Source organism: Phoca vitulina, unplaced genomic scaffold, assembly GCF_004348235.1.
Source record: "Phoca vitulina isolate PV1807 unplaced genomic scaffold, GSC_HSeal_1.0 scaffold1, whole genome shotgun sequence".
Taxonomy (NCBI): Eukaryota; Metazoa; Chordata; class Mammalia; order Carnivora; family Phocidae; genus Phoca; species Phoca vitulina.
Window position 1 is genome coordinate 70,067,956 of NW_022589704.1, and position 288,358 is coordinate 70,356,313.

Here is a 288,358-nt window from a genome sequence, read left to right on the forward strand (position 1 = left end):
ACTAAGCGCTAGGTAAGTCAAGTTATGGGCCCAAATAATCAGCAAATGACAAAACCAAGATTTATTGAATGCCTACTGTGTGTTTGAAATTTTGTTAGTTCTTATTTAAAAGAGATTAAAACACAATTTACTTAGAAAATAAATGTTTCCACTTCAACATAGTTTCTAATAAATCCTAAATGAGTAATATATTCAGGACTATGGAAATTCATGCAGGACAGACATTGGGCCAAGGTATTAGGAAAGAGATTGGACTTGAGCTTGGCAATTAAAGATGCACAGAATATGTATAATCTAAGCAGACACGGTGGGTGGGTGGGTGCAGGCATTTCCAACAAGGATAAGGGCATTGGGAGAAACTGGTAAAAATGGATTTTTGGGAAATTGGGAAAAACTTGTTTTTTAGAAACCCTAGTTTTCATAGGAGAGTCATGTAGTATACATCATAACAATAGATTGGGACAGAGTTATGGAAGGCTTTGAAGGCTGGGTCAAGGTTTTGGGGTTTTATTCTATAGGTTATGGAGAATCACCAAAGATGGTTGACTTTTAAAAGTAGGGTTTTAGCCAGTGTGTAATATGTGGATGATTGAAAAAGGATGGAGAGAGAAAAGATCACTTAAAGAGCACTTAGAGTGGATTAAAGACCTCTTTAATCACCCACTTTTCAACTGAGAAGCCTGGCATGGGGGTGGGCAGGTTTTAGAGGGTGATGGAAATCATATCATCGACTCAAGAATTATTGCTGTTGTTTGTGGAGGGGGGAGGGAGTTGGATAAGTAAAATATAGATTTTTTAAGTTGCTTGTTCAAAAGCAGATAGTCTTGTTTCCATGAAAACATGCATGGAAGTTGAGGGTACAAAAGCTAATCAAATACTTCCTTTAAATGGGGAGAGGGAGAGTCTGTTCCTGGAAAGTTAAAAAGCTTTATACCCCCCAATCCCATCCTCACTTTACATGGTCTTCAATGGTAATGCTTCTAATGTGGTTTTGTTTTATTTTTTTATTTTTTCATTTTGTTCTCTTTTTTCATAAGTAAATTCGCAGTTCAGTAAACATCCATATGGGGCTAAATATGTGCTGCTTTCAACTTAATGACTTCCAAGCTTATAATATTTCTTCTTTTTATGAATATTATCAACAACTTTTTTTTCTATACAATTATTTGAAAAAAATAAAATGAACCAAATTTATTTAACTTAACAAGATACTCAATTTGCCTGAACTTTAATAAACAAAGATGGCACTATTCCTCAAAAGGAAATATGGGCCACCCAGACAGAGCAATGTACAATAGCTTAAATCTAAAATGTTAATTCATCATGGGGCGCCTTGGGTGGCTCAGTTGGTTAAGCGACCGACTCTGGTTTCAGCTCGGGTCATGATCTCAGGGTGATGGGGTCAAGCTCTGTGTTGGACTTGGAGCTCAGCGAGGCATCTGCCTGAGATTCTCTCCCTCTCCTTATGCACCTTCCCTGGCTCACACACTCTCAATAAAATAAAATAAAATAAAATAAAATGTTAATTCATCAACTGGTATATGGAAATTCAAATATGAATCACTACAGGTAGTTTAATGATGTCATACCTACAATGAGAGCTTAAAAAAATATTGATTTAATAAAAGTTGGATTTATGACATATGCATAACTCAGTACATTAATCATTTGAATAATACTTTCTTTAAGAACTTTTTATTTTTAACTCTGGAATCATTGTTGGGGCTCCTTTTTGGCCCTTCTCAAAACTCAGAGTCTTTCTTAACTTTGGGATTCAGAGACGTCTGAAAGTATTGGCCTAAAGAACATCAATGATAGTCAAAACCTAACTCCCAAATACTAGACCTTAGTTTGGAAACTCCAAATCATGCTCATTTTACCTTTCACAGGGCCAACTTGTACATTTAATTGAATTATCCAGGAAAAATTATGTGGCCTACATCTGTATATCTGATGTTTCAATCTCATTTCAGGGATTAAAAAGATGAAGAAAATTTTGGATTTTGGAAGGTCTAGAAAAAGAGTCTTCAGCCTGCATGACTAGTGTCTTTCCTTACCTAGGGGTTCTGAACTTTTTTTGTATGGCATGGGCCCCTTTGGCAGTCTAATGAAGCCTATGGATCCCTTGGCAGAAAAAATGTTTTAAAAGTCCTAAGCTAAAGTATATACGATTAGAAAGAAAGCCAATTAGATTGAAACATGGTTATCAAAATACTGAGAAACGAATTTATATTATAGTAACACATATCCCTCTTTTTTAACACTTTAAATAGCAAGGTCCAGAAGCAGGTCTGAGGACTACTATGATTTGGACACAATGATCATTTTTGACATTATTTTGTGATATCTGCTAGAACGATAAAGTGATATGAAAAATATATGTGATTTCTCCTGGTGAGAGTTAACGGGTACTACTAATACGACAGTGGTTTGTTGTCTACATTTATAATGGAAGGAAATGTTTCATTTTAATCTGGAAATAGTGCAAATTTTTTTCCATTTCAAGGTCACAGACCCTCCCCCTTAAGTTCTGTTAGTAGGTAGACCTCAGGTTAAGAACACGTATATTAAAGGATTGTTTCTGGGGCGCCTTGGTGGCTCAGTCGTTAAGCATCTGCTTTCGGCTCAGGTCATGATCCCAGGGTCCTGGGATCGAGTCCCGCATTGGGCTCCCTGCTCGGCGGGAAGCCTGCTTCTCCCTCTCCCACTCCCACCCCTTGTGTTCCTGCTCTCGCTACCTCTCTCTCTGTCAAATAAATGAATAAAAATCTTAAAAAAAAAAAAAGGATTGTTTCTAAGTAAAACATAAGCTATCAGAGATTATATGGACACCTACTCATGCAGCATGGAGGTGACCCCACTCTCACTCTGGGAAGGTGTCACCTGAGTTTGCTCCCTACTGCAACCAGCACCTAGCATCGTGTGTCACCCAGAGCAGATGTTCAGTGTGCATCTATTGATCTACTGTATGAAGAAGGGTTGGAGAGACGATAGAGAGAGATTGCACTTGGTTCTCAAAAGTCCTGTCTGCCCTAACGTTCTGAGACTCTACGGCTCTGTGACAAATGCAGAAGGAATTTCATTGACGCCAGCTCAGAGGGCTGTGGCTGCCAGGAAGTGACCGCAGGAGACAGTGTGGGGAGGGGTGGAACAGCAAAGTAGAGCAGTGGGGGTGAAGCAGAACGGGTATTGAAAACTCAGCAGTGAGCCCTAACTCCATCCCTGAGATAAAGATCCAGATCAGAAAATGGGGCTGCCACATCCAGTGACCACAGAGGGTAACTAAAGGACAGAGAAACAGCTGAGGCTGCTCAGCTGTTTTTTTCTGCTGCATATCTATCAGCAAGGGCAATGGACAGGAGACTCATTCGTCAAGATTCTGGCCCATAATTCTCTTGATGAGGAGATGATTTGTAAGCCTAAACTCTTTTTTGTGTTTCTGACAAAAATCATTAGTGGAAAATGTTGATTGAGGGTGCCCCCCACCCCTACCCCCTAGAAAAGAAAGAAGGCTGAATTCACACAACCTTGTGAAGTTCCTGGCAGGACTAAGGGTTAGAAACTAAGACAACCATAATGTAAAGCAATTGTTAAGGTTAATAATAGTTGTAAACTAGACACAGATGAATGAATTTATTTCAGGTGAGACATTTACTCAACTTACACTTTTGTATCGGGGGCCTCATGTTATACAAAAGAATAATAAAAATGGCTATTATTTTTAAAGTATGCCTACCATGTATCAGGTACCTGATGTAATTCTATAATGCTCACAACAATCCTGTGTGCCTTACTAGCCCCTGTGGTGTGTTAAATGGTGGCTTCCCCGGAAGATATGTCTACCTAGAACCTGTGAATGTGATCTTCTTTGGAAAAGAGTTTTTGCAGAGCAATTAAGGATCATGGGATGAGATCATCCTGCACTATTTGGGTGGGCCTTAAATCAATGACAAGTGTCCTTATAAGAAGAGGGGATGATACAGACAGAGAAGACAGAGGAGAAAGCTGTGTGCAGATGAGGTGTTGGAGAGTGAGTCACTAACTCAAGGAAGGCCAAGGATTCCTGTCAGCCACCGCAAGCTAGGAGAGAGGCATGGAATGGAGTCTCCCTCAGAGCCTCCAGAAGAAGTCAACCCTCTCAACACCTTGATTTCAGACTTCTGGCTTCTTGAACTTCGAGGGAATAAATGTCTGTTGTTTCCAGCTACCTAGTTTCCTCCAGGATCTACTTGAGGCTCTGAGAATCAGGGAACTATTGCTCTACTATTGAAAACTGCCCATGCGACTGTGGCCAGTCACTAACTAGCTAGGACCTGGGTCAGCTATGCTCACCTCTCTGCTGCCTGACCAGACACAGAACTTCAGTAATTCAAGTTGAAATAATCCATTTAGGGTAACAATAATTCAGTATGAAGATTAATCCCATGCCTGGAATCAGATTGCCTGGATTTGAGGCCAACTTTTCCACTTAGTAACTATGAGACCACGGGCAAGTATTTTAACCTATCTCTGGGCCGCATTTTTTTCTTTTGTATAATGGGGAGAACTCAAGTGAAGCCTAAGGAGATATAAGAACAGGTGTAATGAGGTTTCCTGTGTGGGATTCTTGAACAGAAAGAGGACATTAAGTAAAACCTGAGGAAATCTGAATAAAAATATGGACTTTAGATGATAGTGTATCAATATGGGTTTATTTTTGTAACAAATGTACCATAATAATATAAGATGTTACTAATAGGAAATAATAGGGATGCCTGGGCGTGAATCATATAGGAACTCTCTGGACTAATCGATCTAAAACAGTTCTAAAATATAAAATTAAATTAAATACTGTTTTTTAAGTAGGGAGAATATCAGTGCCTTGACTCACAGTGTGAAACAAGATTTAGAACAGTGCCTGGCACATTGTAAGGGCCATGGTTTGCTATTATTGTTTTAGGATTAGTATCAAGACAAAGATAATTGTGTTTTCCGTGTTCCATGAAACAGGCTAAATAATTTCTTTCAAAAGTAAGATGGTGTTATATTGTTAGAGTAAGGTTGTCTGAAAATGTTATTGCAACTCTAGTTTTGTCTCACTTCAAAGCTGGGTGAAGCCAAATCAAGTCACTAAACATTCTCTTACACCTCAGTATTTCTTGGTTTTTAGATTTTCAAACTGATTTCTGACAACCATCCTACTCTCTGCATGTAGTTCAAATGAATGAATAATCCAGCTTGCTTATCTGTGAACAAGAAAAAAAAATACTTGTAAATATGGCTTTGAAACATGTCTTCATGTGTTTAAAAAAAATGTTACTGGCTTCCCTGTTTTAAAAACACCTATATCACATTTTACCCTTTTCTTGGAAAATCAAGCAGACCGAATTACAGTGACTCTTCCTTTGCTATGTTGACACCCCACAAAGTAGACAAATTATTCATTTCTTATATATTCATGTAGATTCTCATCTCAATGAAAGAACAACATTTTTATTGTTAAAAAGTGGCATAAAACTGACCACTGTAAGATGTGAGGTTTCTCATGAGAATGATCATGTCAAGAAAGGACATCCAGATTCAAGCAGACTGTTCCCACCTCATCTGAAGCCACGCATCTGAAGGGTTTGAGACAGTAGGAAGGAAAGCAAGTTTGGAACAAAGTGCTGCACACTTTCTCACCTGAAGCAATGCTTCCTACCCAAAGAAGAAAATGCTGTTGTCTTAAGGGAAGCTACTCTTCTCAACCTTCTGTAAGCAAGACAGGCTGATGGGTCCACAGACGAGAGCTTGAGGATGGAATGCTGTACTAACAAGAAACAAGCAAAGGGTGGATGCAAGTCATAGTGGGGGGTCCTCTGTGTCATAAGGAAGTGTTTCACAGGGAAACCAGACTAGGTCTTTCAGTACAAAAAGTATTTTAAATAACCAAGGTCAAGGCCTGGGTCTGAGTTTAGAGATTTATGAATCATCACTACCCCCAAGTTCTTTATCTGAACATCATCTAAATGGACTTGCTCTTTGGATTTCCCTGGGAAAGAGAATTTTCTCCAGGAAAACCCATCTTGAAAGGTCTTTGAATGAGATAATGCATTCAAAATGGGGCAGGAAACAAATTCACACCTGGATTTTCTTAAGAAATCTGACTACAATGTTTAAGTTTGATTCTGGGTCTCCTCGACAGCAGCCTAGGTAAAATTTCATAAAACTTTCAGTATCTCTATTCTTTCTTCTAGCACTTCTGAAACTATTATTAACTGGAAATGGATCTAGGAATACTAATAAGTACATGAAGAAAAAAGGCTTTCCCTAAGCAAATAATTTTTTGTTTAATTTTTTTTAATTGTTAAACAAAGGTAAGCAATTTTCTTCCCTGTGGGGCATCTTAAAGTGTTTAATAGGTTAGTGAGCATTGTGATTTCTGATAGGGGAGATTTGATTCTCTGTATTAACTAAACAATAGGAACATTTCACCATCAGGACAAGGATTAACAGCTCTCTTCAGAACAGACTTTGGGAGATAATACTGATATATTATTATGATCTAAAGTCCATACTTCATTCAGTGCTCTTCCTCCAGTGACACACATAAAAATAAATCATTCTATTGGTTAACATTTAAATCCTGTCTTCCTAATCCTTTACTGCCTAAAGTTTAGACCCTAAGCCATCCCCCAAATTAATTTACACCATGCAGCAAATATCCAGTAATCCACCAAGGTCTGGACTGACACCAGAGCTGACAACTGCCCTTTCCACGCTTTGGGGCGTTGCTCTATTAATGCTCAAGATGTCATAATTTTATCAATTTTATGAGTATTTGCCAAAAAAACCCCACAAAAACTCTCCCAAAATATTGCAACTGACACAAATTTTCTTCTATCTAAAAATTTTCATTACATGTATTTTAGTTGGAATTTTAAAACTTTGAACTCCTTGGTATGAAGAACATTATTCACTACTTAAAAAAATGTTGAAGGGGCGCCTGGGGGGCTCAGTTGTTAAGCATTTGCCTTTGGCTCAGGTCATGATCCCAGGGTCCTGGGACTGAGCAAGCCCCGCATCGGGCTCCCTGCTCAGCGGGAAGCCTGCTTCTCCCTCTCCCACTCCCCCTGCTTGTGTTCCCTCTCTCGCTGTGTCTCTCTCTCTGTCAAATAAATAAATAAAATCTTTAAAAAAAAAAAAAATGTTGAAACTACGGTTGAGCCCTCTGCTGCCCTAGGCGTCAGTTAAAACCCTGGCGCACTCTCCTCGGCTACCTGGCCGGGGAAGGGATTATCTGCCAGCACAGCTTCACCCAGAGAAATTCTGAGACAACAGGTTGCAGGACAGACAGGCAGTTTTCACACTTCCTCAAAGTCCCTCACAACTGACAGCTCAATGGAGGCATATTTTGTCTGAAAGTAATCATGTCCAACAATATATAGATTCATTGTTTCATTTAATTTACATGCCAGCTGAATTTGTTTTTTTTTTTAAGATTTTATTTATTTATTTGAGAGAGAAAGTGAGAGAGAGAGAGAGAGCATGAGCCAGGGGAAGTAGCAGGCAGAGAAGCAAGCTTCCCGCTGAGCAGGGAGCCCGACATGGGACTCCATCCCAGGACCCTGGGATCATGACCTGAGCCGAAGGCAGACGCTTAACAGACTGAGCCACCCAGACGGCCCTCCTTTTCCATTTCTTGAGACATCACCAGGTTAATGACATTTTGAATAGCTTGTTAGAATAATTTATTGGTTAGCCTTTTTAACGATCAGAGGTTTTGATGATGCTCAATCCCTTTCCGTATTTGACTTTGCATAAACTTCCTGGAAGGATTCAGTGAGTGGGCATCAGTGACAACCAGAAAAGTCCATAAAATGGGCGCTGAAAGTAGTAAATCATCTCTGGACCTCCTCAGGGATATTCCGTAAACATGATCTTTGGTGACCATTTCTCCCAGCTTTTTAGAATATAAAAACCTTCTCTACTGTTGCAGTTGCATAAATTACATCTTCAAGGTTAAAAAAAAAAAAAAGTCCAGAATCTTTCCACTTTGCAAGATTTTTAAAAAATTAAAATATGCTCATCTTACCATGGCCTAATGAGGAATGTATTTTAAAAAAAAATCTGTTAGGGCAGGCTCTTTTGCTATAGAAAAGCACCCCAGTTGTCTAGAGAGGACTGTGCAACCATGGGCATTTTCCAGGATTTCTTTTGTTCCTCAATTGCCAAGTCATGGGGAATTCAAGAGCAGAGATGCCAGCCAATCAGACTTTCACTGAGCTGAAGGAATGTTAACAATCCAAGTATGTAGATAGTCTCACCATGGAGCACTTGCCTGCGTAGTTCTGATCCTTCCCATTCTTCCACAGAACACCTTTTGCACAGTTATGATTCCACATGACTCCACAGGTTATTAGAGACAACTAGAACTGACCATGACTCTTACTGTGGGCAGACATTATCTGATATCTCTATGACATGTCTGGAGAAAGCTGCTGATGATGGTGGGGTTATCAAGTAGAGACCTTCATTATTCTTGGAGTCTTCCTTGAGCCCTTGATTTCTCTTCTTCCCTACACGAGACCCATTTGTAAATCCTGTCTATCTTGGAAGTATGTCCAGAATCGTTTAACCACCTCTCACTATGTTCCTTGTCTGAGCTTTCATCATCTCTGGCCTCAACTACTAAAAAAGCTTCTGGTAGGTCTCCCTGCTTCCATCTTTGTCTGCTCAGAGTGATCCTCTCAGAACATAAGCTACACCATGTCCCACAAAACCCCATAAAACTTCCCTTCTCTATCAGATGCAAAGCCAGAGTCCTACCCATGGCCCACGAGCCTCTCCTGATGAGTTCCCCACTGCCCCTTGCCTCTCTGGCTTGTCCCGTATTACCTCCTCATGCTCACCCACTCTGGCCAGCCTAATCTCACCAGCCACCTTGTGTGTTCCCAAATACTGCTGCCCAGGATCTTATACTTGATCTTCTTTCAGAGAGCCATGTGGTTCTCTCCTTCACTTCCCCAGAGTGTTGCCTAATGCCACCTTATCAGAGGCTTCTCTGGCCACCTCACCTCGGTCATTTTCTGACCCTTTACCATTCTTCATGTTTATTAGCATATATCACTGCCTTAGCCTGTATCATTTATCTTTGTTTGTGGGTTTATTGTCCATCTGTCCCAGGAACGTGAGCTCTGTAAGGGAGAGACTTTGTCAGTTTTAATCAATGCTGTATTTCCAGAACAGTGTTTGGAACATAGTAGGACCTTAATAGATAGTTGTTGAATGAGTAAGTGAATGAATGAATAAATAAATCAGAGTCCATTTTTTACCAGGAATACCACTGCCCATTGCAGGCCCAGAAGTAAGAGATGGTGCTCATCAGAAAAAATATGTGCTTAAAACCAAGGACCTCTGGTTAGACAGTTTGAATTATCTTTTAAAAAGAAAAGAAAAAAAATACTTAGCAGTTTTGCAAGCTGTGAATGAGCAAATCACTTTGCAATCTGTGGGTTCATATGGACTTCTTGCCATGGCATACCATTCAATTCATAGATGGGAAAACAGGGCACAAAGAGAGTTCTGATTCAAGTTAGAATAAACTCATATTCACCGAGATTTTATGAAAAATCTTGTCTTTGGAATTTTTCCTACAAACTAAAATGCAGAAGGAGCTCAGTTCTTTTGGCCTTCAAAATCATTTCCAAAACCTGAAGTGAATGAGTTTCTCAAGCAGGCCTCACATACAAGATGTACATCAGACTTGCCAAGTAAGAACTATCCTCCCTTAACTAAGTGTGACTGAGTACTGAACTCCAGAGTTGGGTGGAGAACGACTGCATTGGAAGAGCAGGAGTTAATCCTGAGTCATTTCCTGGCCACAGGACATTCCTGTGACCGCCCTCTCCTGGACCCACTGCCAAGCCAGGCTCCAATAAGCAGCGGTGTCACCTTCCCCCAAAGGGCCAGGCAACAGGCTTTGTTTCATTTGTTTTTAAGTGATTTATACCAGACTTCAATCAGAGAAGGAATACAAAAGGATTATGTGATCCAGGACCACACTTCTGTCTCATTTTTGGTGGTGAATGATCCACAGGATGAACAACAAACGAACCGAAAGGAAGACAGCTGGACACAGGGCTAGAGCTGGAACATGGAGTCTAGAGACTGAGAGGCAGACATGTCTAAAGATTCCTTGGAGAATCTCATTTCTTGCTGACAGCTGCTTGATGATTCTATGGACATCTTTTATCTACCAGGAGACAGTGTGCCTGGTGATGCTAAGCTTGCGTTGGAGGGAGCATTCTGTCTCCAAGGCTCTGCTGTCTGAGCAGCTCTGGGACACTGGGCAGTTTACAGAGCTTCTCATGCCTCGGGCTCCTCATCTGGTAAATGGAAATAAAATAGTCCCTACTTCCTAGGGGTATTATGAGAATGAAATAAGGCAATATTACCAAATGTTTAACAGTGCCCAGCAAATGGGAAGAGCTCAATAACCCTAACTACAGTAAACATGAATCCTGAGTGAAATCAGAGTGGGCTTTGCCATGAACGGGATGAAGGCTCCACCTAGGTCCCACCTTGTACAGGTGTGGGGGAGTAGTTGGGGGCAGTAGGCAGCTCCAAGTGAGGGCAGGAAGCCAGATAACTATCAGAAGCATTTCGGGTCAACTGCCTGCCTAAGGAGATAGCAAGAAGAATGGGACTAGAGTCTCCAAGTCTTCTGTAGTTTGTCATGTTTTTTTTCTTTCCTTCTCACTTTAACTAAATAGACCCTTTCATACCTAATTTATTTCCAATTCTGCATTCCTTTTCATTCTTTTTTTAAAAGATTTATTCATTTATTTTAGAGAGAGAGAGAGAGAGAGAGCAGGGGGAGGGGCAGAGGGAGAGGGAGAGAGAGAATCCTCAAGCAGACTCCCTGCTGAGCACAGATCCTGATACGGGACTCACAACCCTGAGATCACGACCTGAGCAGAAATCAAAAGTTGAACACTTAACCAACTGAGCCACCCAGGCACCCCTGCATTCCTTTTCTTAAAGAGGGCACCCCAAATCATATAATCTTTAAGCCTTTCACAACTGGATTCATCCCAGAATTATATAATTATATCTTCACCATAATCTTGAAAAGTGGATATTATCACTATTTCTCAGACTGGAAAGTGCTCAGAGATCAAGGGCATCCCCAACGAGATACAATAGGACCTGGCAGGGCTGCAATTTGAACCCAGGTCTCTCTACATACAAAATGTAACTTCTTCCCACTACACCCAACTTCCTCCCATCATGAGCATCATGAAGACTTCAAAAAGTGAGCTCCAGATTCAAACCGAACCCATGTTCACAGCAGCATTATTCACAAGAGCCAAAAGGTGGAAACAATTCAAATGGCCACGGACAAATGAGTAGAGAAACAAAATGTGCTTTATCTGCGCAATGGAATATTATTTCTGAAAGAGGAATGAAATTCGAAAGCATGTGGATGAACCTCGAAAACTTTATGTGAAGTGAAATAAGCCACACATAGAAGCCTTTATTGTATGATTCTACTCACAGCGAGTTACCTAGAGTAGTCAAATTCATAGAGATAGAAAGAATGAGTGGTGGTTGGCAGGGGCCAGGGACACAGGAAGTTATTGTTTAATGGGTACAAAGTTTCAGTTTGGGATGATAAAAATTCTGGAGATGGATAGTGGTGAAAGTCACAGAACAATGTGAATGTACTTCATGCCAATGAATTATACACTTAAAAATGGTTACCATGATAAATTTTATGTCATGTATATTTTACCACAATAGAAAAAGTGAACTTCAGACTAGAATGTAAGGCCTAGGCCACGAAAAATTTCTCTAGCATTTAATCCATCTGGGCATTATGCACTAGGATGACAGGAGACTGGTCCATATCCCCTTTAAAAGAATTTTTTTGAAAGCCTTGAAATATGAAGGTATCATATTTCAAGTGGATACAAAGGTATCCACTTACAGATTCTGGGCTTCGCAAATTACACACACCCACAAGTCAGCCGTAGCACGCTGCAGATGACCTTCCGGGCATTGTATCGCATACGCATAGATACATCCGGGTCAGACCCTAAGACAAAGCATCCATTTCCACTGTCTTCTTTCAGCTACTCACCGTGAAACATTTTCCTAGAAAGACAACTAGAAGTTGACCTGTCACTGGTACTTGAAATAAAGCTGGTAACACAGCAAGACCATCCCCAAAGCTGGCAGTTCTCACTAAGGTCCCCAGGGTTTGAATTGGAGATCAGCGAGGTCTACTCAGGAGTGTTTTGAGGTGCCCTGGGTGTGGCCCAGCTGGGCCCTCAATTGTCATTCTCTGATGCTGAAGAGTGGCTATGTCAGGAGAGACCCAAGCCAATTACAGTGGGTCAGATGGGTTCACATGGCTTCCTGAAGTCAGGGCTCGGCTGAAGACAACCCATTGTTAAATCTCAGAACCAAAGGCTCGGTGAAGGGCAGAGTGCAGAAGTCCTTCCCTGAGCTGTATTACTCCACCTGCCCTCCCCTCCCCCCCACCCCAGCTCAGACTCTCCCGGAGGGAGTCAGAGCCCCCAATGAGCAACTGGGACAGTATAATTCTACCTGTGAGCCTGACCAGCCCGTATAAAAATGATCTCTGTCTTCCAAAGCCGTCAGCAATCTGTTCTTTGCCTTACGGACAGACCATATCTCTACCTTCAAAGGCTGTTCACGTTACAAACATCCTTGAAAAGAGAATCTAGAACAAAGGCAGTCAGTGTCTCTGCTTGCAAGGTATGCAGAAATGTGAGAGATACTTGGAGAACTGTCTTCCAAGAAAGAGGTTCCTTTTTAGCCAGGAGTGTTCTTCAGACGGCAGCTTCCTCCTCCGCCTGACCTCTAGATGTTGGCAGATCCCAGGGCTCAGTTCTCAGAGCTCTTCCTTATCTACACTCCCTTCCTTGGGATCTCATTCAGGCTCTTATCTTTAAATCCATGTTGATGATCCCAAATTTACAGTTTGCACTTCAACACTGCCCCCACTTCCAGACTCAGATAGCAAACTGCCTATGTGGCATCTTCCCTTGGTTATCGTCTAGAAGTCTCGAGCATAACATATGTTTGAGTCTCATCCTTCACATGAAAACTGATCTTTCCCCAGGGTAACCCCTCTTAGGAAAGAGTATTAGACATTCAGTTGCTCAGGCCCCAAATTTCTCTTTCTTCCATATCCACACCAGTATTCCATAAGCCTATTCTGTTTTCTTTCTTTCTTTCTTTCTTTTTTAAAGATCTTATTTATTTATTTGTCAGAGAGAGATGGCGTGAGCGAGCGCACAAGCAGGGGGAGCGGCAGGCAGAGGGAGAAGCAGCTCCCCGCTGAGCAGGGAGCCTGATGCCAGACTCGATCCCAGGACCCTGAGATCATGACCTGAGCCAAAGGCAGACGCTTAACTGACTGAGTCACCCAGGCATCCCAAGCCTATTCTGTTTTCAAATTATAACCAAATTATAAGCATCTGAGCACTGCTATCCTTCTACATCATCACATCCTAGTCTCAACCACCTTGTCTCTGTCCTAAACAACTGCCATAAATTTCTAATCAGCCTCCTACCTTCTAATCTTGCCCCATACATTCTAACCTCCATGGCAGCCAGAGTAATTCTTTTCAAATGTAAATCAAATAATATTATTCTGCTTTCAACCTTCCAATGACATTCCAAACACATTTAGAATAAAATTCAAGGTCAAGACTAGGTACACTTTGACCTCTGCCTCTAAATCTGACCTCATATGCTACCCTTCCTCTCCCTTCTTGCTCTCACTGTCTTTGAAAATGCTGAGCATGAGGCTATCTCAGGGCCTTTGCACTTTGTTGCCCAAGTCAGTTAGGGCTCTGTCAGTTGTCAATTGAGCAGAGAACCCTTCCTGACTATCCTAAATAAAATAACACACCCTCACTACCCCTCTTTCATTTTACACAGCTTTATCATTTTTCTTCACCTTTATTACTGCCTGATTTTAAGCAGCAGCTTAGAATATATACTTCATGAGTTAAGAACTTGGCTTTGTTCACTGACATATCCTCTGCTTCTAGAACAATACCTGGCACAGAGTAGATGCTCAATAAGTATTTGTTGAATGAATGAATGAATGAATGAATGGAAACAGTTAATATGAGGTACGAATATGGAGACAATATCAGGGGTATGGATACTTTATGCCTCAATCTTTCTTCTTTAAGCTAAATCGACTGATTTCTTAACAGTATTTTTCTCCCAAAAGGCATATCCTTCAGCTCTTTAATAATTCTGGTTTCTCTCTACAGGATTCTTGCCATGTTCTTTCATGTTCTTGTGTATGATGGAGTTCAAAATTGAACATAGTCTTCTGAGAAGAACCTGAGCAGTCTATAATTAGTTTTTCCTCTCTCCACAGGATTCGCATGCTTGTCTAGAAATACACCTTTAAAAGATAATCTCCCAGGACATACGCCCAGCCACAAAGAAGCCTGTCCAAGGTCAGAGAGTTTAGAGAGTAACAAAGCGGATATTTGATTCTTCCTGTTTGCAGTTTTTACAAATCCCCAAACACTCTCCTGAATACATTGGGAGAAATATGTAATCAACCTCATGAATTTAGCCATAGATTGTATCTATTTTAAATTGGTCACTCTTCCTTTTAACAACTAAATAACTGCTATGTGCCAAGTGGTAAGCTAGAGGCTGGGACAGAGAGAAGAGCCCTTGGTCCTGATCCAGAGGAACGCCAAATCCTAGGCACCACCGTGTCTGTTTCCATTGTTGTTGTTGTGAAATTATCTAATCTGGCTCTAATTTCATTTTCATACATTATATTTATTTCCAATATCACTTTTTAATTAAGAATTCTACACTCATGGAAAAAATATATTTTATCCAGTTTGAAAAACAAGGGAGCACAGTGTTTTGCTTTCCCTAGACTGCCTTCTATTTTAATTGTAAAATGATTTTTATTTTTCAGAGTTCCTTTCAATTTTCTGCAAAAGGATTTAACAATGGAATACAAAAATCTCAGGTATCTTCCTTTAGCTCATTTTAAAACCCTCCTTACAGGGTACCTGGGTGGCTCAGTCATTAAGCGTCTGCCTTCGGCTCAGGTCATGATCCCAGGGTCTTGGGTTCGAGCCCTGTATCGGGCTGCCTGCTCAGTGGGAAGCTTGCTTCTCCCTCTCCCTCTCCCCCTGCTTGTGTTCCTTCTCTCGCTGTCTCTCTCTCTGTCAAATAAATAAATAAAATCTTTAAAAAAAAAAACCCTCCTGGGAGAAGAACCATGAGAGACAATGGACTCTGAAAAACAAACTGAGGGTTCTAGAGGGGAGGGGGTTGGGAGGATGGGTTAGCCTGGTGATGGGTATTGAGGAGGGCACGTTCTGCATGGAGCACTGGGTGTTATGCACAAACAATGAATCATGGAACACTATATCTAAAACTAATGATGTAATGTACGGGGATTAACATAACAATAAAAAAATTAAAAAAAAAACCCTCCTTACATATAACTTATATGTTTTTGTTTGATTTATCACCTTTACTGTTGCTATTAAATTAAAATTTAGAAACAACTTTAGATTATATTCCCATTGCTCTTTGGACATTTTATTGATCAATATTTCACTAAAGATATTAACTTTCTCTAGGATGCAGAGAGACTAAGAGAACTCACACAAAAATTTCTACTGAATGAATTTCCCCACCTTCTTGGTGATTGTACACCTGCCTTCCTTATAAGGAGAACAAGGAAGTAAATCATGTTGGAGTTGCTTTTAAACACAGCTTTCCTTCTTTCCTGTCCAGGTAGCCTGTTTTCATTTCAGTCTTAATGAAAACTTTTAAATTTACATCTCAAGTTTCTTTCTAAAGCAGTGTAAGTAGTATTTAACATTTTACACCTCCAGAAAGAAAGACTTTAACGATGTTCAGCTTTGGTCTTATAATGTTGAAGGTAATTCATTTTTTAATCTGTCTGCACAGAGAGAACTGAAACGAATGGGGATTGAACTGCTTTGCCTGTTCTTTCTATTTCTAGGAAGGAATGATCACGTACAAGGTAAGACTTAAGCTCTCCGATATATTGCTTTCTTGGTATGCTTGACAAACCTGTCATTTGGTTCAAACTAGATCTGAAGTCATTTTTTATTTGATCTGTTCGATCGCTTGTTGGCCATTGAACGAACGCTTTAACAAATTACAGGCAGAGGCAGGGCTGTTCCCACAGCAAATGCTCTCTGCTTCAGGTAAATAAATACAAAGGTTGCATGGGCATCTTAATGAGGAGAATTAAACAGCTTTATTACATAATAGGGCTCCTTAATACCTTAGTGACAACCATCTTGGTAACTTTTCTAGCTATTCTATTGACAAGGTCTTACACTTAAGAGAAATAATCTCGAGAAAGAACTTACTTTAAAAATTAAAAAAAATCATTCATTTAAGAGAGACACATTTTTTTGTTTTCTTGAATTAAATTTTTAAGTCTTCATTTTTTTAAATTTTATTTTGTTATGTTGCAAATAATTTTTAAAAATTAAAGTGGGTGATAGTGAATGAGCATAATAAACACAATGAATGGTCCTAAGTTTGTGAATGTTGAGATAGTTTTATATTTTAAGAAAAAAAAGAAGAATGATCACTTTTAGCTAAAAAGACACACATATTCTCCATGTGACAGATGTAAAACGTGAACTTTTTAACGAGTTGCAAACTTTTTAAGAACTGATCTCTGAAGCCTAACATCAACTTTGATGTTGCTTCATTCAAGTATTTTAAGAACTAGACTTCTTTCTCGTAAATGAAAATGACTGCGAGTGTGCTGAATCCCTGTGTCTTGCTGGGTTTAAACACAGGTGGCTGTGCCATGGGAGGGGCAGAGACCTGTGAAGACTGCTTACTCATTGGACCCCAATGTGCCTGGTGTTCTCAGGAGGTAAACAACCTCAGCATGTTTGTAAAAAAACTGCAATTACGGGTTATGTGGCTTCCATCGATGATCGTTCTGATAGCATCCTGCTTTCTGTGGGGAATAGGAGTGAGACAAATCAGGAAAGGAAAATATAAGCATCAGTAGGCCACCGTGTCATTCACGTGATTACTTCCAAAAACAACTTGCAGAGGTAGCGAATGTCAAAATCATGGTGAAAAATATCTAACTCGGGTTCCTTTATTTAACCTGATCCCTCCTCTTATTTTAAAGGCATTTCTCACTGGTTACGTGTCAAATGCCGAGGCTCTGAGTAATCAGAGATCACAGAGATGATATTTTCTAAAGTTAAATATACATTTGACTTCAATATCATAATTGTGTTCCATCTGGGAACCAGGATCCATTGGGAACCACTGTTAGGTTCTAAGAGAAGTTTGGGGGAAAATTTTGCCGCTCAGACAGTATCCAGTTCTTTTAAAAATTAAGCTTTCATGAGCTTGGTGACTGTACCACACCAATGACAAAGCCCGAAACAGACCTTCCTTATCTGATCAAACTGAAAAGTGCGTGAAAGTTATATAAGGGGTGGTAGCACAGGTCACGAGGAATCCCAAGTCACTGCCTTCTGTGACCCTGAAGAACAGTCTGCAAATGACTCCTGGTAAGGAAGAGCCGCCTTAACTCTTTCTGGATTTAAAACAGTTCTCTACTGAATCTCATAAAGAGTATCTGAGCACAAATGAAAGCATACAAATGCCAAGGTCAGCAAGAACTGAGTAGCAGGCTCAAAGGGGAACGAGCCTGGGCGCCTGGCGCAGGAGGAGGTGAGAACTGTTAAGACTGAAATTCCAGGCTGACTGTATACCGTGGAGGAAGGCCTCACAGACCCAGAGGACACACCTAGCCAACTCCCCCATTACTGCCTTGAACGGATGGGCCGTACATCAAAGTGCGAAGGAATTATGCTTTTTTTGAGCTCACATATCAAAAGCAGTTTTGAGAATATACCGAGAGGGAAAAACCCGCATATTTTTTTTATGTTGACTCCCCGAAGAAGACAGTATTAGTTTCATGCCAGAGACATAAAACAACAAATCAGTCTAACTATATGCCTACCTGTAGAATTTGTATTTAAATGCATTTTTTAAGCATTCATTTAAGAGAGCTTCTTAAGTTACTACTAATAGCTTTACTTGTGGATGATACTTGTTAGCCAAATCACTGTCAATTTTTTTTAAAGATTTTGTTTATTTATTTGAGAGAGAGAGAGAGAGAGAGCACACACACACTAGTGGGGGGGAGGGGCAGAAGGAGAGGGAGAAACAGACTCTCCACTGAGTGGGGAGCCCGCCGCAGGGCTCAATCCCAGGACCCCAAGATCATGACCTGAGCCCAAGGCAGACACTTAACCAACTGAGCCACCCAGACGCCCCACAAATCACCATCAATTTTTAAGGCCAGATTATTCTAAATGCACTCTAACAGTAGAAGTAGTTGAGGCAACTGAAGCAAAAAGTACATTAGGCCTCTGTTTAGAGCAGATTGAAAAAAAAGGTTCTGCAGTTACCAGCACCTCTCGTGCGCTGGCCAACACTGTATTTACAGGTGGTAGCAGCCACACTGTGCTGAGAGGCATCCTGAGGCCTTGCCAAGCCACTGCTTGCTCTGGATGATCAGGGGGAGTTACAGTGCTCGCTACGCTTAGTCTAGGGCCTCAAACAGGCACAGCTCTGACTGCCAGATAATCAGTTATATTGTAAAAAATCAATTTCAGGGGAGCCTGGATGGCATAATCTGTCAAATATCTGACTTTTGATTTTGACTCAGGCCATGATCTCCTGGTTATGGGATCGAGCCCCATGTTGGACTCCATGCTCAGCGGGGAGTCTGCTTGAGATTCTCTCTCTTCCCCTCTCCTTCTGCTCCTTCCCCTGCTCATGCTCTCTCTCTCTCTCTCAAATAAATAAACGACTCTTTAAAAAATCAATTTCAGAAGAAATATAACTTTTCTAGTTGGTGAAATAACTAGAGTGGCTTAGAATTCTAAGAGATGAGGAAAAACAATATGAGCATTGGTTTGCGTCTTTTCAAGCATGACAATCAATGAGCCTCAAGCTTGACTTTGCTTAGAGCTACAGCAGTTCTAGAATAGCCTTGGCTATTAGGTAAGACAGGTCAATGTTGCAAGGTTATAATGGCCACATCTCTGCCTGGAAACATTCATCTCACTGTTCCATGTTACCAGGTGGATCAGAAGGGAACTGGGAAACTCCTGAGTCCTACACAGAAAAGCAGTCTTTTATATTCTCTTTTGCTTCCCTTCTGCACCTCCAAATCTTGGAGAAAAGTTCTAAAAGACCTTGAACTGGAACACTTTCAGACACTGAATTTAAAGTCCCCAAGAGGATGACTTTAGTGAAGTAAGGCTGCAATAGAAGGGTAATGATGCATCCACAAATTAAACCACAACAGAGAGCCAGATAGGGAGATGTCACAATATTTTGCCCTTTCAGACCCCACAGGAAATCTCTCTTTGCCACCAGATTTGGTACTAGACACACTGAGAGCTAAGACAGTCCAGGAGCCTACAGGTCAACCCAAACAGACAAATTCATGGGATGATATTAACTCTAGAGCCCAACTGTTTCAAGGATCTGGTCATGGCACAGAAGAAGCCTCAAAGAAGTGAATATTAAGAACAAAATAGCAACACCAACAAATAAAAGACTGTTAGGTGAATTCAACTGGATATGATTAAAAGGAGAATCCAATTTTACTCAGGCACATGGGAATATGATATACTGAGAATGGCAAGATGCCTAACTAGTAAAATAAGCAAAAAAAAAATTTTTTTTGTCTGATAAACAAATGGAGATTTGTCTTCTTTTTCTCTTTGTCTTTTTTTCTCTTTTTTTAGAATTTTACCCATCCATCTGGAGTTGGAGAAAGGTGTGATACCCCAGCAAATCTTTTAGCTAAAGGATGTCAACTAACTTTCATCGAAAACCCTGTCTCCCAAGTAGAAATACATACAAATAAGCCTCTCAGTGTAGGCAGACAGAAAAATAGTTCTGACATTGTTCAGATTGCGCCTCAAAAGTTGACTCTTAAATTGAGACCAGGTATGTTATGATTTACATGAGCATTGGCTCATGTAAATAAATCTAATGCCACATATGGTAATACCATTATTAAGCTAATATATCTTGTACCATGTTACATATCATTGATTATTATTACTCAGATTTCCCATTCTTAAGGAAATAGAGAATCGCTGGCCTAACACTTTTCTTCATTCACATGGGTCACTTGCACTCCAAATGAGTTACTAAAATAAGCTTATCTAATAGTAAGCATTTGAATTACTCAAATGTTGTTAAGGCTTACCTCACATTTCTTTAAGCATTGTAATGTAGCTTTAAACTCCTCTTTATTTTCTTCTCTTTTGCTAAAACCACATACAAAAAATTCAGCTTATCTTCCATCTAAATGGATGCTAGTTCTCCCAAGGAGATATAAAATATCCTAACTTTTACCTCCTTCAGTAGCTCTAAACTCGCTGCTGAAAGATTTTCATGGGCTCATTCACTTGTAAACTTTACCGGATAGTTTATGAAATCCTAAGTATCTTCAGTAAGTTCTCCCTGAAATGAAATAGCCAGGTGGCCCCGTAATTGGCCACTCATGAAGGAGTCTTGATGTATTTTTATGGATTTGCTTTTCTCATGGGGGTTTTTGCAGGCAGTGAACAGACTCTGCAAGTGCAAGTCCGCCAGACGGAGGACTACCCGGTGGACTTGTATTACCTCATGGACCTCTCGGCCTCCATGGATGATGACCTCAACACAATCAAAGAGCTGGGCTCCCTGCTTTCCAAGGAGATGTCTAAATTAACCAGCAACTTTAGACTGGGCTTCGGCTCTTTTGTGGAAAAACCTGTCTCCCCTTTTGTGAAAACAACCCCAGAAGAAATCGCCAACCCTTGCAGGTAAGTAAATGATTCTCTGGCATCTTGGAACACTGATTTTCTGTAGAGAAAGCCTCGCTCTGAGCTGCACTTGGCAGGAGCTTGCTAACTCCTTGGCATTTCGCTCCTGCCAGGTTGGATCTCAGCAGCTCTCTCAGTTGCCTGGGCCCCTTGGAACCAAGATGACCTCATCTCAATACCTGGTTCTAGTCTTGGGTTCTTGCAGCATCCTCACATCTGTCTTCCTGTGTAGCATCTTTCTCAGGATGTGGCAAATTTGGCTTAGTGCTCAGCAGACTAGGAAAGCGCGTCTTTCACTGTAGGTTCCGATGGCCTGTGTCCATCCACAGCCCCTCAGAGACCTTCTAGGCCCAATGACCACCACTTTCTGAGGCTATTGGACAGTAACTCACACTTTCTCAGAGTATCTTTCTCCACTACAATGACTTCTGCCAAAATAACAATTCGTGCAGCTCCCTCTGACATACTCTGGGAAACGGGGATTTCTCTTATTGCTTGGAGAAGGGCTTTGCAGCCTTCACTTCTATCTAATTCAGTAGGAAATTAAGCATTATGGACCCCATTATAATCTGTTATTATCAGCTATTGAAACCATTTATTATCCAGGTGATGGTCAAGGGCAAGTTGCTTTGTGATGGCTTCCCTATACAGTCAATGACGTGTTCAGAATCAAGTTATTCACTATCCTTCTATTAAAAAGAGCTACTATTTGCTCTGTGCCAAACTCTGTGCTGAAGGTTTCACATACATGACCTCATTCAATCTTTATAATAACAACAGTTCAAAGCAGGTTTTATCATAGCTATACTCAGAGGAAGTAACAGAGGCTCTGCGATATTAGTAATTCTCCCAAGGCCGCACGACTAATCAGTGATCTGTACCAAATCTGGGTTGGTCCCAAACCAAGCCCCTTACTACTATGAATCTAGCATATATGCAATGACTTTCCAAAAGTATATTGACTTTTAATACTTGTATACAAGCATCAATCTCTAAAAGACAAACACCTTTATAATATCATTTAAAAACATTTCAATGTGCTTCCCAACTAGAATCTGACACAGTCAAAATAATTTGACTGTGAAAGGAATTCATCACTGACTGTAACTGTTAGGAACTGTGTTTGGTTGCAAGCATCAGAGATAGTGGCTTAAAAAGGGGGAGTTTTTTTCTTTTTCACATGAATGGAGTCTAGAGAAAGGTAATTCAGGGCTGGTATGGCAGCTCCACGCATCAGGGATCTGGGTCTTTTCTGCTTTCTGCTCTGCCATATTGGTTCTTGGATTTTATCTTCAAGGCCCAAGGAGTTTTCTGGGATGCTACTCATGACTTCTTCATTCCAGGCAGGAAAGAAAGAGGAAAAGAGGGGCGGATCAATAAAGGGCACTATCTTTCTCCCCACCTTTTATTTCGAGGTATAATTGACACGTACCAAGATGCACACATCAGAAATGCTCAGTTTGATGAGTTTTGACAGTGGAATATGCCAATGTAATTACCACCTAAAATGTGATGTAGAGCATTTCCAAAGCTTCCTTGTGCCATTTTATAGTCAGTTCTACTACCCCAGAGGTAACCACTTTCTGATTTCCATAATTTAGATTGGTTTTTGCCTATTCTTGGATTTCATATAAATGAAATAACATAGTATATACCTTTTATTTCTGGCTTCTTTTGTTCAACATAATGTTTCTGAGATTCATCCATAATTTTGTGTTTATCGGCAGTTTCTTCCTTTTTGTTTTAAGTAGTAGTCCACTGTATGTATTTATTATTCTTCATTTATTCATTCTTTCATTGATGGACATTTGGGCCGTTTCCCATTTTTTGGCTATCATGAAAAATGTTGCTATGATCAATCACTTGCCTATAAATCTTTGTGTGTATGTATGTTTTTGTTTCTCTTGGATAGATACCTAGAATTGGAATTACTGAATTGTATAATAAGTATCATTTTAATTTTTAAAGGAACAATCCAATTGTTTTCCAAAGTAGATGTGCCATTTTACATTTCCATCAGCTATGTGTGAGGATTCCAATCATTCCAAATCTTTGATAACACCTAGTATTGTCAGTCTTTCTAATTTTAGCCATTCTGATAACAGTGTATCTTATTGTAGCTTTAATTTGCATTTCCCTAGTAACAAAAGGTGTTGAGCATTTTTCATGTGTTTTTCTCCCATTCTCATATCTTATTTTGTGAAGTATCTTTTCAAATTTTTTGCCCATTCTTAAAAATTAGATTTTCTTCTTAATATTGTGTTATATGAGTTCCTTGTATATCCTGGATAAAAGTTCTCTGTCAAATATGTGCTTTATAAATATTTCTTTCCAGTTTGTGGGTTGTGTTTTTATTTTTCTAGTAATGTCTTTGGTCAAACAAAAGTTTCTAATTTTGTTGGAGTCTGATTTGTCAATTTTTAATATTATGGTTAGTGTATTTTTTGTCCTAAAAAATCTTTGCCTAACCAAATATCCCAAATGTTCTTCCTATTTTTCTTCTAGAAACTTTATGGTTCAAGCTCTTGCATTTAGATCTATGATCTCAAATTAATTTTTATATTTGGAATGAGGAAAAGGCTTAGATTCGTCTTTTGTTTCCATGCAAATATCCGATTGCTCCAGCACTATTTGTTAAGCAAGATTTTTCTTTCCCCATTGAATTATATTTATGCTTTTGTTAACAAGTAATTGAGAGCATATGTATGAGTGTAATTCTGGACACTTCATTCTGTCCCACCTGATCCGTTGAATACACCCATGTAACCACCAATGCCTTACCATCTTTCTCACTGCAACTTTATAAAAATTCTTGAAATCAGGAGTGTAAATCCTCCAACTTTGTTCCTCTTTTGTTTTGCTATTCTAGATCCTTTGCATTTCCACAGAAATTTTAGAATCAGATTGTTGATTTCTTCAAAAAAATATGCTGAGATTTTGATTAGAATTACATCAAAATCATAGATCAATTGAGGGATAATGGACATCTTTAAAACACTGAATGTTCCAATCATTGCATATGACATATATTTCCATTCATTTAGATCTTGTCTTCTTTCTCTCAGTAATGGTTTGTCATTTTCAGGGTAGATACCCTACACGTCCTTTGTTTGATTTATTCCTAGGCTTTTTTAAAAGGTGTTTTCTACTTGTTTGTTGAAAACATATAGAAATGCAATTGATTTTGCATACTCACATTTCATCCTGCAAACTTGATAAATTTTCCCATTAGTTCTAGTTTGATTTTTTGTAAATTCCTTAGAATTTTGTGTACTTGATCATGTCATTTATGAATAACAACTTCTTCCTCTTCCAATATGTATACCTCTTTGTTCTTTTTCTTGCCTCGTTGCACTGGTTAGTGTCATGTTAAATAGAAGTGGAGAGAGATGTCATTTATGTTGCTTGTGATTTGGGGAGGAAATCTTCAACATTTCACCATTGATTATGTTGTTAGCTAGTGGGTTTTTTGATTCCTTTTATCAGATCAAGGAAGTTCCCTTCTATTCCTTGTTGGGTACAATTTTTTAAAATCATAAATGGACGTTGAATTTTATTTCCTTGATTTAAGGAGTTTTGCCAGAAATTTTCCCCACCTCCTTATACTTGCATCTCATTGGCAGTACTTTGTTACATGGCCCCTTCCAGCTGCAAAGGAAGCATATTGTTACCCCAAATAAAGCCAGGATTCTGTTAGTAAGGAAGAAAAAAAAGAATGGATCTTTCTAGCAGTTCCAACAACACTGAACAAACAGATTTCTAGAGAACAGATTTATGCTGTATATTAAATCTTTTAAAAAGTAAGGTATGATTACTATTATCAATTGTTTGATTCACTTGTCAAGTGAAATAAACTTGGTTCTAACAGCCTCTTAACTGTTTAATATAAAAGTGTTTCTAATGCTCTGGCCTTTTTTGTTTTTTTAAATCAGAGAATGTTGTACCTGTTTAAAATCTGTATTATTTAGATCTTTGGTATGTTAGGTGTCTTTCTCCTGCAATAAGCTTTAGTAGAGAGTCCAGCAGTGTAGTTTCGTTTAGGATTACAAAGTATTACCTCTGTCTCAGAGGGCTTGTTTAAAAATCATTCTTTCTGCCACAGGCCAGATAAAATGTAGTAATATGAAGTACAGTAATGACAATGGGAAACAATGAGGAAGAAATGTTGCCAGAGAAAACAATTAAAATTAACAAACAGATGGCTCAGCTAAGTGGGCAGCCCATCATCTAAGAATAAGACCCTGTATTTAATCAGGTTCCTAGAAAAAAGAAAGAAGTTTGGCTTTTCATAGCTCTGACAGCATTTCATTCATGCATTCTTTTATTCATTCATTCATTCAACAGAAGTTTACTGTGCTCCAACTGTGTACCAAGCATTGTGCTAGGCATGGGGATATCTGGAAGAAAAAGATTTGCACCCAGTCCTCAAAAAGCTGAAATTCTTTGGGGAGCAGGCATGCAGTATAGCATGGTGATTTAAGAGGATGGGCTTTGCAGTCAGCTCTGGATTCGGTTCTGATTCATCTACTCACTTATAACGTCGCCTTAGGTGAACAGTTTCACCCTCAAAGCTTTAGTTTGGAATAACCATACCGATCACACAGAGTGGTCATAAGGATCCAGTGAGGTAATGAAGCATTTGGTCCTGGGCTTGACCGTGAAGCGCTCCATAGATGGTACTTCCTCCCAACACCAACAGAGTGAAGTTAGGGGGAGACCAGAGTATTGTACAAGGTGTGGTGAATGGGGTCCCAAAGGAGGATCACACGTTTGATCTTTTGAAAGGTCAATATTTTCCCATTTTCTAAAGGTGTTTCTTTTATTCTTATTGGCAAAATTCACCGTTAGTTAAAATTATAAGCAACGAGCTCTTTCCTGCAACATTATATTTTTTCCTTGCCCATCACATCCTTATTTCTTCCACTTTCTCTGTCCAGATACTACCTCCCAGACATATACACACCAAGAACTCAAATACCAAACATAAAAGTCAATCCTTTGATCAATCCAAACCTTATAATTATGGAATAAAATGTTCTTTAGTAGGAAGGCAATGAGAGGTAAAAGGAAAGAATGTGGAGTTTTTGAGACGTGGGTTTAAATCATAACCTTGGACAAAAAACTTACTCTGAGTTTGGTCTCTTCACTTATAAATGGGGATAATAATATTCACATCCTAGGGTAATTGTGAAAATTGAGTGAGCTCAGAATATAACAAACAGGTATTAGTTTTAAGCTAGAGTCCTCAGACTTTTAGATGTCAGGACTTTCTTACACTTTTAAAAATTAAGACCCCAAAGAGCTTTAGCTTATGTGGGTTATATTTTCAATATTCAGCATATTAGAAAATAAAACAGAAAATTTTAAAATAATTATTTATTGATTCATTTAATAATTACAATAAGAAACACAATGCACATTACTATAAAAGCACATCTTTATTAAAAATAATTATATTTTTCATAACAAAACAAAAATTAGCAAGAAGAGTGGCACTGTTTTACATTGTTAAAATCTCTTAAAATATTTGGTTTAATAGTATCTTCTTCGTATCTTCTTCTACATTTAGTCTGTTGCAATATTTTGTTTTGGTTCAACTCCATGAAGAAAGTCAAACCTCACATAGATATATAGTTGGAAAAGAGAAAAGCATTTGATATATTTTTACAATGTGTGTGGACATTCTTCTTTGATTCTTCTTTGATACTACATTCAAACTAGACAAGAGGTAAACGTTAGTTTCAAGGGGAATCTGAAACAATATCAATGAACTTTTCATAAAACCATTGGTCTGTCTTGCACTTTTTTTTTTTTAAAAGATTTTATTTATTTGTTTATTTGAGAAAGAGCTCATGAATGAGGGGGAGGGGCAGAAGGGGAGGGAAAAGCAGAGAATCCCAAGCAGACTCTGCTGAGCAAGGAGCCTGGTGCAAGGGCAGATCCCAAGATCCATAAGATCAGATATGAGCCAAAAATCCAAGAGTCAGAAGCTTAACTGACCGAATCACCCAGGTGCCCCTGTCTTGCACTTTGAATGGCTCTTTTACTTATGTATGTGATTTTGTAATATAATGCTTTGGCCATTTGGAAAATATTGTTTCAGTGAATTGTATAGATCTTCCAAGTTTCATGACACAGTATAAAAAAGTTGCATTTGTTAATATCACCATAAATCTCATCAGATAAATCTTAAAGTACTGAGACGCTATTAATCTCATAGGTAGCAGATTAATGTTTTCCAAAACTTTAATTTTCTAGTTACCTCTAATTTTATCATTGGCAACAAATACTGAGGGTTGTTTTCCTTGAACTGACAGGCTTTTTTCATATTTAAGAACATGTCTGCTAAGTACCCAAGTTGGAATAATAGTTTGGCTGTCAAACGTTCTTTCGGGTAAAAACGTTCTATAAAAAAAGGGCCAGTTCAGCTCAAACAATTGCAAATATTTTTTTCCCACTCTAAACATTGTACTTTGGTGTGCTGCAGAAATGCTAGATGCATATTTCCCATGTAGTTACACAGAAATATTTTTTAAATTATTTATTTATTTATTTATTTTTAAAGTAAGCTCCATGCCCAAGATGGAGCTCAAACTCATGACCCTGAGATCAAGAGTCACATGCTCTACCAACCGAGCCAGCCAGGTGCCCCAGAAATATACATTTTTTAAAAACCATGTACTCAAGGGTGTAGACTTAATAAAATTAATAACTTTTACTGCTTTATCAAGGATAATCAAATGAAACTAGCAATTTTATTATGATGATAAATACTTGCCAGGAAAATTCCTAAGGACCACTAGCCGGCTGCAAGCCACGGCTTTGATTCCTGCAAAGGCACCAGCAGTTTTACTCACCATTGCTTTTGCAGCATCAGTGCAAATGTCAACACAGTGAAAAAGACAAATAACATCTTTTATTATTATTAGAAAATAGTTTGACCTGAAGGCCTCTCTGAAAATGTCTCAGGGACCTTTGTGGGTCTGTGCACCACACTTTTAAAACATGCTTTTTGGAGTAGCTTTCTTTCTTTATCTTCCTTGGATGTAGAGTCACTAAGAAATTTTATTTCACCATGTAAGAATGCTGAAGTGGCTTACATTTTTAAAGATTTCCTTAGGCTCTTATCTAAGACACAGTGACAAGAATATAGTTTCTCCATTTTCATACTTGTAGATAGGTTGTAATGTGCATTTAAAAGTATTTAGTAGCGGGGCGCCTGGGTGGCTCAGTCGTTAAGCATCTGCCTTTGGCTCAGGTCATGGTCCCAGGGTCCTGGGATCAAGCCCCTCGTCGGGCTCCCTGCTCAGCAGGAAGCCTGCTTCTCCCTCTCCCGCTCCCCCTGCTTGTGTTCCTTCTCTCTCTGTGTCTCTCTGTCAAATAAATAAATAAAATCTTTAAAAAATATATTTAATAACACAAAGGTCAAATTTTCTTCCCCTGTCAAACACTGTGAGAGATTTCTTTTTTAACATCATTTCATATGTGCTATGTTTTGTTTCATGTTTTGTTTGTTTTTTAATATGACACCAACAGTGAGGGACTCATTGTAGTTTTGCAAAAGAGAAAGCAGAACTATGAAATGCTTAGATTTCTTATATGTACACAAACATAAATATATATGAGTGTACAGAATAGTTTCTTATTGTAAAGGTAATACAAGGCCATGTGAGAATGCAGACAAAAAAAGGAAAAAGGAAATTATTTTTAATCCCACTCAAAAAGATGGTGTTAGCCATTTGGTATGTATCATTGTAATCTTAATTTATGTATATTTATTTAAAATTCTAACAAAAATATAAATAGTATTTTTGTATATTGAGTTTCATAATTATTCTGCATTTTAAATGCAAATCTATTATTATCTAGGGACTCAAAATCAAATTATTTGGTGATGAGTACCTACTTCCTTCAACTGCTATGCTAAAAAAGTAATAGCCAAATATGAACCTCTGTTAGAGAAAGGACTTTGACCAAAACCAGGGGAGTCTCCACTCAAAATTTCCTGGCATAACCCAAGTCTGACATTCTGCTTTGCTTTAGCTACATGGGTCTCCTAGCACGTGAGTCTGTTTACTGAATTAAACTAACACTTCAGGGGCGCCTGGGTGGCTCAGGCGGTTAAGCGTCTGCCTGGGGCTCAGGTCATGATCCCGGGGTCCTGGGATCGAGCCCTGCATCGGGCTCCCTGCTCAACAGAGAGCCTGCTTCTCCCTCTCCCTCTGCCTGCTTTTCTGCCTACTTGTGCACTCTCTCTGTCAAATAAATAAATAAAATCTTTAAAAAAATAAATAAATAAACTAACATTTCATTCCACTTTCTAAAAGCACAGAGTTCTACTAGATCTATCTAGCAATTCTAACCCACAAAGGTGTAAATTTCTTACAAAAAGACAGGAATGCTAGTTCTTTGGTTTCAGAAGATGCTCAAATGCCATTTTGGTACAGTGTGAACAAGCGGCCCAAAATAAAAGATTAAACTAACAATTTCCAAGAATAATTAGATTATAGGGACAGTGGTACACCTCACATAGTTACATACTTTTTATCTCATGTAACTCACAAGAACTTTGTGAAGTAGGTATTATCAGTCTCATTTTATAGATGAGGATACTGAGGCCCAGCAGTGGTAAGTAACTTGCCCAAGAATAGACAACTGTTCAGTCTTCTTATTCTAAATCGAATGCATTTTCTTCCAGCACACAACTACTTTAAATGCTATCAGAGCAATAAGGACAAATGCTAAATCATTGCCATTTAATAGGTAACAATTCGAAAAGAAAATTAAACCTCTTCCTCATATAACTCTTCAAAATACATCTCTAATTGAAGGTTGAAAAACACTTGACTACCTAAAAAGTTTTAAGGTATATATCCAAAAACAGCATAAACATAATTAAAAGACAAAGCACAAAGACAAAAGTTTAATATTTTGAAGAGAAAAGGTTCTTAAAATTAAGTTAAGAAAATAAAAACCAAGAAAATGAGCAAAGGATGTAAGTTGGCAAGTGGCAAAAGAAGAAATACAAACTGTCAATAAATATGAACAAATTAGCGGTCTTAGTAGCAATAAAATGGAAATTAAAAGTTAAATTAAGATGCCATTTTTAACTAATCACTGGTATATTTCTGTTTTGTTTTGTTTTGTTTTTTTCATGATGTAATTGATACAAACTTTTTGGAAAGGAGTTTGCTTATATGGATTGAAAAGTAACCCAGCAATTTCCCTTGAAAGAATCAGTTCTAAGCAGAGATCCAGTCTGCAAAGCTGTAGCAGAGGATCACTACATTATTTAATTACAGAAAGATTTATGAAATAAATTTTTAGTAATAGATTATCAAACTGTGATACATCTCATAACTATTAAAATGTGTGTTTTATTTTCTTCTTTACACTTTTATATTAACTCAAATTTTCTTTAGTGAATATGTATTCCCTTTAATCAGGAAAAAAAACATAGGATTCTAGAGATGTCATTGGCCAAATCCACGTTCTGTCCTCAAGTCTGTGCTAGACTCTGTGTAAAAGTGATTTATGTAAAAAATGACATTAATGTCTAGTAAGCACTTAATCTGAAAAGCTCATTGTGCTGTGTGCTTTGCATATTTTATCTCAATCAGGTCTTACAACAATCCTACTAAGTCGATACTATCTGTGGTCTGCACTTCAGAGCCTCAATGAAAGCTAATGCAAGATATTAAAAATAAGAGAATAAGATTGCCTTCTGAGAATTAAAGTTAAAAATAATGGGTCAGAAAGGAAATACAAGAAGTTCCCTAGAAGCGATAGGCTGGCTCATTGGCCCACGAAACCAGGCGTCTTGACAGAGCTGAAAGAATGAACAGGACTGTAGGTTTACTCATCATAGGTTAGGGGAATGCCCAAGAAAGAGCAGTTCCAGAGGCAAGTATGGGCTTCATCCATCCAAAAGCCTTAGCCCAGGCTCTTTCAGAGTTTCCAGTCTTGTTGGCTACCAGGGCTTCCCAAATTTTTGTTAGCTGAGAAAGCCGACTACAGGTGAGGGAGGAGGCAGATATGACCAAGAGCATCCATTCTGGAGATGTCTATCTTGGGACATCTCAGACTGCTGGGGTCTTCCAACTCCCCTTGTTCTGAAGCCTGAGGACATTTTGGATTGTGACCTACTTTCCATGAAAGTCTACTGACAGGAAGAAAATAGTTACCTTTGCAGACACCAGCATTTTGGTCCCAGCAGAGCTCCATTTCTCGGTGTGAATGAATCCATAGTCATTCTGATTTGTATAGTTGATTCTCATCATTCATGGAAGTCTTGCTCTACAAGGTCTCCTCAAACACTGACTTAACCAATGCTAAACTATTGCTCCAAGGGGAAACACAGGATTAGGCTCATGTGCGCCTCTGGCCATTTTTTTTTCCCAATTGATCAATACATAACTTTATTTTCTGTTTCTTTCTGTTTAAAGACAACTTAATATATATTGTTGATTCATTAGCATTGCACTCACAGCCAACAACACCGTGTAAGTCATGCCAGAACAAAGCTTATCTAATGCACATATTTTCTCTGTAAGGCCCATAACAGCCTTCTTGCACTTAGGAACACTAGACAACACTTCAGCACTACACTTGAGGGCCATTCTAAACAGTAAAATCACCAACGAAAAGCACAAAAATGAAAAAAATGGCACCAAAAAGACCACGAAAAGGATGCTTGTTTACAGTTTGAGAGCTGAAGCAAGAACACAGAGCCTTATTTCATCTCAGCTGGGAACATGTGAACCAGGTGACTGGAATTTTTTGCCACCCTGTGTGTGTACATGAGTGACTCAGAAAGTACTGAAGGTATTGATTTGGGGGTTAAAAATAAATTTTAATGAGTAGGTGAATTCGCAGATGGAATCTGTGAATACTGAAGACTGACTGCCTGCCTCAGGCAGATGAACTTGGTGAACAGGAACCTCACTCTGAAAGATGCTCCAGCTCTTCGTGTGCACACAAGACAGGCTCCTGAACCTGGAAATCTGTTCTTACAAGAGTCAACCAGCTCTTCCCAGGTGGCATAGCACAACCTCACTGGGGGCTACTCTTTTTTGTCTCTGTACTTCTAAATACAAGTGTTTCTCAAACATTAGAATGCATCAGGAAGATTTGAATGCATCATGGAGCCCACCCCTTACATTTCTAACTCAGTAAGTTTGGAAGAATGTCCCAGATTTTGCATTTATAACAAGTTCCCATGTGATGCTCATGCAGCTGGTCCAGGGATTGTACTTTGAGAACCTCTGCTCTATACCATTATCTCCATTTTGCAAATGAACACCTGAAGCTCAAAAGGGTTGAGTAACTTGTCCAAAGTCTCATCCACAACTACTAACTGGCTTTCAGAATAAGATGTGGCTGAATTCATGATCAGCTTTTTCTGTTCAACTGCAATATCTTTGGGGCAGATCTCATGCTAACATGGCATTTCTCCCATGTGTCAACTGTTTTAAGTGGTAGTTTTATTCCTAGCCAGGTCCACAACAGTCTGTTCAGTCATAGTTGAGTTGGGCTCCAGAACCAAGAGCCCTGCTCTGATTTTTGGGCCCTTGGCAGGCAGGGCAGGGAGTACAGGAAGGAGCAGAGAAGAAAGAAGACGGGTATCTCTTTCAATCTTGCTACAAGATGACTCATACTTGATAACAGCTTAAGCTATCAGAATACAAAGGAATTGTTGTCATCATGGAAACTTAATGGTAGATTTTGGTTGAGAAGCACTAGAAGATAGTGATTATACACACACACACACACACACACACATACACACACTCACACACACAGAGGAGTGGGGAGTCTGACCTGATTATCTGTTATCTGAGCTTGAGCCAAAGTAAAACACATAGTAAGTGCCAAGTAGTAGCTAATAAGGTCAATTTGGAAGGGGTGAGAGGGAGATGCTGAAACAAGCTTAACCGGGAGACTCCTAACCAAGTTCCAGAGTCAGGTACTTGAGGAAAATCCATCTTCACTTAAGATGAAGTTGCTAGGCTACTAGGTCCATTCCTTGTGTGTTGTATCATATTTCATCAAGAACATTTTTACATCTTACCTTTGCAGTAGTATTCCATACTTCTGCTTACCTACATTTGGATTCAAGCACATTTTGCCATTGACGAATGATGCTGAAAGATTCAATGAAATTGTGAAGAATCAGAAAATTTCTGCTAATATTGACACACCAGAAGGTGGATTTGATGCAATCATGCAAGCTGCTGTGTGTAAGGTATGCTGAGGGCTAACACAAATTACATCTCTTATTAGCAAATCTACTTTGAAAAGCTTAGTTAACTTTATCTTTCCTTTAATTGCCATATTTCTACATTTCTTAAAACACAAAATTTTCAAAAATTCGTAATTCAGTTATGTGGAAACAGATACTTTTCTATGTCTGATATTTACATAATCTAATAAAATTATAGTAATGTTGGGAAAAATTGGTTAAAACAATAGTCATGTATGATTAATTTTCGAAGATCAAGATTAGATTAGTTTTTTAATTAACCATGGTAAAAATAGAAATCACAGGCAGAAACTAATGAAAAAAGTAAAAATGCCCTGAATCAGTACAAACTTCTACATAAGATTAGATATTTATTGTTTTGAACCCACAAAATAGGTACCAGAAGCTACATTGTCCTTACAACAACACAGGAACACCTCTCCTCCTTGACAATCAGGCATCCAAGGGAATGATTCCCCGGTCTTCAGAAGACAGCTCTTCTTGGAAAATACCAGGAAACAGACAGGGCTGAAAATCCTGGAAGGTTGGGGGGGGGGGGGGCAAGGTATTAGGGAAGGAAGGAAAAGAATAAGATGGGATGGCCCTGCCAGGATGAGCTTTTGTCCCACTAGTTCCTGGACTAATTATCAATTAAAGAGGAGAGCTCTGCTAGGAAGCAGACAACAGACCATCTTAAAAAGCCATATGCTGGAGGTCCTACTTTGATAAGCAATTCTTATCTTTGTATTACGTTTATAATTTTTGGATGGTATCAGTAGAAAGAGAAAAATGTGCCTAATTTTGGGTGATATTTTAATAAAACAGGCATCCTTTAAGTCCATTGTGTATTGCATTCTTACCAGTTTTGCTTCAGCTTGGATTTGAGATAATCTATGACCTCCCTTATTCTCTCTCCTCATTTTTCTGGTAAATTGAAAGCTGGACAGTAAAAATAATTAACTGTGTAAAAGCCAAGATCAACTGGAGAGTGATTCTAGTGGAACTATTTTTTCTGAAGCATAAATCATCTGAAAGTGTTATCCAAGAAAAGGCAACTGCCATAGAATTTCATGTTTTAAATACATTAATAATTATCAACTCACAATAGATGAAAAAGGCCAAAACAGATAGATCAGCAATATAGTTTTTATAATCTGAGCGTGTCCAATCACAATTGATCCACTCTCAATAAATGCCTGCCTCTATCCCATATGACCCAAATGTTTCTTTCTCACTGTAGGAAAAGATTGGTTGGCGGAATGACTCCCTCCATCTCCTGGTCTTTGTGAGTGATGCCGATTCTCATTTTGGAATGGACAGCAAACTGGCAGGCATCGTCGTTCCTAATGATGGGCTCTGTCACTTGGACAACAAGAATGAATACTCCATGTCAACTGTCTTGGTGTGTAATCTGCACCCTACACTGTTTCCAGGGCTGCAAGTAGGCAAATGAAGCAACACTCACTCAATACACAGCAGAATAACCCACATTTGGTGAAAACAGTGCACATTTTCTGCTTTGAGATGAACAAATTGCCCTTAGAGCTTCCCACAGGAATGCAGGTGGGTGATGGGGATATGTAAGAAGTTAGGGTCTACTATGGCTTGAATGATCCCAGAACCTCCTTGATTTTTCAAAGAGCCCAAGGTCAATAAGAAGCAGTGCAGTCAGCTCATTCTGTTTTCAACGACAGTCCCAGAAAGGGGGGCTGAGGCCAAAACAACAATCACCTAGGACTTTCTGTGAATGATGGGTCCCAGAGTCATGGCCCCTAAATAACATCATGCTTTTATGCACCATGGTGCTCCATGGGGAACAGCTGTCAAGTACTGTTTGGCTGGTGTTTATTCACATTTGGCTTATTTTTGTCATTTAAAACATTTTTAAAATGCTGGTAACATTCAAAGGAAAAAAAAAAAAACTCTTGACTTGTGTAAAACAAGGTAAAAATTTCAGAGCTCTTTGACATACATGATCGCATTTGATGCTCCCCAGAACCCTACATATCTGTTTTCCTTGTATGGACCATGAGGCTGCCATGCTCATGCATGTGTTGTTACCTCTGTCTGGAATGCCCTTCCCTCAGAGGGTGCTGAGAGACTCTTAATTGTCCTTTAAAACCCAACTCAATCATGACTACTCCCAGAGAGCCCTCTTTGCCCTTTGCTGAGCCCCAAAGTGATCATCCCTCCCCTCGCTCTAGTACATGGATCTCTTCTTACCCATCACTATGTGGAAATGTGTTTGCTTATGTTTGTCTGTCTTTCTCTAATATGCATTCCTCGGGACCAGGAGTGGTGTATTTTCTCTATTTTCTGCCAGCACAGTGCCTGGAACACAGTGGGTGTTGACTATGTATGGAATAAAATTTAATTATGAAGCAGCAACTTGGGGAGGTCATATTATCTCCATTTAACACTTGGGAAAATATGGCACAGAGAATTCAAGTGACTTCTTAAAATGACAATGCCATAGAAATGTATGTAAGAGAGAGAAGGAGAGAGAGAGAAAGAGAGAGAGAAGAGAACCAGAATACTAATATCAGATTGGAAAAACTATTCTCTAAAAAAAGAATTCAGTGAGATAACATATATATATGTCATATATATACATGTATATATATGACATATATATACACACACAGTGATGGTAATTAGTTTAAAAAAAAAAAAACAACTAATGGTTCACAAATCACCTGCTATCATTCCTTGACTTAAATTGCTAAACTTCAAGATGAGTGTTTTTCCCCTAAATTTTGACCTGTAGTAGTCCTCATACTTTTGTCATATAAGTTGCCTTTCCATATTACAATATCCATGAGAATAGCCACATTTTGTCTTTTAGCCTTTGAGTGCCAAGAAATGGTGAGACATAGATCTCTTTTTTATTACTTTTTCTTGCAACTATTCAAATGCCCCATTAACAGACATCTTGGAAAAAGCGGGACATAAAAGCAAATGCTACTTCTTGCTTATTATGACCTTCTCATCTAATAAATGTTCAATTCATTGTTGCTCAGTAAGTTGCTGCAAATGCACAGAAGTCATGGGTTATCTCCATGCCTGCCTACAGCACAGTTCCCTGGGTCCTTTGAGTAATTCCTATTCACTCAACACTGGGCTCGGCTCCTGGGGCCAAAAGATAATGGGCATGGTCCCTGGCCTTGAGGAACACACACACAATATACTTGTGTGAATTAAGCCAACTGATCTAGGTCAAATAGAAAATGACACTTGTCCACCTACGAAGGGCTTCATGGTGTGATCCTTGCTACACACCCACAGCAGCTGAAAGTGCAAGAATGTGGAGATAGGAGAGGCCGGCGTTGGGGGAATCCAGGCTTAAAGCTGAAGGATTCTTAGTGTTTGGGCAGTTGAAAAAGCAGGGAACACTGAATATGTCAGACTCTGGAAGATTTGTATTATCTGGATTCTACTGCTGTTTACTAATAAAAATCCAAATTGGATGGTAAGCACATATTACACAGCCAGATATGCGGTTGGGTCATTTACCTGAGTATTTTAGGCAAAACTGTACTTTTCCCTCAACTTGAATCTTGGGCCTAATGAAGACATTAGGCAGAATTACTCCCATCGTGCTGAGAATATGTGAACACGTTAGTGTCCAGGAAGGCTTACTTATCAGCGTTCCTCCACTTTGGCTGATTTCACGTTCGACATATTCTTAGTTTCTTTGTCTGCAGGTTTCTCTTTCATTTGAGTTTCCTCTTTGTACATTACCCACATTTGGAGTCAGACAACAGCCAAACGTGCTGCACAGTTATTAACTCTGGAAAGTAGAGGCCCTGTTCAAACTTGACGGTTTATGCCTTCTTTATTTTTTTTTTAAAGATTTTATTTATTTATTTGACAGAGAGAGAGATAGTGAGAGCAGGAACACAAGCAGAGGGAGTGGGAGAGGGAGAAGCAGGCTTCCCGCGGAGCAGGGAGCCCGATGTGGGGCTCGATCCCAGGACCCTGGGATCATCACCTGAGCCAAAGGCAGACGCTTAACGACTGAGCCACCCAGGCGCCCCTGCCTTCTTTATTTTTTAAAGGACTCATATCACTTGGGAATGAATGTGTCAATGAAAAAAAGGTACAATGTGTTTTCAGGTGTCCTGTAAAAATATTGCAGGATCCCGTAAAACTGATTACTGACATCAAAAAGTCAGTAAGACCAAACGCAAAACTGGTGCAGGAATGTCTCAGATCAGATGGACACAGGAACTGCAGTGTATCATTCCTCAGCAGGCTGTCCTTTCCTCAGCCCTCAGCCCGCCTCATCCAATTCCAGTAGGAGTTTCCGAGCTACCTGAGTCCCCTCAGTCACATCTGTCATCAAGTATCCGCTCCTCCCCTGACTCTAACATTCTCTACATCTTGAGTCTGCTGCCAAGTGGCACTTAGAAGAACTGTGTCTCTACCCTTGAAAATATGACACACTATAAGTTTTTAAATAAATTCCAAGTGCTCTCCTTAGGAATGACAGGCCAGAATATGCTACACTACCACGCACTGACTCTTAGGAATTAATTGGATTTACAAGATTTAGGCAACAATTATTAAACCAATTAAGTGACTAATGATAATTGTGTATTTTTCTACTTAGAACCAAACTGACATGCCAAACTCAGTATGATATCTTTGAAAGAAATACTCCTTTCTTTATTTTACATACTTGTGTTAAGATGATACTTAAAATCTTTATGTCAATTTTAGGAATATCCAACAATTGGACAACTCATTGATAAACTGGTGCAAAATAACGTGCTATTAATCTTTGCCGTAACCCAAGAACAAGTTCATTTATATGAGGTAAGCAAACACAGTTCGGGGAATTCCTTCGGGGAGATTACTCGACATGAAACTTTAACATGAACTCTGAGGGTTTAACGCATGGAATGCCATTAGAAAATCGTGAACACGTGACAAATATACTGGACACTTGGTCAAGTGGATTCAGTTGCTGTTTGCAATTTGAATTACAAACCCAGGGGTGCGATGGAGAGTGGGAGACAGTATGGTAGAGCAAGGAAGAATGAATTCAAGAACGAAATGGTAAGTTGTAAGAGCACCAATGAATGGAGGAGAACCTACCTAACAGAAATCAGTCTGTCTTCCTTTGAACTGTTTCATCTGACAAGGAGGGGGTTAACAGAGGATGGAAGAAGAAGTGACTTGAAACTTTCAGGCATCTACAAATCAGATGAATTGAAAATATATAAATAGAGACACAATTTCAACCATTAAGAAGTAAGACGTTGAAAGAAAAAACTTGTTAAATTGGGCCAAAATCTATTTTCTCCCTCCTAGTAGCTGGATTTGCAGTTCAAGTTTTTGGATGGAAACACCAGACGCAGAAAGGGAACTGTTTCATTAGATGCGCTAATGTTCATAAACCACTGCCTAAACTGTAAAATGCATATGCAAACACAAAAGGTTTCCATGGTTTCATTCTAGCCTATGAAAACAATATATCAGAATACCATGAATCAAAGAAGTAGCAAATGATTTATTCCTAGAGGGTGATTTCACAGAGAAGTGAGGAATCTCCAGCCCGGCCCCGAGAAAATAGGTGTACATTAAATTGTCTGTGCTTCTATGCAGAAGCTTCATGTACTCCTAAGTTCAGAGTCTGATCTCCTCTTCCTTTGAAAGGACCTCTTACTTTACAGGGCTCGGGAAACTCTGAGATTATTTCACAGAAGGCTTTGATTAAATGCCACTCACTGCGAAGGACAGTACAGCCCATGAACTTGCATCAGGTTCTGTAGAAAGGATCCAGGAGGAGATCCTATCTTGCATTTTTAATGAGAGGAGGGTATTGTACTCCAGGTGAGATTGCCTTCTGCTGAAAACCAAAAAAGTCCTTTGCAATCAAGCTGCATACTCAAGGCCTTTGTTCTACTCAGAGACCATGTGGGTTCACCTGATCTGGGCATTTTTTTTTTTAAGGCTCTTTAGTATGTGATACTTGTTTTCAGTGGTTTTAAGTAGTAGAGTTGCGGTAAAGATTTAAAAAAAAAAAAAAAAACACCCCAAATACAATAGTGAGCCTATTCTGCCTTTGATCTTTAAGGCTAGAGTGAAAGGACCCTGGGGGTCACAACACCTCCTCCACAGCCGGTTCTTGTTTAGAAGGGGGAGGAGGGTTGCAGAGAACTTTTCTTAAAAGGGGAGTCTGGGAAATACGATTGATGATCATGAACATAGTCGTCCATAACTCACTTCGGTAATAGTCTTTAAGACTCACAACTCATTTACACGCCTCCTCAAAACTGCTATTAAAAAGGCAGAAGAAAATGAAAAATAACCACGTGGCAAAACAGAATCTGTTGGATTTAAGTTCGTTGCGCTGACGGTTCCCCTGTTGCAAAGGAAATGATCATTTCCAAGGAAAACACCAGATTAGAGCCTGCCTCTAATGTAACAGCAGGGCATTTATTTTGCCCGCCTACTAATCTCATTATGAGGCGAATTTATGTTCTGTCATGATCTGTGGTCTTTACCATCCAGGCTCCACTAAATTCAAAGGGACATTGTCAGGGAGCCACGCAGCCGACCAGGGCAGCCGCCCACTCTATGACTCTGATGCTTTCTTTCATCATTTTATCTCTATTCTGATGGACTCCTCATTCCATCTGCATTAGTGGAGGCAGGAGGCGGCAGCCTGTCTAAAAATAATGACAGCGACATTGCGCTTCCCTGAAGGCTTCACACAGCATGAAAATGCTGATGTCTTGTTTTATTGATAATGAAAACTGAAAATAAACCAATAATGGCTTATGTTGCCTTTCCATTTAAATCTCTTAGAAGGAGCCCTATGTGAGCAGGAGCCCTATACAACCTGATGTTTGGATAGCTGTGATAGAAGGAACATAACTACTAAAGAATCACTGAGAAATAAAACCAGTGATAGGATAAATAAAGCAACTAAGTGGTTGGATCTATGGAAATTCCAGAAGCCAATTTGCTTGCTCCAGTTCTGTGTTAAGCATAGTCATGTGCATACACTCCAGGCAGGGGATGGCTCAGATTCAATGGCGGCCCCTCTTGCAGTAAATACGATTTATGTTGCCCATTCATGGAACGCAGGAAAAAGGATTGGTTTTGGTTTGGGGTTTTTTTGGGGTTTTTTTTTGTTTTTGTAACTTTGGTAAGATGCTCTGGACTGTCCAAATACATAGTGTTGCTGTACTTTGTGGTATCAAAGAAGAACAAACAGTGGAAAGGATGAAGTAAGCAGTTTTGCTGTCAGTTCAATATGACTGCAGTGTGCACCCCAATCTCCAGCAAACAGATGATTTTGAACAAACTTACTATTATGAATAGATGCCTGTTTGTCCAATTACAGGGTTCAAAAGATAATGGTAGATAACAGACTGAGCAGTAGGTAGTACATTACAGTCTAGTGCTAAACGCCATTTTGAATCAGGATTCAATTACCCAAGCTTAAAAAAAAATTTTATCTCCTCTGTTGCTTTCAAATGTTTACTGTTAATTTACATTAAGATAGTATCAGGCTACTAAAGCCCAATTGTCTAATTTGACTAGTCTTTTCTTCCTAGTGAGATATTGAGATAAAAAGCAATTAAATTAGCGTTCTTAACTACATTGCCAAATCATATTATTAATCACCTGGGATTAGTTGCAAGACTTTGAAATATTCTAATCTTTCAAAATGTCTACATTTGGCTGGAAAAGATGAGTTTTGTGAACTTGATAAGGATAATTATTATATAACCTAGTATTTACAATGTAATGTTGAAACATTAGAAAGTAAACAAGACATTGGTAATGGACCCTCCCAGTTTAGTCGCTAACATCTATCACTGCTAATTGATGTCCTATGGTTATTAGGACAGAATGATGTATCTAAAGCATAGGGACAGGGGACCCATGCAGGTTTTAATACCACCAAAGGGCCCTTCTGTCTGGAGGTGAAACGCCCTCAATGATCGCCCCTTTGAGGATCTTTCTGTTTAGCTCATCTTTCTGTGTAGGCTATTTCTTGATACCAGTAGATTTTCATCTTTAGTCAAATTGGGTCAAAGTTTCTAAATAGTATTTTGGAGTTTAATGTGACAAACACATGTCAAAGTTGAGGGAGCCCATGTATAAGAGCAGGAGAGGTGTGCATGACCCATTGCTACAATCATCTGCAGCCCTGGCTGTCCCCTCCTCCATCCTTTCCACCTTGGACCCAGATGGCACCAGAGGAAAGGAACTCTCTGCTATCACCCTTGGGACCAACCTCTTGGATAAGCTCAAGTGCCTTCTTACTAGGCCATAAAAGGAAAACCCCTGAGCAAGTACCCCCATCTGATGATCACTGTTGTCTAAGAACAAGCATAAAGAGTAGCCACAACATGCTTTGAGCCTGATGTTTTTGCGTGGCTTGTGAATATTATCTATGATATGCAAGTTTCAATTCTTCAAGAATCAATAACCCAGTTTTTATTTCACCCCTTCTTTCCTTTTTTGCTCATCTTTTAAGCTTTTCACTGCAGCACGAGAGTTGAAAGGAAGCAGAGAATTAGAGAGGGAGATAAAACAAAAATTGGCCCCTTTTATTGTCTGTTAGCCTGTTCTATTATTGTTTTGTTTTATAATGTTCGCTATTGGAAAAGATCAAAACAATTTTGCTCTGATGAAAATCCCTTTTTCTCTGGCTTCAATTTTGACAAAATAAAAGGACTGGGCCAGATGACCTCCAGCTTTAGTAGTCAGTGACTCTAAACCTGGAGGAGGGAAATCACCATGAATTCCAATGATCTACACACAAAGTTCAGCTAGCCAAAATATAGCTAATTTTAGGGCATGGACAAAAAAGTTGTTCTTTATCCTATGAACCCCATCCTGTAATGAAGTATTCCAAATTTATGCTTTTAGTGAATATAAAATCTTCTAGGAATAAAAAGAGAACTTCTGGATTATGAGAAATGTCCACAAGAGTTAACAAATTACCCTTAATTCAAATGTAATGGAAAAGGATTTTGATTTCTCTTTAATTGATGGTACGGGGGATAAAGACTGAGGAGAGCCAACTTATGCTTTCCTCATTAATAAAAACAGCTTGTAGAGAAGGAGGATTTGGAAATAAAACTCATGTCCTCAGATTATCAGGGCAAAATTGTTAGAAGCATTTTCCAGACTAATTAATAAATCACAACCGTGAAAAGTCACCCGTAGTTACCCTGAGTTTACACATAGTACTTTTCCTCTAAAGAACTCAAAGACTCATAAACACAGGTAAAAAAATAAAAGAGATACAGATTTAAAGTAGGGTTTTAATGAGATGCTCTATTAGATCAACCCTTGGACAAATATAAAATGGGATTTTTTTTTTAAGTTTTACTTATTTAAGTTATCTCTATACCCAATGTGGGGCTCAAACTCAGGACCCTAAGATCAAGAGTCTCATGCTCTTCCAACTGAGTCAGCCAGGTGCCTCCCAGAATGGAATTTTAATACAAAGCCTAATTGTTTCAAGATTTGCACAACACCCAGAATGTCTAGCATTTCATTAGAACCAGTATGCTACTGACTGAAGCCATTCATTCATTCATTCATTCATACATCAAACATTTCATGAGAACCTCCCTTGGACTGGGCCGTGGTTTGTGACAACAAAAGAGGATAGAGTGACTGCCTTAAGAAGTCTCACAGAGCATTAACAGACTTGTAGACCAATAATTTGCCTCAAGAACAGATGAGGGCATTTTAGACATTGTGTTCTGGACAGACATCCCAAGGCAGAGTTTTGCTGAGGGGTCAGAGTTTTCATATCTGTCAATGTTTTTACTTTTTTCTACTCAGCATCTTTGTTAGAAGGGGCAGAAAATTAATTGCCTATCATAAAACTAGCTTTGATGCTAACAGTATGATAACGTTGGACTAAGCCCTTCACTTTATAGCAGTGGAAACTGAGAGCCAAAGATGTTATGCAGCTATGACTATGAGAATAATAGGGAAGGTTTGCGGAGGGCTTATTAGGTGGCAGCTTGGGGTTAAGTATTTTAACTCGTTTTATCATTTAATCTCCATGTTATGGACCCAAAAAAAACCCAAATAAAATAAAAAATAAAAATTGAACCAAATAAAATAAATTAAAATGAAATAAATAACGAAAGAACTCAAAATAAAGCAAGTTGCCTGTGAGAGCCAGGATTAGAACCAAGGCACTTTGAGTCTACAGCCTCAATCACTGTGTTGAGTTGCACTGGAACCTTGGCTACTGTCGTGAAAGAGCATGCCAATTCCTAACTACTACACAACCAAAGAAGCAGCCTTGTAAACACAGTAGCCAACTTTGAAAGTCAATGAGCAGTAAAAGCACAAAGCCTAAGGGTAGAGCAGAGCAGCCTCACAGCTGAAGAGATGAATACATAGAATTCTTAAAAATGGCAGAGTCCTTCAAAACCAGTGCACACTTCATCTCGGGTCCTTGACTGTTGCTGTTAATTTAGATGAATAGAGCAATTTTACAATGTGTGGACTTGAAAAAAGAGAGACATTTGGACTCTGCCTTATGGACTGTTTAAGTTCTGAGTGGTAAGAACAGGCCACACAGTTAGGGCGCATCATGCCATTGACCAACAAACACATCCTCAACAGCTACTGTCTATGGTACTCACCATCTACAGTTCCAGCCAAAGGAGAAAAAGGGGACACATGGTTTAACAGAGACTATAGGGTTTGTTATGCTGATGCAATTCAAACACACAGAAAAATAGAGTCATATAATGACACCCACATGCCTACTACCCACCTGTCTCAAATCTTAACATTTTGCCACCATATTTGCTTCAGATTTTTTAAAGAAATAGGACATTCCAGATACAGTTGCCTGCTGTCTACTTGTACAATACTAACCCTACCCCCCTCTTTTCTTCCACAGAAGTAACCAATGCCCTGAACTTAGTGTTTATCATGCCCATGTTTGTTTTTTGTACCATTAAAAAATATATGGATCCATAAATAATTGCATAATTTTGGCTTACAACTTTAATTTCATGCTGTACCTATTATTTCTGCAATGTTATGTTTTGGGGGGCTGGGTTATGATGGTAAAATAACATAAAATTTACCATTTTAACCACGTTTAAATATATAGGTCTGTGGCATTCAGTGCATTCACAGTGTGGTGCTCAATGTTATGTTTTTGAGGCTTATCCATAGAGATATGTGTACCTCTAGTGTACTCTGTTCCCCTGCCACACACAGTCCATCGAGTGAATGCACTGCAGTGTGCTCATTCTGCAGTTGACAACATCAGATCGTTTCCAGTTGTGCAGCATGACAAAGGTTGGTGCCATGCACATCCTTGCACACGTGTTCTCTATTGACGATCCATGGCTAGAACTCAAGTCCTTGGCTCACAGGAAATGGCATCTTCAAGTCTCCTAGGTGTGTCCAAACTGCTTTCCAAAGTGGCTGTGTCAGTTATTCTCTTACGAACGCTGTGAGAGTGTGGCCAAAACCAGAAAACAAAAAAACACCACGCACTTGCAATTACTTTTTTTCTGACGACAAAATTAATCCATGTTATTTGCCCAAAAAAGAGCAGGGGGGAGGTGGATACAGAAAAGCACAAAGAAGAAAATGAAGATCACTCATAAACTCACTACGCAGACACAGCTAACCATTCCTGACATTTTAAAATAAGTCTTCTCTTTCTTTTGCATGCATTTACATAGTTTAACATAATTGGCATCATACTGTACATATTAAGTATATTCAGATTTTTTGAATGAGTTTATACATTTACAGTCTTCTAAAGGCATGAAAATTAAATTGCATTTAGTTATATGTCAAACAATCACTTTTGCTGACAAGAATCACATTAGATGAAATCAAGGTCATTCTACAGTATTCCAAATCTGTGGTTGCCATATTTATAGGGTACCTGCTTTAAAATAAAAACAAACTTGCTCCCAGGGGTCTGGGTGGCTCAGTCGGTTAAGCCTCCAGCCTCCAACTCTTGGTTTTGGCTCAGGTCATGATCTCGTGGTCGTGGGATGGAGCCCTGCATTGGGCTCCAGCACTCAGCAGAGTCTCCTTCAGATTCTTTCTCCCGCTCCCTCTCCCTCCCCTTCTGCCCCTCCCCTCTCTGAGGGCACTCTCTCTTTCTCAAATAAATAAATAAATAAATAAATAAATAAATAAATAAATAAAATCTTAAAAAAAAAACTTGTTCTCCTCCCACCAGCAGCCTCAGAACATCCACAATTACTATATTTTTGCATTAACTACCAGGTTACTTTTTTACATATTCAAATGATACTTAGTTACTTTTTTATACGTTCATGTAATAACCTTAATAGGACTAACAAATTATTTCTAGTATCCTTTTTCTAATCCCTGAAAGTGCCCTTGTGATGAGGACTCCAACATCTGTGAACAAACTGTTTCTTCAAAGGCACCTCTCTCTACCACAAAGTGCTCAAAGCTGTGTAATTGCTCCACTGTATGCTTTCTCAGAACCTCACAGAATTCAGGGATTCTTATTTAATTCTGTTACCCATTTATCCCCTGAAGGCTTTCCTAAGGTAACAGTTGGCCACTCTGTCCATGCCTGTGAGGCTGGCCCAAATTACAGTAGTGATGCTTAAAGGAAGCTCACCTTGGCTCGGATCACCATACAGGAGTTCAACTACAACCAAGCATTCTTCACATGGCATAGCCTTTTACAGAATACATAGGGCATCAAGGTGCAAGGGACAAGTTAAACTGACAGCCCCTAGGCATAGAAAAGCTTGGGAGTATTATGTATTTTAATTTTATGCCTAATGACCTAAAAGAGCCAAAAATACGCTACAAGGGGTAGCTATTAATTATAACATAGTTCAATATTTTGTTCCCCTGATGGTATTGAATCTTCAAAAAGTAGACAGGAAATTGTCAAAGGAGAACATTTTGTTGAGCTTGAACTGTTTGGGCACACTTTATTCACTTATTCAGAAATTCACATACTTTTTCTATAGGGTTGCCAGATTTAGCACATAAAAATACAGGACATTCAATTTGAATTTCAAATAAACAAAAATAATTTTTTTAGTATTAGTATGTTCCATGCAATATTTGGGACACACTTACACTAAAAACTTTGGAAATATTACTAAAAATGGAAAAGAATAGTGTGTAACAATGGAAAAAATTAAAGAGGAGAGTGTGAGACTTACTTCTATAGGATCTTCAGGGAAGACTCCTTTTAAGAGGTGATTATAGAGCAGCAACCCAAAGACTGAGTTTTCAAGAGGAGAAGGCATGTGCAAAGGCCCTGAGGCAGCAAAGGACTCGGTGTTCAATGTGTTTGAGAAATTGAAAAAAGGCTAGTCAGCCTGATGTGAGCTAGGATAGAAGAGGATGGAGTGGAAAAGGTAGGCTAAAACTAGATACCTCAGTCTTGAAGGCCTAGGGAAGTAAGCATGGTGTTATTCCATGGGCATCATGCATTCCAAAACATCACTTTTTTTCTTGACTAAAGAATAGATGTCACAGGTATCTGACAGACTGAGGACCCCTTATGAATTATGAGTGTACAGGTTTTTTTAAGATTTTATTTATTTATTTTTTATTTATTTGAGAGAGAGAGAGTGAGAGAGCAAGAGAGAGCATGAATGCAGGGAGGAGCAGAGGGGGAGGGAGAAAGAATCTGAAACAGACTCCTCACTGAGCGCAGAGCCCAACGCAGGGCTCAATCTCATGACCCCAAGATCATGACCTGAGTCAAAACCAAGAGTCAGAGGCTTAACCCACTGAGCCACCCAGATACCTGTGGGCGCATAGGTTTAAAAACAAAGCAACTTTATTTTCCAGATTGTCACAGCCCTCCCTGGAAGCATCCATTTGGCAACAAGAAGGGCGTAGACAGACTATTCTATACTGTACATTCTTAAACTTTAGTGCTCATTAAAATCACCTGGGAAGCTTTCTAAAAATTCCAATGCCCAGGCCACACCCTGATCTGATTAATTCACTATCTCTAAGGCTGAGACCCAGGCATCAGTGTTGTTTTTTTGTTTTGCTTTGTTTTTTTTTTTTTTTTAAGCTCCTCTGGTGCCTCGAATCACTCAGGGAGCTTATTAAAACACCAACTCTGATTCAGGTATAGGATGGGATCTGAGGTTTTACGTTTCTTTTTTTTTTTTAAGTTGAGTTATAATTGACATATAATATTACATTAGTTTCAGTTGTACAGCATAATGATTCAATATTTGTATACAATGCAAAATGATCACCATGATAAATTTAGTTAATATCCATCACCATACATACTTTCAAAAATTTTTTCTTGTGATGAGAACTTTCAAGATTTACTGTCTTAGCACCTTTCAAATATGCAATACAGTATTATTAACCATAGTTGCCATGCTGTACATTATATCCCCATGATGTATTTATTTTATAACTAGAAGTTTTACTTTTTGACTCCCCTTACCCATTTCATCTCCCCACCATCCCCTCTCTCCTCTGGAAACTATCAGTGTGTTCTCTGTATCTCTGAGCTTAGCATTCTTATTTGTTGTTTTATTTTTATTTGATTGAATCATATGGTATTTGTCTTTCTCTGCCAGACTTATTTTTCTTAGCTTTTACTTAGCATAATGCCTTCAAGGTCTATCCATATTGCTGCAAAAGCAAGAGTCCTTTCTTTTTTATGACCAAGTAATATTCCACTGTGTGTGTGTGTGTGTGTGTGTGTGTGTGTGTGTGTGTGTGTGTACCACATCTTCTTTATCTATTCATCTATGGGTGGGCACTTAGGTTATTTCCATATCTTGGTTATTATAAATAATCCTGTAGTAAACATGGAGATGCATATATCTTTTTGAGTTAGTGTTTTCATTTTCTTTGAATAAACACTCAGAAGTGGAATTGCTGGAGTATATGGTAGAAATAAACCCACACACATATAGTCAATTAATCTATCACAAAGGAGGCAAAAATATACAATAGGGAAGGTCTCTTCAAGAAAGGATGTTGGGAAAACTGGACAGCCACATGAAGAAGGAGGAAACTAGGCTACTGTCTTCCACTACACACAAAAATTAACTCATAATGGATTCAAGACTTAAATGTAAGACATGAAGCCATAAAACTCCTGGAAGAAAACATAGGTGGTAAGCTCCCTGATGTTGGTCTTGGCAGTGATTTTTTGGATCTGACTCCAAAAGCAAAGGCCACAAACAAAAGCAAAATTGAACAAGTGGAACTACATCAAACTAAAAAGCTTCTGCACAAAAAAAGGAATTGATCGACAAAATGAAAAGGCAACCTACTGAACGAGAGAAAATATTTGCAAATCATATAACCAATAAGGGATTAATATCCAAAATACAGAGACAATTCATACAAGTCAATAGCAAAACAAAAAACCCTAAACAATTCAATTTTTAAAAAATGGCCAGAGGGCCTGAGTAGACTTTTTTCCAAAGAAGACAGGCAGAGGGCCAACAGGCACATGAAAAGATGCTCAGCATCACTCATCATCAGAAAAAAGCAAATCAAAACCACAGTGAGATATCACCTGACACCTGTTAAATGGCTATCATCGAAAAGACAAGAAGTAACAAGTGTTGGTGAGGATATGGAGAAAAGGGAACCCTCCCACACTGTTGGTGGAAATGTAAATTGATTCAGCCACTATGGAAAACCACATGGAGAGTCCTCAAAAAATTAAAAATGGATTTTTCCCTTTCTCACAATTTTCCAGACGCTACTGCTGCTACTCATCCCCCCACCACACTTGCAGTAGCAAGGGCTGATACCGCCTTAGCAGTCCTGATGTATATACCCCTGTTTTCTCTTTGCTGGTCCCCTTCCTCGTGCTCCTACTCGTCATCTTTCGAAATTTTATTACCTGCTGTTTGGTCTGCAAAGCACATAAGTTGCTACTGAACCCAACATCGCTTCCCATTTTAAAAGAGCTTTCTAAAGCTTTGGGACTTGCATTTGCCAACAAAGGTCTTCAATTCCTCTCAGAAAGCCGGGTAATCTTATTAAGGGAAGATCTGAAGTCTCCTCAGCAACAAATAGTCAGTGTAGCCTCTTTGTTCTCTAAGTCTCCGTTCTCCAGTGCCTCTGTGTGCATTTGTTTGTCTCAGAATGGTCATGCACGGTGGGTCCATTCGTCTTCCCTTATCACTCTGTCACTGCCGCCGAGCACTCGTTCAGCTGTGCGCTATAGCTCCTTGGCTGACAAGATAATTACATTCCAGGGCAGCCTGGGAGAAAGACAGGGAGCGCTCAAAAGTTCCGAAGCCGACTACCTAGTCGTTGCTGGTGCAGACTTCAAGATCAAGCACCTGATCTAATTAGCACACTCCCTTTGCTGCCTGCCTGACTGTGGAATGCTGACAATTGAAAGCCTGAAGGCAAAGCAGATATCATGCAACCCAGAGACAGACATTCATGCTACCTTGTGCCAGAAACAATTACATATTCTTTTTGGAATCTTGGGTGTCCTAGTAACACAGTCAAGCCTGGGGGTAAACTTTTGCATAATACTGGGAGTCCTGCATTTACTGATAATGAACATGAGAACCAGCAGAATAAAATCCCACAAGAATGAAAGACCTCACGGGAAGAAAGCCTTCTGATTGCCTTCAGAAGAAGGACTTATTTCAGCAAACCCAGGCCGCCCCTAGCTCTGGAAGAAGCACACCACTCAACAAAAGCAAGGCATCACCAGCAAAGAGCTGTTTTCCTTTGACCAGATAAATAGCACAATACAGTCCCCCAGGACAAAAAAAAATTTTTGCTTCTATGCTTTTGCCACTTGGTACGTTTCTTTCAAGATGTAGCCTTTCCATTTGAAAGTGATTATAGCCACAATCCTTTTTCTTCCTTTCTTTTTGCTTCAGGTAAGAAAATATTCTATATACTCTAAACCACTATATATAAATACAAGGCATTATTATCTTAACTTTCTAATGAGCCTCACCCTTGATGGCAGTTGGCATTTGTGCCAGTTCCTTGCACGGCCCAGCAAGGGCCTGGGGGAGCAGAGTGAGCACTAGCTTTGGAGTCAAGACCTGTTTCCACCACTTATTAACTCTGTGACCATGCAAGGTACTCACTTCTTCATCTAAAACTAGGGTTTAAGGGTTAAACAAATTGAAAGAACTCTAGCAGAGTGTAGGGGGTTGAATTGTATCCCCACAAAAGATATGTTAAAGTCCTAACCCTTGGTGCCTCAGAATATGGCGTTGTTTGGAAATAGGGCCTTGCAGATATAATTAGTTAAGATGAGGTCATACTTGAGCAGGGTAGATCCTTAATCCAACATGACTGGTGTGCTTTTAAGAAGAGACCCAGAGATGGAGACACAGAAAAGAGAACACTATGTGAAGATGGAGGTAAAGACTCGAGTGCTGCATCTCCATGCCCAGGACCACCAAGGACTGCGAGCAACCGCCAGAAGCTAGGAAGAGGTGAGGACAGAATCTCCTCTACAGGTTTCGGAGGGAGCGTGCCCGGTTGACACCTTGATCTCAGCCTTCTGGCCTCCAGAACTGTGAGACAACAAATTTCTGTTGGGTTAAGCCACCCCCAGCAGCCCTGCGGAACTAAGACATTCAGTTAACTTAGGTTTACTCGTAACATCTCTCAGGCTCACCGATGCCATCACCAGACCTGAACAGCCATTGCCAGGCACTTACCATCAATGGCCTGGCTAAGCAAACTGGTTCTAGAGCAGAGCAGAGCAGAACAGATGAATACAGCTCTTTCTAGGCCAGATGACCTCGGGCAAGCAAACTAAATTCTCTAGGCCTCAGTATCTCAGTAAAACAGAGATAATAATGGTACCTGAACAAAAGAGCTTGTGGGACGAATGAAAGAGATGGTACTGTCAGGTACCACAAATATTAGCTCTAGTTTGTTTTTCCCAGATGATGGTGGGCTACAGGTGAGTTCTGGGCACCTTTAGGCCTGTCTACATTGTGGGCTCATTGCACCAGAACAAAGAACTATCTGGAACTAAGGACCTAAAGAGCAAAGTGGTCCCCTCCCATGCATTCCTGTCACTTCCCCAAGGCTGTCCCAATAACTAAGATGCTCCAGGAGCCTTGGGTTCCTGAGGATGCAGGTGTCAAAAGGCAGGAGGTGCATGGGGAGACCAGGAGGCTTGTGAGGACCTCTCCATCCCATTGTGAGGCCCCCTGAATTCGTGAATGCAGCTCATGAGGACCTGGTCCTGAGACCAGCTCCTGAGGATGGGGAGAGATACAGAAAAAGCAGGCTATGCTGTGAGTGCTGAGGAGTTTGCCAGTGGATAGCTCCCCTGGGTCCATCCCCAGGTAGAAGGGATCCAGGGAAGAACTGATTACTCCTTGTGGCCAAACACCTGAAAGATCTAAGACCCTTTAAGAATCATCTGTACTTTCTCTAATTTAGGTGACATCTTGATTACCAGAAGCACCCTCTTGACAACAAGAATAAATGTCTCTCTACACACTTGTTTGTCTCAGAGCAGTCACACATCGTGGGTTCAGCTCTGTAGTGCGATCATACCTAGGAGTGGGACGGCGGAGCCATCGGCCATGCCCATGTTCAACATTGGCAGCTACTGCCAGTTCTCCAAAGTAGTCGTCCCAGTGTAGACGCCCCCTGCAAGTACTTGTCTAATGATTAATGATGCTGAACACTTTTGCCATACTCTTTTGCAACTTGAATATCCATTTTTTTTTCCAGATGTCTTTTCCTTGTCGATATGTAGGAGTTGTTTAGATATTCTGGTGCCAAATCAGATGCATGTATTACAGATATTTTCTCCCACTCAAGGGCTCCTCTTCACTTTCTTAAAGGCATCTTTTCAAAACAGAAATCCCTACTTTTAAGTCCTATTTATCAATCCTTTCCTTTATATAAATAGTGCTTTTGTGTCCTACTTAAGCCCTTCTTGTTATCCTTAGGGCAATGAAGTTATCTCCCCTGACTTCTATAGTAATAAAAGTCAGAACAGTGTTTAGTCTTTTAAGGGAGGGTAATGACTGGGAAGCAGTACAAGGGAAGATTTCAGGGAGCTGATTATGCTCTATTTTTTGATCTTGGTGTGATTACACTTGCTTGTTTACTTTTTAAATATTCATTGAACTGTATACTTATTACTTGTATGCCCTGCATGTGTGTTATACTGCCATTAAAGAAAGAAAAGAGAGAAAATGGACAAATAGGAGCGACTATTAAAGATATACAAGGTAATGACGACACATATGTATATATATGGTGAGATATTAGAGCAAATATTTGTGGACATATTATATAACATCATAGGTTCTCAATCTATATAAGCCAAACTTTGACTAATGTATTTTAGCAAACAAAAAACATTTAGTAATACAGTTGAAGACCAGAAATACTGATGTTGATTAATAATATAATATTGAAAATAAATGGTCCCTCCATATTAATGAAGCTTCACAGAAAGAGTTAAGCAAGCATAGAGCCTAAAGAGAAGCAGTAGGTTGGTTTTACAAATTCTTTGTTAAAATGCTCCTAGCAGATATATGGCAAGTCAACCTCTCAGGCCTCTGATGAGGGGCAGGAGTAGCCTGGTCTGTATAAAATGGTGGCTACTGAGTCTCAGGTGGTGAAGAGTCTTTGAGACCACAGCAGAAATGTCACAACAGTAGGACAGAAGGATCCAGGAGAGTTACCATCTAAGGCAGAAACCCAGTCAAGATGTCCAGCAAGGATACAGTTAATACTGAACCATGTCGCAGAGCCTAAACCTGGAGATGAGTGAACCCAACAGGAAGTGCCGTCAAAGCAAGAATGCAGGTTACGTCGGGAACGTCCCTTCTAGCGCCAAAAGCAGCCAGATATCTGCCACGGTCCTTAGTCTGAGTCACTCTGAAGGAAAAGCCAACCGGTAGTCTGTGCGTGGATAGCTGAGGTGGCAGGTGCCTCTGCAGGTCCCTCTGCCCTCAACCAAGCCGGAGGAGACACCTGACAGCTGGTTCTAACAGCCAGACACCAAGAGGCCCTGACCTTGGAGACATTCCCTGAGAGGAGCCCAGAGCGCAGGTGTGAATTCAGGCACTTTCCTCTCTAGCCTTTGTTGCTTGCCAACTAAATGACCCCCTGTCCTCTTCTTATCCTCCTTCCTTAACAAGCAGGAAATATCTAAGGAGGAAATGCGAACTGTTGGACAAATAAGAAATCTGTTTTGAGATGGGAGCATAGTGAGGAAATAAATAGGTTTTGATGAAGGAAGTTAAGAAAACTAAGGCAATCAAAAAAGGCCGACTTTGCAAACATGAGTGAGAAAAGCAACCGCGGGAACTCCTGGGTGGCATGGTGGCAGGAGAGGGAGAAAAATCCATAATTAGGATAATCCATGGGCAGGTAACAGGGAATTCAAGCCCAAGAAATTCAAGCCCAAGGAGTTGGCATTTCTAATCAGCTCATGAAACATTGTGTTTTTAGAGTTCACCATTTCTAATATCCAAGAGTTATCTTTTACAGTCGCGGTGCTATAATTTATCACATCCAGGCATGCAAAATCATCCTTTTTCTAACATTAAACATGTTTAATCAGGACAATTTATAATAGCACTTTAGGGCTTTAATGAAAGAAAGGCATTTGACACATGATATTTACAGTAATCATAATACTACAAGACTTAAAGCATAATTTTTTACAGTGTTAGATCAGGAAGCCAAATTGTCCATGTTTTTAGTTAATTATTTGCAATGCTTTGGGGAGAAATCAGCATCCAGAAATTAATTAATAGTTTTCCTCTACACAATTGTCAGAGTTATCACAGGGTACTGCTCCTAGCTGCCAACTCCTTTATACCCTCGCTCTAGTAGCAATCAGCAAAGGTGATTAATGTTAAACCACTTGTCCTGATAGCCAAATGCCAAATGTTATACCACATGCAGGATCATAATTATGCTCTAGGAAGTAGATGGATTTGTCTGTGTTAACCAAGAATTAACCCAAAATTCAGAGGCCACTTGAACTAGTGCTCGTGGAAAGTACCCCTTATACCTTGGCCTTGGAGAAACCAGGACATTTTTCAAGGCTAGCAGTTTCATGCAAAGCTAAGAGCCATGAAATTCTTCTTCAAAAAGATCCAAACCTTTCTTCATCAAGCTTTAAAGTTTGCCTTTGCCTTCTCCTTTGGGACCAGTCAAATTTACATACATTCCAGCTCCACTTGAGTGAGATTCAAGTTCCTATTTAAGTATTCGCTGTTAACCACAGGTCTCATGCTTCACGGCCCTTTTGACATGTGTTTATTTGAAAAGGTAAGTCAATGAACCGGTGCCTTCCTCATATTTGACACGTTCTACCTGACTCAGGGAAACAGAGTGGGGCCCACCTTCCACAGGCGGTGATGTGGGTCACCGGGTAATGGGAGGAATGCTACTTGGATTACTGTCCATGACCCCTTCAAAAATCAAATGCAGTGTCAAGGCAGAGTGACAACTGACACTTGTAAGAGTTCAGATTTCCATCAACTTCAAACTTACACACTGAAATAAGTGGAATATTACAAAACCCACCAATTAAAAGCAGCACCCATTTTTCCATATGAGAGTTGTAGAAACCTTGGACTTACCCCAGGTACCCACCTCTAGCAAGTGCCCGGGACCTCCTAGAACATGTTGGTGTTCTAATGTCACCCTGACTTCACTTGTTCCTCTCCTTGGCTCCCCTTGACCTGATCTATTTATCTAGTATCACGATTATAATCAATAATTACTATTGATTCTAACTTAGTTTTGTATATCTCCTAAGCTACTTAAATCTTCTTGGGAATAAGACAGAATATCATTATGTTTGAACCAGAGGAGGTACCCTAAATCCTTCACTCAAAACTTATTTCTCTTTCTACATGTCAGTTTAATAAATTCAGTCATCTGATTTCACGACACACAGCAACTCAGAAGACCACAGCTGACAAAAAAGAGTGATGGTCTCTTCTTGATGTAGCAGAGCATACTAAGCCAGCTTAATAGGTGTTGAATGCAACAATAAATGAATGAATGAGAAAATTGGTAGATGAGTGATACCTTACAGCTTAACAAGGAGAAGATAGAAACTATTTAAAAACAAATAAAAGAAGCAAAAGCATAGCAGTTGGGGTCCACTTGGTATGAATGTGACCTACCCATGGATTTTAGAAGTCTTTGATGATTATAGAGCTATAGTTAATATTGATAAGTATGACTGTTTCTTCAAGAAAACAATCCAAGTATGCTTGGGAATCTTTATTTAAGAAGACAGAGGTATGTACCGTACACTTAAGAAAACTTTTCATTTCAAAATAAGTTTTAAAACATAAAACTTAAGGGAGGGGTAATTTTCAGCAGTCTGGAAAATTCCCTTCTTTGCAATGCCTCATTCCCTGGTCATGCTTCATACCTGGAGTGCTGCTGAACTAACGTGAGTTCTCTGCAGGTGGGAATGACATCTCGGAAAAGGAGATAAGTGGAGAATGCAGATGGTTTAGAGATAGGTTCTGACTGACTCCATCGTGATGAGTGGAAATCAATTCTAATCAACCCCAGCACCATGGTGACATCCCTAAACGAGTGCTCATTACCACTAGGAAAGGGGGTTAATGGCAAGCATCCAAATAACTCACTCCTTTTCTCCACCAAGCGATTGACAATTGAGACCCCTGGGCTGAATGACTTGCAGAGCAACCTGATGGCAGAGAGGGGCCAGTGTGGGACCTGGGTTTCCGTAACCATTACAAAAAAGAGAAGATAGCTCCTGGTAGTATGCTCAGAATTTTCTGGACAAAGGATGCTCTGCAAATGGAAGACGGTATATAAGTGCTATTATTATTATTTGAGACTTGACTCCAGTTGTGATATAAATCACAGCTCTAGACTAAGGCAACCACACATACTTGAGGTCCCCAATGGCAACTCGGACCAGTCCACTTCCCACTTGGGCACAGGAAGGAGCCCCAGGCAGGGCCACGGTTTCAGGAGAAACACTGGTTTATTACCAGGATCCTGTTTCCCCCAGCCAGTTAAATAGAGGTGATCTCAACCAGCAGGCTGAAACCCACACTTAACTTTTCTTGATTACAGCGAGCAGATTGACTTATTCTTTTTTGTTTACAGAATTATGCAAAACTCATTCCTGGAGCTACAGTAGGGCTACTTCAGAAGGACTCTGGAAACATTCTCCAGCTGATCATCTCGGCTTATGAAGTATGATATTTTACAGTTGGCTTCTTGGTGTTTTTTTTTTGCATTTCGGTGGTATTCAAAAACTAAGATGTGTTTTAGGCAGTTAAATGCACTAGGATTTGTTAGTGGAGAGAGTACTTATCCAAAGAAAATCTCTCTGCACTAATGCAGCCAAAATATGAATTTTGTTCTCCTTATTTGCAGATATTCTTCCTGAAAGGTGAGGCCCAAGGTAGAAAAATCATAACCTGATCATAAAGTTGAAGTTATTTTTATAATAATAACCAATAGCAAAATTTTAATTCTATTGAACAGGCTCCATGAGCCTTACAATTAAGCTCCCCTCTTCTCTGCCTGAAAAAAAATTAAGTTTAAAATACCAGTGAGTAACAGAAGGGGCTCCTGGGTGGCTCAGTTGTTAAGCATCTGCCTTCGGCTCAGGTCATGACCCCAGGGTCCTGGGATCGAGCCCCGCATCGGGCTCCCTGTTCTGCGGGAAGCCTCCTTCTCCCTCTCCCACTCCCCCTGCTTGTGTTCCCTCTCTCACTGTGTCTCTCTCTGTCAAATAAATAAATAAATCTTAAAAAAATAAAATAAAATAAAATACCAGTGAGTAACAGAACTATGTGGAAAACTAACTCCACAGGCTTAATAAGATTACCTCATAACTCAAAGAGAAAAAAGACACCCAAGCATATCAGGAGTACCTCTTTGTAGATTCTCTGCTTTTGAGAACCAAGGAATTTTTCATTTTTATGGATATATACATATATAGAGAGACATATATACATATATATATATATACACATAGACATAATTTTTTTTTGCCTTGAGTTTGTAAATTAGTACCAGAGGACAGCATTCCTCCCTTAAAATAAAATACATAGCTATAGGGTTGCTATGTTCTCTTGCTTTGTCCCCATTTCATAACTTAATCAATGGTAGATGGCCAGTTACCAATTCTTTTTTTATTTTGTTTCCTAAGTTCCATTTTCCTTTTTTGCCTTAACTTACAAAGAAAAAATACACACATGCACGCATATGCACACACACAAAGATGAAAATGAAGCTCTAAATTAGGACAGAAATGAAAAAAGTAAATTTTTATAAAGCGGTAAAGCCCTAATAGTTATTCTAAGCAGCAGTTACATAATGACAAATAAATAAAATTCTAATTTTGGATGTTTTAAAATTACAAATAAATGACTTATATGCACTATATGCCAATACCAAGCAGATACTGAGCCAGTGGTCCTTAACTAAACGACATTTCAGAATCTTCTGGGAAGCTTTTAAAAATAGGTGTATCCAGATTCCTCTCAGACATCTTAGGAGAACTTTAAGGGAAGGAAGAGCCACACATTTTGAAAAAATACTCCCCAGTGATTTTGACAACACCCCACCAGTTTTGAAACTCATTTTAAGGGGGAAAAACAAGGTGTTTCTTCTCATATACATTTCCTCAGGGAATAAAATAACAGATGTGTCCATTAAAACTATAGGATGAGGGGTTTTTTGAACTTATATCCTCAGAAACTTCAGTTTTCTTAGCTCACATCAAAAATTAACTACCACATTAGCTCATGCTTGAAATTCTTCCAGACAGGAAAGCTTGTCAACAAAATACTATAAAAACCATCCTCCCTCTTATGCGGTAATTAAAGTTTTAATGTGTAGAATCAGATAAAATCACACAGCAATCCTCCACTGCATTAGAACACACTCAATTTTCTTTAACCCAGCGCTCTCAGAAACCTTGGCCACTAACATCTTCAAAGGAATTCAGCAAATTAGAAAACTGTAAACGTCAAAAACATTTCTCCCTCTTGTTTGACCAGCCCCTTCCATGCTCCTGCTTACTCCATCAGGATTTCTGTCTCACTTTGCGGTCCCAAATCACCCACATAACTTACAGGGCGGTAGAATCAAGGCATCAAACATTTGAAGTGAATCTCATGTCCTTATTTTACTGTCCAAAAATATAAAGAAGTATCTATTATGCTTATACTATATAATCTTGCTCTGGAGTTATTATTATAATGTCATGATTCACTGAAGGAAGTGTGTAATAGATCTTGGCACTAGTTCAAATTATTTTTCTATTCAGTTATTTTTAAATGTATCCTAAAAGGACTTTAAAACTATGGGGATCCAGGGGCACCTGGGGGGCTCAATCAGTTAAGTGACCAACTCTTGATCTCAGCTCAAGTCATGATCTTGGGGTTGTGAGATCAAGTCCCACGTCTGGCTCCACGCCGGGTGAGGAGGCTGCTTGGGATTCTCTCTCTCTCTCCCTCTGCCCCACCCCTCTATAAAATAAAATAGGGGCACCTGGGTGGCTCAGTTGGTTAAGCGACTGCCTTCGGCTCAGGTCATGATCCCGGGGTCCTGGGATGGAGCCCCACATCGGTCTCTCTGCTCCTCCAGGAGCCTGCTTCTCCTTCTCCCTTTGCCTGCCGTTCCCTCTGCTTGTGCTCTCTCTCTCTCGCTCGCTCTGTCAAATAAATAAATAAAATCTTTTAAAAAATTAAAAATAATAAAAAAATTAAACATAAAATAAAAAATAAAATATGGGGATCCATTGACTGGGTTTCTTTCTAGTCCATAAAAAGAAAAGAAAAAGAAAAGATTGAGAGAAAATACTTCTGACTAACTTCTAGTGGGGCAGAGGTAGACAATTTGTGTTTATAATTATGACACTGAACTTCAGTTCAGTGTCATATCAACATAAAAACCCTTAAATACCAGATGTGTATTCGTTTGACAATCATTCGCTAATTTTCTTTCTTCCTTAAACATGTAATAAAAGCTACTGAAATATCAGTGCTCCCAAGGATACGCTCCCCTATTAGTATTTAAGCTCCAGAAGGGAAGTGACGTGGTTTGTTTTGTTTTGCCGGGTTCATAGTAGATGCTCAGTAAATGATGAAATATACAAATAAACGTTTATGCTCTTTCTTTGGGAAATTTACATTAAAATATTCCTGGCAAAATCTACAATATGATATTCCAATTATATCAATGTTGAGATGTCCCTTATTTTGGTCAGATTATGTCACCCACTCTTCCGAATTTCAAATCTACAGGCTTGCGGGTCATATCCCTCATTTCTCCTTTTACTCCTGACTCACCGAGCCACCGTCTCTAATATTACTCCTGCTTCACCTCCTGATGATTTCAGTTTCAGTGTACATATATTCCTTCCTGTACCCTGGCCTCTGTTTCTTGAACTCTGCTTCTAAAATGATCTTGTCCCCCTCTTTTGTCATACCTTAAACTTTGTCATTGCTAATAGACTCCTCTATAATCTCAGCTTCATGCAACCCATTCCCCACTCACCACTTCCTTCATTTTCAGCTCACTCCTGCTAGTTCCCCTAGTATTTCTTCCAACCCATCAGGATCTCCAATTAGTTGACCCTACCCTCTCTCTCTCTCTCTCTCTTTTTTTTATTCAAGTGACTCTACCTTCTCTTTTCAGTTTCTTTTCAGTTCTTTTTCAGTTCAGTTCTCCACTGAGGTTGCTTGGCCAGTCATGGTCCTGGTTAATCCCAACTGTCCATTCACCCTGCACAGCTGAACAGGAAGGGGAAAAACATACAATTGTGCTAACCAGTCTCACTTTAAATTCATAATCATGAACCTCAGGAGGACCCTCAATGCTGCCCAACAACCATGCTATATATACTTCTCTAGGAGACATCAAAGTGCAGATGTCTAGGAGTCAGTTGATACGTTAGTTGGCAATTTAGGAAGGTAACCTGAACTCTCCTAAACATAATTCACCAATAGTTTTCTCCTTCTCAATGGTAATCCCATCCTTCATGTTGCTAGGGCCAAAAAGCTTAAAATGATCTTTGACTCTCCTCTTTCTCTTATCCTGAACATTTAATCCATCAGAAAATCTTGCTGGCTCTATCTTCAAAATTATTTAGAATTTAACCCAGAACCACTGCCTTCATCCTGATCGGAGCCACCACCTTCTCTCACCTGAACGATTGCAAACGCCTCCTAAATGCTATTTCTCATTTCCACCTTTGGTTTCCTACATTCTGTTTTCAAAAAAAACAAAAACAAAAAAAACCTAGAATTTTCCTTTAAAAATATTAAGTAAGCTCGTAACACTCTTCTATAGATAACCCTAATTGTTTTCTCATTTTACATAGAGTAAATGCCACATTCTTTAAAACCACCTACTAGGACCCTACCAGATTTGTTCTCCTCCACCCCATTACCTCTGTGACTTCACCTCCTATTACTCCATCAGAGAGTTGATCCAGTAGAGCAACTCTGGCCTCCTTGCTATTCTGTTTCCAGAGCAAGCCAGACATACTCCTGCCTCAGGACCTTTGCACTGACTGTACCCCTTTCCTGGAACACTCTTTTGACAGATATCTACATGCTATCTGATTCCTCACTTCCTTGAAATGTCACCTTCTTACTGAATCTTACTCTAACTACTTTTTTAAAAATTGCAGAGTACACCCCCTACACACACTCTCTTAATCTTCATTATCCCACCCTAATGTTTTGCATAGCACTTATCACCTTCTAGCATGCTACATAATTTTCTTATGTATTATGTTGTTTCCTCTCTGACTTCCCACACTGGAATATAAACTACAAAAGTTCAGCTATTTTAGTGGGTTTTGCTTCCCAAGCCCCTAGAACAGTGTCTGGCACATCATGGACAGTCAATAAATATTTTCTGGATGAATAAACTTATAATGTAACTAGTTGAAATGAAACAGATTTAAAGAGTAAATTTTAATACATGATAGAAATAATCTTTGTGACTGAGAAATGACACTCCAATCGCTGATGAAGACCGTATTGTGAAAAATCAGCCTTATGTCCATCTTCTGAAGGAGTGACTATATGGGGCAAATATAAAAGTAGGGAAGAAGAATGACTTAGAATTTACAGTCAGCAACTTAGAATTTGGAGGAAGACAGGGTCATCTTACTAGGCAGTTGGCAAAATTATACTTAAGGAAAATTTGAGGCTGAATATGCTTTTAAAATTCCAGGAGTATAGGGACTCAAATCTTCTTAGATGAGCTGAAGTATTACTTAACTCATAATGTTTTACAATTTATTTTTATTCTGTTTTATTGTTTTTATTTTTCATAGTTTTGTTTTGTCCTCCAAATGTAGACTTTTATTTTGCAAAAGAAAGAGGAACAGAGGAAGTCTACATGATAACACTAGATTTCCCCATAACAAATAGCTCTTTTTTCCTCCTTCCCTGACATTCTTCCCCCCTGGAAAACTTTGTCCTTATCTCCACTCTGTCATAACCTATATATTTCACATCTAGTTTTCCTCTCTTCAATCTACGTCATCACATTTACCAATGGGGTCCCGATCCTTGTACCTCAGGCTGGGGTGAATACAACATCCCAGCTTTCTTGACTCCAGTCTCCCTGCCCCCTCCCCTGTAAGTCTGACAGACATTAAGTCTGTCCTGCACAGATCTCCCAGACAACTTCCCTGCAGCTATATTTTCAGCGGATTGGTCCCCTGCTTTAAAGCTATAAGGAATATTTCCCACAGGTCTTAAGTCATCTCTCTAAACCTCAAGTCTCTTTGCTGTCTGGTATCTCCCAGGACAGCAGGAGTCTGGGCTGGGTCTGAGTCCCATTTGTCCCCATCTATACACTCCTGGCACCGAGCTTTCTCTCTCCTGGTCCCCTCCCCTGAGACACCATTGTCATCCTGTCCACACATCCACATCCAACATAGCCATTAAGGACTTCTAATACTTCAGCCTTCACTGACCACTCTTTTCTGAACTGTCCCAAACCTGCAACTATATGACACGATTTTTTTTAAACTTAATGGTACTTTGATTGACTTGCATGTTAACCGCTTTACTTGGTTCCATCTTGGGTTGTTTTTTTTTTTTTTCCCCAGCAAAATGATAATCATGTTGAGGGCAGAAATCCCATCTTACACTCATTCCCCAGACCTGACTCTACATTAAATGTACAATAGGTACATAATAAATTCCAATATTGATTTCGAGGAACAGTTTCTCCCACATTTAACATCTCTAAAATTGGGATATGTTTTGTGATTAATGGTGTCTTATAAATGCTGGGTAGAAGTCACAACGTAGTATTCATTGCCTGCAAAAATATAAAATCAGCCCTAACTGTGTATGTTGTTGTCACCTCAATTTGTTAAGTACACTATTGGTGTGATAGGTGTTGAGTGTAATTGCCATTTTTAAATATTTTCTTAAAGTTTGCACTATGATTTGATATTGAAATGAAAAATTGTTGTATATGCAGCAATGTACCAAAACAGAGTATAAATTTGATATCAATGAAGCAAATACTCATTGTTGAAGGAATGATTGTGATTCGGTGTTCCTCGCAAAGTAACAACCAGCTGCTTTATGGGGCCTAAGAAATGATGATACTTACAAGTAAAGGAAGCTGTTGTTATGTTGTGTTACCGAGACACAAGCAAAAAAATGCCTTTTAGATGCCAAGCAATGCTACTCAGGGCTGGAGAATTTGCCACATCCCTCAGAACGGATAAGATAATTTTCAAAGCCATGATAGACTAATAGGATTGATTCATATGTTGCACAGAATGATCATGAGATATTTTGTCATAATGTCATTGTCATAAAATAATGGTGTGTTTTATAATTGATAGCCTCTTAGACTCAATAAAAGGTGACGCGTATATGTGCACGTATGTGCGCGTGCATGTGTGTGCGAGCGTGTACGGGTGTGTGTGCGCACGCATGTGTGTGCGAGCGTGTACGGGTGTGTGTGCGCACGCATGTGTGTGTCTTGCTGGCTTTCTTGCTTGATTGATGGTATGGTGAATTACTTTTAGACCCAATTTCATTTTATTCTTTTGTAGTTTAATGAACAGGATTCACAGCTTCTTCTGGTTGTATTTTTTGGTTGAGATTTTAACTCTTTCTGTCCTAACTAAAGGAACTGCGGTCGGAGGTGGAACTGGAAGTGTTAGGAGACACAGAAGGACTCAACCTATCTTTCACGGCTACCTGTAACAACGGGGCCCCCCTCCCACACCAGAAGAAATGCTCTCACATGAAGGTGGGAGACACAGTAAGTATAGGGTCAACAGATTGTCTGAAAAAATATTCAGGTAAGTCAGAAGTTCCCTTGTTGCATTGAAGCTGGATTTTTCCTTTCAAGAATTTCAACAGCGGTTTTCAAAAATTCCCTAATAAGCGCTTTTGGCAAAGCTGATCCCCGTGCACCTTGGTTTCCTGTTATGCATTTCGGTGGATGGAAGAAGATAATTAGTATTTTCTTTTCCAGGCTTCATTTAACGTGACTGTGAGTATACCAAACTGTGAGAGAAGAAGCAGGCACATTACCATAAAGCCTGTGGGGCTGGGGGACGCCCTAGAAATACTTGTCCGTCCGGAATGCAGCTGTGCCTGTCAGAAAGAGGTGCAAGTGAACAGCTCCAAATGCCACAACGGGAACGGTTCCTTCCAGTGTGGGGTGTGTGCCTGCAACCCCGGCCACATGGGTCCTCGCTGCGAGTGTGGCGAGGACACACTGAGCACGGACTCCTGCAAGGAGGCCCCGGATCACCCCTCGTGCAGCGGGAGAGGCGACTGCTACTGCGGGCAGTGCACCTGCCACTTGTCTCCCTATGGAGACATTTACGGGCCTTACTGCCAGTGCGACAACTTCTCCTGCGTGAGGCACAAAGGGCTGCTCTGCGGAGGTAGGCGCCGTCTAAACCCACCGCACACCGCAACTGGGCGAGCATCAGGAAGGGGCTTTGCATCCTTTGCACCTTCCCCAGTTTTCTGGGCAGAGTAGGCGCTCCATACATAGTTGCTGATCGAGGGAGCGGGTTAGTCTCTAGAGCTAAGGTAACTGGTCTTCGCTGGCATTTTCTCTGGCTCTTACATTCTCTTGGGGTGAGATCTCTGCCAATTCAACTCACATCTCTCTTGTTATTTCCCTCAGAGTTCAGTAGGCAAGAAATGGAAATGCCTTCTCTTTGATTATTACCCAGACTCCACAAAATTGCATGTAATCTGAACTCCATTATCTTCCAGACTTTTCTCAATCAGGCTCTTGGGTATCCTACCCAACTCTTAAATGCCTATTACTTTGGGAAAATAAAAAGCTAGGCTGCTTAAGGAGCATATTGCCAAGGACAAGGGACTCAGAAATACTAAATGAACTTTCAGGGCCTTCATTCATTCCACAGATATTTATTAAACACCTATTATGTGACAGATACTAGGTTAGGCACCGGGTATAATAAAGATGAATAAGGACATATGAAGGCTATGGAAAGGATAAAAATGAAATGTTGCCTGGAATTTTTTTAAGATCGAGAACATGTTTAAATAGCAGAAAAATATATGTTTTAAAATCCTTTGCATATGGAGAATCACTGTAGTTTAAGAATATATTGCATATACTTTGACTATTATAAAAATCATTCTGATCTATATCCATATAGTTAAGTATAATCTATCTGCATAAGAATTGCAAATGTGTTCATGTTCTTTAAAATGACATAAATTTGTGTTACAACAGGAATATTAACTAACAGCTGAATTTAAGCTCCCAATGTCTCCCCTTTTCAGTATGTGAGCAGGCAGCTTTTCAAAACAGAAAGCCATTATCTTTAAAGAAAACTAAGAAAGTTATGTTTTCAAACCACAGTGTCAGGAACATATAAAAGAGGCTGGTTTTCAGGAAAAAAAAGGCCTGAGAAGAGAAGCCTCAAAGAACTCCGAGCTCTTTGAAAACCCTGTGATGCCCTTAGAAGCGTACCTCCATTTCATTTCTTTGCTGCGGCTCTTGCTACCAACATGTTCCTCCGAGGCTGCCTTCTTTCTTCTCCCCAGAGAATGAAAAATTTAGGGTCTGTCCAGATTGAGACACATTTCTCCCTGCTTTCATTCGGAGGTCTATTTCCTTATTTAATGGGTGTGTTCCAAACCCACATCAGTTCTCTTCTCATAAGATGTAGGCAGGACACAGCCCGAAGCCAGAGGCTGTCCCGGCGTCTTGTAAAGACTATGCTCGGCAGATTCCCAGATTGCATCTCTAAGAAAAATCTTTTAATAAAATATGTGCTCTAAACATTTGAAATCACCTTTCCAAAAAAATTCTACCTGTAATCTAATACAACAGGATAGCAGTCTCACCCCCACCTATATTTCACTCTTTAAATCTCAGATCACAGAAGTCTAGAGCAGTGTAATTGCCGACCTGTGCTGAGCAACACAGTTCTTCCAGTTTGTGGATGGTCTTTCACTTTACTTGGTGCCATGCATGCAAACGGAAAAGCACTCAGAAAGAGTTGACTTGATCTGTGCATTGTAGTTGGGAAGGTCTGACAATAGGGCCTCTCTTTGTATCAGATACAAGGATCGCTAGAGACATTCTATTTAGAAAACACAATTATTTCCTTAGCTGGACTCAGAAAACTTCCCTAATGCCAATTTCCTTCATATTTGAGGGTACTTTACAATTCTCAATCTATTAGTGTTTCTCAAAATCTATTTTGTTTGTAGTAACATCGCAAAGGATGTCACTGTATTATTAGTAACTTTCTCTTTAAAAATGTATAATAGGGGCACCTGGGTGGCTAGGTCACTTAAACTTCTGACTCTTGATCTCAGCTCAGGTCTTGATCTCAGGATCATGAGTTCAAGCCCCGAGCTGGGCTCCACACTGGGCGTAGAACCTACTCAAAAAAAAAAAAAAAAATTTTAAAAATGGGATAATAAAAGTACTATTATTCGAATTCAACAAATAGTTATGGAGTACCTACTATGTGCCTGACATCCTGCTTAGTGCAGGGATAAAAACTGTGCCTGACCTTGTGGACAGACACTCTGTTGTTTGCAGCAGAGGCCAGAATATGCTCCAGCTCCCCTTCTCATGCAGATCTCACTTCTTTGACAACAAATTCACTCTGCAATGTGCCACTCCTCTGAAGGCCTATTACCACAACGTTCTTTTTCATGTACCTTCTTTCATCCATCTTTAAGTACTCACAGATATAGGGCTCCATTGATTTATTCCCTTGCCCAAATTCCATTAGTCTTTTATATTTTGATTCTAAGAAATGGGAAACTAACAGGCAAATGGCATTACAGAAAATACTTCCTGCCATTATGCACTTAGAGTTATCAGTCAATGGCATTCCAGAAAGACCTATCCCTCTGAAAAGAGCCTGACAATTTTGTCTTGATCTTTGGTCATCATCTTGCTTCTACATGAAGCCATTGTGAATGTTTTGTTGTTGCTTTTGTGGTTGTGGTTATATGAACAGGTACTTTATAATTGGTTGCTTGTGGATATCAATTAGCAGTGATATGGTGGATGGTTCTGGAAAGCCCACAGAAAGAAGGGTTTCTAACTTCTGACAGGAGCTCTTAATTTCTGCCAACTAATTCTTACATGCAGTGATACACTTGGGCATTCTCGAAGGAAATGCACATTTCATTTGACAATATTTATAGATCACATTAATTTTCTGGAATAAACTTTAATATAGAAGTCTATCCCTATCACGAGAATACGTTTCCCTTTTTTGCTGAGGAAGAAACAAAAAGCAATTGTATTTTAGAGGATAACTTAAGACGAGCTATGTCTGCTGCAAGTTTCCATGCGCCGCCTCCTTCAAGCTCCTCTGCCCTAGGTTTCCGCAGCTGTGCTCTCATTGCTCTCCTACTTCAGTTCCCTGGTAAGATCCTTCTCTCTGATCACATTTTTTAAAGATTTATTTATTTGAGAGAGAAAGAACATGAGCAGGGGGAGAGGGAGAGGGAGAAGCAGGCTCCCTGCTGAGCAGGGAGCCCCACGTGGGGCTCCATCGCAGGACCCTGGGATCATGACCTGAGCCGAAGGCAGATGTTTGAACAAGTGAGCCACCCAGTGCCCCTCTCAGATCACCTTTTAAATGCTGATGATCTTCAGGGCTTCTCTCAGTCTATCTGTTTCCTCTACATGACCCAATCCACAACAGCTTTACCTGCCATCTATCTCTGATGGGTCCAAACCTCAAACCTCTCTGCCTCTTTTTCCATATGTATACATACGTGTGTCTGTGTGTGTGTGTATTATAATTGGTATTATATATATATAAATATATATTTATATACATTTTTTATATATAATATATATATATATATATATATATATATATACATATATGCACCTGCTACAATGTCCCATGGGTCCCTCAGAACTCAACAGAGCCAAAAATGAACTCATCATCTTCCCTACCCAAAGCTGCTCTTCTTCCTCTGCTTGAGAACAATCTATTCGTTCAATAATTAAGCCCTGTGCCAGGCACTAGGGAAAAGTCAGTGAGCATGAGATGTCAGCTTCCATTCCGGGTCACTAAAAAGCTGCACCATCCACTCAGCAGCCCAGTCTGGTCACCTGGGGAAGATCCTATCCCTCTCTCTCTTCCCTGCCCCACTCCACCATGGCAGCAATGGCACTCATGCCCTGAGTATTCATCCCCTCAACTGTATCCTCTTTCCTCTCCATTCCCACTCGCACTGTTCAGGACCTCAGGTCTTCTTTCCTCATTTGCTGCAACAAAACCTCCTAACCAGCTTTCCTGTCTCTAGTTTGACCCTCTCTACTGAGGCCAGGATATTTCTAGACACATAGCTATTTGTTCAGGTCTCTACTTAAAATTCCATAACTTTCAGGATAACAGTTCTTTCTTTAGCCCATAAAGCTTTTCATGATGTGATTTCTGACTTTCCGTTGACCTTTCCAACACCCACCCCCCGCCATCCTGCCCTCCTGCCACAGCTCATATGCACCTTTGGCTCTATCTGTATGAAACTACTGTGGGTATTAAGCAGGTCACATGATTACAGACTTCTGTCATTTACCTATGCTTTTTTTCTCGGCTTAAAATGCGTGTAACCCTCTTCTGTCTTCTATCTGTAGCATCCAAATTCAGCTCAAGCATCACCTCTTTTGGAAACATCCCCAAATCTCTGATCTAATTTGAAAACTCTCCCTCTGTGTGCATAACACTTATCCCATTGTACTATATTTACTTGCCTGTCTCCTACTCTAAACAATAAGCTCAGTGACCTTATTTAATTTTGTATCTTCATGCCTAATGCAATCTTCGGCACATGATATATGCTCAATTAAAGTTTCTTAAATAAATGAATTTGTTGAGCACTCACTATATGCCTGTAGGACATTTAATTGGTGAATGCAAAACTAGAAGAGTTACACATGATCTCATCTGACCACAACTGCTGTAAGATTTTATTCCCTCTATCTGATAGATGAGGCTTTTATGATCACTCGGCTTGAATGACGTAGAGGTGAGGCATTATCCAGGTCTGTGCTGCATCTCTATCTTATGGCACCTTAATTAAAAGCAAAAAAAAAAAAGAAAAAAAATTGTAAAAACAATTTAAATACACACACACATACACATAATCACACACGCACACCCCAAGTTGCTATTATAGGCTTCTAGATTATCTCATTTCTTCTGGCTATAAGTTTTTTTTGTGATATAACATCAGGTAATCAGATTGGTCTTCAGTTAAGAGACCAGATCAATAAATACACACACTTAGCAAAACTCGTTCCATAAAATATATCTACACTCACCGCTCCCCCTACTCCCCACACACTCATTTTTTTCTCATTTTTCTTCAGTCTTTCTGATGGTGTTTAAAGGCAAAAGGAAAAAATGCTCCCCCCCCGCCAAGTAGCCATGGCCCTAATCATCGCCGGGCGTTTGTTCCGCAGATAACGGCGTGTGTGACTGTGGCGAATGCGTGTGCAGGCCCGGCTGGGCGGGCGAGTACTGTAACTGCACCACCGGCACGGACTCCTGCGTGTCCGAGGACGGGGTGCTCTGCAGCGGGCGAGGGGACTGCATCTGTGGCAAGTGTGTTTGCACGAATCCCGGAGCCTCTGGACCGACCTGTGAACGTTGCCCTACCTGTGGTGATCCCTGTAACTCTAAACGGTAATGTCTCAACTTCCCTCCTGTTGCTTTTGGTGGGTTTGTTCTCTGAGCATCCACCCAAAAACACAAACCCACCAGGCCCCTGTGATCATCAGCCTGGAACGTCAGTGTCTCATTTGCCTCTCTCTTTGTCCTGATTATCCGGGACCACAATGTCACATTTCTGCTAGAGACAAGCCTGGGGAAGCTGAGCTGATGTCCCACACTGATAACATCAGATGGCCTTTCACTTACAATACCAGCCACACAGAAGGAATGCCCTGGAGGTAGACGGATGACACCCACATTCAGTGCCTTTTCAGGGGAAACAGACAAGCTTCTTCCTTATCTAGAAGTGTATAGCCTCACCTTGCTGATTCATTCCCCTCTATAGACCCATGGAGGCAAAAAGGCAGAAAAAGGATCGTGGCTTTCCATTTCTTCCCTCTTCTTTACCACTCGTGCTCTTTGGCACCTCTCTTTGGTTGTCATTCTACACAGCTATTGTGTGTTGTGTTTTCTTTTATACCATATGAACAACAACAACAAAACACTTTTTTTGTTTTACAGTGAACCACTATTTCTTTGGTTAGTAGCTAATTTCTTAATGGAAGTGGGGGCAACATTTCTAGGTCAAGTGAGGCAAATCTCCAAATGGGCTGTGTGATGACATTGCAGTATATAATGTATTATGCAGCGAACATGCTTAAGCAGTTCGTAGTTTCATTAACTCTATACCCAACATGGTGACATTTGCATTTCCAGTGTAAACAAAGTAAGAAAATCAATATTCACTCAGTGGTTCCTCACCATTCAGGTGTCAAAACTTCTCTGTCACTGTGCCTGGACATACGCCAAGAGAAGTATGGGGACATGGTTAGACTTACTTGAATGGAATTAAATGTAAAATGTCCTTTCAGGATGTTTCTTCCATTATTTATCTATTCAATCTTCTCTATAAACATGATTCAATTTAAAATGTGGCTTATAAAATATGAAGTTAACAGTCAAGGTAGTTTGAATTTGAGGAATCAGGTAATCTCCTTGGTGTTTATCTTAGCTTTCAGATGAATCCATTCTTCCATTTATTCATTCATACATTCATTTATCAAATAGATACTAAGTACCTACTGTTCACCAGAAATCCTGTTAGGCCAAAGGCATATAGTGATGACTGAAACAGTTACAGTTCCTGCCGTCACAGGTGCTAAGAATCTAGTGGGAAAAACAGACATTATTTAAAGTAATTATAATGATATCTGAGCTGACAGCTACAATAAGGGATAGAGAGGGTGCCGTGGACCCGGACGGCAGGGCTATGACACTAGCTTGGGCAGACATCAATGAGATGCACGGAGGGGTAGAGGTTTTAAGGGTTTCCGCAGTGTCCAGGAGTCCCCTGCAAAACCACTCTAAGTAAATATATAACCTAGATAAATTCAATATACTTGCAATGCAAAGGCAATTTCCAGCCAAGACTTCTATCCCCACTCCCACATAGATTGCGGCTCCTCAGCCCTTCCTACAAAGGAACACAGAGGCTTCCACGGCAAGCGAACTGACCGGTAAGGGTCAGGGAAGGCTTGCCTAGGGCAGGGCACTTTCGGCTGAGATTGGCGGAAACCTGGGGGCGGAGCATGGGGGGGTGCGCAGAATGTTTCCAGCACTTAAAAGAGTATACATTTGCATGGCCTGGGGAAGAGAGGCAGGATGATACGTAAGAAAATTTTGCTGTTTGGGGTTACTCCAAACAGAATCTGGTTGTAAAGTGATTTTCAGCACAAGATTAATTCAGAGTCTGAGTTTTACTTTGCTGCGTAGACATCACTAGAGAAGCTTAATTCCCTGGCTATGTTTTTGGAAATACACTTTTCTGTAAGTAGCAATCGTTTATTAAAAACCCTGCATGAATGAGGATCAAAGCTGTAACCTCAGCTTTTGAAAATACCCCTATAAGGTTTAGACTCATTCAAAATAGTTACAGACAAGTGAATCTTTAAAATAGTCATTCATGACATGTATGAAATCTTAGAATTCTTGTTAAAATACAGACCATTTCTGTTAAGAAATTCAAACTTTGGTCACTGATCATATTTTAGGAGCATACACCTTTCTCATGAGAATGTAAAATGAACCAAAAAATTAAATCAAATACCAAAATAAGTGTGTCTTACTCTTGGGGTTATTTTGTTTGTTATTTAACCCATCAGAAGCAATCATTATAAATAAATGAGGATAGTAGCTATTATCAAGCCTGGCTCACAAAACACTGATTACTAAGGGGAATCAGAATAAAGCAATTTCCTCTTGAACATCACACAAATATCTTTCTGAAAGTAACAAAAGGCAACGTCCTCTATGAGACACTCTTATAGCACGAATCACAGTAACCGCATTACAGCAGTATCCCAGCTGCATATCTGTTTTCCACCAACATGAACTGATAAACTCTACTGAATAATGTTCACAGGAGCTGCATTGAATGCCACCTGTCTGCAGATGGCCAGGCCCAGGAAGAATGTGTTGACAAATGCAAACTAGCTGGGGCGACCATCAGTGAAGCAGAAGGTTAGACTGGTCTTAAATTGCTTTCTTTTCCTTTATATTGTTCTTGAGAGGCAGAAACTCTGTGAAGGGCTTTTCAATAGTTCGACCTCATTTGAACCAGGGCACTAGTTCAACATTAGTTTTTTTGTTTTTGTTTTTTAATTTTATTATGTTATGTTAGTAACCATACAATACATCATTGGTTTTTGATGTGGTGATCCACGATCCATTGTTTTTGTATAACACACAGTGCTCCATGCAGTACATGCCCTTCTTAATACCCATCACCGGGCTAACCAATCCCCCCTCCCCCCTCTCCTCTAAAACCCTGTTTGTTTCTCAGAGTCCATAGTCAACATTAGTTTTTAAGAGTAAATGCATCCCATAAGACTAAAAACGTGATGGTTTGGGATACAAGCAATTTAAAGTCATAGCTATTCTATTTGACTTCGGCTCTGTTGGCAAGCTCACCTTTGCTTAACAAATGCAATTGTAGAGAAATCCAGAATGCTATTTTTTAATTAGAAATTAAATTTTTTTTTTAATTTTATTTATTTATTTGTCGGAAAGTGAGAGAGAGAGAGAGCACAAGCAGGGGGAGCAGCAGGCAGAGGGAGAAGCAGGCTCCCCGCTGAGCAAGGAGCCCAATGTGGGGCTTGATCCAGGACCCTGGGATCACAACCTGAGCAGAAGGCAGATGCTTAACCGAATGAGCCACCCAGGCATCCCAAGAAGAAAATTTTAAAAATAGCTAAATGTTAACCCCTAAAACTGAAATCATCCTCTATCATTCTATTGCCTTATCTCAAGATAGGACAAGGTGAAGTGTAAGAGGGTTTCCAGAGAGCAGGCCTGAGACACCAGGCAGTTTCTGGTTAGTGGCCATTTTCCCTCCACTCCTTTACGTGTGCTTTTACTCCCAACTTTCCAAACACGGGTGTTACATGACCACCCTTAATTCCCTGTTGCTCACCCCCCAAATACAAGAAGGGCCTGTGACCTTTAACTGCTAAGCAAACTCGGCTCTTGCTTTCTTTCACCGTCATTTTAAAATTTAATGACTTAAACTTGGATTCTTTTTAATGGCAAAATATCATCTCAAATATTTAAATCGGTCGTATTTTGGCTGGGAAGCCCACTTAAAAAATAATTTGTGAAGAAGATGACTAGCTCCTCCTCAAGGGACAATCTAGGGGGATTTGTTCTTCCAGCGTCCCAAACTCTGCATTCTCAGGCAGCTCCGGTGGACCTGCTGCTCTACACGCATTAGAGAAGGGACCAAGACGTATCTCAGGCAAAGTGCAATAATCAAGACAATGTATGACACTCTAGGATATGTGTCTTGAAGAGACAGAAATAGAATAGAGAAATTAATCCATTTCCAAAGTGGAATAAGTTAGTGGCATTTATATTGTTTTGAAAATCATGTACATTGTTTCAAAATTGAGATTTCTGACAGTGCACAGTTGAATAACCCCATATGGAGGAACATGATTAGTGCTCATAAGACCCCTCAGTTGTGCCTTTCTGGTGACTAAAGATAAGATATGCCAAATAACGATAAATTGGACAAGATGGTGTGTACCTTACACTAATACTGAAAGTAGGATGCGGTAAAATCACTGAGGAAAGTAGCATTTGTGGACTGGCCACATTAGTAACTAGCTCAAAGTCAGTGCATATCCTCGGGCTTCATTTCACGGCAAACAGTTGAGATATTTACCAAGTGTTTCTAAGAAATGCCTAAAAATTGCAGAAAATGTCCTGCAAATGACTAGAACTCCATTCACAGGCAGCATGGGAAAGTAATGTGCTGAGGGGGAAAAAGAGTAAACCTTGGAAACATGGTAAGTCCTGAACAGAGAGTTACTATAGTTAAATACATAGTTTTCTAAGTAGATTATCATTAATGCTTGGATTTGAGAGGAATAATAGGTCTCAAGGGGCATTCAAAATATTTGCATATATTTTTTTAACATTTTATTTATTCATTTGAGACACGGAGATACAGAGAAAGAGAGAGCATGAGCAGGGGGAGAGGCAGAGGGAGAGGGAGAAGCAGGCTTCCCGCGGAGCAGGGAGCCCGATATGGGGCTCTGTCTCAGGACTCCTGGATCATGACCTGAGCCGAAGGCAGACCCTTAACTGACTGAGCCATCCAGACGCCCCTTGCATTATTCTTTTTGTGTAACTGGGTAAATTATCTTTAAAACAGGGGAATACAACTATTTCTAACTGAGAAACTGAAAATAATAACTGGATTCCTAATACCATTCAAAGCACTAACCTTGTTGAATTTGAGAGAAAAAATATATTTGTCAGCCTATGAATTAAAAAGTCACTTTCCAATGAGGATTTTTATAAGTTCTATTTCAAGTTACTCACCCAGTTATGACATTGATCACATCACCTTGAAATTATCACCACATATTTGCTCTTGCATAGGGGCTTTTATCAGCTCATCCTTCCCCCAACAAGGACATGGACAGTAAAGTAAAATAGCATAACTTTATAATCCAAAGACATTATTCCTCAACTGCTGTGGAGACTTGCGTGAGCATCTCTAAAGATACGTGGTTTAACTTCACTCATTCCATTTTGCTGAAAGTCACTTTTTAATTTACCCCAACACTCATGTACTCAGAGCATTGTTGCTCAAAGTGTGTTCCATGGAACACTAGTTCTGAAAGTGCTGGATGGTCATATCAGTTTGGGAAATGGGAAGCTAAGCTTTTTGTTTATTTCACAGGACTCCTGAAAAATTATGCACATTACATTAAATGTGCGTTGTGAATTTTCAGGAGAGCCAAAAGGAAGAATTAGAGTAAGGAAGGATTCCCGAACTTACTTGACCACAGAACCCTTTCTTTTCCTTGGGAAACTGTTCCCCTGAGAACTCCTGACTCGTCCCCAGAGCACAGATCTTTAAATGCATAGTTGTCTTAATTCAGTGGTGCATGCACATAGTTTATATTTCTGTATCCTTCCTGGACCTTCCTGGATGCTGGCCTCCTCACCGCCCCGCCTTCTCACATTTCTTCCTTTTCTAAGTATAATTTCATGGACTGCCTGAGATCTTATTTTCATCGTATTATTCTAGGGCAGCACTGCTGGCACTCATAAAGGAGGGTAAAAAAGAAAGGTCCATTCCTTAATGAACAACAAAAGAAAACCTTAGCGGCTCATTATGCAAATCTCCAGCCCAAGCTGGACCCTTTCATTGCACATTCAATAATACCATTTTAATACCCAAACAAGACAAAACTGGCTAAATCTAGAGTCCTAACAGTCATGGAAAGGAGTGGTGAAGTAATTAAAGCTAGAAGGGAGTCATGACTCAAAGGTCATATTAACAGTTTCATGAAAACTTAAATAATCCTGGTGAAGTAAATTAAGCCTCTCTGTACTTCAGTGTAGCTATTTAAAAGAAAATAAAAAAGCAGGATTAATATTACTGAAAGGAGTGTTATAAGCTATTTGTGTACTTTCTACCTGAGAATAAAATGTTCCAGTAAGTAAGCTTGAGAGGAACAGAGTGGGTGTGCACTGTCATGGCCGGGGGAGGGGGGGGGTGCGGGGGGGGTGGGGGGGGAGGGATGGGGGGGTGGAATCTCTCCAACAAGAAAAGGTATTATTCTCCAAGACGTCATGAATCCTAGTTAATTGGAGCAGTGTGGTAGGAGGACATGTGGTAAAGACCATCTAAAAAATGACCAAAGTATGAGTTATATATGCAGTCTTATTGCATGACATAACACACGAAATAACACAAATATCACTAATCAACTGTTGCCCAGAGGTTCCTGGATGTCATAATCTGATCACCTTATTAAAAATACTGTTAAACAACTCACTAAAATACAAGCTCCTGTGCATACCACTGCCCTCTCAAATCGGATACCCAGGAGGGTCCCTGGAATCTTTATTGGAAAAAAAAATCCCAGGTGATTTAGATGATCATAAACATTTCGGAATGACCAGATGAGAATGATTTAGAATTAGATTTCCTAATAGTCCTAGGTAAATAGATGCTTCTAATGGATTCAAAAGCAATTTCTTCACTTAAATCTATCATCTGAAATCCTATCCAAAATGTGAAGTGTTTTACTAGTCCCTTTTTTTATAGATAGTACAGACATCCTTCTCACAGACCCTGACATGAGGTTTTTATCTTATAAATTAAATGCAAAAAAAAAAAAAATTAACATTTTCCTTTCTGTGGCTAGGGCATTGTTGAACAAAAAATAGCATATTATTTACTTTTTCTTTGTTAGAATCAAAGGAGCACATATAGATTCTGTTTTATTTAAACTTTTATTTTTAAGCTAATGAGAAAAGTTATAGGTCTAGCAAGAGTATGTCCAAGATTATCTAGGACAGTCCCAGTTTCAATATTCTGACCCACTGTGTCATAATACACTAATATTGGATCATATGTCAAAATTTTAGGTTAAAAGCAAATAGTTGTTCTAGTTATAGGTTTCTGAAAAACAATTTGGTTTCCAGAAAAAGTGTAACTTAGTATCATGACAAAGTCTCCAACTTAGAAGATAGGAGAATTTTAAGCAAGTTTGTTTTGTTTTGTTTTTTAATTTGGACAATGCTACATAATTCTGGCGTAGGTAGCAGGCCGCTAAAAATTCTGATAAATACTATTAACATCTCAGATTGACCATTTTACTATATTTTCGATTCCTGTAGTGACATTCACTTTCTGTCTCTTGAATAAGCTCAATAAGAAAACATTTCTATTTGAAAAGGATCTGAGGAAAACTGGATTATGTTTGTTTGTTTTCTAATTAACAAAGGGGCTATACTGAATGGTAGGCCAACTGTCAACGGGCTTCCTTTTAATCTGGGGTTTACTTTCATCCTCCTAGTCCCTGAGTACATAATACTTCAATGTCCACTTCCTGATATTAATTGATATTTACTGTTGTGACAATACATGGCCAGCAATCTTGACTGTGGGAAAGGCGCCCTTAGAAGTACCAGTATCAGTTTGGGCTGTGTAGTCTTTTTCTGAAATGTAATCTAGGCTTCCTCCCAGATGCTCTCAGCCAAGAGGAACATACAGCCCCCTCATTACCACAATCAGGGCCCTTCTATTCCCCAAACAACTAGGCATACCTGCCTTCAAGTACTTTCACTCTATTGAAATCCTGCCCCCCATCAGTTTCATAAGTGCATTTGATGGTCAGTCCTGATTGACCACACCTGGAACTGTTCTTCTGGAACATGAGAAGAAACTAAAACTTCAGGTGGTGGGAAAAATCCTATGTCTTTTCTATTCCTATTCTGCAGTGTTGAAAATTCCTATTTGCATATTAAAACTCAATACCACCTTGCTTTAAAAATAATCTCATTTGGAATCTCATTTAATCTAATGAATGACTCCTTTATCTGCAGATTTTTCAAAGGATAGTTCTGTTCCCTGTTCTCTGCAAGGAGAAAATGAATGTCTTATTACATTCCTAATAACTACAGATAATGAAGGGAAAAGCATCGTTCACAGCATCAGTGAGAAAGGTGGGTGGCATGCCTTCCATTGTCAATGGTAAGTGATACTACATGGGAGAGGAGGAAACAACCAGAAAGATACTTGGGGTAGCTAGCTTTCCAGGAAAGACATTTCCAGAGTTTTGATAGAGTGCTTCTACATTCCCAGTGATTGAAATATACCTGTTGAAAGGTTTGATGTGTTCCAATGTCTCTTCCTTAACCCGCATAACAAGATATATTTGTACCAAACATTATCACCTCAAAAGCTGGCTGATGGTTTATACAAAGATGGACTGATTAAATCCAATATAAGCAGAAGGTATATCTTTAGGAAAGGCTAGCAGTGGGGAGCATAACAGTCTAAAAGAATGAGATTTGCATCAAGCAAACCTTGGCTCAAATCCTGCTTCTGCCACTTAATAGCTGCTTGACATTCTGGAAGATACTTGCCTCTGAGTCTCTATTTCCTCATCTGTAAAATGGGAAAAATAATAGTACCTTCTTCTAAGGGTTGACCCAGGGATTAAATAGAATAATGCATATAAAACATGTGCCAGTTCATAACCTACAGTAATGGGTCATTGAGTCAAAAAAGACACGAAGCAGCAGGTGAGGAAGGAAGTGATCTATACATACAAAGAGTCCATTGCTTCTGTGGGTTTTCATCCATACCAACTCATGGAGTTTGCTTGGGACTTGGGAAGCTCTCAAATAAAAATCTCATCTTTAGCGAAGGAGGGAGAGAAATTTATATTAGGTAGGAAAGAAAATAGTGGAAAAGGTACTTTTATTGAGAAGTTTTAAATTTTAGTATCAGACTCACCTGGGGAGCTTGTTAAAATGCCTGCATCCTGTGCATCCTTTTTTTTTTTTTTTAAGATTTTATTTATTTGACAGAGAGAGACACAGCGAGAGAGGGAACAGAAGCAGGGCGAGTGGGAGAGGGAGAAGCAGGCTTCCCGCCAAGCAGGGAGCCCGATGCGGGGCTTGATGCAGGGCTCAATCCCAGGACCCTGGGACCATGACCTGAGCCGAAGGCAGACTCTTAACGACTGAGCCACCCAGGCGGCCCCTGCATCCTGTGCATCCTGTGCATCCTGAGTCAGCAGGTGTGATGTGTGACCCAGGACTCTGCATTTTTTTTATTTGAGGGAGAGAGAGAGAGAGAGGGAGAGCAAGCCCGAGTGGGGCAAGGAGGGAGGAGCAGGGGCAAGCAGAGCTGAGCAGGAAGCCTGCTGGATCCCAGGACCCCGAGATCAGGACCTGAGCCGAAGGCAGACACTTAACTGACTGAGCCACCCAGGCGCCCCAAGGACTCTGCATTTTACTACTACTCTGCAACAGATAGCTTCAAGACCTCCCTGGCTGTGTTCTTAGATATTCACAGGTGCCTCTTTTCTGTCTTCAATTAATGATGTGTTCCTAAATCTTTCTGGCAGAAATGACAGCTGCATTAAATCAGATCTCTCCAGACGCTGTCAGCAACCTCCTCCTCCTCCCGCAAAAAGCTGGTTCTGCCCCAGACAATAGCAGCAAGGGCAGGCTAGCAGGGAGATGTGTTTTGTTGTGTGTGCTTGCTTATCAGTGTGCCAACAAAATATTAAGTTCTGAATTTAAAGCCAAGAATATCAAACTGCCATCACTAAAGAGTGTAAAAACCAAAGCAATACCAAAGTAACCAAAAAGTAAGTGCACGACATTATAAACCAACCAAGAAAATATTATTAGAAAAATAACACATATTTTAATACTGATTCCATTGGAAAAATGAGTTCCAAACAACAAAAATGAACTTCCAGAACTGTTCTTAATTCAGGGGCTTTTGCATCCGGTTGGTTTTACTTTTTTTATTTTTATTTCTTATTTTTATTTTTGTGTGTGCGTGAGAGAAACATGCTTTTAGCTGATAAGGGCATCCTTGTTACTGAACTATTGGTTGTTTTTTGTTTGTATGTTTTGATGCTTCCACACAATCTGAGTGGCACATAAACAGGCCATCCTTCTGAAAGCACTCAGACTCCCTGATGACTTTTTATTAGGGCTTTTTATTCTCCCTGTGCTTTTGTAGTAGGGAAAAGTGAGGGGAAAATTACCTTCCTGAGGAGTCAGCTGACAGCTACAAGGATGCTTCTCCCTGGCAAATACTCCTGTTCCTAGGTAGGCCCCAAGCTTCAAGGGGCCCTGAAGATAGAGCCTGTCCTGGAATCTGTAGGCCCTTCTCAGAGCGCTAAGACCAGAGAATCCCAGGGCAGCCCTTCAGACGCCAGGATAGGAAGGAGGAAGTGAAGGCTAAGGATTTCCACGGTCCTACCAACCAATTTCAAAAGAAACCAAGTGAACAGTCACCATCAGGGTGTGTGTGGTTGTAGGGAGAGCTTTGCTCGTCTTTTTTCTTACACCTGGAACAGTTTTCAGAGGAGAAGAGACACATTAGTTAGAGCCAGAGTCAAGGAATGACAGTCGGGAGGTTTCCTGGCAGGGAGGTAGGTGTGGATATTATACCACAGGTCCCAAAGTGGAGGTGCCAGGCCCTTGAAGTCTTGAGGATAGAAAAGGAGGAAGAGTATAGTTGTTGTAATAATAATAATAGTAGTAGTAGTAGTAGCTCCCATTTATTGAGCCCTTACTAATGCCATATGCCAGGTATCATTCTATATGTTTGACATGCATTAATTCTTTTAGCACCCTCCATATAACAACCACGTAGAGCCAGTATTGCTATTATTTCCATTTTACAGATAAGGAAATTGAGGCAAAAAGAAGTTACAAACTGTGTTAGTTGTGGCAGTAATTAAGTACCACTGCGGGCCGGGGAAACCTGGCCGGCGGGCTTGCAGCCTGTGCTTTTAACCACTGCACTACACTGCCTCCCACTGGCTGTGGGATCATAATAAATACCTGGCTCCCGGAAGCATGTTCGGTCAGCGGCAATAGACATGTTATTATGCAAACCACATATGTCATTTTCAATTTTCTAGTAAGCCCACTAAAAAGTAAAAATCTGGTGAAATGGATTTTAGTAATGTTTTATTCAATCCCTTCTATCCAAAATATTGTTATTTAGCATGTGATCAATAGAGAAATTATTGAGATGCTTCGTTTTTTTCCATACTAAGTCTTCATAGTCAATATGTATTTTATACTTACCACACAAGCTAATTCGGAAAAGTCACATTTCTGCGCTCCGTAGCCGCCCGTGACAGAGCTGGCAGATTGGCAGCTCGGGGCCTCAGGACCTGAGAACTAGCTGACACTGGCCAGGACTCGACAGGCAACATGACAATGGCCCTCTTCTCCCACCTAGAAATATGTCTTCAGTCTGAGGATCTCAGGAAATACTAAAGAGAGTATAAACTGGACATTTCTATTGTGTAATACCTGCTCTGGTACTTGGGCCAAAATCTTTTCTTGAGAACTGTAGACTATCTTAACGTATAATGTATTCTCAATGTATAAATGTATAATGACTCTAAGTTCCAAAAAAATTATCTCTGCCGGGCCATGCCTGCCTGTTCCTCCTTTATTTATTCTCTATGGGAGAGCCCTCCTAATTCACATTCTGGCTGCAGGGTCTTAGCAGGCTTCATTTTGCTTTCCTCAAGAACATGCTACGCCCCACCCCAGACATTTTGTAGTCAAGGATGTAGCCAGTATATATTCTCACTGACACACGCCTGCTACTTTTTTGCAGGACTGTTGCTAACCTCTTAGAAGCAGCCATGGTTCATTTGTTATGCTGGAAAGAGTCTTTAGATCTTCATACTACAGTAACTACTTCATTAGCTCCTTTACTTATTTCTGCATAATCTCCTTACATGGCTTTTTTAATCCAAAGAACAAAAGTGTGTGAGGCCAGCCATCATGCTGTTGTGGGGTCATTAGTCCTGCTCAAATTCAGATCAGTTATAGATCCTCACCTTGAAAGCAGCATGACTAGTCCTGTGTATATAACTCTCCTTATTAAATATCTAAAAGCAATAAGAGTTGGGATAAACTAACCATGATTCATTTCCTCCCCAGATACCACAGATTTGCCTCACTTCTTGCATAAGGAGGCAGATATTTAATGATAATTTTTATGTGGGATTTTTTTTCTCATGAAAGAAAGGGGAGAGCTTAATTATAATGTTTCATTAAGAAATGTATCATCTCCCAGGCATATTGCAAGATTTATTAGTCATTCTGCTGTCAGTGAAGGAAGGCACTGTATAATTGTGAAATTATATTAATATCATCAATAGAGTCAAAATAACATTTCATAGAATGTTCAAGTTGAAAGGACTATACAGAACATCTAGTTTCCCAAACTTCCCTGAAGGTAAGAATCCCTTGGGATACTGTTAATAATAAAAAAAATCCGTGGCTCCATCTAAGACCCACTGAAGCAGAATCTCTGGGGAAGGATCTAGGAAGCTGTGAGTTTAATAAGCATGAGCACCTGAGCTCAGTCTTATCCTCAGGGAAGTTAAGGGAATGCTGAAGTCCCACATCTTTGATGGTTGAGGATCCTGGGGCTCAGAGAGATCATGGGACCTGTTGTATATCAGACAGCTACTATGTATCAGATGGGAATTGAACCCACCGCTCCTGACCCCAGTCCAGGAACTTTCCAGGACACCAGAGCACTGCATTAATGTTAAAATAAAACTAAAAGCCATCATTGTCTTCTGTCTATAAAAAAAAAAAAAAGCAGCAAGTAGTAAACTTCTTAGGATGGTAGGTTTTATATAAGTTTGAATATAATCTCCAAGCACTTCATGTTTCAAGGAAATCCATTAAAAAGTAATATCGTGTGTGTGAATGAGCACACATACACACATTTCATTTCTATTCTATCATGTACCCAGAAGAGACCATTTTTAGTCATTAAACTGCAGTCTTTTTCATGGTCCTTTCTATATTCCATGTGTATTAATCCTCATTCTTGGATTCTAACTCTTTTTGAGTCAGCCATTCAAGTATATATCCATTTGCCTTAAATAACCAAACTCTAACTTTTGTTCTCCTTTGTAGGAATAGGGCTATCCTTCAACAAGTAACTCATTTTTTTTAATGCAGCAAAATAAAACATGTTACTATTTTCCTTCTACTGGAAAAAAAAATAAGGTTGGAAAATTTAATGAGAAATATTTTCTCTACATCACAAGATTAATTATACCATCTTTTTTTTTTTTTTTAAGTTAAGTTTTTAAGGCTCCATGCTGGGAGCCCCAGGGCTTGAACTCACGACCCTGAGATCAAGACCTGAGCTAAGACCCAGAGCCAGACACTCAACCAACTGAGCCATCCAGACACCCCAATTGTACCATCTTCTTAATATAATTTTCTTTGTTTCCACAGACTGCCCAAAGCCCCCAAACATTCCCATGATTATGTTGGGGGTTTCACTGGCTATTCTTCTCATTGGGCTCGTCCTACTGTGCATTTGGAAGCTGCTGGTGTCATTTCATGATCGTAAAGAAGTTGCCAAATTTGAAGCAGAACGGTCGAAGGCCAAGTGGCAAACGGTATGTGAACCCTTAGGGGCTATTCCTTGTCCAGGGGAGAAAGTGACTTGTGGAAGAGATAGATGTCAGCTTTCTTCTGCTCTATAATAGAGAATGAGAATGTCATGTTCTTTCCCTACCCCTCTCACTATGTCCCTAACAGCTATGATTTATTTTCTGCTTTGAGGACAAAGGAACCATTATCTGGAACCTAGATAGTGCTCAGAGCATGCATTTGTCTCTCAGTGTAGTGGGGATTTGTCCCACTCTGAAGAGTCTCATGAAACTCCTTATATAGCTGCTTAGGGACATCAAGGAAATACATTTAATCTTCATCACCAGGAGGATCATTCAGGCCCCATTTGATAAAGCATAGCTGCTGTATCTAAACACAACCATAAATCGGTTGTATTATAGCCAATGGAATAAGGTTCATGAGTAGTAAGTATGGCAGTTCGTGCCAATTTTCATAGAAATACTCATTACTTATAATAGATTACAATGCCAAGTCGAGAAGACTTTAAATGCCATCTAGTTAGTTCTTCTGAATAACAAATTTTAAACAGCTACCTGAAAAATACCTAAAAAGTGTCAACCTTTAAATATGTGTACTCAATAGATATAATTTATGTGTCTCCTCTTCACAGTAGACAAACACAAAACAGGACTCCAATTTTCTGTGTTTCTTTTCCACAGGGCAGATAATTACATTTCTAGAGGGCCATAGAAACAATTTCATGGTTTTAATTTCATCTTTCTATCTCTAATGGTGTGCCCAGTTCTCTAATAGCAATTATCTTACATTGCTGATTCTAAAAAGGGTGATTTCACTGGAGAAAATACAGAAAAACACCATGTTCCTTTGGGTTCATCTGCCCAAATAAATTGATGTTAACACTTTTTTCTCTAAGTATATAGTGATATCTCCAATTCTTAAAGCAAATGGAATTTCTGTTTTGGATAAGTTTATCTTGATGAGGAATGTCTATACCTTGTGCAGTTATTTTGAAGTAACCCTAACATATGATGCAGGACAATGGACAATGAAAATTTTCATCTACCTCATCTTCCTTTTAAAAATGCCTTTAGACGCAATAAGGAAATTCAATGCATGGATCTTGTTTTGATTCTGATGTGAACAGTCCAACTGTAAAAATACGTTTCTTGGACAACTGGAAGAAGGATAATATAGACTGGATATTAGAATGATAGCAAGGAATTATGATTAATTTGATTAGGTAAGATAATGGCATGATGACTTTGCTAGAAAAAATCCATATTTTGGAGTGAAAGGAAGTGAAGATTAGGTTTGCTTTGAAAAAATTCAGCCAGAAGAGAGGAGGATAGTGAAGCAAGTGTGGCAAAATCTTGATAATTGTTGAATCTGGGTGATGGGTCTTATAGAGGTTTGTTATACAGCTTTCCTTTTATGTATGTATGAATTTTTCATAATTAAATAAAACCCTTTAGGAAAGTAAATTTGGATTTGCAATGAAGATATAATATGCCCATACCTAACAAGGTCAAATGTAACCTGATAGGTTAGTTTGGTGACTTAGAACATAGTATTATGAGGCTAAAGTGTTGGGTCAGTTAACTTCACCAGATCCCCTGGCCTAGATGTTTTTAACTCTCACCAGCTGCCAAGCAAATGCCTGGCAATAGTCAATAAGGACAATCAGGCAAAAGAATATGGTTAAGTTGGCACAAAGAATCACGTGGCAGCAGTTGGTTGAACAATGCCAGTCCTGTGAAGTAGTCTGAATAATCCCATTTTCAGTGTAAGGAAACTGAGGCTCAGAGAGGCTAAGAGACTTCCCAAACAATTGGTCCATGGTGGAGCTGAAAACCTAACTGCAGCCTCTTCCAAGCATAGCCTTGACCCTCCTAGAAATAATAAGCAGGTGTTCTGCAAACAAGTACTTGGGCAATGATATGATGTGTATCTACTAACCAGCACATTTTAATGTTCTCATACAAAAGCATGAATACTGACAAATGATTAATATCTTTAAAATAACATTTTAATTAACAGTTAAATTCCCCAAAACATGCATTGTTTTCCCTCAGGATGTAGAACATGACTGAAATTCAAATGCCAAATTTTACTGTTTCTTCATGTAAAATGGAACAAAAATACACATTAAACAGATAAAATCATAAATGAAAAATATTATTGCCTTGTTAAATTGAGTTTCCTTGAATAATAAATATTTGATGTTCTTGACTAGATAATAACTGGGCAATAATTATTCACTTGGATGCAAAAGAGGTTTAATTCAAATAATTCAATTCAAATTTCACTAATATATACTATTGAAAAAAAATGTTAGTGCATCCATTTTTGGGGTCCTCAATTTGATTCCATTTTTTATCTAAAAACCTATTTCTTCTTGAAGAACTGAATTTGACTGGTCTTCACACCCCAGGGGACCTCCAGAGTTGGTAGGGGTAGTTGGGTCTACTGACCCATAGACCTCCATTGGACTCCAAAGGTGACAGAGCTCAGGACAAGAAAGAGCTTTGTTTCTTGCCTCTTGAAACATTTCATCATAGCCATAAAGAAAGGTTACCTTTTATTATGCTTTTAAAAATAACCTCCCCATCCATATTCTTTATGAAAACACAAAGGAAAGATATTTAAATTCATCTTTGATTAGACATTTTTTTCTAGGATGACAAGTCATTAACTAGAGGCAAAAAATGTTCAGTCTGACATTTCTTACAGTCATGGATTGATTTTGTACTGTGCTAAGCAAATCAGGTCTGCATTTGGCAGTTAGGCAATCATTAAGAGAACTGTGGGTCATGACAGAGAGCTTTCTTATTACCACTTTTTCAAGCTCCAAAAATGTGCCATTGCATTTACAGAATCTACAGCCTAAATTAGCACCCCTGGACTCCTGGGGAAATCAGGCTGGTCACCTCAGATCAGTGGGGGAAACTGAAACTTGTCTAAATAGTGAAAGAGCTCAGACTCATCTGAAATGGAGATCCAAGCCTGTGTCTCAGCTGGAAATCCTCTGTAGAGAAGTTGCCCCCCCACCACATAGCCCTAGAGGAGGCAGAACTAGACATTGCCACACTTTTTCCTGCCAACAAAACCTGCTTTGAGCTTAGTCTCCTGAGTTTTGATCATCAGCTGAGGGCAGGAAACACAACTGCCTCCCAGCAATATATACTTGCTCTTTCTCCACCCTTAAAGTCCCACCTTACCCTCCTACTATGGTCTGCTTCATCCATCACCCGCTATTAGCATGCCCAGGCCCTACAACTAGCTTTGCAAGAGACGCCCCCAAATATTATAGACCTGAATAAAGTTGCTTCAAAATACGGAATGAAAACTGCACAATCAAAATTAATATTCAACTAAATGTCTACAAAATAACATCATGTCAATTGCAACTTAAGTCACCTCCTTTATAGTGCATATAAATTATACTTAGTGTAGAACGTGGGTGCATTTTAATATGCTTATTTACATATTATTTGAGAGAGAGAGAGAGACAGCATGAGGAGAGGGGCAGAGCGGGGAGAGAATCCCAAGCGGACTCTGTGCTGAGCATAGAGCCCAATGCGGGGCTGTATCTCAGAACCCTGAGATCTTGACCTGAGCTGAAACCAGGAGTTGGACACTCAACTGACTGAGCCACCTAGATGCCCCACATTTTAATGTTTGACATGATATGGGATGGGGCCCACAAAAGTGTTCCTGGTCCTATGAAGATCTAAGCTGGCCCTGCTCACAGCCCGTTCACTCTTTCAGAGTATTTTTTTCTCTCCGTAAGGCTCCCTCTTCCTTCAGGACAATGCTTCACTCGTCATCCCCAGCCTGCACTTATTTTTGCCATTTTTCCTCTTCAATTGAGTCCTTTATTTTTTCTGTAACCAACTTAAATTTAATAGCTTGTAGTCTTTTTTTTTTTTTGAACTTTATAGAATTCATACATGATTTTTGTTTCCAAATGAGACTCCACCTGCATCTAAGACCACATCAGTTTGCCCTTCACTCTCCAAATTCCAAGTTCTTATGGCAGCAGGACTAAATAAGGACTGGAGGGTCCTCAGAATTATCCAGGTTGACTTCAGGAGTAGAAGCAGTATGGTGACTTGGCCTTCACTCATCACCCACCACCAAGGAGTCTCTTTTCTGTTTGCCCTCATTACTGAGATAGCATCTCTCTCTGAAGGCACATGAACAAAGGTAACAGGTTACTCAGTCAGAGGTCAGGCCACTGGCTCTGGGCAACATAGAACAGGCACAGGTGTGATTCTTCCTCACGGTAAAGACACTGCGGCAAATCCACGAGTGACAAGTGGGGAGATGCCCAGGTTTTTCAATTTCATTCAGTTCTTTCAAGAACTGAAAGACATGTACTGGGAAAGCAAATACAATTGTAGTTTTGAAATCTATGTCTAGAACTTGCTGCCGTCTCTACAATTCATGAGATAAGGAGACCAATACAAGATTTAGTAATTTGGAAGGTACCTGGTGGTACCTAGACTTCATACACAAGGAGAAGTGGGCTTAGAAATGATGGGTTAGCCTGGTGATGGGTATTAAAGAGGGCACGTTCTGCATGGAGCACTGGGTGTTATACACAAACAGTGAATCATGGAACACTACATCAAAAACTAATGATGTAATGTATGGTGATTAACATAACATAAAAAAAAAAAGAAATGTTGAATGTGAAAGCTCCGGGGGAAAGTATCTTTCTAACCCCCTCCAAAACTTAAAGAAAAGGAAATTCCAGATGTGAAGAAGAGGTATAAATAAGAACTAATAAGAAGAGGCAGCATTTACTGAGCACTCAGTATATGCTGGGGTCTGTGCTAAAGAGTGTGTTATTTCATGGATGAGGTAGGCACTTTGGAATGCCTCCTGTGGGTGAGGACACCATGATTTGGAATTGTTTAAGTAGGTCATGTGGTGGGACTGGGTTTGAACCCAGGCTGTCTGACATCAGCGCCTGTGTGGTCAACCTTGGAAAGTGGAAGAGAAGAAACTGCTCTTTACCCAGACATCTTGAGCCTGCCTGGAGCAATTCAACCAAAGGAGAGATATTGGAGGATCAAGCTTGTTGTTTCTTTAAACACCTACAGAGACTTGGTCCTGCTTGTCCTGGTGATGGCTCCTAGAAACACATCTACAGCCTGAGGAGCACAGCTGAATTATCCAGACAATGGCACAAATCCTCTCCACTGCCCCAAGGGCAAAGCCACCTTGCCCAACCCACCTTGGGACCTGTACATCTTCCTGAGCCCTGTGGCCCGCACACTAGTGCCTCGTGACTCTGTGCTCCACACACTGCTATTCTCTAGTAAGCGAATGCCACCACATTCTTTTACCATCTAGAGCAGTGTTCACTGTCCTAGGGATCTTTCCTTGCTTCTCCCAAGCAGCTAGGTGTTTCTCCTGAATTTTGATCTCATTTTAGCAAGATTATCGGTGCCCTTGTGTGATGCCTCCCACCAGCAACACATCTCTTAAAGGCAGATACTATGTCATTCATCTTTGTTTGCTTCTACAAGTTCACTTTTCCCGTTTTTTATGTTTTTTACTTTATATTTCATTTTGGGGCCACCTATCGGTTCATTCTATTCATTCGGTAAATACTGAGTGCCTGCTGTTGGCTAGGCACTTCTTTCAGCTCTGGTAAAACCGCAGTGAACAAAACAGCCAAAGTCTTGTTTTCTATCCATCAATTAGTGTGTTTCCAAACAGGGTAAGATTTTTATGATACATATAAGGGACTGGTTCTACATACTAAAAAATTAAATGGACATGTATAAATTTTAAAATGCTAAGAGTATGATTAATCAAAATTATTCAAATGGCTTCCAAGCTTGAGCCTGACTCTCTTCTAGTTTGTTATGGACAATGAAATTATTTAAATATATTAAAACCATGTTATAATAGGTACATACTTTCATTCGAACCTTTTTTTTTTTTTTTTAGGGAACCAATCCACTCTACAGAGGCTCCACCAGTACCTTTAAAAATGTAACCTATAAACACAGGGAAAAACAAAAGATGGACCTTTCCACAGATGGATAGAACTACTTCATGCATGAAAAGAGTCTGCTTCACTGATATGAAATGTTAATGCACTATTTAATTTTTCTTTTTTTGTTGCTTCAAAACGAGGTGGGTTTAAGATAATAATAGGTCATCTGGAGATCAGTCACTGTCTGTATAAGGTTAGAGACTGTGTTGGCAGGTTCAAAATAATCAGGAAGAGAAGTATCTTTAGCAAAGGGGTGACTTTGGGGATCATTGAGGAATACTAACTCTGTCGTATTAATGCCTCAAAAAATCATCAAAATGACACATGAGGGCCTGATTTGCATTTGAAAAATGTTTGAAATTAGAATCTCATTTGTTGCAGGAATATAGCTACCTGAAGTCTTTGTCTCAGCAAAATCACAAAGTCCATATGCTCACATTAAATAATCACACTTGTGAATTAATTCTAAACTTTTAGTAAATCTGCCCTTTCCTAAAGGTGGATTCTTTTAAAAATCTAGAATAAATGAGATACTGACTTTTACTTCAACTGAGACAATGCAGTTCTTCTAAAGATGTCCCAAATGTAGTAAGTGTTAATAATTTCTGTGGATTTGCATGTACCTAAAAGTCAGGTACACAAATAAGTATTTTATAAGAATAAGAAGTAATTTCTAAATTAGAAAGTTAAAAAAATAAATTAGAAAGTTACCAGTAAAAACGAAATATCTAGTCTATTATTTAGATTATTTTTAATTACCTGAAGAAGAAATTTCTACACTCAGTTTCCCTCCTGACCCTGAGTTTTCAAACCACTACTTCTCCCATATTTCTCAATCCATTTTACTTAGTTTCATAGTCATCTAAACCCTGGAAATATCATATGAAAGTTTTAATTTCTTGTTAAAAATTACTTTAAATGGTTAGATAGTTTAATCAAAAAAAGCTCCAATAATGCAAAAGGAACATGGGTTAAACAGAATAACATTTTAAATGGCTTTAAAGCAAACACATCAAGAGTACAGTCTCTCATGAGTAATAGGCTTTCTATCTATATGTTTCCATTTATATAACCTAACTTGCACATTTCATGTGCAACATGGCGAATATGCATTTGTGTATTTACTTTAAAAAGTAAGATTTTACTTGCAAACTACATGTGGATAATTAAGGATCCATAGGTTGATTGAGGAGATGGACTCTGTAGAATATTATTTCCTATTAGTACGGCTTCACGGAGCACTGTCCTCTTATTTGATAAGGAAGCTAAGCCTCAGAGAGTGAGTAGAAGAACTGGTCCAGCATCTAATCTTCCAGCTCCAAGCTATTTCTTCTCTCCACAGTATGAGACTAAGTCTTTTGTCCATTAAATGATGGAAAGATTTGGTTGGTTAAGTGATAACTATCATTTGTTTGAAAATGTCCCGAGACGAAAATAGCAATTAAACTACTGGAGCAGAGATGAGGTCTTGTACTTTGGTGCAGTGTTTATTACCTTTGAGTAAATTGTAGTGTGAAACATTTTACTAGGTGAATAGTTCATTATGTAATGGAGGTTTCAAATGTATCCATTGAGTTGGCACAGGTAATCTATGATAAGTTTCTTCAATTCTACCGTATAGATCTGTACACATTTGATCACTTGGAGACTTATTTCTTTTCTTATTTCTAAGTAACTCAGGTAAATCAGACACTTGGGGAATACACAGCTATACTAAAAGAATTACTAAATAATCACATTGGACACCTGAATGGCAGAGGTACCCCCTGTGTTCCTGACTGAAGCCCAGGGTCTGGGGAAAATCTACAGCAACAAGGAAGTTGCGTTGGTGATGACACAACAGTAGTATTCACCTCTACACGTGATATTTCTTATTATTACTAGAATGGGATTCTAGAAAATATGAATTTCCTTTGTGTATATATTGGGGAAGGTAGAGAAGAATCTGCTATTTCTCTAATACTGTTTTGACCCAAGGCTGGACCTTGAAAAGGCCAAAACATTAACAGTAGTACTTCTGTTCACTGAAGAGTTATATTACATGAAGATAAATGGGTTTTTTGTAAGTTGTTTTACTGTATTTTGTGTTGACATAAATAAACATGGTAATTTAAACAATGAACCTTAGATGGATGATAATTCCTTTTGTTTACTTGGTACCAAACCCTCTTCTTGGATTTCCGGATCCCTGTGTGACCTGCTCTGACCAGCTTGCTGGTCTCATTCTGGGGCCAAGAAGAACAGAAAGAGGCAGCCACCAAAGGCAGGAGACAGCAGGGAACCAGCTGCAGTTTGCTGAATGGTTACAATACCCACATCATGAGGTTTTTTTAAAAGACGCTCGGACATTACCCTACATTTTGTAAAATCAGGATTAGTGTTATGGGCTGAATCGTGGTCCCTATTCTAATAAAACTTGTGTACTGAAGTCCTAACCCCCGGTACCTCAGAATATGATTGCATTAGGAGATAAGGTCTTTTAAAAGGTAATTAAGTTAAAATGAGGTCATTAGGTTGGGTCCTCATCCAATATGGTTGGTGTCTTTTTTTTTTTTTAAGATTTTATTTTTATTTGAGACAGAGAGAGAGAGAGTACAAGCAGAGGGAGCAGCAGGCAGAGGGAGAAGCAGGCTCCCTGCTGAGCAGAGATTCCCGATGTGGGGCTCAGTCCCAAGACCCTGTGATCATGACGTGAGCCGAAGGTGGATGCTTAATGACTGAGCCACCCAGGTGTCCCAGTGATTGGTGTCTTTATAAGAAGAGGAGATTAGGACACAGATGTGCGCAAAGGGACAACCATGTGATGACACAGGGAGAGGAAGCCCATCTACAAACCAAAGAGAAAGACCCTGGAAGCAACCAACCCTGCCAACACCTTCCTCTGGGCCTTCTGGCCTCCGGAATTGTGAGAAAATACATTTCTGTTGTTTGAGCCCTCCACTCTGTGATACTTTTGTTATGGCAGCCCTAGCAAACCAATATAGTTAGGGAGCGCTACTTTTCTGGGCATCCATTTGGTAGATTCCATGGTGCTATGCTCATTTTCCCAAAATGAAGCAGAGAGAAACCAGTGCTTACAAAAGGAGCCAACTTAGAAGAAGTCCTTTTCTTAGAAGGGCTCTTTCCTTACAAAAGGGCAGGGAAAGTCAAGTCGAAAGTAGTTATACTCTGAAACAAACTGTTGTAGACAAAAGCTGGATATCTGGAAATCCAGAAACTGTTCCCATTTTGAATAGCACTGAGAAAAAAAATCACTTTTTGCCTTAGGTTTTCATTTACAACATGCTGGCACTGCTTGTCTCTTCCAGCACCTATAACATAGTAGATGCCCACTAAATTCATTCAGTCAGTATTATTGAGTGCCTAGTAAATGCCAGACATTGTTCTTATGATTATGGATACAGAAATGAACAAAATAAGCAGTTCCTGTGCTCTGTAGTGGGGAGAAGACAGGAAACAAAAGAATATACAATATCAGGGTATGCATATCCCAGATCCACTTGTCCCCACCTGTCCCCCAGGTCTAAGCTGGTAGTCACTCCAGCACCAACTCACAGTTCCCTTAATAGTAAAAGCCCATCTCCAACCTAAATCCCCAACTTCCAGTCACAGCAACTCCTGTGCCCAAGTCCAGAGTGCCTGTTGGATCTAGGTAATAAAATAGAAGTTTTAAAAGAAGACTGCAAGGCTAAGTTGCTCTGAACAGTAAGGCACAGAGCCCGGAAAAGGAGAGGAAAGAAACAAAAAGTTTACTCGACTGGGCTTGGGGGAAAGCCAGGAAAGACTGGAAAGTTGGGAAGTGGGAAGAAAAAGTCTTTGGGGTAGCCTCTATGTATGGGTGATGTTGAGAATGAGATATATGGGGCTGGGGTTGATCGGCTGTTCATTTGTACTCATTCTTGTGAGCCTGCTGTTCCCCTGAGTAAGGCAGCCTGTGGGGTTTCCCAGCGGGAAGACCCAGCTCCGTGGGGGTTTCAGCTGAGAGTCCACAATGTTTTAATCTGGTTCAGGTTTCCCCTTTAAGACTCTTCAACACCAGAAACCATCATGCCCCGAAACACCCTGTTAAACCCCCCGAATGGCAAAGGGCAGCCTCCAAAGCAACCCAGGGTCTTCCGATTTGCTCTCTCTTCACCTCTCCACACACAGTCCTTTAGGTACTTCCAGTACTAGAGAAGCTATCCCACCAATACATTCTTTAACCATAGGAGAAAGCTGACCTCTCAAAAGAGTAAATTTATTTAAGTGTTTGTGATTTGTAACAATTCCTTTTATGGAAATCTAAATGGGAAAAAAAATTCCTTATTCAGAGGGAATGAGAAACAGGGATTGAATGAAATGTGATAAATAGAAATTCTCCCTTCTGTTAAATTTTATTATATGCAGCAGACTCAAGTCAACACAACTGAAAAGCAAAGAAACTTAAGTTCAGGACGTCACAGTGGCTCTTTTAAAGGTCAGTTGGCCTTGGCTGCTCTAGTACTGAATGAGTGAGGTTCTGGATGAGGCTTCTGCAGCCAGTGGGTTGGGCAGCAGCCAGCTAGTTCCACAGCTTGAGCCAAGGCATTAATTCCTATGGTTTGTGGACCACAGCAGGGTTAAATGCTGCCTCCCTGTGTCTTGGAGATATCCAAATGTGAATCAAAACTTCATCCTCTGTTCTCTCCCATTTGGCTGCACAACCAGCAGAGGGAGAGCAACAGGGGTACCCCAGGGGTTCTCGTCCTGTAAACCTGTCCCAGAGGTAGGCCCTGGGAGAGACACTGGGCACTAGAAGGCACAGATGGGACCCAAACCTGCTCTTCGGTGTCATTAACCACTTCAAGGCTTTACAAATCTCATGGAAGTTCAAGTTCAGTGTGAAATTTCAATCTGACCTTTGCAATTTCTAGGTGTGTGTTTTATGAGGAAACTTACTGCACAAATTGTTTTGTTTTTTCAGCTTGAAATGTATTTGCATTCATGGTTTTTGTATAGCAGCCAATCCTGCTTCAGGTCAACATCTAAAGAGGATGCATTATGAAACTCCAGTGTTTGTCAATAACTGGGGAGAAAATCACTAGGTTAATTTTTTCATCCAGTTGGCTTTGCTATACATAGTATGGATGTGTGTGTGTGTGTGTGTTATTAAAAAAAACTTGCTGTTAAACAATTTTTATCTGTATATCTCACTATATATATATATATAGTACATATATAAATACAAACACACATATTACTTTCTTATTTTAACAGGTAGATCTTACTAGATTTATTTGTATCTATTACTTATTATTTATTTACATCTATTACTATTTAATAGATGTATCTATTGTTTCTTATTTTCATAGATGTGTCTTACTATCATTAAATAGCTTACTTTGCTAATAAAAATTGGTAACACCTACTGTTCCAAGTGCTATATATATGCTTATATATATATGCTATATATAACTTATTCAGATGGTATGGTATTATTAGTACTTCCTATTTTATAGATGAAGAAATTGAGGCACAGAGATCATAAATAGTATACACACTGCATTGGGATCATAAAAATTAAAATAAGTAGACCATCTGTCACATGTATTTTGCCTAGTTTCAGTGTATTAAATGTCTATCTCATTGATTTCAAGAAATGTGTCAGACTTTAGAAACTTTTTTTTACTAAGAAGATGGAATTGGAAAAGAAAAAAAATAAAAGAAGATTAAAAACACTGAGCAAAATAAAACATATGAATTTGTCATAGAGGCAAAAAAGAAAATGTACAATATTTATCTGAGGCATTTTTGAACATGTTCACTCATTGTTTGACTTAATCAAATCTACTATTCATTTTAAGAGATAACTAATTCATGCTTTAATACAATTCTATGTTTCATTCAAAAATCTGAAGATGACTTCAGTTCCGGATGGACACAGGAAAGCACACATTATCTTTTTTACCCTTTCTCAACACACAAAGCTACCATTCAATATCCTAGGCTTAGATTTAGGCAGTAACAGGATGTAAATTTATGTGTCTTAACTTCACCTGCTGAGAAGTTCGCAGGGAAGAGCTAACAATCTGATAGACATTCCTGTCCTCAACCTGGTTCTGTGTTGTATCATTATTGCATATATTGACCGTATTTCCTAGGGTTCTTGTGAGAATTAAATGGAATAACATATTAAAGAATTTGACATATTTGCTTAATAAATGTTCAGTAAATGGTAGTTATTTTTCATTACCTGAGTTCCTCCAATAATCACCCTCTTGGAAAAAGAGCAGAGTATCCAAGGTTGGGGTCTAGATATGATTGGAAAACTGAAGACAAATTTTAAGGAAGAACCATGAAGCGCATGAAAAAGAATAACACAGGAAGGTCTCTGATATCATGAGTTAGATAATTCAAAATAAGGGCTAAATTGTAAGACAGGAATGCTGTTTCTGGGTAAATGTGGTAACAGCTTCTTAAACCAGACCTTAAGAGAATTCTATAGAAACTGAAGTCTGACCTGTAAACTCTTGGGGCCAAGGCAATTCTACGGTGGTGCCCCTTTGGAAAGAGTGGGACACAGAAGAGAGGAGCTGCTTGCAAATGGCGAAAGGAAGATGGGCTCTATTGGCTCAGAAAGCAGAGCATCAGGCCATTGAGTGGAGGTGAGTGGCAGCAATGGAGCAGGGACCTGCCAGGGCTGCAGGTTGAGCAGAAACCCCGAGACAGGCAGCAGCCGGGAATATAGTGGGTGATGGGAGACTCAGGTTGGGCCTGGAGGCAGGTGCTCAGTCAGCTTAGGCAGTGGAATGTGGAACAGTGTTCTGGGCCTAGGCATGGTGCCATGGAGAAGCAGCACCAGGAAGCTGCCATAGGACACGTAAGCCCCCCCCACCAAGGATTCCCCGATACCAGAGGTGAGTTTAAATCTCAGAAGGGGTCCCTTAAGTCTTCCAGGTACCATAGTGAAGAATACAGACAAAATTTAGGTGTAAGTGTTAAAAAGACTTGGGGGCACCTGGGTGGCTCAGTCGATTAGGCATCTGACTCTTGATTTTGGCTCAAGTCATGATCTCACAGTTGTGAGATCGAGCCCTGTGATGGGCTCTGCACTGGTCATGGAGCCTGCTTAAGATTCTGTTTCTCTATCTCCCTCTGTCCTTCCCTCCCCCCAAAAAATAATAATAAATATTAAAAAGACTTATTCATACCCTCTGGGTGCTGACACTTAGGTTTGGGACTCAAAGGATAGACATATTTGATGTGGATGGAGATGAAGGAAAAACCACTTAAAGCAACGTTTCTCAAATTCACATTTGTGGCCCCTTAGAGGTCATTGTTCAGTTCTAAGAATAATTTCACAATAATGTATCTTAGCCTTTTTCCTAGCCCATCCTCCCAGAGGGACAACCCACCAAACAAATCACAGGCTTTTCTTAGAAAAAGGAAGGCACTGGGAAAACCAGGGAAAGGAGTGGAAGAATAATGTAGGTCATGAGGACCTACAGGCAAAATTAAGAATACTAATGGAAATAACAAGGCCACAACTATTTATGACAAATAACAAACCCAAATGACAGATTTCAGATTTTGTTTTTTAAGAAACTTGAGCTAACAAGCCAAGACCAGTTCAGTTTGGGGCCTAGCCTTTCTTGAAAATAATTGCTCTTACTAACAAATAGGAATTTGCCTGAATAGAAAGTGCAAGTCAAAACAGAGAAAGATTTAGTAAAAAGAGATGCACAGGTTTTCTGCAGCTCACATCGGTGAGTCACACTATCCCCTCAGGGAATACAGTTAAAGGCAAAGGACCAGGGAAAATCCAGGAGGCAGGGTATTTCATTACACTGCAGGGAGTAGGATAGTGTACAAAGTATGGCCATGCCGTCTGGGTAATCTGGTTTATGCATGGCATAACTTTATCCAGCACACAGACAGGAAGTGTGCCATCCCCACAGTTGAAAATTAAATTACTCTGGAAATGAAACTAGTAAAAATCAGCACAAACAGAGATGATTAACCCCTTGTAAAAATAATCCAAGAAACTATCTTGAAATAAGTGATTCAGGAAGATGTGGATATCCACAAATAGAAGAAAACTAGAATAGGGCTGGAATGTGATTTCTGTAAAAAAAGTCACAAGACTTTTTTAGTATTGATAGTATTTTCTACTGTATGGTGTGAGGAAAGATAGTGCTAATGAAAAGCACTGATCTTCATGGAGCCTTGGAAAAGAAAGGTGAAGCAAAGTCCTGGTCATTGTTTTCCTCGTACTGCCTAAAATGAATAGGAAGCTTTGGACACAAGCATGCCCTCTCCTGGAGGGACAGCTGCTGGAGTGCAGAGACCATCAGCCAAGCTTCTCAGTGAGAATGCCTCGTGTAGCCTCTTGTCCTTCTAATACCTTTTCTATGAAATTGGGTTAAAACCTAATATCCCAATGTTAGAATCATTTATAACATAAGAGTGTGGGTCTGAAGTGTTTTCCTCAACTAAAACACAGACATTTTAGCCTAGAGACTTCAGTAACATGCTTCTAAGATTTTATGTCTAATTTGGCTACTCAGATTTGATTTGCTTTTTACATTTACTCATTGGTTCTGAAATGTGCTCTAGATAAATATGAAACACATTCATGTACCAACACTACACACACACACACATACCACAAACACTCCTTGGGAAAAACCAAGCAGAGTCATAAGGCATTGAAAAAAGTGTTATAGTACAGATTTCTAGAGTTCCTAATGCTAGCCTTTATTTCCTACTTCCTCCTTTTCCTCATGAAAGCGAGCTTGGGGGTCAAATGCGATGTGATAAAAAAAAAATCCTTAAAAAATGGATGAGATTTCTGCTTCCAAAAAAGATGGAGTAACAGGCAACAGATTTACTCCCCCACCTGTAATAACAATAAAAACAAACAAACAAGATACATAAAACAATCGTTTTCAAGACACTGGACATCAGGCATTAAAGGACAGTGATCCCTGAGACAGAGGACAAACAAGGTGAGTCCTACATAGTCCCAGCTTATCTAATTGACAGTTGTGGAACATTCTACCCAACAACAGCTGAAGCTATTATTATTTTTTTAAGGACACATGAAATATTTAGCAAAATAGACCATACCCCAGGCCATAAACAAATCTCAATACATTTAGAAAACCTCAAGTCACACAAAGTATGCTCTTTGACCATAATGGAATTTCATTAGAAATCAATAGCAAAAAGATATCTGGTCAATCCCCAAATATTTGGGAACAAAATAATACACTTCTAAGTAACCCATGCATCAAAGAAGAACTCAAAATGAAAATTAGAAAGTATTTTAAACTGAACAAAAGCATAATATATCAGAATATGTGGGGTGCCACTAAAGCAGTACATAGGGGTAAATTTGTAGCAATAAATGCCTATGTTAGAAAATAAGAAAAATCACAAATCAATGACCTCAGCTTCTACTTTAACCAGAAAAGAAGAGAAAAAAAAGAAAGCTCAAGTAAGCAGAAGAAAAGAAATAATAAAGTGGAAATCAATGATATAGAATACAGAAATCAATGATATAGAATATAGAAAAACAAAAGAGAAAATCAATGACACTCAAAGTTTCTTTAAGATAAATAAAATTGGTAAACCTTCAGCAAGATTGACTGGGAAAAGAAAAATAGAAAACACAAGTTCTCAATATCAGGAATGACACAGATGATATTACTATAGAGTCTACAGTTATTAAATGGATAAATAAGGGAATATTATGAACAAGTTTATGCCTATATATTTGAAAACCTATATGAAATGGACAAATTCCTTGAAAGACAAAAAAAATTGTTCAAAAAAAATAGACAATCTGAATTTCCCTATATCTGCAAACGAAATTGAAAGCATAATTAAAAACCTTCCCACAATGAGGAGCACCTGGGTGGCTCAGTTAGTTGAGCACCAGACTCTTGATTTCGGGTCAGGTCATGATCTCAGGGTGGTAAGATCAAGCCCCACTTCGGGCTCTGCACCGGGCCTGGAGCCTGCTTGAGATTCTCTCTCCCCCTTTCCCTCTGCCACTCCCCTGCTCATGCTCTCTCTCTCTCTCTAAACAAAACACCTTCCCACAAAGAAAAGCCCAGGCCCAGATGGCTCTGAAGATAAATTCTATCAAATGTTTAATGAAAAAATTACCTACTAATTCTACACAAACGCTTCCAGAAAATTGAAGAAAAGGGAATACTTCCCAATGCATTCTTTGAGGCCAGCATTAAGCTAATATCAAAACAAAAGACATTACAAGAAAACTAAAGACCAATATTCCTCATGAACATAGACGGAAAAAATTTTAAACAAAACATTAGCAAGTCAAATCCAATACATAAAAGGAAAATATATCATAGCTAAATGGGGCTTATTCCAATAACGCAGAGTTCATTTAACATACAAAAACCAATGAAATAATCTACCATATAAACTCAAAGAAAATCATGATCATCTCATAAATGCAGAAAAAGTGTTTGACCAAATGCAACATCCATTTCTGATAAAACCTCTCATCAAATTAAAAATAGAAGAGATCCTCCTTAAGCTGATAAAAGACATCTATGAAAACCCTATAGTTAAGATCATACTTAATGGCATAAGACTGACTACTTTCCACTCATACCATTTCTATTCAACATATACTTCTAGTACTGGAGGTTCTAGCTAGTGCAATTAGCCAAGAAATAAGATAAAAGGCATTCAGATTAGAAAGGAAGAAGTAAAACTGTCTTTATTCACAAATGACATCATTGTCTATGCAGAAAAATCTATGGAACCTATGAAAAGCTAGTAGAACTAGTGAGTTTAGCAAGGTTGCAGGATATTAGATCAATATATACAAAAGTGAATTGTATTTCTATATACTGGCAAAAAATTACAGATTGAAAAATAATTAAATGCTATTTACAATAGCATCGGGGTGCCCATGTGGCTCAGATGGTTAAGTGTCTGCCTTCAGCTCAGGTCATGATCTCAGGGTCCTGGGATCAAGTCCCGCATCAGGCTCCCTGCTCAGTGGGGAGTCTGCTTCTCCCTCACCTTCTCCCCTCCGCTCGTGTTCTCTCTCTCCAATGAATAAATAAAATCTTTAAAAAATAGCATCAAACGTATGAAACACTTAGGGATAAATCTGATGAAAGATGTAAAAGAACGGTACATTATAAACTATAAAACATTGCTGAGAAAAATTAAAGATCTAAATAAATGAATAGATATTGCTTGTTCATGGATCAGAAGACTCAATATTTTTACGATGTCCATTCTCCCCAAACTGATCTACAGATTGAATGCAATCTCAGTTTAAATACCAGCAGGAATTTTGCAGAAGTTAACAAACTATTTTCAAAATTCAAATGAGAATGCAAAAGATCTAGAATAGCCAAAATAACTTTGAAAAAGAAGAACAAAATTGGTGGGTTAATACTACTTGATTTCAATACTTATAACACTACCATAATTAAAGCAATGTGGAGGGACTAGTACAAATATAAACAAATAATTAATAAATGGAATAAAAAAGTCTAGAAATAGACAAATAGAGACAACTCATTTTTGATCAAGGTGAAAAGGCAATTTAGTGGAGAAAGGATAGTCTGTTCAATAAATGTGCTGGGGGCGCCTGGGTGGCTCAGTCGGTTAAGCGTCTGCCTTCGGCTCAGGTCATGATCTCAGGGTCCTGGGATCGAGTCCCACATCAGGCTCTCTGCTCTGCGGAGAGCCTGTTTCTCCCTCTCCCCCTGCTCTTCTCTCTCTCTCTCTCTCTCAAATAAATAAAATCTTTAAAAATAAATAAATAAATAAATATGCTGGGAAGATTTAATATTCATGCATAAAAAAAATAAATCTTACAGTATAAGCAAATATTAACTCAAAATGAACCACAAACCTAATAGTAAAATCTTAAAATATGAAGCATTTAGAAGAAAACATAGAATATCACTGTGACCTTGAGTTAGGCAAAGATTTCTAGATTTCGAAAGCATGACCCATAAAAAGAACAAATTGATAAAGTGGACTTCACCAAAATCCAAAACTGCTCTTCAGAAGACAATATTAAGAGAAGGAAAAAATAAGCTACAGACTGGGAAAGTAAATTTGCAAATTATATGTCTGATAAGAAATTTGTATCCAGAATATATAAAGAACTCTCAAAACTCAGTTATAATAAAACATCAATTTTTTTAAATAGACAAAAGAGTTAAACAGATACTTCACCAAAGAAGATATATGGATATTAAATAAGCACATAAAAAGATTTTCAACATCATTAGTCATTAGAGAAAAGTAAATTTATTTATTTTTCTTTTTTTGTTGAAGTATAATTGACAAAATTTTATCTATTTAAAGTACACAACATGATGTTTTGATATACATATATATTGTGAAATGACTAGCATAATCAAATTAATTAACACAACTATCACCTCACCGTTACATTTTTTTCATTTTTTCCTTTGACGAGAACATTTAATATCTACTCTTAGCAAATTTCAAGTATATAATACATATGCTTATTAACTATAGCCACCATGTTGTATGAGAAATACAAATTTAAACGACAATGAAATACCACTATACTCTATTAGAGTACAGTGGCTAAAGTTTAAAAGACTGACCATACCAAGTGTTGGCCAGTACATTAGTTTCCTAGGATTCCCGGAACAAAGTACCACAAATTAGGTGGCTTAAACAACAGTAATTTAATGTCTCACAGTTGTGAAGGCTAGAAGTCCAAAATCAGTGTTGGAAAAATTGGTCAGCTCTCCCTTCTGAGGCTATAAGGGAGAATCTGATCCATGCCTCTCTCCTGGGTTGTGGTGGTTTGCTGGCAATCTTTGGCATTCTTTTTTTTTAAGATTTTATTTATTTATTTGACACAGAGAGAGAGAGAGAGAGGGTGAGAGCACAAGCAGGGAGAGCAGGAGGCAGAGGGAGAAGGAGAAGCAGACTCCCTGCTGAGCAGGGTGCCCAATGCAGGGCTCGATCCCTGGACCCTGGGATGATGACCCAAGCTGAAGACAGACGATTAACCGACTGAGCCACTCAGGTGCCCCAATCTTTGCCTTCTTTGGCTTGTAGATGCATCACCTCAGTTTCTGCCTTCTTCTTCATATGGTGTTTTCCCTGTGTGAGTGTCCTATCTCTGTGTCCCAATGTCCACTTTTCATAAAGACACCAGTCATGATAGCCTCATCTTAACTTGATTGTCTGCAAACACCTTATTTCCAAATAAGGTCACATTCACAAGTACTGAGGGTTAGAACTTCAAGATCTTTGGGGGAGAATACAATTCAATCCCTGAGAAGATATGGAAGAACTGAAACTCTCACATACTACTGGTGGGAATGTAAAATGGCACAATCATTTTAGAAAACAATTTGGTAGTTTCTTTAAAAGTTAAACATATAACAACAATATCATCCAGTTATTCTACTTATAGGCATTTACCCAAGAAAAATGAAAAGGTATGTCCACGTGAGGATTTGTACACAAAAGTTCATAGCAACTTTATCTATAATAGCATGAAATTGGTAACAACCCAAATATCCATCAGCAGGCAAATGGATAAACAGATTATGGTATGGCCATGCAATGGAATATTACTCAGCAATTAAAAAAAATAAACTATTAATGCATGCAACAATAGAGCAGTATTTTGAAATAATTATTCTAAGTGAAAGAAGCCAGACAAGAAAACAGTAAATACTGTATTATTTCATTTATATAAAATTCTGGGACTTGCAAACTAATCTGTGTGACAGAAAGCAGATCAATAGCTTTGGGGATGAAGACGGATGGCAAAGAGGCTTACCAAGGATCACAGTGAAATTTGTAGGGATGATAGATACGCTCATACCTTGATTATAATAATGGTTTGATGGGTATATAGATATGTCAAAATTTTTCAAATTGTACATTTTCAATTTCTGCAGTTTTTTGTTTTTCAATTTTATCTCAGTAAAAGTACAGCAAAAAGCCTTTTATAATTTTGTAACTGTATTCACAAGGAATGTATTTAAGATGTTATTTAACCCATCAGTCCTAGTTAGGTTTCTGGCCTTGTATTAATAAATTGCTTTTTTCTAGTGACAAAATGCCAATAAAGCCATTATGCTGAAACAAAACGATATATTGATTTACAAACATAATGCAGAAAAAATTAAGTTATATTCATGGATTCCTGGTCATTAAGCCATCCATACCTTCCCCCTTTACAGTAATCCATACATTTAACAATATTGTGATTCCTATTTCAACCCAGAAAAATAGTTAAGCTATGGAAAAGCCAAGTAGCATGCTTTGGATGACTCCCAGGACAACTAGCAATATCAAACAGGTTTGCCAATTTCCTAGTGCTCTATTCACTGAGCTTTGCAGAGTTTCTTCTCAGAAAGCTGCACTGAAGTCTAATATTTAAACCAGTTAAACTTAAGAAGGGTCGGTGAAGACTTCTGTCTACAGGTTTCTTTTCATAGCCCCATGACTATCTCCTGTCTAATCCCAACTATCTTACTTTTCTACCCTGAGGTTTAGCATTTTAAATTGGCTTAAAAATAAAACTTAATGGCAGGGTGCCTGGGTGGCTCAGTTGGTTAAGCATTCAACTCTTGATTATGTGAGATCGAGCCCTGTATCAGGCTCTGTGCTGAGCACAGAGTGCTGTGCTTAAGATTCTCCCTCTCCCTCTGTCCCCACCCCTCTCCCTCTCTCCCCTCTAAAAAATAAAAAATAAAAAAATAAAGCTTGATGATCTCCAACCCTATGAGTGTACATGATAGGTATGAACATACCAGAAACTTCTTTGTCCCTGATTCATTAAGATCATTTTCCCTACTTCAGAATGCCTGTGCTATATTTCTGGAGGCCCAGTTGTACCTGGCATTTGGCTCACATTATTTTCTCATCTTACAATAATCCTATAAGGTGGCTTTTATTGTCCCACATATAGAGACGAAACTCAGCAAGATTATATAATTTGACCAAAGTAACACAGCTAAGAGATAATGGAAGAAGGATTTTTTAACCCATCAGTTCTACCCTCTCTCTATCTGCCTCCTTCTCAGACCCTTACCTACTCCTTCAAGATGAGAACACACAGATTTTGCCTGGATTTTTCTGCGGAGTCTTTAGATGAAATTAAAAGGTGCAGCAACACCTCTATTTTGTTATTGTTTTTGTTTAAAAGGAACATTGGTAATTACAAAAACTATCTTATACACATTTCAGAATATTAAATGGAATAGAATATCTAAATTACCAGAAAATGATTAATAGATGTTAAATAAATATTGATCACTCCCCAGCCTTTCTGTTTAAGTTCTAGGAAAGGTAGAGCCCACAGGGTGACAACCAGAGATACAGGGCTTTGAGAAAGCTCTTCGGTGAACATTCTCCCCAGAGGGTTCTCCTCCTTTGTCTAGGGATGTGTGCCCACTTGCCTGCTTCCTCTGCACTTCCTCTCCAAGGTTACATGTGGAAGAAGGCAGAAGAAAGCATGAGCATGCAGAAACTAGGCTCTGCACTGACAGGGCAGATTTCAGACACCCTGTGTACACCCAATCAAGACAGAGACTCAGCTGAAACTTCCACATGGCTGGAACTTTCTTTCTGGCTAAATACCATTCACTGGGAAAGCCATTAATTGAATTAAATTGATATAAATTGCTGCCTGGATAAAGGTGAAAAACTAGTTCATTAACTCACTCTGAAATTGGCCCTTAGCCCAATGAATTTTCACTTGTTTTCTCCTCTTAGTACTCTAGCCACTGCCTGTATTATTAGTTAAAATACCATGGTGTTGCTAAATCACAACATAGTTATATGAAAAAAAAAAAGTGATATTTCGAACACATCCAGAAGACGTTAATAAATGTCTGGGGGAATGCTGCTAAAAATAGATATTAAATAGGTTAGAAAACTTCTGCCTTATATAAACCAACATTCCCTTTTATCCACAGTACAGTTTCCTCTTAATGAGGAAACTTACCACATGAAGTTAATGGGTAGCTCAGGGTAGGGCTTTAGCAATAAGTCACTTAAACTCTCTCAGGGTCCTCATCCGTATATAGTGACTGCAATAATATCTACCTCATGATGTAACTGTTGTGGGTATTATCTAATAACTGTAGTTACATTTCATGAGGATTCACTATTTGCCAGATTATGGGTGCTTTCCACATCTTACGGAAAATGCCTGTGACTCTATTTCTGGAGGCCCAGTTGTGTCTGGCACCTAAAAACTAACAAAATGATAACAATAACAACCGCATTTGCTCTCAGCCCCAAGCACGTACCCACAGCCTACAATGGAGTGAGTACTCGTATTACTCCATTTTACAGAAGGGAAACAGAGGCCGGGTAAGGTGCAATGACTTGGCGCAGTCACAGAGCGGAATCCCACACAGGCAGTATGACCTTTTAACTGCTACACCTTGAGCAAAGCCCGGCACCTGGCAAACACCCCATAAAAGACAGCTACTGGGAAGAAAGAAGGATGAGAGTGTGGCTTTTCTCTCAACCCAGCAAGAAACCAAATTAATACCCATTCTTTGTTTGCCCAAAAATATCTTTTATTTGTTTCAAGTAACAATAATTAATAATAAAAACCACTTTGCTGAGTATTTACTATGTGTCAGTCATTGTTCTAAGCACTTTTCAAGTATTAAGTCATGTAATCTCTTAAGAAGCCAGTGATATGGTACCATTTTTACGCTAATTGTGCAGATGAGGCAAGTGACCCATCACACAACTAGTGAGGGACAAAGCCAGAATCTGAAACTAAGAGTCTGACGCCAGATTCCTTCCCGCATACCTCCACTTGCCCCTCTGTGATCATGACACCGAGCCCTGTGTGACCCCACCACCATCATCAACCTTTCTCCTGTCACTGTCTCCAACTCCCTTGTATGTAACATCGTGATTGGGTAACATCTCCCTGCATGTGCCTAGGCTGCTGAGCATTGTTAAGAAAATACATGATCCACCATGAGTTCATGGTCCTTGACCACATCTGGGTCCCTGGCAACACTCAGATTTCCAGCGACATTTCCGCAGCAGCTCTCTGTGGACATCAGGACTAGCCTTGCCTCCTTTCTCTGACTCCAGCTCTCTCCTCATTCCCAGCACATGAATTTCCCTGCTACTTCACAGAGAAACTAGAACCTAGCAGATGAGAGAACTCTCTACCCTCAGCGTCCAGACTCAACTTGGGTCTGCAACCATTATTTCCTTCATTCCTGCTGTAAGAGGAAGCATTGCCTTCCCTTCTAAAGTGAATCCTTTTACTTTTTGCTCCAGAAACTTCTGCCTACTCAGGGACCTCACTCTGACATTTCCAGTAGTAAATATCTTTGACTTCTCCCTCTCTATTGGATCCTTCCCATCAGAATTCAGACATGTTCAAGTCTCTCACCTAAAAACTAACATAATGATAATAACAACCGCATTTCCTCTAATCCCCAAGCATGTACCCACAGCCTATGCACCTATTTCTCCTTCTCCCAACAACCATGAACTGCTTGAAAGAACTGTTTACACTGGATGGCTCTGCTCCAAGTCACCCCCAACCACAAATGCATCTTGTGGCTTCAATCACTAGAAACACTCTCCCTAAGGTTATAACTTACATCCCTGTCCCTAAATCCAGTGCATATTTCTGTCCTGAATCCTTTGACCTCTCCAGAGCATATGAAACTGTTGATGGCTCTCTCCTTGAAACACTCCTCCCCAGCTTCTAGATACCTAAGTCTTTCTCAGTCTGCTTCTGTAGCTGTCCTTTAAATGTTCTTGTTCCCTCTGATTCTTTTCAGGCGTCTTCTCTTTTCTCTCAATCTACAACAGTCACATCTACTCCCATGGCTTTAATTATCAACCACAGATAACCTCCAAATTTATGCTCCCATCCTGTTCCTGACTTTAATACACATATATGCAACTGCCCCCTGGACATTTCCACCTGGATGTCCCATAAGTCTCTCCACATATCGCAAACTGAAATCCTACTCCTTCCCCAAACTTATTTCTCTGTGGATGAAGCCACCAGATTGGACATCATTCTTGACAATTCCTCTCTCTCTCTAATAAACCTGGTCTTGATGATTCTTCCTCTTAAACAACTTATAACATGTGTTCACTTCTCTCAATCTGCCACTGTCTCCTTTCTCGTCCAATCACAAGCCATCTCTTTGTCCAGACTCCTGCAGCAGCCTCCTCATTCTCATAAAGCGCTCATGTCTAATCCATTCTTAATTCTACAACAGGAAGAGTTCTCTTTAAAATGTAACACATAAATCTGGTCACAGTGAAACCCCTTAATGGTTTCCTATTGGCTTTAGCATAAAGGTATTTAACATGATTTTGGACCTAACCCCAGCTTTCCGATTTAGCCTCAGTGTTTCTAGAACCTCCCACCTCAATACCCAATCTCTCTCCTACAGAATTTTCTCAAGTACTTTAAGTCCACTCTTGCCTCTATTCCTTCTGTACAGAACATTTGCCCATTCCCTTTTAGCTCAGCTACGTCTCTCACACTAACTCCCCATTTTGATTCCCATCTCTGGGCATCTACTAATCTGCTTTTGATCATCACAGATTGGTTTACATTTTCCAGAATTTTATAAATTCAATGACTGATGCCCTTATAAGAAGTCTGTACAAAGACACAGAGAGATATACAGGGAAGAAGGCAATGGGATGATGGAGGTAGATTTTGCAGGGGTGCAGGTACAAGCCAAGTATACTGAGAATTACCAGCAACTACCAGAAAGAAGTATGGAAGAGATGCTCCCTCAGAGCCTCAAGAAAAAACCAACCTTGCCAACACCTTCATTTTGGACTTCTAGTCTGAAAAACTGTGAGAGAGGTGCACCTGGGTGGCTTAGTCTGTTGAGTGCTTGACTCTTGATTTCAGCTCAGGTCATGATCTCAGGATCATGGGATCCAGTCCCACGTCAGGCTCCTCACTCAGTGGGGAGTCTGCTGGAGATTCTCTCTCTCTCTCTCTCTCTCTCTCTTTGCCCCTCCCCCACCTCTCTCTCTCAAATAAATAAATCTTAAAAAAATAAAAATAAAAAAAAAAAACTGAGAGAATAATTCCTGTTGTTTTAAGCCACCCAGTTGTACTTGTTATGGAAGCTCTAGGAAACTAACTAGTTATATGTTTTTTAACTTTTCAAGACTGTCAAACTGTTTTCCAAAGCAATCACACCATTTTATATTCCTATCAGCAGTGTGTAAAAGTTCCAGTTTCTCCTCATCCTTGCTGACACTTAGTATGGTCAGCCCTTTTAATTTTAACCACTCTAATAGGTGTATAGTAGTATACCATTATGGTTTAAATTTGCGTTTCCCTAATGCCTAATGGTCTTGAAAATCATTTCATATATTTATTTGCCATCTGAATATCTTCTTGAGTGAAGTGTCTGTTCAAATCTTTTGCCTATTTGTTATTTGGATTATTCTCTTATTATTGAGTTTGAGGGTTTTTTATATGTTCTAGATACAAGTTCTTCATCAGATACATGATTTGCAAATATTTTGTCCCAGTTGGTGGTTTTCATTTCCATTTTCTTAACTGTATCTTTTGAGGTCAGCTAAATATTTGAGGTGCCAGTTTAGATGCAACTTTTTCTTAGAAGCCTTCTTAGAGCTTCAAGCCTTAATGAGTGGCCCTTCTAAGTACTTGTCAAGTTTCAGATACATCCTCATATCATGAACTGCATTGTATCCTATTATAATTGTTTGGCTACCTGTTTGTTTCTTCCCCTAGAATCTAAAGTTTGTGATCATGGGCAAGGACTCATTATGCCCTGTTCTTTGTTGTAGCCTCCGCACCAGGACAAAGATTGACAGAAGGTGCTTGCATTGGATAGTTCTGCTTGACTCTCCAGAATCACTGTCCATAGTTCTCCACCTTGCTCTGTGCTCTGGGAAGCTGACCTCTGTGGGCCCCTTGTCCACTGATTTCTGGTTGGGTTTGTCCGATAGGAAAAGAAAAGAGGGTGGGGTGAAGATAGAGCAGACTATTTATACTCTCAGCTTCCTCTCTGACAAACTTCAGTTTGGTAGTAGTTGCTGTCCTGTGCTGTTGGATATTCTCACAGGCATAGCTCTCGCAAGGATCCTGTGAGTGCTCCCTGCCCTTGTTCTTTTAATCCCAGGTATAGCAATAACAACTTCCAGCACTTCCTAGAAACTAGGTCTTCACCATCTTGTTTTGGTTCCTTTCACAACTACCCATAGCTTTATAGTTCTTTCATTAAATCTTCACTATAAATAAGGGCCTCACCCTTTCTTGCTAAGACCCTGATTCCCTGATTTCCTACTCAAAAAATATTTGTTAATTTTGACCCTCACCATAACCCATGCCTTAAGTGAGTTTTAAATTCCTGATTTTCTCCACTGTTTTCACTCAACATAATTCAGGTTCTAAAGTTTTTCTTGAGTTTCAAATGACTCCAAACACTATATTCCTTTGAACCTCATTCCTACCTCCCTTCATTCACTCACTCATTCAGCAGAAACTTTTTGACAACTTACTAAGGACCAGGAACCATGCTGCCCTGCAGAATCACAGAGAAGGAAAATATAGTCAGTCCCCCAAGGAACTCACATTCAAGTGAGAGATATAATCAAATAACTAAATCTAATTCAAAGTGATACATTGAGCAATGGAGAGGTGTGCAAAGGCTTGAAGGCACAGAGCTCTAGCCACCCCATTCCTGGCTGTGGTCAGGAGACAATGATACAGCAGGATTTACCTTCCCACAAATGAACACTCTCAGGATGCCAGACTCTGTGCCAAGCACCGCACATACTTATTTAATACAGCAACACTATAAAGCAAATGTTACCATCTGCATTTTATACAGAAGGAAACTAAGGCTAAGTGGCAGAGCCCCTCTTTTAACCATCATACTACCCTGTCTCGTAAATGTAACACACACACAAGACCGAGGTATGGGAAAGAATAATTTTCTCTAAGGCTAAAAAGCTCTTTGCCACGGATTTTCACCTCAAAGCCACAATATTTCAGGAAGAGATGAAAAACTAGCTCTTTTCTGAGTCTTCTAATTGTTGAATAGGAAGCGTGGTGTCAGTAGCCCAGGAAGCTGTCATCACCATTTCTTCATTATACTAATTGCTCTTAGATGAAATATGGTTTGTTTTCCCTTTTAATCCTGCTCACACTCATAGCTCTGCTACTTTGGAATATTCTCTGCTTTGGGTCAAGGAAAGCTTTCTCCTTTTTTCATTATACAGAGCGTACAACTGAAGCCCAGGGCAGGTGACTGTCTCACCTGGATCCCACAACCAGTGGGAGGTAGACCAAAGTCCCAGTGACTGACCTCATTTGCCAGGGTACCCCAATAGCGGCCCTTCGCCCCAGGTAGGACCATCTACTCGCTGTTGCTTATACAAGCATTTCTCTGCCAAACCGTTGTATTTTTTCTCACAGCTTCTTCCCATCCTAGCACAGCCTCTTCCTCCACCCTTCCTGAGTACATCTAACCCTGCACAATCACTCTAGCTCTTCCTGATCTCTCTCCCATTTACTCTCCCTGCACTGCCCTTCACCAAAGACTGACAACACTATTACACTTTGCTACCTGATTATGCATGCGGATTGCACTTCACTGCTGTAGTAGATGCCAGCCCACTCAGGCCTGAATCACCTACTTTGGAGATATTCCCATAGCACACAATGTAGTTCTGAGGCCACAGGAGAAATATATCATGATTAAAGTCTCTACAGTCAGTATGCTAAAGGCATCCCTTTTCTGCATGTTTTCAGGCAGAGATGCTAACTTCTACATCTAATGATATGCAATTGACTCAGTACACACTGGAAACTCTCATATTCTCTCAGCCTCGCCCCTTCCACCAGCTACCTCTGCAGCAGTCAGCCCTGCACAGGCCTCCCCCAGCTTCCTTCTGGGGCAAACTGACAGCACCTCACCTCTAGCCATGCCATGCACCTGTTGCTGTCTGTCCCGGGCCTCTGAGATGCCAAGGCATAGGACCACGCTTAAAGCTCACCACTGCCAAGAAAATGTGCAGAGGAGTTATTAACTCTAGGAGCACCTTAACCAACAGGAATCGTAAGCCTATAGATAAATGCTTTCCTCTTTTCCTCATGCCAGACTGTTCTGAGGCCTTCTGAGGTTCCTACAGGACCGAACACGTGTTGCTACTGCAGTGGCCAAGGCAGTGGTTTTCCTTTCTTCCCTATTTCACTCTGGTCATCAATCCCATTTCCTGCCAGGGATCTCATCCTAGGTTCTGCTTTCTGCGGAGCCAGGCTAAAACAGTGTATTAGTCTGGTTGAGTTACCATAAGAACATATCATACATTGGGTGGTTTAAACAAGAGAAATTTATTTCTCATAGTTCTGGAGGCTCGAAAGTCCAAGATCAAGGTCCAAAGTTTCAGTTTCTGATGAGGGCTCTCTTCTTGGCTTGCATATGGTCACCTTCTTGCTGTGTCCTCATGTGGCTTTTCCCCAGTGACTACAGGTGGAGAGATCTCTCTCTCCCTCTTCTTCTAAGGCCACTGATCCTATCTAGGACCCTACCCTTAAGACTTCATTAAATGTAATTAATGCCTAAAAGTCCTATCTCCAAATACAATTGAGATTTGGGGCTTTGACATACAAACTGGGGGAGGAGGATGCAATTCAGTCTCTAGCAGACACTGTCACTCAAAAACGTTAGTTTGATCTTGACCAATAAGCAGCTGAGAAAGGTCCTCCAAGATCCCACCACCTCCCCCCCCTTTTTTTAAGCTCCCTTCCCCTCTCTCATGTTTTAATGACTAAGGTCAAGGTCCTATTTAGGAAAGGTCTTATGTTAGCTTGTTCTCATGAATATTAAATGTTTCTAGTGTTCTGCTGGTTATTTGAAAGACTACGTTAGAAGAACTACATTCTAGTCTTTTCCTACTTACCAGTTTAGGGAGTAACTTTTTACTAGATTAAGGAGTGACCTAGAGCAAATAATTTTGCCTTTCCCGACGGCTTTACTCAGCTATAAAGTGGGATAACAGCTGTAAAGTGGGTTAACCCAGCTATTTTGCTGGGTTAGGGGGATCCAAGGAGATGGAAAGTGGGGAGATGGCATTTTAAAAAAATAAAAGGAGCTCAACAATGGAAGAACCTTGGGGTACTTTGAGGGAGGACCCTGGCGCACCCCACGGATCTCCATGGTCCACATTCCAGAGTACTCTCAAAGCGCCTGGGTTCACAGAGCAGCTTGGTTTACTCTAAGCTGCTTGCTGCCAAACCCGCAGTGTTTACCAGAATCCGGGTGGTTTGCAAACCCAGATGTCAGATTTCCTGTCCCAGAGATTCTCAACTTGCTCACCCCCAACTCCTATCGGCCTCCCCAGGAAGGAGAGAGGGGGCTGGAAGCAGGCGGAGCTTGCACGGGGCAGCCTCACCACTCCTCTCTCCCCACCCCAAAGGCAGGAATTTCTGGGATGGGCAGATGGTCCACCGCCTCTTCCTCCTCCTTCTCCAAGCCCGAGTGAGTAGGGCGGGGAAAACCTCCGCAACGTCCCGGTCTCCAGCCCAGAGCCCCGGGTGTCGGCACACTGTGGCGACAGGGACGACGGCGTGGGCCTCCGGGAGGCTGGGGTGGCAAGGCCCGGGCAGGCGTGGAGCACCGAGGGGGCTGCGCTCCCGCCTCCAGCGCCGCGGCCCCCGCGCTCGGGCTTTGGCGCTGGCCCCCCGCGACCGTCACTCCGGGCGCCCGGCGAGCCCAGTGGTTAGCGATGCTGTTGCTGCGGTCGCTGCCGCCCCTGCTGCTTCTGCTGGGGGCGCCACGGAGCCTCGCCGAGGGCGCGGTGACCGCGCTTACCCCCGAGTCGGTCCTCGAGTGGCAGGGTGAGTGTCCCCCGGCCGAAGAGACCAGATCGGCACATTGCGGGCGGGGGTGGTTACGGCAGAGGAGGAAGGGGCGAAGCTGGGGGCGGGGAGGGGTGACCATATTTGTATGGTGGCCGCGTCTCGGTAGTCCGGAGAAGGCCGGCGGATGGGCCCGTCCTGCACCCGGACGGGCCTCGCACCCCACTCTTCCCGCCCCGCATCCTCCAGGCATCCGCGGGCGGCCCCCGGCCTGGGCTGGAAGGCAAAACTTGACTACACTCTGACCCGGGACAAGCCGGGCACAGAAGGATAGAAGACGTCTCAGAAAGTAGCCACCCGAGAGTTGTTTATTTGGGAGGATCATCACTCAGATAAATGAGGGCAAAAAGATGTCCCACTTCGTCCCCTCCCAAAGCAAACTTGGATGTGTGCCACTTGCCCAGTGGCCCCTGGCCAGGCTTCCAGCCCTCTGCTCCTTCCGGAAAGAATACTTAATCTTTTCTGTTAATATCACGCCTCTGTAGGCCATGAACTATGCAAGCTGGAGCAAATAACCCTCTTTGCCTCTCAGTTTCTCTCATCAGAGAAATGGGGTGTGTGATATGCAGAGATCGTTGGTAAGGCATCTGGCAGGCTTGTGAGCCAGAGTTCCTTCAAAGTCACCCCCACAGCCCATGTGCACACATGGATCAAGTCACCAAACATTTATTTAGCACCCAATACAGAGAAGACTCATAAAAGCTGTGTGAAGAGTCATGAGGGGAGGTTGTCCTGCAGGGGCCCACAGTGGAGAATAACTAACTGCATGGGTGCCTCTAAGGCAGAGAGGCCAGTGTCTGAAACTGGAAACAGCCCCTCTGTGAAAGGAGGAGGGAGGCAGGGGGGTAGATAAACCAGCAGGAGTCTCCAGGCAGCCTCTGTCCCTTCCTCTCCGCCTTTGGGGATAAGTTTGGAAAGAAGAGGTAAAACAAGGTGTGATCCATCCCTGCGTTCATTGTTTTGTTTTGCTTTGTTTTCCTTCTCAACTATGCCTACATTTTTGAGGTAATCTTTTCTGGACTGTATTCTCTAGCACTCCCACAAGGCTTTATCAGGGACAGGTTGAGTAATTCTTATTCTAAAATGGCCAAAGATCAGAGACCTCTTAACCTTCTTGGTAAATTCAATAGAAATGGTCCTGTGGGGGCACCTGGGTATCTCAGTCGGTTAAGCATCTGCCTTCGGCTCAGGTCATGATCCCAGGGTCCTGGGATCGAGCCCCACATCGGGCTCCCTGCTCAGCGGGGAGTCTGCTTCTCCTTCTCCCTCTGCCTTTCCCCCTGCTTGTGCTCTCTCTCTCTAACAAATAAATAAATAAATAAAATCTTTAAGGAAAGGAGGAAGGAAGGAAGGAAGGAAGGAAGGAAGGAAGGAAGGAAGGAAGAAGAAGAAGAAGAAGAAGAAGAAGAAGAAGAAGAAGAAGAAAAAGAAAGAAAGAAAGAAAGAAAGAAAGAAAGAAAGAAAGAAAGAAGAGAAAGAAAGAAAGAAAGAAAGAAAGAAAGAAAGAAAGAAAGAAAGAAAGAAAGAAAGAAAGAAAGAAAGAAATGGTCCTGTGGATGTACATCTGACCCCCTCGTAGGAACCATCTCCACTAAGAGTTTACCATACAGTGCTTTTTCCTTTACATTTTAGAATGTGCCTGAGTGCTAGTATCTAGAACAGGACAGCAGCCCATAGGACAGAAGCTGCACCCAAGCCACACAGAGAAAATGCACCAGTAAGCCTCTGAGCCCCGGTTAGCACTAAGGAGCTAATCCCTACTATATGTAGAAGCCCCAAATCCTGGCCTGAGATAGTTTCTAATCAGTGCCTTCTTCTTAGTGGCCAAGGACACTCCGAAGTTAAAACCATCTGCTACCTCCTGTACATTCCAAGTGACAGTTTGCAAATCTGAAAATTTGACATAGTTGGCAGAGAGATTATTCAGGTATGAAAATATTTCGATGCAAGTAGTTTATTTGGGAGGTGATTCTAGAAGACACAATGGAAGAGTGAGGAAATGAGACAGGGAAGGGGCTCAATTTCACAGGAGCCCTTCTCAGTGACTGTGAAGAACGCAGTGGACCCACTGAAGCGCAGGAAACAGAGGTATTCATCCACCAACTCCCGTTCCTCCCTGATGGAGGGTCCCTCCTGGGGCACTAATCTCCTGGTCTCTGGCCTGAATGGAGCACTGTCAGGCAAGGAGACACAGAGAGTCAGTCAGAAAATATGAGAACTCTGTCAGGTAAATGACCTCCAGGGTAGGCTGTATGGATAACCAATGGAATCTGCTACTTACTCCCAGATTGGGAAGATAAAAATATGAGTAGGATATGTCCTCAAGAGGCTGAGAGTCCAGAGACAGACACAGAAACACAAAAAATTACAAAACAGTGCAGTAGATGTTAAGATCACAAGGAATGAGCAAAGTTCTAAAGGCATACTCAGAAGGTACTGGCCTGAGGGGCTGTGGATTACAAAAAGGCATTTATTTTCCTAAAAGATAAGTAGAAAGGAGATAGAACATTCTGGAGGAAAGCACAGAGGCACAGAATCACATGTTGGGCAATAGGCTGAAAGTTCTAGTCTAAGCTCTTTTGGATGGAAGAAAGAGGGCCCACGGAAGGTCACTCAGGCAAACATGAGGCTAGATATAAGGGCACTAGGATCTCAAGGGGGACCCGAGGACAGGCTCTCCTGTGCAGCCAGGCCTCCTGCGAACTGAGAACTGGCCTCTGAAATAAAGCAACGACTTCCTCTGTTTCTCTCTGTCAGGGGCTGCTTGCTGGTCCCTGTTCGGTTCTCTTTCTATGGACTGGTTTCTTCTGCGTCTACGTGCAGTACCTTTCATGTGTAGCTCCCACAGCTTCTTTGGAAGAGTTGCCTAATTTCCTAGGAGAGGAAATAGCCTGTTGGCTAGTCCCTGCACTCTGCCCTTGAATTAGAGGCCTTCCATGGCTGGTAGGCTGCGATAGTGGTGTGAGGTGCACACATGGATCTGCTCCATCAGGGGCTGTGATTGAGTAGATCCCCAGAATAGGGTTGTGGCAGGACAAGAAGTTATGACAGATCAATATTCGGATGCATGCAAGAGATGAGGAAATGAAGAGTTTGGTTAGAGGCACTCTGCTTAAGGAAAATAAATTCTGGTGACGTGAACTGGGTACTGCTGAGAACAGCTTCATGAGTTCAGACAAAAGGGAACCAGAACACACTTTTAAGTTTAGGAATGCCATGGTCAGTTTGGGACTTGAAGAGAGTAATTATGGAGGTCAGCAAAAAGACCATGTGAGAGGTTAAATCAACTCTCATGAAGAAAGACATTGATGATCTGGGCTAAGTCAGTCACAGCATGAATACTAAGAAGCAGAAAGTTTGGATTCAAGAAATATGGGTTAAAAAAAGAAGAAAATTAAAAATAATAAACTCAGTGAAAGACATAGAAGAAATGGCAGAAGAGGAGGGACAGCGGTTATAAAATGGAAATAACAAGTTTTGGAGGTGGATCCTTTCTTGATAGTGACCAAGTCTAAGGTGTGGTTGTAGGCGTGGTCACTGAAGTGGGGAACAGGTGAAAGAAGGTCCTCGGGACAGAGGAAGTTGAGGAACCCATCATCCACAGCAATACAGACATATGTGTGTGAAGTTTAAAAGTTTCATTTAAAAAATACCACTACCTGGGGCGCCTGGGTGGCTCAGTTGTTAAGCGTCTGCCTTTGGCTCAGGTCATGATCCCAGGGTCCTGGGATCGAGCCCCACATCGGGCTCCCTGCTCCGCGGGAAGCCTGCTTCTCTCTCTCCCACTCCCCCCTGCTTGTGTTCCCTCTCTCGCTGTGTCTCTCTCTGTTAAATAAATAAAATCTTTTAAAAATAAATAAATAAATAAATAAATAAATAAATAATAAAATAAATAAAAAATACCATTACCTAATACGATGTGCTGCTACTCATCTACTCTGTCCCATTCCACTTCGTCTTGTAACACGGGTTATGACACACTACACTGATATCATGACCCATTCATGAACCATGACCTGTGATGGAGAAAACACTGGGTTGGAGTATTAGGGCATCTGTGCAGAAGTTAAAGGCATTGAGGTGGAGAGGAGAACGGGGAGCCTGCTGGCATCAAAGTCATTGCGAATGTAAGGAAGAGGTTCAGGATGGTGTACCCCAGTGTTGAGGAAGGGAAGACCATGTGCCATGGGGGAGAGGTTTCTGAAGGAGGGTGATGAGAGCCACCACCTGGAGGCAGGAATGGGGAGACGAGGTGACCCTGAGATTTCCCCATAGCTTCCATTTCTGATACAAAGGTAACAGTGGTTCCCTTGACTGCTCCTCGTAGTAACTAACAATTGGACAATGATTACTGTGTGCTATTTTACACACATTAACACACTGAGTCTTTACCACAATGAGGTAGGTACTATTAATACATACCCTTCTTTACCGATGAAGAAGGTTAAAGAGTTTGCACCTATAGGAACTAGAAAAATGGGAATTCGAACCAGGCACTCAAGCACTAATGCAAAAGACACCCCCCCCCCCACATAGCCTTATGACCTCACAAAATAATTCACTCTGTATCCTGTTGTTTGATGGGAGCATGTGATTTGATTCTGTGACAGGAGGAACAGGAAGCCAGCCTCTTGTGCTCTGCAATTCTTCCTTTTCCAAACCAGTACGTCTACATGTTAAGGGTGAATATTTTCATAAAGCAGAAAAGCTACTGATTTGGGCAATTCCTACACCCCTGCTCAACGAGCCATTCTCCTAATCTAGAGATGTGGAATTTAAGTACAAGCCTGATCAGATACTGGTTTAGCTGTCCTACCCGGTCATCAATCACTCCCACCACCTGACTCTGTTCCTCCCATCTTCATCATCATCTCTCAGAATCTCTTCCACTTCATACTTTTCTCATCCCAACTTCTCTGACTGGCTGTTTTCCTCACGAGCCTTTGAGAGTCAGCATAGACTTCCAATTTTCCTGGTGCTTTCCTTTTTCTCATTAAGCTTCTAACCTCTTTTTATTGTTGGTTGTTACAGTAACAACTGTAATCATTGTGTGATTCCACACAATGCAGGTTCCAAGCCAATGACCAGAACAGTAGAGTCACACAGAGATCTCAGTTGTCCCCTCATCTCCCCTTCCTTGACCTAACAATTTGCTTATTTATATCCAGTTTTCTGAAGAAATGATTCCTTTGTTTTGCCTCTTCTAAACTCATCCCTTTGTGATGAACCCTTATATGATCTATCAACCCTCATATGAACTATATTACTATCAAAGTAATATAGTTGAGACATTTATAGACCCTTGCCTCCATTTTCTTGTAGAAATTATCCTTGAAAGCCTTTTAGGAGATGTTCCAATACAAAGCTAGGAACGTAAATTATATTTCTTTAATTATTCAGAGTGAAAGGAAAAACTGTTCATAAAAGAAACAAACAAATGCCTTTTAAACACTGTACTAAGTCATTCAGGGAAAAATATTTTATAAAACCACTCAAGAAAAATGGAGGAATATTATTAAAATTTCTGTAAATTGGATTCTGTGATACAGAGCTAAACAAAACAAACAAGAGGTTTCTGCTTTCATGTGTGGCCACATGATTTTTTAATTTATGATACTTTCCAGATTACTACAGTTCCAAAGAAATATGCTACTATGCTAAGTGAAATAAGTCAGTCAGGGAAAGAAAAATATCATATGATTTCACTTATATGTGGAATTTAAGAAAAAAAACAAATCAGTAAAGAAAAAAAAAAGAGTGAGACAAACAAAGAAACAGACTCTTAACTATAGAGAACAAACTGATGGTTACCAGAGGGGAGGTGAGTGGGAGAATGCGTGAAATAGGTGGTGGGGATTAAGGAGTACACTGGTTGTGATGGGCACTGGGTGATGTATGGAAGTGTTGAATCACTAAATTGTACACCTGAAACTAATATTACACTGAATGTTAACTAACTGGAATTTAAATGAAAACTTAATTTAAAAAAAGTAAATGGCTAACCTAAAAATATATTCAGCCTCCCAGGTAATAAAATAAATGCAAAAAAAGGTGTTAGCATGAAAAAGAAATATGCTAGTAAAAAAAGTTTTACTATTTCTGGCTTTTGGCATTCTTCTCTTGAGAACTTTCCTTTTCAATTACGAAAATATAAGAGGAAATTCGAAGTAGTTCTCTAACTAAAAACATTGTTGTCTTATTTGGCACTATCCATGTTCGATAGGTACTTTTAGGTACTTTTGAGTTAAGATTTGCTTTTGTTTTATTAACATTTATAGAGTGATCACAGTGACTGAGGTAATCCTTATCACGATCCTGTGAAGCCAATGCTATTATTATACCCATTGTGCAGATGGAGAAACCAAGGCAGTTACTGTTCAGCTTCAAGCAGTTCTGCCGTAAAAGAAGTGCTCTGTAGTTTGCCAGTCTTTCTTCCATAGTGTTAGATTTGTTCAAGTAAGAACAGGGTGGGTTCATGGGCATGTGGCCCATGAAGACACAGAGTGCCATGCTCAGCAGGGCATTGCACTTGGAGTTTAATGTTCTGTGGTTTTGGGTCTTGCAATTCTTAATAACTTTAATCTCTGAATTTGTGCTTTGGGCATGAAGTCTCATGGGACAACAGAGTATGAGCCAGAAGCTAGAAGCTAGTTCAAGCTCAGTCCCACTTGTGTCACACCCCCACCCCCACCCCGCCAGATCCCCTGGATGGGTTCTAAGCGGCTGCCTCCCCACTCCTACCCTCTATCCACTGTGCTAACAGGTTGTGTTCAGGTTGGAGGACAGGGGGCCCGGGGTCTGCTGGTGGAAGACCAGTGGCATCTCAGGGAGGAGCAAGGCAGCAGCTACGCCCGCTGGGCTGACAGCACCAGGTGTGTTTGGTGAGGACTGAGTGGGGAGCCTGTCACCTATCCCCAATCCAGGCACTGAGCGTGAGTCCAGCACTGGCTGGCACAGAGGCTGCAATCCCTTGTGGGCTCACGGGAAGTGGAGATTGACTTGACTTCCCTGGCCCAGGCAGGAACCCACATTTTTATCTTACTCTGGGCCCTGCAAAGTAGGGAGCCAGCCTGAATCAGAAGCATGGGGACTACTATGGTTTGAATTGTATCCCCCTCAAAATTTGTATGTTGAATTCCTAACCCCCATTACCTCAGAATGAGACCTTATTTGGAGATAGGGCCTTTATGGAGATAATCAAGTTAAAATGAGGTGCTTAGGGTGGGCCCTAATTTAATATGACTGGTGTCCTTATAAGAAGGGGAAATTGGAACACAGAAATATGCATAGAGAGTAGATGATATGAAGAGGCACAGGGAGAAGACGCTCATCTACAAGCCAAGGAGGGAGCCTGGACCAGATACTTCTCTCACAGGCTCAGATGGGGCCAATCCTGCTGACACCTTGATTTTTTACTTCTAGCCTCCAAATCTGTGGGACAGTGAATTTCTATGAAGTCACTCATTTGTGGTACTTTGTTATTGCAGCCCTAGCAAACTAGTACAGGAACTAACAACATATCTACCATTAATAGTTGTTTTTGTGTTTGTGTTAATTTCTATCTCCCAGTTAAGTAAATGTGTATTTTTCTTAAATGGGTATATTCTTAAAGCACCTAAAATGGATGAGCTCGTGTAAACAGTTTTGCGTTCAATAATGTCACATCATTTCCGGAGTTGTTTTGGCTGTTGGTGAAGTTGTTTTCTGTTTCTATTTGTTTTGGTGACCTAGTCTTTGAATCACATCCCCAGGGCTTCAACAAGCAGGCATTCGTAGAGGGAAGTTTAACTGTGTTCTGTCTTACTGTGTCTTGCCGTAACTTGCTCTTTGTAGCCAGGCTTCCTGGTGACTGATATGGTATGTTTTCAAGTCTATAAAAAGATAACAGAGCTGCTGTGAATAATGATTTTTATACCAGCCATGTCTATTAGGTACTTTTGAGTTAAAGACAAAATGATGGAGGGATAGACTAAAAGCTAAAAGGAAGAGAAAGGTTTTCAACTCAACTTATCAATTCACTGGTAAGATACAGAGAGATACAGCGAAGAACCTCAGAAGAGATGAGATTTTCTGCAAGGGTCAGCTACTGCTAACTGAGGAAGGGACGGGAGGGAATCTGAGTAAGCACGGTGTGGTAAGGACAGTCTACAAGGGTTAACCCACTTCACACAGGGTTTGGTAACAGGCAATTTGAATCCCCACAAAACTGGAGCCAGTGGAGCTGATTAGCTGGGTTTCATGTTTCCCGCATGTGAGAAAGAGTATTGTGTGCCCCGTGGAACTGGGAGTGGTGATTTGGGAAGATTAGAAAAAAAAGGGAGAGAACACGTAAAAAGATTTAGCAAGAGGGATCCCATAGGCCTGTGGAGATGATGATTATCCAGGTTCAGAAGCTGCAGGAAAATAAAGAAAGCTCAAAGTCAAGGACAGTGCTAGGGCAGATAAAGAAACGGAAGTTCTGCGACAGGATAAGGACATATTTTAAAATGTACTTTATATTTTAGTTGATTAATAGCAGGCAATTGAGAGGTAGCCACAGGCTTTGTTAGGTGCTGTCAGATTAAGAGACAAACACCAAATCTCAGATGATTTGGGATAAAATGCAAATATGCATGCAGAGAGGGCCAGAAGGGACAGGCACACTTTTCACTTTGTTCTGCGGGACTGTTCTTTCAAGTTCTGCAAGCATCAGAAATTCCTTGCTTATTGGTTTGGAAAGTCATATTAAGAATCCAGATTTTCTGCATCATTCAGCCATGAACAGAACTTGATTCAGTGGCTTACAACATCCTTTCCTGCTACAGAGTAATCTAAGTAAGGAACACAATCAGATCTGAATCCACTGTTCACTGCACAGGACAAACCCAAATTTGTGTTGCTGGAAAAGGTCAATACATCTCAAGAGAGATACTGCTCACCTTCAGATTGGTTACAGGAGAGAAATGCCCTCCCCACTATCTTCTGGACCCTTTCCACGCCCAAACTGAAATACAGTAGTCTCCCTCTTTTCGGGGGGGATACATTCTGAGACCCCCAGTGGATGCCTGAAACCGCAGATGGTACCAAACCCTATATATACTATGTTTTTTCCTATACATACATACTTAGGATAAAGTTTAATTTATAAATTAGACACAGTAAGAGATTAACCACAGTAACTGATAATGAAATGAAAGAATTATAATATACTGTAATAAAAATTATGTGAATGTGGTCTCGCTCAAAATATCTCGTTGTACTGTATTCACCCTTCTTGTGCCGATGCGAGATAATAAAATATCTATGTGATGAGATGAAGTGAGGTGAATGCCGTAGGTATTATAACATAGTATTAGGCTACCCGCGACCTTCTGGTGACACCTCAGAAGAGGGATCATCTGCTGTCTGACCATGGTTGACCTTGGGTAAACTGAAACTGCCGAAAGCAAAATGGAAGCTAAGGGTGGGGGAGGGACTACTGTACTGTCAGAGCGTAAAGGAACTGGACAGACTCAGGAGATGTTACAGGGCAGAGAGTGCCTGAGCACCGGCCGTGTGGGTGGATAGAGGAGAAGATATTTAGTTTTTTTTAAAGATTTTATTTATTTATTTGACAGGGAGAGACACAGTGAGAGAGGGAACACAAGCAGGGGGAGTGGGAGAGGGAGAAGCAGGCTCCCGGCCAAGCAGGGAGCCCGATGCGCGGCTCCTTCCCAGGACTCTGGGACCATGACCTAAGCCGAAGGCAGACGCTTAACGACGGAGCCACCCAGGTGCCCTGAGGAGAAGAGCTTTAAATCCAGGCAAATGGGGTGGGAGATTGAAACTGGATTGTATTTGCCAAGCTGTGGCTTCCTAATAGCTTTCTTAAGCATTGCACTTGATGTGAACCGTGTATGTGAACTTTTCCTTCCTCTTCCCTTAATATGGAGGAGCACAGAGGCTGACTTTTTATGTGTAGTTGGATTAGGTGGCCACCACCATAATGGAATTTATTAAATACCAGAAAGCCCTTTGCTTGCCTAAAATCCACCATAAAAAGAGCATTTCTTTAGGAATTGTTGTTTTATTGCTTGTTTCAAGTGTTTTTGTGTGAAAAGTACAGAAACCTCAATGAAGTCTTAATGCTTCAAACCTTATCTTACTCACTTACCACTTCAAACCTCCACCCATTTCTAAGAGAAGAGCTGTCTAAAGCGGACGGAGGCACCCCAAGGCAGGTGGAGGTGATCAGAAGGGGTGCCAAAAGTGAAGTAGTGGGGGCGTCAAGGGAAATGTCCTACAGGTACCTACAGTCAGCACCGTTCCAACGGACGGATCAGACGGGAATAGTAGCCCCAGGCTTTAGACTCCAACCTCATGGTATCGTAGGAATTGGCAGGCATTTGCCAGCCAACTGAACAGCTGAAACCAGAAAACAAATCATTGCAATTACCTTTTCCAGAAACCTCATGTTCCGTTGATCACTAAATCTTGTCATTTCTTCCCCCTTTAAATTCTCTTTCTAGTGACTGGAGTCTCACCATTCCCTCCTTTCCTTTCTCACCACACCCAGCTGAATTGAGGCCTTCTGTCCCCTTACTGGATCATAGCAATAATCCCCAGACAGTGCTCCAGCTCCGTGGTGGACTGTCTCATCCCACCTAAGGATGAGAACTCCTCCAGGCCAGGAACTTGGACGTTTGTCTCACACCTATATTCTTAGCACCTAAAACAATGCTGGGCACACAGTAAGTGCTCAGTAAATGCTTTTGTTGAATGATTCACCATGCCAATTCATCTACACCAGAGCCTCAGTCATGCCTTCTCTTATTCCCAAAGCTCTCTCTCTCATCTGAAGAATAATAGACAAATTTTTTAATGAAATTCAACTTCGTCATAAAATGACCTCAAACCACCTCTTTCTAATTTTATATTGTATAACCACCAGAGTCTTTTATATAGGTGGACTCTCATCACCCTGGAGCTGATTATTTTTGTCACTTCTGAGATTTGGTGATATTCGCTCTGCCTAGAATGCCTCCTTGCCCACCTCCTCAGCTGTGCACCTATAGACCTCCTCCACTATTCTGAACTCTCTCTTTCATTTCTGCAATGAAAACAGGCATCTTGCTTGGCTAGTTCACCAATGTGCCTCTGTGTGTGACAAAAGGTCACTAATAAATGACTGTTGAATGAAAATGTGTGTGTGTGTGTGTGTGTGAGAGAGAGAGAGAGAGAGAGAGAGAGAGAGAGATTTCTCTGAAAAGCCAAATTACCCCTCCTAACCCTGGCTTTTACCTCAATATGTTTATTTATACCTCTGACATCAAAATATACTTCAGCGTTAAGTTATAATTCTTTCTGTACATTTCATGATATACTCCCAGGGTTAACATCAATTCCTTAAGGGCAAACACTATGACATACATATCCTTCTTTCTGCAGGGTTCCTAACACATACCATACTAGGGACTGAAAAAATGTTTGTTTGAAATTTTAAGTCTCCTACTTCAAATTTTTGGCAACAATCTGCAGCAGTTTATTTTCTTCTTTATATGTTATCAATTAATGTATGTAAATAAAGCTAGAACTAGACCTATATTGTCCTCACTGAGCACATGGATATTAAACTTCAGAGACAAAATGGATTCGGAAAAAAATGTAAAAGAATGATTCAGTGAAATAACCTTTATAGTCCCACCAGCTCTAAAGTTCATGGTTAGGGTTTATGGGTAAAGTTAGTCTCCTCCAAATGGCCTAATTCCTTCCAGTCTGTTCTCTGTCTCCTCCCTGGAAAGTGGGCAAGTGCATGCAACCACACCCACTCTCCCCACTCAGAATGATCCGAGGACACTGAGGACCCATGTCCACCTCACATATGACACTAGTTGAGGATCCAGTCAAGTGTCTTAAGTTCTGGGCTATTTTCTTTTGTTTTTCATCATTTGCTTTAAGGGTTATTTTAAATGTAGTTATAATGTTTTCTTTGGAATTGATGGAACTCCTTTCTTTTCTTTAACTAGAATTCTCATGATTTCAGAAGAAATAGATATACTTTTATGGGACAGATATTTAGGCAAATAATTCCTCTCTCTGTCTCTGGTCTCTGGTGCCTACCACATGGTTAGCACTCAATGAATACTTGCGGAATGTAGTAATATTCTACATGCAGTCATAAAAGGATTACCTTAAACCTAAATTCCACATTTGATCAAGGAAGAATTCTCCTCCCATTTCTTAGAAAAATACATGTTAGGGGCACCTGGGTGGCTCAGTCGTTAGGTGTCTGCCTTTGGCTCAGGTCATGATCCCAGGGTCCTGGGATCGAGCCCCACATCGAGCTCCCTGCTCAGCGGGAATCCTGCTTCTCCTTCTCCCACTCCCCCTGCTTGTGTTCCCTCTCTCGCTGTGTCTCTCTCTGTCAAATAAATAAATAAAATCTTTAAAAAAAAAAAGTACATGTTATCCTGTGGGGCCAAAGGGTGGGTCTAAAATGATCTCATCCTCAGAAGAACCCAGAAGTAGAAAGTAGAACCACTGTCTTCTGTGGATTTTATCCCCTACCCCCACCCTCGCAAAAAGGATAAAAGTTAGCTTATAAGTTACTTCTAGTAAATCAATCCTTTCTTTCCTCTTAAACTTATAATTATGAAGGGAAGTATAATAACATTTTACTGCAAAGAGATTTAGTAATTCTGGCAGTCCTTCATTAATCACTTAATCAGTGTTCAAGCAGAACTGATGTCCTTGACATATATAATCAATCTTGATTCCTCCCACATTTGATTTTCATCCTTTCAAAACCTGACTATAGACACTAAGGATTGGTGGCCTTTTTCCACATTATGTTTTTGTTACAGACAACCCATATATGCATATAACAATAATCAGAATATTGATACCTGTATTGGGTCTCCTCATAGTCTATTTGAAAGCAGTTGTTTTCTCTTCAGTGAATTTATAGAGATTAATGGTGCCAGGACCAGATTCTATTATAGTTTAATGGGAAAATGGGATTGGGTCATTTTTTAGCTTCATATGGCCTAGTATTCTTTTGGAGATGGCATATTTATTGTTATTGTTAAGCCAGAGCTACTTGTTTATGATACATTCTGAGGAACTTTTCCAAAAGCTACATTCTAAAGGCAGCTGGGCATGAAAACATAACACGCCAAAGGTGAGCAGCATGGGATTAAGTTTGTCAAATATCTTCTGCTTCAGAAGGGTATTTTTATGATCACTGGTGTAACTCCAGAAGTTCTGATCCCACCACTCCTTTTCTCGTAACACTTAATAATTTGAACATTTAAAAACATTATTTATTCACCCAAAATTTTAGTGATATATAATTTCAATGTTGACTTACAGACCATCCATTCACTCATCCATACACTGCTTGTCAACATCATGTGTTTGTCTCTTTCTTATCAGAGAGCTGCAGTATAGACTTCACAGGTAGATACTAGTGTGGAAGATGAACAGATGAGGACTCTTAATTCATGATTGCTCACATATTTGAACAAACAAGACAAGAATTTTGTTATCTGGCTTTTGAAGAGTATTTTTCCTCCATAAAAGGTGACTTCAGGATTTTTTTAAAAGTCTACACACACTGTGTGCTGCAAAAGCTAGAGTAAAAATGAATTTTTCTGGTAATGATAGAAGAGAAGTCTTTGGGGATGCTCAAGTTAGCACTCTCCAGGTGTTCAATCAGATCTATGTTGCCTCTGCAGACCAAGAATTGGGAAGCCAAAGGGATGATAGTAATAATAACATCGACTTGCTGAAGTCTTCCTATGCCAAGGTGGTGTATGATGTGCTTTGCATGGGTTATTTAATGGAATACTTTTAGTATCCCTGTGAGATCAGTATCACATATGCTCCCAGTTCAAAAGGGAAAGGTGAGGCTCATTGAGATTAAAAATTTGCCCAAAATTCCAGACCAGTCTGCCTGACTGAGAGTCCTCAACCCCTCGTCTCTCTACCCATCTTAGGTGTATAAACTGAGGCCCAGGGGGCTGAGATCCAGCCAGTAAGTAGGTGGCTATATTTGAACATGTATTTGAGATAGAAGCTAACCTACAGAACAGTTATAGTAAAATAATTATCCTTTAGTGAAAAATTAATGAAACTCTGGGCTAGCTAGAAAGTAATTAGTAGATTACAACAGAAATTAAGGTTAACCTTCTACCCAGGCATGAAAAGGTGAAAAGGAGAGTTGGAGAGAAGGTTAATTATCAGAGTCCACATCACTTTGGCAAGGGGTAGATTTGATCTTGAATGACTATTACTAATAACCATATAGACATCGTCTTCATTAGGAAAACAAATCTCCTGATCTAAATGAAATCTCCCTAAAACCATTCATTCTCTTCCCCCGCCCAAACACACACTTGCTTCTCTTTTGCTCTGATATATGATGATCAAAGCAATTTTCTGACAACTAATTCAACTCCCCAAATATATGGTTATGAGTAAAGTTATCAATTATTAAATGAGGCATAGCTTTAATTAATACATTGACAATCTTTTTTTTTAACAATGTCGTCAGTGATTTTGGTTACAGTAAATCAGTTCTTGGCCTGAGTAACTTTGGAAAAAACAAAAGAACTTTTACCAAAATGAAACATTGTCCCCATGCACTGATGCACAAGGAGGCTTGTCCTGCACTGTCCCAAATCTCCAGAAGGCCTCTGCCTGTCATTCTATGCCCCCGCCACACAACACAACTTGCCCTAAACCACAGCCATTTTAAGGAAAGCTGATAAGGTTCCTTCAGCTTTTTAAAGAATGGAGAGGAGGTAAAATATAAGAAGGGAGCCTACCTAATGAGTGAACAAAAGAGCTCTTGGACCTTGACCAGACATTCTGAGGTGAGAAGCTCAGGAACCCCAGGCCTTCCAACCTCTGCAGGCAGGACTGTGCAGCGTCAGCACATTTAATCAATATCAAGCATTTACTGAACTTCTATAACATACTCGGTTCATTCCGTGCTTAGACTGAAGAAATTAGACATGATTTCTACCTCCAAAAAACCTGTGAGAGGACACGTTCATAATTGTATAACAGGTGTTTTCCAGACCAGTGACTTGAGAGATAGTCCGATAGTGGGCAGGTAGCTAACACCCATGCCCTAGCTGGGCCCCACCAGCTTTTCCACAGGAAATTCACCGAAATCTCTTCTGCCGGCTCCAGAGGTTAGAGGCTCAGAAGTGTATCACAAAAGCCTACTTTCTCCACATCTCTCTGTGGCCTGAGTGGCTTGGCCACTGCCATAGTCCTCTGCCATCCCTCATGTATCTACACATGGTGCCGGGTCTGAGCCAGTGTCCTGGGCATCCACCTATTGCTGGTCCCACCCAACGAGGCTGCTCTTGTGAAGAGGCCATCCCCAGAGCAAATGTTCCCAGTTTTTTACTCCGCACGGAGCCAGCACTGAGAACAAATGTGGAGAAGCTTTTTTCCCACCAGCATTGCACCTTGTATCAAGACACAAAACAGCACTTCACTTACACACTTTTGTTTTTCTATAGGAATCTGATGGTAGAACTTTCCATTTCAGTGACCCTTGGTTCAGCTGGTAGGTTTCTAATATTCAGGCACTTGCCTGAAGAAAACCAAAGGGTCACCATACCTCTGGGCATACAATGTCCTTCCCTTTTAGCCCTGGGTATTATTACCAATCCCTGCTCTCTATCCAGCTGTGGCGAGCTCCTTCGCCATAATACCGCTCCCTGTGGGTCAACAGGCAGCCTTTGCAGCTGTATGTCCATGGAGGTCTTAGATCACTTCCCCATTAGTTCCAACAAGTCCATTTTGTTTCCCAAGAAACCCCTCTGTTTTGTGCAAATAAAGCTCTTCGGGTGGACCCATCCATCAACTCCAGATCTGTTCAAAATGACTGTAAATTGTGACACATGACAGCATATAGACATGTACACTGGGATCCTCATGACACTAGTTAATGATACATGAAAGTTCCATGCCACATTTTCTCTTTTGTTGTTTCAGATAAAGGAATATTCATTATCCAGAGTGAAAGCCTCAAGAAATGCATTCAAGCAGGCAAATCTGTACTGACCCTGGAGAACTGCAAACCACCGAACAAGCACATGCTGTGGAAATGGGTTTCAAACCACCGCCTCTTTAACATAGGAGGCAGTGGCTGCCTAGGCCTGAATTTATCTAATCCAGAGCAGCCATTGAGCATATATGAGTGTGATTCCACTCACATTTCCTTGAGATGGCTCTGTAACAGGAACATGCTCACCGGCCCTCTCAAGTACACGGTCCAGGTGAACCACAACAACATGCTTGTGGCCTCATGGAAATATCTTCACAAGTGGATTTCCTATATGTCAGATGGTGGAAGCATTTGTGAATATCTGCACAAAGGTAAAAAAAAAAAATAATTGAAATAAAACTACTTGTGAAAGGGTATATTTAGAAAGTTTGCCCCTAAGTAAAGTTTTGTGAATTATATGACAGCACCTAGAGTCTCAAGGGACGTCTGCTAAACACATTTCAGTTGCTTACTCGCTTATTATAAAAGGATTATTGGAGTCTTGGAATGAGCTTTCTACATTCTGCTAAAGAAGCAAAACTTGGAATTTAAAGGTATTAGGGGAGAAAACACTTAAATAACTCTGGGAATCAATGGAAAGGAGGAGAAAGAATGGAAGGCTAGGAGAGAAAAAGAAAATAAAGGTGGGAAGAAAAGGTCTATGAAGTAAAGACTTATCAGGATGAATAGAAGAACCTCTCCTGCCCCCATTTCTCTTATTGTAGAAACTCAGCCCCATGTATGAGTGTGTCCACAGAGCACCTCAAAGCTTCCTCACTGGCATCCACATCATGGTCGTGGACAAGGCATTTAAAGATAAACCACAATGTCAAAGCCATTGGCAAGTGTCAAGGGGTGGAAAAGCATGGTTTCAGGAGTGGAGGTTTTCCTTCTCCATAGTTCTGTAATATTTGGCATTTTGAGCAGGAAAAAAAAAAAAGACAGAACATGGTATAAATTCTGAAACCTCAAACCTGGCTCTTAGACTTCTCTCTGTAGCTCTCTTCATTCATTCATCCATCTAACCTTCACTTATTTATTGAGCACTGACTGTTTCTCTGGTACAGTGCTGGGCATTTAATTTACACAAGCCAACGAGACAGATGTGGCCCCTGACCTCATGGTGCTCTGTAGAATTATGGCTTAACAAGAGCATATCCTTCTAAGAACTTTACACCAGTCCTAGGAAGCAGAGCAAGGGACTCCCAAGATCCAAAGCAGGATTTTCTTTTGTACCTACAATAAACCAAATAAAAAGAGAGCCAAGAGCAAGCCATTTTCAGGACTCACTACAATAAGCAAGTGTTGCAAGCCAGCACTCTGAATAGTCTTCGATTCTAAGGAAGAACTTAATATTTTGCTTTATGTTAATTTTTTAGCCTTATACCCACATTCCTACACACTCAGGGGAAGACTGAGTAGAAGTCAGGGGATTGAAACAGGGGGATGTATCCTGAAATACCTGTAATTCCTAAACCGCCAAACCTCCAGGGCTGGCAATGTGGTGTGTGCTCAATCTAGCCTTGCAAACTGTGGCGAGGGAGTGAAAACCTCCACAGCTGGCCTTTCTGCTCCAAGACCCCCTTAACTGAGGGTGGCCCAGATCCCCCCTCACCACTGAAAGCACCCCCCACCCCGGCCCCACTGAGTCATGCTTAAGGCCGAGGATACCCGATTATTGAAATACTCTGAGAAAGCAGCCGACAGGCCACCTCCTCGCAGTAGAGGCCTCCTAGCTAGTCATCCTATTTTCCCCTCTCCCCGTGTCGGTTCGGTTTGCCACACTGCACCCTGAGTTAGTCTTTAAAAATGGAAATCTGATCATGTCATTTTCCCATTCAAAACTCACTACTGACTTCCCACCACCCTCACAGCAAAGGCCAAAATCCATAATGCGGCAGAGCCGGCCCTCTGTGAGCTGACGCTCCAGTACATCCCCAATCCCACTTCCTTTTGCACCTCTTTGTGCTTCCCCTTTCACACCCCCCACACACTCTTGTCACAGGCCCTTCTTATTTGCTGTCCTGCCCACCAGAACGACTCTTTTGCAAAGACTTGCATCTTGACCTCACCCAGTTCTTATTCAGAGAGGCCTTCGTTGACAACCCTCTCCACAACAGTGCTCCTCCATCCTTCAAACACACACACTATCTTCCTGCCTTGCTTTGTTTTTCTTCATGGCACTTATCACTATCTGAAATTATATGTTTACTTGTACACTTCCTAGAACAGAAGCTCCCTATGAAAGGGAAGATTTGCAATTTGCTCTCTAGTACATCCCCAGTGTTGGGCACATTAAATGCCCAATAAATATCTGTTGAATGAATGAATTCATAAATGCCTATACAATTCTTGAGGTTCAGATGGTGATCCCTGATGTATTTGGGGGTGAGAAGGTATTTTAAAATAGATTTTCATTTAATTTTCCTTCTCAGCCACTGACAAATATGTGTGCTACGGTGGTGGGGCACCACTGTAAATAACCAGGTAGAAAATAGGTAAACAAGACGTTTATCAGCACGTGCTCTGAAGCCAGCACTTACCCTTGTACCGTCACACACACTGCCTACAGTGAGGCCCCAAGGATTCTCTGTGGGATAGCGAGCGCCTTATGCATCGTAGGTTCTCAGTCAATAAAAAACGCATTAACTATATGACAGTTTCCAAAGACAAAGCTGACATAATGCTTATTTGACTTTGCCTTTTTCTCCTAGATTTGTACACAATCAAAGGGAACGCCCACGGAACACCATGCATGTTTCCCTTCCAGTATAACCGACAGTGGCATCATGAATGCATCCGGGAAGGGCGGGAAGGCCACTTACTGTGGTGCGCCACGACCAGCCGATATGAACGAGATGAGAAGTGGGGATTTTGCCCAGATCCCAGTAAGAGGAAAATCTAGTTTTCCCCATATGTCATGAATGAATCAAGCATGATTAGAAAGTTATCTGTATTTAAGGAAAAGCACCAGGATTGATATATTGAAGTCTGAATAAGCACTCTGATTCCATTTATCCAGATTTTGATTTTGTGTTTGTTTTGCCTTGAAAAGACAATTCTGATGTATATTCTTTTTTTTTTTCTTATGCTCAAAAGATGTTAATTAGCCTTTCTTCATTAAGCTCAGTGCATAAGGATGCTTTAACCAGAATGAAATTATAACACTCTGTGCGCTCATTAATCCCAGCTTCTGGGCAGAATACGTCAAAACAAACCTGAATGCATATAAAACTCATTCTTTATTTCTACGTGCAACCCACCCCCTCCTATAAGCTGCCTTAATTTCTCCATGTCCAGACTGCCTATCTCGCCCATTGTCAGGTCCAGGCATCAGCTGGTCCCCTGATGACCTTTTTAAAATCACAATTGCCCTCATTATTTCTCAACAATGAGTTCTCATCTTGACTCCCTTTCCTTATTGCTCAATTTCTAGCTATAACCTCAAAATCTGACAGCTGCAATGTTCTAATTTTTTTTTCAGTTAGTACTTTACTATTTTATTTTTATTTAGCTAAAAGTTTTCCAATACCTGCTAAATATTGAAGAATATTTATATATACCTTCTACTTTTTTTTTTTTTTTTTAAGAAGAAAGAGAAGGGGGAGAAGCAGAGGGGGAGAGAGAGAGAGAATCTTAAGCAGGCTCCATGCCCAGTGTGGAGCCCAACTCGGGGCTCAGTCTCACCACCCTGAGATCATGATCTGAGCTGAAATCAAGTCAGATGCTCAACAGACTGGCCACCCAGGCGCCCCTATACTTTCTACTTTCTATATTCAGTGTCCTCCACCTTGGTTCTTGCAAGTCAGAGAGTATAGCTCCTACTATCTCCTCTTCCTTGCCTACCTCCCTTCCACATATATGACAAATACAACAAATAAATTAGAAACAAACGCAAATTGAAGAGATGAATTCCAAAGAATTTATAAGTTATCTGTAGAATTGTTTTCTAATCTAAGAACCAGTATGGCTTAGTGAATAAGAGAGAGTACAGGTTTTGAAGTCAGACAGACCAAGCTTGGAGTCAGTTTCCCTTCAATGATGAGATCTTGAGTCTCCGTTTCTTTGCCATAAAATGGAGATAATAACGGTAACTTTTAGGATTATTGAGATCCAATTTGATGATGCATCTAAGGTACATGTACTTCTGGTACATGGTAAGCACTCACCAGGATTAGCCATTGCCATCAGCATCAACATATATCATCATCAAATCTAACTTATGCATTCAGTATGCACTTCTGAATCAGTGGTTCCTTCTCTTTATTGTCTTTCAGCAGCACTACGTTAGCATAGTGGTGGATATCAAGAGTGTCAGTCCTTAGGACCCTCCCTTCAAAGAACTTGGTCTCTAGATGTAATACAGACAGATTTGCTCTATGCCAGAAAATACAGACTATATTTGATATGATATTCTAGAATCACCAGGGGGATAGTTAACAATACATATCCTGGCCCCTCTATCAGAGATGCAGTGGGTCCAGTGTGTGGGACCCAAGCATCTGCATTTTTGACAAGTAACCTAAATGATCCTGTTGCAGATAATTCTTCATCAGACAATTCACAGTATGCAGATAATTCTGTAAACATACATCTATATACAGAGCTGATATTAAGACATTTAACAACTAATACGGTATGGACTATTGACCAATCCCAGTGGAGACTTTAACACAGAGGTTAGGAATCCTGAAGGCCCAGTGCTGGTTTTAACCCCTCAGCTTTTGGAGTGTGAGGAGATGTGATGAAGGAAGAGATGCAGGAGAGACTGGGGCAGGGGCGCTTGGGTGGCTCAGTGGGTTAAGCGTCTGCCTTCAGCTCAGGTCATGATCCCAAGGTCGTGGGATCCAGCCCCACATCAGGCTCCCCAGTCAGCTGAGAGTCTGCTTCTCCCTCTCCCTTTGCCCCTCCTCCCCCACTCATGCTCGCTCCCTCTATCTCAAATAAATAAATAAAATCTTTAAAAATAAATTAAAAATAAACCAATATCAATATCATTAACATGTATTTCACATGGCCTTAATACTGGGGACATTTTTTTAAATTTTTTTTTATTATGTTATGTTAGTCACCATACAGTACATCATTAGTTTTTGATGTAGTGTTCCATGATTCATTATTTGCATGTAACACCCAGTGCTCATTACAACACATGCCCTCCTTAATACCCATCACTGGGTTACCCCATCCCCCTCCCCCCCTCCCCTCTGAAACCCTCAGATTGTTTCCCGGAGTCCATAGTCTCTCATGGTTCATCTCCCCCTCTGATTTCCCCCTCTTTCTTCAGTTTTCCCTTCCTTCCCCTAATGTCTTCCGTGCTATTCCTTGTGTTCCACATATGAGTGAAACCATATGATAATTGTCTTTCTCTGCTTGACTTATTTCACTTAGCATAATCCCCTCCAGTTCCATCCATGTCAATGCAAATAGTGTGTATTCATCCTTTCTGATGGCTGAGTAATATTCCATTGTATATATGAACCACATCTTCTTTATCCATTCATCTGTTGAAGGGCATCTCAGCTCCTTCTACAGTTTGGCTACTGTGGACATTGCTGCTATGAACATTGGGGTGCATGTGCCTCTTCTTTTCACTATATCTGTATCTTTGGGGTAAATACCCAGTAATGCAATTGCTGGGTCATAGGGTAGCTCTATTTTTAACTTTTTGAGGAACTTCCATACTGTTTTCCAGAATGGCTGCACCAGCTTGCATTCCCACCAACAGTGTAAGAGGGTGCCCCTTTCTCCACATCTTCTCCAACATTTGTTGTTTCCTTTCTTGTTGATTTTTGCCATCCTAACTGGTGTAAGGTGGTATCTCAATGTGGTTTTGATTTGAATTTCCCTGATGGCTAATGATGTTGAACATTTTTTCTTTTTTTTTAAAAAATTTTATTTATTTATTTGTAAGAGAGAGTGAGTGAGAGAGAGCATGAGCAGGGAAAGGGGGAGAAACAGACTCCTCCGCTGAGCAGGGAGCCCGACGTGGGGCTCGATCCCAGGACCCTGGGGTCATGACCTGAGCCGAAGGCAGACGCCTAACCAACTGAGCCACTTAGGCATCCCAATGTTGAACATTTTTTCATGTGTCTGTTAGCCATTTGTATGTCTTCTTTGGAGAAGTGTCTGTTCATGTTTTCTGACCATTTTTTGACTTAACTTTTTGTTTTTTGGGTGTTGAGTTTGAGAAGTTCTTTACAGATCTTGGATACCAGCCCTTTATCTGTAATGTCATTTACAAATATCTTCTCCCATTCTGTGGGTTGTCTCTTAGTTTTTTGACTGTTTCCTTTGCTGTGCAGAAGCTTTTTATCTTGATGAAGTCCCAAAAGTTTGTTTTTGCTTTTGTTTCCCTTGCCTTTGGAGATGTGTCATGAAGGAAGTTGCTGTGGCCGATGTTGAAGAGGTTACTGCCTATGTTCTCCTCTAGGATTTTGACTTTTTTTTTAACCACAGTATTCTCCCTGAGGTTCTGTGAAGAGCCCTGTTACCATTCTCTGTCTCCTGTATTCAATTATGGTTTCCCAGGTGGAAGCTTGGGTACAGTGGTGCTTGAGGCTTTTCACCCCCCAGTCTTCCTATAGCTCAGAAGCTTCTTCTGCTTGACAGCCTGCTAGATTCCAGCTCTCCTGACCTTTACCTCAACCAGCACCATTTGTATAGTGCTAAATTACACTTCCAGTTTTCTTCCTTTCTTGTTACTTTTGGTTCCTCGTAACCAACATAACTCAAAATGATGTGTCAAAGGCTGAAATCTGAGCAAGCTGATAGCTCTTTCCACGGGAGCAACAAGTGAATAGGACAGAAAGGAGTGAGTGGAATAAAGCAAAGATTTGTACTTCTGTATCTCATCTTTCTTAATGGAAGGTTTTAGTATCTCACTGCAAAATGATGCTTCCCTTTTTTAAAAAAAAAGTTGACTGTAAGTGAGCAAAATTTAAATTTAGTACTACTACATATATAAACACACTGGCAGGAGGGATACAATAAAGCACTTGTCACTATAGATTTTCAGGAACAAGGAGATATATAGGAATCTCTCTGGGTTTGTTTAGAGGCAATTCTGTGCCATGATGAGTCCCTCTTAATTGTGTGTCTTACACAGCTGGACAGTCATGTTCAGTTAGTTTGAGATATTTTTTTTTAAATTTTTTTATTGTTATGTTAATCCCCATACATTACATCATTAGTTTTAGATATAGTGTTCCATGATTCATTGTTTGTGCATAACACCCAGTGCTCCATGCAGAATGTGCCCTCCTCAATACCCATCACCAGGCTAACCCATCCTCCCACCCCCCTCCCCTCTAGAACCCTCAGTTTGTTTTTCAGAGTCCATCGTCTCTCATGGTTCTTCTCCCCCTCCGATTTCCCCCCCTTCATTCTTCCCCTCCTGCTACATTCTTCTTCTTCTAGTTTGAGATATTTTTAAGACTTCAACCTCTGGAATGGTCTGATTGCCCTTGAACCTTATTCAGCTGATACAATTATTTTATCAGTAACTTCAATGGTGTAACGGGCAGATTGGTATCAACATAGATGTATGACTGTGAACCTCACCTAAGCCTCCAACACTGGTTGCAATGCTATTATTTCTCTTTTGTCATACTGCTCTCTTGCTCCCCACAATGACCATACCAACCTCCCTATCCTCCTCTAACTTCTTACCCTACCCCCCATTCTCCTTCCTGATTCTCATCAGATGACCTCAGTTCTTACTCATAATGAAAACAGGATCCATCAGAGGGAAAGTTTTGACAATTTCTGTTCCCTAACCTTTAAGCCCACCTGGGTCTGCACCCATCTTTTTTCCTCCACCCTATACAATAGTGTTCCTCTTTCTATCTAGAGCAAATCTCCCCGCTTGGACTCCAGAGCCTCCCATTCAACGTTCTCCAACCTGTATCTCAGTGTTTCTCAAAGTGTGATCCCCATTCCAACAGCAGCAGCATTCCTTGCAAGTTTGATAGAAAGGAAAATTATCAGCAACACCCCAAACAACTATATCAGAAATTCTAGAAGTGCAGCCCTGCAATCTGTTTTAACAAGTTTTCTAGGTGATTTCAATGCCCACCATTCTACTGGATCCTTCTCCATTAGCAGTTAAACTTGCTTAATTTAAGTCTTTTTTTTTATTTTAAGTTTTTATTTAAATTATAGTTAGTTAACATATGGCAAAATTTATTTCAGGTACATAATTTAGTGATTCATCACTTATATATAACACCCAGTGCTCATCACAACAGGTGCCCTCCTTAATACCCATCACCCATTAACCTATCCCCCTCCCACCTCCCTCCATCAATGCTCAGTTTATTTTCTGTAGTTAAGAGTTTCTTATGGTTGGGATGCCTGGGTGGCTCAGTCGGTTAAGCGTCTGCCTTCGGCTCAGGTCATGATCCCAGGGTCCTGGGATCAGGTCCCACATTGGGCTCCTTGCTGAGCAAGGAGCCTGCTTCTCCCTCTGCCTGCCTCTGTCTCTCTCTCTCTGATAAATAAATAAAATCTTTAAAAAAAAAAAAGAATTTCTTATGGTTTGCTTCCCTCTCTCATTTTTTTTCCCTTCCCCTATATTCATCTGTTTTATTTCTTAAGTTCCACATATGAGTGAAATCATATGGCATTTGTCTTTGACTGACTTATTTTGCTTAGCATAATACACTCTAGCTCCATCCACATCATTGCAAATAGCAAGATTTCATTCTTTTGATGGCTGAGTAATGTTCCATTGTGTATAGATACCACATCTGCTTTATCCATTCATCAGCCGATGGACATTTGGGCTCTTTCCATAATTTGGCTACTATTGATAATGCTGCTATAAACATTGGGGTGCATGTGCCCTTTGAACCAGTATTTTTCTATCCTTTGGATAAATACCTAGTAGTGCAGTTGCTGAGTCATAGGGTAGTTCTATTTTTAACTTTTTGAGGAACCTCCATACTATTTTCCAGAGTGGCTGCCCCAGTTTGCAGTCCCACCAACAGTGTAAGAGAAACCCACTCAAGTCTTAAAATATCTTAAAAATAATATAACACTTTCATACCCACTTCTGCCTCCTGAAAACACCCATGTCTTTTACCCCCCCACCATAGACAGACTTCTCAAAAGAATTGTCTATACTTCTTCACCTTGCTTTCATTCCGCAGTCCACTGTCCCTCCTTGACTTCTATGACAATGCATGCCTGATCTCTATTTTCACAAACCATTCATTCATTCATTCCCACAAATCTGTATTGAACACCTACTATGTGCCAAGTTTGTGCTGGGATTATAACCATGAACATGAAAGATGAAAGTCATAGTGCCTGTCCTAATGAAGTTCACATTCAAGTAAAATACCCAAATTGATATATAATTTTTGATAAGTGCTACTTTAAAAAAAAAATGGTGTTATCAGTAAGAAATCTAATTTAAATTTGTGAGTCAAGGAAAGTTTTTCTGAGTATGTTGTATTTAAATCTCTAGTCCAAGAGATGAATAACAGTTATCAAGATGGAAAGTGAGAGGATGAGATATCCACCTAGAGGTGCATGGTCTATGGGAATGGTCAGCACTAGGTGTACAGGCAATAAAGGAAATACATTGTTTGAATAGAACTAAAAAAAATAATAAAACCAACTAGACGTCAATATGCTTTTGACTCACCATGCACATGCACTGACAATTCTAAACAACATCCATGATAAAATACTCTCACCTGTCCAAGGGTGATTGTTTCCCTACCTTTACCCACAATGTGCCACTAGCCAAATGCCTGAAGGCTTTGAGGAGGGAGAGAGGTTACTTCTACCTAGGAAAGACAATGTGGCAAGAGCACAGTAAGGGATAGAGGAGCAAGACACTCTGGAAAAGTTGGCAGAGGCCAACTCATGCAGAAGCATGATAATTCAAGGTGTTCTAGAGGTAAAGATTTACCTAATTCTAACTATAAATGGAAGCTATAAAGGGATCTTAAGCAGTGATATGATAATGATTTAAAAATTTTTTGAGGATCACTCTGAATTCTTTATGGCAAATGGCTTGCAGGAGGGCAAGAAGGAAATCCTTGAGACCAGTTATAAGGCCCCAGCAGTAGTTGAATCAGGGATAGTGGTGACTTGAGTTAGGTAGCAGAAAGTGGGTTGGAGAATGGATGTATTGAAAATCTAATCTGGAGATAGACTGAATAAGATGTGGTTCTTAGGAACACAGCTGAGCTGGAGAGAAGAAGCTGAGCTGTCATGTGTCTGAGTAGCTGATTAAAGCAACAAGCCAAAAATGAAAGAGTTAAGCCTTTTATCACTTACTGTGAGATATAAGCAAGAACCTAAAATGGGAGGAAGCACCAACTCCTCTTGCTCCATTTTCCTTATGGAATGGCATACTGGTCAAAGGTCAGAAGGATCAGCACAGGCTATTGAGAGAGCCCTCAACAAAAGCCTCCTCAGGTTTGTGGATTCTGGGGTCAAGGGTGAGTGGGGAGGGAAAAGCTAGGAGTGGAAAAGGACTGGGCACTGAGTCAGAGTGGGTAAAACTGTCTTCAAGGTTCCCCCTCCTCTACCCCCCAACCTCAGTAGAGGTACCTGAAGAGGATACCATCCCAAGGCCTCAGAAAAAGAGGCTTAGAAATGAAGGAGCCAGAGCTAGGAATGTGAAGAGCATGATGGCCCAGGGGGGCCTGAATCTTTGACTGAAACTCCCTCCAGAGACTTTAGTGCATCGTCTGTGAACCAAGTCTGATATGGGAGCGGAGCTTTCCCCCGTGAGGTCTACCAGATAAAGCCTTTGTAATTGCCTATGGTCAGGCCTGAAAAATCATATATAGATTTTTAACCAGGTGTTGGATTTCTCACTGGTAAGGACAGACTTGAAGGATAAGGGAGAAAATGAAGTGTTAATTAAGACCCCAGGTTTCTGATATGCATTGCGAAGTTAATGGAGATACAGATTTGGAAGAGACAATGAAGTATTCAGACTGGGACAAGTTATGTATCAGTCAATCATGTGAGATGTGGACTAGGCAGTTAGACATAGAGGTCTCTATATATTTGAGAGTTGTAGTAAAGGGATTTATAGGAATGGGTTAGATAGTCTAGAGTATGTGTAGAATAGAAAGAAAGGGGACTCAGGGCCAAGTCTTAAGACCTCAACATTTAGTTTGAACAGAGAAGAATGAACCAGCAAAGGAGACTAAGAATAGACAGCCAAAGTGGTAGAAGGGTAGCCAGGCATGTAAAGGCAAGAAAAAAGAGTGCATCAGCCAAGACAGGGAACTCAACTTGCCAAATGCTGCCGAAGGGCTTGATTTGACAAGATCTGCAACTTAAGTGTTTGCTGGACTTGGCAACATGGAGGTCACTGATGACCTTACCAAGTAAACTCTAGTTGCCAAACTGAGTGGGTTAAAGAGTAAATGAAAAAAATAGAAGAGGAGGGAACATTTCCCAATTCATTCTGTGAGGCCAATATTACCTTGATACTGAAACCAAACAAAGACATCACAAGTAAAGAAAACTATACACCAGTATCTCTCATGAATATAGATGCAAAAATCCTCAACAAAATACTGGCAAACAGAATGCAACAACATATAAAAAGAATTGTATACCATGACCCACTGGAACTTTTCTCAAGAATGCAAAAGTGGTTTAAAAATCAGGAAACCAATTAATACTCATATCGATAGGATAAAGGACAAAACAAACATGATTATCTCAATAAATGCAGAAAAAATATTTGACAAAATTTAAATCCCTTTGTGTAACTAAGAAAAAAAAAACACTCCAAAACCAGGAACAGAAGGTAATTTCCTCAACCTGATAAGAGCATCTATGAAAAACCCACAACCAACATAATTAATGATAAAAGACTTGATGCTTCCTCCCTACAATCAGGAATAAAATGAGAATGTCCATTCTCACTACCTCTATTCGACATTGTACTGGAGATTCTAATCAGGGAAAGTAAGCAAGAAAATGAAATAAAAGGCATCCAGATTGGAAAGAGGAAGTAAAGCTATCTCTATTTGCAGATGACATGATCTCATATATATAAAATTCTAAGGAATTCACTAAAAAACTATTACAACTAATAAACACATTCACAGCATACAAGATCAATATACAAAAATCAATTGTATCCAGAAATTAAATTATGAAAACAATTCCATTTATAGTAGCATCCCAAAGAATAAAATAGGGGCTCCTGGGTGGCTCAGTCATTAAGCGTCTGCCTTCGGCTCAGGTCATGATCCCAATGTCTTGGGATCGAGCCCTGCATCGGGCTCCCTGCTCAGCGGGAAACCTGCTTCTCCCTCTCCCACACCCCCTGCTTGTGTTCCCTCTCTCACTGTGTCTCTCTCTGTCAAATAAATAAATAAAATCTTTAAAAAATAAAATAAAATAAAATATTTTGGAAAACATTTAATGAAAGAAGTGAAAAACTTACACTCTTAAAACTACAAAATATAGTTGAAAGAAGTTAAAGAAGACATAAATAAATGGAAAGACATTCCATATTCATGGGACCAAAAGACTTAATATGGCTAAGAGGGCACTATCACTGCAATCTCTATCAAAATTCTAGCTGGCTCCTTTGCAAAAAGTGACAAGCTTATCCTAAAATTTATATGGAAATTCAAAGGGCCCAAGAGAGCCAAAATAATCATGAAAAAGAACAAAGTTGGAGGACCTCAAAATATATGCAAAGCTACAGTAATCAAGACAATTTGGTCCTGTCAAAATTGAATAGGGGTGCCTGTCTGGCTCAGTTGGAAGAGCGTGTGACTTTTGATCTCAGGGTTGTGAGTTTGAGCCCCATGTTGGGTAAAGAGATTACTTAAAAAAATAATAAGCTTAAAAAATTAAATAAAATTGTGAGTCCTCATTTATGGTTAATTGACTTTGGACAAAGATGCTAAGACAATTTAATGGGGAAAGAATAGCCTTTCAGCAAATGGTAAGGGAAACTGGGTATCCACATTAAAAAGAATGAAATTGAACACCTATCTCTCACCTTACAAAAAATTAGTTCAAAATAGATCAAAGACTTAAATGGAAAAGATGAAACTATAAAACTCTTAAAAGAATATATAGGGGTATAGCTTCATGGCCTTAAATATGACAGTGGGTTCTTAGATATGACACCAAAACTCAAGCAACAAAAGAAAAAATAGATAAATTGGACTTCATCAAAATTAAAAACCTTTGTGCTTCACTGGACACTATCAAGAAAGTGAAAAGACAACCCATGGAATGAGAGAAAATATTTGCAAGTCATATAAATAATAAAGGACCTTATATCTAGAATATAAAAAGAATTTTTATAATTCAATAATAAAAAAACAACCCAATTAAAAATGGGTAAAGTGTCTGAACAGGCATTTCTCCAAAGAAGATTTGAAGTGGCCAATAAGCACATGAAAAGATGCTCAGTATCATTAGCCATCAGGGAAATTCAAACGAAAACCACAATGAGATGCCACTTTACAACCAGCAGGATGGCTACAACCAGAAAGATAATAACAAATGTTGATGAGGACGTGGAGAAACTGGAACTCTCAGCTACTGCTAGTAGGACTGTAAAAGGGTACCGCTGCTTTGGATTAACAGTCTGTCAGTTCCTCAAAAGGTTGCGTGGATCACTACATCAAAAACTAATGATGTATTGTATGGTGACTAACATTACATAATAAAATAAAATTTAAAAAAAAAGAAAATGTTAAACATTGAGTCACCATATGACCCTGTAGTTGCACTCCTAGGTATGTATCCAGGAGAAATGAAAATGTATGCCCACACAAAAAAAACTTATAAACAAATGCTCATAGCAGCATTATTCATAAAGCCAAAAAAGAGAAACAACCCAAATGTTTATCTACTGATAAAAGCATAAATAACACGTAGTATAGTCATACAGTGGGATATTATTGGTCAATAAAAAGAAGTGAAGTACTGGTGCATGCTACACCATAGACAACTCTTGGAATTATTATGCTAATTAAAGAAGCCAGTCACAAAAGACCACATATTGTAGAATTCCATTCATGTGAAATGTCCAGAAAAAGCAAACCCATAAAGATGGAAACTAATTAGTGGTTGCCTTGGACCGAGGGTGGGGATGGGGATTGAGGAGCGATGGAGAGTGACTGCTAATGGGTACTGGGAGATGAAAATGTTCTAAACCTGACTGTGGTGATGGTTGCACAATTCTTTGACTGTACTAGAAATCGTTGAATTATATACTTTAAATGGGTGAGTTAGGGGCGCCTGGGAGGCTCAGTCAGTTAAGCATCTGCCTTTGGCTCAGGTCATGATCCCAGGGTCCTAGGATTGTCCTGCATCGGGCTCCTTGCTCAGCAGGGAGCCTGCTTTTCCCTCTGCCTGCCGCTCCCCCTGCTTGTGCTCTCTCTCCTTTCTCTCTCTCTCTGACAAATAAATAAAATCTTTAAATAAATAAATAAATAGGTGAATTCTATGTCATGTTAAGTATATCTCAATAAAACTGTTATTTTTGAAAGAGTAATTGGGAGATGAGGAATTGAAGAGAGTATGTGTGTAAAAGTATTTGACTAATGGGGGTAGAGAAGAGGGGGGATGGGGATGCCAAGGGAGAAAGTATTTTTGTTTCTTATTTTTTAAGGATGAGCAACGCTAGGCCATCTTTGAATGTATGTGGAAATGATCCAACAGAGAGAGGCTGAAGATGCAGGAAAGTGAAAGCAATTGATTGTGTATATATGATCTCTCAGAAGACAGAAGGAAGTAGGATCCAGATCATAGATGGACAGACTGACCTTTCATAGATGTAAAGACAATTTCTCCATAAGAAGGAAGAGGGAGACGGTGGTGCAGTTCCAAGAAGTTTGATTGATTAGGTGATGGAAGAAAATGAGGAGAAACTGGTCCAGAGGCTGTGGACTTTTTCTCTGAGGAGGGGGAAGAAGGAATAAGAGGTTTGGACAACAGGAAAGATGTGAAATGAGCATTATGGCTGCCAGAGAGCAAGCTTACTAGAGAAAAGTAGTAATGTTTCCAGGAAGTATTGGGGGTGGTTGATAATCAACTGATCAGAATGACTTTTCTCTGCTCATCTGTTTGGAGCAGGCACAGAGAAGGCCAATGATTGGGTTCCTCTGTTGAAACAGCGCTCATGCTCACTTATGGACTCAGTCCTCAACTTACTTAAAGACTCAGCAACATGTAACAAAATTGACACCATCTCCTTTCATGGGCTTCTAGGACCCACACCTACTAGTTTTCCTCTTTCTTTTGCGGCCAGCACTTCTCAGGTTCCTTTGATAGCATATTCACCTCTACCCAATTACCTTTAAATGCTGATGGGTGAGTGTGGGGAAGAGCATGAAAAAGATGAAACATGGTGCCTGCCTTCCTGATCCTTACATTTTATCGGGAAAAACAGAGAATCAACGAGCAAAATTAAATACATCATTTAATTTCAGCTGTGATCAGGGCCACCAAGAAGTGCGTAAGGCATTAGGAAGGTACAGCAAGAAGTCCTGACTTGGTCTAATATTCTTTTTACATGAGATTTACCAACACAGCACTTTGCAGGGAGCAGAGATCCAATAACTTCGTGATGAGTATATAAAAGGTCAAAGAGAGAAAAATAATAACTTTGTAGTTTGGAGTTGCTCTAATCGTATGAGAATTCCTTTTTTTTCTTTTAAAGAATTCAAATTTTTTTTCAAGTGGCAAGAAACAGTTGACCTGGGAAAGCTGTATCCTTTGGGAAGAAAAACCAGCCATGTTAACAAAGGAAAAGGAATGGCTGCCTCCCAGCAAAATCCGTGATAAAAATCAGTGTTGACATGAATAAATCTCAGTTCATTAGAAGAGAGGTATATTTAAGGAGGGAAAAAATCACCTATTTATAACATGCAAAGGATTTTGGTAATCTTTCATCCAATAGTAGGAGATACAAAGATATATAGGACACAGTTGCTTCCTTCAAGGAGCTCATCGTTTAGTGACAGGAGCAACAATATAAAGGCAGCCATAGATGTAAAGAAATATGACAATATGACTCTAGGCTTAGAGTGGAATTTTTCAAGAATAATTAAATGCACCTGAGACACCAGCCTTCACTCTCGCATTTTCAGTGGCTTGGGAAGAGAGATTATGTATGAAGAAACAAGAGAACTAAGAATATTAAATGCATATGCCCCAGACCAAGATGGGAGCCTGTGCCAAGTGGGTTCTTGGGAAGCAGTCCCTGAGGCAGAGATGAACATGCAGCTCTCTTGGGGGAGTGCTCTCAGGATCAATACATGTGGAGAGGACGGGGAGAAAGCAGCATTGTGCAGGATTGTGATGCAGGCCTGGAGACCCCTAGACTGACTGTATGAGAGCTTCTCAAGCTGGAGTTGCCCCTAGTTGAGGTGAGAGGAGGCACCCATAGCCCTGCACTGACCAATCATAGTTTGCAGGCTGCCTTTGGGAAGGGAGAGTGATATTGGGCAAAGAGACTTCTCAGTCAAGGCACTCCCTGAAGAAGGTTAACACTGAGATGTGTCTCCTGGCAGCTGGAGAAATAAGGCCCTCGATCGTGAAGGGAAATCAGGAGAGTACACCACAGTGCCCAGGCCCACCGTGGCGCTTTCATCCCGTTTGTTACCCTACAGCCTTCTAATACGATCCGTGGAGTGACATGCGGCCCATCTAGAGAAGAGACAGCACTTGTGTCTGGGTGCATGGAAGTACAAATTCTTATATTTTAGTTAAAACCAAATTTCAATGACAGATGAACTTACTTGTTAGAAGAATATAGGCAGGCACCTGTTGCAAACATTTGACTGCAAGTTTCCTCTTGATTAACCTTAAGAATTGGCCCAGGGGCGCCTGGGTGGCTCAGTCTGTTAATCATCTGCCTTCGGCTCAGGTCATAGTCTCAGGGTCCTGGGATTGAGCCCCGCGTTGGGTTCCCTGCTCAGTGTGGAGTCTGCTTCTCCCTCTGCCCCTCCCCCCCACTCGTGAGCTCCCTCTATCTCTCTCAAATAAATAAATAAAATCTTTAAAAAAAAAAAAAAAAGAAGAAGAAGAATTGGCACAGATAATTCCAAACCAAGGGAAATCTAACAAAACTGGGCTGTATAATTTGCAGCAGAGACAGGATCACCTGCAAGCCTCTCATCTCAACTGTTTAATGTACAGAATTCAAGCAGGTTACCGCAAAAAGCTGTGTTTACACAGTTCAATCTATGTCCTATTGAAAGGGCAGGACCAGGGCATCTGGGTGGCTCAGTCAGTTAAGCGTCTGCCTCTGGCTCAGGTCCTGATAATGGGGTCCTGGGATTGAGCCCCATGTCCACTCCCTGCTCAGCAAGGAGTCTGCTTCTCCTTCTCACTCTACCCCTCTCCCTCCCTGCCCCTCTCCCCCACTCCTGCTCGCACTCTCTCTCTCAAATAAATAAATAAAATCTTAAAAAAAAAAGAAAGAAAGAAAGGGCAGGACCAACTCTTGGCAAAAATGGGAATGAGATCAATTGAAGTGTCCTCCAGACCTTTTCTTCTCATGATATGGCTGTGAGCTGAAGGCTTATAATTAGGATTTATTATTGACTCTTTCCTTATGGCAGGAGATGAAAGGCAGTTACCCTATTCCCAGATCTCTCTTCCTGACATCCTCCCCCGATTTCCCCCTCTGACATTTTCTACCAACATCTCTCCCTTTCTGACATCTTACTATCTTCTAGTAGTAAAGAGCTACTCAGACTTGCACTCCTTGGGAAATGCTTTAATTTTTTTCTTCCAAGTCAGTGTTTCCCAGGGTTTGCTTTGTAAACCACCTGCATTAGAATCAAGAATATGTTTAAAATGCAGTTTCCTGGATCCTACCCCAGACCTACTAACTCAGTCTCTGGGACTAAGAACAAGGAATCCGCATTTTCTTTACAAGCTGGCTAAATGATTTTTATGCACAATGAAATTGTAAACAGTCCCCTGCCCCGCTCTTATGGCCTCAACTGTCTTCGCCAGATGAACAGGGCTGAGCTCATGTCTGTTAACACTTACTGTGTTGTCCATCTCAGGGATGGTCTAGCATTTTAACTGAAGACAATCTCTAAGGACTCGTTCTCAATGGGGAAATTTCAGACACGAGAGCAAGATGATTACTGAAATATTCCTTCCCCCTTTCTTTTCCTTTCCTTCAGTTTTACTTGGTGATAGCTTTATTTTCTGCCCTCCTTCAATCTTGGATCCATTTATAAATACATGTAGCAGTCAGAAAACTATATAGACAACTTTAGATTTATATGTGGTTTAATAACTTCTGGTTAACTAACTCAGTTCTGGGGAAAGCATGTTGTGATCAGACATGAAAACAAATTTCTACATTCCCAAGGGAACCATCTAAGTATTATGGGGGAAAGAAACAAAAAAGATTTCATTGTCAAGTAAGTTTGAAGTACAACCAAATTAAAATTGAGCTGTTTCTTTACCACAGACCTTCTCAGAGCCTTTACTATGCTCTTGTACATTTTGAATTTACCAGAGGAGGTTATTTATGCATTATGTCCCAGCTCCTCTTGGAGAGCTCGTGAAGTTGTCTTACTCTGTAGATTACACTTTGGGAAATACTATTCTAGATTTTAGCAAATTGCCTGTCCATCAGTTACACTCATGATATAGCATGTTTCACATTTTCTACATTCTGAAATTCTTTGGCTGAGTTTGATCTCAGGTAATTACTGTGGCTTCTTAGTTCTCCTTGGGGTTTGATTTAAAATTTTAGCAAAATCACCCGAACTAGGTCTTTATTTTCTGTTATTTCAGTAAACTTCAAATTTCAGATCCACATTTTGACTTCATTAAATTTACTTTTAAGCATACTATGCAATGTTTTACAAGTACATTTTGCTTCTTTTCCTTTGGGTTGAAAGAACTTTATCTTAAACTGAATATCAGTGTTCCTGTTCTCAGTGTTTATTTAAAAACTTGTCTTCATCATAAACTCATATTTCAACTGTATCCCTTTTATTCCGCCTAGCATTTTGGTATTTGGGGGTAAAAAGCTTTTTGAAACAACATTTGCATGTGTCTCAAATAAACATTTAAATTCACACAGCTTTCAGTTTTTAGAGAACTCATGCTATTTTCACAAATACTTCTTTTCTGTTTCCTTCTTTTAAAAATGCCTTCTCTTATTTTCCCAGAAAGCATTGGACCTTCTTTATTGATAATTTCTTGAATTTCCTTTAAATCTTGAAAGAGTTGAACCATAAAGTACCAGTGGGATAACAATGCATATTTCATCATAAAGACCTAATCAAGATTCAATAAGGCACTGAAGTTTTAAAGGTTGAAATTGGAATCATTCCATTCAAATTCATCTTAGAAATGCATTGTTGTATAGATAAAGTAAGATTATAGTTCATGTTTTAATGGACTTTGTTTTCAGCGTCCGCAGAGGTGGGTTGTGATGCCATCTGGGAGAAGGATCTCAATTCACACATTTGCTACCAATTCAACCTGCTTTCCTCTCTTTCCTGGAATGAGGCACATTATTCATGCCAGATGCAAGGAGGAGCTTTACTAAGTATTGCAGATGAGAACGAAGAAAATTTCATAAAGAGTAAGTAGGTGGATGACACACACCGATATTAATGCAATTAAAATGACTGTTAACAGTTATGTCCAGGTATGCAAAAATATATTCTGAAAAAAAAGTCCCTTAGAAAATGTTTTATTTTATAAGTACAGTGCCAACTCACACCCAGAATTGTGACCTGTCCCCTGGGCCATACCATTTGGCACCCGGGCATTTCTTCTTTATTTTCTCTCCCTGGGAGAAGAGAAGTTGAGGCCTCAGCAAGGAACCCAGGACAATTTGCAACTCCAGCAGGTGGATCTGGGATACTTCCAAACTTAAATACAAATCCCTGCTCTGCTGGAGATCTTAGCTATTCAGCTTCCATTAATAAATAATTAAGTCATTTATTAATTAAACAAAATCTCACCTGTCAGTCAATATGCACAGATACATAGACCTTCTCATGGATGACGAAGAACTTAAAATTTGGTTGGAAAAGCAAAAGCACACACATGTTAACTAACAGGATAGGACAATAATATGTCAAAAGAGTTGTGCTAATGGACTGGGTCTTGGGTTTTACCCATCACCTAAACTATCCTCTTATTTCTCCTTTATAGATTAAATGTGTTTGTAGATGTGTACACACAGCTTTTTAAAAATTTTTAGAAACATTTGAAAGTATGGCAAAATTAGTCACTCATTAAAAGTTTCTGACACTTTTTTCAAATTTTGTTTCACATGTAGTACATATTTATTCTAGAATAATTTTTAAATTTCAAGTATACAGAAAGAAAAATATCCCATCATTCTACAATCCAGAGATAACCATGTTTTTCTAGAAAAAAACATATAAAGGCATACATACATATATAGTATGTATAAACAATAGTTTTGAATAAATGCATGAATGGCTAGGGGCAGGGACCACAGAACCCTCTGCTTGGGTTGGACTCCTTCCTCTACCACTTCCCAGCAGAGTGACCTAACCCGTCTGTGCCTCAAATTCCGCCCCCCCATCAAATGGAAATAATAACTGTGCTACTTGTTGGCAGTGTGGATTACATGTTATGATGCAGGCGAAGGCTTAGAAAAGGGCCTGGCACACATAACAAACACTCATTGTGTATTAACCATTTAACAACTATGCACACAGTTTGATAAGATGCTTATTTCATGTACCAGCATATAATGTACACCTATCCATGTCCATAAATATAGATCTGCATCATAATTTTTAATGGTTACATAGTATTATAGGTTAGGAATAATATATGTATCTAACCTCCTACTATTAGATAGTCCGATAGATAAAAAAATTATTTATTTTGTTTTTATTTATTTGTTGCTATCATAAATCATCCCTGCACTTACCTTTGGGCATAGATCCCCAATTATTCCTCTATAAGTTTGTGGAAGTATATTCACTGGGTGAAAGAGGAAGCACATTTTAAAGCTTTTGAAAGTCATTAATACCTTCCAGAAGGAATGTAACAAATGCTTGAACAGCACAGTTTTGCCCCTTTCCCCACAGACATGCAAAAGTAGGAAATTATGATCAAAACTGATTTGAGTGAGTCATACTGCAGGAAATCACCAATTTCCAATATCATTATTAGCCTGTAATGGTTTTTACAGAAAATTTTGCATTCCATGTATGAATTATAATTGTTATCTATCTTGACTGTCAGGATTTCTAGTAAGAAGGTTTGGACTTACTCATCAAACTTGAATAATGATGAAAGAAATAAGATATGTCAGAGACTTTGATTTAAATACCACAATTCTATAATTAGACTTCGGGGGATTGTTTAGGGAAACAGAAGTCTATTCATAAAGACAGAACCCTGTTCTGACCAAGGTATTTTTTAATAATGAGAATAGTCTAGTTTCTTTCTAATCACTGGTGAACATTAATTAACTATGATATAAGGAATTATCTAAGCTGTCACAAATGCCAAGAAATATCCAAAAGAATTTAGGTTTGAATTTATTATTACAGAATTGTGAGCCAATTTAGTTGTAAAGCTAGATAGATGTTTTTGTAACTTTAAACACAGATTATAAATTACGCAGTGATTTTTATGTGTATTGTTAAAACAACTGCACAGAGAGTATTCAAAACAACTCTAAGATAAGAATAATTATTATTTAAGTATTTTAACTAGGTTATTTGAAGATATCGCTTGACACTTGCACTGATATGAAATGTGAAAATTTCTCTATCTTGTCAATCCATCTTCCTGTCACGTCCTGTCATCATGATACCCATTATATGATTTAATCAGATAGTGTTACTGAAAGGACTAATTGAATCGACATCAGAAAGAGACTCCGTGTAAATGAGGCAGGATCTTGGAAGGGTGGGACCTGTGAATGGTATGCCATTTCTCTTTAGGGATTTCTGGGGTCTCAAAATTATAAAGCCCCCTTTCTTTCCTAAGTGGGATAGGTTCTTCCAGTTTTCCCCTATTGTACTGAAATGCTCAATCACAGAGAATGCTGCTGGCTTGTTATGTGAATACACTGATCTTTATAATCTGGGTGATCCTACAACCAATCATCCAAACTGAGACTCTTTTGAGAGTAAAAGAGGCTGCGATTAGTAATTATGCTGAAACTACCAGCATAAACTATAAGTTTTCCTGGCAAACTGGGACAGTCACCCTATCTATAAGTCTTAACTGTCAGGGCCTCGGTCTCGGGCAGGGCACCTGCAACTGGCTCAAAATATATTGGGTTCTGAAGCAGATGAACCATAAGAGGAAGAGAAAAATGCTCCCTTTTATAGGTTAAAAGATTAAATAGCGACATTTGAAAGTGTCACAAAACTAGTCACTTTCACTACGTTTCTGACACTTTTTTAAAAAATTTATTCTATAATAATTTGGGGGAATTTTAAAGGCAGTGCTTTTATTTTTTTAAAGCAAAATAATTCAAATATAATTGTAGACCATAATATACACTGTGTAGATTCTTTTGAAATTATTGTGGCTTTCTTTTTGGCATTGTATATGATCAGTTTTGGTGAGTCCATTCTCTCTTTGGGGAGCCATAATCCCCAAATCCAGAAACATTATTAACATTTTAATTTAGTAGGTTGCATTTTACCCTCAATGTTAGTAAAAATCTCTCTTTTAAATACTTAAAAAGCATCATTTAAACAGCTGTATAATATTTTTTATCCAGTCGGAAAAATAACCATCCCTTTATTTCCATTACATACTTCTCCCTGGTTGGCCTTCTACATTTTGGGCTGACTTTTATTTCTTATGTTTATTTCTCTTATTCTAGAATCATTTTTTAAAATTCATGTAACAAAAGAAAAACCAAAGAAAAATTTCCCCTAATCCTACAGTTCTGATAACCATGTTTTTCAGTACAAGCATGCCAATGTACATGTTTATACATAGCACCTATAACAAAAATGGGGTTAAATTAAAATGTGTGGAGCTGTGGCCCAGTGGCTTGGAGCAGGGGCCGTGGAGGCAGCCTGCCAGAAAGCCTTCTCCCAACCCAGGCTGAAGATGCAACAGAGTATGGCTCCAGCCTGCTATCCATCCCTCTGGATACTCTGGTCCCTTGGATTATGCTTCTCCTCTTGGTCAGACAACTCCTTCTGGCTCTCACACTGGACAGCCCCCTCCCTGCTTGCTTTAGCATACCTTCTTAAATTTGAGGACTTGCCTCCATTCACCAACAATACTTATCTGTTTTTCTCTTCCTTGCCAGATCCCTAAAGAAAAGCTTCTTTACATTGTTCAGTTTTTTAACTGTGAAATACTTAAAAAATATTGAAATGTGCAGAAAATTTTATGGGCACATACATATACCCATTATACAGATTAACATCACTTCTTCCTGTTCCACCCTTGCTTGGAGCCTTCAAGCTAAGGCTGCCACCAGGCACACATGCACACAGAGCAAGGGAAGGAAGACAGAGGGGCCCTTTCTGGAGTGGCCTTCCTGGACACGTCCTCCTCTGCCGTCTAAAACCCTTAAGTGCATGAGCTCACACAGATCAGATGGTCTCAAATTTGCAACCATGCAGCCCTGGGAGGATTGGTGATCATTGAGAGGCAGCACTTCCGATGCTTAGATTAAGCACTTCAGGGCTGAAGAATTGCTATTGGTGAGCCTTTAGGAGACTGCTGTGTTTCTCAAGATGGCAGAGGCTGACTTTGTTACTCTGAAGCATCAGAGTGGAGTTTAGTAGCACTTAAAACCCTTTGTCATGGACTAGAGTTCACTTAGACTGCATCCATCAGGAATAATAAAACAAGAAAGAAGTGTAACATTGTGGGAGGAGGTTGTTTGCGTGTGTTGACACTCCGTTTTTCTCTTCATTTCAGAGCACTTGGGCAGTGAAGCAGTGGAAATGTGGATAGGTCTGAATCAGCTGGATGAAAACGCTGGCTGGCAGTGGTCTGATAGAACACCGCTCAACTATCTGAACTGGAACCCAGGTACCTGCAGTGATTCACGTGCCTTGGTCGGGTGGCATGATCCCGCCCCCTTACACAACAGCTATTTCCCACGTACATATAAGTCGTGTTATTTCAAAGGGGTTTATAATCATCTTTAAGCTTGCCTCAACTCCCATAAGCCTAGCTTTTCCAGACAAGAAAATGGAGATCAAGAAGGTAAGCTATTTAGCCAAGGTTGCAGGAGAACTGGGTTGGAGCCAAGACTCCCGTCAGCTGTTCTAAAAATAGCAACAAATGGCAAAATATTTCCTTAAAATAATAAAATCAGCTATTGTTATCTTTGGGAACTCATTTCATTGTCATGTATGGACTTCAACTGCAAAACCATAGATATAATATGACATCTTATAGGGTTTGCCATACATGCCAAAGAGAAGGGCTATCTCCTTGATGCTAAAAACTACATTTATATATATCAAATATATCATATTTGAATAAATAAAATGACATCAATATATATTAAACTGATTTTGCCTCTGACATTAAACACCCACACACACTGTATTTTCAGAAATAGATTTTGAGCCATTTGTTGAATATCAGTGTGGAACATTTAATTCATTTATGCCAAATGCCTGGAGGAGTCGGGATTGTGAATCCGCCTTGCCTTATATATGTAAAAAATATCTAAACCACACTGATCAAGAAGAGATTGGTAAGTGTTTTTACTTTAAGTTGTTTTTATGAGTTGCTTACTTGTCCTCTCAATATATTCAAATTCCTTTACATTTTTGCTAATAATTCATAATTTAAGGCTAGTTTTTATGTCTATATGAATAAATATATGTAAGTAGATAACATCTGTTATTCCAAAGGCACCATGAATTTAACAAACGCATTTGTTAGTTTTTACTAAATTTTTTTTAAAAACCAAAGCAAAATAACCTAGGTGTTGAAAACATTGTCTGCTTCTTTTTTAAAAATTTGCATTCTTAGTTGTTCTGCATGAGATAGACAAGATATGCTTCCTTTTCTATTCTAGTTTTGAGTTTTATTTATGGTTACCTTAGAAATTAAATACAAATTAGAACATAGTTTTATAAAATTCTTTACTTCATTTATCTCCTATCACACTCTGTATCTCTCATTATCCTCCTTGAAATGACATACAAACTTTTATATGCAACAAAGACTTAAATACCACCTAATTACAATCTAATACCTGGAGCCCAATTTGTTTTTAAGGTCTATTGACTCTTTTTCTGTGGGAATTAATGTCTTAACTCAGAAAGTAGAAATAAAAATATAACCATATTTAAAGAATCATTACCAGCATAATTAAAAACAACTCCAGATTTAAAATAATAAGCTGAATTATTATTTTTAAATATTACTCCTTACAACCAGACTTGAACTTTCATTTTCCTTTAAGTGGCTAAGCCTAAGGGTATGGTAGAATAGGGGGAAGAAGAAGCATTGTGCCATTTTTTTAATGTGGAGATTTTTTTTCATTATGTCGAGAACGTTCTATCGCTGTTCCTTTCCATCTCTTCCTTCTTCTCTTGTCCATTTCTTCCTTTCTTCCTTGTTTCTTTCTTATGCTTTCCTGCCATCCTTTTTTTCTTCTGTTTTATTTACTCTCTGGATCTACCATTTGAGGTCCAAAGACCACAAATGAGGGTAATTAAGTTGTTAGTTTGGATTATTTGCTGTTGCTTCAGGTTTAACAAATTCTTTTGATGATCTAGTCCAATGTCTTCAAACTGTGTTTTCAGGATCTCTGGGTTCTTGGCTTGGCTCCACCTTTGGTTCAATCAGAGAAGTTCCTCTTTTACTTTTTTCTTACCCGTAGAGTGAAGTTTAAAGGTTCCACTTTTAAAAGGGTTTCCATGACTATATTATTTAGTTTAAAACCACTGGAAAAGATGATACCTAAATGTTCTAACATTCTTGAACTGTGATTCTAATTGCTGTCAGCATCCCAGAGCAATTTTAAAACAATGTCTCATTTCCCAAATAGCCCTGGAGTTGTGTCTAACTAAATTAGTGCTTAAAGTAGGCACTCCGTGTGGTTAACAAAATAAAGTAAAAATGCTAATTACCAGATTGAGGACAAGCTCCCAGAAAGGGAGAGCCCAAATTTGACATACACACCACCTCCTTCCCTTCCAGTGCCAAAGCATCATGGCGCTATTTTCCTGTAAGTCTAACCCAGTGTCCATATGAACCCAGAGGGACAACACAGACACTCAGACTGACCTAAAAGTGAAAGCTATTTGTCATCTCTGCTCTGGAGGAAGTAACCAGAATTTCAAGCTTTTTTTCAGCTGAGGATAAATATCTACCCCCACCCACATACTGTACATAAAATCTTGGGAATGCCATTTAAACTGTTTTTCATAATACTCCTTTTCCAATGTTAAAAGATTTTTTTAAATGCAGAACTCTAACTGCTGAATTTTATATCCAGCCCTAACTCTTCACTTGGGTTGTATGACCTTTACCAAGTCTCCTTACCTCTTTGTGCCTTAGCTCATCTGTAAAATGAGTCACTGGGATCCATTAGATCCTAGATCTAGATCTAGCTCATATGTTGAATCCTTCTCAGTTCTGAAGATCTAGATGGTTTATATGTTATTGTTTCATATGTCTCTGTTTTTCAAATTTTTAAAGTAATCATATGTTGATCACAATTTATATTAAGGCTAATAAGTAACATTTTAAAAATGGTGGAAAATGACATTGTTTTTTGTTGGTTTAAAAAGAAAAAGGTGCTTGGAAATATTATGCTACCCACTGTGAGCCTGGCTGGAATCCCCACAGTCGTAACTGCTATAAACTTCAGAAAGAAAAAAAGACCTGGAAGGAAGCTTTGCATTCTTGCCAGTCTGATAACAGTACATTGATAAACATTGCTTCATTAGCAGATGTGGAGTTTCTTGTAACCCTCCTTGGAGATGGTAAGTGCCAAATGTCTCTGATTTAAGAGGTATGAAATATAATGTAGTCACTATCTTTATTAGTGGAGTTGAAAAGAAGTTAAGCTATTTAAAAATGATTATGGCACATATATCTCAAGTTTCTAAATAATATTCAGGAGTGCAAATTCATTGGATTTTTATAAAATATATGCTCAGAAATTTTGTAACACCTTACATATACCAGATACATTAGATGTTGGTTTTTTTTCTTTTTTTAAGGGCGAAGGTCATTTCCAGAAACTTTTAATAAGAGAACTTAAACCTGCAATTTAGCCTTATGGCCACTACATAGCAGTAGTATGCTGTGGTCATGTAATCTAAGCAATAATGGAATTTCTGAGATAAATAATCGGATTTTAATAACTTTAGCCAGTGAAAATTTATTCAGTTTGGTGGTTTGCAAGCTGTGTGCCACGTTCAGAAATTCTGAGCTCCTAAGCCTCCACCCACCTTTTGTCCATCAGAGCAGGTCTCCCCCTATGTCATATATTTGACATAGAATTCTGTTGAAAAAACATTGAAATCACCAAGTTAGAGTAAAAATTTTTTTAATGAAAAAAAAATCTCCAGAGTCTACTCTGGTGACCTTTTGAAAGTTAGGTTTTAGTTTAGAGTGAAAACAAAAATCCTTCTCTGTCACTTTTCTCACCTCCTGCATTTGAGATTAAAAGGATCCTGTGGCTGCCTCTGTCTCCATAGGGGCACTTGAACATTTCTCTCAGCCTCCTAGGGTCTTTTCACCTTACCTGGGCTGTCAAACTTTATTTACTTTTCTAGCAGCCCCATTGCTCCCATTTTAATGCTTCTAAGAGTTTCTGCTCCTTTTTTCTCATGGCAAAAAAAAAAAAAAAGGGCAAGAAAAAATATATTGTAAAGGGTTTTTTTTAAAGTGCCCTTTTCCTAATCCAGTTGACCTTCCTATTTTTCCTTTCTCTAAGCAGAGGCAAAACTATACTGTTCAAATCTACTTTTCATATAGTAGCAGGAACTAATTAGAGTCCCAGCAATCTGACTTGCTTTTAAGCTTTGTCCTTGCATTGGCTTGAGATCACACTCTGTCCCACTTCCAAGGTCTGTGTTGAGCAGATGGGGTAGTATAGGGGAAAAAGATCTAAGTAGATATTTTATACCAAGAGTTAAACAGGTTTTATTGCGTGAAGGAATAAAGAAGAAATCATTTGTAACAGGCCCAGTGCATTATATCCTTTGCATATAATAGGATTCCTGTAATTTACATTTATCTCTTACAGAAAATGCATCAGAAACATGGATTGGTTTGAGCAGCAATAAAATTCCAGTTTCCTTTGAATGGTCTAATGGCTCCTCAGTCACCTTTACTAATTGGCACACACTTGAGCCCCAAATTTTTCCAAATAGAAGCCAGCAATGTGTCTCAGCAGAGCAATCTGTAAGTTGATTTGTTTGTTTAATGCTCACTTTGCTGGACTTGTATTGAGGACCACGTGCATCAGGGACTTGGGCTGTGGCAGAGACCAAGACGGACACAGTCCCTGCTCTTCTGGGGCGTCCATGCTAGGCAGTAAACACGTGCACACAGGAAAAACATGGTAATTATAGTTGTGATGATAACTTTGAGGAAATAGGTGACCTGATGCTGAAAAACTTGGGTTGGGGCTGCTACTTCGGACAGGACAGTCAGGAAAGACTCTCTGAGGAGGTGACGTTTAAGCTGGGACTTAGGAAAAAAAAAAAAAATACTCTTGAGACACAGGGGAAGAACATTCTAGACAGGGGACAACAGCTAGTATAAAAGTCCAAAGGAAGGCTAAGGTTTGCCATGTTTAATAATCAAAAAGAAGACCAGTGTGGCTTGAAAGTAGAACTGATGAGGGGATTATAGGAGAGAGGGCAGGAGGAATTGAAAAATGTGAGGCTTATAGCCCTGGTATAGAATGACAAAAGGGGGCTTCAAGGAGACGAAGGGCATGGTTTGATTTACATTTTAAAAAGTAACTGTGGCTGCTACCTAGAGAATAGATAAGAGAGAGGAAAAATGGAAGCAGAGAAACCAGTTTGGAGGCTACTCCAGTGTTGAATTGGGGTAGTGAATATAGAAACAAGCAGATAAATTCAAAGATCCTTTGTAGGATAGAAATTGTTGCTAGATTAGATGTGGGGTGAGCACAGGGTAGGTGTTTGGCTTGAGCAACCTCTGTGTTTGTGGATGATGGTGTCATTGACCTCTATGGTGAAGATGTGAGGAGAAGATCTGAAGTGTCAGGAAATTACTCTAGAGACTGATGGCTTTTACGCTCCATTATCCTATTAACATAAAAGGATTTCTACAATGTGTGTAACCCCATTGAAAACTGTGACTCAGTGGAAAATCTTGTTCTTTTCCTTACGTGTATGTAATGGTCCCAGTGGTCTTAACATCACATTTATCTCTACGCTCTAGTCTTTCATATATCTAAAGCATCTGATTAGATTACACAAAATTAGTTTAATCCCAAGTCATTTGACGCATTTATTATACCTTAGACTAGACTTAATCTCTTTGATCAGATAGCTACTAAACTCACTGGTTGAGTTGTAAATCATTAGGATTTGGTAGGCATTCTCACTCTTATCACCAGGATACCATGTTAAGTGCAGTTTATTAAATGTTACTTAAGTAGCTTGACAAAGTAACTGTGCCATCCAAACTTAGAAAATTTCTAAGCACTTACTTTTATGGCACCTCACTTTCATTGTATTATCTTTGAGGCTGTCATAGATATGCTCAGTTACAATTTAAATGCTAAGGTAGTTCTCAAGTCACATTTGAAGGGGGATAAACAATGACCTCTCTAAATGTTTGTCTTGGGTCTAACTGTGGAAAGCCATCACCGTTTATTCTACAATATTTGATGCTTTATTGGTTCATTGGTTTTGAGATAATTAAGATGACCTTCATTTCCTACTGACACTCTCCTTTTTCATTTGACAGACACCGGTATTTCACTTAGCATGTCCACAGAACAGGAGCCAACATTTGGACAGGAAAATTATATTTAAGAGAGTAAGGACAGGTATTAATATTACAGGATGTGTCAGAACAATGCTGATTTTTGTGTCCCCCTTTCTGGAAGCTCAGTAGCTCCTTAAATAGTGGATGCGTAAAAAGTAACATTTATTCCCATGAAGTAGAGCTCAATATGAATATAATTATTATAATTAACAAGTTACCTAAGCATGGTTGATGCCTAATTTGAATATGAGAGCCTAGGAAAATGTTCATTCATTCATCCATCCATCCAATTATTATTAAGCAACTACAGTATGCCTGACACTATCCTTTAACGGGGTGGTTTGCTGGAAGACTCCAGGGGGGAGGGCTCCAGAGCTGCTCTTGCAGATGAAGGTGTCAGCCTCCTATACAGTATTCATATTCCCCTAAAACCCTGCTTGCCTGAGATACCACTTAAAATTTGAATTGTGAGCCTTTTGGCCTAAAGGTCTGATTTGTGTTAAAATAACAAATCCTTTGGGAGGATAAAATTTTAATCTGTTAGCAGTTATTGTATTTCATTATTAATGTAGGATATTAGAGCAGCCGTCTGTAGAACTAGAAGACGTGAAAGTATCCGCCTGTCATATAAAGAAGAAATGGAGTGGGGCTTTGGAAAATTAGTAATAAAGAAGGACATTGTGGCTTGAACACAAAGTCCAGCTATTATAATGTTATCTAGGGTAACTCATGGTAGCTTCCAGGCATTCCCCCAGTATCAGGTTTATGCATGTAAGTAGCAAAGCATTCGATTTTACACTTAGAAGTGATTAAAGAGAGGAAGCAGCATTCTGACTTGGTCACAGGGATAGTTTCATCCAAGTGGCTCTCAAAGTGTGGCCCCCAGACCAACAGCATCAACATCAATTGAAACCTTGTAAGAAATGCAGATTCTCAGGTCCTACCTGACCTATTAAATAAGACACAGTGATCATGAGGACCAGTCATCTGTGCTTTCGTAACCCTTCCAGATAATTCTGATGCACAGTAAAGATTGAGAATCACTGCTCTAACCCATCCTTTTAAAGGAAAAATTGAGAGCAGCTAATGTAAATCCAGGCTGAGTCTGATATTAAATCCTAGTTCCAAATTTTACTGACTGTAAGACCTTATGCAAATATTAAACCTAACCTTTCAAATGGGAGTAATAATGCCTACCTCACAGCAACGTTGAGATTATACATGACAATCACCCAACATTAGGCCTAGCACACTATCAAGAAACATTAGTGGCCCCTCCTCTCCTGCCCACCAATCTGGGATTGCGTGTCTTAGAATTGTTGAGAGTCTGGAGGAAGCGGGGCCTCCCACTCCCATGTAGAGAGAATATCAACCCTTCTAAGGACCACACAAAGTCCTGACTCATATACTCCATCCTGAAACACTTATTATTAATCATACTTTTATTCAAAATAATTGATGTTGCCTATCAGCATCAATAATGAAGTGTATTCATTCATCCTTGTAACATTTTTCCACTTAGGAGGGACACTGGAAAGTTAAAAATTGTGAAGAAACACTTTTTTACATTTGTAAGAAAGCAGGCCATGTCCTTTCTGACACTGAATCAGGCTGTCGAGAGGTAAGTGCTATTAACATTGTGTTTAGTGTAGTGACTTCATAACTAGAATAATTTATGCAACAGCAATTTTAAAGTGAATCTCTCTCCCTCTCACACCTGCCTTTGCTCCCTCCTCCCTCTTTCCCCTCCCTCCTTATCTCTCTTCCTTCTTTCTTTCCTTCCCTCTTTTTTTTCTGACCTTGGGCTGCTTTTAGCAAACCAAGCAATTATCAGCTAGGGGCATATGAAGGATTTACAGCTCTGAGAAGGATCGTTGCTTCTTTGACCTAAACTACTTTTCTTTTGAAATTAGAAACATAAATGATCCTATTATACCATCTGTACAAACAATGACTGCTGTGTGATGCCCTGTCTCACAGGTGAAGACCGGCAGAGTGAAAAGAAACGCATTCCTTTGATGGAGAGTGAACTTTTGCACTCAAGAGTCCTGACTTCCTTTTCACTATTCTTAAACTTAAATCTTTGAATAGAATACTGGCAAGAAGTGCATGTTTGCAATATATTTATTATTTGGGAAAGAGATAATAAAAAATACTTTCATATTTTAAGTAATAAACGATTTTTGGTACTTAACATACTTATTTTCAATACTTAAAGTAATAAAAGATACATAATACTTCAGGTTTAAAAGTCAAAGGTAGACAGTTATGTTCTAAATTTCTTCAAATACATTCAATATCCTGCAGTAAAGTTCTCAACACATGCATTCTCTCTCTCTTTCTCCCTCTCTTTCTTTCTCATCCCCGCCCCCCCCCACACACACTAAAGAATTTAGGTTTAAATATTGGAGATTTGTATGCATCTCAAAAATTTCCCAAACCTGGCTTTTTATGCAATTCTTTATTTTTCTTCTAATCCAGTTATTTATGTTTCAATGAAGTGATGACCCATCTCTCCAAGAAACTGCAATTTATTCATTAGTCAGTGTGTAAACATATGAATTACTCTTCATCCTCTAGGTCAATAATACCTGTGCCATAGCTAACATGCTACCAAACATTATATCTAATGACTACAGTTCCTGAATTACTTAGAGCTGATTACTGATCTAATCCCTATCTGACGAGAAATATTGAAAAAAAAAAAAGTATGTCTTACTGTGGTTTTCAAGGCAACTCAACATGTTGTATTTGTGTTGAAAAGGAAATTAACTCCTTACACAGCAGAAATAGAACTGATGTTCTATTCAAACTTTTGTACACTGCTTCCCTTTGCTGGCTAGCATTACCAGTATTTAAAGTTCAGAGTAAATTTGGAGTTCAGAGCCAGTTCTCTAACTTTGTGATGAAAGTCCCATTAATTTCTTTATGTATCAATCCGTGAATATGGTTTCAAAAGTTTCCTTCCCTTTAGCCAACTGCTTCAGTGCACTTCTCTAAACAGTTTGTACATGCAAAATCAACTTATAAAATATTTCTCACAGGGGCGCCTGGGTTGCTCAGTCGTTAAGCGTCTGCCTTCGGCTCAGGTCATAATCCCAGGGTCCTGGGATCGAGTCCCACGTTGGGCTCTCTGCTCAGCAAGGAGTCTGCTTCTCCCTCTCCCTCCTCCTGCCACTACCACTGCTTGTGCTCTCTCTGTCAAATAAATGAATAAAACATTAAAACAAAACAAAACAAAAAATAAAATATTTCTCCCACAGCACACAAAAATAAACTCAAAATGGATTAAAGACCTAAATGTGAGACCCAGAACCTTTAAATCCTAGAAGAGAAAAAGGTAGTAATTTCTCTCACATTGGCAGTAGAAACATTTTTCTAGATATGTCTCCTAAAGCAAAGGAAACAAAATTAGAAATAAACTATTAGGACTACAGCAAAATAAAAACCTTTTGCACGGTGAAAGAAACTATCAATAAAACAAAAAGGCAACCTACTGAGTGGGAGAAGATATTTGCAAATGGTATATCCAATAAGAAGTTAATATGCAAGAACCTCAAAAGTCAACACCTAAAAAATCCCCAAATAATCCAATTAAAAATGGACAGAGGACCTCAATAGACATTTTTCCAAAGAGGACATACAGATGGCCACCAAACACATGAAAAGATCCTCAACATCAGTCATCATCAGGGACATGCAAATCAAAACCACAATGAGATATCACCTTACACCTGTCAGAATCTCTAAAATCAACAACACAAGAAATAGTAAGTGTTGGTGAAGATGTGGAAAAAAAGGAATCTTTATGCACTCATGCACTGTTGGTGGGAATGTAAACTGGCACAGCCACTTGGAAGACAGTATGGAGGTTCCTCAAAAATTAAAAATAGAAATACCATGTGATCCAATAATTCCATTACTGGGTATTTACCCAAAGAAAGCAAAAATATTAACTTGAAAGGATATATGCACCTCTATGTTTATTGCAACATTATTTACAATAGCCAAGATATGGAAGCAACCTGAGTGTCTATTAATAGATGAATGGATAAGGAAGATGTGGTGTATGCATACACACCCCCCAACACACACAGAGAGGAATATTACACAACCATAAAAAAGGATGAGATTGTGTCATTTGCACTAACATGAAAAGGACCTACAGAGTATAATGCTAAGTGAAATAAATCTGAGAAAGGCAAATACCATATGATTTCACTTATATGTGGAATCTAAAAAAACAAATGAATAAACAAACAAAAAGCAGAATCAGACCTATGAATATATAGAACAAACTAGATGGTTGCCTGCGGGGGGGCGGGGCGGTGTTGGGCAAAATGAGTGAAGGTTAGTGGGAAATACAGCCTTCCAGTTATGGAATGAATAAGTCACAGGAATGAAAGGCACTACATAAGGGGGGGGGGGGGGTTTTTTGATAATTTCAAAGCAAAAAAAAAAAAGACTTTTTTCCCTCTGAGTTAGTTTTTTGGGATTGTATAATACGAGCAATTGTTTCAGTACTGTCATCATCATCATTTAAAATGAAATGGCGCCTCATGTACAAAAGATATTCACAGATACAGTCAATTATTCTTCCCACTTTCATTGTATGGACAAAGGCTTATAGTAAAGAGTCTTTGTTTTTCTGGTTATTACTATGCCACATCCCTCCCCCTGCCACTTTTCTTGAGCCTGTTCAGTTCTCGGATTTTTTATTTTACTAAGCAGCCTGTGATCTGAAAACTACTAATGAAGAAGGAATACTTTGTTAGAAAGGTCAAATTGTCAGCCTTCCTCTGCCTGTCCTTCCAGATAGAAAAGCAGTCTAACCTCCCACCCCATCTAGAGTGATCCAGGGGTTTCTGGCTGGAGCTGTCAATTACTCACATAGATAAGATTATGGGGAGAGGTTAAGGGAGTGAGTTCAGAGCACATCCTGGATGGCTGGATGTGGAACTCCTGTGATCCACACCTCATTTAATAATATGTTTTGAACTAAAATTGCTGAGTTCTAAAATAAGGTTTTCTTTAATTTACTGCAAGACTGAGACCTTTTATAAGAAATATAGCAGAAATCATTTTATATCTGATCAAAATCTGGCAAGTATTGGCAAGACACAGAATAAAGTGTATTTTAAATCTCGTGAATACAAAAAAAACCCTGGTGAATACATAAAAATAGATGTAAGTGATGTGATTTTATAATACTGGAAAGGGACTAAAATAACTCAGTTTAAGTATAGAAGACTAGTGAATGCATGTCTCCTGCAGTATATGATTTTAAAGAACAGAGCCACCCCTCATTGCTCTCAGGGCGGAGCCATGGAGCTACGCATTTATCATTTTTGTTTAAATGCCAAAGCTTGCTCTCTTTCTCTCAAAGGATAGCCAGTTGATTGATTTAGGAATAATTTATATATATTTTAGCCAGTTTCTATTTGGAAATATTATGATCTAGCTAAGACCATCATGGATTACACCAGAATTGGGTTCCAGGACAGCTTGTCCACTAGCTTATGACTTTATCCAGATCTCTAACCTCAGTGAAACTTAGTGGGGTAGCATGAAATATGTAATATGAAAGAAAGTTGAAAAAAACATACACTATTATCTAGATACATATGTCCTCTTTGCTCATATTGAGTTCCTGGCTCTATTTAAGGTCTCTGCCTGCACTGTCTCCCTTTCATTCTCAGAACAACTCCGTGGATACTATTATTATCTTCATTTTACAGAGGAGAAAATTCAGACATTTAGAGACTAAATAAAGTTCACAGTAGTAGAGCCAGTATTCAGACCCAGGCATTCTGCCTTCAAAGCCAACAGTTTTAACTTCTACCATCCTGCAGGAACCATTTGTATGAAATTTTGTAAGTCTGAGCAGAGACAGAGAAAGAGAGAGATCTTGAGTGAGTGCCCCTTTGTTTTCATCTGTTTTAGGTTTTAAGATTTCAGATTAATTAAAACTTTTAGGTTTTAATCATTAATTAAATAAATATAGACGTGGCTGTAGCTAATGGCATTACCAGGTAGGATACATACAAAGATTTCAAGACAAAAATTCAAGTTTTGACTTTTGAGTGAGAATACACAAAAACAATGTTTTGCTGTTTAAATCGGATTATGTCCTTAATTTTCTATTTCCTTTTTTAAGGGATGGGAGAGACATGGTGGATTCTGTTACAAAATTGACGCTGTTCTTCGAAGTTTTGACCATGCTTCCAGTGGTTATTACTGTCCTCCTGCACCTGTAACCATTACAAACAGGTAAGATAGAAATTTTCTATCAGAAACATGACTGTACTTTTTTGACAAGAGGGCTCCTGGGATGGTAAAATCTAGCCATAATCAGTAACTTGTCAAAATCGAAAGTGTACTGTACATTAGAGTATTAAATTATTTAAATCATTGATTGAGATGAATTTAAATCATACACTGTTATTCTTAAATCAATTTTTGAGTAACAAAGAGAAAATTTAAGATGACTTTTACTTTCCATAAAGATATATTAATTATTTAGCTTTGCTAATGTATTCAATTGTATTTAGATTTTATCTAAAGGTTTGTAATGGAAACGAAGTATGTTATTTAAAAATTTAAAAATTAAGTATGTTTTTAATGTAATGTGTGTGAGTTATGTGGGTTTTTTTTTTTTAAACGAAAGTATAGCTAAACTGTGGAGGATTTTCAAATGCTTCCCCATTGCTTCTTAGCTCTATATTTGCTTAGATGTAGACTTCTCTGTGCACACGTGTCTTCTCCATACTAACAGAGAAACTGTGTCCTTTTGACACTCCACAGAATTTGCAACATGCTATAGATTTGTAATAGGGAATAAAAGTACCAACAGCGGAAGTGACCTCAGTGTCACTATCAATGCCAAGAGAACAATGAGGGCTGGGAAACCGACTCCTCCAAGCTGAAGACAGAAACAAGGTAGAATCCTTCAGTGGTTGCATGGGAACTTGTACCTGCAAAGCTAGTCACTTGCTTTTTTACTGAGGCCGTTGCCTTTAAAAATATCCACTGAAGATCAGGAAACAAGACAATTGACACTGTGGTTTTATGTAGAGACTCTTCACACATTAGGTCTAATCTGTAGGAGGAATTACTGCTTTCTCTGCTCTCCTCACAGAGGAAGTCAACATTCAAAGACACCAGTATTTCCTTCCTCCTCTTACCTCTCACTTTCTTTCCCAGTCTTTCCTTCAAACCATGCACAGAATGCATACACACACATGCACGCATGCACGCGTGCACACACGCACACACACGACTGGATTGACAGCAGTTGGCAAAATAAATTGCCTAGTGAGACATTTTGTGCTCAGGAGACCCTTCTTTCAGGAATAGCACCACCCTTGATGTATCTCAGTGTTATTTTTTGGTTCTACCTTCCTTCTTCCCAGCTGCCAGGCAGAAGGAAGCCTTTATCTTCAACTTGCCCACCTACCCAAAATGTTTCAAGAACACCTTGGGTTAGAAATCCTCCAGTAAGTGAGCCAACATTGGGCTTTATTCAGGAGTCTGATCAATGAAGCTATGCTCTTTTGTTAATTATAACTTAATTATGTTTTTCACTGAAGAAAATAAGTGTAATTGTTTCACCTGTTTCTTATGTCTTATTCTTTCTTTTCTTTTTTTTGTGTAATATTCATTGAATACCTGTCACATACCTAGCACTGTGTTAATTACTTCTCATATGCTATCTGACAGTGCAAAAAGCCAATAGTCAAGCATTTATTAAAAAATTATTTATTAAATATCTATATTGTGAGAGGCACCATATCAAACACTGGCGTGCTGTACAAAAGAAATAAAAGGCCTGGTGTAATTGTCCGGGTGCCACTTGCAGGCCAGCAGCTGAAGAGATAGAACGTAGAAATATGAAACAAGTGAAGAAAGTAGAAGAACACAATAAATGGAAAATTCAAAGTGACATTACAGAGATGCCTGGGCGGCTCAGTCAGTTAAGCATCTGCCTTCAGCTCAGGTCATGATCCCAGGGTGCTGGGATCGAGTTCCACATCGGGCTCCTTGCTCAGCAGGGAGTTTGCTTCTCACTCTGCCTGCCGCTCCCCTTGCTTGTGCACTCTCTCTCTCTTTCTGACAAAAAAAAAAACAAAAAAAACCCAACAAAGTGACATTACAGATAACCTATAATGCCACAGTGATCCAAGTAAGGCAGAAATCTGTTAGCGTTCAAAGTCTTCATTTTCTAAAAATGGAGATCTCCTACAAATAACGGAAAGTGTCTGGAAAAAAAAAAAATCTCCTTGGTTCCATTTCCTCCAAAACTGGATCTAAGAGTATGTTATAAATGATTTGTTTCTTGATAAACTGTATTCAGTAGCCAATACTAATATGTGGTCTAACTCTAAAGCAGAACTATAGCATCAATAAGTTTGTTGTCATTCCATCCACAACCTCGTATGCCCACCCAGGTGACCTTGTGCTAGTATGCTACTCAATGAACAGTCAAGCTCCTGCAGTGCTCTCCACTAGGCCCAGTGAGGCATCTCTCCTAGACAGTTACCACGTGTGTACATTGCCCTGCAAACACATCTACACCCAAAGCAGTGACTCCAACACAGGACATGCACATTGAGGAAAGAAAGGGCCCCGTGCTCTTAATTTTTATTCACGCAGACTCCATCAGGTAAGAAACAAAGACCCATACTACACCCCACTCTTTGAGTGACAAGGCACAACAAAATTTTTCAACAGCATCTTTTGTCTGAGAAGGTTGGACAGTAGATGGAAATTCTCCTCAGATCCAGGAGTGTCCACTAGCAGCCTTGGTAATCATTTTCTTCCATTACTGATTTCCTGTTTGCGTTAAGACACTCCTGTCACTCACCAGTGCTCAAGCTTGTAGTTGCTAATTGATTTTCCACTCTTCTGCACAATTGAGGACAGATTTGATGGGCACAATTAGAACCACCTGCTACAAATTACGTATTTCTTTTGTTATCAGGCAACTGCTCCTGGTCTAGGACATTTAACACTTTGTGGAATAGAGAGGGGAAGAAAAACAGACCCTTATTGTGGACTAACAGACTGTTACTTTCTTGCTAACTGTTACAAAATTTTTTCAGGCCTGGACGCTTTACTTCCAGATAGGGCATGACTGCAAAACTTGAGTTCCAGAGTTACCATGGATAATCATGTAAACGCATATATATCTAAATCTTGAATCAATCAGCCATGGAATATTTGGTATAAAATAATCCAAATGACATTTAATTTTTGCATTTTGCCAAAAGTAAGAAGTCCTGCAATATCTCATTTTCTCCTAGGTTTAAATATGCATTATTTCCAAGCATTTTTACAGCTCTGCTACTTTCCTGCAACCACCATACCCCCTAAACATTTTTGCAGTTAATTTTTTATTGTGATAAAATATGTAGAACATAAAATTGATCATTATAACCATTTTTAAGTATACAGTTCATTGGCATTAAGTACAGTCATATTATTGCACAATCATCACCATCATCCATTTCCATAACTTTTTCATCTTCCCAAACTAAAATTCTGTACCCATTAAATAATAACTCCCCATTTTCCCCTGCCCCCAGCTTTGGGCAACCATCATTCTACTTTCTGTCTCTATGAGGTTAACAGCTCTAAGTTAACACATCAATGGAATCATGCAGTTGTGCTATTGTATCTGGCTTATTTCACTTAGTCTAATGTCCTCCAGGTTAATCTATGTTGTAATATGTGTCAAAATTTCCTTCCTTTTTAAGGCTGAATAATATTCTATAATATGTATATACCACATTTTGTTTATCCATTCATACAATGGACATGAGATGCTTCCACCTTTTGACTATTGTGAAAAATGCTGCTATGAACATGAATGTACAAATATCTTTCGAGTCCCTGGTTTCAGTTCTTTTGAGTAACATACCCAGAAGTGGAATTTCTGGATGATATGATAATTCTATTTTTAATTTTTTGAGGAAGAGCCATACTGTTTTCCATATTGGCAGCACCATTTTACATTCCCACAGGCAGTGCTCAGGAGTTCCAATTCCTCCACATCCTAGCCAACTTGTTATGTTGTTTTTATATAATAGCCATCCTAATGGGTATGAAATGGTATCTTATTGTGGTTTCAACTTGCACTTCCCTAATGACTAGTGATATTGAGTGTCTTTTCATGTGCTTTTGGCATCTGTATATCTTCTTTGGAGAAATGTCTATTCAAGTCCTTTACCTATTTTTTAATTGGAGTGTTTATTCTTTGTTGTTGAGTTCTAGTAGTTCTTTATATAGTCTGGATATTAATCCCTTATCAGATACATAATTTGCAAATACGAATGTATTTCCTACTTGCAAATATGAATGTATCTCCTATTCTGTGGGTTGCTTTTTCACTCTGTTGATGTCCTTCGATGCACAAAGTTTTAAATTTTGGTTAAGTCCACTTTATCCATTCTTATTTTGTTGCCTGTACTTTTGGTGACATATCCAAGAAATCATTGCCACATTCAATGTCATGAAAAATTTCCCCTGTGTTTTTTTCCTAAGAGTTTTATAATTTTAGCTCTTGCATTTAGGTCTTTGATCCACTTTCAGTTAATTTTTGTAAGTGGTATAAAGAAAGAAGAGTCCAAATGTATTCTTCTGCAGGTGGATATCCAATTTTCCCAACATCATTGTTGAAAAGACTGTCCTTTTCCCATTGAACAGTCTTGGCACACTTGTGGAAAATCATTTGACCATATATGCAAGTGTTTTTATTTTTGGGTTCTCTATTCTATTCTATTAATCTGTATCTGTCTTTATGCTGGTACCACACATTTTTTGATCATTGTACTTTCAGTAAGTTTTGAATCAAGAAGTGTGAGACCAACTTTGTTCTTTTTCATGTTTGTCTTTCCTATTCAGGATCCCTTGAAATTCCATATGAATTTTAAGGTGGATTTTTCTATTTCTGCAAAAGACATCATTGGGATTTTGACATAGACTGCATTCAATCTGTAGATCACTTTGGGTAGTATGGACATTTAAACAATTGGTTTTTTTAATCTATGAACATGGGATGTATTTCATGTGTTTGGGTCTTCTTTAATTTCTTTCAGCAGTGTGTTATAGTTTTCAGTGTACAAGTCTTTCGCCTCCTTGGTTAGATTTATTCTCAACTATTTTTTTTTTATTTTTGATGCTGTTATATATTGAATTGTCTTTGTAGTTTCCTTTTCAGATTCTTATTAGTTAGTATATAGAAATGCAACTGATTTTTGTGTGTTGACTTTGCATCCTGAACTTTGCCTAAGTTATTAGTTCTAACACTTTTTTAATAGAATTCAGTTTTCTTCTTCTTTTTATTTATTTTATATATATTTTTAAAGATTTATTTATTTATTTGAGAGAGACAGAGAGAGAGCACACACGAGTTGGGGGAGGGGCAAAGGGAGAGAATCTTCAAGCAGACTCCCCACTGAGTGCGGAGCCTTACAACCTGAGGCTCAGTCCCACTACCCATGAGATCATGACCTGAGCCGAAACCAAGAGTTGGACACTCAACCAACTGAGCCACCCAGGCACCCCTAACTTTCTTTTTTTTTTTAAAGAAGATTTTTATTTATATATTTGACAGAGAGAGACACAGCGAGAGAGGGAACACAAGCAGGGGGAGTGAGAGAGGGAGAAGCAGGCTTCCCGCTGAGCAGGGAGCCCGATGTGGGGCTCGATCCCAGGACGCTGGGATCATGACCTGAGCCAAAGGCAGATGCTTACGGACTGGCAGGCACCCCCCTAACTTTCTTTTTAAAAACATACTTTAGTTAATCTCTTTAAAATTATGCAATAAAAACATTCTCATTGGTATAAATTCAAGCAAGCCAAAAGAATATAAACTAAAAGTGAAAGTGTCCTCTCACCTCCATTCCTCCTCCCTTCCACATGTCTCCCATTAACAGTTAACAAAGGTAACTGCCATTAACAGTTTGGAATTTGTTCTTCCAGGTTTATTTCTTGTGTGTATGTTAAGTATCTTTTCTAAATCTATATTTCTCTTCTAGTCTTTTGCAATAAACAATAGCCAAAAACTTAATATTTCTAGTTCTTGAGGAAAGCCACCAAAAACTTCTTATGTAGTAATAATCATGATGCATTCTCCCATTTTAAAACTACTGATATTCTATTTTTATTCTTTATTTAAAAGAAAGAGGAAGAAATTTATCATTTTTGTATTCATTCAGCAATAGAGTCAGTTATTTGAATATGGTATTAAAAATGTTAACAATTATGTTATTAAAAGAAATCCCATTGCAATTATTCAGCTCAAAGTTGAATACCTCCTAACTGGATCACTATGTGTAAAACTACCACAATTTTTTTTAATTGAAATAAGCTCTCTAGTGAAGCTACATCCAGTTCATTACTTTTTTTCAATCTCTTGTTTTAGGTAATACAAACATAATCATTAAGTACTGCTGTCAGCTAGGTGTTGTGTTATAGACAAGAAACATCTTTTTTTTCTTTCAGCTACATTTGTCACTGGCTAAACAGATGAAGAAATATGTTCAGTTAGAGATTCAAATACACAATATCTCCTTTTGAAGTGTGCATTTTTTGAAATGCAAAATTTATTTTGAAATGAAAAAATTTGTCAATGTATCCCAAAAATAATGTATTGCTGTCTTCAAATTACACTTTTAAAATTAAAATGTAATGTTTAGCACCATGAGTAACAATTTCTCATCAAACTGATGGAAATTCAAGATATATTTTTCTTATTTACATTGAAAATGCACATTTGATTTCTTAACTTTTTTAAGGAGTTGATTGGAAAAAAATTTTTTTCTAAAAGTAGTTACACGTATGCAAAGTATTTTATCATTTGTTTTTCTAAAAAATAACAATTTTTACTTCACTGAATTCCTTAGATATAATATGTTATTCTGGTTCAAATAATAATATAAAAACATGTACATATGGTTACTTTTTGCTCCTTAAGTCACAAAACATTTGAATTATATAATCCAGTGAAACGAGACAAAAAGACCAAATATAAAAAAAACTCTGGAATATTCTCAAATGAAGAATTCTAAACACAAGGCCGGAAAAGACCTTAAAATATCATCTGCTCTATTACTGTGAGCCAGAGTTTTCAGAGTTTTTTTTAAGTGTTTGGAACCAAATAGTGACTGGTAATGAGTATAAAATGTCCTCTTGTTTCTTTATCTGTTGAAAACAGACACTCAAAAGGCTGCATGCTGTGATCTAGAGTTAAGTTCTTAGAATATATGATTTAAAAGAAAGACATATTAGCTGAATTTCTTTATTAACAATGATATCTTCTAAACTGTACCAAGAAAACTAGAGTCCTGATTTGAAGGTTTTAGGACCTAATGTATGTGTATTATAAGCAACTACTTAAAAGATACTTGCCAATTTAAGAAGCACAAGGTTTCTATTGTTTTAAGCAATCATTAATAGTGATAAAATAACAAATCAGTGTGGACTAAAGAAATCTAAAACCAACAGGGAACAAAAGCAAAATGTTGTCATGAATAATGATATCAGTGGCCAAGTTCACAGACAACGTTTTCTCTCCATTAGCCAATAAATGCCATAGTACAAGGTAATGGAAGAACCAGCAATGTCTCCTGGGTTTAGAACCAGCACAGTGATGGTGGTCTGGCCGTAGCTTCCAGGATGTAGTGCCTTGCTGGCCTCCTAAGGCAGTAGTTAAAGGCACTGGATGGGCATGATAACAATGCTACTGTGCCTAAGAGGGGAGAAGGAAAAGCAGATCCTAAATTATGAGAGCATGAACCACTGGAAGCATAAGGAAAATTACAATAGCATCTAGACAATGTTTAGTTTTATGTACTTTCCTTTTGAAGCATATTTACATAAAATTCTGCCACTGTAATCTAGTTAAAAAGAACTTTTCTAATTTCAAATGTGTGCTATTTAGATTATTAATAGAGTACAGAAAATATTTACTAAAGCATAATAAAAATCCATATGCTCTGCAAAGATGAGTATCATGGATGCCTAAGATCACTAAATGTTGGTAGTGATGTTCATAAGGCAGTTAAAAATTTTACTTCTTTGTGTTCTTTCCTCCCCTCCCCCCCATTTCCTTTGACCCCATTGCTTTTGTTTCCCTTAGCAACTTAAGGATGGCTGATAATGAAACAATTCCAGAATTGGATGAAAAAGTCTAATTTGCCTTCCTAGGTTTCCTAGGTAATTTCATCAGGCCTACCCTTTCTCATTGACTCAGCAGTTCTGGCCAAAGTCACCACTGTTTGAAATGTGTTTCCTCAAAACTTCAGACACATTGAAAATAAATTTTTCAAGATAGTTTACAACTTAGCCTAAAATTTCAATGCTACTTAAATTTTAATACTCACATTTTTCTATTAGATATTCATGTGGAAGCATATATACAAATTTTCCAGATTCCACTTTTGCTGCTTTCATGTTGGGAAAGGAACGCTGCCACCAATCAATGAACACTAATTCATTCAGCTGTGTGGGGAAAATATGAGTGGGTGTACATCCTTGGATTAGTTCCTAGGGTTTTACATTTATCTTCAGTGAATGTGCACAACTGAACACATTTGAATAAGCCAAGGACTCCATGTGCTTGTGAACAAACCGATTCGGGAGTCATAAAATTGCTACTCCAATCTCGGTTCTCTTATCACCAGGCAAGTGTGGTGGATGGGTACATGTGAACTCCATGTTGGCAATGTTCATTCCCCCTGCCCGCTGCCAGGTCCCCCTGGCACACATTATGGCAAGGTATGTGCTATGTGGCCTAATTACAAAATAGGGCACATGTTGTGCCAAGAAATATATTGCTAGCTTGATGGACTTTACCACCTCTACTCTGAAAGTGGAGCTGGACTCTATCCTTGAAAGAATTAAGCCTTGTCTTTGAGACTCAAATTCTCCTCACTCATCTATTTCTAGGAATTGCACAGACATTTGGCATGTATTAGTAATGTTCGGGGTCTTTGAGTGTTTTTCTGCTCCATGTTCTGAAGAATTCATCAGAAAGGCTTACTCTGGTGCCATTCTGTGCACCTCATTATGCTTTAATGACATTTTTTTATTGCCCAGAAACTTACTATAACCATTTCCTTTTTCCGTTTTTAAGGTTTGAACAGGCTTTTATTACCAGTTTGATCAGTAGTGTGGTAAAAACGAAGGACAGTTATTTTTGGATAGCTCTTCAAGATCAAAATGATACAGGAGAATACACTTGGAAGACGGCAGGGGGGCAGAAGTCTGAGCCGGTGCAGTACACACACTGGAATGCACATCAGCCTCGTGAGTAGAGGGGACTGTAATACCGCTTCTCCCTCCTGTTTTCTTTGACCAAAATTCCTTCCACCGCATGGTCCACCTCCTTCCGTGCTTCCTTGATGTTTTCGTAATGCCTAAATCAACTAAAACAATTACCAGAGGTTCGCAGGGGGTGACATATGGCTGATCATTTTTAAAAGTATAAAGCATGTGACATTTGACAGGTTCAAGGTTTAAAATTATTGCTCATGACCACGTATGCCTTTATTAGCAGGAAGTCCAGTTTCTTCCTCCTAAAGTCTTTTCCCCATCTCCCCCTCATTGTCGAAGAATCTCAGCGGCTTACTCCATCCAGAATAGTCTGTTATTCTTTGAAGCACTGTGAATGGGCACATATGGGCACCTCTATCAGTCCACAGTCACTGCCACTTTGCTGTGGAATGCTGACCCATTACTTAGATAACATTCTTATTAATCCATCTCCTCCGTGGACTTCTGTGGTAATTTAGCCAGGATTTCAGAGTTAGAGCTCTATTAGTTCACTCTCATAACCTCAGCTCTGGATCCCACAACTCAACAATAGAGTTAGAGCTCTATTAGTTCACTCTCATAACCTCAGCCCATGGATCCCACAACTGTGCCGGGTTAGTTAGCTCCAGAGAAAATAATGGCTTCAGCCACAACTACACTAGACCAAGCCTCTGTGGAACAAGCTTTAGGTCCTTAGGTCACCAACATAGAGTCGACACCCCTTTACCTCAGCATGAGTTCCTATTTGGATACCTTGCTCCCTTTTTTACTTGTGGGTCTCAATCAGGGCTACCCCAAGAAATGATAGGCAATAGGTTACCTCTAAATTTGTTTCTAGAGGAAATGGGTTAGGGGGCCTCAGGCTCTTCTCTGAGGAAAGATAGATATTATTATAATACTATCAAAATAATTTTCATATATCAAATATGTAATAATAATTATCCAAAGGACTAAATATACCAATTAAAAGGCAGAGATTGTCAGAGCAGATCAAAACACAAGACCCAACTGTTTGTTGACTGCAAGAAACACACTTTAAACATAAAGACACATGTAGATTAAAAGTAAAAGGGTAGAGAAAGATATACAATGCAAATACTAATCAAAAGAAAGCAGGAATAGCTGTATTAATTTCACAGAGCAGACTTCAGAACAAGGAAAGTTTTCAGGGATTAAAAAAAGGGACACTACATAATGTTAAAGGAGTCACTACTCTAAGAAGACAGTCCTTTATGTGTATGTGCTTAACAGCAGAGTGTCGAAATACATGAGAAAAAAACTGATAGAGCAGTTTTGGATAGCTCCAGGAGAGATAGATGAAGAAGAAATAGGAGAAATAGATGAAGCTACTATTACAGTTGGAGACTTTAATACCCCTCTATCAGATATCTATAGACTACTTAATCCATCAACAACAAATTACACATTCTTCTCAAGCTCACCTGCAATGTTCACTAAGATAGACCACATTCTGGCCATAAAACACACCTTAACAAATTTAAAAGAATAGAAATCATACAGTGTCTTCTCTCAGCCCACAGTGAAATTAAACTAGAAACCAATAACAGAAAGATAGCTGGAAAATTCCAAAATGCTTAGAGATTCAACAATACATTTCTAAATAACACATGGGTCAAAGAAGAAATCTCAAGAGGAATTTTAAACATTTGAAACTAAATGAAAATACAACTTATCAAAACTTGTAAGATGCAGAGAAAGCAATGTCTAGGGGGAAATTTAAAGCACTGAACACATATATTAGAAAAAAAGAAATATCTAAAATCAATAGTCTAAGCTTCTACCTTAGGAAACTAGAAAAAGAAGAGAAAATTAAATCCAAAGTAGGTCAAAGAAAATAAATAATAATTAGAGCAGAAATCAGTAAAATTGAAAACAGGAACTCAATAAAGAAAATCAATAAAATCAAAAGTTGGTTCTTTGAAAAGATCAATGAAATTGATAACCCTGTAGCAAGACTCACTAAGAAAAGAGAGAAGACACAAATTACTAATATCACAAATAAAATAGGGAGCAGCACTACAGATCCCAGAGACATTAAAAGGGTAATAAAGGAATATTATGAACAACTCTATATGCACAAATTTGATAACCCAGATGAAAATGACCAATTCCTTTAAAGATACAATCAGCCAAAATTCACACAAGAAGAGATAAACTATTGGAGTAGGCCTATAGCTATTAAAGAAATTGAAACAAAAATTCATAAGCTTTCAAAACAAACCCAGGTCCGCATGGGTTCACTGGTGAATTCTACTAAACGCTTAAGGAAGAAATTATGCCAGCTCTCTACAATCTTTTACAGAAGACAGAGCAGAGGGAATACTTACTGTCTCATTCTGAGGCCAGCATTACCATAATACCAAAATCAGACAAAGACATTGCAAGAAAAGAAAATTACAGACCAATATCTCTCATGAACAGAGTAGCAAAAATCTTCAATGAAATATTAATAAATTGAATCCAACAATGTAAAAAAGAATTATACACCACAACCAAATGGGATTTATCCCAGTTATACAAGGATTATTTAACATCCGAAAATCAATTCGTGTAATCCATCACATCAACAGGCTATTTTTAAAGTCACATGATCATATCAATAGATGCAGAAAAACATACATATGACAAAATCCAATGCCTGTTTGTTTTTTTTATTTTTTATTTATATATATATATTTTAATTAATTTTATTTTATTATGTTAGTTATTATATGTTATGTTAGTCACCATACAGTACATCATTAGTTTTTGATGTAATGTTCCATGATTCATTGTTTTCGTATAACACCCAGTGCTCCATGCAATATGTTCCCTCCTTAATACCCATCACTGGGCTAACCCATCCCCCCACCCCCTTCCCCTCTAAAACCCTCAGTTTCTTTCTTGGATTCCATAGTGTCTTATGGTTCATCTCCCCCTCCGATCCCCCCCTTCATTTTTCCCTTCCTTCTCCTAATGTCCTCCATGCTATTTCTTATGTTCCACAAATAAGTGAAACCGTATAATAATTGACTTTCTCTGCTTGACTTATTTCACTTAGCATAATCTCCTCCAGTCCCATCCATGTTGATGTAAAAGTTGGGTATTCATCCTTTCTGATGGCTGAGTAATATTCCATTGTATATATGGACCATATCTTCTTTATCCATTCACCTGTTGAAGGGCATCTCAGCTCCTTCCACAGTTTGGTTATTGCAGACATTGCTGCTATGAACACTGGGGTGCATATGGCCCTTCTTTTCACTACATCTGTGTCTTTGGGATAAATACCCAGTAGGGCAATTGCTGGGTCATAGGGTACCTCTATTTTTAATTTTTTGAAGAACATCCACACTGTTTTCCAAAGTGGCTATACCAACTTGCATTCTCACCAACAGTGTAAGAGGGTTCCCCTTTCTCCCCAACCTCTCCAACATTTGTTGTTTCTTGCTTTTATTTGCTTTTTTTGTCCTATTGCATTAACTAGGACTACTATTACAATGTTTAAAAGAAGTGTTGAGGGCGCCTGGGTGGCTCAGTTGGTTAAGCGACTGCCTTCGGCTCAGGTCATGATCCTGGAGTCCCAGGATCAAGTCCCGCATTGGGCTCCCTGCTCAGCAGGGAGTCTCCTTCTCCCTCTGACCCTCCCCCCTCTTGTGCTCTCTTTCTCTCTCTCAAATAAATAAATAAAAATCTTCAAAAAAAAAAGTGTTGATAAGGAACAGCCTTGCCTTGTTCCTTGATGTTAGTGGGAAAGCTTTTATTTTTCACCATTAAGTATGATATCTGTGTATGATATGTTTTGTAGATGTTCTTTATAAAGTTGAGGAAGTTCCCTTTTATTCTTAGTTTGCTAACAGTTATTAAAACAAATAGGCATTGCAAACTATGGAAAGAGCCAAGATGTCCATCAGCAGATGAGTGGATAAAGAAGATGTGGTATATATATACAATAGAATATTAGCAGCCATCAAAAAAACTGAAATCTTGCCATTTGCAACGACGTGGATGGAACTAGAGGGTATTATGCTAAGTGAAATAAGTCAATCAGAGAAAGACAAGTATCATACGATCTCACTGATATGAGGAATTCTTAATCTCAGGAAACAAACTGAGGGTTGCTGGAGTGGTGGGGGGGTGGGAGGGATGGGGTGGCTGGGTGATGGACATTGGGGAGGGTATGTGCTATGGTGAGCGCTGTCAATTGTATAAGACTGATGAATCACAGACCTGTACCTCTGAAACAAATAATACATTATATGTTAAAAAAAAAAAAAAAGGAGATAGTAGGAAGGGAAAAATGAAGGGGGGGAATTGGAGGGAGAGACGAACCATGAGAGACTATGGAATCCGAGAAAGAAACTGAGGGTTTTAGAGGGGAGGGGGCTGGGGGGATGGGTTAGCCCGGTGATGGGTATTAAGGAGGGCACATATTGCATGGAGCACTGGGTGTTATACGCAAACAATGAATCATGGAACATTACATCAAAAACTAATGATGTACTGTATGGTGACTAACATAACATAATAAAATTAAATTAAATTTTAAAAAAAGAAAAAAAAACAAATAAAAGGTATACAGATGGGAAAGAAAAAAATAAAACTTTCTTCACAGATGACAAGATCATCTACATAAAAAATCAGAAAGAATCAATAAAAGATCCCTTGAACTAATAAGTGATTATAGCAAGACTGCAATATAAAAGATTAATGAACAAAAGTCAGTTGCTTTCTATATAACAGCAATGAACAAGTGGAGTTTAAAATTAAAAACATATTATCATTTACATTAGCACCCCCCAAATTGAAATATTTATATATAAATCTAACAGAATATGTACAAAATCTATATGAGGACAACTATAAACTTTAATGAAATAAGTCAAAGAACAACTAAATAAAATGAGAGATATTCCATGTTCATGGATAGAAAAAGTCAATATTGTCAAGATGTCAGTTTTTCACAAACTGACCTATGGATTCAATACTATCCCAATCAAAATCCCAGCAAGTTAGTTTGTGGATATCAACAAACTGGTTCTAAAGTTTATATGGAAAGAATAGCCAACTCCATATTGATGTAGAAGAACAAAGTCAGAGAACTGACACTACCTGACTTCAAGACTTACTATAAAGCTAGAGTAATCAAGACAGTGTGGTACTGGGGGGGGGGGGGGCGGAAGACAAATCAATAGAACAGAATAGAGAGCCCAGAAATTGACTCATATGAACCATAGACCTAAATGTGAATCACAAAGCTATAACACTCCTAGAGGATAACATAATAGAAAACCTAGATGACCTTGAGTAAGGCAATGACTTTTTAGATACAACACCAAAGGCACAATCCATGAAAGAAACAATTTTCACTAAAACTAAAAACTTCTGCTCTAAGAAAGACAATGCCAAAAGAATGAAAAGACACGACACAGACTAAGAGAAAATATTTGGAAAAACCACATCTGATAAAAAACTGTTATCCAAAATATACAAAGAATTCTTAAAACTCAACAATAAGAATATGAAGGACAAGATTTAAAAATGGACAAAAGGCCTGGGACGGCTGGGTGGTTCAGTCGGTTAAGCATGTGCCTTCTGGTCAGGTCATGTTTTCGGGGTCCCTGGATGGAGCCCCGCATCAGGCTCTCTGTTCAGCAGGGAGTCTGTTTCTCCTTCTCTCCCTCCCCCCACTCATGCTTGCTCACTCTCTCTCTCTGAAATAAATAAATATAATCTTAAAAAAAAGAAGAAGAAATGAGCTATCAAGCCATCAAAAGACATTTAATGAAACTTAAATGCATATTACTAAGTGAAAAAGGCCAATTGAAAAGTCTGTATACTGCATGATTCCAACCATATGACATTATGGAAAAGGCAAAACTATGGGACAGTAAAAAGATTACTAGCAAAAAGTGGTTTGCCGGAGTTAGGGGGAAGTAGAGATAAATAGGCAGAGTACAGAGGATTTGGGGGGCAATGAAACTATTCTATATGGTACTACAATGGTGGATATATGTAATTATACATTTGTCCAAACCACAGAATGTACAACACCAAGAATGAAACCTAACGTAAATCATGGCTTTTGGGTGGTAATGATGTGTCACTGTAAGTTTTATTTTTTTTATTTTTTTTTTTTTTTTAAAGATTTTATTTATTTGAGACAGAGAGAATGAGAGAGAGAGAGCACATGAGAGGGGGGGAGGGTCAGAGGGAGAAGCAGGCTCCCTGCCGAGCAGGGAGCCCGATGCGGGACTCGATCCAGGGACTCCAGGATCATGACCTGAGCCGAAGGCAGTCGCTTAACCAACTGAGCCACCCAGGCGCCCTGTCACTGTAAGTTTTAACAAACGTACCATTGTGGTATGGAATGTCAATAGTGAGGTAGGTTTTATGTATTTGGGACAGGAGGTATAAGGGCAGTCTGTACTTTCCACTCAATTTTGCTATGAATCCAAAATGCTCTAAAATATATAGTTTATTATTTTTTTAAAAACCATGCTTTATAAAGATGCCTGCAAGGTGAAGTTAAGACAAATTACATTTTTTGTGTATAAGCATTGGTTTAGGAAATGTGTATAGAAACTGGTGAGTTTGCATGGCTCTAAACAAGAAACATCCTAATCCAGTCAATAAACAACATTCTCATTCTACAAATCTGTGAATATTATTAAAATGCAGAGAATAGTAAAGTTCCATGTCACACTATTACTGAAAAAAAAAAAAGCTCAGGTTTCATTTCTAATATACTTTGGAATTTTGTTAGGAATGTCTATACCTGTCAAAATAAATTAATACATTTTGAGTAGACAAAATCTTGGTTTTTAATGTTACCTTCCTTGGGGCATATTGGGATGTCTAAAAGCTGGAACTGAAGCAGAGCTCCTTGTCATTCATAAGTTTCTGTTGTAATTTATTTGAGTGGCACTACTCTTTTCCTGTTCTCCCTGAAGCAAAAATAATATCATGATGCTCAGTTTGGCTGCTCATGCTGACTGACATTGAGTAAATTGTCTCTGAATAAGATGAAAATGTAAATCTTTTTTTGAAGAAAATAGCAATATAAAAGCCTCTGTGTTTCCTTTTTTCTTTTAAATTGCAGTTTGCAGAAACACCATCCTAAATCACACTTTTTTCCTTGCCTGTCATGAAAGTGTCCATTAACTTGGTCCTCATGTCAGAATCTTAATCCAGCCCAAACTGACTATATAAATTGACCACTGAACAGGAAGCCTGCTGTGTTTTATAAACTTAGCCAAGACTCTGTCCTTATATCATATCATCAAAATATTCCATCTATGGTGGAATCGCAGTTCTGCCGCTTTTTTCAACTTTGTATTATGTTCCCCAAATAGTGTAATGACCCGTCATATACCCATCACCCGTGTCATCAGTTATGAACTCATGGTCTATCTTGTTTCATCTATACCCTCACCCACTTCCCATATTTTGTCATAGCAAAGCCCAAATATCATATTGTTTCATCCACAAATATTTCAATATTATCCCTAAAAGATAAAGACTTCTTTTTTAAAAACACAAATATAAGACAGTTATCACAACTAATTAACTATAACTTCATAACATAAATCTTTAGTTAACGCTGAAATTTCTAAATTATTCATAAATATCATATAATGGATTTTACAGTTTGTTAGAATCAGGATCCAAAAAAGATTCATACATTGCAATTGGTTGATAGATATCTTAAAGTCTATTTTAATCTCTGTTTCCTTCTTTCTTGCCCCCCTGCCACTTTTTAAAAATTTTGTTGGGGAAATGGGTTATTTGTCCTGAAGTTTCCCACAGTCTGGAGTTTTTGATTGAATCTCTGTATGTTGTTTAATATGTTACTCTATCCTCTTCATTTTCCATAAAATTGACATTTTTATTTTTAAAAAGTTAGAATCAGAGGCACTATATAATTCAGATTTTCTTTTCTTTTGGAAAACCTTTTCATAAGAAGTTGGTATTCTATCTGAAGGCACATAATGTTCACTTTTCTCACTTTTTGCAATGGTAGCAGCCACTAATGATCAGTGCGTAGATCCATTGATTCATTAGGGGTTCTTCATAGCTTCATATCTGGGATATTTTTATAAAGAGATAGTTTCCTGCTATTTTACTAAAACAACAATAGTAAAGAGACTGTGGCACTTGGTATTTTAAGAGAAGTAACTATCCAGGTAAAACAGGAAAACCAGTTTTGATCTATACTAACTAGTACCACTAATTAAAGGGGGAAAATGGGGCCTTTTTTATTTAGGGACGCTAATGCATTAGAAACTAAAATGTAGTTTGTACTTAAAGATTCAATATAAATGAAGGCTGTAGAGTGAAAGGAAAAAAGTGTGTCCGTTCTTGTTAAGACACTCAAAAATCTTTTCTAAGTTATATTACAGTTTCAGAGTTGTCTGTACAAAGAAGGAGAAACACTTTGAGATCAGTATTTTACATCTACCTATTACTCAGGCTTTGTGACAAAAAGTTTTGTTTCTAGATCTAGATACCACTGCAGAAAAGGTGTGTTTCACTCATATGGGATAACTCTAGAGAATTTACCCCAATTGTCCCAAGTCAATAGAAATCTTCTGCCAATGACAGGGAAATTGGGATCCTGGGAAAGCAAATCAGGTCTGCTTTTCTTGAAAGTGATTCCACATAGCAAGGAGAAGCCTGTCCAGCCATCAGATAGATAGGTGGGTCCAGTTTAAGGCTTCCCAGAGTTCTGAAATGAACCACCACATAAACGAAGACATATTTATTCTCATTTGTGGGCATTCTTTGGAAATTTCCATATCTTTTTATAATCATGTAACTCATACAAGGTAAAAATGGGTTCGTAGATCTTTAAGGAAATGCTGTGAGCACACACAGAAAAGAAATGTGACTGGGGGAATGAGAGGGAGTTCCATGGAAATGGAGGAACATAATTTGAGGGGAAGATTTGATCATTCAACAGCTTTTTATTGTATGCCTGCCTACTCTGTACCTTGACATTGTCTCATGGTAGATTCAGTTAAATCTGCTTTCAAATTCTGCATCAAACCCTCCCCACGTGGCCTTAGGCAAGTTACTAAACCTCTGTGCCTCAATTTCTCCATTAGCAAACTGTAGATGCTAATATCCATCTCAGAGTTTTTGAAGTTGAATAAAGAAAAGACCATATAAAGACCATATAAAATGCCTAATACAGTATCAGGCAGATATATAGCATTCGACAGAAGCTACCCCCATAGTATCACTTTTCTCCATGAAGAAGGAAAAAAATGACAGAGAAGGAGGGTGGGTAGGGCACAGGGCCTAAGAAGTAAGGATGTGAAAGGGTTATTGCAGGATGGGAAAATAACCAGACAGACTCAAGTAAAATAATTGAAGGCCTGGCTACAGTTCCCTGCCACCCTGAGGCCACAAATAGATTTCATTTGTCTACTTTCAGGTATTTGACCAGAGAGGTAAAAGATGGAGGTTTTCCCAGCTCAGTTCAATTTATATGGTTAGATAGCTGTGCCAAATGGAAAGGACTAGAATAGTGAATTGGAATGTCTTAATTGACCTAAAGTTATCCCATTCATGTTTGATGGAGAGAGTGAAGGGGGGTAGAGAGAGGGTAAGGCAGGTAAGGAGAATCAGTTTAAATGTGAGAGTCATCACTGAGGAATAGGATGATGGTTTTTCTTCTCCAATGGGAAATGAGTTATTGAATTTGAGAATAATTTCTCAGGGAGAAAAACTCTCTCCACTCTTTCCCACACCCTACCTTTATTATTTGGCTTTTGCAAGCATACCTACAATATAGGATTATAAATTCGGTTTATATCTCCCTTAGCCCAGTCTCCCTTTATTACACCGCTTTACTGCTTCTTTGGGGCTGAGATTCTAAAATTTGGGTCAAATGTTCCATTAAGCTAACCACTTTAGAATACCAATAACACTCCTACAGCACTTTTCATCTTCATAGCAGTTCACAAACATCTCCTTCTCCACTAATGAAGATGAGTTGAGTATCTATAGTATCTAAAACCAGAGCTATTTAATCATTGTCTGATGTGAAAAAGTAAGACAAAATGCAAGACCAACAAAAAAAAGTATACTACATTTTAAACTTGCTGATTCGAGCTTTTTAAATATTCTTTGAACGTGCAGGCAGAACTCCTGCCACAAAATCCCAGCTTTTGTAATGAAAAGTCAAAATAAGAATAGAAACAACATCTTAGGGCTGGTTTTAGCCCTTCCTATCTTTCAGGGTGCTTTTATTCTATTTGATCTTCATGAAAACCAGTGAGAAGAAAAGGAATTGTTATCCCCACATTTTTGTGATTAATTAACCTGTTTGAGTTTTGAGTTACTAAATATTTGTGCTGACACTAGAACTCCAGACTTCAGGCTCCAAGTCAAAGGCTGCTGGGGAAGGAAGGATGGAGGCATTGAGAGGGAGTGCATGTTTACCCTGCTCTTTCAACTAAAGAAACTCCATTAGCAATATTACATTTGGGGCTTCCATGTGGATTTCCACAGTTCAATTTCATTAGAATCTCATCACACAGAGTATGCAGCATCTCCTCTATTGTTCATGACCAGCTAGATCGTGAGTTGCATTCCAAAATTACATTGAACAGGATTGCAAAGCTCCATTCCTGGCAGGTTGCAGTTACATACTATACTCTTTCCCCTCTGCATGGCCCCAAATCATTCATTCAGCTTTAACACTAACTAGCTGTTCTGGCCAATGGAGCTGACTGATGGCCTTTGTATGGACCAACTCTCTCTCTTGACTGCCTTTTCTTCTATACAAGTCATACTAGTCATGTTTTCCTGTTTACTACTGGTCACTTTCACCTTTGTGGGTCTCTTTGACAAATCAGCATGCACACACGCCAGGACTGTGACCCTATTGTGGATGGCCGTGATGCCTGGTGTCTAACATGGGGTGTGAGCTCAGGATTGTTGAAGACACAAATGCTGGTTCTTTAGCCTCCCTATTCTTTCTCTTTTTGCACAAACTCTTCCATCCCTTTAGGAGAGGCTCTTTGTATGTCTTCCTCTGTCTTCTTTCTTCTCACTCCCCATCTCTTTAGTCTTTCTATGAGCATAAAATAACCACCCATTGCTGACAAGGTAAAGCCAGTTGCTCTGTACTTTAAAAAAAAAATGAAGCCATTCCTTGTGAAGGAAATTAAGCAAGACAAATATTTAGTACCAAGTGACTATATTTTTTAAAGTGCCTTTAGGTCCAGAGTCGTCAGAGTCGTCAGAGTCTTCCATCTATAATTGCTTGCTTTTTTTTTACCAGCACCCCTTGAAAACTCTTTTCTCCTTTTCATCCTTCAAAATTCAGTTCAAATGTCACTTCCTGCAAATCCTTTACTGACATCCTGAGGCAGACTCCATCACCCCTTCTGGAATATCCCACAGAAATCTGAACTCTCCTTTAGTATAGTACGTCACACATTATGTTCAATGCAATTGTATCTGTGCCTCTTCTGTGCTAAAATAAGAGTTGGGTTTTGTTTGTTTTGTTTTGTTTTGTCCTTCTATCTCTAGCAGCTAATATACGGATTAGCCTGGTATGTAGATATAGATGCACAATTTTGTTGTTGTTGAATTTGATTTAGATAAATGAATGATCACTTTGGCTTCAAGAAAAAAGGTTCATTCTTACTCAATTTGTATTCTACTTTTAGAATGGGATTGTTTTCTACTATTCACTGAAATTTGAGGTGTATTTTTTAGCTGTCCTATGAGTTGTATATATTTGATGACAAATGAGCATCTTAACAGAGAAATTCTTTCTATGGAAAAATATGGTTCATTTTCCAATATGTTCAAACATACACAAAAGAATAGAGCTTCATCCAGAACTAGATGGTCTTTCCCTTTTCCTTAATGTCTGCCCTTATTCCTGCCCCCAGAGCTTCACCACATACAGAATTTATCTCATTCTCTCCACTCTCCCATGGAGAGTGGCTTTCTGTTATGTACCTTGCAATCTGCCTTGAATTCATCATTTATGTATCTTCCCTGTCAAATCTATTTCTCAGAGGATAAGCACTATGCATTTTTCATTGTTGATTTTTTACAATGGGTTTCAAAGCACAGTATACAGAGTAAGTGCTCAGTAAATGGTGGGCTAAATTTTTCTCTGCACAGTTAAAAAAAAAAGCTCAGTAATTGAAAGTAGAGGAATGTTGGCATTTGATTGAAATATTGGGGATTTGATTGAATATTGAGGATATTTCAGTCCCAGGTTGAACAGTGCCTAGTTTCCTATCATTTGCCATCTGAGCTCCAAATGTCCAAATTCCAGTCTTCACAGGCTGTCTTCCCTCACTTTTCCATCTTCTATTCTTTTCTCTAAAGATGAAAGGAAGAGAAATGAGATAGTCCTATTAAAAAAGCATTCATTTTCATCCTTATTGTTCTTATGTGGCACTTCATTATGAGATGTTAATTGTGCAACACTCTAAAGACCTGTTTTCTAAGAACAAAATGTTCTAGTCATTCTAGTATATTAAAAAGTGTTGTTTTCTGCTTTTAGGCTACAATGGTGGCTGCGTTGTCATGCGAGGAAGGAGTCCACCTGGTCGCTGGGAAGTGAAGGACTGCAGACACTTTAAGGCAATGTCCCTGTGTAAGCAACCAGTGGGAAAACAGGAGAAAACGGAGCAGGAAGAGAGATGGCCCTTTCACCCCTGCTACTTGGACTGGGAATCAGAGCCTGGCTTGGCCAGCTGCTTCAAGGTGATGCCAAGGGTACCTAGGCATTCTCAATGGGACCAACATTATTTCAGTTTTGTCCACGTATCCCAAGTTCCCTTACTCCAGAACAGTGCCTGGCACACAGCGGGTACTTAATATTTGTTGACTGTCTCTGTCTTTTCAGTTATATTCCAAAATAATTTTAAGTCAAAAGACTGACATATCCCTGGTGATACTGAAGGCCTCTTTTTGAAGACTGATATCAAGGCCCCAGTCAATGTTGTTCTTATTGCATAATATCAAATGAACAAGGCAGATGCTCACCGGGTATTGAAATGGTACAATTCCATAGTTTGTAAGAAAATGAATAAAGTCTTTATTATGGAATAATACCATTCTGCTGCTAAAAATAGCTTTTGCAACTTGCCAGACACCTGAGGGTCAAACAAATTAATACATACAGTTGATATATGTGTGTGTGTGTATATATATGTGTGAAAAAATGTGTGAAGAAATGTCTTTTCGCATATCAGCTTTAGATCCTAGATGTAAATCAGTACCTACAATCTTCTTGTCATGAAACATCTGTGAATGCATTCAGTTTAATGTACACATATACAACCCTACATTAAATTCATCGGGTAACACTGACCTCACAAAGCAATAAGTTAAACTTTAGAAATTAGCAAACTGAGGCAGCAAGATTAAGTGATTTGCCCAAGATCACAATTATTTATTAACAGAGTTGGAATAAATCCCTGGTCTTGGGCCCCCCAGTCCAGTGCCTTTTCTACTATATATTACCCTGACATGTCAACAAATGTATGGTGTGTTTGAAGGGCATGGTGGTGGGATTGATGAATTTTAAGTGATTCAAGAAAAGGTTCCCAGAGGTGAGTTTTGACATATAATTTAAAAGATGGAAAGGCTGTGCTGTGGCCCACAGCTATTCATTCTGGTCTCAGCAAATCAGAGTCTGGTGAAGCCTGGCCGCAGGGTGCCTTCCTGGCATTAGAGACTCTGGCATAATGTCAGGCAGTTAAAAACGAGGAGGGCACAGAGGCCTAGGATATGGAGTTCTATGTTTTTGGACCCTCACCCTTGATCCTAAATAGAGTCAGAAGTAGACTCTCCATTTACTGACGTCTTCCTGCTACTGTGAGGACAGCTAAGAAACAGCAGAGAATTTAGGCACAGCTAAGACCCAAAGACCTTAGTAATATACCTGCCCTAGGTCCCAGATCTCATTTCTCATTTCCTGCCATGGGTCAGCCAGATTCATGATCATTCAGCCAATTCTAATTTGTCAGAAGGCAATCTGGTGGGATAGGAATTCATGGGCTCTTGAAGCAAGGAGTACCAGATCTAATCCTAGCTCTGCCTATTTGTAGCTGTGTGACCAGAAATTTATAACCTCTTTTAGCCTGACTGTCCACATCTCTTAACAGACATTTATTAAGGGACAAGTATATGCCAGTTACAGGAAATTTAGAAGAAAAAAAAAAGAGTTCTCAAGGAGTTTATTTATAAAACTGAGCTCATTATATCCTCCTCATGAATTTGTTGTGAGAATAAAATGAGATAATAGTTTTAGATGAATAGACACATTCTAGTTCAATAAATGTTATTTCTCCCTACTGGGTCAAGCTTTTACTATAGAATAATGACAATTATATTACTGTTATTTTCTTGTCCAGAATTAAACAGCCTCACCTTATCCATGATAGTGTCAACTTTTTTTTCTCCTACTAAATCAGGTATTTCATAGTGAAAAAGTCCTGATGAAAAGAACATGGAGAGAAGCAGAAGCATTTTGTGAAGAATTTGGAGCTCACCTTGCAAGCTTTGCCCATATTGAGGAAGAGAATTTTGTGAATGAGCTTTTACATTCAAAATTTAATAGGTAAATACTTGTTAATTTTGAAAAAATGCAATCAAATTTTCTGTTTCCCAGTAATGACTTATTAGGGATGAGTATCCCAAATATTTGTTTAAAATCTCAAGTATTTGTCTTAAGCCTAAAACCAACTAGCTACTAGTTGTGAAAGAAAAATATACACATATAGTTTTATATTTATATTGCACCAAGTTCTCATTCCATAAAACAAAGAACAAAGTGGCAATCGTTTTGATATCTGAAATCTTTCCTGTATACCTCAAATCAGAATTTCAGAGCTCTTCGGCCAAACTCAAATTATCTAACCCCATGATCTTCAAAGTGTTGTCTGAGGATCCTGAGAGTCCTGGAACCCCAAGACCAGGGAGGGGACCAAGTGGGCAGAGGCCCTAGTTCCATCACTGACTCACCAGAGCAGCTCCCACCAGCTCCACTTCTGCTTATTTTGTACAGATTAGGAGTCCATGTAAGATTTTGTTTGGGGGGAAAAAAAAAGTCATACTGATTGAAAAAAAAAAATTCCAATCCACGTCCTAATTTTACATTTGAGGAAACAGGTATTCACTTGTCAGTATCCAGCTTGTAAGTTTCAGAATCTTGAATTACATGGTTAGAAAATCAATTTAATTTAAATTTGAAGAAACATAAAAGGCTTGTGCTATATTTTACCCAATGCAAAAACTCCTTCCTGTGGTCACCTACTATCTGCACAATTCCTTTCAGAGTGCTCCTTATTTGGGAGAGAGCCCATTCCATTGTTGGAGGCTGGTTTCAAAGATCAACTTTCTAGTAAGCCAGAGCAATACAGGTCAAGTCGACTCTATTTTTGAATACTTGAAGACAGCCATTATGTTCTTTTTTAGCGAGTGTTTTCATCCATTGGCCTCTTTCTCTAAAATATTCTTATCAGTTAGCATACATTTTTGGAATATCTTCTATGGGAGGGGTACTTTAATATGCATAGCTGGCTGGAGAATGCAATAAACAAAATAGACAAAAATCCTGCCCCTGAGAAGGCAGGATGGCTCCATGGCTCCATACATTTATTTCATAAAAACAAATGTTAACTCCAGGTACTATGTTCCAAGCTCTGGAAATCTGGAGTCTCAATGAAATGCTTGCCTGAATTACAGAGAAAATCCAAAACTATTTTTTTGAGGAAAATCCTGGCCTTCCCCATAGTTTTCCTTTAGGACACTCCAAAAGAATATTAATATGCAATATCTATCAAATTATTCATCTCTAGCATCTACAGTAATGACCTTAATGGTAGGAGCCTTTGACAACATCTCCCAATGTGAGTCTCATAGAGTACTGTTGGGGTAAGAGTCAAATATGTTGGCAAAACAAGGCACAAACTTGGAAATTTGCCATATGCATTAGCATTGTAAAGGGTTCTGGAAGGAAGCATTTTCTTCAGCCACAAACCTCTTTTTTTGAGGACACTTATCAACATCCCATGGAACTGCTAGTCCCTGTGGGAAATGCTGACCTAAACTGTGTTTCCCAAATCTGACTGATTCTCACACTTACTTGGGACACCTTTTGACACGGAGCCGTCTGGCCTCACACCAGAGCTGCTGAGTCAGATTCTCTGAAACTGAAGAAAATTTTAAGAAGCTTCCTGATTAATTGGACTGTAAGTCTGGTGTGGGGCCACAGATCCAGGGAATATGGGATAGTCTACACTGTTCTAAGTTGTAACTTTTCTTCATGACTTTAGCACCTTGCAAAACATCCTTTCATACTTGGGTATAGTGAGGTTTGCTATATGAAATAACCACATGCAAACTACTTCCAAATTTGCTGTAAGATCAAATATCATTATGTCATAAGTTCTCACACTTGAAATTTCTTGTGGAATTTAATGCCAAGCATCTATCAAATTGTTAATCTTTAGCACTTCATCAGAAAAGCTATATAATATTACTTTGTATCCAGACTGCCAGGGAGTTTAACAAAATCTCATGCTTGATTATAGCAAATAAACCAGTTCTTATAGTAGCATACATGCTTGTCCTTCTTATGGCACTGTTTTTTAATTTCTATTTTATTATTTATTATATTATTAAAAAGTATAAAATTATAGGAAATTGATGAAGAGAAAATTAATACCATCTAGGATCCAGTACATTTCAGGAAAAATGTAGAACTCTGAATTCAGTAAGTAAAGGAATAAAAAGTTCTCAAGGCAGGCGAGTGATATGAATTCCCAGCCTACGTCATTGATGTTAAGGTACCTGGCTTAACCTTAAGGCAGCGTCCTCCCCCTCCACAACCTTGTGAATTGTAAATTGTAATCAGGGCAGTCACCAACCAGGCCGCAATGATCTCACAGATTTCTAAGTCACATTTTACTTTCATTTGTATCGTTCAGGCACAATAGCTCACATATCTGAGAAGGGGATGCTTCAGAATAGGCTTGCTTCACTGCAGTAATGAAAATAAAGCATCTGTCATGACTTCTGAATCTTTTAAATCTTTAATTCTCCAAATTATTCTCAGAAAATTATCTTAGTGAGATGGTTTGTTGTACAATTAGACTTTATTGGTTGATTTATTGAGTACTCTGTGGTTTGATGTATTTGTCCTCTGCCTAATTGGAGGAAAGATGGTTCTCTGTGGGGATTCTCGCCAAGTCTAACCCAGTGGTGACTGCTGAAGTGAATCTACTGTGCCTTGGACTGATTTGCTATGAAATTATTTATGTTGGGCTCTGAAAAAACAAAACCCAAAATCTGCTGTGTACCTTTTATTAAAGGAGGTGGTGGTAATTAACCTCCAAAGAACATGAACATTTGACAAAAAAGCAAAAAATCAAAGCATAGGAAAGTGGTAAATACATAGTAAAGTAGTAAAAAGTCCTCTACGGAAAAGACATTCCAAAATTTCATACCAACTTGATTTCGTGTGTTCTTATCCTGCTTGAAAGATGTTGCCATTCCTAATGAATATGAGAAAGCAGTGTTCTCAATATGGGTTAACTTTTCCCTCAACTGCATGTCACCAGCGAGCACACCATACAAGCCAAGAGAAATAGGAAGCCAGGCTAATCTTCTCTACATTCATCTCATAGCTCAGGTTTTGCATATAGGAAATGTTAATAAATGTATGCTGACTTGATCTATCCTGCCAGGAGTATCAGCTGTTTTCCTGTGCACATAAATACTTTAAAATATTTCTTGGACCTATTACATTATGTTGTGAATTCAATAGGAAGAGCCAAGTTTTTGTTTTTTCTCTTCACAGGACAGAAGAAAGGCAGTTCTGGATTGGATTTAATAAAAGAAATCCACTGAATGCTGGCTCTTGGGAGTGGTCTGATGGGACTCCTGTAAGTTTTTCCAAACTGAAGACAAGGAAATGAATTCAAAACAGGGGGCCCTGGAACACCTTGGTCAACCAACCAAGAGAACCTGGAAATAATGACCGTATTTCCTGTGACTCAGACTCAGATCAAAAACTGCACCAGATCTTGGTACCATAAGTTATTTTTGCAAAGTCCGGGGAAAACTTCGCAAGCCACATAGTTCTGAGGCCAGCTGTAGGATCTCATCCTGGAAAGGAATCAAAATCTCCAAAACCACCCCAAACTATCTCCCATGTGAAGAGTCTTGAGAAAGAAGCGACTATTGTTTAAAATAATATTAAGCTCTCTTTACTCCACTTTTCCTCTCTAGCTTAGTACCTAATTATAGGAATGTGGGACCCTTGTCCAGATCACGATGAAAAGAACCATTTTGGTTTATCTCTAAAAGGACAGAAGTGCCAGCCTTAGAAATACCATCTCCTTCTCAACCAGAGCAAGTTATTCGGTTGGGAAAAAAACCTTGCTTTTCTTTCAGCCTCATACTTGTAAAAACCTCTGTGAAGGAAAGAAGGAACTATTACATTTTTTTTCAGGTGCAATGAGGAATTCTCCTATTTTCCTCAAGATGATAGGGAAAAAATGGAAGCAGTATCCCAGATTGAAATGAGATCCATCTGAAGGCACATGCAAAATCAATGTATTCAGTTACACCTGTGAAATAGGAGGCTAGCAAGAGCCTGCAGTGAGCACTTAACACAGCTCCTATTTATTGAGTCCAGATTATATTGCAGACATGGGTTGAATGCATTGCTGCATGATCTCATTTCACCCTTATAATGATTCAGTGCAGTGGTTATTAGAATGCTTAGTTTGCCTAAAATAATGCATAAGAGAGCCAGGATCTGTACACAGGTTGTCTGCCTCCAAAGCCATGATGTTATAATGTCTCCTAGTTGGCAAAATAGCAGCAGCCCAACTTTGAAATAGTAAAGATCCATAGAGAAAAATGATCTTTAGTCCCACTAGAGAAAATTTGTGGCAAGGAAAGCATCTGTGGAAAACTATATGTGGAAAACAAAAATAATGACATGCTAGTTAAACATATAACACACATACATACATATATATATATGTATATATGAATATATGAAACATTTCCACCTCTGTACTGCTTCTCTGAGAAGGGTATCAGGACCAGAGAGTAAGAAGAGACCTTAGAGATCACCCACCCCATCCATCTATTTTGCTATCAAAGAAACTGAGGCCCAGAGAATGGAAGGAACTTAGCAGGGTCCACCTGCTGCATAAATGGCAGTCACCACATGGCATAGTTGGGTGGTTAATGTCAGTGTGGCACCTGGAAAATGAAATGTGATATGTAGAGGCTGAGAATGCTTCCTTTTGTTTTAGTGAAACACTCTTATTAGTGATAGAGAGGAATAGACAGTTTGGTTCAGAATAAATGAAATAAAGCCATGAAGCAGCGCATGGAGTTCCTCCCTACCACTCCCTACTGGACAAAACAAATATTCAAACTCCCACAGTTGTCTGAATCTGAACTTACATATTTTTAAGTTAGAGGAGTTGTATGATTGTGTACGTGTTTGAAGAGGAGTATAAATGTTTCAAACATCCTCTTTTTCACAAAGTTTTACTCCAGTTTTACCTGTGGTCCATCCACTCTTCTGTTAGGTAGCCATTAAATCATTGAGAAGATCAAATTTTTATTTAACATTCGCCTTACATGACCATTCATGGAAAGCATTGGAGTTTCCCAATTAAAGCTAGGGATAACTTAGAATTTAGTGATTAAAGACTAAAAGCTTAATGTATATGCAAAAGAATCTGCATCACAGATGAGACCCAAATGTGACAGGTCAGAGCCTTTCAGAAATGTACCCAGAGTCCCAGGGCTAGCCTGTTGTGGCCAGTGAGACAATAGCGCAAGTTCAAAAGGGAGCTTACATCTCATCTGTTCCTTCTGGAGAAAGGAGTAGCTTGCCTCTTTTTAAGAAAAAAAAGCATCTTTAAGGAAAAATGCTAGTTTGGTTAGCTTGTTCTTCATAGATGTGGAACAACCTTTAACTGCAGTCTTATCCAGACATTTCTTAAGCTTCCTCCAGAAGTCTATTGTGATTTATTTACAGAGATGCTTCTTTTGAGCTTTTGAAACTTTTTGTGGGGGATCATCGTTAAGAAATAACGAACTTCATCTGCTGCAGGTTGTCTCTTCATTTTTAGACAATACTTATTTTGGAGAAGATGCAAGAAATTGTGCTGTTTATAAGGCAAATAAGACATTGCTGTCCTTGCACTGCAGTTCCAAACGTGAATGGATATGCAAAATTCCAAGAGGTAAAAATATTAATAAGATCTTTACTATCTGTTTGCTTTCTAATAATCTATAGCACTTTTCCAAGCGAAGAGTTATAGAAATCTAAAATTTAAACATCCTGGACTACAGGACCAACAACCATCACGATGAACCAAACTGTACAGCAAAGAATGCCTCATAGGGGAATGAGAAAAGGTGACACCAGGGCAGTATGCTAATTTAGTTAATAGGAAATGAGGATAACCAACTCTATTGTGGAATATGGTATTTTTCAAGTACAACCTGGAAGAAATGTCACTGTGACTTTACAAGCAAACAAAATTACTTGTCAAATGAGTAAGTGAAGGCACCTAACACTGTGTGACACACAGTAGGCCCTTGACAAGTGTTCGCATCCTTTCTTCTTTAATCAGAGGCCTGTCTTAAGCCTCCTCTTCAAGTATGAGAACTAACCATATTTCAAACAGCACAAAGTACCTGGTTTTTAAATGGTCTCTTAAAAAGCAAAGTACAAAATACCGTGTTTAGAGCTGAAGTAATTCAGAGATGGTGCACTTGTGAAGAAAGGTCACTCAAGATGGTTTGCTTTCACTTTGCAGATGTGAGACCCAAGATTCCACCCTGGTACCAGTATGGTAAGAACTATCCTGGCAATTCTTGAATTTCTAATTACGTGCCATTATATACCATTACTGTATTACTACAGTCCTCCAATCGAGCCTCTCTTTTCTTATGTCAACCTAGAACTAATTTGTTCAAATTAACTAATTAATGGTCAAATTAATAAATTCATTAAATGATTAAAGATTAATATAGTAACACTGTTTTCGTGACACGTGATTTTAAAATATGCATTTATCCCAGACCTTGCAATGCAAATGAAGTTTTCTTAGATGAGATAAACCAAGAAAAATAAGCAAATTATATACTTAGTTATGTGTGTGTAAATATACTTATTTATGTATATCACACGCGCACACACACATACACTTTTCTTTAATGCTAAGTGACCAAATTACAAATTTGGGGTCAATCATAGCATATCCTGTTTCAGTCTGCATCACATCAGTCAATGGCTTTTGCATCATTTGCATTGGTTTTTGTTTTTTTGGTTTTGTTGTCTTTCAGATGCTCCCTGGCTCTTTTATCAGGATGCGGAGTACCTTTTTCATACCTATGCTGCAGAATGGCACTCCTTTGAGTTTGTCTGTGGCTGGCTGCGTGGTGATCTTCTCACAATTCATTCTGCACATGAGCAAGAATTTATCCACAGCAAAATAAGAGCGGTATTTGAATACAATTAATCATGAGAAATTCAGAGCTTAGCTCCTTCTTCTGTCATTGGGGGGATTTTTTTTTTATTTGACTTCAGACATTTATTTAAGTTTCATTTAAAACCACAGATTTTTGAGAATTGATTTTCTTCCTGTTATAGGGATTAAGAGAAAATAATGGAAACACAGGTTTACTATGTTGGTCGATCATTTCACTTATCTTCATTCTTTATTAGCAACAGTTATGAGTAAGTAGAGTTTTATTGCTTTCATGAGGTTCATCCAATCATCAGCACATATTTATTCAGAGTCTACTCTTCTAAGGGCTGGGGCTCTATCAGTGATTAAAATAGATCAAAATTCCTGCCCTTGGGGAGCTTATAGTCTAGTCTGGGAAGAAAGACTGTAATCAATATAAGTACATAGCATTACATAATATTTTATTAAAAGATAAATAGATAAATGATATGGAGGAAAATAAAGCACAAATGAGGGACAAGGTGTACGGGGGGGGGCATGCGCATGGCTATTTCAAAGTTTTGAATTTTACTTACAAGAATATAATACTTTTAAGTCTATAAAGACTCAATATTCATAAAATGAAAAGGAGTGGTTTTCCATTTCAATTTAAGATAAAGACTTGGACAGTCTTTGAGGAGCTGGGCTAATTGGAAAGAAGCATGCAAAACCTGTTAAATAATGAAGCAGACTGCCAAGGAATAGTGTACATTTTCAGTATATTTCTTCAACAAGCATTTATTGAGCATTAGGTATGTGTCAGGCATTGTGATATTTGTCAAAGACATAAAAATGTCAACAACACAAAAATGAGATACAGCCTCTGTTGTTAAAAAGCTGGAAATAATAATAAGTGAAAAGGGAGCAATATGTACAAAATTATCAAGGGGACACTAAGGGAGGAAACTCACTCCCAATTTTCCCTAGGAAATCTTTGAAAGTAAGAAAAAACTTTTTTCTTTTCTAAAATTTAACATTATTTCATGATCACCGGGAATCCTTTCTTGAGCTATCATCTTTGCACATGTTTGTAAGTTGATTGTTGAAATGAAGCTCTATATTTAAAGCATCCTTGGCATGTAAGAGAAATGTCTTCCCTTACAGCTCATGGACTTTTCCATTTCTATAATCCTGTTTGATGCATAGACAGCCTGCAAGGTGCAGGTAGGTCAGGACTACTACTGAGTTGTGATGGAAAAAACTGAAAAACAGGGGGGTTAGGTGACAACCCCACAGTTCCATAGAGTCTCAGTGATAGACCAACCACAAGAACGAGATATTCCCCACTATTGGTTTGTGTGCTATTTTTTACCACCCTTCCTCTCCTACAAATGGAACACTCAAGCCAAATCCATGTTAAGCATCAACATGATGTCAGAAAATACGTTCGTTTAACAAGACAACAGACTCCTGGTGGCAATAACAAGACATCAGGTCAATGTCTGAAAACAAATCCATCCATCAACATGACAAAGTGCATGTCTCAAATGGAACTGATATTTGGCCAATACTTATTATAACTGTGTCAGGCACTGTGTTAAGTACTAATATTTAATGGCATTTAATCTTTCCAAGGACTCTCTGTGGGAAGTCTATTATCAGTACTTTACCATTGAGGAAGCTAAAACTCCAAAGAGGTGAAGCAACTTGGTTATTTCCACATCAACTAAGTGGTGGAATCTGGAAATGAACCCAGGCCATCTGACTTACAGGGTCATTTAAAAACCTTCTGCTGGTAGCAGAACAGCCGTGTGGGGGGTATAAGAGCACAATGTCTTCGTTACATCAAAATCAAAAAGAGTTCTAAAATCCCTCTCCAAAAGATGGTGTCAGCTCTGTCTCAGACATGAGCAATGAAAGGCTTCTTTGATCTTTCCAACAGAGCTTAGCTCCCCTAGGAATATCTGCAGGTCTCCTCTCTTCACCTTTCCCTGAATTTACTCTCCCAATTATTAGTGGTTGGGAAGCCAGTGAGGATGGAAGAGTTAATACCTTCCGCAGAAGGGAATAGTAAAACCCATGGGTTTAGCTGTTTGAGAAGTCATACCCAGTGCCATGATACTAATTGAGGGCTAGATCTAGTTGTGATATCAAACCAGACAAACCTTGTGGTGTCTTACATGGCAAAATTGCTACCCAGCCTGTGACCATGTTGATACAGAATGCCTTGTCAGTTTGATGGGTGAGCAGCTGACTGATCTAACACCACACTGTGCTACAAAAGAAAATTACTGGATGGTTTAAAATGTGTAGAATGAAAAGGGGCAAGGGAGCTAAGGGAAAAGGGTATCAATTTAGAAAGAAGAAAGCTATAAGTTCCCAAAGCAGTTCTTTTTATCGCATAATCTATGGCTGTGTTAGGCACTTTTTGGTGGTGGTAGGAGTGATATTTATGGTGCCCATTTACACTTCATGAGTAAGAAATTCTGTATCTATGAATGTTGTACTAGAATGAGTCTGTCCAGAGTGATTTTATTCCAGGATGAGGAACTAAACATGTAGAGATCATACCACCCACTTTTGTGGCATACTCATTCTATAAGTGCAAGAAGAATCAGAATAGTAATTAAATATTTTTTAAAAGATTTTATTTATTTATTTGAGAGAAAGAGACAGAGAAAGCGACAGAGAGCACGAGGGGGGGAGGAGAAGGAGAAGCAGACTCCACTGAGCAGGGAGCCCCATGTGGGGTTCGATCCTAGGATCCTGGGATTATGACCTGAGCCAAAGGCAGATGCTTAACCTTGACTGAGCCACCCAGGCGCCCCTAATTAAACATTTTTAATATTACATATGTGTTGTATAGTTTCCCTATAAAGAGTAGTAACTTAGAAATGTGAAAAACAAAAATAACATTTAGTTGGAAAGTGAAAGAACTATTGAAAAAGAAAGCTGGATGCAATTTTTTAAATCTGAAGCAGATTTTTTTTTAACAAAATGTTTCTATCTTGGAAAAGTGGTTAGTCAGTATTTCCTCTTTGAGTAACAGAATACCACAGGCATGATGAGAGTGAATTTTTGAGTACTTCTTTTTTGAGCCATCTTGTTGCTTAGATTAATGCCAAAAAAGTAAAAAGCCATAAGCACTTTAGGAGTTGTTTAACATGAACTACTAGTCAATTAATCCACTAACATTTTTATGCTGTGTTGTGTAATATTTGCATTTCAAAATTGCAATTTACTCTTATTTTTAATTTCATGTCTAGGGGCGCCTGAGTGGCTCCGTCGCTTAAGTGTCTGCGTTCAGCTCAGGTCATGATCCCAGGGTCCTGGGATTGAGCCCTGCATCGAGCTCTCTGCTCAGCGGGGAGCCTACTTCTCTCTCTCTCCCTCTGCAGCTCCCCCTGCTTGGGCTCTCTCTTTCATACTCTCTCTCTCTCAAATAAATAAAATCTTAAAAAAAATAATTTCGTGTCTAAATACTTCTAATAAAAATATATCAAATATATAAAATAAAAAATATATAAAAAATATATAAAAAAATAAAAATATATAAAAAATATATAAAAAAATAAAAATATATCTATTAGTCATCCTCCAAAATACAGTGTTTTAAACCCTTAAAGTAACCTGGTTTTGATATTTTTGATGGAAACATTTGAAGACATGACAGGTTACTCTTCCTTATATTACTTCATAAATTACTTCATAGATTATGTTGGCTGTTGCTGTATTATTTTTTTTTATAAGTATCTTCCCATATGATGCTATCTATAATGTCTATAACAGAACATAGTTGATGTTATGAAATCTATGGTCATATTACATTTCTTTATATGAAATAACATTAATAAGTCTTCTATTTTTGTGATTTGATACCTAAGCTAAAATTTACAACATCTATTTTTCACCATGGATTTTTTTCACCCTGGATATCTTCTAGCTTGTCCTTCTAGCTTGCAGTTCTATTCCATATCACAACAGGTTGTGATGCGCCCTGTGGAGGATCACCATGCTATAATTGAGGTGGTAATAAATATGTCACTTAAGATGTAGTAGTTATAATTTCTCTTTAGAGGTCCTTAATTGGGGCAGTGAACAATCGGGCCATGATTTCCAATATTGTTGCACATGAGACCTCTTTAGATTGAATGAAATTGTTGTGGTTCTCCCACTGAGTTCACAGCCCGTCCCAATGGACCCATTTCAAAGCCTGACAACAGGAATCTAAATTCAGCATGTAAGAACGTGTCCAAGAAACAACCCCTCAGGGATCCCAAATTATAGTTGTTCCATCTTGCATTATTCTCAAATTGCTGATATGGCAGACAGCCACGCTGTTCAAGGAATAAAAATACCTGTTTATAAATTAAAATGTTAGAGAGCTATTAGGTTCTGTTTTATGATGACCCAACATTCATGAGGAAAAAAAATACATATCTTAAAGTGTATTCTCCAATTTTTATAGAAGAAATGAAGTGCAAATTTAAATATACAATGCCTTCAAATTAACAGGTTTTTAGCTTAAAAATTAAGTTACATTTCACGCACACACAGCACACACACAATAAAGTATATTGATTTAGAGGTCTTAGAGAAATCCTTACTGCTTCTTCCTCTTTTATAGGTAAAGAGGGAATTTCAATTTCCTGGGTCATAAGTCCAGTATTACATCTGCTGTAGTGTATGTGCGTGTGTGCATGCACACATGTGTGAACATGCTGTTTCATTTTATACTTTATTTGCACTGAGATCTGTGTGATAAATAATGGTACAAAATTAGTAAAATATAGAAATAATTTTCTGGTTGCTAAACACCGGAAGTTCTATAGTATTCCTTTGTCCTATATTGTGTCTCTCTATTAAAATGGGAAGGGTGCTAATACTCAGTTTAAAAACTTAACGATCAGACTAATGCCAAAAATTCAAAATCCTTTTTACTATTGATGTCTTTGTGCCTTGAACTGTTTTTCAAACAGTGTAACATATGCAGTGAACTATAAATCACTGAGACAATAAACCACTAAATTTTTAGTAAAAAAAATAGGAGTCCATATCCTATTTTACTTTACAATATTACTCTTTAAAGCCCTATTATGAGAGTTAGAAAATTTACTTTTAAATACATAGGGAAAGTTGTACGAAAGATTTTCAGTATTTTATTCCAATTTCCCTTCATAATGAGGAGGGAATATTTTAAAATAATGAAGTTTCAGGTTCTTTCAAGATGCTAGGCCTTAGTGTACTCTTCTTTAGATAATTGGGTAAAATACTGAAGAATAGAAAGCTATTAACAGCAACCCCATTAATCTTAATAGTGAAAAGGGAAAACAAGTAGAATAAATGCTGACATTTTCTTTTTTTCTTTTTAATAGCTATCAAAGTATGGTGTAAATTGGTGGATTGGACTTCAAGACGAAAGAGCCAATGATGAATTTCGGTATGGACCTAGATCAATTTGCATTTTATTTTGTTTGACAGGTTTTATTTGCAGAATGATTGGACTAGATCTTAGTGATCAATTGTTGAATAGCCTTCAAATATTATCTTTAACTTATAAATTTTCATTTCTCTAACCAAAGACATGAGTATCTTTTTAATTTAATAAAAATTACCCCAGAACTCCAAGAATGGTGTTGGAGATTGAACATAACAGAATAAAAGAAGACCCTAAAATTCTTAATTTACCTACAGCTGGAGAGATGGAGCGCCAGTAATATATCAGAACTGGGACAAAGGAAGAGAAGGATCTATGAATAATCAGAGCCAGAGATGTGGTTTCATTTCATCCATAACAGGTTATTTTATTTACCAATTTTTCAGTTTATAACACAAACTGATAATTTTCAGAAGGCTTAAAGTCTCGTTTTCATTGCATTAGTTCAGTGAGAGGGTTTTGTTTGGCTAGCTTGCTTTATAATTGAATGTGATGAGTTTCATTAGTTTTAAGTGGTGATGATGGCCATTCCTATAGTTAATTCCATTCTTTCATGTTCTTGGAAATGAATTACAACCAGATAAGTCATTCCTCATGAACCAAAACAGCACCAGAAATAGACCCAATGAAACTGGTCAAAAATATGCCTGACAAATACTAGTCTCTAAAAAATTTCAATATGGGCCCATTTTTAAAATCTCTTCATAATAATTCAGTTATAATTGGCCAGAACTTTAACCCCCGTGGAATTTACTTCCACTTTCACATTTAAGAAAAATTTTCATTGAGTTCAGTATTTTTTTTTAATACCTGGCTTATTAACTGCTTCTTGACATAGAACACCAACTGTCTCCAGGCTGTATTTAGAAATACATGTACCTTTAAGATGGGTTTTTTAATTTAATTCAATTCATTAGTACAGTGTTATTTGGGTTGATTTGTCCACTCATATCCATCCACTCTTTTTATCCTATAAAAGGTAATTATGTTCCTGACCCTTAACAGATTCATAAGGAACCTGTGCCCCAAATCAGGAGAGGGGTAAACACGGAAAGCAATCCTTGGTGTAAGGGCATCTGCAGAGAAAGGAAAGGGAAAACCACATTGTTAATCAGCTCTCTTTTGCCAGCAGGTGTCACAACAGCCTACAGAAAGGCTGTTTTGTGATTCTGGAAGACTAGCAGCTACTCTGCATTGAAAATAGTGTTCCAGCCCTTCCTTCAAAATGCCAACATTTTTTGGCTTATATCCCTCACACTAGAAAACTGAAACTGCCTTTGCAATTTACATGCATCCTTGCCCTATTCTGGGATCTATAACTTGAATGCTAATGAAATGCGTTCTATAACCTTTACTCTGAAAATATAGCTCTTCTAAATTAAAATACATTTTCCAGGAGGCTAAGGACTTTGGGATGTATCTTCTTGCGGGCACGTCTATGTGTGCTTGTTTTTTTAAGGGTCAATGTTGAAAAGTGCTTCTTCTTAGAAGTTACTGAGTTAATTTTTCAAAATTATATATTTTCTAAAGAATTATAAATTAGAAATGATCATCCATTGTTTTAGAATTTTTTTCTCCTTATATTGAATATTTTAAAAGAAAAATATTACTCTACATTCTTTTGTTAACCAAACCAAATATTCTCGGAACTTTAATCAGTTTTGTGATTTCAATTGTAGTATTTTAGTTAGTTGGGGTTTGTTTGTTTGTTTTGCATTTGCAAAATTTCTTCGTTCTTGAATTAGATTTACCGATTTAGCACCCTGCTCAGTTTGTTCTTATTACCAGAGAACTCTACCGTTAGCAGTTTAGTTCAATTTCTAGATTTAAAAAATTATGATAAACCATTAGCTGTCATAAAAATGTGATGGAGAATGCCTACAAAGAGTCAGCACTGTTTCAGGTCATTTCTAACCCATTTACTCCTCCAGGACTCTGGGCTAGTGAAGAGTGTTCAGTTTCTATGCCTGGCATCTGTAAGCGAAAGAAGGTTTGGGTCATAGAGAAAGAGAAAGATACCCCAAAACAGCATGGAACATGTCCTAGAGGATGGCTGTATTTTAACTATAAGGTAAACTCATTTTCAAAAAGTTGCCTTTGTTTCTGTGTTGTCGATGTTTATTTTAGAACATAATCAAACAGTGGGTGTGGCTTTAAAAAACCAGGAGTTGTCCATTGGAACCTGGAATTTTTTTTTGTCACAACTTTCAAGAGATTTGAGTTTTCAATGTAGGTAGGGGCAAACCTCTAGGAATAAAGAAACAGCCTTGACACCACCCTTCGTTTGTATACTTAGTTTTTGCTATTGACACAGTCATTCATTGTGCTGTGTGACTGTTTCATTAGGCGTGACGCATGGAGCCTGTGTCACTAGGCCCTGTCCCCAAATGAGCTGTCAGCTCCAGAGGGTACAGCCTCCGTCTTCTCCTTTCGTGTCTTCCCTGCCTGAAGCAGGCACAGAGCTCCGCCTGCCTCGTGAATTGACCCACTAATAATGTAACTCAGTCAATGTCATCTTGAGCCTCATGAAGCTGGTGCTTCCATGCAGAATTGAAATTTTTTTTTTAAATTGCCAGTGGGAATATTGTAAACCAGATTTATTATTTCTGATACTGCCTCCAATTAAGGCCAAGACTTTCCCTCCACTCCTTATGTTTTATAATAAAATAACTTTCTAGGCCTTAGGTGGAAGTAATTAAAATGCATCCCAAATTATAAATGTTTCATTCTTTGATAAAGGAAAAACCCAAACTGTGTCATGACTTAATATGTTAATATGAAATTGCTCTTTGGGCCAGTTTTCAGTCTGTATGTTCAGTTATATTCGGCAGAGCCTTCTCTTCTTTGTGATCCTCTTCTCATTGTTAATTTGTGATACGGGGCCATTTGGATTTTACATGTATTTGTGGAGCACCTAATACATATTTGGCATTGATTTTTTTAAATTGTGGTAAAATTCACATAATATAAAGTTTACCATCTTAACCATTTTTAAGTGTGTAGTGCAATATTATTAAGTATATTTACATTGTTATTCAGTGAATCTGCAGATCTTTTTCATCTTGTAAAACCAAAACCCTAAATCCAATAAACAGTAACGCTTCACTTCCCCTCCCCCAGCCCCTGGCAAGCACCGTTCTACTTTCTGTTCCTATTAATGGGACTATTTCAGATACTGCAGATAAGTGGAATCATACATTATTTGTCCTTTTGTGACTGCTTTATTTCACTAAGCAAATTGTCCCCCAAGTTCATCCATGTTAGAGCATGTGTCAGAATTTCCTTCCCTTTTGAGACTGAATAATATTCCATTATATGTATATACCATATATTTTTTTTCCACTCGCCCATTGATGAACATTTGGGTTTCTGCCACCTTGTGGCTAAGAATTTTTGCTGGGTGATTTAATATATATATATCTTATTTTATTGAATTTTTTTAAATACACAGAATTGTTATCCCATCTTATATATGAGAAGACCAAGACTAGTAACATTGTGTGTTTTTTATGAAACTTCACAGCAAATAAGTGTCAGGTTGAGAATCAACCTCAGGTTTTCTGACCTTGAGTCTGGTAGTCTTGTCTCTTTCCTACAGTTGCCATTTTGTATAAGAATTTAAGAATTACCAGACCAGTATAGCCCCATGACACAATCTGGTGGCACTCTGAGATAAATCTTCTAAAATATAGTTGTTTTCTAAAATTTTATGGTATTGAGATACATTTTTAATAGTTAATATTTTCTGTCTGATTCCTATTTTCCCAAACTATAAAATCTACCAGCTATACATTTCAATATAAAAAATGTAGCAAGTATTCAATAGAACACTGAGTATTACCAAATCTTGAATTAAAACCTTTGACAATTAGTTCTTTTTTAAGCTATTCTACTGTGGTAACATATATTTCAAATAAAATATGCCATTTTAACCATTTTTAAGTGTACAATTTAGTGGCATTAATTACATTCACAATGTTGTTCAACCATCCCCTTTATTTCCAAAACTTATCATCATCCCAAACAGAAACTCTGTAACTATTAAGCGATAACTCCCAATTCTCCATCCCTCTGGCCCATGGTGAGTTTGAATCTATTTCCTATCTCTGTGAATTTGCCTGTCTAGATATTTCATATAAGTGAATTCATACAATATTTGTCCTTTTGTTTCTGGCTTATTTCACTCTGCATAATGTTTTCAAAGTTTATCCATTTATAGCATGTATCAGAACTTCATCCCTTTTTATGACTGAATAATATTCCATGCCACATTTTGTTTTTCCTTTCATCTGTTGATGGACTTAGGTTGTTTCCACTTTCTGGTTATTGTGAATAAATCTGCAGTGAACATTGGCATACAGCTACCTGCTGGAGTCCCTGTTTTCACTTCTTTGGGGTATATGCCCAGGAATGGAATTGCTACATCATATAGCAATTCTATGTTTAACTTTTTGAGGAACGAGTAAACTGTTTTTCACATGGCTGAACCATTTTAAAAGCCTGCCAACAGTGTATGTTAGCAGTTTCTCCACATCTTTTTTTTTTAAGATTTTATTTATTTATTTGAGAGAGAGAGAGAGCACAAGCGGGGGGGGGGTGGCAGAGGGAGAAGCGGACTTCCCACTGAGCAGGGACCCCAACTCGGGCTTGATCCCAGGACCCTGGGATCATGACCTGAGCCAAAGGCAGCCCCTCAACCAACTGAGCCACCCAGGTGCCCCTGGGTTGTTTGTCTTTTTATTGTTGAGTTGTAGGAGTTCTTTATATATTCTAGATATTAAGGTCCTATCAGATACATGTTTTGCAAGTATTTTCTCCCATTCTATAGGTTGCCTTTGCTAATGTCCCTTGATGCACAAAAGCTTTAATTTTACTGAAGTCCAATTTATCTAATTTTTCTTTTGTTATTCATGCTTTTGGTGCCATATCTAAGAATAGGTTGCCAAACCCAAGGTCATAAAAATTTACTTCTTATGTTTCTTCTAAGAAGTTTATGGTTTTAGCTCTTATATTAAGGTCTTGGTCTATTTTTAGTTAATTTTTGTGCCTTGCAACTATTAGAACAGATGCATCCTGGAGTGTTCTGTATGGAACAGCCACAAAGGAATACCTATCTTGTCTCAAAATCACACTTTTGCTGCAGACAGTGAGCAACCCCAAAGTATGAACACAACTGTTTTAGATACTAATCATAAATTCTCCCATATATAAAGGAGGACATTTTAAGGAAATTCACAGCAAATCAAATCCTTGGCATTAGAGAAATAATTCTCAGAAACTCTCAAAGGTTGTTTTTGGTTCAGGCCTTGGTTATTATCCTCCCCCCAAACTTTTATATCTGCACAGCTTAACTCCAGTCCATGTTTTCTCCTGCGTAAGCAGATTGAGTATCTATGTATAGAGGCATGGTAGCAGTGATGGTGGAGCAGACTCCAGGCAAGGGAGCAAATGAATGCCTCCTTTGAAAGGAATAGAAAGGGGCATGAGTAAAGCACAAACACATACATGAGAGGAGAAAGACTTTCTGAAGCAGGATTGGAGCAGGATTAAAAACCTTTGTGTAGCTCAAAGTTTAAAAAAATCTTTATTGATAATTAACAGCTAGATTAGTGGTTCACAGCCCTGATCAAATATTTAGAATCACCCCTGAGCTTTCTAAAAATGTCAAGGTGCAGGGGACATCCTAAAGATTCTGATTTAATTGATCTGCATCAGATCTACGTATCAGTGTTTTGTTTTTGTTTTTTTGCAAATTATTTCCATATTAGTCAGAGTTTCACTTTTTTTTTTTTTTTAAGATTATATTGATTTATTTGACACAGAGAGAGAGACAGCTAGAGAGGGAACACAGCAGGGGGAGCGGGAGAAGCAGGCTCCCGGCTGAGCAGGGAGCCCGATGCGGGGCTCGATCCCAGGACCCTGGGATCATGACCCAAGCCGAAAGCAGACACCCAACAACTGAGCCACCCAAGTGCCCCTACGTATCAGTGTTTTTTAAAAGCTCCCTCAGTTATTCAACTGTGCAGCCAATATTTGCCCAGCAACGCAACAGTTGCACAACTTAGTCTTTGAATCATCCAGAGGATTTGACTAATAAATACAGTCACAGCAGGCTACCTGAAAAAGGTGATCTTTTGCAGAGTGAGGTTACAGGGTCCCCAAGTGTCCCCACCCACCATGCCTTCCCGTGCATAGAGATGGCTAAAATCCCACCATTGGAGTCTCACTCCTTTGCTTTGACTCTATTTTTTTTAAGGGAAATATTTCTGAGATTGTCTCATCTGTCATCTACACCTTGGAATAAGTGGGCTTATCAGATCATTAGAAAAACTGATAATAAGAGGATTGAAAACAGAGAGGAGGAGAGCCCCATGGGGATGGCTCCCCTGATTAACAAAGTTACAGAAGGAAAACTGGGAGGTAGCAATGACAGACATTATTCACATCACAGATCTGAATGAGCATCAGTATGGTATGTCCCACTAAATTTTGCTTCTTGTTTGTCAATTTCCTAGGGCTAATTTTTGGGGGTTTTTTTTCTAAGAAAAAAATCCTAGCTGGTTGACTGATTATCCACCATTAAGAGTTTTAAAACTGAGCTACCAGAAGTTAAGCATCTTTTCTAATGTTTCATCGATTATTTTCTCTGTGATGATATATGAGTTTTGACCCGGGATTACCCCTAGAAGAGTGTGTCATCTAAGATACTTATCACAGCAGAGCTGTAAGCAGAAAAAATTCTAAGTGTGCATGTGCTTGTGTGTGTATTAGGTTAACTCTTACGCTTCTACTCACACATTTTTTTAAAGGTTGACTGATTGATTTGAGAGACAGAGTATAAGCGAGGGAGAGAGAAAGAACAGGAGCGGGGGCATGGGGGGAAGAGCAGAGGGAGAAGCAGACTCCCCGCTGAGCTAGGAGCCCGATGCGGGACTTGATCCTGGGACTCCAGGATCATGACCTGAGCTGAAGGCAGATGCTTAACTGACTGAGCCACCCAGGTGCCCCTACTCACACATTTTTATACAAGGATCTGGATTGAGTGCTAATGGCTGCTTTGCACATCTAGTTTGGGATTAGCCAAAATTTTATTTCATGCACAACATAGCTTTTCCTTTAAAAAATACTCTCCTCTTTTCTAAAAAAAGTATTCACATTATTAACACTTTATTCATTCAACTATGTTGGATGTTGATAATTTGATGGTGAGGAAAAACAAACACAATCCCTTCTCTTTTGTAGCTTACAGACTTGAGGGGGAACAAACATTAGTAAACCAATCAGGAGTATAACTCTGTAACTGTGACACATGCGATGAAGGGGAGTTACATAGTTCTCTAAAAGTTTTTAACGGGAGAACTTGACTGAGGTGGTCAGAAGGACAGGAAGCATTAAAAGCGGGGGGAGGGGTACAGCATGTGCTAAAGAACTGTGGTGAGAGGGAATGGACTTATTGAAGAAACTAAAGGAAGCATAGAGAACTAGAGTGTGAAAAGTGATGAAAAAGAGTTTCTGTTCTTATCCTAAGAACAATAGGAAACCCCTCAAGGGTTTTAACGAAAGAAGGACATGATCAGCACTGAGTTTTGAAAAGAATCATTCAAGTTGCAATGGCAAAGACAGATTGGAGGAAGGCAAGGATGAGGAAGGTTTTAAGAGTAGTTGGGAAGCTACTGTAATAGTCCAGGGAAGAGAGAAGTAGTTTGGGCTAAGATAGTGAAGGCTGTGAGGTGGCAGGAATGGGAAGAATGAGAAAGGACTCTGAGAAATGGGATGTATGTCTAAATGGTAATTGAAAGGGGGATGGAGTGGGAAGGCAAGGAGACTCCCAGGTTTCAGGCTTATATAAATACATGGCTGACTTTGCCAGTCAACATCAGTAAGAACACTGGAAAAGGACGAAGTTTGGGAGAAAGGTCATAAATTCCATTTTCAAATTTTGAACTGGCAATGACTTTGAGATAAAAAAAGAATTTATATTCAAAACTTGTTTGCAATACAGTAGAATATCCTTAATTCACAGCAATAATAAGAGATGCATTAAACTTGATCACATTTTGCAAATTAGTAAGTAAATAAACAATTTAAAATTAAGAGTGCTGTACTTCATCTTACTGCTTTGCTTTAATTACTAATGACACCATTTCAAACTGTGTTAGTAAATATGTTTTTGGGTTTTTTAGGAAACAATGAAGTTGTGGGAATAAGAAATAAGCTAGTAGAGACGATGGACTCTGAAAAACAAACTGAGGGTTCTAGAGGGGAGGGGGTTGGGAGGATGGGTTAGCCTGGTGATGGGTATTGAGGAGGGCACGTTCTGCATGGAGCACTGGGTGTTATGCACAAACAATGAATCATGGAACACTATATCTAAAACTAATGATGTAATGTATGGGGATTAACATAACAATAAAAAAATTAAAAAAAAAAAAAAAAAAAAAAAGAGATAATAGGTGGGGGGGGGCAAAGGGGGGGGGGATGGGGGAGTAGGAGGGTAGGATGGGGGGCGTGTGTGTGTGTGTGTGTGTGTATGTGTATGTGTGTGTGTGTTTTCTGGGAAGATTTATTGAGCTAACTAAACCAATGAGGTTCACTGGTATTTATGAATGGTTCATTAGTGTGACTATCTGAACACAAGGTGAATTCACATTAAATGATAAGACTGCCTAATAATTAGTGTGTGCCACTCTTTGGAATTTGTAATTAGAGAAAAGAGACAAAATGAAAGGAAATAGATAAAGGAATAGTTGTTATAAAATTAAAATCCTTTAAAGCCAATTCCATTTCTTTGTGAAGCAAACAAGGTAAAGAGGACCAGAAGATTTGAAAATGTACTTCCTCTGTTAGTTGGTAACTCCAGGCTACATCAGTGTTTCTGGTTTTTATCCTAAAAACAGTGGACAATCCCTAATAGTTTTATTTATTTATTTATGGAAAATCCCTAATAGTTTTAAACTAAAGAGTGACATGATCAGGATTAAGTTCTGAAAAGAACTACCTGGGCACTATTGACATTTGGAGCTGGATAATTCTTTGTTATGAGGGGACTGCCCTACGCATTATAGAATGTTTAGCAGCATCCCTGTACTCTACCCACCGATAGCAAAGCTCCCCCCTTGAGCTATGACAACCAAAAATGTCTCCAGACGTTATTGAATGCTCCCCTTTGGGAACCATTGGACTAAATCTAGAATGCCTGAGAATGTCATTTGACAACTAGTTAGGGGTCTATTGGCTTTTATTATGTTCCATAAATATTTACTGGGGAACTTCTTTGTTGTGATGGTCAGAGAAGAGCAAAGAAAAGTCTCTCTGCTTTTTAGGGAGTTTATGATGATGGGGAAGGGTGGGGGGACTGACAAATATAGAAATTAAAGGATGAGGAAAGATGTCATTCCAAAGGAGGATGGGGAAGGATGCTCTCTCAAGTGTAGGCTTCCACACTAGCCTAGAATTGTCTTGTAACTGGGGTTTCCTTGGTGGCGAAATCTTGAGATCTAACCTATCAATGAATGTGTTTGCCTGTGTTCATTGATAAGAGAATAGTCCACATGGAATATCCTTTGTATACAGTCTCTCCTGACTTCTCTGGAAATTTGCCTGATCCCCTATAGCCTGTCTTTTCTATCTCTCCCTCTCCCCTGACTCCACCTGACCCTATTAACATGTTTAAATTTCACTGACCCTACCTGACCTGTCCAGTAGTTACTGTGCCACTTCTCACCCCATAATGACTAACCCTGCCGTGCCACAGACATGATTCTTTCATGAGTAACGATCAATTCTCACTGCCAAATCCCACAGCCTTCTGTTTCTCCTTCCTAGGTTTCCTTGGTTCTGCCCTTGCTTCCCTTCCAACTGTGCTCATGTTTTTCTTCTCTGGCTCTTCCTTGTGGACTTAAAAACCACATCGCTAACTCAAGTAATTAGTGAACTTAAATACCTGATACGGTTTGATTCCCTAGTATTCCTCTCTAACTTAAAGGGAGGAAGTGTATTTGTAAATAAAACTGAACTAAGCTATTAATTGCTACCTCCAAATTTTAAAAAAAATTAAATCTACCACTATACCCTTTGCAATCAGGCTGGCTCCTTTTAAAAAGGAATACTGTTTTTCACTGAGCAGAAGACATTGTTCTGATATCCTGCATAACAAAGCACATCCTTGCTTCTGTTCCTGCCGGATACAAATGCATGCAAATATTGACTTACCCTAAAAGCCGGTCCTCTGTTTTACTTTCATACCTTTGGAGCAGCTCAAAGAAAAAAAAATGAGTCATTTCTGCTTTAGAAAATTATAAAGAATTCTAAAGTTTGATCTCCAGTGTCTTTGGGAGGTTTTTAACTCATTTAGGAAAATATGGAAATGAATGCTTTTTTTTTGGACATTTTTTTAAAAGTGCCTTTTGGTGAAAATCCCCAAAGACCCAAGTGATTGGAAGAACTGGACGTCCGCTCAAGATTTCTGTGTTGAAGAAGGGGGAGCACTAGTCGCCATTGAAAATGAGGTGGAGCAAGGTAGAGTACTCCATGTTCAATCAAGCAAAAATAACTTTTTTATTCAAATATTTATTATAATATTCCCCCCAAATACTAATATTTCCAAATCCACATTTTAAGTATTATATTGCTGATGACACATAAATTTTCAGTTTAACCTATGAGGCTTATATCATGACATCTGTAAAAGTACATTGCATTGCTTATAAACTGCTGATTTTTGGAGGTTTTTGTCTCCCCAGTAGTAGTGGAAAAAATAAGGACATATTTATGATCTGTATTTCAAAATGGCTAACATAATCTGAGGTATATTCTTTTATAATTGCATGGTATAATTTTTAGATCCCTTTAGATTTACCTGTACACTTGTATTTGATATTTAGACAATTGTATACTTCAGTTTAAGTATAGTAGATAAATCCTTTTTTGTTTAGAAAGGCATTGAATGAACACTGGAAATAGTTTTGTTAATAATATGATGAAATCCCAGGTTTAGCCAGCTAGTGTGCGTCAATTTAAACCGAAACAGAAGTGAAAGAGACTGCATTACCCTAATAAGAACAAAGTAACCAATTCCTACAACTGATTGGTAATTAAGTTTTGCTGTCATTTAAATAAAATCATAACTATAAACAGAATTCTATGATTACCCAAATGGTTTATATGGTATTAAACTTGATAATGTATTCCTGTTTTTCAGCTTTCATTACTATGAATCTTTTTGGCCAGACCACTAATGTGTGGATAGGGTTACAGAATGATAATTATGAAAAATGGGTAAATGGAAAGCCTGTGGCATATTCTAACTGGTCTCCATCTGATGTAATAAACGTGAGTTTTCAGATTTATTTTTTAGAAATCATTTTACCAAGAGATCCTATTTGATACTTACTAAAGTATTTTTTTACTTGCTATACTTTATAGGCATAAATTTATATTAGTCTGTTATTAATATATTAATTTTAATAATGTAATTACATATCATTTTCATGTGTTCCATTAGTGTAATTACTATCACAATAATTATTTATCTTGTAGGTTATGAAGTGATCTGTGAACAGGTTTATTAAATGCAAATAAAGGAATAATACTGTTTGAATTTTTTAAATTGTCCTTGATAAAAATGTCAGTGTTATAATAATGCTATATGTTACCATTTTTTAAAAAAACATATGTATCTTTTTAAAGATTCCAAGTCATAACACCACTGAAGTTCAAAAACATATTACTCTCTGTGCCTTGCTATCAAGTAATCCTAATTTTCATTTCACTGGAAAATGGTATTTTGAAGACTGTGGAAAAGAAGGTCATGGGTTTGTTTGTGAAAGAATACAGGGTAAGAAACATTTGCTTTTTTATTCCTTTCATCTCTATGCCCCACTCTTCTCTTCCATATTTGTTTTACACACTGTATGACTGTCATTTTCATAATTAACAGTGCCAGGCACTTACTTTTTGAGTTTTACATATATTTACTCATTTAATTTCCACTACCCCAGGATTATATTCTTTAGTGGGGTTCCAAAGACTACAGAGACCACTTGAGAGATGACCACATTTATGCATCCATTTTGGCCATATTAAATGGCTTAATTGCTTTGTTCTGGATTTATGAGTATATTCAGGTAATAAAAAGACATTAAGAAAATGTTGGAAAAGAATCAGAGAAATAAACAAACTAATATTTCCCACTTTCTTGGAAACCTAAAAATGCCTTCTGTGGCTAAATATGGCATGTAGCATGTTTCTAGAGCTGATGATCAGAACCCCCAGTAACTTTTGGTGTGAAATACAAAAGCCATACTATTACACACAGTCAGGGGTGTTGATGATCAGGGCAGATGCACTGTAAGTGACCTTGAATAATAAAAATAAAAACAGCAAGAACAACAACAATAGCTCATACCTCATGCTTTCTTCAAGTGCAAGGCTTCCCTGTACCATGCTACTCTGGAAGACCATAGTGTGTGTCTGGAGCTGGGTGGAACTCTGGGCAGGCTGTTGTATATATACTTACTTGGAATATTAATTATACTTCTTAGTGTTGCATGCATGTGAACTCTTTAATGCACTAAGTATCATCCCCAGAAAAGCAATTCCAGGGAAGCCCCATTTCCTAATTCACAGTTATCACTTAAACATAATAATAGTCAGGAACTGAAAGAAGATACCCAGTCAGTTATAGCAAGAGTATTATGAGAAGAGTAGAGTTTTGTAGGGAAAGAAATATCAATATACCATGTCCTTACACACTTAGGATATACCTGGCACTGTGTCTTGGCTTCAGAAGCATTAAGGCATAAAAGCCTCCCAATGATACTAGGATAAGGAGGTAAAAGTCTCCCCATGTAACAGATAAGAAGCTTGAGGCTTAGAAAAAGTAAATAACATATTCGAGCTCTCATAGTTTTGGGACTAACAATGTATACATTCTTTTAGACATAGTATAAAGTAGCTGTGGTTGAGAGTATAGGCACTGGAGTTCACAACCTACTTGATTTCCACATCTGTCAAGTGGGATAATTACTATCTCACAGACTCTATGTATATACAATGCTTAGCAAGTTGCCAGCATATTAACAAATGATAGTTGTTTCTATTATTATTTCCAAAAAATGTATTATTTAACTACACAAATTCTTTTTTTGAAATTATAATTATAATAACGTATTTAAACTGATACATCCAGCAGATTATCGTTTCAACATATAGCCAATATAAAAAAATATTAATGAGATCTCTTACATTCTTTTTTTTTTTTGTAGTAGGTTGTTGAAATCCAGAGAGTATTTCACAACACATCTCCATTTAGACAAACTACATTTCAAATGCACAATAGTGCATTTGCTACCATATTGGATAGTGCAGGTCTGGAAGAAGAATGTAACTACACAAATTCTTGTAGCCTACAATAAATGCCCAAATTCTGCTCCACTTCTTTATTTGCCATATAAATATGTGCTTACATTGGACTTAGAGCCTAAAGTCTAACTGCCTGAAAGATAAAGATTTCTAAATAACAGGGAGACAAGGACAAAGTCAAGAGCCCCAATTTGGGATTTGGTTTCCAATAGATCTTTCTTTTTTAGGTCAATGGGTGGCAAAATCATGTTGCTCAAAATCACTTACGTTTTGAAGTTTGATGGAATCAATTACACATGGAGAATTCTATATGTGTGAAAATACAGATATATAATGGGGGAAACAGTCAAATTGGTATTTTGTCACATATATGAAAAATTTCAGTTACCTTAATCTTACCAATTATTATCATTTTAAAAAATCTACTATTTTAAAAATCTACTATGGTATTATACTGGGTTTTTTTAAAAAAATAACCTTAGAATTGGTACATAGGCTGTGATGAATAAACAGGTATAAAAGTGTACTCCATTACAATTTGGTTGGTAAATAGGTTAATTTCACTTTGGTTTTACAATATGAACTACTATTATATTGAGGTCACATTTTCACGTAAAAGTCAAATTCCCATTTTGCCATTTTTACTTGGCATAAAGAACCAACATTTACTGAGCACCTGCTGTGTTCCAGGTACTATGTTCTAAATACTGAGTTCCAATTAGTGCCCTATATGGTTATCTCTGAATCCTACCCACACCCCTCTAAGGAAGGACTTACTCATTTCTTACAGAACAAAAATTTGAGGTTTGGAGGGATTACTTATTTTCCCAACGTCACTTAGACCTGTATAGTTAGGACTGGGCTTGATTCCCAGGTCTTCTGACCTATCTACACTTCATCATGCTCCTTTTCAACCCCAAATGTAATAAAACCAATAAACAGGGAAATATTCCAGCTACTTTGGATCAGACAGTTCAGAAATTCTTATTTTTCTGTTTTAGGTTTCCTAAAATAAGCCTATCCTAGTACATAATATAGTATAGAACAAAAAGGCCAAGTGCACATATTAAAGAGGAAATATCTTGCGTGTAAAAACACGGGCTTAGCTGTCACATAATCTGTCACTCGTGAAAAAGAAAGCACCACTGATCATGTCTGGGAAAACCTTGCCTTTTAATTTGTAAATCTCGACTCTGATAGGTGACATATTAATAGTAAGTCTTTATGGAACTGTGTATATTTTAAGTGTTTATTAATGTAACTTTTAAACTTATTTTTAGAATTTATACATGTAAACATTAAACATGATAGCAACTATCATGCAATCTCAAATTTAATAAAGGGTGGTATTTGAGAATATGCACTTGTAAAATTATGTCTGCAACATTGTATATGACGACATAATATATGTCAATATTCTCTTAGTAAGTATTAAGTTCTGCCAGAGCAGTATGTGTTAGGCCGGGTGTAGGGAGTGGAATAAAACCTGCCTAAGGAGATCAGTTCCATCAAAAAGTGGTCAGTTTAAAAAGGGACAGTAAAAAAAATAGGAAATCTAGAAATGGTTAACTATGTGTATATTTTTATTTAATTTTAATTTTTTTTAAAGACTTTATTTATTTATTTGACAGAGACACAGCAAGAGAGGGAACACAAGCAGGGGGAGTGGGAGAGGGAGAAGCAGGCTTCCCACTGAGCAAGGAGCCCGATGCGGGGCTTGATCCCAGGACCCTGAGATCATGACCTGAGCCGAAGGCAGATGCTTAGTGCTTGAGCCACCCAGGTACCCCTATATGTGTATACTTTTAAAGACACTCATGCATTAAATTTCCTAAACGTTCTCATTCTTTAGCACCACCTATGCTTTCAGGTATTTATTCTCATTTTGAAATAGTTCTGGGGTGGAAAACTCTGATGTTAACCACAGAATGGACCATTATGACAGGGATCCAAACTAAGCTTTGCCTCCCCTCTTTCTCAACCAGATGCTAAAAATGATTTTTGTTGTTCTTGTTCTAGATCCCTCTGGACACAGCATAAATACATCTGATATGTATCCAGTCCCCAATACCTTGGAATATGGGAACAGAACTTACAAAATAATTAATGCAAATATGACTTGGTATACAGCAATAAAAACCTGCCTAATGCATGGAGCAGAATTGGCCAGCATTACAGATCAGTATCACCAGTCCTTCCTCACTGTTATCCTCAACCGGCTAGGACATGCCCACTGGATTGGACTATTCACTGCAGATGTAGGTATCTTAAATCCCTTGGAACATCCCTGCATAAGTAAATTTCACATCTACCTCCTTAGTGATATGGCAACTGAAATTAATACAAAAAAATTCCCAGAAATAATAGTAAAGGTAACATTTAAGTAATTGGTTTATAGAATAACTACTGACCAACCTTATGAAGAGCCTATGACTACAAATTAAAGGTATACCTTTTTAGAGTATACATCCACTTGCCTAATTTCTGGGAATTAATGTCCTTCAAAGGTTCTCTGAAAATTTCTGGGTATCTGGGGATACTGCCTCATGTGGGCAATGGAACACTTCTTAAACTCAAGCACCTGCATTTGAGTAATTTGTTGCATTTAAGAAATCCCCTAGAAAAATGGATCATGCTTCCTGCCTAGAAATGTGATTATTAATTAATTCAGTACCCCCTTGGAATTTAACACATGGGTTTTCTCTCCCTCTAAGGATGTATTTTGGAAAGTAAGACCTTTTTAGTTTTCTCTTTTTTTAAGTAAAAGTATTATATACTCAAAGTAGTGAAAAGTAAAATCTATCTATTCTATCCCAACCTCTGGTTCTACTACCCAAAGATAATCACTTGTAAACAGTTTCTTGTGTGTCATTTAGAAATTTTCTACTTATACACATATATACACATGATGAATGAATATCTGTATTGTTTTTCAAGTACAAATGAGGTCATACTACATGTGCTGTCCTTAAACTTGCTTTTTGTTTAATATGCCTTATACAGCTTTCCATGTCAGCACATAAAAATCCAACACATTCTTTGGGAGAGCACCACATAAGGATATAGCATACCATTCTCCTCTGAGTAGAAATCTGGGTTCTTCTCAGTTTTTCACAATTACAAATAATACAAACAAACATCTTTGTGCAAGTTGGATAAATTCCTAGAAGTGAAATTGCTAAGCACACTTTAAATTTTAAGAAAGAGTGCCATATTGCCCACCAAAAGTTCGTACTGATTTACATGCCAACGACTATGATCACATGTCATTTATTCATATCATTATCAATACTGGGTATTATCAAAATTTTAATCCTTGCCATTGGGATAGGTGAGAGAATGGCATTTTATGGTTGTTTATTGTAGTTTTGCATTACATAATGTTTTAACGTCATGTAGTCAATTTTGCATTATGGCCTCTGGATTTTGTATCAGACTTGAAAAGATTTTCCCCACATCAAGAGCATAAAATATTTAGCCAAGTTCTCTTTAGCACTTATGTTTTCAATTTTATGTATGAATCTTTGATCAATCTGAAATTTGTTTTGGTGTCAAGAACAAGATATTGATCAACTTCACTCTGATGGCTTACTGGGAAATTATGGTGGCAGGGAACCAAGGATTCCCAAAAACTAAAAAAGATACTGTTGTGACAGGTATTTCTTTTTGTCAGGCCATATTCACAAGCTGTCCTAGACCCCCTGAAAAATAAGTCTAGATGTGGAAATATAAATCTATGTGTGAAGTAAGGGCTGCTCAAACAGCATTGGGTAATGCCACCAGCAGTCCTAGCAAGGAAATGATGGCTCAATTTCCCTCCACAGAATGGTCTTAATTTTGACTGGTCAGATGGAACCAAATCTTCCTTCACTTTTTGGAAAGACGATGAGTCATCCATCTTGGGTGACTGTGTTTTTGCTGACACCAATGGGCGCTGGAGTAGCACAGCCTGCGAGTCATTTCTTCAAGGAGCAATTTGTCGTGTACCTACTGGTAGGTTCAGTTCTATTCAACTTAATAAATACATACTGGGAACCTACTGTGTGCAAGGCACTGTGCTAAGCAGGAGCTATGAGTAAGAGTAATAAGAAGTATCTGTCCTCAAGAAGCCTCTGGTCTGGTAGGTGCTGTTCAAACAAATAACTATTATACCAGGCAGGGCTACCAAATGATGGAAAAGAGGTAGTAAGTGTTGTGGGGGTTAGCAGGAAGGAGAACACATCATATTCACTTGAGAATAAGTAGAAAGACTTCTTGAAGGACATGACTATGGAGACTGGCCTTGAAGAATAGATGGGATGTAGTCAGACAATGATGGGACATGGAGAGGCATTCTGAGCAGAAAAGTTTGGGCAAAGACATGGAAGGAAGAAAGGACTGAACATGTATAAAGCAAAGCTGGTGTTGAGATTTGCCTGCATGGCAGGGTACCAGTAAGAAGAGGTGGGAGATCAGGCTAGAAACCTGCATTAAGAGCATGTATGAAGGAAAAGCTAATTCTGCTTCTAAAACACCATAAAAGTTATCCTTCCCTTTCCAATAGCATTGTATTTGTTGAGTGTTTAAGAAGTGTCAGACACTAGCTCATTTAAACTTCTTTGTAGGGGCACACTGGTTGGATCAGTCAGTAGAGCATGTAACTCTTAATCTCAGGGTCAGGAGTTTGAAGCCCATGTTGGGTATAGAGATTATTTAGAAGAAAAAAATTTTAAAAAATAAATTTCTCATGTAAGAAAGATGTTGTTGTTAGCTCTCTTTTTATAGATAAAGAAACCAAAGTGTGAGGAGGTTAGGTAACATGCCCACAGCCATACACAATTAGGATCTCAGCATGGATTTGACTCTCATGCTTGACCTCTAAAGCAAAGTCCACCTGAAATGTCCCTTAGTTATGTATTATGTTTTGTTATGCTATGTTACTTTACTGAATGCATTATTTTTCTCTCATAGGTTGATGGGCTGGTGAGGATTTTCTAAATCTATAATATTCAGCACTGCACAGATCACATTTTGTACATTTGGAAGTGCCTCTTGCTGACTTCATTCAGTTTCCAGTATTTCCATGAATCACATCCCCCAGTTTTTCCAACCTTTAGGATACCAATTATAAACATGAAAGACAGCAGCACCCATGCAGCACCCAAACTAAACCTAAGAAGCTATGCATTAATACACCCTGTTATGTGTAGGTAAAGATTATTTTTGCCAGAAATGCTACAAACCAGTCTTGGTTTTATAATCATTTTTATTAAACCCACTCTTTCAGAGTATTATCATGAAAATCTCATTACACATATTTATCTTAGTCTGTCATAGAATTTAGTGCAATGTTTATCTTAATAAATGAACCCAGTCATCACCCTAAAATCATAACTGATTTTTGTTCGTAGAAACAAAACCATATGGACGTCCAGAGTTGTGCTCAGAAACTTCTATTCCCTGGATAAAATTCAAAAGTAATTGCTACAGTTTTTCTACAGTCCTAGACAGTATGAGTTTTGAGGCTGCTCATGAATTTTGCAAAAAGGAAGGTAATTCTTTTGTGATGGTAAAATGCTTTCAATGCATTCCTTCTTGACATTTCAGTAAACAATGTGGTTTTCTTCATTTGTCTGATTATTTAGTGACTTTAGGAGCAACCAAAAAATTGAAAAGATAAATACTATTGAATTTGCTTGTTTGGGGATGGTTTATCTATGAAATTCAATGTCCAGGATAGAATTTGAAAACCTAAGATGATGTCTCAGAATACTACACTTTCCCAAGAAAATGTTCCTTTTGAATGCATTTGAATTATAAAATTTTAAAGTTCCCTAAAATTAATATTCTATGCTTTGACTTCTTAAGTACAACCTTGTATCTTTTAATAAATGTGGTATAATTTTTAATCAAAAATCACTTATTTACAATAGAAATTTTCACTCTGCAAAGACTGAGCTTTACAAATTATGGTGGTATAGGAGACATTTTTTAAATTGTATTACACATAAACACAAATACTTATTTACTGCTTATTTCTTTTATAGGATCTAATCTTTTAACAATCAAGGATGAGGATGAAAATTCATTTCTCCTAGAAGAGCTTTTTGCTTTTGGTTCTTCTGTCCAGATGGTTTGGTTGAATGCTCAGTTTGATGGTGACAGTAAGTGATTTGGGTAGAGAAGAGGAGAGGGCATAAATAAATACATGGTGGTCAAGGTTGATGAAAATGGCATCTGCAAACCAGAAAGCTCTTCTTGGATACATTTGCTGTGAAAAATAGCATGAATTCTAAAGCCATTTCTTCCAAAGACAATATTGCTAACCCTTTTCTATACCCTTGTGTCCCTTTAAATAATCCTACAATACCAAAAATGAAAACAAGCAAACAACAAGTTTATCTTATACTTACCCTCACATCATGAAGATTCTTGGATGGAAACTTGTGTTCACAGACTTAGTCATAGACAACAAAACCCTATTTATTTGAAAATACCCAGATTATTCCTCAATGTTATAAAAGCACAACAGAGTTATAGAAATGTTTCAGGGATAAATTGTGCTATTAAAATTATTTGCTTCTCATAAAAACCAGGGTTTGTGATCAAATGAGAGCATGGCATTCTTCTCTCTATGTAACTGATGGTTGTTGAAAGTACTTATAAAGAAAATTATCTTAATTGGTACGGAGAACTTATTACAGTGGTATACCAAGGTGGAGGGTGGGTCCACTCTGATAAGGGGGAGTGTTTCAATCACAGACATTGTTTAGAATTTCTAGTCCATTGTGACAATAAAAAGATGACCGGCTTTTAGTTACTTTTATTGTTGGTTTTAAATCCTTTCAGACAATGTACCCCCATTATTGCTTACACATGGATGGACTCTATCATTGCCCCCACCCCTTAGTACACCTGTGGATTGCTTTTTAAAGAAATTCACTGTAAAATTATGTTAGAAAGTGAGCTATTTTGCAATGATACAGATGTTAGGACTTAAAATGATTTCTTTAAATTGACTATAATGATAGGGAATATTTCAAAATTCACACTGTTACCTTAAGAAAGATGATATTCTAAATGAACTAAATTAGAACAGTATATCTAAAACAAATGGAGAGAGCTGTTCACAAGGCAACTTTACTAATACCTACCTTTTGATGTTGAGTTCATGACTGTACCTACTGAGTTGCATGCATCAGATAAGGAGACAGTCTCATTAAATTGAGGAGCTGCTTTTTATGGTTCACTCCAGTCTTAGGATATTTGATAATTGTACATATAATTCATAGTAAGTCAGCAATTTTTCCACAGATGAAACCACAAAGTGGTTTGATGGAACTCCCACAGACCAGTCAAACTGGGGCATTCGGAAGCCAGAGATGGATCATGTCAAACCCCATCTATGTATTGCCCTGAGGATCCCCGAAGGAGTATGGCAGTTATCCCCATGTCAAGAAAAAAAAGGATTTATATGCAAAATGGGAGCAGGTGGGTAAAGCCAGAGGGTAATTCTTCATTTTGATTCTACCCTGACTAATGTTGACCCACCTCTTTAGCATTTAAAGCTTTGAAAATCCAAGTATTCGGGGAGTATTCAGATAGATTGTAACATCATCATCTTATTCAACATCAAGTAAGTCAGAGGACATTTCAGCTCCTTCTTTCTCTAATATGAAGAAAAAAAATCATTATAAAGACTATGACTTTCCAGTGTCACCCTAGCCGTTAATGGGCAAAAAAGCAGCTTAACCTCAAAAAAATAGAACTAGTAATATTAACCAGCAACCCTTATTCTGGCAACTGCTGCTCAGAAATTTTAAGATTCATCTTCGGTCCCAGAAAATATAATCTAGGCCTAGATATTCTTGCTGTGGATAAGTAGATGTGATTCTCTGTTGCTAGCCATAATATATTATAAAAGTCATAGTTTAACTTTACCTTCAGCTACATAGTTTGTGGTGATAAAAAGAAATAATAATTTTAGAAATCTAAGCCAGAAAATTGTAGTCAATTGCAAACAATACAGAGATTTCTAAGATAGGATGTTAACAATGATCATTAACAGTAGAAATGTGTTTTTAATAATAATCACAACATTTCTAGATGCCAGTATTGCAGAGAAGGAGGAATTGGTGTGGCCTCGGCTGCTGGTGAAGGTTTCTGAGAAGAGATAAGGTTTTGGAATCCCAAAAGATAAAGAGAATAGAGAAGGGAAGCCATATTAAACAAAAGTCCCAGTATGACTAAAGGCAGCAATTGAGAATAAGCTTATATTAGAGTGAAGGGCTCACATTAGGTAGTGTTGGGAATAAAACTGGACAGGATCCAGTTTTATAGGATCCATTCGCAGAGAGTACCAGTCTCAAGAGCTGAACTTCATGGTGAAGAAGACAGGGAACCCCTAGGAGCTCTGTAGACACCTGCTGTGAAATCACACTCATCCAGATGTAAAGGGAGGCAGTTGTAATTTGAATGATAGAACTAGGAACACGAGGAAGAGTAGAAATGGGAAAAGAGAATCATCAGGCTTTGGTGATCTGATTAGACACTGGGTGGGAATGAAGGAGAAAAAACTGGTAGGTGTCTGCACCAACGGTTAAGCCCAGTAGTGTGGATAGCAACTCTTGTGGAAAACATGACTAAGCCTAATAAGTAGTGTGCCCAAGTGATCAATAGCATTCAATTTCAAGAACAGATCAGAAATACCTCGTGTCTGTACAGGACTTTAAAGCTTCCTATAATATAGAGGACACCTCTTTCATCCCTCACAGCAACTTCCTAAGGCAATGGAGAAACAATATTCCCATTTTACAGATGAGAAAAGCACTTGTCCAAACTGGGGCTACATCAAGGACCATGCTCCAAATATTCTGACTCTACATGCTTCTTCTATATCTGCCCACTGCATGCATCCAGAGAATAAATATTCTTTTAACAGTCTTTCTTTAAAAAGTATCTTCACACACACATAATATATGTTTTCAATAGTATTACAAAAAAGTATGCAGTATTATTTTTAAGTTGCAAAAACAAGTTCTGTTAATGTGGTTTTGCTGTTGGTGACAATGTTTCTTTTAAATCTCTTTTAAGTGTGTAAGAGTGAATGGGCATAAGTATTGCACCAAGGCACTTTCTCCACTCGCAATCCCTTTACTGATCTTCCTCTGAGTCATTCTCTACATATTTCTCTGGATCTTTACCTAGATTAAAAATAGCAGAGCTCAAATTTAGAGATAGAGCCTACTTGAAAGAGATACATTTCTACAGTAGAAAGCCCTCAAACAGAACCCTCCAATTTTTTGAATGGGGGAGCTGTTATTCATTTCCTGAGATTCTTGAGATTGCAAAGGTGAGAAGGTGCTGATTTTAAAATCCTTGCGTGGAGGTAAAGAGATTATCATTGCTGGACAAACTCCATCTCAGAGCTTAACAAAACTTAGTTCCTTGCAGGCAGGGACTATATTTTATTTGTATTTCTATTGCAGCACAGTGCTGAGACTAGATGGAACTTTTTCAGCTTAAAAAAAAACAGCATATGTGTTTGTGAGCAATGATAATGATTACAATAAATCAGGGGTCAGCAAAATTTTCTTGTAAAGGGCCAGACAGTAAATATTTTAGGCTCTGGGGGCCATATAGTCTCTGTCACGTTGTCATTGCAGCATGAAAGCAGCCACAGACAATACATAAATGGATGAGTGTGGCTGAGTTCCAGTAAAACATTATTTATAAAAACAGGCACCAGATCTGATCCATGAGCCATAGTTTGCTGAGCCCTGCTATAAATAATAACATAATTTTGCCGAATTAAAAGAAAATTTTCATCTCAATTTTTTTTTTGTATTTGGTTTTAGATATTTACCCAGTAAAGGAGCACTCAGGAAAAGGTAGGTTTGAACAGTACAGAACATTTTGATTTCTCTTAGAAATAATAATATAGAAAGTAACTATGTGACAGTATCTATCTTAACTCATTGTCACTGAACTTTTCCTTTCTGCATCTTTTTTCAGGACCAAGTCACAGTATTGTACCTCTTGCAGTAGCGTTGACACTGACAGTAATTCTGGCACTTTTCACACTTTCCTTCTGCATATACAAGCACAACAGAGGTATCTTCAGGAGACTTGCACAGTTTAGGAATCCTTACTACCCTACAGCCAACTTCAGTACAGTACATTTGGAAGAAAATATTCTCATTTGTGATCTTGAGAAGAATGACCAGTAACAATGAATTCAGAGAACGCTACAGCCCTAACGATAAGTAAAGACTTAAGAGGAGTCTCCCCTGCATTTTCCTTTACATACCAGATGCCACTATAATGTGAATTGTGTCACTATTTTAATTATTCTTAAACTGATTACTGGTTTTGAACTGTAACCAAATCAGATGGGTGTTGATTTATTCATTTCCCCAAACTGTGATCTATTCTTAAAATGGGGAAATTATACAATGGTTACTAGTCAGAAAACAAGAACTATTAAAAATAACTCCCTATTGAAGACTCTCGAACCAATGTGAATAACAGGTTTTGTATTAATATGTTTCTACTAAAATTTAAAAAGAATTTTCAAACTAATCTGATATCTATTCAGACATTTACTCACACTCATCCCATTAAAAAAGAGTGGAAGCAAAACAAATTTTAAAACTCTATGCTTGTATACAAGACAAAAAGTTAAAGGTTTCTGAGAGGTTTCTTGTTTGTTTTCTAATTCAATCATTTTAACATCAGGGTTTAGAAAACAAATTTCTAAGCTTAAAACTCACACATTCTGGGCTCTAAACTAATATTTAGAGTGATATTTGTTTTTATTAGTTCTGACTTCCCAAACTAAAGAAGAAAAATTACCTGTCTTTAAATAGGGAAGATCTTGGTTAGCAGCATACTTGCATAAGCAACTACATAATGTGGCCTAAAATCTTCATTTACTAAATGATAACTGTTTGTTATTTTAAAATATAGATAAGCTTAAAGGAATTTATTGAAGTTTTGCTATTGTTAAAACTCATGGCCTTTATTAAAACTAAAGGTATAAAGTAATATATAACTCTCCTAACAACTAAAAAATACAACATATAATTTAAATGTAAAGGGGGAAAAATGAAGATATGAATTACAGTACCATTAGAACCACACTAGAAGATATATTGAGAAGTACTAAATAAATGACTCTCCAATTATAATCTAGATACCTTTGCTATATAAACAGGTTTATGTGGGGTATTCTATTTAGTAAACTATGGTTCTTAAGAACCATCTCTGTTTGTGTTGGACTAGTTAATGCTGTTGGTAAATAATAATTAATAGCATGATACTGTCCACAAATTGAATATCACAGATTTGACTTTCCTTCACAAATTTCTCATTATGGAAAAGTGACTTCAGAATCAATATTTTAAAGTTTACTCATTCCATAACTATTCCCTGCATTCCTATGAAAAACCACGTGCCATTCTAGAAACTGGATGGATTGGGGTGAGCAAATTAATGAGAACTTGTTTTTATGTCACTTATTTTCCAATGAGAGAAAAGTGAGAGAAATCCAGTAAAGAAATTCATAAGTAGAAAATACCAGGTGGTTATGAAAATTAAGTAAGGTCTTGTGATAGAGAAGAACTGGAGGAATCTCAAGGCCTCCCCAGAGTGTGCGTTTTAATTATTACATCCTGCTGCCCTGAAAACTAGTGGCCACTAGTCACAAGGTGGAACTCTGGGAGAAAGGATGAGTGAATCTCTAAGTGAAAAGCCATCATCCTTAGAAATAGAATTTGATGAACATACCCTAAGAGTGGAGTCCTCGTGGCCTGAAACAGTTAATACAGCTTCCAAAAGTGGCTCTTTGCTACTGGTGTGTAGCTTACACACTAGGACGATCTACTTCCATAATTTTTTTTTAAGTTTTGAGACTTCATTTTTTAAAAGATATTCTATTATGTAGCAGTTGTCTATTTAGAAGTCACAAGAATAATTGCCTTGAACTAACCAGGTGGTATAAAAGCCTGATTTAACAATCTGTCAAGTGAAATTAAAGTTCTATTCTTTTCAGTGGGCTTGGTAAAAACTGCTAATCAATTATCCTTCTAGTCAAGGTATATTGAAGTGGAATAGTCACACATAGCAATTTGACAAAGTATGTCATTAATAAAGTGGTTTTGCAGAAAGAAATTGCTCTGTTTGTCAATGCTCTGTACTTTGCTATTTAGTATTGAGCTACATTTCTAGAGAATCTGTCCCCATGGACAAGATCATGCACTCTTTCCCATTACTGAAATTTCAGAAATAGAAAGTACTGAAATATTATGTTTTATTTATAGATGTGCACTTTAAAAAACTTTTTGCACATCTATTTTTAATCTGAACTAGATTTCATAGCTATAGCATGAAAAACAAAAAAGCATCAGGGTCACAAACTCATTCACACATAATTAATGTGCCCCTCTCCAAAAAAATATATATATATCAATTATTATCCATGACTCTGGGTAATGGAAAATCTTGGATTTTACAATTAAATATATCTTGGGCTCTTCCAATTCCAACAGTCCTCTTTTAGTTTAAATGCTTCTTCAATTGAAAGTCCCCTTCCTATCAAGGGTGGATTAGATGATCTCTTTAGATAAACAGTCTTCAGGAGTTTCCTTTTCCTCCTCAGAATGGTATTGGATATATGAAAACTTGTGTTGTTGTAGTACTGGGGGGAGAAGGTGATAAGTGACTATAAATATGTGTTATCTGTGCCCACTGAGGGTGGTTGTCTGGCCCCACTCCTGGGAACTTAGCTGGCATCAGATATGAAGCCTGTAGTTGGTGCAACCTGTAGTCTATTCTCTTTGATTTGGCTCCATTCTGGCTCTCCCTGGCACTGCCTTACCCTCAGTATATTGGCTGTGACTCCCATCCAATTCTCTACCTGAACACTGCAGTTATACAAGGCCACTTCATCTCTGCAGTAGTGAGACCTATCTAGCACATCAGTTACTCTATTAGGGGAGGCTAAGTGCTGTGGCAAACAATCCCAAAATCGCAGTGGCTGAACACAGCAAAGGTTTATTTCTCATCAACAGTGGTTTTGCAGGACTTTGCATTCATGGGTCCAGGCATCTCCTATATAGGAGAGTCTCCAATTTAGAGGGCCTTGGAGTCCTCCAATGGGTCTCCTACCTCTACCTGACAGAAGCTAACTTAGAACCTATCTTTGATTAAGTATGTAGCTTTCATGGACTATTGAAATACATTCTTTAAGTTAACAGTCTTCATACTAAGGACACATACCCTGAAGGTACATAAAGATTTCCAAGGAACAGAGGGGCATGGATATTTTTAAGAAGCTCAGTTTCCAGAATCTTTAACCTTCATATATATTCTTTCTTAGAATTAACTTGCATGAGAACACATGTGAGAGCATAGTGTCATGCTGGTTCTTCTTTTCCACCTCTCTTGTACAAATGCCTATCTCTACCTCAAAAAAAAAAAACAACAAACAAACAAACAAACCATGGCTTTCACCCCAAATCTTGTTATGATGCTTTATCTTGGGAAAATCCTTCATGGCACCAAACAAAGAGAAAAAATTCAAAGTCGTGATGTCAATGAAGCTTCTTTTAATAAAGGAATTCTAAAACCAGTATAGAGCCTCATGTCTTTCCCTGTGTTTATACATTTTTTGATGAAAGGATGAAGTGATGAGTGAGAAATTTCCATGTTGGGATATTCTAAGTTAATATGCGTTATACAGAGTAACAAGAGAAATGATAACTACTACTTTTGTTTAAGAGTATCTCATGCAGCCCCTAACTATTGCCAGAAAAGGTATTTCTGGGGAAATTTCTGGTGAAAACAAAGGGAGTGTAGATACCGATAAGAACCTGACATCTTGGGGCGCCTGGGTGGCTCAGTCGTTAAGCGTCTACCTTCGGCTCAGGTCATGATCCCTGGGTCCTGGGATCGAGCCCCGCATCGGGCTCCCTGCTTCTCCCTCTCCCACTCCCCCTGCTTGTGTTCCCTCTCTTGCTGTGTCTCTCTCTGTCAAATAAATAAATAAGGTCTTAAAAAAAAAAAAACCTGACATCTTACCTTATCCTGATGAAAGGCTTATGACAAAGCCCTGTGCTTTATCTGTCTTAGATTTCTAAGTGAAGGTGAATCTTAACATGCTCATTGAACTGAAAAATGGAATCAGATTTTTTTCTGAATGTTTATTTGTCTTATTTGGCTCAGGGATTTGACAATGAAGATTGGCCTTACCTATTAAGTTTTATGACGAATATTTTTCATTACCTGAATAAACTAAATTAACAACTCTAGTGTCATGATTAAAGCACTTATTAAGATAAAGACATTTTAATAGAAAAATAGTATTGACAAAACTATAATGACATTAACAATATCATTTCCCCAACCTTACTTGGTATATCAGATAAAACAAGCGGTGCCTATGAGTGAAAGAGTATAATTAATAGTCATTTGAAAAGTCTTGGTAAAGCCTGTTAATTTTACTTCTAGGAAACTGACAAAGTGAATCATTCTAATGACTGGGTAACAAATCCTTTTGCAACTTGACTGTTTCCAGTTCTTTGCTTTAAGCAAAACTCAAGAAGGACATAATCAAATTATCAGTTGACAGATGACGAAAAGTGATTTTTATTGTAGGATCACTGTGACTTTGGGCACAAATGAGAAAATAATTCAAATAATGAAATTATATTGCTATAACGAATCCCCTTTCATTCCCATCTACTTATTTATATGAAGAAAGTTTTTATTTTGGTCAGGATAGGTTAGGGCATGCTGTGAAAACAAAAAAAATCTTCAAATGTTAATGGTTCAAAACAAAACTCAAAAATTATTTTTTTGGTCATGCAAAGCCTGCTATGGTTCCATTGGTTCTCCAGGGAAGTTCACATCCAAGCAATAACTCATAGATCCAGGCTCCATGTCCCTACCTCGGGAATATGTGATACTATGGCAGGAAAAAGGAGTAGAGAACTCTTAAGTTTCTGCATCCTTAAGTGGCACTTCCACTCACATATCATTGGCCAGACTAGTCACATGGTCCAACCTAAATGCAAGAAAGTCTGAGAGGTCTCCCAGTGTGCTCAGGAAGGAGAGGATAACCAACTACAATGAGCACCAGCAATCTCTACCAGAGTTTCTCAGCACGTATGGCTGAGTATAATAATAGTAGAATTCATGCTAAATCCTGACTCATTCTGGCAATTTGAAATTAATTAATTTTATCTGTGATACGTCCATTTCATTAAGAGATACATTACCTATAACATTTTAGTTTGATGTATACTAATTATTTATTAACTGTTGTAATATATTTATGTTGTTCTGATCAATTGTGTACTAATAAAAATGAAAGTGACAGTTCAATATAGAAGAAAATGTATTAACACCTAGGGCCTATGTTCACAGAGAATTTTAAAAATAATTTTAATTTACATACATATTTTTTACTGTAGGCCAACATGACGAGGTGATGAATAAAATATTTTCAAGATTAAAAATATATTACATTAGAATAAAATTCTATGGGTGGATTGGAATGGAAATACAAGACTAAGGAGAAAAACAAAGCAAAATCTCTGACTGCCAAGAGCTTGTTTATGTGTATTTCTATTTTTAAATAGATTATGATGGAATTCAAATTGTTAATGTATCTCCAATCAAAGGAACTAGGATGCCCTGGAGAAGTGGCTGATTCCAGGTCTGGGGCAGGAAAAATGCAAGATGAAAGTGGATTATCTTGTGGCCCCGGAAAGTAAAAAATTGCTCACAAAAATATGAGGTCATGACCAAAGAACATAGGAACTAACCTGATGGAGCTCCCAATGGCCAATATTGGAACAATTTGAGAAAAAAAAATATTGATAGTATTGGATTATAACCCATAGAATAAATATGTACAAGTCCATATTGATAAAAAAAATAAGCAACTGAATGAATGAATAAATAAACTGAGGAGAAACAACAGTTCTTTTCCACAGAAGAATTACAGTAAGTGTAGAAGGAATGAGAGAAACAAAAATCACCATTAGGAAAACACAACGGTAATAATTTATATAGGCAAGATCTACCAGTGGGTGCTAAAATTAGTGGGTGACCGTTTGAAGAGAAACAGGAAATTTGCATAGCCTTAAAGTATCACCCCCAAGACAGTACTAATTATAATGGGAAAGTACTAACCTTACAGTAAATAAACCGCTTTATTCAAGTAATCAAGGCTAATATAAGCAGTAATCAGCCACATCAGCATCATGTAATCCCTAGTATGATGCCCTCAGAAGAGCACATGACTTCTTTGGTATCCTCTTCAGTAAGGCATAATCTTAATTTAATAATAGAAAACACCAGACAAATCCAAATTGAGGAACTTCTACAAAACAACTGACCACTTCCAAAGCACCCAGGTCATAAAAGGAAAGATTGAGGAAATGTCATAGATTGGAGGAGAATAAGAAGACATGACAACTAAATGCATGGTGGCATCCTGGATTGAATCCCAGAAAAGAAAATGCACATCATGGAAAAATGTGAAAATAGAATGAAATTTATAGTTTGTTAATAAAGTATCATACTAATATTCATTTCTTAGTTTTCTTTAATTTTTTAAAAGGTTTTTATTTATTTGAGAGAGAGTGAGAGAGAGAGCGTGCACACGAGCAGGGGGGTGGGGCAGAGGGAGAGGGAGAAGCAGGGAGCAGGGAGCCGCTTAACTGAGGTCCCTTAACCCAGGTGCCCCTCGTTTCTTAGTTTTGATGATGGTTATGTGAAATGTACCAATAGAGCAAGCTGACAGGAATTCTCTATTATATTGGCAACTTTTCTGTAAACCTAAAATCATTCAAAATAAAAGGTGAAAAATTGGGGCGCCTGGGTGGCTCAGTCGGTTAAGCGTCTGCCTTCGGCTCAGGTCATGATCTCAGGTTCCTGGGATCGAGCCCCACATCAGGCTCCCTGCTCAGGGGGGGAGCCTGCTTCTCCTTCTACTCCTCCCCCCAACTCGTGCTCTCTCTCTCTCTCACTCACTCTCGCTCTATCTTAAATAAACAAAATCTTTTGTAAAAAAGTGAAAAATCTGCTATGATATGAGATTCCATTGGATATATTAACAGAGTGACATGACACTTTTTTTCAATGCCATTATTTATAATATGCTGAAAATCGCATCCTACTTATATGTCAACTTGGAAATGTGCAAAGGGATATACATCTTGTTTTCAAAATTCTTTTAGGAAGTATGCAAACATTTGAGGACCACTGCTGTTTGATGCTCTTTCTCTCCTGACCCAAATGAAAAACAAGCAGATTCATCTTTTCTTCAATCTGCCTAACAGCACTCCTACTGGAGGTTTTGGACCAACATACATCTTGCTGTCAGCCACATTTACTTTTTTTTGCTCTCTTTTCTCCACACTCTTCCTTGATCCCAGTCTTGTCAGGGCTTCTCATTCTTTTACTCCTGCTTATCCACTACAACCTCATGGCTTTGTCTTAATGGCAGATATTTCAAAAATGTTATGTCCATCGTAATTCTCATTGCCAACATTTATAAGACACTTGGACTGTAGTAATTATTACAATGCATGGTTGGCATCTCCATTCCCTCTTCCTCCACCCCTCAAAACAGTAATTGAGAGCAGAGATTGGCAAGGCCAAATCCAGCCTGCTGCCTGTTTTTGTAAACAAAGTTATTAAAACACAGCCATCCTCCTTCATTTTCACACTGTGTCTGACCATTTCCAGGCTGCAACGGCAGAGCTCAGTGGTTGTGACACAGACAAAATAGCCCACAAAGTCTACGACACTTGCCATCCGGCCCTTTAGAGGTTGGATCTAAAAAATTAAAAACCTAAAATGGCCAATCCAACATACTTAGGCATATCTTAGTAAGCACTATTGTATATATGGGCAGTACTTCAAGATATTGATGGCAGTTCTGATCATTAAACGTTTATTGAGAGCCTACTATGGCCCAGAGAAGGTTCTAGGCTCTGGTGCTGGAAATAAGAATAAAATAGTCTCTGTTCTCACAGGGCCTCAGGGGCAGAGGAATATGTAAATAATAAGTGCAAAACAATGTGGTACAAATAATAACAGGAGGAACAGAATAAAAAAAAATAAAAGGACACTAATTAATTCTGTCAGATAGAGAAGGAGGCTTAACATGGAGAATGATGCCTATTAAATAGAAAATTTTAGATAAAACAGCTTTCTTTGATATCTTTTTGAGGTAGGAAAAAGGTTTTCAGTTTGGAGTAACAATGAAGAAAAGGCAGACCCAAGTGTCATGTAGCTAACCTTGGAATCCTCAGAAAAAAGACAGTCACAAGAATGATAGACATTACTACCTTTATACTGTGCCTAAATCCATTCAAAGCCATTTTGTTTATAGTGATTCCAAGTTATTACAGCAGTGGTTTGGAGGAGGCAAATAAGTATGCAGTGCTCATCATACCACAGCATTCAAATATTAAATTCTGTAAACAATTTCAACTTAAAAATCTATATATCATGTGTTATATGAATAAAATAATACATACTATGGCTCTCTTATAATTCATAGGCATAAAAATCATGGCTTACACTAAAAAAAACTAAAGCTTTTTTTTAAAGATTTTATTTATTTATTTGAGAGAGAGTGAGAGTGAGAGAGAGAGCATTCAGTGGGGTGAAGGGCAAAGGGAGAAGCAGACTCCCTGCTGAGCAGGGAGTCTGATGTGGGGCTCGATCCCAGGACTCCGGGATCATGACCTGAGCTGAAGGCAGATGCTTAACCGACTGAGTCACCCAGGCATCCCAAAACTAAAGCTTTTATAACTGAACATTAGAAATAAACATTTAAAATTAATATCTATTTTAAAAATATTGACTTAGCGGTTTAAGGTTCTCAAAAGCCTGACAAAACTTTGGGTATCTTGAATCATTTACAAGAATTTACAGCATTTAGAATTTTCTATCTGATGTTTACAATTCAATGTAAAATGACTGAAACCTCAGATTTGTTCATTTTATGTTGCAAAACTTGAAGTACAATAGTGTATGTGGTTTAAAAAAAATTCAGCTATAACCCCTATGTTTATTGCAACATTATTTACAATAACCAAACTATGGAAACAGCCTAAGTGTCCATCAGTAGATGAATGCATAAAGAAGATGTGGTATATATGCACTCTGGAATATTACTCAGCCATAAAAAAGAATGACATCTTACCATTTGCAACAACATGGATGGATCTGGAAAGTACAATGCTAAGTGAAATAAATCAGAGAAATACAAATACCATATGATTTCACTCATGTAGAATTTAAGAAACAAATAAAAAAAAGAGAAAAGAAACAAATCAAAAAAACAGATGCTTAACTATAGAGAACTAATGGTTACCAGAGGGGAGGTAGGTGGGGTATGGATGAAAAAGGTGAATGGGATTAAGAGTACACTTACAATGATGAGCACTGAGTAATGGATAGAATTGCTGAATCACTATATTGTATACGTGAAACTAATGTAACAGTGTATGTTAACTATACTGGAATTAAAACTTTTAAAAATACCAAAAAAAAAAAATTCAGCAATAATATTCAGGTCTATATAAATGGCCAGTATTTTAGGTATACTTATAAATATGTTGAACCATATGTTCCATTTAAGTCAATTCCATTATTGTTGTTGCATTTTAAATTTTGAAGAGAAAAATCAACAAATGTGCCTAAATCTGAAGTGCTAGATAAAAAATTGAAAATCTACATGTGCTTATAATGCCTAATGAAGAATTGTAATTGCAGAAGAAAATCCATAACTAAAACCACAAAATGAGTCCCATGTATACCAGTGACCTTCTTTACTCAGAGTTAATTAACACAAGCACTTGCTTCTTGCAGAGCACTTTACTGTAATTTAGAACAAATTAAGGAAAAAAATCACTCAAGTGCTGTTTTCTTCACACCATGAAGTAAGCATGGTGGGCCAAAGTTAACTCATTTAAAATATTGTCATCCATTTCTTATAATTATGAGTAGCAATACCTTTTTTTTTTTTTTCAAAAAAAAAAGACATCCTGATCTATGCTATTTTCAATTTGTTTCAGCTTCTATTTAATAATGGAAATTGATTTTTAAAACTAATATAAAATGCCCTTTTCAGTCTCTCCCATTAAGTGTCTCATTTACATTGAATTCAAGCATTGTATATTTTCCAGATATATTCATTGTATATTATTCTTCAAATAAGTATACTTTGCATTTAATATGGCAAGCTATTAAAGGACTATACTAATATTTTCTCTTGCCCCTCCCCTAACCCCAAAATTGTGACTTTAATATTGTTTCCACATGGCATTTTGTGAATTAACTTGAGCTTCTTTAGCCCCAACTTATGAGGTCATGTCCCCAAGAGGTTATTTAAACTTTACTTGTACCTTCTTAGAGAGTAGAGCTGGTAGGAGCTGGAAACCCAACTCAGAGATGTAGGAATCAGTGGGACTCTTGCCCCTGTAGACTTTGAGGAGAGAGTGAGACCCAGAGTCAGAAGGCAGAACCAGGGAAAACTCATTAAGAAGGGTAGGGAGGAGTGAGGACTTAAAAGGAAGCATTACATCGTTGTCACCAAGGACTTTGGAGTTCTTGATTCAAAATGCAGTTCTGTGGAGACTAATGAGAAATCTGTTCAAGAATGAGCATGTCTGAAAAGATACATGCACTGCTATGTTTATTGCAGCATTATTTACAATAGCCAAATTATGGAAATATCCATCAACAGATGAAAGGATAAAGAAGATGTGGTATACACACACACACACCACACACACACAGGAATATTACTCAGCCATAAAAAAGAATGAAACCTTGCCATTTGCAACAACATAGATAGATCTAGAGAATACAATACACCTGAAATAAGTCGGTCAGAGAAAGACAAATACCATATGATTTCACTCATATGTGGAATTTAAGAAACAAAACAAACGAACAGCAAGAAAAAAGAGAGACAGACCAAAAAAACCAGACTCTTAAATATAGAGCACAGACTGGTTACCAGAAGGGAGGCGGGTGGAAGGATGGGTGAAATAGGTGAAGGGGATGAAGAGTACACTTAATCATGATGAGCACTGAGTAATGGATAGAATTGTTGCATCACTCAATTGTGTACCTGAAACTAATATAATACTGTATGTTAATTATACAGGAATTAATTTAAAAAAAAAAGAGCATGTCTGAATAAATATAGTGTTTACCCAGGCCATAGGTACACATAGTCCTTAAGCAAAAGCTCATCTGGTCACACAAGAAATTGTTTTACTCCTGTTTTACTCCAGATGACACCTAAAAGTGCAAAGGAAAACCAGTGCCTCGCACACTGCCCAACATGGGGCACCTCTGAATGAAGCAGCGTCTCCTGGCCACGGGGAAGGATCAGAGAGCTAGTGACACTGATACTCACAATAGAAACTCCTAGTTGATACTACAACTTATACTTTCCAAGGGAAGTTTAGAGAGAAAAGAGAAATATTGAGCAGGAAGGCCTACTTGCTTATGTATTGCTCTAGAAGATAATCTGTAATTGAATTGCATATTAATAAGTAAATTTAATGTTACCCTTTAATAATAAACTGCCTTTGTTAAGAAGTGTACTTCCACGGAGGGCAGCCATCATATTCATCCTATTGTTGTTATAACTCATACTGCATTGGAAGCACACTCATCTAACTCAGTTGGGACTCAGGGAATCAAAAATATCAGTTAAAGCAAGGAATCACAGAAATTAATAGATGCATACTTAGTGTAAACATTTTATTTTCTATTAGAAGACATAAAGACACATTTTTCACAGATCTTTTGGTATAGGGACAGTATCATTCATTTTAATATGGCTTCCTGTTGGCCTCATGCATAAGGGATACCCACAGGGTTTTGTCCACAATCTCCAGTCTCAGTATCTTGAGTGCAGTGCAAATTTAAAGATAGCTGTAGGCCAATCTGAGTGCAAAGCCCTAAATTTTTATAACTTTCCCCAATATTTATAATTGTCTTGTTCAACAACAGAATTAGCTATTCTCCTGTATTGAGTCTTCTCAAGGCTTTTAGCTGAGTTCTCATAAAAGAATTTTCTTTTTATACTCATGTTTTATGTTTTTAAATTTAATTAAAATATAAAATTACAATACCTAGTACCAAATGGCATAAACAGATTTGGGAACAAACACAACCAATCCATGTGAAGCCTATGAAGGAACCGGTGGGAGCAGCAGCCTTGCTCCACCCCCCAACACACACACACACACACACACACACACACACACACACACTTGAACAGCACATTTCACAGAGGGCTTGGCTGGCCCAGCATGGCAGCCAAGTCGTAAGCTGCTTTTCAGTGATTAGTGTTTAAGGTTTGCAGCAAACACAGGAAGTAAGAATTTCCCTCAGAACTTAACTCTGAAATCCACACAGGATGGATTTGAGCATAAATAAGCAAGTCATTTTAAGGGAGAATATAGCCTCCCAGGTTACCTGTCTAGACTGTAGCTTGATTAGACATGTCTGAGAAAAGAAAGCAAGAAGGTGCTGAGGAAGGGGGTAGGGAGGGGAATCAGTGCCCTGTGGAAGCAGGTTCACAGACAGACATCCTCAACAGTTTTTGGGGGAAAGGGACTTGGGTATTGGACAAGGTGTATTTCTACTTCCAATGGCAAGGCTCCTGGGGAATGGCCCAAGAATTTTAGGGTTACAAAGTCATCCCTGGGTGAGATGGATGTATTATTAAAGCATCTGAACTTGTGCTGTAAGCATAATTTCCTTTATTCCATTTCCATGCCCAAAATCTCTTTAGGATTTGGGTCCTCAGTGTAGGTTTGCCTAGTATGGAGAGAATGCTTGATCTTCCAGATTTTGAATATATTAGGCCCTAGGAGAGGGGTTGCCTATGATACAAGAAATGCTTTGTGATTATGATTAAATTCCCATGCACCTAAAAGAAGGTGCTCATTGTGCAAGTACTCATCTTAAATTTCTAATTGTAAATTAATACACTGGCATCGTGATAGCAACTTCAGCCTCCTGTGTGATTTTGTAGGGGCAGTGATGGCCCCAGATTGTTACTGTTGGAGATGCTCAAGTGTGGGTGATCTCATTGGGAAGGGGATCTTGACCAAAGGGACTTGTCCTGGTGCAATGATGGAAGAACACATGGACAGTGCATACTTGGATGGCAGAATAATCCTAGATTGGCATTATGATCTCTAGCTTGGCTTCTGTGGGTGTTTAGTTATGGGGAGCTAAGGCATGACATCCCCTGGTCCCAAACAAGAGTGACTTTCTGTGGCTTAAAATTAAGAACCAGGTCCCGGGACACAATTGTGATCTTCAAGGTCCAACCCATCTCCACTTAGCGTCCATTTTCTGTGACGACAACTAGGCCTCTTCCACCAGCTCTCATTCTATTTATTTCACAGTAGTATTTGAGGGATCACAGACTGATGTCATGCATCCTGTTTTTCAGATGATGAAAATGGGCTTAGAAACATTCTTCAATTTGACCACTGAATGATACATGGCTAATTTGTGGCAAAGTTGGATTCAGAACCTGATCTCATGATTCCTGGTTTCCAGCTCTTGTCGGTAGTTTGTGCTGCCTGCAGTTTGATTAACCCCAGAGCACTACAAGAGAGGTGGAGGTTAGAGGAGTTGGGGGCATGGTAGACAGGGACAACCAAAGGGGCCATGCTACTGGGCCATAAAATCAGAGATGGGCAAATAGGTTTCTCAGCAAATGCAGACACTTCGGAAGGTGAGACATAGTTGCAATTCTGCTTTGGAATCTAAACCAGTCTCTGGAACAGGGAAGGAGCCCCAAGGAGAGCTCTAAAAGTAGGGAGCTGAAGGAAAGGAGTGGAGGAGGGTGCGTTAGGAACCCCAGAGGTGCTCTATAGATTACCTGACAAACGATTAAAAGTGAAGTTATCCATTTGCTTTTTTTGATAAATCTTATGAATGACAAGATTTCCTCCTGCAGTCCTGGATTGTAGCAGGATTGGGTTGTTTCTGTTTTGTCCTATGTTCCCAAAGACTGATGCATTCTTATTAAAGCTAGTACACTGCATTCCAAACTGATTAAAGATATCAAACAAACAGCTCTGAAAGTCACATAACCCAGGACAAAAGAGAACTTTGACAAAACCTTTTTCCATTAGTAATGACTGGGAAGCAAAAGAATGGGAACTGGAAGACCACTGAGTGTAGATTCTAATAGGTCATATCCATAACAGATATAAATGCAAAGTCTCTTAGCATCAGGTCTGTTCCGGTCTTCTATGTGTGCTGGATACTCCTCCAAATCCATGCCCCAGCTCTGTGCCTCAGCCTGTATCACTTGGACTTCCTTGCCATCTAGCTCCTGTTGGGTCCAGCTCAATGGGACACTCCAAAAGGAAATTCAAAGGTAAGAAAAAGGAAAGGTTTGGATTTTGATCCCCTTGGCTCCCTCTTGGTTTAATGTAACTTAACAGTGGCCACATTCCTCCACTGATGCCACAGCTCTCATCACCCCTCCTCTCCCACAGCTACTGTGTTTTCCAGATCCAGGAACAGCAGAACTGCTTGCTTCTTCAGGCCTTGGGTAGTAACAGCTCCCTGGTGCATGGAGTTCTTGGGTGCTTCATTGTCCCTTGTTGCTTCCTTTAACCTTCCCACATCTTTTTAATATAGCTCCTTCGTTAAACTCTCTTCAATTCCACATCTCATGAGCCACGCATTTCCTGGAGGCCCTGATATAGCAAGCTTGCAAACATGGGCCATGCTTTTGATATTGGAGTGGCTCACACTTTAGCAGTCTTTATTCTCCAGCTTTCAATTTCATTTTTGTGCGAAGCTTTTCCAAGACAACAACATAAAATTCCAATTAAACACAAGTTCAGCCCTACCAGACTCTAAAAGCAAGCATAGTAAATCATTCCCAAGTAAGCCATTCTTGGGCTAAAATAAGAGTGGACACTGTCAAGGGAAAAAGGGTTATTATAAGCCCAAACTGTTAAATTATACTTTCATGACTGAACACAACTGTAATCCATATTATTATTTTAAATTACACTATAAAAAGCAGTCATTTATCGCCTTTCCAAAACATAGTGATAATATATTACCAAATTATCAAGGGTCCTTTATTAAAGCTCTTGAATTTGATTTATAATGCATGATGTAGCTTATCCTTGAGAAAGATCTGGTAAAAGGTATACTTAGTCTTAAAGCTAGTGAAATAAAATCTCTCTCTAATCAGCCACCAGAAAGCTTCCGCTTCAATGCTTTGCTGATCCTGGTGTCAGCAGGACGTTAAAAGCTTGAAGCTTTTTATGTTTGATCAAATACCAACATTATGCTGAAGCAGAAGTATTAATTCACAGAGTGAAGCTTCCAAAACCTCTACAGTTCTCCTTCATCCTTCCACCCTCCACCAAAAAGGTCACATCAAATCAGGGGGTTTGGGGACACAAAAAAGAGATGGACGTTTTGTGGATGTTTGGTATACACAAAACCATTCTAGAACCCAAGGGAAAAACAAGCACTAAAATATACTTTTCAGAAAATGCCAATCATATCTAAGAAAGAGGAAAGTAACTGGCACCGGGAAACAAGATGGTGACGTGGTTATTATTTTCATCTCAAAATGAGAAACGGAGTACCAGAAAGGGTCAGGAATTTGCCCCAAACTTTCCACTAGTGTTTGGGGCATCTGGGATCACTGTCAGTCATCAGATCATAACACTACAGTCCCTTTCCAAATAAAATCTCTCTTAACAAAGAAATAGGAAGCCTCAGACGTTAAAGAAAGAAATTATTTTTCCCTACAACTTTAATTTTTTTTCATCACTTTGATTCTGGGCCTTCCAAAAGTTTTTATTATGCTGCCAGATTCACAAAACACAGTCAGGGGAACAAACTGAATTTTAAGTGTATCTTGGAAACCTGCAGCAAAGTGTCAACAATAAAAACAATATTCTCAGAAGATTATTCACACAGAAGAGCCCAAGATGTATTTACACTGACATCTATGAAGCTGCTATAAATGCTAATCTCAATAACTTCTAATGGTTCTCTCCCCTTCTTAAACACATATACACCACAAAATGTAGAATTATTGTTCCTGCCACAGTAATTTGGACATTGTACAACCTGTAAGATGCCTACCATCACTATAACACTACTAAGGCATGGCACATTCTAACAGATTATTGGAATTTCTTTTTGACAGAATGATTAGGAAAATAAGAGTTGGCACCCTTACTTCTAACAGGCGTACAGATAAGCTGGGGAGGTTAATTGCTGACATATGTGCATTGGGGAAAAGGAGGGATGTACAAGAAGGACCCTTTGGTTTGTTTGAAAATAAGATTTCAGGGAGTTGAAGAAATAGAAGTTGTCTACCTCTTATTGCCCAAGTCCTTATTGCCATAAATCTACTGGACAATGCTAAGCATCACAAGAGTGATATACATCAGACTCAATAAGAAATGGAATTTACCATGACATTATAACCAAATAGCATTCTTAATGAAATATTGGATCTAACTGAATTGTTCATATTAGGGTCCTGGGGCAGATTTTTCCTATGATCGAAAGAGGAATACAGTCCAAAAATCATACCTGGTATTTTGTTTTGCCATCCGCCCTCCCCAAGTCAAAGAAAATGGTTTTCTAAACTGATGGTTTTCCTTGTCAATAGACGCAAGGCTTGAAATTTGGTGCCCAAAACATTCAGCAACAAGTAGCTTCTCTTAGCTTAAAGATCTTGGCACAAAGTTCATTTTTATGAAGCTTTGGAGACGAGTTTAGTTGATAGTTGACATATATTTTGGCCACCTTTCCTGACAAGCTCACTCCCTAGCCTCCCTTGCAGCTCAGGAGCAGGCATGTGACCTAGGCTCCACCAATGAGATGCACATGAGTGACACTTCAATTCAGAAGCAAACACCACTGTAGTAAGCTGAATAATGGCCCCCAAAGATTTCAAGTCATAATTCCTGGAACCTGTGAATGTTACTGTACATGGTAAAGACCTTGCAGATGTAAATTAAATTGAAGGAATTGAGATGGGGAGATTAACTGGCATTATCTGGGAGGGCCACACATTGAGTCATATGTATCCCTGTAAGAGTAAGACAGAGGAAATTTGACATACACAAAGAGGAGTAGACAATGTGATGACAGAGCAGAGAGGGATTTGAAGATGCTGGCCTTGAAGACTAGAATTTTGCAGCCATAAGCCATGGAATGCTGACAGTCATCACAACCTGCAAGAGACAAGGAATGGATTCTCCCCTAGAGCTTCTGGCGGGAGCACCACCCTGCCAACACCTTCCCTGATTTCTGCCAGTGATATTAATTTCAGACTTTCGGCCTCCAGAATTGTGAGAGAATAGATTTTTTTCTGTTTTAAGCCCCTCAGTGGTAATTTGTTACACACCAGGAACTAACACATACATGAAGAAACAGGAACCCACTGTGGTGGGACAGGCAGACACATACAGCTTTCAGAAGGAGTAGTTTCTGAAATTCCAGGACTACCTTCAAGTTCATGGTAAACTGCAGTCTATGCCCAAAAGGTGTGGCTGAGGAATCCTTTGGTACAATTTATGCACTGCCTTGGCTGTGTAGTCTCTGACCCTCTCGACAATTCTGTGAGTTATTTATGCTTTCATAAATTACTTTTCTGCTTGAGCTAGAGTAGATTCAGTTGTTGGCATTTAAGATAGGGATCTATAACAGCAATTAAATTAGCATTATCTTAAACATGCTGGATCATCCTTACCTATAGCAGGTCACATATGGGGCATTCTCTTCTTCCCATAGATATAGCCATGTAAAATCCAGTTAAACTAAGAAGTGAGGGTAACCATGGAGTAGAAAAGAAAAGGAGATGATACAAGGAGCACATTTAATTCATTTAGAATAAATTGATTGAGTCACTGTATTCAACTAAAATAATGATGAGCCAAGCCCAACCCTTGTCTTTGAGGAGGCAAAATGGGTGCTTTAAAGATGATGGAATATTGTAAATAAATAATATACAGTTCTTGCCCTGGTATCTTGCCCTATGGTTTAGTGAAAGAATATCTTCTCTCTAGGGCCTTGTTATTCCAAGAGTGGCCCAGGAGCCTCCAACATCAAGGAGGAACTTGTTAGAAATATCAAATCCCAGACCTCAACCTTAACCAGACTTAATGAATCAGAATCTGCATTCTAACAAGATGCCCAGGTGATTCATATGCATATTAAAGGTTGAGAAGTACTTCATTTGGGGACCAGGAGGAGGACTTCTTGGAAGAGATGGCATTTGATTAGGTACCTAAGTTGGTGCTTGGGTTGAGCTACAGAGAAAGACACTTGATGTAAAGAAAACATAAGGCTTCGAGGTGGGAAAATATGGAACATGATGTCAGGTCATTAAATGTTAAAAAAAATCCCACATATAGCATGAATAAGGGGGAAGTAGGTTAGGATCAGATTGTGGGTGGCTTGAGAGTCAGGTTCTAGAGTTTTCACTTTAGCCTGGAAGCACTGAAGGTGCATGAAGGGGCAGGAGAAAGGGTGATATAACCAGAACTGTGTTTTAGGAAATTTAATCTGACCACATGTGTCAAATTGATTCAGGAGAACAACTAGAGGAGCTTAGTAGGGAGCATAGGTCAATTGTTTAGGCAACAACAAGGTAATAGACAGTAGCAGGGAAAGAAGAATATGAGGTACTGGTCCTGAAAAAAAAAAATGTGGCACTGTTTGGGGATGGGAGGGATGGCATAGAGAGAAAAATCCAAAGTTTGCATGTTCAGCAAGAAAGAGAAATTTGGAGGAGAAATGGATTTAGGGGCAACATAAAAGTTGGTGAGTCTGCTGTTCATTTTGAGGCATCTTAAGGACAAAAGAGGGTGTGCATTTGGAAGCGTGAGCTTAGATCAAAGCTGAGGAGAGAAGTGGAATCTGGAAAAAGATATAGGAGAAATTGGCATAAAGGTGGTAATTGACACCCAGGCAATAGATGAGCTTGCTAGCTTGCTATAAAGTGTGGATGGTAAAAAAAGACACAGAAAGAGCAAGGAGGAATACCTTCACTTAGGGGGTGGGAGGAAGAAAAGGAAATGTACTAGCCGGGGATCTTAAGAGCAAACCACAGAAACCAACTGACTCTTGCCCAAGCAGAAAAGGAGTTTACTGATAGCATACGGGCTTGCTCTCAGAAAGCAGGTAAGGGAGAACCAGGCTCAGAAAACAAGAAGCGACCACATGAGGCCAGCAGCTGTTAGCCAGGACAAGCTCCCACAGGCCACAGGAGTATAACTGGTGAGAACATCAACCCAATGCTGCCTGCAGGGCATGTTCAGCAGTGCTGAGGCTGCGCCGTTGTTCTGGGTAGGAGAATTTTCATGCTACTTTCACCTGCAGAAATAATTACTGACTTTTCAGGGCAGGAGCCTCTGATTGACAGGGCACAGGCCATGAGCCATCACGCTAGCAGCTGGAGCAGGGGAGGGAGGAAGGGGAGAGTTAGAGCCTCCCCTGACCTGTGGGTTCTGCCTGCCTCCACACCCCTGCCCCAGCAATTTCCCCAAACAGACAGGGGTCAGGATGCTAAGCAGCCAAAAACTGACAAATGTTCACTAGAGCAACCAGGAAGGAAAGGTAGCAGAGGAATCAGGAGTGCAGTCCTCATAGGACAAGCAAGAGCAGTGGTCACGTGGTCACCAGTGGCAAACAACCAGGGATGCCAAAGAGGATGCGGGCAAACAGTTCCCGGATCAGTCACCTTTAAGAGGAAACAAGCCAGACTTTAAGAAAAAGAAGAGAGAGACAAGAGTGAAGTGACAACATGGAGGCTACATATATTCTTTTTTTTTTTTTTTAAGTGTGGAGATGGAAGGAAAGATAACCAAGAAAGGTTGCTGTAGAACAGGGGACATTTGAGCATATTTCAGGCCACTGGGCAGAAATCTGTAAAGAGGGTGATTGAAACTTCTAGAGAAAGGAGGGAAATAGGATCCTAGAGGATGTGGGAGGGGCTGGCATCAGACACCCAGGTGGTGGTGGAGGGAGGTGGCTAGAATAGAGAATGGAAATGGCAAGAGGGAAAGACTGAAATCATAAGTTTTGATGGTGAAAACATGACAATAATAAATTTTCATATGCCAAAAAACACAATAATAATAATAAAACAAAATGCATTTTTTAAAAAGTCAAAAAAAGGAAATATACATCTTTGGGACGCCTGGGTGGTTCAGTTGGTTAAGGGTTGACTCTTTGTTTCAGCTCAGGTCATGAAATTAGGGTCTATCTATTAATAGCTATTATATAGATTAAAATAGTATATGTATATAATCCATAAGTAAATATACATGGGGATTGTTCAAAAAATTACTGATTGAATACATAATTTAAAAAGTTTGGAAACCACTGATTTAAACCATCTCTCTATAAGTAATATTCTTTCATTGTTTCCCTCCTCCACCTTTTCTTCTTGACTGTCTTCATGCCTCCTCTGTCTTCTCTTCCCCTGTTCTTCTCCTTCCATGTTAGTATTCCCTAGAATTCTTCATTGTTCAGTCATTCATATAACTTTATCTACTCCCTGTACACTGATGACTCTCAAACCTCTGTCACCAATATGGATCCCTCCTGAGTTCTAGATTTAAAGGATTAGTAAATTTCTCCACACCCATACATGGATATCTCAAATCCAACAAATCTAAAACAGAATTTGTCTTCTCCTTAAATATTCCCCCTCCTCCTGTCTTCCTCATCACAGCAAATGGCACCATCATTTGCCAGTCACCCACTTCAGACGCCTGGAATTTATTCTTTAAGCTCTTACTTTCCACTTCCAAATAGCTCTAAAATATGTCACCTGCTCTATTTCTCCATTGTTATTACTCTAATTTAGGCCTTGGCTGCAACAGAAAATATGTTACATTAAAAGTCAATAGTTCTATCTACAATGTAAAATTAAAATGAAAAAATAATTTGCATCATTAGTTTATCATGCTAGAGTTCCTGAGATCATCAAAATGGTCCAAAACAAAGACATCTGCTGTTAGAGGGTATGCGCCAGAACTCAACACAATATTGTTTTAAGCCAATAATTATCTGGGATGTGGAGCTGATTTTTTTTATCCCATAATTTGGTGTCTAGTGACTTAAGTATCTGGCTGCTGGAGAAAATCCCATTACCATTTGGCAAACACTTTCCGACTGGATTGATTAGCCATGAAATGAATGCAAGTGATTTGCACAGCTTAAACATGCACTTAATAGTTTAAATATGAGATGACATTGACAGCTTTCCAAATAGTACCAATATTCTATTAGAGCAATTCACTAACACATATCAATATAATCCTTATGTATTACCATTATTATCTCATTTTTTTCTTTATAGCTCCAGAATTTCCCATTTTTACCTTGACTATTTCCCCAAATTCTTCATTCTGAGACTTTTCAGGGTTTAGGATCCGCAGCAAACACAAGTTAAGCCATAATGACTACCCCTGCTTTATTCTCCTCTTCCAATATTTACAATTTAAATGGAGATGAATTTGGATGGAAACTACAAACGCTACACTACAGTATACAATTTGAAGAGAAATGCAAAGAATCTCAATACATGGATTGACAGGCATTAAAATGAGAAGTTTCTTTAGAATAATTGGAAGGGCCTAACTGTACCATAAATAATAATGATATCTCTAACCCTTTTAATAGCAGCTTATTATATTCTGTCTCCCTGTATGAGCTGCCTTATCTCTTATCTCCTCTCTGTTCCCATCATTACTGTCCTCATTAACACTCTCCTGTTTCTTGCCAGGACTTTCCTAACAGCTCGACCAGTCTTACCAACTTGGCATTTGTCCACAGCTGCCAGAGTCATCTTGTCATCTCTTCAAAATGTAAATCTGATTATATCTTTTTTGATGTTGTTTTTGGTCAAACCCTTTCAGTGGTCTGCATTGTGCAGAGGATAAAGTCCAAACTCCTGAACGTTACACAGAGAACCTTTTTTTGACATAGCTCCACCTTACCATCCAGTATCACCTTTGTCTGCTTCTGCAGACAGACCTTGCTCCACTGCTGGGTATCCACTCCAGTTCCCAAATGTACTGTACTGTGTCTCATTACTAGAAGGCCCTCCACCCCACTCTCATTTGACAGCCTCTATCAGTGCCCAGTATCAAATGTTAGCCCATGGCCTCCTAACTCTGGAAAATCTTCATTACCTACTCATGCAAAATTAACTGTTCACTCTTTTAAGCTAGTACCCTGGCATTAATATGTCTCTATTTTGCACTAAATCCTACCAAATCATAAATGCTTCTTTACACGTCTCATTTTCCATTAGGCTCGGAGCTCCTTGAAGAGAAGGACCATATCTTGTCCATTTTTTATATCTCCAATAGTGACTTTACTACCTAACAATTTTAATAATAAATTTCAGCTATTGCACACTAGAATTATTCCAGGTGTTAATCTAAATGCTTCCCTCATTTAATTCTCACTATACCTTTATGAAGTAGGTACTATTACTAGTCCCATAAGAAAAGTAAGGCACAAAGTAGGTGTTTAACAAATGTTATTTAATGAATATTGTTGCCTTTAAAAAAAAATTAATGTAGTCATGTCATCCTTATTACTGATATGGGTTATTTCCAGAAAACATTTTCATTTTAACAACTCCAATGTGCTGAGCTCAAATGCATAAAAAATGGGGGAATTTGGGACTTGGTGTAAGGTGAGAGGCAGAGGTATTTGTAATCCAAGGATTGATGCCAAATCACAGTTTATAACAGCTACCTGCTGCCCACCATGAAGCCAGTGAGGTACAGAAATGTTACAAACACATCTTTAATTTCTAGACTAATTCATCAGAGACACCCACAACTCAAATTGAAAATCACAGAAGGATGAGTTCAGTAATAATCTAGTTAGTCATCCCAAGTGGAATCTACACCTCACCCAACATGGACAAGTGAGGAAAAGAGAAAAAAGAGGAAGCAGAATAATAAGGTAGTTGAACCCAAGAATCTGGCCATGTGCTTCTTCCGAGGGAGTCATGTCTGTTATCCTTATTTTATATTTAAGGTATTCTGTCACTACAAAAAACAATGGTAGAATAAGGAAATACCTACTTCCTCAGGGGAATGAGAGTAAAGCTGAGTGAAACCAGAGTACATGCCCACCTACAAAGAGTGTGAATTCTGTAAACTTTTGCTTCTATTCTTTCAACTCTCCTGCTTCTTGCTCCTGGATCCTGATGCCTGTTCAATTGTTACTAACTCCATATATGTCACATCCAGATCTCTAAGAGAGAGGATAAAATTAGCTCCATGAGTCACAATAGTCCCTGTTGAGCAACCTCACACACCAGGCCTGTAGGCCCATTGATAGTGCTCTGTGCAGATACCCTCTGATGGCTGTGCTATGTTAGCGTACTTCAGTCCTAGAGTGCTTTCACTCTCAACAACCAACACCTGCATCTCACTGTCAAAGGGCTGCCCTCAGGCTGCATGAGGACAGTTTTTTCTGCATGCATAGAGAGCAGCGGTGCCTGGAAATTTATATACCTAGGCTCAGCCCTTAACCAATGATTTATGAGTATGGGAGTATAAATACCCCAGATCCCTCACCCCTGATGGATTTGTCTGTGATGTGATCACTTCTCTCCAAACCTCTCTGCAGAACTGTAATAGTTATCTTCTGTGGGGTTTTGCTTGATATCCACCTTCTCTGTCTTACTTTCCTTCCCTGTCCCATGTCCCCACTACTCTACTTTTTTCTGAGAACACTTCATATCTCAAGAGTCCTGTGACAGCAAAACAAATTCTAGATTTATTTGCATATTTTCACATTCATACAAGGCATCCCAAGACCTGTTTCTGAGGAACCCAACTCAGAAAAGGCTATTTCATATTCTGCTAAGCCACCTAAAGACTAGCTGTCTTTGAGGAAGGAGCTCATCTTTGATCCAATCAGCTATGATCAGAGTTCCAAGGTCATGTGGAACAGAGGATCATAACCTGTGCATACCCTTTAACAGGGGCTTTGGCCATGGCCATGGCAGCCTCTCTGAGTGTGAGAAGTAGAAGCTCAGGCCAAAGTACACTCATATTCATTTGGGTAATGCCTACTAGGCATAAATATGGCAAGGTGATAACAAGTGAAGACAACAATTGCAAACTGTATGTCAAATTGAGGAACTTAAAGTGCTCTATATACCCAGTGTGGAAATGGTGATGTGCCATTTGCAATCATAGAGCAGTATCTTAAAATATGAAAAGCAAAGATATAAGAAACCAACCTAGGAGGACAATATCAATAGGGAAAAGACACCTACAGATATGCAGGTGTGTCACGCATGCCTGTGCACACATGTGCGCCCACACACACACACACACACACACAGGCTCCAGAAATCAACCCTTTCCACTAAAAGCAATGTGAAGTTGAACTACATTTAAGAGTCTTAACAGTGTTTCCTTAGTTTTCTATTAACTCACAGGGGAAGTCTGACCACCCATGGGGCAGAGACCAATTATAGCTATTTACAAGGTAGGAAGGATACACTTTAATTTATGGTTGTATTCTGTTTTTTAATTTTTGAATTGTTAGGTGTCTATCTTTCATTCTGTAAACCTGGTAGGTGATTTGCTGACTAAATTATTTTACTGTAAGAATAATAAAACACTAAAAAATCCCTTTGACTCAATAACTATTTAACTTACACATAGACATCACAATATAATAGTAACACTATAAAACAGCCATACAATGAATGAAATCACAAAACATACAAAGCATCTTTGAAGGAACTGGAAATAGAAGTAGCCATAAATATTTTACCCAAACTTTTTTGTGGTGACCTCACAAAACACAGTGGTGCACAATCTGCCCGCAAAAGTGAGGGGAAAAAACCCAGTGTCCTTTACTAAACAAATGAAGGTTTTAGTTTTTATTCTTGAATTATCATCCATTGTTGCCTGACAGGCTTCTTTTCTTTGATTAAAAGGAATTGTACCAGAGAGTAGGGAATAAAACTTGGAGCGGGGGAGACGAACCATGAGAGACTACAGACTCTGAGAAACAAACGGAGGGTTCTAGAGGGGAGGGGGGATGAGTTAGCCTGGTGATGGGTATTAAAGAGGGCACATACTGAATGGAGCACTGGGTGTTATACGCAAACAATGAATCATGGAACATTACATCAAAAACTAATGACGTAATGTGTGATGATTAACATAACATAATAAAATAAAATAATAAAATAAAACTCTGAAGAAGAAAAAAAAAAACATTAAGATTTGGTGCCTGCTCCAGTGGGGATGATGAGACTGCACATAATTATAATACAAAGGAAAACCTAGCAAGCATTCTCATTCTAGCTAATGGAATCAGGGTTGGCTTCAAGGAAGAGGCCTATTTGAACTATATTTCAGAGAACAATACAATTTCCAAAAGAAGAGGCAGGGAATAGGAAGCTCCAAGTATTTATTCCTGTGATTGCTGTTTTTCATTACCACAGATTAAAGTAACCCCTGCAAGTCTTAGCTTCTTTCTCTTTCAGAGCTTCCCATTGAATTGTCTTTAAGAAGAGAAGCAGGAAGCCCAATTGGGTCTTTTTCTTACAAAGTAAGTTGGCAAAACAACTTTGGAAAATAGTACAGCATTATCTGTTAAAGTCCGATATACACATACCCTGTGACCAAGCAATTCTACTCCTTGGAATATACTCAAAACAAATGCATGCATTTATACATCAGAATATTTGTACAATGATCAAAGTGCCTTATTTGTATTTGTCAAAAATTGGAATCAAATGGATAAACAAATTGCAGTGCATTCATAGAATGAGATATATATAGCAACAAAAATGAAAAAAACACAGCTACACACAACAATGTGAATAAATCTTACAAGTACAGTGTTGAGCAAAAGAAATCAGATACAAAAGAATACACAGAGCTTGAATCCACCTGTATGTAGTTCAAAAACAGGGAACTCTAAGGGGTCTATTTGTAAGAGATCCAATTATAAAGTAAAGTAAGGGCATTATAACCATTAAAGTGCAAATAGTGACTGTCTCTAGAGAGGATGAGGGATGTGTGATAAAAAAGGGACACAGACAGTATCTGTGGAAATGTTACATATTTTTTGCCTAGGTGGTGGTTACATAGATATTCACTTTGTAATTTATTATACTACACATGTATGCTTTACTTACTTTTTCATATATGTTATATTTCAAAATAAAAGAAGTAAAAGGGCATTTCTACCATCAACAATAAGTATCTTGCCTAACAACCCAGCTGGCAAGTGGTGGGGTGAGGACTCAAATTCACATGTCTGGTTTCAAAACCCATGATGGAAATGAGGACCAACCTATCAGGAAAGAGTAGTCCTAGCACCCAGTTTGGTCTCTACCATTTCCTACTAAAAGGAAGCAAACATCTTTAGAGAAGTGGCTGATTCCAGGTCTGGGACAAGAAATGTACAGTTTGAGACTGAAACATCTTGTCATTCCAGATCATGAGGAATCTATGAAAGACTCCTATGGATGTCTCCCCTGGCCAAAGTGGAGCATCAACAAATATATGATAAATGAAAGGGATTGAAAAATATCAAATATGAATAAATGATCATTAAAAATTAAAATCTCATTGGTCACCTTTAGAGGATGCTATGAATGAACCACCTCCCTATACTTCCAAAACTGATCAATAAAGGGAAGAATCAAGTTTCCTATATGATCTGGGTAACCAACTAGTTGATAAGGAAAAATTTCTCTTTAAAGAAGCAGCCAGCTAATAAATGAAGAAAAAAATGATAGAATTAGAAGATCTCTGTTTTCTAATTCCTAATGACCCTAGTAATGATCATCAATGGCTGATAACATCACCAAACAATGAGAAAAAATATCACATTATGGGCTTCCTGACAGGAAAACACACATATGAAATAGCACTGTCATGAATAAATCGAATCTGAGTCTCATAAAGCCTACTACTAATGTATAAGAGTTACAAGGGATAATGGAACATGTTAACACAACAGTGATACAATAATCAAAATCCAGACTTTGAGAAATTCTACAAACAAGTCAGTTTTTTCTCATACAATTATAAGAGAAAAAGAATGGAAAGACAAGGTGCCTAGAGATTTAAAGATACTTAACAGAAATCTCAACCAGTGTCAATGTAAAAACCTTATTTAGATTCTGATTCAAACACATTGTAAAAACAAAACAATAACATTTATAAGATAATTGGGAAAACATGAACACCAATTAGATATTTAACAGTATTAAGGAATTCTTGTCATTGTTTTTAGGTGAGATAATGTACTGTGGTTATGTCTTTACAAGATCTTTTAGAGATGCATACTGACATATTTACAGATGAAATATTTGATGTCTGAGATTTGCTTCAAAATAATCTGAAAGGAGTAGAGAGTGGGTCAGAGTAGAGATGACACAGGACTGATCATGTATTGATAACTGTTGAAGAAGGTGATGGGAACAGTAAATTCATTACACTATGTTCTCTACTCTGGGTGTAGTTTTTATATTCTATAGTAAAAAAAATAAAAATGGGGTGCCTGGGTGGCTCAGTTGGTTAAGCATCTGCCTTCAACTCAAGTCATGATCCCAGGGTCCTGGGATTAAGCCCTGCCTTGGGTTCCCTGCTCAGCAGGGAGTCTGCTTCTCTCTCCTGCCCCTCCCCCCTGTTCATGCTGTCTCTCTCTCTCTCTCTCAAATAAATAAATAAAATCTTTTTTAAAAATTTTTAAAAAATAAAAAGTTTAAAACATGCTCAGAGTCTCTCTTCCTTTGATTCATGGAGAGGGAGAAACTAAAAAATACTAGACAGGGGAATGATATGGTTGGGAACACAGAAGAAGTTATGTTAAGAAAAAGGGGTCTGGCTTTTCCTCCAAGGCTGAGATAAAGACGAGTTACAGAGAGGAAAAATAGAGACCTGGTGAACTCACATTAGATGGCCTCTAGCCTATCAGCAAAGTAAGAGGCACATTTTGCTTCTTGAAAGAAATCTACAAGGAGGGCCCCTGGGTGGCTCAGTTGGTTAAGCGACTGCCTTCGGCTCAGGTCATGATCCTGGAGTCCCTGGATCGAGTCCCACATCGGGCTCCCTGCTTGGCAGGGAGTCTGCTTCTCCCTCTGACCCTCCCCCCTCTCATGTGCTCTCTCTCATTCTCTCTCTCTCAAATAAATAAATAAAATCTTTAAAAAAAATCATTAAAAAAAAAAAGAAAGAAATCTACGAGGAGATAGAACTAGGTCCTAGAAAGGAAAAGTTTGGACCATGTGCTTCATGGAGATATTAGTGAGTTGACAAAAGGTGAATAATGGTAAAATTGGTAAATACAGTAATACCCCTCAGTACTAAACAGTGTCATAGCTCTCAGTACTAGAATTTCTTAGGATTCTCACTATTATACTTGATAAGTGTTTCTAAAAGTCAGTCAGCCAGCATTCTTACCTTAACTAAGGTAACCTTAACTAAGGTAAGCTATCTTAACCTCACCCTTAAATAACAAGTTAGGTGGTCCTGAGTTATGAGTCAGCTTTGAAGGAGAGTCACATCACACTCTGATTTCTTCACTATCTTCTGCTAAGGCCAGGAAAATAATTGTTCTAAAGTGTAAACCTGACCAGTTTCCCTGAGGAGCAAGGACTCCCGGGCGTTGGTTATTTATCATTTGAACTGTTGTTGTCTTAGAACAGATTTTAGCAATGGATTTGGTTATTCTGAGGAAAGAACTTCCAATTATGTAAGTAAAAAGCAAACATATCACCCTAATTCTTGCCTCTTTGCCAAACATAGTGAATGCATGCCACTATCAAAACTTAATCCTTCATCACATTTCCCACATCTAGAAAATCATCTGTACCATTAAAATTATTTCCTTATTTTCCAAAGAATGCACCTTTGACAAAAATGTTTCTTAGGGAATTCCCACCATGCTTGATATGTTACACTCCTACCCAAAACACATCACTGATCTTTGCAACACACTGCTACCAACTACACAAGTCGTACCAACACCAGCAGCCTCTTAACCTATGACCCACCCTTGCATCATCACCTTGCACATAAATTTCACCCCCGCCTTCTATCAGAGGCACGTAACCGGCCCTAAGATGCTCTCATTGGTGTTTTGGGAGTCTTCTTGTGAATCTCAGGGGTCTGCATCTAACCTCTCTTGTGCCTCTTATATCCACAAAGGTCACTGAACCCTCTGAGCTTCAGTTTCCTTGTCCATAAAATGGGAGGGCAGATGATGGACTCCAGAGTTCTCTGTGAACTCTGTAATTCCATAGTTCCTTGGTGTCTGTGCATGAGGTTAAGCTGAGTAAGTGAATGAGTCAGCCACATTGGCTCCTTTCCAGTCCCTTCTGTCAATGTTCTGTAGATATACTGATGGAACATTTCCTCATCTGAGAATTCTACAATTTAAAGTCTGCGGAGTAAGCTCAGTTTATTTTAATAAGAGAAGTTGTTTAACTTTGTCTTTTGTTTTTTAAGTGGGTGAATTACAACCTTATATTTGCCCTTTGGGGTCTGTATCCATGATTATAGTCCTCATGAGTTTAGTTATAACCAGGAATAAATACAAATCTTTATTATCACGGTGCTGTGGGAATTGTTCAAAATTTATTCTTAGACCAAGCTCTTGTTTGGGCCTCCTGTGGCCTCCTTACTACACCTGGGACCATCTGTGGGCATCATCAAAACTGTAGTTTAAATGCATCCCACACTGGCTTTCTTTCTCTCTTTCTTTCTTTCTTTCTTTTTTTAAGATTTTATTTATTTGTCAGAGAGAGAGAGAGCACAAGCAGGGAGAGTGGCAGGCAGAGGGAGAAGCAGGCTCTCTGCTGAGCAAGGAGCCCAATGCAGGACTCGATCCCAGGACCCTGGGATCACGACCTGAGCCAAAGGCAGATGCTTAACCGACTGAACCACCAAGGCATCCCCCACACTGGTTTTCTTTATGCCACAACTCCTCATGCAGTTGAATATGCTCCATTTGTAGTTTCTCTTGTTCACATCTTACTCAGTTTTGGATGTTGTCTCAGGTACAGTTCTTTCATATGTTAAATCAGTATCATCATGGTCCAGTAAGGAGAATAAAACCCGTGCCAGGTAGTTCAATAGAAGTTTAATATAGGGAAATAACCTTTTACAGAGTTGTTGAAAGACCTAAAAATAAGTGCCAGTGAGGTTATCTAGAAAGTACCAATTACAAGAAGCTACTACTACCCCTGGGACCTGAGGAACAGAGAAGGACTAGTGTTATCCAAATAGGAGCCCGGGCTACCCTGTGGGAGCTAGAACCTTGGAGAAGGAAACACCCAAACATGCTGGAAGCACAGCACAGTTGCCTGGTAGGAACTGGACCACAAAGGGTGGGGCTTCCAGGTAGGAGGTGGAACCACAGAAGAGACACAGCCACTGCTTGGCATGCTCCCAAGGCATAGAGGAGAGAAACACCTTGGATTCTCCCCCTTCCAAACTTCCATTTCCTGCCAGTAACTCTCATCGGCTGAACCTAACCAGAAGGTAGTGAGAAAGGGAGCCTGAGAATGCAGAGTAGGCCCTTGAGATTCAAAGCAGGGGAGGGCAGAAAGTGGATCTAAGAGAAAACTGGCAAATAACCTGAATAAAAATTGGAAAAGGAAATACAAATAACCAATAAACATAAGAAAATATGTTCAACTGCATTAGTAATCAGAAAAATGCAACCTTAAACTACAATGAGATACCATTTTGCTCCCCACCAAAAATGTTAAGATGCCAAGTATTGAGGATGTTCAGCAGCGGGAATGTTTGTACATACTGCTGGGGGTGCAAACTAGAAAGCACATTGGCATTGTCTAATAATGTTGATGCTGAACATACCCTATGCTCTAGGAATTCCACTTCTAAGAACACACTCTCAGGAAAATCTAGCCATGTACACCAGGAGACATGTACAACAATGTTCACAGAAGCATTGCTAACTACAGCAAATTACCCAGCTGGAAAGTACTCAAATGTCTACCAGCAAGAGAATGGATAAAGTATGCTTTATTCTTACAATGGAACATTGCATAAAAATGAACAAACTATAGCTACACACACCAACACAGATAAATGTCACAGGCGTGATTTTGAGCAAAAAAGATAAGTGCCCAAAAAAACTTGAAATGATTCTACTTACATAAAATTCAAAGACTTGCAAAGTTATATAGACTATTTAAGGAATGAATCATATATGGGGAAACTATAAAGAAAGGAATGATAACTCTGAGGAGGGGTTACGTATGTGTGAGAGTAAGGTGGACATGATCAGGAGGAGACCCACAGCCTAGCTACTCTTTTTGAGGTATGACACATTTTATAATTTAAAATTTCACTTTAGAGATCTAAAAGCTCATGTTCCCTCTTCCTAATTGTGACGGGGAATAAAATAATACTAACACTCTCACACATTCATGCAAGTTCTATAGTTAGATTTCCATTTTGGTATCCTTACTTATCTATTGACCTTGGCCTAGTTATATCAATCTTGTCTATGTTGTCTCAGTTTCCACATCTGTAAAATAAGGATAATAATATTTCATTCATAGGCTAATTATTAGATGCAAGAGCACACAGGAAATGCTCAGCACATGGCCTGGCACCTGGCAGGTGGCAGATGTCTGTTATTTTGCTCACATCATGGCCTCAGCCATGTGGTGTCCTCCCCACCACCTCTATCTACTGACTGTTACTCATCCAAGGACATTCAACCTAGTGCTTGAAGACCCTCCCACCCATCCACCCCAGCTGATTTCTCCCTTTTTTAAATGTGTAGATCTCCTGTTGCCTGCACCAGGCATTTACCATGTATCTATTTATTCATTCATCCTTTATGAGGCACTTACTGTGTATTTATTCATTCACTGATCCAGCAAATCATGGTCCAGGTACTAGAAACACAGAAGTGCCTAAACAGACACTGCCTTCATGGGTCCTGCAGCCTGGAAAGGGAGATAGACATTCCGCAAGTGAGCAAGTGAATAATTGTTCAATCCAGCTATGATAAGTGCTATCAAAACAAAGTGTGGGATGCATTGAGAACCTATCACAGAGGAAGTTGACCTAGACTGCAGAGTCAGGAAAGATTTCTTTGAGGAAGTGACATTCAGGGTGAGACTTGAAGGATACACTGCTTTCTATTATCACCATAGGCAATAAATACTTATTTAAGACATATAACCTAGGTGGAGTATCAGTGCACATGTAACTACAGAAAAAGTACAGTAGTCCCCCCTTATCCATGGGGAATATGTTCTAAGACCCCCAACAGATGCCTGAAACCAAGGATGGGACCAACTCTGATAAATACTATGTTTTTCCTATACATAACCATGATAAAGCTTTATTTATATATTAGGTATGATTAAGAGATTAACAACAGTAACTAGTAATAAAAAATAAACAATTATAACATATACTGCAATAAAAGTTATGTGAATGTGGTCTCTCTTCTTTCTCTCTCTTTCAAGATATTGTACTATACTCATCCTCCTAGAAATGATGGGAGATTATAAGACGCCTACATGATGAGATGAAATGAGCTGAATGATGTAGTGACATAGTTTTAGGCTACTATTGACCTTCTGATCAGACATCAGAAGAAGGAACATCTGCACTGTGGTTGACTGAGGGTAACTGAAACCACAGAAAACAAAACCGCAGATAAGGGGCAACTACTCAAGCAGCAGGAAGCATACGTGTTAAATGCCAAGTGAACACAATGCAACAATATCCAGATGTTTGGAATCCCCAAGGGTTAAGGTTCTTCTTAGAGACATTTTATATAAAATGTGAGATTTGAGCAGAGCCTTAACTGGAAGGGTAGGACTAACACAAGAGAGAGGGAAAAGAGGCATTCTAGATTGGAGAAAATATGGCTATATGGGCAGAGATAGGAAAGGGCAAAACAGATCAGACAGGTTGCTTGAACCAAGGAGTGACATAGGAAGGTAATCAAAAGTTCAGATCGTAGAGGAGCTTGCTTTATCCTACATAAGTTTTCTTTTTGTATTATGGACTTCTTTGAGACTCTCATGAAAGCCCTGGACCTCTTTTCTTTCTCAAAAAAATTTTTTTAAGTGTATTCATAAAGCTGTATATAATTTCAGGGGTTCACAAGCCTCCTGAACTCCCTGTTAGCACTGAAAGGATGTGAGTAGAAGAAAGGTGACATATTCCAAACAAAGATTCCTTTTCCTGAGAGGGAAATTGCTGGCAGGAAGGTCAATTGAGAAATTACTGCAACATAATGCAAGCAGGAGCTTTTGTGGCCCTACGCTAAGGTCGTGGCTCTAGGAATTTATTAATTAAGTAAACTCATATTTATTGAGAGCTTACTCTGGGTCAGGCCTGGTGCTCAGTGTAGGATGGTAATAATAAGAAGGTAAGACCCCTGCCCCCAACTAGCTCCAAGCTGGGCAGGATCAGAAAGGCAAGCAGCCACAAATGCAAAGGGAATCAGAGCAGTAGCAGATTGTCTTACTCAGAACTTTCCACTGACCAGTTCTAGAGAATCGAATCAATGTCTTTGACGTCATATTCAAGGCACTTCACAACACAGCCACAACGCACCTCTCTGTTGTCATTTTCACTAAGTCCTCCACCACAACTACCTTCAACACACACACATGCACCCTGCAGGATGGCCATACTGGACTGACCTCTTCTGACATAGCTTTGCATTTTCCTGCCATTCTGTCACTATTTTTCTCCAAGCAGCTGTGCATGGTGAAATACCCACTACCCAAGGCCCAGTTTAGGTGTTGTCTTCCTTGAAGCTTTGTCTAGTCTCCGCATTCATTCTGCCCTGAGTTAAACTGTGTGTGCCTCAGTCTCCCCCAGTACTCAGTAAACCTGAGCAGGCAGGGATGTTGTCTTTTTATCTTATCCTGGGAGGTGCCCATTCTCATAATGGCAAGTGCTTAACATATCTACTGAACTAAAAGGCCCCGGTAGGGAGAGAACAGACCCAAGGTAGATTTGGGAGCCATCAGTGAAGCCTTGGCAGCTGGAATCAAGAAAGGCAACCTAGGGGCCCCTGGGTGGCTCAGTCGTTAAGCATCTGCCTTCAGCTCAGGTCATGATCCCAGGGTCCTGGGATTGAGGCCCGCATCAGGTTCTCTGCTCCGCTGGAAGCCTGCTTCTCCCTCTCCCACTCCCCCTGCTTGTGTTCCCTCTCTCGCTGTGTCTCTCTGTCAAATAAATAAAATCTTTAAAAAAAAAGGAAAGGCAACCTAGATGTTCCTCTCCTCATGGAAGAATTCAATCTTGGGGGACAGCAATGAAGGTGATTCTGGGTACACACCATGTGCTTTTATGAGGTTTGAAATTACAGGACATTCACACCCAGGCAACTTAGGTCAGCCTATTTATAATGACTACAGATCCCACAGGGAGAGGATAAATATTACTCTCACATCGCTGGTTTGGGATGCAGACTTCCACATTTCTACTGGATTATTATTATTATTATTATTTAATTATTAAGAAAAGAGCTTACGTGCAAAGGTCAGATGGTTATAAGGCCTAAATCGTTGGAAGTATTGATTGTAGGGTCACTCAAATAGCTCTTGCTTTTAATTCTTTAACAATTGTGGGTGAAACTGCAGCGTGCCTTTGTTTGCGCTATCCAAATACACAAGACGCAACCAAGGCCACCTGAATTCTTTGGCTTGACCGCAGGAGCAACCCTACGGGCGCAGACTTCCGCCTTTGGGGTCCGAGAGGCTGTGGGTGCCTTTCCAGCCCAGCCGGGCAATGACGTCCTCCCACACTGAGGTGCGCTACACAGAGAACAAGGTCCTAGACAGACCCAACCCACCCACCAGGGTGTTGCCAAGTCCCAGCAAGTGCCGCGTCTCCTCAACTTTACTGAAGAAAAGGCGGGAGCCAGGACCCCCAAGCCCAGTAGTCTGCGAGACACTGTTCTCTCGCTCCACGCGCACTTCCCGCCTCCGGGAGGGTCGGTCCTCCAGAAGGTGAGCCTAACTCTCAGCTCGCGGTCTTCCCGCCATCAATTCCACGCCCTTGCCCCGCCCCACCTCGCCTGATTGGCCGAGGGCGGAGGGGGCGTGGCCGGACCCCCCAGGGAGGCTGGCGGCAAAAGCGCAGGCTGGGCGCATCAGGACGGGTGGGTGCCGCGTGCGCCTGAGGACCCGGTTGGACTGCTTGGGCCGGCTCAGGATGAGGACGCGCTGGGCGACCCTTCGCCGCGCGGCGGAGCTCCTCGTGCTACTCCTCAGGTGCTTCGGTCTGGCGGAGCCCTCTGGCCGCACAGGTAACCGCGGGCGCGCCAGCCCACCGGCGGCTAGGGCCCTCGACGTTGTCAGGTCTGCCGGCTTTCCTCGGTTCGGGTTAGGGCTGCGCTCCGGGTCTCGTCAACTCTGCTTGCCTCGGGGGTCTGGAACCGAAGAAGTGAGCCAGCCGAAGGGGAGGTCTGAGTAGAAGGGACTCCATGGCCCTCGGGCGCCGGGTGGAGGGCGGGGTGGGGCGTGGAGTAGCAGGGCCTTTCTCTTGCTAAAGAAGAGGCCACCTTAGAGAAGAGGCACAGTCTTCTGCGCCCGTCCCCCTCTCCCCCCCCGCCCCCTCCCCCGTCCTCTCGCTTCTAATATCTTGCTTCCCTGGAGTAAAAGGCTCCTCAGCACTCCCCAAACTCCATCCAGCCCATCTCGCCCCTCCTTCGCCTCTTGGTCACCTTGGCCACTCAGTGTCTAGAGGAACTGTCTACCCACAGCGCCAAGGATGATTAATGATTGCCCGACTTGGCTGCACGATAGCCAAAGGTGCAAGTCAAAAAGGAAGTCCGGTTAAGCTATGTCTCCTAAAGTAACCATGATGGTAATTCCGTTATGATGCCCTCCCCAAAAGCCTTGAGCAGCGATCCTTTCTTCTAATGAATGGGTGTATCAGCTCCAAAACACTCCCTCGAGGCCGAGGGCCGCATGTTGAAGGTCTGGTCGCTTGCCCAGGGACCTCCTTCCTGCCTCTAACTGCGGAAGCAGGACCAGGAATAGACTCCCTTCGATGGTGATGCTCTGGGTAGTGCCAGCCTCACCATACCCCCTGGCAGCAACCGGAGTTTGCTTTTACTTTCTTTTTGCCTTGGCAAAAGGTTCCCTGAGGACTTTCTTAGTTGTGCTGCATAGTGGGCAGTCAGTGAGCCATCACCACCTACCACTTCTGTTAATTTGCCTGTATGAGGAAGTAAAAGATGGGCAAGGAAGTTTTTTGAAAACTGTAGGTTCCAACCCTTGTGGCTCTTCTTTTCTTGTGGCAGCTAAACTAAGTTACTGCCAGATTTAGACTTTTTTCAGAGAGTGATGGGAAGAAGCTTCCCGGAGTGTGAATAACATCATCCTATCTACATCAAGGACCTTTTATTTTATTTTTTATTTTTTTAAAGATTTTATTTATTTATCTGACAGAGAGAGACACAGCGAGAGAGGGAACACAAGCAGGGGGAGTGGGAGAGGGAGAAGCAGGCTCCCCGCAGAGCAGGGAGCCTGATGCGGGACTTGATCCCAGGACCCTGGGATCATGACCTGAGCCGAAGGCAGTCGCTTAACCGACTGAGCCACCCAGGCGCCCCCAACAAGGACCTTTTAGTGAATACTGATCTGATTCACCCTTCTCCATTCTTCTTTGACCCTCCCTGGTGGAAACTCCCAAAAGTCCTTTACTGGCTGTGAGAATTCTATTCCACCTGCCCCACAATCCAGGGAGAGAAATTTCATTGCCATAACTAACTACAGTCAAAACACACTAACCTTTCAATCACTGAAGTCTTGGTTTCCGTCTACTTCTGCTTTAGTCTTACTGTTTTGTCTCCCCCACAGAATTCCAGATTGCCTTAATTTTTGCATTCTCTACAATCCCTGGCCTTTCTCATCAACCAAAACCAAAGAGCACCAGCTTAACTCCATTTTCCCTGCACTAGGTCCTCACATCCTCATAGGTATTTGTTTTCCTGCATCCTTCCTCATGCTTAGCGGCTGTTCTGGCCAGCTTACACTCACCCTCAGACCACACTTGTGGTCCCATAAAGGGAAGCACTGGAATTTTGAAACCCAGCCATTTGAGTAACTTGTTTGGCAGTGTGTCAGCTTCACAATGCTGGTAATGGCATGCACTCTGTCACATGTATGCAGCTAGGTTTGTGCAGATGGTCTGGGTTGCTCAGGTGCTGAAGGAGTTCCTCTGTGTCCTTGGGGAAATGCCAATGCTTATTTACTTTTTTGCCTCCTTGGAGAGCTAACAGCTTGAAGTAAACCAATCCTTCTGAGACTCTTGAGGTTCTCACCGGCCCATACTACCCAATCTGACCCCAAAGCTTTCTGACTCCTAGCAGACTGTCATGGACCCAAGGTCACTTCAGGACCTGTTTTTGAACTGGCAAACCCAGACTTCTGATTCTTTCCTACTCCACCTGTACACTCCGCACATGTGGTGATGACCACAAGATGCTTAACATTGTGAGCTGTAGAAGTTCCCCTGAAACCAAAAATGCTGCAGTCTTCATCCTTCTGCCTCCATATCCCCCTCCATTTGTCTGTGATCATAAAATGTTGATGTCCAGCTTCTCTTTGGAATGTGCAAAGCTCTCTGGTTTAAGTAAGACAAAGGTTACCTAATGGTTAGGCAATAGGAGATGGTTTTCCTTTGATGAATGTGGCATACTAAAAATTCATTTTCAATATATGATAATGCTACTTAGTTATTTCCTCTCAGACACCACTAGAATGTTTATATAAAATGAAGCATATAAAAATTGCTACTAGGGATGATGAGGCTTCTTTTCATCAACCTCTGCCTTTTAGATTTGCCCAAATATTGTGTGTGGAAGTAAACATTAAAATTCCATTTAGGACCAATGTAAGGTAACATGAGCAAGATACAGCATAAGGTTGTCAATAAAGAATCTGTTTTTAAGTTGCTCTGTAATTACCTTTTCAAAGTGTAATACCTTTCTGAAATATTTTATATACCCTTATTTAACAAATTTTCCTTAAAAAGGAATTATTTTCAGGGCGCCTGGGTGGCTCAGTTGGTTGGGCGACTGCCTTCGGCTCAGGTCATGATCCTGGAGTCCCTGGATCGAGTCCCGCATCGGGCTCCCTGCTCATCAGGGAGTCTCCTTCTCCCTCTGACCCTCCCCCCTCTCATGTGCTCTCTCTCATTCTCTCTCTCTCAAATAAATAAATAAAATCTTTAAAAAAAAAAAAAAGGAATTATTTTCAGTCCTTCCCACTCTTCAGTCAACCATCCCAATAGGGTCACAAGACTGAGGCAGACTGAACAGCTTCTGCTAAGGGTACGGAAAATATGGGGAAACATCATGAGAAGACAAGACGCTCCCTACCTTATGTATTATGTATGAATGCTTACACATACATTATGTATGAAGGCTAATGGCAAGTTTCCTTAAATCATATCAATAATTAATGTTTGTGCTAAGTGACCACTATAGATGTCAAACATTGATTATACCTACTTGGTTAAAAGACAGATTTAGAATAAGGCAAGTATTTATGACCATAGATGTTGCAATTAGGTAAGTTTGGCAACTCTTCCTTAACATACCTTCTCCATGCTACTCCACATCTCTCCTGTAGTCTTTCAGAGTTTCTACAAGCTTGTTAAGTCTATGGGTGTCCTAGAAGTAACACATAGAGTAAATGAGAAAGGAAAAATTTTTTTTTTCTCTTCCAAAGAGTATTTGTAAAGCATCACTGTTACCTAAGTGCCCATGCCTGATACTAATAGGATTAGAATGACCTAAAATGCTACTAGCATTAGCAGGGCATAATAAAGTTGTGGACATCTGTTCAAGAATAATATGCAATGAACTTAGCAAAGACTGGTAAAACCTACAAGGCTAAGAAAACTGTTATCTTGTGTAAGCATAGGATGTTAGTACTGAAAGTGGCTTAGATATCTTATATTGTCTCTGCTTTCATCTTACATTTGGAGATACAGAGACCCTGGGGAGATTAAGCGACTTCCCCAAGGTCTCCCAGCTAACTGGTAGCTGAGGTAGGTCTTCAATCTAGGACCTCTAACTCCTTATTCCACTGCTTGTTCCACTATACTAACAGCTGTGGTAACCTATTGGATTCTGCAAAGGCAACTTGAGAAGTCCAGAACTCCAAACTGCAAATGTAACAAAGCTACTGCTAGTCCAGTTCACCTATCTGGGTTCAAGGGGCACAGAGCAAAGTGCCCAAGAAAGAGAGCAATGAGACCACAGGGCAAGGGAGGGGAAGGTTCCAGCAAGGGTGGTGGATGCCTATTCTCCTGCAGAAGCAGACTTCTTTTTTCCTGCAGAAATTGCTGATACTTTGGAGTGCAAGATTTTTTTGGAGAAGTGAGAGAGAATAGTTTGGGAAAGAGAGAATAGTTTGAAAGACCCTTGTGGGTCTGAGTGGATATTGAATATGTAGGAGGACATTGGAGAAACTGTGAGTGATAATCTAAGATAGTATGTTTTCCTTTTTATGTTAACTGTCCTCCCAAATGGTGTCCATAAAGTAGAGAATGGCAGAGAGATGTCAAAGAAGGAAGAGTGAGGGATGAAAGCTATGACAAAGACACCTAACTGCAGTCCTGTGTCATATTTTAAAATACAAATGTGAAAGCAAAAGTAGCTTAATGTTTTACAGGATTTTGTGGTGGTTCCTATTGTTTCTCTTCTTGCTACTGCTGCTGCTTAAAACAAAAAATTCTCTTTAAAGTTCAAGCTGAAACGTGACTTGATTTTATAGTTATTATTTACATGATGAAATTTCCTCTCAAGTCCTTGGTATGAGAATTTTTAACTCTGAAAGCCTGTGAATTATTATTAGAAAAGGTATTTAGCACTAGTAAAATTAGCAATTGTGAAGCTGGCATCAAAATGAAAGTGCCTTTTGGGAACTAAAGTTTTACAGGTCCTTCTGCTGAACCCTTTGGTTTATTGACAATGATTGTTTAAATTTGTCTAAAATATTTCAGTTTTACTCTCATCAACATGAACTTTTGTGCTATAACTTCAAAAATTTTTCTTTGTAAAAGCACAGGCCAAATTGTTCGATTGTAGTTTGTTGTAACAGATGTGAATCCTGTTCCACAAGCTCAGGTGTGCAAGAAACAATGCATTACTTTATTTTTATAAAATCAAAATAAATTTTATTCTGAAGTCCCATTCCACCAAGTTAACAGAACTTCAGTTTCTGTCATCACTGAGGTCTCCCTAATTCATGAGAAACTGCAGGGAAATATTCAGGGAGGTCCCTCCTTTAACCTTCAGCTTACACTCGTTGCTTCTGAGTTTCCCACTATCCAAACCTACTGGGTGTTGAATTCTGTATCTCAGGTGATTTCTGGAGCTCAGGTTCAACCTCCCTAGGTGATCCACACAGTCAGCAGCACCCGCCCAACCCCTCCCCACGGGCTTCCCATCACGTTCCTGAAGGTGCTATGGTAGAGCAGACCACAGGTCTCTCCTATCCTCAGAATCCAGACCTTCATTTCCTCTCATCCCTTTACCCCACTATTCTACTTCTGCCCCCTCAGAAGTCTCCCCATCTCCTCTGAGACATGGAAATGCCATGTAATAATTTACCCTGCCATAATAGGTAAAGTATAAGCAAGACAGAACTGTGGTCCTGAATAGGTTCAGGATATTTTTCATTGACCACCTGTCTAAGGAAGATGAAAACTAAGGAGCTTCTTCATCTCATTAAATAAAGGGGGGGGTGTGATATTTCATGGAATAACAATAACAAATATACATACTCTTCTAAGTGCTTTATGGGTATGAGCTCATTTTAACCTAACATCTTCCATATGAAGTACTATTTTACAAAGGAGGAAACTGAGGCATAGTGGTTAAATAACTTGCCCTGATCACATGGGTAATAAGTAGCAGAGGCAGACTATGAACCCTGGCAGACTGGCTCATGCTCTTAACACACACTATACTGCCTCTCTGGCTACCACTGTCCTCTGACCTTGTGTAGTGCATTGCAGTTTATAGAGGTTGGAGGGTGGGAATAGTCCAATGGTGCTCAGACTCTCCTCAGCAAGCAGGGGCCAAGGCACACTGACCACACAGTTCAGAATTCTGAAATGTCTTCCTTGACTGTCTGTCTTGACTCAGGCAATGATCCATTCACTATCGTCAATGAAAACATGGGCAAGTGCATCAAGCCATTGAATGACTGGATAGTAGCAACAGACTGTGATGGAAGTAGGGACATGTTATGGAAGTGGGTGTCCCAGCATCGACTCTTTCATTTGCAATCCCAGAAGTGCCTTGGGCTAGATATTACCAAACCCACAGATTCCTTGAGAATGTTCAACTGTGACTCCAGTGCCTTACTCTGGTGGAAATGTGAGCACCACTCTCTGTATGGAGCTGCCCAGTACAGACTGGCTCTGAAGAATGGACATGCTGTAGCAAGTACAAATTCATCTGATGTCTGGAAGAAAGGAGGCACAGAGGAAAACCTCTGTGACCAGCCTTATCATGGTGAGTATTGGAGAGGGACTTTGAGTCATTTGCTGTTGTGTTCGGTAAATGTGACATCGAACATGCACAACTGACCACAAATAAAGTCATGCATTGGTAAGGGCAATGAGCTAGCATTCCCAATTCCAGGCACTGTGCATTATCATTGAGCTACATATGCCTTACCATGGTGAGTATTGGAGAGGGACTTTGAGTCATTTGCCATTGTGTTTGGTAAATGTGACATTGAACATGCACAACTGACCACAAAGTCATGCACTGGTAAGGGCAGTGAGCTAGCATTCAATTCCAGGCACTGTGCATTATCATTGAGCTACGTATGCCTTACCATGGTGAGTATTGGAGAGGGACTTTGAGTCATTTGCCGTTGTGTTTGGTAAATGTGACATTGAACATGCACAACTGACCACAAAGTCATGCACTGGTAAGGGCAGTGAGCTAGCATTCAATTCCAGGCACTGTGCATTATCATTGAGCTACCTATGTGAAATTGGTGCTACTTTTCCCCTTTTACAGGTAAGGCTAGAAGGGGTTGGGTGCCTTGTCAGAGGTCACACAGTCACTCTGTAGTAAACCTGGGATCTGGAATCTCTATGATACATGAGCATATGTATTTCCTATGATTACATTCTGAACTCCAGAGGAAAGGAAACATTAGAGTAACAGGAAATCCTTCATACAGGATGAAATTCAAATGACCTAATAAAATCAAACCTATTCTAAGTTGAAAAAGAAGAAAAAAGAAAAAGAAAAAGAAAGGAAATACATTTCTCCTTGTCTACAGATTTTTATGTAATGGAAAAACTTTAAGACCTTGTGTGAGTTCATTTTTATTTTTGGCATGGCTGTCACACTTTGATGTTTGTGTTTATGATTTTAAGAGTGGGCTTTTTCCTCAATTGCTTTAAAAAATAAGTACAGTTGACCCTTGAACAATGTGAAGGTTAGGGGAACTGCCCCCCATGCAGTTAAAAATTTGACTCACCCAAAACTTAACTACTAATAGCCTACTGTTAACTGGAAGCCTTACTGACAACGTAAACAGTTGGTTAACATGTATTTTGTATGCTATATATATTACATACTGTGGTCTTACAATAAGGTAAGCTAGAGAAAAGAAAATGCTATTAAGAAAATCATAAGGAGGGGCGCCTGGGTGGCTCAGTTGGTTAAGTGTCCAACTCTTGGTTTCAGCTCAGGTCATGATCTCTTGGTAGTGAGACGGAGGCCTAGGTCAGGCTCTGCTTTGAGCATGGAAGTTGCTTAAGATTCTCTCTCTCCCTCTCCCTCAGCCCTTCCCCCACTCAAGTGTGTGCATGTGTGTGCTCTCTCCCTCTCTCTCAAAAAAAAAATTATAAGGAATAGAAAATACATTTACAGTACTGTACCGTATTTATCGAAAAAACCCACATATAAGTGGACCCTTGCAGTTCAAACCCATGTTATTTGAGTGTCAACTGTATATGAATATTGCCTGTGAGGGAGCTGATCATGAACTTTGTTCTGGGTCTAGAAACTAGATTATAACCAATTTCCAAGTTTAAAAAGAATGAGTCAGTCGGGGCGCCTGGGTGGCTCAGCTGGTTAAGTGTCCAATTCTTGATCTCATCTCAGGTCTTGATCTCAGAGTCATGAGTTCAAGCCCCACACTGGGCTCCACGAGTTGGGCTCCATGCTGGGCGGGGAGCCTACTTAAAAAAAAAAAAAAAAGAATGAATAGGTGTAATTAGTTATCACCCAAACAAATCTTTTTTATCATGTTGCTCTAAATTACATCAAATGTTGATATATAAACATAGATTTAATCGTCTCTAAGTCTTAACTATTATCTCACCTTTGCTCTTCTTTGTAAATTTACTTAGCTTTACAGAGATTTTTCTTTTCTCTCAAAGCTCAATTAAGCTAAATTTGGCCCCTTAGTCTTTCGGTTATCTGCACAAATTCCTCTCCTATAGTAACTATTTCTGTTTCCTATTGAAGATGCATGCATCCATTTCTAAGATGTGAGATTCTACTCTTATGGGAAAGTATTAGATTAGAGAATTAGAGATGGGGATTTCCTTTTCTTTAATCCTCAGTTCTTGAGTAGTTGAACAAGTTTGTTTTTGCTAGCCAGCTTCTTCCCATATATACAATGGAATATTACGCAGCCATCAAAAAGAATGAAATCTTGCCATTTGCAATGACATGGATGGAACTAGAATGTATTATGCTAAACAAAATAAGTCAGTCAGAGAAATATTACCATATGGTTTCACTCATACATGGAATTTAAGAAACAAAACAGATGAACATAGGGGAAGGGAAGGAAAAATAAGATAAAAACAGAGTGGGAGGCAAACCATAAGAGATTCTTAACTATAAGGAAAAAACTGAGGGTTGCTGGAGGGAAGGTGAATGGGGGGATGGGGTAAATGGGTGATGGGCATTAAAGGGGGTATTTGCTGTAATGAGCACTGGGTGTTAAAGGCAAGTGATGAAACTAAATTCTACTTCTGAAACTAATGATACACTATATGTTAACTAACTTGAATTTAAATAAAACCTAAAAAGAAAAAAAAAAAGACCAATTACTTTCTGGATACCACTTAATGGCAAGTTTAAATTTTGCCCTTTGAAAATCTTTCTCTAACTTGGCAGCTAAGAGAGAACATGGAATGAAAGGAAAATGCCTTTTGAACTGGATTTGACTTGTTTCATTGTATTTGTTCAAAGATCAGAAAGGATAATTTTCTTGGCAGGGCTCTCCCTGTCTCCTGCCCCAAGTTCTTTTGAGGGATATAGTTGTAATTGTAAATTCCTTCAGTCCCCCAAATTTCAGTCTAACTGGTTTTCTTTGTAATCCCATGGTTTTTATTTTATGCATTTGTAATATTCTCCTGAGAAGGGGACCTGCTCATTTCACACAGCTGCCAAAATGATCAGTAACACAAAAAAGTTTAAGAATCCACCTAGGGTACCACCCCAGAGAGAGCTTAAACAGTGCCTCCAGCAAGAGCCCACAGGCATAAAGTATTTCCTGATCTTACCAGATACAATATTTGGAACACTGAATTTTCAAAGAAGAAATTTAGAGATTTCTGAGAAAAGGCTCCCATAGCTCTGACTCATCGCCACATACCTCAAGTTTTAATTTGCACAGAAGCCAGGGTCAAACCTGCCTCCTCCATTCCTTTCCAGGTGATTGGTACCATCTAAGTCGTATATGTCAGAAATCTACAAGTCACCCTAGAGTGTCCTGCTTTCCTCTCTCACCATTTAAATTTAATCACATATTAAGTCCTGGAAGTTTTACTCTTTTAAATTTATGTAGTCCCTTCCTCTTCTTAGATTAGAGACTACTGTCTGAAGTTCAGGACTTTATCTGGGACTGCTATGTCAGACTCCCCATATTGGTTCCTGCCCTACCTTTTGTCTAGCTTTATAGAGATAAGAAGGATAAGATACTTGAGTCCCAAAAGAGTGAAGTCCAAGGTTACCCAGCTTGTTAGAGCAAGGCTACCATTCAAAACCATGATTGAATTCCCCAAATATAGCTTTTTTTATTTCTCCCTTGGTTTTTGCTCTATAAATTTTTTTTATAAATTTTTTTATGTCTAATATAAGAAAAATTATTTGTCATTATGTCCTGGGTTGCCTTTCTCTCCAACCCCCACTCTGTGTGAGTCATGTTCATCTGAGAGAAAACTTTAGTTGTATAAATGTTATGAATGAATTGCTTTCGACTAGCATTCAGATATGCATTTATATCAATCATTAAGATATCTTGAGCTCACTCGCACTCTTCAAATTTTGAATATTTGGCAAATCCAGAGGAAAATGACTGAACTGTCTACATTTTGAACAACTCTTAGGAGCCTGCCAACCTCTTTAACCACTGAAGCTATTTTGCCTCAATGAAGAAATTAATGTTCGTTTTCCATGTAAGTGATTCAAATCACAAATTTGTACCTATTGCAGAATATGCTGTTGTTTTAAGAGTGCTATCATCATAAATTCACACAGAAGATTCTTCTCAGGAAAAGCCTGTCTCTCTAGAGAAACACATGGGATTTAAGAGGTCCAGTAGCAGTGAAGAATGTGTGAGAATAAAACTCTTCCTGAATAGTTAGCATAATTTAGCTGCTACTGATGTGGTGGTTGTTATATGCTTATCATTCTTCAAAGTATGTTGTGAATAGGAGAGCTTTTTAATTGAAGCCCAGCTTTGAGCTATGAAACATAACTTGAAACCTGAGAAGGCAGCCATTAAAGTCACAAGGTGTCCTTAACATGTCAAGGACTCTAATGAGAGAGCCAGTTCTCATCTCTGTCACTTACAGTTTATTGAATGTCTTACTTAACCACACTGCAAAAATGGGGATTTCACAAAAAAGTGTAATACTTGCCCTATTAATCTCACAGGTTTACAGTAAAGAGGAAGTTTGATTTTATTTTTTTAATTTTATTATGTTATGTTAATAACCATACATTACATCATTAGTTTTTGATGTAGTGTTCCATGATTCATTGTTTGCGTATAACACCCAGTGCTCCATTCAATAAGTGCCCTCTTTAATACCCATCACCAGGCTAACCCATCCCCCCAACCCCCTCCCCTCTAGAACCCTCAGTTTGTTTCTCAGAGTCCATAGTCTCTCATGGTTTGTCTCCCCCTCCGATTTCCCCCCTTCATTTTTCCCTTCCTAGTATCTTTTTCTTTCTTTCTTTCTTTTTTTTTTTTTTACATATAATGTATTATTTGTTTCAGAGGTACAGGTCTGTGATTCAACAGTCTTACACAATTCACAGCACTCGCCATAGCACATACCTTCCCCAATGTCCATCACCCAGCCACCCCATCCCTCCCACGCCCCACCACTCCAGCAACCCTCAGTTTGTTTCCTGAGATTAAGAATTCCTCGTATCAGTGAGATCATATGATACATGTCTTTCTCTGATTGACTTATTTCTTAAGCACACTTTTAAGCAAATCTGTGAGACATTTTAATGGACCCTAATAGCCTGATAAAGGGTGATAAGATCTGACTATTATGCTTTACCCAATAGCCATTATTTGATATGATAATGACCTTGGTTTTAAACAAATTAAGGATATGGATAAAGGTAACCAAAATAATTACACAGTTAGCTGTTCTAATAAAACACCTTTCCAAGAGAACTGTTATCTGCAAAAGTATTGAGCACTTCCTTTAGTATTTCTAAGGATACTTTGAGGTCGGAATAATTTTTTCTGTTCCTCTCCACGTACCAGGGGAAATTATTAAAATGAAAAACTAGTTCTGCTACATCGCTGGCCACCAGCTAGTCCCATGACTGCCCAGCTAAAGCTGGTTCTTTTATAACCTGAATTACCATGCCCTGCTTCTCTCCAAGAACCTTCTCAGAGATCCAGCTGTTGTTTCCCCCACTTCTTGAGATGCACAATCTCAATTCTACCACCAATCAGTGAACAATGGGGCTATGTGTCCATCTGTCTAACTAGAGTTGGTTCCAAAGTCCACACCCACCCTCAGTGATTCCAAGGTATTTTTCTGGCCCCAGTCTTACTAAAGAAAATAAAATAGAATGTAAATTTAGTCTCATGCAGGGCACTCCTTCTGGTGAAATTCTCTGCCACCCATGGTAATCAGTTGATCCCTGCTGAATCAAGCCAGGATCGTTTAGCTCTTCATCCCACCACAATAAATGAAGCTTTACATGGATTATCTCATTGAATCCTCTTGAACAAACCTATAAGCTAGATACGATTATTCCTAATTAACAAATATAGAAACTGAGGCTAATAAAAGTTGGAGAGCTTGCCCACAGTCCCACAGTTGAGCCAGCATTCAAGTTCAGAGCTGAATGCTGCATCCATGCTCTGAATTTTCACACTGTGCAGCCTACTTACATACTATATTCTCTTAAGTGAAAACAGCAATCTTTCTCTCACAGAAAATTTAGGAATTGGTTAACTGAAGGTGATTGTCCAGTTTTTAACTTTCCTTTCCTCTACTTCCTCCCCACACCACAGAGATATATACCAGCGGTGGGAACTCCTATGGAAGACCTTGTGAATTTCCATTCTTAGTTAATGGGACCTGGCATCATGAGTGCATTTTTGATGAAAATTATGGTGGGCCATGGTGTGCAACCACCTTAAATTATGAATATGATCAAAAGTGGGGCATCTGCTTAAAACCAGGTATGTATGGGCTAGCAGGCTTTATATATGAAAAGAAAATGGATACCATTTATGTGAGACCAAAGGAAGAAGGAAGAGTCTGAGATAACTCAAAAATGACCGCAACAAATATTATCCTAGAGAAGGTATGTATTTGAAGAGAGAAAAGGAAGTAATGTGTAGCTATGAACTTGCTTTCAGAAGTAGGCCAAGGAAAGAACCAAGAGAAGATGGTGCCATGGAAGACAAAGGAGGAGGGAATGTTCTATAGCACAGATGCCTCAGGAAGAGGAAGTGGAAAAGGCATGAGCAGTTAGGAAATTGCTGCTGACCTTTGCTACAGCAGTTTCAAAAGACCAGTGGTCATAGAAGCCAGGTTATAGTGGACTGAAGTGTGAACAAGAAGTAGAGAAAGCCTCTTAAGTTTTATGGAATAGAAAAAGAGCAAGGATGGTGGTTTTGGGGGGTAGATAGGTTGAAGAAAAACTGTTAGGGTGGTAGAGACTTAAGTATATTTATGGCCTAAAGCAAAGAGGGACCAAAGAGACTTATATCCCTGGTCCTCTCAAAATTAGTGACACTGTTCTCCTGCCATTTCTTTATGTTGGGCAGAGCATTTTTTCTAATTGCTTCTTACTAGAAGCAAACTACTCAGGGTGTGCTAAAGAATTCACTGTTCTTTAGAAAGAGAGAGAGACCAACGTAGCAGTTGCATCATGATCTGGTATATAACAGACATATTTTCTTACCAGTCAGGTGGGAGTTACAGGTCATAGTACCTGACAAGTGATAAGTGCTCCAGATTAATTGGGCAATAGTTTGGAAGAGTGTCTAATAAAGAGAAAGGGAAAAGCTCCAGACCTGGGTAATAATATTTAATACTTATAGGGCCCTGCCGAGTGTCAAGTACTATTCTAAGCACTCAAACTATATTAACCCATTCAATCTTCACACAACCCTCTAAGGTAGGTACTAATTATCCCCATTATACAGATGAGCAAAGTGAGGTGCAGGGGAGTTATATCATTTGCCTAAGATCACATAGCTAATACATTTTAGAGCTAGGATTCAAATCTAGGAAATCCAGTTCTGAAGTCCTTGACCCAAACAAATACACTATAATGCCTCATTCAGTAGCCAACCTGGTGGTATTACTAATGCTGATGCCTCCTTAAGGGAAGCTGAGCTTCAAAATGAAGAGTTCTAAGCAACTAGGAGAGGTTATACTGAGCCAATGGTTCTGCAGCAGAATCACTTGGAAAGTATGTTAGAACAAAGATTTCTGGGGGCCAACCTCCAGAAATTATAATTTGGTAGATTTGGAGTGAGGCCCAAGAATTTGCAGTTCAGTGAGCTCCCAGGTGATGCTGATGATGCTGGTCTGGGGACCACACTTTGAGAATTTACTGTTCTCAGTAGAGGCACAGGCTTTTCAATACTCAGAACCTACTGAAAGATAAAAGCCAGTATTTGCTTCAGCTACAGTTGGTATCAGGCAGAGTTTGGTCAACTAGTCACTGATTTCATTTAAACCTCACTATAGTCTGGATCCAAAATTTTAGATGTGAAAGGGAGCTTAGAGGTTATCCAGTTGCAAACCCTCATTTCTCAGGTGAGGGGCAGCAGATGCAAATTGATGACATGGCCTGTCAGGGTCAGAACACATTTGTATGGAGTCTGGTGGAGATTCCAGAATTCCTGACCCTCATTCCCCAGTGTACTTATTCCACTCTACCTTGCTTCCTTGACTGTCATTAGTCTCAGTATCTTTAGCTTCCTTTGGATGGTGGGGGTGAGAATGGGAGTATTCATATACCTCTCAGAGTTATTTTTAGGGAAGAAGCAAGACTGTGAGTTTCTCAAAACCAAGGATGGCTAAATCATGTACATTATATTTTATAGCAAACATACTGCCATCCCACTGGAAGCTTCTGGATTTACAGGCATAAGGCCCCAGGGATAATAAGGAAACTTTAGGTGATGTACTTGCAAATCCACGTATTTTGTTTTCATCAAATGTCACATCCACCTCAGTTGCTATTTAGGCCATTCGAAAGTGGCTGAAGAAGCAGTGTATGCCATTCAGAAGATCAAGACCAGATTTAGGGACCAGTGCTCTGATTATAGCTCTGCCACAGACACTTCTAGATCTTTATTCCCATCTGTGAAATGAGAGCATTAGACAAGATGATCTCAATGGGCCCTTCCAGCTTGAAAGGCCATGAGTCTAACATGTGATGGGTGACTGGTTATTGTAGGCCCTTTGGAAAACTCCCTGAGTGGAACCTGGGACACACTTGGCACAGTCTATATTGGGTTTCCTCTTCTAGAGAGTACATGGGAGTCTCTAAGTATATTTTTGAACCAGTTGTGTCAAGACCTATATATCTCATCTAAGAAATAATTTGAAGGGTCTTTGTCTGAAGTTATACTTGCTTTTTAGATTTTTGTTAAAGAAAATAATATGCACATTATACAATGAACATGTATGTCTGTATACATATGCACACGTATGTCTACATAGACATCTGCAATATTGGTTATATAATATTATGTGTCATATATTAAATCATCTGTTAAAACATTAAGGAGAAATTTAGATTGAGTTTTTCAAATAAGGTAGTCACTTGGGTTCTAAGTCTTGGTGTTTAAGCAGCATGTCTGCACACACACACACACACACACACACACACACACACACAGTGGTTTCACTGCAGGCTGTAGGCAAACCCCTCTGCAGTCTGCCACCGTCTTCAAGTGAGCTTGTTTTCCATCAGCTCAGGAGTTTGACAATGTGAACACATTTGAAGACTCCTACATTTCAGCAGAGGGCAGGCATGGGCTAAAATATGGCATTATAATTGATAGGGGATAAAGGGAGAGTAGAGGATAGGAGAGTTGAAGCTTTATAATCAACCAAAGTCATTTAGTTCCCATGACTTCAATTTCTTTGTGTAACCAAAGGATCAAAATATGGTCTAGTCGAACAATAAGCTTCAATTTTAGTGTATCCTAAGAGTATGGAAAATGAATTGCAATATTGGTAAGCATTGTTAGTAATATAAGACATTATGCCCTTACTTTATGATCACTAATATATCTTTTTATCAACAGAAAATGGCTGTGAAGATAATTGGGAAAAGAATGAGCAGATTGGAAGTTGCTACCAATTTAATACTCAGGCAGCTCTTTCTTGGAAGGAAGCTTATGTTTCGTGTCAGAATCAAGGAGCTGACTTACTGAGCATCGGCAATGCTGCTGAATTAACTTATCTTAAAGGTAAGTTTGCATGTGGTAGAGCAAATTGCTGGGATTGTAAAGATGCCATCTGTCTACCTCTATTTTCATATCCAGGTATGTTGTTTGGTATATATATTTTTCTATCTTCTCTTTAATGTCAACACTGAAGCCCACAGGCAGAAAGGTATGAATATAATCCTATTCTATCCATTGAAAATGCATTTCATGTTTGAGACTGAAAAGAGGGTAATGTTCAGAAAATGGAATGAGGTAGTGGGATTAAACTGCTACCCTAAGCCTAACTGACAAGATTTCTTAAAAGGTGAACATTAAACTCTTTGAACATTGAAAAGTAGAGAAATTAAGGAAGGTGACGAAGATAGCTGAGTCATACCAGAGGCCTCAGGGAAAGGTCCTTGTGTTGAGTAGAGGATGCCATCCTCAAAGGCAAGGAGAGGACTAAGAAAATCTAAAAGTGGATTTAATCAATGGACACATTGAGTGGATAGGATTTTGTTTTATTTTGTTTGTGTGGTGATGGTGGGAATTCTTAAATTTTTAATTATGAAAACATATATACAGAAATAGAAAATAACCTGAAAGAAACCTGTGTAACCACCACCCTGACTTTACACACTCTTTATACACTTAACATTTTGTCATATTGCTTTGCATTGATTGATTCCCTGCTTCCCTCCCTTTAAAGAAATACAATGATTTTGTTCTTTATTTTTTGTTTTAAGATGTTATTTATTTATTTGACAGAGAGAGACACAGCGAGAGAGGGAACACAAGCAGGGGGAGTGGAAGAGGGAGAAGCAGGCTTCCCATGGAGCAGGGAGCCTGATGCCGGGCTCCATCCCAGGACCCTGGGATCATGACCCGAGCCAAAGGCAGATGCTTAACCCACTGAGCCACCCAGGCGCCCCAAAATAAAATATTAACAGCGTTAAAGCTCCATGTCCATCTCTCAAAATAACCATTCTTTGAGTACTTTTACAACATATATATGTCTAAATACTGTATATGTTTTCATTATACTATTGTTCTGTTTTTAAATGATACAAATGCTTATTTGCCCATATGTAAGTTTATCCATTGTCATCTGCTGCTGTAAAGTATTGCATTGTATGAATAAACCACAACTTATCCATTCTCCTATTGAGAAACAGGTTATTTTCAGCTTTTCCTATTGCAAGGAACATCCTCATATGTGCCTCATGGGGCAGACATGTATGAGAGTTTCTCTAGAATAGGAATTGCTGAGTCATGGGGCACACATCTCTTCACCTCTAACCAAAAATTCTGAATTGCTTTCCAAAGGATCTGCATTCATTTACACCTCCATTAGCACCTGGTGTTATCAGACTTAGTTGGCCAAAGTGATGAATGTGAAATGGTATTTCATTTTTCTTTTATATTTTACTGATAATTCATGTGGTTTTGTGTCTCGTGTTTATTAGGCATTCAGGTTTTCAGTTTATAATCTGCCGGTTGATATCCCTTGCCTATTTTCTATTGAGTTGTTTGGCTTTTTCTTATTAATGTGTTATAGTTCTTTACATATACTTATCTTTTCTTGTAGGATTACAAATATATTTTCCTAGTCTTTGGTCTTTTTACATTTGTTGCTTCTTATCATTTAAAAATATGTTAGTTTTAATTTGGTCAGTCAATCTTTTCCTTAATGTTTTGTGCTTATTTATATTACTTAGCAAATTCTTTCTTAGCCCTAATATGATAAACATATCCTCTCATTTTTCTTCCAAAAGTTTATAATTTTGCTTTTCATATTTATATCCATAATCCATCTGGAATAAAATTTCTAGAGATGGGAATCTAATTTATCTTTCTCTGCATGGATGTCAGTTGACCAAGCACTATTTATTTCACATTTTTCCCTCAGATTTGTTATGCCACCTCTAATAAGTATAAACTCCCCTTTTACATGTGGGTTATTTCTAGGCTCTCCATCCTATTCCTTTGGTCTACTTGTCTGTCTGTGTGTCTATTCCACACTGTTTTAATTATGCCAGCTGCATAGTATATATGGATGAGCAAGTCCTCTCATATTTTTTCTTGAATTGCATTGGCTTTTTTTAAATCACTTAATCTTTTCTATAAATTTAAGGATCACCTTATTAATCTCAATGAAAAACTTTATTGGGACTTTGGAATTGCATTGAATTATAGATTAATTAAAGAGGCACTGCCGTCACTATATTATTAAGTCTTCTCATCCATGAAAATGGTATGCCTTTCTACTTATTTGTGACATCTTTTATGAATTCAGTAAAATTGTATATCTTTTTTGGGGGGGGATTAATTCTTCTTTTTTATTATTATTTTATGTTAATCACCATACATTACATCATTAGTTTTTGATGTAGTGTTCCATGATTCATTGTTTGCATATAACACCCAGTGCTCCATTCAGTACGTGCCCTCTTTAATACCCATCACCAGGCTTACCCATCCCCCCACCCCCCTCCCCTCTAGAACCCTCTGTTTCTCAGAGTCCATAGTCTCTCATGGTTCATCTCCCCCACCGATTTCCCCCCCTTCACTTCTCCCTTCCTACTATCTTCTTTTTTTTTTTTTTTAACACATAATGTATTATTTGTTTCAGAGGTACAGGTCTGTGATTCAACAGTCTCACACAATTCACAGCGCTCACCATAGCACATACCCTCACCAATGTCTATCACCCAGCCACCCCATCCCTCCCACCCCCCACCATTCCAGCAACCCTCAGTTTGTTTCCTAAGATTAAGAATTCCTCATATCAGTGAGATCATATGATACATGTCTTTCTCTGATTGACTTATTTCGCTCAGCATAATACCCTCCAGTTCCATCCATGTCGTTGCAAATGGCAAGATTTTATTCCTTTTGATGGCTGCATAATATTCCATTGTATATATACACCACATCTTCTTTATCCATTCATCTGTCAATGGACATCTTGGCTCTTTCCATAGTTTGGCTTTTGTGGACATTGCTGCTATAAACATCGGGGTGCACATACCCCTTCGGATCACTACATTTCTATCTTTATCCATCAGAGTATTGCACATTTTTTACTAGAAAGTTTATAAACAGAAAGTTTTTATTTTATTTTTTAAAAGTTAAGAAACCCAGGGCACCTGGGTGGCTCAGTTGGTTGAGTGATCAACTTTTGATTTTGACTCAGGTCGTGATCTTAGGGTTGTGGGCTTGAGCCCCACATCAGGCTCCACCCTCAGTGGGGTATCTGCCTTTCTCCCCCTCCTTCTACCCCTCCCCCCACCCTTGCTTTCTCTCTCTAAAATAAATAAATAAATCTTTTTTAAAAATCAAGAAACCCAAGTTATTGAGTCTCTGATGATTTGACAATGATGTTTCAGACTGAGGACTAAATGCTTTTCAGACATTATCTTATTTAATACCATATAACAACGCTATGAGGTATAGGTATTTTTATTATGCTCACTTGGCAGATGAGGAATGTGAGGATCAGAGAGGAAATGTAACTTGCACCCACAAGTAATTAGCAGAGCCAAAATTTGAACACAATCAGTCTGACTTGAAAACAAGTTTATCCTGCATGTATGTGCATTTACTTTTTATAAGACTAGTAAGTTCTTTAAAGGAAGAGGTGGGTCTCATGGGTTGTTTTTTTCCCTTTTGCACAAAACTCTAAGCATTTTTTCTATATATAAAACAAATACCTATTGACTAATTCAGATAAATCCTATCACACTGTTTTATAATAAATATAAATATTTGGTAAATTCAAACTATGAGTAAAACCCTAATATCTCCAGATAAATAATTTAATCATCATTACAGCCTCATAAGACAAGTATTTTTATGAAACTGGATAGATTCCTGACTTACAATCAAGGCCTTCAGATATTTTTGCTATTAGTAGAAACTGAAGTCTGACTTAGATAATAATTTAGGTAATTTTGTCACTTGTTAAAATTATATGATTCTTACAGAAAAAGAAGGCATTCCAAGAATTTTCTGGATTGGCTTAAATCAACTATACTCTGCTAGAGGCTGGGAATGGTCAGACCACAAGCCATTAAACTTTCTCAACTGGGACCCAGGTAACTGCTCCCTCCTCCACCTACTATGCACAGAGCAAAAGCTTCAAAAAAGTAAATAAACAAAAGCATCCCACTCACTGATAGCTTATAAAAATTTCAAATCTTGACAACTGTTATTATGGTTACTTCTCCAAAGAATTTTTTCCCCTAATTCCTTCTTTACTGTGATACCATTATAGACAAGTTGAACCATATCATGGATAACTGAGCATTTGTCTCTAACCTTTACGGCAACCCTACATTTTTAAGTAACAGCAGAATAAACCCCATCACATGGCCTAGAAGCTGTTCTGTGTCCCTCAGGTGACTTGACGTGTCTATGACTAACCTGTGTTGTTTCATCTGCAGCTCAAATCCATACAGAAATATGTTCTCATTTTAAAACTCTTAGGGTCTTGTACGGTAGTCCTCAAGTACTAACAACATAATGGCTGTATTTTATTACACAAATGAATACCTTAAAGAAAATTTTATAGTGAATAAAACAAACAAAATCCTACTTAGCCAAAAGATTTTTCTCCCCAAAAGAAGTTTAGATACCTTTTTTAAAAAAATAAAATCTTGGGCTTCTGACAAATGTAGAACCTAAGAGTTAACACTAGCTTCAGTACGAAAGTATCCTGTACACATAAAAGAAAAATGGGTTAAGTGCAATAAAATACCAATAGGTCATTTTAGTTTAATGAAACTTCATTATTAGTGAATAAATTCTCTATTATCTCAGTAAATAAAATCTTTAAAGATAATTTAACTTTTAATTCAAGGTCTTAAGGGCATTACAGAATCATAAATTAGAATATTTATTATATAGAGTAGAAGATTAAGAGCTACCGTCTGCAGAGTATGATATGGAAATTGATTGGGGACAGAGGTTTGTTTTTGATTTTTGGTTTTGTTTTTTAAGTTGACTATACTGTGTCATAGTATTTGGCCTTGGATCCTGTATTTTAGAAGGAAAACATATTTAAGCACATGGGTGTTCATTGAGGCTTATACATCTCAATTTAATAGAAGGTTTAACTATTTTATGAGTTCCAATAAAAGCAGAAAATTAAGAATACAAATTATTTTTCTAACCACCACTGTGGGCCTAACCTTCTCTTTCTAACTCTTTGAAAATTCTACCGTTTAAGATATGCCTAGTGCACCTATGATAATAGGCGGATCCAGCTGTGCGAGAATGGATGCCATGTCTGGTCTATGGCAGAGTTTTTCCTGTGAAGCTCAATTGCCCTATATTTGCAAGAAACCATTAAATAACACAGTGGAGTTAACAGGTATCTTTTTCATTTCCTTGTGCAAGTAGGTCTTAAAATTATAGTTTTGTGAAGTCAAGTAGATCCATTTCAGATATCTAATTCTACCTTTCCTTCACCTGTTCCTGCCAATGCCAAAAACTACTTCATTTTGACCCTGTGGTTGGCTATTATTAACTTTATATGTGTAAAGCTTTGGTTTGGTATATCCCCATAAGAAGGCAGAGGTATTCTAGGTAAGAAATACGTTTCTGTTCACAGGTGGCTCTTTTTTCTTTGGAACAGTGGTGCTCAGAGTATGGTTCCTAGACCAAGAGTATCAGTATCACCTGTACCTGTTTGAAATACAAATTCTTAGGACCCCCCACCCCCAAGACTTACTGAATCAAAAGTTCTGCGGGCCCGAACAATCTGTGTTTTAAGAAGCCTTCCTGGAGATGCTGATGCACACTCAGGTTTTATGTATGACCTGCCTCTGTGAAAAGTAGAAAACGATGGATGGGGGAACTCTTCCAGGGTTTCCAGTTCCTGCCCCGTGATGCCCACCTCTGTTCTGTCCTTCTTTGCCAGGCTGCTTCTTTAGGTTGTTGTGTTGATAAATCAGGTAGAAAAGGGGAGGTGCAGAAGGACAAAACGTGTACAAGGAGGGTTTGTTTTTTTTCAAGGGATTTCAGGGATAAGAGAAACATGGAACAGTTGAAGTTTCTGAGGTGCAGAGAAACTTCAGAAGCCTTTGAAGGAATAAGAAGAGGGCCGTTACTATCTTGCACAAGCCCCACCACATACATGGTATTTGATTAAATCCTCCTGAATAAGAAAAACTATTACTCAAAACTGGGAGGGAAAAAAAGGAGGTTTTAAAATGTCTTGTTTAAAGAATGTTGGGGAAGGGAATGAAATTTCTTATCCATATAGGAGCATAAAGCTATTTTTTAAGACTAAAAAATAAATATATAGAATAAAGATTGTCAGGAGATGTTTTATTAAAATATAGGGGGAAATGAACATTCATCTTCCAAGTTGATTCAAACCAAATTTAGTCCACACAACAAAAAGCATAATAGAAAAGACAGCACAGATGAAAATAAACCAGGGTGACTGATGATAGATCAAATAAATATGCTGTAGTAGCAATTATTAAGTAAATCATGATGTTTCCACATGATTGAGTAATATGCATTTATTAAAATAACTGTGCCAACAGGAAAATACAAGAGCAGAGCAAAATGATATGCCTACTTCTCATTTTAATCTTGTAAAAATATGTATTCATAGAGACAAAGACTAGAATAGGAAAATGTTTGTTCTAAGTTCAATTATGGGTATTTTTTCCTCTGTTCCTTTATCATAATTGTAAAATAATAATAATAATAGCAGCAAGTGCTATTTCAGAAACTTAAAATTGAGTTATCTTGCAAGTGTGAGAAGCTAACTGGACCTGAATTTTATCTTTAAACGAAGAATAAACTGTCCGCATTTTTAAGATGCTGTGTTTTCATACAACAGACATTCCAAACAGTTCAGAATCCATGAAGTCTGAGTAATTGACTTAATTTCTAATTCTATTAAGGAAGGATAGAAGTATTTTGTGTGGTTTTATACCTCAGTCTTTTTCTCCAGTCTTTCTTGACCATCATCTGAGTGAGTTTTAACATGGTCAAAACAAAAAATCACTAATTGCATGAGGATGTAGGTCTACGAGCGGGAAGGAAAGAAGAGGTCCAGAGAGGTCCTGTGCCCTTTCCCTTGAATTGCTATCTTCTCTTTCATGTGGAGTTTATAAATGTTTTACTCTATTCCTTAAATCTCTGTCCTTTGTCCAATGGTAGGCATAAATGCACATCCCCTGCTAATCTGACCATACATGAAAGGAGGCTGGACTTCATAACCTCTCAAAGTCAGAGATTGGAGGGGAACTTAACAAATCCCCATACCAAGGAAGATTGGTCAGCAACTGGCTTACCCCACACAATTCTCCTGTCTATTAGGACTAAGGGCAATCCCTCCTCAAATAGTCGGAGCCTAATCATGTAGCACATTTGTATCACATTACAGTCATATCATTATCTTTACCCCTGCAGTCATTCTTATGATGTTATGTAGAATGAAGCAACACATAAATTCATGTCCCTGTACTATTTGACATCCCATTCCCCAGTTTTCCAGCATCTTGATGATTTAAGAAGGAAGAATTTGCAATGTTATTGATTCAAAATAGATGTATCTTTACTGGAATATAAATAGCTGCTTTTCCTGCAGATGTTTGGACATATTTAGATACACACTGTGATGCAGGCTGGCTGTCAAATAATGGTTTTTGCTATCTGCTGGTAAATGAAAGTGATTCCTGGGATAAGGCACATACAAAATGCAAAGCCTTGAGCAGCGATCTCATCAGCATTCATTCTTTAGCAGATGTGGAGGTGGTTGTCACAAAACTCCATAATGGTGGTAAGTTTTTAAAACATCCTATTTGAGAGGTTTAAAACATTCTAAAGTACCCCTATTTTTAGACTCTTGGTGGGAATGAAAGCTTACAATTTGATTCTTACAGATCAGCACTGTCCAATAGCATTTTCCGTGATGATGGAACTGTTCTATAATCTGTGCTGTCCAGTACAGCTGCCACCAGCCATTTGTGGCTTGTGAACACTTGCAATGTAACTGAGGAACTGATCTTTACTTTTATTTAATTTTAATTAATTTACAAATAGCCACATGTAGCTAATAGCTGCCAATTTGACAGTATAGCCAGTGATTGAATAATTTCCCTCTTCTCATAAACTAAGTGCTATTTAAGTTGCTCCAGATGCTTAAGTGATGATTATTTCATGATTATTTCACTTTTGTAATTATTTAAAGGCTAAAGACTGAAGAACAAAAATACACTAGACAGGCTGTATTATATCCTCCTCCTAGGATTCACTAATAGTAATAGCTAATAATAGACACCTATTCTGTGTCAGCATGGTGTTAATTGTTTCCCCTGGGAGGGCAGCATCATCATCCCAGGGCAGGGATGGACATCAGTCCTATTCTAACTGGAGTATCTATGATTGTATTTGTAGAATTTCATTGCAGTTTTCCCCTGCTGTCCAAAAGGAGACTGTTCTTATGAAACCTTTCATAAACCAAAATGGCATAAAAACAAAGAAGCAAACACCATTTTGTAAAAGCAAAAATCCACCTCAGATTTCTTTCACTTAGTGAAAACAGGCAGTAAAAGTGAAGTGGCAGAAAGAGCTTTCGGATAGCAGAGGAAACCTGTATAACCCATAAAGCAAGGTTTATCTAAATCAGATAGCAGGAACACCTAACCTACAGATCACAGTGTGGCTTTTCCACTGTGTACTCTGACTGCATAAGTACCCTGAAACCCCTTGACTCCTGGCCTGCCTAAATTATCAATATTTTCATAGATTAATTACAGATACCATGGAGGCTCCTAAAACCCCATTATCAGAATGTAAAATCAGCAACAATATACATATTGAAGTATGTAATTGAGTAAAACCAAATAAATAAAATATTTTTCTTTTAGATGCCAAAGAAGAAATATGGATAGGTCTTAAGAACAAAAATGTACCAAGTTTATTTCAGTGGTCTGATGGTACTGAAGTTACTCTAACATATTGGAATAAGAATGAGCCAAATGTTCCCTACAATAAGACTCCCAACTGTGTTTCCTATTTAGGAAAGGTAGGAAACTTCCTGTGGCTTATTTATATTCTTATTGTATACCAAATAATATTAAGATGATTTTGGTTGGGATATTTGTGTTTAAGCCTAGAAAGAAAATAAAAGGGGGCGCCTGGGTGGCTCAGTTGGTTAAGCGACTGCCTTCGGCTCAGGTCATGATCCTGGAGTCCCGGGATCGAGTCCCGCATCAGGCTCCCTGCTTGGCAGGGAGTCTGCTTCTCCCTCTCCCACTCCCCCCTCTTGTGCTCTCTCTCTCTCAAATAAATAAATAAAATCTTTAAAAAAAGAAAAAAAAAAAAAAGAAAATAAAAGGTCATAGCCCTGTAGATTGTCTTTCTGGAAGCTACTGGAAAAAAGATGTAAATAAAACAATGACTAAGTAAGCAATCCACTTCCTGTCTGAGAGTATCTGCTCTGGTCTGAAACACATGAAGGAAATCCCGTTAGAACTCAATTCTTCTGCCAGATTGGTCCTAATAAGCTGCTTTCTCTCTGGACCATCAGTATATTTAACATATAACCACAACTTAAGGGAAAAATCCCATCTTCTGAATTCATGTTCAGATTTTTATATTAATCTTAATTTGAGAAGTGAAAAAATATTTTTATTTAAAAATTAGGTCCAGGGGCGCCTGGCTGGCTTAGTCAGTGGAGCATGCAACTCTTGATCTCCAGTTTAAGAGTTCAAGCCCCACATTGGGTGTAGAGATTACTTAAAAAAAGAAAATCTTTAAAAATTAATTAATTAATTAAAAATTAAGTCTAATGTTTTTCAGAGAACAGCTTTCTTCTGTAGAATGCTTAACTATTTATTGAACATGCTTTAGTTAAGAGTCCAAAATAGGCTGCATGTTGAGAGAAAAGACATGTGTATCTTTATATTTTGTTTGTATCACTTTCCTGGGGACTTCTAATTATTTAGGAGGCTTGTGTCCCTCAAACTTCTAGAGAGACTTAAGTGGAAGTAATAAATGATATGTGTATTTAGGAGTGTTTCAAGAGTAAAGATGTATCTAGAAAGGTGTCATAGATGAATTTAGAAGGGTGTCACATTTGGTGCTCTATTTAAAAGGATATTTAAGATGTCTGATACAGTGTCAAAGATAGAAATGAGATCCCACAGGCAAGACTAAACTGATAACATACCTAGACAGCATTCCAGTGTTTGAAACTGACTCTTATCACAATTGACTTGTTGAAATTTAATTTGAAGAAAGCAGAGTGACTTAAGCAAAAGTCATGTTAAGAGAGAATTTTGAAGCCTAAGCTAAGTAAAGTGGAAGGAACTTTTGATTCTGGAATTCTTGGACAGTAGCTGTTCTAATTACCATGATTATGTTATATATGAGGAGACTGAAATAGCATGGTTGGTTGACATGTCCAAAAGTTTTTAACCAATGGGCAAACTTTGACCATGTCATGTGGGAGAAGACTTGAACACTGTCAACTGCGTGTAGGCTGAGTTCTTCTTTCTTCAACTTCTGTACTAAATGTCCTTTGATGGTTTTATTGTTACTCTTCTAAGAAAATGGAATTCATCTCCACTATGATCTTGAGGTGGTGCTGAAATTACAGACTGTGAGCCACAACCTTGCAGGACTGTCGGGTAGCATTTTCTAGGAATATGTTCCCAGACATAGTCATTCATTTTCCCTTTCCCTCCCCTTCCTCCTCCCCTTGCCCCTTGCTCACAGTTTTGTGAGAAGAAACTATCTTGATTTAAAATAAGTTAGAGTTCAACTCTAAATATATGGCAGATAATTTCTCTGTGGAAAAAATTTCTTTCTATTTTTAAAAAGTTAGGTCAGTGGAAAGTCCAGTCCTGTGAAGAGAAACTTAAATATGTATGTAAGAAAAAGGGAGAACAAATGAATGATACAACATCTGACAAGATGTGTCCTCCAGATGAGGTATGTAAAGTCCCTACGTAAGTTTTTCTAAGCAATATTACACCTTCTTGGTTAAGGATGGTAGGTGAGACTGAAACAATTCAGACTTGGAAAATAGAAGAAATGGCTACCTTCTGTTCATTTACATTAGAGCAAATCAGAGGGCAGTGAATCATTACATATTGGCGTTCTTACAGAAGAAAAAACGTTATAGGAAAGAGTTACCTATTCATGATTTCTATAAAAATGTATGTGATTATAATCCTTAATGCTGATGTCTTTACTTCCCCCATTTATATTTTTCCTCTCCAAAAATAGTTCAACCAACAACGTTATAGTCTTATGAGGAGCTAGGCCCTGGAGGCAAAGAGAAATAAGACACACCTTCTGTCTGACACAAGCTCACAATCCTGTAGGAGTTATCTCTGAAGTTGTATCCCACCTTCATCATGTGTATGAATTACCGGTGCATGTCCTTGATTTCTCTAAGTGTGAGATGTTATCAGTGTAGCAGAATCATGCTTAGAGGTAGGATATTAAGTCTGAACAGTGTGATATTTCTCCTCGGATTTAGGGCTGGAAAAGACATGGAGAAATCTGTTACAAGATTTACAGGGATGAGGTCCCTTTTGGAACCAACTGCAATCTGACTATAACTAGCAGGTATGACCATCAGTAAACATGTACTGGTGAACTTTTAACTCTGGGTTAGCTTTATGAAGTAAGTCTCCTAAGAGAAAGGTGCATTTTCAATTTACATAGTAATTCAATCATTATAAAAACACCTACTAATTTAACTCTTGTTTTGTAGATTTGAGCAAGAATACCTGAATGATATGATTAAAAAGTATACTAAATCTCCAGGAAAATACTTCTGGACTGGCCTGAGAGATATAGATTCACATGGAGAGTATAGCTGGACAGGAGTTGGTGGAGTAAAGCAAGCTGTAACATTTTCCAACTGGAATTTTCTTGAGCCAGGTGAGTGCCTTACTTTTAAAGTAGTAGAATATGATGATTTGTGAAATGCAGTGTACCTCCCAGATATGGTCTTCACTTAGCTTTGAAATGTGAGGCAAATGATGATCTTCAGGATGAGAGTCTGTCTATGGAACCATAAATAGAAGCAGTGACTGTGTCTCCCTTATGAAATCCTTGGGAATAACGCCCAAAAAGGAGCTAAAAAACTGTTTTCAGAAACCACCCTCTAATGGCACAAAGCTAGAACCATCAATGCAAGTTTATCTTTTCCATGTAAGTCTCAAACAGAATCTAGAAGCTTCATTTTGAAGTGCTTTACACTTTCATCTCTCTGCTTTTTTCTCTTAGCTTCTTTCTCCAAAATTGAATGTGTTTATTTCTATTATTCCAAATGGGTGAGAATTAAGGAGGCAATATTGTAGGTATTATTTATCTGAAAGTTAGTTCATCTTTCTTTAACAAGCTCAAAGCATTGACCATAATTAGCCATGGAATCAGAATATTGTGAACCAGAAAGGACCTCAGAAATCCCTTCTGATTTTAGAGTTGAGAAGACAGAATCTCAGAAAGGTGATCTACTTGACAAATGTTACCTAGTTATTGAATTACTAAAATCCAGATCCCCTGATTTCTAATCAAATGCTTTGTATTGGATTTTGGCTTTCTATAAAAAAAAGCTAATGTGAACCACTTAGGCTATGCTGAGCAGCTTAGTAGTTTAGCGTACAGCTCCAGATGCAGACCACCTGGGTTCTAGTTCTGGATCAACCACTTACTAACATGTGACCTTGGACAAGTCACTAATCCTCACTGTACCTTAGTATGACAATAGAATCGACTCTGGAGGTCAGTTGTAAGGACTGATTCATTTGATCCTGTTAGAACAGTACCTGGCAGGTAATAAACACTTCTCTTTATTACCATCATTGTCGTCATCATCATCATCATTATTATGAACAACACATTTCTTTCTTCTGTTATCTTTTATATTCTTTCTCCAGACCTTGGCCCAAATAAAGGGCAAGGATACTAGAAAGTATTTGGACTTTAATTTTCAAATGTAATGTTTAATTAAACTTTCTGATTCAACCCCAGCTTCTCCAGGCGGGTGTGTGGCTATGGCTACTGGAAAGTCTCTTGGAAAGTGGGAGGTGAAAGACTGCAGAAACTTCAGAGCACTCTCG

General features: G+C 38.9%; 3 protein-coding genes across 4 annotated transcripts in view; all 3 read left to right on the forward strand.

Moving 5' to 3' along the window:
- The first annotated feature begins 15,740 nt into the window (after window positions 1–15,740).
- ITGB6 (integrin subunit beta 6) lies at window positions 15,741–88,882 on the forward strand. The gene is made up of 16 exons (XM_032423639.1): window positions 15,741–15,856; window positions 15,964–16,039; window positions 16,836–16,915; window positions 19,830–20,034; window positions 20,654–20,900; window positions 32,979–33,144; window positions 34,382–34,543; window positions 37,864–37,959; window positions 56,242–56,331; window positions 63,268–63,402; window positions 63,619–64,036; window positions 69,085–69,307; window positions 71,757–71,854; window positions 77,243–77,362; window positions 82,676–82,842; window positions 88,784–88,882. Exons 2-16 carry the CDS (start codon window positions 15,979–15,981, stop codon window positions 88,880–88,882), a joined length of 2,367 nt encoding a protein of 788 aa, XP_032279530.1. The 5' UTR covers window positions 15,741–15,856; window positions 15,964–15,978.
- Window positions 88,883–112,298: 23,416 nt separating this feature from the next.
- On the forward strand, window positions 112,299–226,570 carry PLA2R1 (phospholipase A2 receptor 1). The gene is made up of 30 exons (XM_032409663.1): window positions 112,299–112,695; window positions 128,689–129,072; window positions 131,455–131,628; window positions 148,146–148,319; window positions 152,630–152,743; window positions 153,276–153,419; window positions 155,470–155,664; window positions 156,936–157,093; window positions 160,179–160,277; window positions 164,814–164,926; window positions 173,793–173,965; window positions 186,510–186,712; window positions 188,428–188,573; window positions 191,817–191,901; window positions 194,100–194,232; window positions 194,812–194,847; window positions 195,341–195,498; window positions 200,820–200,884; window positions 201,139–201,242; window positions 202,813–202,952; window positions 211,282–211,399; window positions 212,082–212,212; window positions 212,570–212,717; window positions 216,263–216,501; window positions 218,068–218,236; window positions 219,634–219,774; window positions 220,270–220,386; window positions 221,537–221,713; window positions 224,080–224,112; window positions 224,237–226,570. The coding sequence occupies exons 1-30, from the start codon at window positions 112,584–112,586 to the stop codon at window positions 224,449–224,451; spliced, it is 4,398 nt and encodes a 1,465-aa protein (XP_032265554.1). The 5' UTR covers window positions 112,299–112,583; the 3' UTR covers window positions 224,452–226,570.
- A 32,906-nt stretch (window positions 226,571–259,476) lies between these two features.
- The window catches only part of LOC116635560 (lymphocyte antigen 75-like), a 124,887-nt gene continuing 96,005 nt past the window's right edge, over window positions 259,477–288,358 (forward strand). For both annotated transcript variants that reach the window (XM_032409724.1, XM_032409733.1), the window contains exons 1-12: window positions 259,477–259,618; window positions 265,478–265,849; window positions 271,866–272,036; window positions 275,130–275,294; window positions 279,239–279,349; window positions 280,483–280,626; window positions 282,865–283,056; window positions 284,147–284,304; window positions 286,104–286,214; window positions 286,768–286,856; window positions 287,005–287,174; window positions 288,270–288,358. The exon at window positions 288,270–288,358 is cut by the window's right edge and continues 111 nt beyond it. In XM_032409724.1, the coding sequence (XP_032265615.1) occupies window positions 259,525–259,618; window positions 265,478–265,849; window positions 271,866–272,036; window positions 275,130–275,294; window positions 279,239–279,349; window positions 280,483–280,626; window positions 282,865–283,056; window positions 284,147–284,304; window positions 286,104–286,214; window positions 286,768–286,856; window positions 287,005–287,174; window positions 288,270–288,358 (1,866 nt within the window). In that variant the 5' untranslated portion in view covers window positions 259,477–259,524. The remainder of the gene's footprint in view (window positions 259,619–265,477; window positions 265,850–271,865; window positions 272,037–275,129; window positions 275,295–279,238; window positions 279,350–280,482; window positions 280,627–282,864; window positions 283,057–284,146; window positions 284,305–286,103; window positions 286,215–286,767; window positions 286,857–287,004; window positions 287,175–288,269) is intronic.

Bases quoted from the DNA above. Each gene is read 5' to 3' on its own strand.
- PLA2R1 (XM_032409663.1), top strand. From the start codon at position 112,584: ATGCTGTTGCTGCGGTCGCTGCCGCCCCTGCTGCTTCTGCTGGGGGCG. The intron at 194,848-195,340 runs GTAAGAACTATC...GTTGTCTTTCAG, and splicing joins TCCACCCTGGTACCAGTATG to ATGCTCCCTGGCTCTTTTAT. The intron at 218,237-219,633 runs GTAGGTTCAGTT...TTTTGTTCGTAG, and splicing joins AATTTGTCGTGTACCTACTG to AAACAAAACCATATGGACGT.
- ITGB6 (XM_032423639.1), top strand. From the start codon at position 15,979: ATGGGGATTGAACTGCTTTGCCTGTTCTTTCTATTTCTAGGAAGGAAT. The intron at 16,916-19,829 runs GTAAACAACCTC...CTCTTTTTTTAG, and splicing joins GTGCCTGGTGTTCTCAGGAG to AATTTTACCCATCCATCTGG. The intron at 69,308-71,756 runs GTAATGTCTCAA...TAATGTTCACAG, and splicing joins GATCCCTGTAACTCTAAACG to GAGCTGCATTGAATGCCACC.